General features: G+C 40.9%; 10 protein-coding genes across 29 annotated transcripts; 2 read left to right on the forward strand and 8 right to left on the reverse strand.

Moving 5' to 3' along the window:
• The first annotated feature begins 7,199 nt into the window (after positions 1–7,199).
• On the forward strand, positions 7,200–9,839 carry cfap300 (cilia and flagella associated protein 300). Of its 4 annotated transcripts, none has more exons than XM_006787780.3 (7): positions 7,200–7,506; positions 7,611–7,692; positions 7,821–7,890; positions 7,997–8,154; positions 8,250–8,422; positions 8,508–8,574; positions 9,381–9,839. In XM_006787780.3, exons 1-7 carry the CDS (start codon positions 7,499–7,501, stop codon positions 9,510–9,512), a joined length of 690 nt encoding a protein of 229 aa, XP_006787843.2. In that variant the 5' UTR covers positions 7,200–7,498; the 3' UTR covers positions 9,513–9,839. The 4 variants fall into 4 exon arrangements, with proteins under 4 accessions (XP_006787843.2, XP_006787842.2, XP_035762469.1 ...); XM_006787779.3 differs by having other exon boundaries at positions 7,200–7,501; XM_035906575.2 differs by having other exon boundaries at positions 7,429–7,513.
• Positions 9,840–10,516: 677 nt separating this feature from the next.
• Positions 10,517–70,472, reverse strand: kcnq4 (potassium voltage-gated channel, KQT-like subfamily, member 4). 6 transcript variants are annotated; one of them, XM_087835319.1, is made up of 15 exons: positions 70,371–70,472; positions 69,581–69,677; positions 31,506–31,596; positions 30,150–30,276; positions 29,665–29,840; positions 28,536–28,661; positions 27,743–27,853; positions 27,550–27,645; positions 27,351–27,439; positions 25,443–25,568; positions 22,376–22,605; positions 22,200–22,296; positions 14,811–14,942; positions 13,768–13,906; positions 10,517–13,617 (listed from the first exon to the last, which is right to left on the reverse strand). In XM_087835319.1, the coding sequence occupies exons 2-15, from the start codon at positions 69,613–69,615 to the stop codon at positions 13,417–13,419; spliced, it is 1,776 nt and encodes a 591-aa protein (XP_087691445.1). In that variant the 5' UTR covers positions 69,616–69,677; positions 70,371–70,472; the 3' UTR covers positions 10,517–13,416. The 6 variants fall into 6 exon arrangements, with proteins under 6 accessions (XP_087691445.1, XP_035762454.1, XP_035762455.1 ...); XM_035906561.2 differs by lacking the exon at positions 70,371–70,472 and adding an exon at positions 63,910–63,975 and having other exon boundaries at positions 69,585–69,671; XM_035906562.2 differs by lacking the exon at positions 70,371–70,472 and adding an exon at positions 63,910–63,972 and having other exon boundaries at positions 69,585–69,642.
• Positions 70,473–70,986: 514 nt separating this feature from the next.
• nfyc (nuclear transcription factor Y, gamma) lies at positions 70,987–91,262 on the reverse strand. Of its 8 annotated transcripts, none has more exons than XM_035906503.2 (11): positions 91,162–91,262; positions 80,408–80,514; positions 80,233–80,301; positions 78,418–78,531; positions 76,544–76,639; positions 75,324–75,500; positions 73,507–73,575; positions 72,907–73,065; positions 72,495–72,599; positions 72,293–72,352; positions 70,987–71,936 (listed from the first exon to the last, which is right to left on the reverse strand). In XM_035906503.2, the coding sequence occupies exons 2-11, from the start codon at positions 80,504–80,506 to the stop codon at positions 71,817–71,819; spliced, it is 1,068 nt and encodes a 355-aa protein (XP_035762396.1). In that variant the 5' UTR covers positions 80,507–80,514; positions 91,162–91,262; the 3' UTR covers positions 70,987–71,816. The 8 variants fall into 8 exon arrangements, with proteins under 8 accessions (XP_035762396.1, XP_006787838.1, XP_087691447.1 ...); XM_006787775.3 differs by having other exon boundaries at positions 80,233–80,304; XM_087835321.1 differs by lacking the exon at positions 91,162–91,262 and adding an exon at positions 88,125–88,219 and having other exon boundaries at positions 80,233–80,304.
• A 393-nt stretch (positions 91,263–91,655) lies between these two features.
• On the reverse strand, positions 91,656–104,834 carry si:ch211-13c6.2 (uncharacterized). Of its 2 annotated transcripts, none has more exons than XM_006787773.3 (13): positions 104,507–104,834; positions 103,097–103,165; positions 100,730–100,754; positions 96,282–96,365; positions 96,035–96,174; positions 95,810–95,929; positions 95,654–95,699; positions 94,621–95,536; positions 94,410–94,518; positions 94,265–94,330; positions 94,044–94,145; positions 93,709–93,937; positions 91,656–92,660 (listed from the first exon to the last, which is right to left on the reverse strand). In XM_006787773.3, the coding sequence occupies exons 1-13, from the start codon at positions 104,564–104,566 to the stop codon at positions 92,422–92,424; spliced, it is 2,205 nt and encodes a 734-aa protein (XP_006787836.2). In that variant the 5' UTR covers positions 104,567–104,834; the 3' UTR covers positions 91,656–92,421. The 2 variants fall into 2 exon arrangements, with proteins under 2 accessions (XP_006787836.2, XP_006787835.2); XM_006787772.3 differs by having other exon boundaries at positions 93,709–93,940.
• A 115-nt stretch (positions 104,835–104,949) lies between these two features.
• On the reverse strand, positions 104,950–113,066 carry rprd1a (regulation of nuclear pre-mRNA domain containing 1A). The gene is made up of 7 exons (XM_006787771.3): positions 112,623–113,066; positions 110,360–110,489; positions 109,770–109,876; positions 109,396–109,490; positions 109,070–109,196; positions 107,609–107,784; positions 104,950–105,952 (listed from the first exon to the last, which is right to left on the reverse strand). The coding sequence occupies exons 1-7, from the start codon at positions 112,771–112,773 to the stop codon at positions 105,854–105,856; spliced, it is 885 nt and encodes a 294-aa protein (XP_006787834.2). The 5' UTR covers positions 112,774–113,066; the 3' UTR covers positions 104,950–105,853.
• A 940-nt stretch (positions 113,067–114,006) lies between these two features.
• On the reverse strand, positions 114,007–121,892 carry LOC102781045 (uncharacterized). Its single transcript, XM_087835194.1, has 13 exons — positions 121,490–121,892; positions 119,211–119,244; positions 119,054–119,131; positions 118,822–118,964; positions 118,602–118,724; positions 118,455–118,512; positions 118,151–118,312; positions 117,972–118,022; positions 117,628–117,764; positions 117,396–117,512; positions 117,195–117,252; positions 115,839–115,904; positions 114,007–115,761 (listed from the first exon to the last, which is right to left on the reverse strand). Exons 2-13 carry the CDS (start codon positions 119,218–119,220, stop codon positions 114,614–114,616), a joined length of 2,151 nt encoding a protein of 716 aa, XP_087691320.1. The 5' UTR covers positions 119,221–119,244; positions 121,490–121,892; the 3' UTR covers positions 114,007–114,613.
• An 8,572-nt stretch (positions 121,893–130,464) lies between these two features.
• LOC102780396 (uncharacterized) lies at positions 130,465–175,776 on the reverse strand. 4 transcript variants are annotated; one of them, XM_035906423.2, is made up of 48 exons: positions 175,599–175,776; positions 160,701–160,769; positions 158,120–158,144; positions 157,994–158,011; positions 157,676–157,744; positions 156,955–157,091; positions 156,760–156,867; positions 154,991–155,048; positions 154,860–154,907; positions 154,436–154,504; positions 154,087–154,226; positions 150,315–150,440; positions 150,158–150,215; positions 149,989–150,057; positions 148,655–148,743; positions 148,443–148,511; positions 148,320–148,341; positions 148,212–148,235; positions 148,024–148,089; positions 147,799–147,938; positions 147,413–147,532; positions 147,092–147,149; positions 144,608–144,652; positions 144,440–144,496; positions 143,958–144,106; positions 141,085–141,186; positions 140,943–140,991; positions 140,773–140,853; positions 140,009–140,557; positions 138,952–139,088; positions 138,460–138,517; positions 138,200–138,336; positions 137,011–137,836; positions 136,788–136,915; positions 136,575–136,688; positions 136,364–136,421; positions 135,880–135,987; positions 135,704–135,793; positions 135,494–135,622; positions 135,327–135,398; positions 134,970–135,215; positions 134,811–134,894; positions 134,591–134,724; positions 134,377–134,502; positions 134,221–134,278; positions 134,045–134,143; positions 133,859–133,954; positions 130,465–131,879 (listed from the first exon to the last, which is right to left on the reverse strand). In XM_035906423.2, the coding sequence occupies exons 1-48, from the start codon at positions 175,620–175,622 to the stop codon at positions 130,558–130,560; spliced, it is 6,660 nt and encodes a 2,219-aa protein (XP_035762316.2). In that variant the 5' UTR covers positions 175,623–175,776; the 3' UTR covers positions 130,465–130,557. The 4 variants fall into 4 exon arrangements, with proteins under 4 accessions (XP_035762316.2, XP_006787828.2, XP_087691558.1 ...); XM_006787765.3 differs by having other exon boundaries at positions 148,212–148,238; XM_087835432.1 differs by having other exon boundaries at positions 148,212–148,238; positions 157,994–158,144.
• Positions 175,777–185,270: 9,494 nt separating this feature from the next.
• Positions 185,271–197,806, reverse strand: fkbp9 (FKBP prolyl isomerase 9). The gene is made up of 10 exons (XM_087835267.1): positions 197,461–197,806; positions 196,610–196,755; positions 194,880–195,069; positions 194,655–194,800; positions 193,324–193,513; positions 189,861–190,006; positions 189,374–189,563; positions 187,185–187,330; positions 186,412–186,575; positions 185,271–186,332 (listed from the first exon to the last, which is right to left on the reverse strand). Exons 1-10 carry the CDS (start codon positions 197,661–197,663, stop codon positions 186,153–186,155), a joined length of 1,701 nt encoding a protein of 566 aa, XP_087691393.1. The 5' UTR covers positions 197,664–197,806; the 3' UTR covers positions 185,271–186,152.
• An 877-nt stretch (positions 197,807–198,683) lies between these two features.
• On the forward strand, positions 198,684–203,699 carry crtap (cartilage associated protein). Its single transcript, XM_006787764.3, has 7 exons — positions 198,684–199,231; positions 200,387–200,536; positions 201,022–201,193; positions 201,263–201,391; positions 201,496–201,641; positions 202,778–202,861; positions 203,390–203,699. The coding sequence occupies exons 1-7, from the start codon at positions 198,770–198,772 to the stop codon at positions 203,456–203,458; spliced, it is 1,212 nt and encodes a 403-aa protein (XP_006787827.1). The 5' UTR covers positions 198,684–198,769; the 3' UTR covers positions 203,459–203,699.
• Positions 203,700–204,868: 1,169 nt separating this feature from the next.
• susd5 (sushi domain containing 5) lies at positions 204,869–221,876 on the reverse strand. Its single transcript, XM_006787763.2, has 5 exons — positions 221,552–221,876; positions 219,330–219,507; positions 212,522–212,631; positions 210,446–210,634; positions 204,869–209,530 (listed from the first exon to the last, which is right to left on the reverse strand). Exons 1-5 carry the CDS (start codon positions 221,628–221,630, stop codon positions 207,693–207,695), a joined length of 2,394 nt encoding a protein of 797 aa, XP_006787826.2. The 5' UTR covers positions 221,631–221,876; the 3' UTR covers positions 204,869–207,692.
• Between the last annotated feature and the right edge of the window lie 6,518 nt (positions 221,877–228,394).

Genomic DNA, 228,394 nt, shown 5'->3' on the forward strand with positions numbered 1-228,394 from the left:
GTTTAATTGTTTTGTATTAGTTGGTTATATGGTATATATAATAATTGATCAACAAATTGATTTACTCTGCCTTACAGAAACCTGGTTGCAGCAGGATGATTATGTTAGTTTAAATGAATCAACACCCCCGAGTCATTCTAACTACCAGAAATCTCGAAGCACAGGTCGAGGGGGCGGTGTGGCAGCAATTTTTCACACCAGTCTATTAATTAATGAAAGACCAAGACAGACTTTTAATTCATTTGAAAGCCTGATGCTTAGCATTGTCCACCCCAGCTGTGAAACTCAGAAGCCAGTCTTACTTGTTATCGTCTATCGTCCACCTGGGCCTTACACAGAGTTTCTGTCTGATTTCTCAGACTTTATATCTAATTTAGTTCTGAGCTCAGATAAAATAATTATTGTGGGTGATTTTAACATCCATGTTGATGCTAAAAATGACAGCCTCAACATGGCATTTAATCTGTTGTTAGACTCAATTGGTTTCTCTCAAAATGTAAAAGAACCCACCCACCACTTTAATCACACTCTAGATCTTGTTTTAACATATGGCATAGAAACTGAACATTTAACAGTGTTTTCTGAAAACCCTCTCCTGTCTGATCATTTCTTGATAACATTTACATTTACAATAATTGATTACACAGCAGTGGAGAGTGGACTTTATCAAAGTAGATGTCTTTCTGAAAGCGCTGTAACTAAGTTTAAGAATATAATCCAGCCACTGTTATCATCGTCAATGCCCTGTACCAACACAGAGCAGAGCAGCTATCTGAACGCTACCCCAACAGAGGTCGATTATCTTGTCAATAATTTCACCTCCTCACTACGTACGACTCTGGATACTGTAGCTCCAGTGAAAACTAAGGTCTCTAATCAGAAGTACCTGACCCCGTGGTATAATTCTCAAACACGTACCCTAAAGCAGATGACTCGTAATCTGGAGAGGAAATGGCGTGTCACAAATTTAGAGGATCATCATTTAGCCTGGAGAAATAGTTTGTTGCTTTATAAGAAAGCCCTCCGCAAAGCCAGAACAGCTTACTACTCATCACTGATTGAAGAAAATAAGAACAACCCCAGGTTTCTCTTCAGCACTGTAGCCAGGCTGACAAAAAGTCAGAGCTCTTTTGAGCCAACCATCCCTTTAACGTTAACTAGTGATGACTTCATGAACTTCTTCACAAATAAAATTTTTATCATTAGAGAAAAAATTACCAATAATCATCCCACAGATGTAATATTATCTACAGCTACTCTTAGTTCCATTGATGTTAAGTTAGACTCTTTTTCTCCAATCGATCTTTCTGAGTTAACTTCAATAATTACTTCCTCCAAACCATCAACGTGTCTTTTAGACCCCATTCCTACAAAACTGCTCAAAGAAGTCCTGCCATTGATTAATTCTTCGATCTTATATATGATCAACCTATCTCTAATAATCGGCTATGTACCACAGGCCTTCAAGGTGGCTGCAGTTAAACCTTTACTCAAAAAGCCATCTCCAGACCCAGCAGTCTTAGCTAATTATAGGCCAATCTCCAACCTTCCTTTCATATCAAAAATCCTTGAAAGAGTAGTTGTCAAACAGCTAACAGATCATCTGCAGAGGAATGGTTTATTTGAAGAGTTTCAGTCAGGTTTCAGAGTTCATCACAGCACAGAAACAGCTTTAGTGAAGGTTACAAATGATCTTCTTATGGCCTCTGACAGTGGACTCATCTCTGTGCTTGTCCTTCTTGACCTTAGTGCAGCATTCGATACTGTTGACCATAATATCCTATTAGAGCGATTAGAACATGCTGTAGGTATTACAGGTATTGCACTGCAGTGGTTTGTATCATATCTATCTAATAGACTCCAATTTGTGCATGTAAATGGAGAGTCCTCTTCACACACTGAGGTTAATTATGGAGTTCCACAGGGTTCAGTGCTAGGACCAATTCTGTTTACATTATACATGCTTCCCCTAGGCAGCATCATTAGAAGACATAGCATACATTTTCACTGCTATGCAGATGACACCCAGCTCTATCTGTCCATGAAGCCAGATAACACACACCAATTAGTTAAACTGCAGGAATGTCTTAAAGACATAAAGACTTGGATGGCTACTAACTTTCTGCTTCTTAACTCAGATAAAACTGAGGTCATTGTACTCGGCGCTGAAAATCGTAGAAATATGGTATCTAACCAGATTCTTAGTCTGGATGGCATTACCTTGGCCTCCAGTAACACTGTGAGGAACCTTGGAGTCATTTTTGACCAGGATATGTCCTTCAACGCACATATTAAACAAATATGTAAGACTGCGTTCTTCCATTTGCGCAACATCTCTAAAATTAGAAATATCCTGTCTCAGAGTGACGCTGAAAAACTAGTTCATGCATTTATTACTTCCAGGCTGGACTACTGCAATTCATTATTATCAGGATGTCCAAAAAACTCACTGAAAAGCCTTCAGCTAATCCAAAATGCTGCAGCAAGAGTACTGACAGGGACTAGAAAGAGAGAGCATATTTCTCCTGTTTTGGCTTCTCTTCATTGGCTTCCTGTTAAATCCAGAATTGAATTCAAAATCCTGCTCCTCACATACAAGGTCTTAAATAATCAGGCCCCATCTTATCTTAATGACCTTGTAGTACCATATTACCCTATTAGAGCACTTCGCTCCCGCTCTGCAGGCCTACTTGCTGTTCCTAGAGTATTTAAAAGTAGAATGGGAGGGAGAGCCTTCAGTTTTCAGGCCCCTCTTCTGTGGAACCAGCTTCCAGTTTGTATTCGGGAGACAGACACTATCTCTACTTTTAAGATTAGGCTTAAAACTTTCCTTTTTGCTAAAGCATATAGTTAGGGCTGGACCAGGTGACCCTGAATCCTCCCTTAGTTATGCTGCAATAGATGTAGGCTGCCGGGGGATTCCCATGATGCATTGAGTTTTTCCTTTCCAGTCACCTTTCTCACTCACTACGTGTTAATAGACCTCTCTGTATTGAATCATATCTGTTATTAATCTCTGTCTCTCTTCCACAGCATGTCTTTTATCCTGTCTTCCTTCTCTCACCCCAACCGGTCGCAGCAGATGGCCGCCCCTCCCTGAGCCTGGTTCTGCCGGAGGTTTCTTCCTGTTAAAAGGGAGTTTTTCCTTCCCACTGTCGCCAAAGTGCTTGCTCATAGGGGGTCATATGATTGTTGGGCTTTCTCTGTATCTATGAAGCGCCTTGAGGCGACATTTGTTGTGATTTGGCGCTATATAAATAAAATTGAATTGAATTGAATTGAATTATATGGCAGCCATTTTGTTTTCCCCGTGTGTGTCATTTGGTTTAGCTAAACCAGTATTTAATTTCCCCCGTGTGTCATTTCAGAAGGTCAGTTTATCTTATGTTTGTTTGAGATTTTGTTTATTATTATCTTGAGTTTAGTCTATTGAGTTGACCTCTTTTATTGGTCTGCCTGTTTAAGTTTTGGCTTTGTTAAATATATTTTCATATTTTTGGGTCAATAAAACCCACTTTTTGAATTAAAACACCTGTGTCCTTTACGCTTTACTGCTTGGTCCCTGACACCGATCTTTGCTGGATTTTTATTTTTTTCAGGTCATGGCTTTCAGATACTGTTTATCCACTGTAAATAGTTTTCTTCTTTTCTCTTATACTTGTTCAGTTTCCTCTTTTGTTTTTATTTGTTCAGGTTAAGACCATTAAATTTTGGGATAATGGCTCCTTGAGAATAACTTCACTGATGGAAAAATAAAATGTTATGCTTGTCGAACTTTGTTTTCTGGATCATTTGTTGTACATTCAACTAAAGGAAAGAGAACAAATTATGTGTGTTTTTTTTTTTCCCCAACAGGCTGTGAGTAACAAAGTGCCTAAAGATCCACTTTAAAATTGTATCTTTGGGCACTTTGCTAATTTGTGTGTTATGTGAAGATTCAACACTGATTCATCTCTTGAGTGAATGATTCATAGGTCAGTGTTAAAGTGTTTGAGTCAAAGACAGGGCTTATCCGAAGGACACAGGACTGCCTGTGAGCACATGAACCCCACATAACTAGTTTTTAAACCTGACTGCAAGAGACAGATAATCAGAAGACAGAAGAATGGGTGATCTGATCTAAAGGGAAACACTTTGCTGAGAAAATCACAATAAGCTGCACAGGGATTTAGTGTTACTGATGAGATTTTCTCCAGTATAAACTACTTCCCCCTTAAGCAACCTATCAGGGAAACCAAAAATCTAAAGAAAATGTATAAAATAAATAGATAATTGTATTTTTCTTATGATTTATTCACTAACGGTAGGTATCAACATGCAACATGCATGCTACAATTTAATACTATTATATAATGCTCAATATATTGAAAGCAGATCGTCTTCATTATATCCTGACATGGGTGTAAGTGAAGAAGAAAAGGCAAAAAGCAGGAAATACATATTCGTTTATTCATTCACTGTGCTGTGGTGTCACTATGTATGTACATATTATTATGATTATTGATTTTTAATAAAGCTTCAGTTTATTTAATGAGCTCACTTTTCATTGTTTAGCCACTGTATGGCCACAAAAGCAGTGAAAATAGTATATGAAACATAATTTCTTACACAATTACATAAACATTTTAGAATATCTGTCATGGGTAAAGAGAAAGCTCGAGGTATAGTAGACGCAAATGATGATTTTAGTGGGTAAAATCATCAATCGTCATTGAATATTAACAACAGTGTTACAAATTGACTTCAGAGTATCAGCCTTGTTCTTACTGAGCAGAACTACAGTGAGGGATCTCCTCATCTCCTTCATATCTGCCCCTGAATCTGCGTGGAAAGACTGAACTCGCCTCCCAACATTTCTCAGTTCTTACATCGTCTCACCTGCCTGGGCCTCCTGTTTGCCAGGCTGCAGTGTTTTGATTCCGATAGATCTAATGAGCAGAAATCAGACATAATTACTACAAAGCAATCAGCTGAAAATGAGAATAATTCTTTTATTTTAGTAACCTGAATCAGTTATGTTATGTTATTCCCTGGCTGTACAGTGTCAAAACAGCAATTTGGCATAATTTTCTGTCTCCTCCAATCCATTCATTGGGATGTAATTTGGCCCCATTTTGGTCCCATCCTGCATCCTGTGCTCTGAGCTTGTCACTGTCTAGACACACCGAATTATCCCCCGGCTGTGTGTTTTCATTATGACAACATGATATTTAACTATGGCTCAGTTTAATGCTCCATTTATCATCATTATTTTTAAGGATGGTCTAAAGCAAAACCTGTATGGCTAATGAGGTTTCATAGAGTGGTCAGGCTCACAGGACTAGTTTTTAACCACTGTGTCACCAAATGAAAGTAATTTAAAAATACCATATTTTTTAAAAACATTAACCCTTAGGATATGTTGAAGTGTTTTCTTTAAAATGGTCTGATATTATTCATTTCCTTCCTCAGATTTATCAGCCGGCTCCCTGTATGCTTCGTGAGACCGTGGAAAATAAAAAATAAAGACACAACATTATCTTATCCTGTCTCCAGGAAGGGTGTCCCCATATCCTCACTTAGAGGGATACGGTGTCCTGCACTGGAATGTGGACCAAAAGGATCGCACATCCTGGAATGTTGGGAATGTTAGTAACGAAATAAGTATTGGTGCCAGGAAGAAGTTTGTAGGGTTCTTAGTAAGACCTTCCTAGGATTGTTTTCTTTTTTTCCCTAGAAGATTCTTTGAATGTGACGTCCAAAAATGGCATGTAGGGTAAATGTTAAATGGCACCTGCCTTTGTGGTGCCCCAGGTGTTCCTGCCAGATTGTGAAATTTACAGGGAACATTTTGAAAGGTTGTTTTTTGGAATTAACCGAGTATGCAGAAAGGAAAAAAGAGAAGTTGAGAAAGAAAAATGACAGAATGAGGAATTAGTTAAAAAAAACAGGAAAGAGGAATTTACATTTTGTGTTGACAAATGTCATGGAAATAAAGTCTGCTTTCTCTTTGGACGGCATCACAGCGTCCTCATCAGCAAATCCCATTAAACAGCCGACAGCAGGAGTTCATCCTCATACTGATAGATTCATATCAGTGTCACTGGTGTTTCTTATCATTTGAAACTCGTTACAAAAGAACCCGACTTTAAATTTAAATTCTTTTGTCAACAGCTGTTTCCACATTCAGTAATAAACTGTGATCTCACTGCACTGTAACAGGAGTTTATTACCCTGAAAAACTAACAGTTCCATGTTTGCCATTTCTATAGGAGATAGAGAAGGATTAAACAAATCCAGAAGCATAAATAAGACAGTCGTGGAGACGGTAACACAGGAGCACTGACGTGGGAACACGATTGACGCAGCACAGCAGGCGTGCGGAGCGTTTTTGCAGCCGGATAATGTCGCCCTCTTGTGGCTGACAGGAGAGGATGGCCTGCCAAAATATGACAAAAAATATGCTTTATGACATTTTTTTACACAATTATGTGGGTTTTTTTTAAAATAAATTATTTTAATTTTTTATTCTTGAAAAGTCTAATTTTAAATGTACAAATTTAAAAGTACAAATAACTATTTTCATTATTAACGTGAACTAATGTTACGTATTTGATGCGGAGCATGATCGTTTTTTCCATTACCCCAAGGTCATTACCACATTTTTACTGTTCTATCTAATATGTATGTGTACATAAAAAGATGTTTACAGTGTGAACTACAACAGCTAGTAATTGTCATAACTATTATGTAGTGTCTGCAACAGGAAAAAATAAAAACAGGGGTTCCCCTCACAGCTGCTTGTCTTTTTTATTAACTGCGTGAATTTTACACTCCACGCTAAAAATTAAAAAATAAAATAAATATGAATCAATAATTTTGAGTAAATGCAATTGGATATATACAAAAAAAGATTTATTAGATTAAATTGAATGTATATTTATCAGTTACATTTCTTTTAACCAGATTCTATAAAATTTAATATTGTAATTTTACATTGTTTTGTGTTTCAAAATTAGACAGAAAATGGGCAGATTTTTATTTTCATTTTTTTAGATCATTTTATTGTATTTTATTGGGCCTTTTTTGAGTGTGTTTCATAAACGAGCATAAAATATACATTTTCTTTTTTGTTAATGTAATTTGCACAGTATTTGGCTTTATATCGTAAAAAAGAAGCTTCCAGTCCAATTTGAGACGTCACCAGAGTCCGTTGCCAAAGCAACAAGTAAACGAAACAAACCTTAGATGGGGGGGACCTTTCATCCAACCGGAACAAACCTACTACACGGGAAGTTTATTGGCTGGTCGTGAGGACACCTGTCGCTGATTGGCCTGTGAACCGCCTGCACTCGTTTATGGAAAAGGAGCAAGTCCTCGTGTTTCCCTTAACCATCAATTAAAGAGTAAACATGGACGAAGAAAAATACGCGTTTGAGCAGACTTTTTCTTTTAACGCTCTTCGCACTAAGACGTTTTCTTTCCTACAAGATAAAGACACCTTGGCACGGTTGATGAAATGGTGACGTAAGAAGTTAAGCCTAAAAAACAAAAGAAAAAACATCTTCCTTTGTTTATCTGCGGAGTTGCTACCTGTTGGATGCTCTCTGATGGTTGTTTGTTACATTCAGGTCCATGCTGGGGAGGATTTCCGCTCAGTCGTTCAGTTTTGACCACAGTTTCTCCCCTTACAGCAGTGAAAAGTTTGCTCTGGTACGTCTCTAGGATTAAAATATAAAAATGTAATGCTGCTTTGTCAAACCCAATGTAACTGATTAAAACGATGAAAAGGCGTCTTGGTGTGTTTGGTCACTTTTGAACCCCCCTCCATGTGTGCTCAGTGTTTCTTCAGAGACCCTGAGGTGCTGTCCAGCCTGAGAAAGATGGATGCTGGAGTCTGGGTGCCTCTTGGTATGTCATGTACCTTTCATCACTGATATCAGGAAATTGCTCTCATCTGCTCCAGTTTTTGCAGTCAGGTCTCTTCAGATTTTTTTTTCGTGTGTGTGTGTTGCAGACAAGCCAATGGTGTCTGTCAGTGTGGAGCCCACGCCTTGCACTAAGGTCTCCATGGAGCTGTTTGATCCAATTTATTCTTGCGGCATCTTGAGGCCCACTGGGCATGTAGTTAAATGCTTTCATGATGTCTACCCTGACTCTGATGAACTCCGACAGGTGAGTCTCTCATCTTTTTTTTCCTTTTTTCCTTCATTTTATTTTGTTGTTTTTATTAACTTTGAGCCAGTTCATGACCTCTTTGGTTGTTCCAGATGTTGCAGGATGAGGAGTCTGAGCACTACTATGTGGTTGGGAGGGAGGAGCGGGGAGAGTTTCTGTTTAGCCTCTTCAAGCACCTGTGTCTTGGGGGTGAGCTCTGTCAGTATGAAGACACCATTGATCCTTACATCAGCACCACAAAGCAAATATACAAAGATCTGATCAGGTGAGAAGCATCTGGCTCCATGTTTATTTATATGCATAAATGAGTCATGACCTAATGGTGAGATTTTGATGCATTTGTTTCGCAGCGTGCAGAAGGACCCAGAGACAAAAAAGATCGGCGTTGTCTCCAAAGTGCTCAAAGTTTGTGCCTTTGTAAGTCCCTGGTTCATTGTCTGCCTGTTCCCCCGTGAAATATAGAGAAAATGTTGTGCTGCTCATAAAGTTAGTCTAAATAAGAAGCTAGAGTCATTTTAGAAAAGCGAGTATTAGGGGGAGGATTAACATACGATGTAAACATGCATGTACTGACAGTACATAGACTTATATTCACTTAGAGCTATATTTTATATTAAAGTTCACAGATAATTTTATTTGATGTCAAGTACACCTTTTTAGGCATATCTGAAACATTCCTCTGAGATTTTTGTCTGTATTGTCTGATGATATTTAAGTACGGTGAACATTAACAGATAGACATGCTCGGTAACAATACTCAGGTAGGCTGTGGCATTTATAAACAATGCTCAGTTGGTACTGGGGGGCCACAAAGTAACCAAAGAAAATATTCCCCTCACCATTACCCCACCAACAGCATGTTGATACAAGGCTGGATGGATCCATGCTCTCGTGTTGTTAATACCAGATTCTGACCTCACCATTTGAATGTAGCAGCAGAAATCAAGAGCAGTCTGACCACGCTATGTTACGTTCAAAGTCTCTTAAATCACCTTTCTTCTCCATTCTGATGCTCAGTTTGAACTTCAGTACATTCAGTTCATTTCTATATGCCTAATTGCATTTTCTGCCGTGTGATTGGCTGATTACACTTATCCACTAATGAGCGGATGAACAGGCATGCCTAATAAAGTGGGCAGTGAGTGCATTCTTGAGACAGATTGAGACAAATCAGAGACGTGTTGTTACCACGTGTGTTAACCACATAATTTTATTGTCTATAGGACGAATCTGGCCGATGTTTCCCTGGGGTGCGAGAGGAGGAGCAGACATTTGCCTATTTGATTGTCGACCCTTATAGACGTCACGTGACTTTGTTCTGTCACTTCTACGGTGTGGGCAACTTCACAGTGTGACAGCAAAGAACTGGAAATAGAAAACCCGCTGATTTCCTGCTGCTCACTATGTATGCATAATAGACTGTATATAAAAGATGGGCATCTCCTATGGGTCTGAAAAGTAAAGCAAATGTTAAAGTGCCTTGACCCTGCATTCTTGGTGGGAGGGTGCAATTGTATAGAAGCCAGTGAGCAAGCAAATACTACTGTTGCAGTCATTTATGACCTCAGGAAACTCTTCCATGGTCACTTTATAGTCTCAATTTCTACTAGCTTCATTGAATACAGCATGATTTCCATTTTGTAAATTAAGGTCCTTTAAAAAAAAAAAGACTATATATTTTTAGGTAAGAGACTTTACCTAAAAATATATAGTCTTTTTTTTTAAAGTCTCCAACAGCAAGATGGTGACAGTCAAAATGCTCAAAACAGGAGTCCACAAATCAGTGGATGACATTGTTGGAGGCTACATCCATCTTTTATATACAGGCTATCAGATATTTTCAGTTTTCTTCCCATGAGGAAAGCAGCTTAAGACCAGTTCCCTGTTTTGAGTGTAAACTGTGCAAGAAAATGTTTTAATCCTGTCACATACAATTTACTAAAAGTGTGTCTTTGCAGCTGAATGTTTGGAGATAAACATCTAAATAAGGATGTCAATATTTTAAATACATTCAGTTTTTTTTGGTCAAATATTCACCTTTAAACAATCTTGTCTCAGAAAGTCTTGAATAAATTGACTTATTTCTTGTATTTATTATTATTTTTTAGCTCCATTTCATTTCAACCTAAGATATGATATGTTGCGGTTGTCATGCGCCACCTACTGGAAGGCTGAATTAATTTGAAGTTTGAGTGTGGATGATGTACGTCGGAGCCTTCAGGGAGTTGAGTAGCAGCTCTTTTTCCACGTTCGTTGGCAGACCTTGAGTATCATTTTTATCTTGAAACAGAATTTTAAGCATTTTTATAGTTCCTTTTGAAAGTTTATATTATTGCCAGATAAAAGACACCCAACAGCAAACAGTCCAAAGAGCTTTAATAAATTAATAATTAGTCAAGTGATCCAATTTCATCTCCAGCAGATACACTTTTTTGTTGTTGTTGTTGTTGCTGCATCTCCTAAAAGGATCAAATGGAGGTGCTCATTAGATTAGAAAATAAATCAGTGCCATGTTTCATTCAACCAGTAGCCACATCAATTAGAGTTGGAAGACTTTGTTCAGTTTTCTTATTGCTTGATCAGTTTGAGTTTCACTTTAACGACAGTTCAGACAAATAGAGACGCTACAGAGCGATGCTGGAATGTCGGATGGCAGCAAGACAGTGAAAGATGGGCGTCATGAAGAAGACATGAAAAAAGAACGTGCAGATTGAGTCATGCATAGCATTCAGTCAGACGGTTAAAGTTTCTCATACTCGGGTTTCTAGACTAGCGCCCCCTAGTGGCCTCAGAGGTAGTTGTGTGGAAGCCATTCTGAGCTACGTGACATGCTTATGAGAGGAGACATGACAGCAGAGACTCCTGCAACGACACAAATGTCCATGCCTCCAGCCTCCACATCTAATACAGAAAGGGTGTCGGTGCAATAAGGACCTGGTAGGTACAACGATATCCCGAACATTCAGCAAAATTCTCAAATATACCAAAGTTTACAGCAGTCAGAACAAATCTTTAGAACAATCTTGATGTTTTGCGCTAACGTAGCATGTGACCATCCTCGCGTGATTTCAGTTAAACACGTCTCTTCGAAGCGGGCTTACGATAGAACGAGGGAGTAGAAGGCACAGGTATTTTCCTTTCCTGTCTTAACTCTAGGTTTTACATCCTTTAAGTTGGTCTTCTAATACTGGGGCTACCACGAAACAAACAACATGCAGTACAGAGATCTCGCATACATTTTCATAATGCTCGACATTCCAGGTGACGATAAAGTGACGGCGGCACTGTTCAGTTTAATAATGCCTCTAATAAATAGGCACCTCTTCTATAATCTAGGCTACGTAATAAAGCTACCGAGCGCCTCTCCGTGAATTAAATGAGAGCAAAACTGCAAGCTCATAGTGCCATTTTATTCCTCATGGCAGCAAGAGCAACAGACCATAAACAGATCTAAAAGGACCGTGCGAGGAAGTACATTCACTGTGTAAAAGTCTAAAGTGGAGCACCTGAGTCAACTGGCGTGACCGGACCAAATGAATGAATGATTTACAGGGACAGAAGACGTGTTTTTACTGGCCAAATACAGCAAGATGGATGTTTTCTCAGTCAATCATCCGAAGACATTTTTTAAAAAATGTATATATATATATAATACATATGAGCTCTGCAATTCGTGCATGTGAACCATGATTTAACTTGAAAATAAAATGCTACATTAATTGAACAATCATATCTAGCTTAATTAAATATATTAACTTAAATCCTGCATTCACAACCAAAATTGTTAAAAAAACATCCTCTCTTCTAGGTTACATGAAATCGAGTGCATGAACACAATTACAGTAAAGAAATCAAAACAAAAGATTCATCAAGTGCCAGAGTATTTAAGTAAAAAGGACTTTCATTGTTAATATATGTATATATGTGTGTGTATGTGTGTGCATTTGTGCACTCTCCAGTTTTTTCCATCAGCAGAGAGCAATTAGAGCGCAAAAGGGCAACGAGAAAGAAACCAGAAAAGACAAAAAGAGAGCAAAGTACGCCAGCTGCAAGCTGAGGCTGTAAGGCTGTAACCGTTTCCCAGCACACAAGCGTTCATCCGGGTAAGGAAATTCATGCATTTGACCTGGATGCCTTTCAGGATATTCGATGTTTAACAAAACTGCGCCAAACTGGGTCAAAACGTCCCAGTGAGAGTAAGAGCGGGCGCTGCAGACTGCCTGAAGCAGCTGACCTGAGGGTAAGGGTGAGTGACAAGAAGCTCTGGAGAAAGTGACGCGTTCCTGTCCATGAAATTCTCATTTTTTTCCCATCCGGTCTGAGGAGCATGCGTGCCGGGAACGTGGGCTGCAAGACAGCAAGTTTTAAAGGGCGGGTTTAAATTGAAATACAGGTTACTGAGATAAGTGGCATTTGAAAGCCTGTTAAAGAACATTTTGGCTCTATTAAATTCTAAACAAGTACGAGCATTCCTTATTTCAGTCAAACAGGGATGTGTGTGGGTTGTTTTCTTTCTTTCTTTGTTGTTTTTTTTTGCATGTGGGCTTGTTGGAGACCAAACTTCTAAGGAGTCATGTACTGTATGCACACCAGTCCAACACATTCTCCTAACTCTGTTTCATGTGTGTAGTTTGGGCAATTAAAGCAGGATTTACACGTTTACCCCCTTCCTTTTGTTCAGATGATACCACTGGAGTCTGGTGGCTGTCAGCTGAGCCTGAGAGATTCTCCCCCTTTCCACAGGAGCACCTTGTCTCAGCTCCTTTGGTGCTACTCAAGAGCTGTGATGCCATCCTAAATTATCAAAGTAATCACAGACAAATCAGTGTCTGATGAAAACTGATGGTGTGGACAAAAGATTTCTCTAAAACTTTAAAAAACTTCAGTGAACCCCACCGATTATCTACAGCTTTAAATTAGGCATCGATGTATATATAGCATGAAGTGAGCGGCTGAGAGTGGTTCAGTAGTCAAGTATTAGTCGTTCATGTGTCCTTTCTTCATCTCCATCCTCATGTACAGTAGTGGGTTCAGAGGTGTGTGCGGTGAGCAGCTTTGGCTGTGGCTCCCTGTCAGGTGGAGCCATCTGGTGGCCTCGGGCTGGAAACGTTCACTCGAGGGGGAAAGTAAAGGGGGGATGCAGAGTGAAGACTGAAATGAAAGGAAGTGATGAGAAGTCATTTAGGCTGAGTGAGGACACAGCCTTAGGAAGACATACTGTAAAGGGTTTGTGCCTTTGTTCGAACAGTCAGCTCATTGTCATTCCAAGTTGCCGCTCTCAGACTGAGAGATGAGTGTGTTAGCAGAGGGGAAGAGGTCTCTTTGGTCCGTGGGGCTGTGGTAGTCAGAAGTCAGGTCGGGGTCGAGGAGGGAGGACAAGGTAAAGTTGGACGAGCCTTTCTTCAGGCACTGGGAGTAAAAGTTGAGCAGGAGGTCCAGCTTGTTTTCTATGGACTGAACCTGAACAAACACACACAGACATGAATGGCACTCGCTTTCAAAAGCCAAGCTACATCTCATCACTTCCTAACAGCACATGAGAGCTACAGATCAGAAAGAAAACACACTTTAACAGCTCCATTGTTCATATATCAAACTCTACTCCATTACCTGTTTCTCCACCTTGACTACACGGCCCATCATGCTTAGCTCATCCAGTGAGTCCAGTTCTGGCTGTGTCTTCTCTCCCTTTTCAGGACGTGTCTTCTTATCTGGCTGAACAGCTCCTCGTCCAATTATCTGGTCCACCCTTTTGCACAAAAATAAACCATAAAAAAGAGTAAATACCCGAAAACTACAAGACGTTTTTTGGCTCAGCATGATTGTTGGGAGGGCAATGGAGGAAGTGAATAGTTTCACAACTGAGTTCAGGTACTTTAATTTAACAAGCACAGTTCAGCTGCACAAACGAGCAGTCGTTGCTGCTCATCAATCTGGGAATGGTTACAAGGCCATCCAAACAATCTGAAGTCCATGTTTCAACAGTGAGGAAGATTATTCAGAAGTAGAAAACATTCAAGACAAGAAATCTCCCCAGGAAAGGACATCCCAGCATATGCAAAAAAAAAAAAAAAAAAAAAACAGAGCTATGACTCAGACTCTACAGGCATCAGTTAGCATGTTAAATGTTAAAGTTCATGTCAGTACATATTTGGCAAAAACCAAATAGCCTATCAGGCAACAGATTCTGTGAAATGCTGCCTCTGAAGTTCACAGATAGGACATCTTTGTGATCTGATACCAAACCATTTTGGTCAGGATCAGAGTCATATTTTGTTTTTTTGTGTTCAGAGTATCTTTGGCTTCATGCAGTTAAACCATCTTTGCAGAGAGTAAAGGAGTAATGCAACTTTTTCTTTTTATTAGCTTTTTTTGGCCTAAGTTCATCTGCATTCACAGTCAGACTGAAAGCACTCAAAACAAAATGTTTTCCATAATCCGAACCTGACTGAAGTCCCTAAACACTGATTATTACCCTAAAAGGATAAAACATGACACAAAAAGCCAGTGAGTTTCTAGACTGTCCTCATAGAGCCACAAGTTTTTTGTTGTTAAATAAACAAGAGATAACATGTTGTTTGTTGAGCTTTAAAGAGTGCTTCAGAGCAGATTCACAAAAATATCTTCCTATGAAACACAATTAAAAGAGCTACCTGGTCTGCAGGCTCTTGATGCGGCCCAGCATGTCCAAGTGTCCAGCAGAATACTGCTCTATGACATCCTTCACATCGTACGGGCGTAGTGTCTCCTTAAACTTCCTCTTGGCCACAAGGAACTTCAAGATCCTACACACAGACAACACACACAAAACTCACTGTTAATGCTCCTCCGTCCACCTTTAGATGGCTTCAAAGCGCACGCTCACACAAGCGGGGGTTGAGTGAACTTTTGGAAGAATGCAGGGGTGGGAGGCTATCACATGAGGCAGCCCACCTTGACAATAACAAGATTAATTAAAGTCAGCGTGACCTTATCGTTCACAAACAGCTGCATAATGGTAGCAGTCACAAACCTGCTAAACCATGTGGATATATTGTGACGAGGAGAGCATCTCCCAGAGACATTTCCTTATCAGTATTTGCCGTTTCAGCTTTTCTTCGGACAGAAACGGGTAACGCACGCACACGTGCCTCTAGCCCACCCCCCCCTTCCCCTTCCTCTTTTGTCAGTGTGACAGCCACACTGGAGCCACTGGTGGACCACAGCTGCTCCGGCTCCCAGTGGATGCATCATCACCATCCACATCCCGGTGTGGGGGGAGTCACACACCGAGGATTGTCGAGCCAGCACTACTGTACCCAGCATACACATCAATGACAACATCCGCCGCCAGAGCTGTTCTGGTCGGACGTTTCGCTGGAAGGAGCAGAGCGAGTGCAAGAGATAACAGGAAGAGAGCAGAGGAAAGTTTGAGGATGGGTGCGAGTGCACGCCAGGCTTTCTGTGTTGGATGGGTCATTCAATTTCCTTCTTATCACTTAGTCAGCTTAGAGATGCTGGACACAGATACACATCCAAGCTTTCTCCACACCCTGTGATAGATTCTCCTTCACGTCATGTCAAGAGAGTTTTGGGAGAATGAGGGTAGGAAAACCAAGGAAGCAGAAGGACGGAAGATTTTTTTTTTTAATGAGACAATCCTATCTCTCTAACCCCAGACGACTGAGTCCGCTGTAATAAGCCGGAAATCAGAAATGCTCAGCTGTTTTAGGAGATAAAAAACACACATGCATAGGTAACTGTGTGCACAAACACAATAATGTAATAGCACAAATGCATACATGAATGTAGCTGCTGCTCGCTGATGTACACACCAACACAAGTGTGCATGTGGGCGATGCACGAGCAGTGAAATCTCAACTTGCGCGAGGGGTCATTTTCTGTAATAACCACTGTAACCTTTGTTGAGGTCTGCAGCTCTTGCATTTCCAGTGACCGCGTGTTGTATAGTGACCGTCCTGCAAAGAAAGGGAGAAGGTGCAAGCGAAGGAGAAGAAGAGCGCGAGGAGGAGGAGTGGAGGTCTGCAGCTGGTGCCGAAGCAGCCGTCAGCACACTCCTCCTCCTCCTCCTCTCGCAGCACTCTATTTCTTGATGACTTCTGCGTTTGGGGGTATTTTTGCAGGCGATCTTTTCTTATTTTGCAGATAGGTGCAGATTTTTTGCCAGGGTGGGTCTCAGGTGTGGGTAAAAGAAAAGGTTGAGACAGGACGGGAGGGGGTGGCGGGCTTAGATTTGGATCCTCCAAGGATTTCTTCAAAATGCTGACTCTCCTTCCTCGCCACTGATATGGTTTTCATAATACACAGTCAGGTAAGAGTAGGGCTCCCCTCTCCCTCCAGTTAACTTCCTGTCAGTCGCAGTTCTACACTACAGCTGGCACTGCTCACTGAAAGATAACATCACCACCACCCCGACTTCTCGGAAGCTGAGACGTAAAAACACAGTAATGACTGAACAAATTGAAGTGTCAATTGTGCCCTAAAATGCTTGCTTAGCCAATGCAAATATTTTTGCAAGTCAGCAAAGGTGGATCTCTGATAGTGTCAAATGGCAAGGATTTATCTGGGAATTAAAAATGAAGGTTGTGCCGACACAAATTCTACGTGGGCCAAGTAGGGTGAGCACCTGCAGGTCTGATCCTTCACTAGATTACTGAATAAACCCTATAAGCTACAGTATGTGGCTAAGTATGCTTATGGACAATTTGATGTGTAAATCTGATAACTTTAAAAAATATTCTGCTGAAAGAACAAAGAACAAAATCTGATGATTCAAGATTAAACACTATAAATAGTGGCCGTGTCCAAGCTATTTTTGTCACTTCGTCTGAGCCCATCATTTCTTTATATTTTGCTTCCCAGGAGTCAGACGTCAAAGTGGGCTTGAGCAATAGTTCTCCAGTCTTCCTGAAGTTCTTTGTGAGGAGTTATTTGTTTGACACTGGCTGCTATTTGACTCATTTTCAGTTCAATCCTTGTACCTGATCATTTTCAGAGGAATATTTGTTTTGTTTGTTTGTTAAGCCACTTAATGCAGACCTATGAATCATTCCAACTACAAAGAAAGTTATAAATTACAAGAAAGCTTTCCTAAGAGAGTTCAGGCTGCGTTAAAGAATAAAGGCCATAAGAAAAATTCACTTTGATGCTCGTTAGATTTGTACAAACTCAGTTTTTGCCTCATATACTGTATTTTCATGTGTTTTTGCACATTTCAATAACTGTCCACACCTGTATCCCATTTTTCTAGCTTAAATATAAACACATCAACAGTGGCTCAAGACATTTGCATAGTACTTTAGATTATTGGATTTGTTTTGAGGAGACTTACAATAAAGGAAATACAGAAAAACACCAGACCTAATTTCCCCACACCCTCCTCCTTTCTCCCACTACCAATCCCTTCGCACATACGCAAACAGAACGGGCATTTACGCATTTATTCAGTCAGCCGGGCACTGATTAATAACATGCACCGAAAGTGAAAGATCAGCACTAAGACCTGCTGCAAAATGTGGTGTTTTCACTTGCATCATTCAAATACCTTTCTGAGAAGCTGCATGCATGTGTGTGTTAACACAGTGATGCACCTGCTGTTTACACACCTGCACTATATATAGGAAGCTCCTCACTTCTATTGTCTGCAGCACTGAGCAGCTGAGGTCAGAGCTATCTGCTGAGTCAAGTGAAAACCCGAGGAGAGATCATATAATGGCCTATCAGTGGCATTACACTATCAAACCATTATACATCATCCCTGCAATGGTAAACATCCATCTGCTGTGCACCCAATGAAGAGAAAGCATCACTCTATGTGTTAACAAGCACTGTGTTCAGACAGCTCATTAGTAAGTGGACAAGAGTAAAGTCTGATCGGTTTAAACAGCATCAAACTTAGAAAACCTGAGAGATGGAACAGAGATGTCCTGTTGACCTTGTTGGGTAAGAAGATAAATGTGCTGCATTTCATAACTGCCTGTCTTTATAACGGATGCAGCTTTTTCCATTTCTGATATGATACTGATACCAATCTGATACCAGTAATAAATTAACAAGCTGTATCCACAGATACAGACACCTAAAAAACACCATGCGACAAATCCAAGACTGGTGTTTTTATTAGTGAAATAATAAATGTGGGCAGGCCTCAGATAAATACAATAAAGAATCAAAGCTGTAATATAATCTTCCATTTTTCCAGTTTATTTCACTAGTTTAATTTAAGCATATTATCATATTAAGAGTCAATATTTACACTCACACCAGCTGACAACATCTTTTGGCATCTTTTGGCAACATGCATGGAGGAAAGCAACAAGTGTGGTATGAAGAACAACTTCATCAACGCATTATGGTCTGTGGCCTTTGTCCAGGTAATCAAAACCATGTTATGTGACCATAAGTGTAATAAATATTCCAACACAATCAAGCTTTTCGGGTTCAAATCAGATCATAAGCTGTTCCCTTGTTAAGTGTCTGCATCTCTACTGTTAACTATTCGATCATAATACTCTTTCAACCTTAGAAAATATTCAATTGATTGTTGTTTCTCCAAGCTATGAAGTCACCATGGTAACTTGCACACACCTTACCTGCTCCAGAGCAGGTCATGTTTGAGGTAGGAGATCAGAGATAAGAGATAAACAAAAATACCACCTACTCAGATCTCTGCAAAATATTGGTGGATTCTTTCTCTAGCTTGCCTCTGATGCAGCTAAAAAGTTAGAGGTAAAGATGATGGCTTATAAACACATAGAAGGTGTACTGTACATGAGATAGCAGCTACTCTGTACCTAATGGAAATGCTCCGAAAGGTCGTAACTATTTATGCCATAAAACTTTTTGTATTTAAAGTGTAGTCACCCTCAGTCTTCAGAGTTAACTCGTTGTAGTAAAGCGTTCCCTCTGCAGTATGGAATGATTTTCTTCACAGAAAAATATCTACAGTGTTCTATGTGAGATATAAGAAGAGGGAAAAACATTTCTAAAAAAGGGCGCTGATGTATAATACACAATATAAACTAAAGAGAGAGGTGAGCACATATGGTAACTTACCCACTAAGCAAGAGTGAGAGAGAGTTTAGCAGCTTTACTGTCCTATAAGATGTCATGTAGTAAAATAATCCTGAAGCATAAAGGCTGGAACTTGTAGTACAAAATTTACTTACTTAGTTTTGCAAACACTAAGTTTACTGACTGACACAGTCTGCATTTTTTCCTTCTTGGCTTTAAATGGACTTTATTTATTCAGTGCTTTTACACTGCAGGCTTTTTCACTTAGCGTACACATTCGTACCTTAGTTTTAAATAGATTACTATATGCTGTATATCTCCTCAGACACACTGAGTGGCTACACCAAGAGTGTTGCTTTTAGCCCGTGTTACCTCTATAACCTCTTTGGCTTTTTCAGCTCACGGTTTACAGCCTCAGCTGACAATAGAAATGTTTACAATTAGTCACATGTTGTCAACACCACTTGTGTTGTAGCTGGTCTCTGGTACCTTGAGTTGATTTACCAACTGCCTTTGTGTGATTGCATCAGGGAAAGGGATATTATGAGCTTACAGGCCAGAAATCTGTCTAAAACAAGTTACTTTTGAATGACAGCTGAATTTCACAATCGCTGATGTCGTGATATATAGATTTTTATTTTATGCATATGACCGCTATTTTTTAAAGTACATATGGAACCACACAGGCACCGTCACGCTATCAAGAGAAATGCTCTGAGGGTACAGTGCTGACATCAGGGACCAGAGTCATTTTAATGTGCTCTCATCGTCACCCCCCCCCCCCACCCCCCACCCCACCCCAATCTGCACCCCGGGAGACCAACTAGACTGTAACACGAGATGTTTGCTAGCAATTGTGGTTTTTCTGCTACAATCAGGGAAAAGCTCTTACTATTATGTGAGAATGAATGTGACTGTGTACATGAGGTGGGAGGACACTGGACCTATGTCCACATGTCTCTCCACTTTTCTTCTAGTGCAAAGAGATGACAGCGTGATAGGAATTAACATCAATCTCAGCTCAGGTATAAACAACTTCTTATTTTTGGTGTCATTGTTGAAATGACACAGCATCATCTGGATGCTTGTGTACTCTCTAATACATTTTCCCAGTCACGCCACCTCACACATGAATGAGTCGGGCCTGCTGAGACACAAGGTCACATGGAGGGAACTAACCCTGCCTGCAGGAGGGCCCAGTTACCTCTCCTAAGAGGACATTTTTACTCAGTCAGCTGAATCTGCGCACGCCAGCTCTTAAATGGAGGAGAGGCATGTTCACCTATTAATGAAGGCTGTGTACAATAGGAACCACCACTGGTGGGTGAGTGATCTTATCCAGTCCATAACAGGACGCACAGCAGCTCTGGCTTGTAGCTGAAAATTATGATTTAATAGAGAAACTACACTCATGTAGAAAAGAAAGTACAACCTTGGTCAGTTCAAAGGTTTTACATATCAAAATATAAAAAAGTCGCTTTCTGCTTGGAGCGCTACAACCATGCATGAACAGCAACATATTACATCGTGTCACTATTTACTCAACAAAGGCTAAGCCAAATACAGAAGCAGTATTTGTAAAACTAAACAAATCCATGATTCAATAGCTTGTAGAGTTACCTTTGCCAACAATAAGTTGAAGTAATTGTTTTATCACTCTCTCACATCACTGTGGAGCATTTCTGACCTGTTCTTCTTTACAGCGTTGCTTCAGTCCATTAATGTTTGGATCCTTCATTTAAGCAAAACTCTGTTAAGGTTCCTCCACAGCTTTTCAATCAGGTAGAGGTCTGAGCTTTGACTCGACCAATGCGACATCTTGATTCTTTTCTTTTTCAGCCCTTCTGTTGTATATTTGCTGCTGTGTTTGGGGATCATTGTCTTGTTGGATGACCCAATTTGGGCCCAGCTTCAGCTGTTGGACAAATGTCTTCACATTTGACTCTAGAATGCTTTGGTGTACAGAGGAGTTCGTGGTCAACTCAATGCAAGGTGTTCATGTCCTATGGCTTCAAAACAAGCCCAAGTCATCACCCCTCCACCACCATGCTTGACAGTTTGTATGAGGTGTTGGTGCTGATATGCTGCAGGTGGTTTTTGTGCATTATAGCCAAACATCTCCACTTAAGTCTCATCTGTCCAAAGGAGATTTTCCAGAAGACTTCTTTTGTGTTCAGATACAGCTTTTCAAAAATAACCCATGCTGCCATGTTCTTTTCAGAGAGAGGAGGATTTTGTCCCAACAAGTTATATTAGTTTTCCACTTGTGAATATTCACAAGGTTAATCTGCAAATATGCAAAATGCCCAAACCTCTGTTTTCACAGTGGTCTGCACAGTTGCTGATGGTCAGTTAAGTCCATTCTTGCTGGTACTGGAAGCAGTAAGTGTGTTTCTGCATTCAGATTAGGTTTTTTGCTAAAGTAACGAGACAGTGTAAAGATTTTTTTTATTATATCCTGACTCCTAGACAGAGCTGAAAGATAGTTTACTTTCTTTGTCAAATGACTGTAGTTGAGTTTATATTATTTTCTTTTATTAAATAGAGAATATTTGGATGTCTAATATCAACCTGCTAAAAGTGTCATCACTAAAACTTGGCTGTAGTGCGATGGAGACAAAGGAATCAACCATAAAGCTCAATAAAAAACTATATTAAGTATGGTTTCAGTATTGAAATTATTATTTCAGTATCATTTTAGATGTTTCTAATTAAGTCACAAATTACAAAAGATCAAAAATACAACAATGGATGAGCAAATACAAGTTTTATACTTCAGCGTGGTCACTAAGAGAGGAGATGATTGAAGCATAAAGGAAATACTTGTAATAGAAGATATGTTATCCAATAAAACTCCACAGTTAAAGCTTCTGCAACAAAATACAGATAAACTAGTGTTTGTTTTTGATGTCAAGTACAGAAATACAATTTTAAAAATTAAGGAACGACCTCCAAATGTTTATTTCACACTCACACAAAAAGAAAAAAAACCCTCAATTTCAGCAAGTACAGCTGATGGCAGGACTCACCTGACAGCTCGTATAAGCGTCTTCACTGCTGGGATCACCTCCTCCATTGTTACGTCACAGTATGGTTTGTCTTCCACGCTGTCCTCCCCGAGTCCCTCTATTAGTGCAGAGCAGCGGTGAGTTAGTCAGACACATTTAAACGCAAAGAGAATAGAAAGTGTGTGTGGGCTGCTCACCATCAACAGGAGGACGCGGTTTGAGGCGCAGGGAGGTGCGGAAGCGTGTGCGGTCATTGAAGCTCCAGCTCTTTTGGACCTTTCCCGGGCTCGTAGCCTCGGGGACGTTCTCCTGGCTGGGAGAGCGGCGGACACCGGAGCTAGGGGGCAACGGCGAAGCCTTGTTCCGAATGGTTTGGGATGAACGGGAATTGTTCATCCTGATCCGATCCCGAAAGCCTATTTTACCGCTGACAGCGAAGTAGAAAGAGTTAAACATATGCAGGCACTGGTATTCATTTTGGATAAATGCAGTTTTGTCACTGATCGCAATGTCCATGCCTTTGACTTTACAGGTCACTACACCGTGTTATCCTGCGAGCTTAGGGAAGCGGGAGAAGGGCAGCCTGAGCTTGTTGGAAAGGAGTCTGTTAGTAATTGTGGAAGAACACCAAAAATGTGGCCTGTCTTTCTAAACAGTCATCACATATACAAACAGGCGAAGCAAGGAGACGGACAGACATTTATATTTTGTCTCAACGAAAGACAGACTAGCTGACTTATCACGGAGGCAGTGTCCAAATGCAGCACTCTGAATTGCTAGAAACTCATTCTGCCCTGAGGATTTGTTCATTTAATGTGCCTATCACAGCACCTGAATCAGCAAAATCAAAACCCGAAACCTGATTCAAGACTTGCACTAGTGCTGGGACGGCGGAAAAATGCTCCACCTACCATCAGAAAAGCTCTCTTAATCCGTTCAACAGAGTGTATAAGCATCAAAATATTAGCTTCAAAGTGCAGCCATTTAAAAGGTGTCTCATTAAGTACTCTATACCACTCACCACAAGTCAGCCCCATACGTGAGGTCATCTCTTTACAGTAGAAAAGCTATTTAGCAGCCATTCTCTACGGATGATTGACTCCTAACGCTGCTGTTATAGCATGCACTTGTAGTCCAACCCAACACTATGGCCACTCACATGTTCCTGTCACGGATCCATAAGGCAACACAAACATCATGCACCACGGAGCAATTTCGGCCAAGTCATTCGCTCAAGAATTCTGTTTTTTACGATGATATACTCTTTGTTTTGCATGTGTTACAAGGTAGCCGTTTAAATGAAAATATAAACAGCTTGGGAGTGTTGTTGGGAACCGCATTTCATTCAAGCAATGAGAAATGCTTTGGTTAGAGTAGAAGAAATGGGGGAGGTAGAGTGAAAGGAGTTTGCATGCTGCTGGGAAAGGACGTAAAATCATTTGGATCCACTGAGGACCACGAACTTTACTGAATCTTTCCACAGCCATGCAGGAATATTGCATGCAATCAAAAGTATTTGAGCACTAAATAATACATTGTATGCAAACTAATATGACTAATATGAACAGGAAAGTGGAAAGCATGCTTAATCATTTAAGCAGTTTCTCCAAGAAGAGACTAAAAACTGAACCGACTAACTGAAATGAAAGCAGGAAGCAAGACTAGAGCATGACATTTATCAAACTTTTCAAAGAGTAAAAAGTCACTGATTTTTGAGGGAATACTCAATGTCCTCAAAATCCATGTGTTTAACTTGACAGAGCCGTAAATCACCCACGACTTCTGCAGTGATTTTAACACATGGTTTCGTCACTTCTTTGCCAAAACAAAAACATTCAGCTCTACATTCTCCAGCAATTACAATAAAGAAGAACTTGGAGAAATTTCCTCATATTAAAACATAGGAGAGCATGTTTTTATAATAAAGGATTCACGCAAGCATTTGTGGACCAGAACGTAGTGACTGTTTGAAGTTTCACATGGCGGCTTGTTGATTGTTTAAAACAAAATGAAATGCTGTAGCATCAGCGAAGTCGTGCTACTTTAATTTAAGTGGTTATTGTTAAAAAAAAAGTTCACATCAGACTATTTTTTCCATGAACAAAACATTTAAATCACTGCACTGGCCCACAATCATTTGGGTGTTTCAGGCAAGGTAAGGAGGATGTGCCGTTAAAGGAGGATGCTAGGTATTGATCTGTGACAATTTAGCGTGCCCCGTGCACAGGCTTGTTGCCGTGGATACCTCTGCTTGCGGCCAGCGTGTATCCGGAAGAGACCCCGCTTTTTAGAGAGGAGTTGACTGGGGAGACACACAAGGCAGAGGGAGAGAGGAAGTGAGGGGAAGAGAGGAGTGGAAGAAGTGGGGGAGGATGGCGGAGAAGTTCTGGGACACAACCTGAGTACGTGTTGTTACCCGTGAGGATAAAACGCAGCAGAAGCAAGAAACGGAGAGAGGAGGGGTGAGGTGTAACATCTCAATAGTCCAAACAGCCTCTTCCCTTACCTTCAACTGGAAAATATATTTCTGAGGCAAGTTTGGATTACTGAGACACGTCAGTTAGCAGTTAGGTGGGATCAGTTGGTGGGAAAGGGTCATGCCAGGGTAGAAGGTAATGCTTCACCTGAGTATATTCATCAAGACAGTCCATTAAACATCACGGTGGGACAGCAGCTCCTCAATAACGAGACAATCCTACCAACAAAACTTAATATTCAAAAACCTTAATGTGCTTCGCTCTCATGCATAACTCCACTGTTTACAAATTAGATAAACAGCCCTGTGTTACTTTGGTTTGAGTTTATGCTAATGAATCTATCCCAGCTATGAATGCCCTTTACTCAACAAGCACATCTCATGACTTGGAGAACAAACCTGCATGGAACTTCTGCCTTCCTGAGAACAGATGGAGGATGGAGGATGGATGGCATGGAAAAGATACGATAGAAATAATAGGGGAAGAAAGATGAAGACAGGAAGAGGAAACTGGTGAGTGAACAGCAAGAGGTGGTGGAAATGGCAGGAGTATGCGCTAAAGCAGACAAAGATGCAGAGAAGCAGGAGGGCCTGCAACACAGTGGTCTCAGATCACATTAGTGAAGAACTGTTAGATAAAAGGCGTCCATGCAGAAAGCTCTGGAAGCAGCGTGTCTTTTGCATGTGTACACCTGCTGAGTGTATTGTTCTGTGTCTTATTGCCTACAGCAGGACTATAGGCAGACTTTTGTCACCCTGCCTGGATGTACTGTGAGGCTGTTGCGTACCTGTCCCCCGACAGGTAGGGGGAGCTGTAGGGCCGCAGCCCAGACAGCAGCGTGTGGTAGGAGTTGTGGAGAACCTTCTTGGTGTTACGCTGTCTCTGGAGGTGACTGAACAGTAGCGTCAGTTCTCTGACACCCACGTGCACAAATAAACAAAAAACACATGAACAAATGAACAAAAAGGCAACAAATGGAGGAAAAACTAACAAAAAGGCCAAATCGATGGTCCAAACGCTCAAAAGAAGAGGGATACATGAAAGATCTAAGATGTAGAGTACTGTGCAAATGTCTTGAGCCAAAGCTGATTTGTTTATATTTTGCTATGAAAATGGGAAATAGGTGCACAGAGATATTAAAAACACGTGCAAACATACATGGAAACACAAAATACTAGGGAAAAGGCAAGCTTTCTTATCGAGTCTTTAAGCAGTCTTCAGTAATATTTCTTCAGACTCCTTGAAGGACATTTAAAGCTCTTCTGTTGGCTACCTTTTGTTCGGTTCTTTGTCAGCGTGATCAATAATGTTGATGTCTGGGCTCTGGGGAGGCCAATCCATGACTGATAGTGTTTCTTTGTGTTTTTATGCAGGTTTGCTTTCACTCAATAGGCAATGTGTTTGTGATCACTGCAATCCTGAAAAATGAAGCCGTTACAAATCAGATGATTTCCATATGGCACTACATCAGTGGGCTTTTTTGTGTTCATAATTCCATCAGTTTTGACACTTTTTGATCCTCTGGCTTAAATGTAGCCCCCAAACCATGACAGAGGATTCAGCATGTTTCACACATGGCTGTTGACACTGTTCCACCTTTCTCCTGACCTCCTCCATAAATTCTGACGATTCTAAACAAAATGCTAAATTTGAATTCATCCCTCCATCAGACCTGTTGCCACTGTTTTTCAGTACAGTTCTGGTGCAGTTTGGCATACCTCAGCCTTTTCTTCAGGTTTCCATTCCTTAATAATGGCTTCTTGGCAGCCACCCTTCCACTGAGACTACTTCTGATGAGGATTTAGTGAACAGGAGATGGATCGACTGAAGGGCCAGATGCATCTCTTAAGTCCTGTGTCAGGTCTTTGCTGGATTTCTTCCCCATTTTAACAGCCATAGCTTTCAGATACTGCTCATCTGCTACAGATATTATTAGTATTATTACAGTATTAGATCTGCCATTTGTCCACATGTTCAGTTTCTTTAAACTGATACAATTTAACCTTGGTTCTTTGTCGTCTGTTAGACACAGAAGCAGAACTGGTTCAGCGCTTTATTTTTCATTTTTTTGCTTGAATGATTCGTAGGACAATGTTAAGTGGCTTAAGTAAATAAATAAATAAACAAACAAAGCATTCCTCTGATAATTGCCAGGTAACAAAACATAAAGAAATGAGGAGTAGTTCAAGACTTTGCACGGTACTGTACACGTGTGAAGCGTAAGAATCAGGCAGTGCAAGTCTGACTTAATTTAAATGTAAACAGATGCACGTGTCTCTTCATGTTTCTCAGGTTCCCCTCCTTTTAAGCAAATAAAAATTAGTCAAATTAATACATAAATGCAAAATGTAAGAAACCACTGCGTAGAAGAAAAATCTGAAAAAATAAACGAGGTGGCAGAAATCTTAAATAATAAATGGAGAGCAAATCAAAATCATTTCTGTCACTACAATCCTCAGTTTAACTGAGAGAGGGTTGCAGGTAGCAGACATGATGTGTGCAGCGATATGAACGCATGAGCAGAAACCAAACTACAAACTTCTCTACATGTTTCAGGATTTGCTTTTTGAGAAATGTTCTGATGCAACTCTCAAATCTCTGTCTGCCTTTACACTCCAACCAAACACGGCCAAAGGTGCCCGCAGATTTCTGATGGCTGAATCCACTCAGTGCTCAGCCTGGTAGGAGCGCCTACCTGAAAGAAGGCAACATGCTGTCGTAGAAGTACCAAGTAGCTGTTAGATAGGAGTGTTTGGCATCTGTTGAGTAGAGACGCCATGCAGCCTGAAGAAAAAAAACACAAAGCGATAAAAACAGTGAAGGTTAGCAGCCTGTGTGGTTTCCTACTTGAGTGCGAATGAAACAGCTTTTGAGACTCTTGCTGTGGCCGTCACCTGTATCAGGTTTGCTGCAGGCATCCTCCTCTTCTCAAAGTGTTTCTGCCTGTGTTGCTCTTGAACCTTTAAGGCAAAGCCTGACCCCAAAATTCCCTGAGGGTCAAAGATCAAATTAATGTCAGGAGTGCAACTCGTGACTTTGGGCAATGCCGAAGGAGTCGCGAACTGTGAGTAAATATAGGAGACTTACAGCAGGCAGGGCAAAGAAAGAGACTCCCAGAAGAGCAAAGCCCGCAGCTAGGAGCCGTCCCTGCCACGTATGAGGGGTCTTGTCACCGTAGCCAATCGTAGTTAAAGTTATCTGAGTAGAGGAAGAAATACAGATCTCGAGCTCAAAATAGGAGAGGCCTAATAAATTACCAGTTTTCAAAAACTGCACTGACATGTTGCACTGTTTCTTTTAAAAAGAGCAAATTATTTCAAGTGCACTCACTTCCACCTGTGATTTGTGTCAATTTAAAAACCACAGCAATCTTTCATAAGATGTTTTGCAGTGACTAGAGGTCACAAGTTTTGTTAATTATGAAATCACTGTGAATTATCTCACGCTGAACCCTCCTCTAAGACTAAGAGTGAGAAGTTTAATAGAAGCTCTGTGGATCCACGCCAAAACTTAATAGGCTCTTCTTTTGCTCTTGCTCCATTGTGGAACTCAGCCTGGCAGATTTTTTGCAGTCTTGCTGACAGTCAGACGGACAAAATGCACAGCTCACATACCTAAAGGTTTGTGAAATGCACATTCAGATAACACAACACAACAATCATTCACCTACAGCTGAGTCTTCTTTAAACAAACTGGCCAAAAACAAGACATTTACCACCTCCTGAATCTTAATTTATAGATCCCAGTGGTCCTCTGATATTTGCAAGCCCTCGATTATGTTTATGTCATCTGGGTATACTCGAGCATTTAAATCACAGATGATAAGATAAGGGATGTTTGCAAAGGGAGTCCATATATGGGCACAGTTAGCAATACTCACAGTCCCCCACCAGAGGGAGTCTGCATAAGTGTTGAAGTCTGAGTTGATGTCTTTCTCTGCCAGGTAGACGAGGAAGGAGGCAAAGATCAGGACCAGGAAACCTATGTACCAGGCTGTGATCAACTCCTGTGAGACAGACAGTGGTATTAGTCACACCTGTCAGCAGCATCACAATCCACCACAGTCTCTGCTGTATCTCTATTATCATTATGGGCTAAAATCTCATCATAATCACATTTGGCTTCCACTTTGACTTTGCTGCTCTGACAGCTGATGCATCAATTCATCACTATTATCATCATGACAACCGTATATATACGTGTTCTCCAACCGAATGCTGGGTGAGAGGCGATGAAGTCAGCACAACAAGGTAACAGCTAATTTGCCAGAAATGAGCAGCGAGTTTGATGTTTGAGGCCAGTGAATGTAATCAAACAACGGCTGGTCATCCATTAGAGTCACAAGATATTCCTTAACGCTGAAAGCTATTGAGATATTTATCCCATTAGTTCCCATCATGTCATCGCGGGCCTTTTAATGGCAGCCCTCAGCCTCCTCTCTGCTCTTATAATAATCCATAATGCTGCAAGTGGCTAGTGTGTGTTAGCTTACTTTTCATTTTCAGTGTACAACTTAATCAATGAAATGTTATTGCTTAAACATAAACCAGATAAACAGTGTTTACATGGCAGAACATGTGTATGATGAGTTTGGACAACGTACACCACCACAGTGGATTTTAAATCAAACAGTCACCATGCCACTGAAGTGCAAAGTGCAAACTACAGATGTTGTTATACACAGCTCCCCATTTTCACAGGTTTAAAATACCTGCCAAGCTAAATGATTGTTTTTAATATGCAGATTAAATTTTGCATTTAGTGGCTGAAGTGTAGATCCCAGGGGCATCATTGAAATGTTTCCTCCTTGCTTGTTCGTGGGTTTCTCCACCCCCAGTTTTGACTCCAGTAACTGAAAAGCTGCTCTGTTGTGCTGAAATTAAGAAACTGATTTGGCCATTGTTTGATTTGAAAAACTCTTATTTAAGCTACTTTTGAAAATCTTACTTTGTGTCACCGTCCAAAAACATAGGGACCTAACTGCATATTTATCAGCCTGTCATTCCCACCTTGCTGTGAGCATACACCACGGAGCCCAGAAGTTTCCAGGTGCCTCCTCGTCGGTCCATGCGTACCATACGCAAAATCTGAAGAAAACGCATGCTGCGCAGGGCGGACGTAGCAAAGATGTTGCCCTGCGTGCCTGCTGCAATCACTCCCAGTGACGCCACGAACACAATGAAGTCTAGAGAGAAGATGTTCACATCATGACAAAGAAAGAAACAGCATCCGAGGGATACTTTTATATGAATACATTAATAGTTTCACATATTTTCCAGCGACGCGGCGCAGGCTTATTCCAGTGTTACATAATGTAGCTATTATAGAGGCAATTCCCATAAGAGGAGAAACATCCCTTACAGGCTCCTTCTGTGAATTATGAAATTTCACCCCCTCTTAATGCCATAAATGTCAGTGGTTCCAACTTTAAGCTGCTTTTTCAGCACCAAATCAGTAGAAAACAGGTGGAAAACACAAATAAACACACTCTAACCTATGACACAAAAAGGCTTCCTGGCAAATTTCAGTCGTCCTTTCCATCCTCTGTATCTGCAGCAACATCCGGCTGCCCAAACCCTGATGAAGTACTCCAAGCCAAACACCACGATCATGACAAATTCCTGCAAGCGACACACACAGAGTGAAAGAGGGGTCAGTTATGTTTGTTCAACTAATCATCATTTTACAGGGTTCCCATTAAATTGTTAAACCAGTGTCACGCTCACTAACTGCCTCCCAAACAGAGCTGTCTATTTTATTCAAAGTAGCAATCTGGTGTTTATGTGCCCAACGCCTATCAAGTTGCCAGTGATCCATTTTGGATCATGGTTATGTTCAGCTTGTGTTGTAGCCACATGCTAAACGCCTTTTTCGGAAAAAGGACCATGTTACCTTTCAAGTGAACTCAACACAGCCTCTGTGTTGAGAGACCACAAAGAAAAAAAAAAGGAAAAATATCAGTGCTGTGGAAAGGATCATGGTAACATGAAAAGTACACAATATGTCACACTGCATGTGATGAACATCTAGCTGGGAAGTATATTTTACATTTTTTTTACAGTAACACATGAACTAATGTGAATCTTCATAACATGATTTACATTCCCTGCACTCTGTTTATTTAACCTTTCCCATGATATCATTTTAAAGGTCTTAGCAGAGAGAGAAAAACCGTAGCCTGGGACATTCGTGTCATATGTTCAGTTTCTAAACTGAAAATTTAACAGCTTTAGAGTTCTGACTCAAGTCAAACCATTTTCCACGCGTCTTTCCTGCTTTCAGGTTTCTAGACCGTGCAGACAGTTTATAATGCGCTAAACCAATCTGTCATTAGAGCAAATGTTCATGTAAGTAAAATCCACTAATGGGTGATTGTCTGCTAATGGCCAGGTGATTGATCGAAAGAGTGAAGGGAGGGAATGTGGAAGTGAAGAGTACTACCATTAAATAACACGTTACGAAGCGCAAGGTGGGAAGAGAGAGGGGAAAAAGGTGGCTGAGAGAGGACGAGTCAGGTTAGGAAGGAGGAAAAGGGTGTCCATTACCTTTCACTAAAGCAGCTGAAGTACAGAGGAAGAGAGGGGATTAAGGGATAGCTATTAGGATTAGTGCATCATGTCTGTGATTTCCTGCGCAGTCAACAACACCTGAATCCTCCCACCTGCTTACATGGCTATCTGCGCCGCTAACGGTAAAGAAAAGCACATACGCAAGCACGCATGGATGGACTGCAGCAAGTAAGACGGCATGCATGCAAGGACAGCGTGTGACGATGTGCACTGGAGCTGCCATAAATGTGTTTGTATAAGTATAAATAAGAGGGCAAACTAGAGGGAAGAAAGGGTCCTACCAGGATGAAGAGACCTTGGTTTGCAGCTTTCTGGTGTTCGGGGATGGTGGAGAACACGGACAGCACTAAGCAGCTGAACACCAGAAGAAAACTGAAACACACACAAAAACACACCAGTTACACACACAGTTCATTACATATATTGTTTAGTCTCTGCATGATTAACCGCTAACACAAAAAATTACTGCACACAAAGCAGGAAAACACTTGCTGATCTGTAACACAATGCAAACGGTCATATTCAGTGAGTAGGACAAAAATCAATCATGGAACCAAGTTTGTTTGTTTTTTGCATAAATTGTCAGGCCATTCAACTGCCACCTTATCACGTACCCTGATTTAACGGTTCATTATTGCAAATATCTAATGAGCAGCAATGCACAACCTTCTGTGCACAACCGTCTCTAGGGTTTACTGACAATAGTTTGAAGAAGAGAAAATATCCAATGAGCAGCAGTTCTCTGAGTGAAAAAAAAACCTTGTTGATGTCAGAGGTCAGAGGAAAAGGGGCAGACTGCTTTGATAGGAAGGCAACAGTAACTAAAGATATACAGAACATCTCTAAATACACAGATTAGCTAGAGCAGCAGAAGACTGCACCCAGTGCTGGGAGCTAAGAACAGGAAACTGAGGTTACAATTTGCATGGACTCAAAATATCCCCCTGGCAAGTGAGTATATAAAAGTTATAAATAAATAAATGTTTAAATTTTATTTTATTTTCATATTTAATTGTATTTTTATTTTTATTATCAAAAAATAAAAATGTGTTCCACACACAAGCCAGAAACTATTTCATTCTGTTGTGAAACATCTTGAATAACTCTGCGAACGATCAATGAAATCAATAAAACAGCTAAAGATAAATCAGAAGACAAGAAAAACAGCACCAATCACTTGATCTTCTGAGTGTGGTTTGTGTATCAGAAGTACTGCTTATTCCTGCCATAAACCTTTATTGTGACATGCTAATGATATTTTAGTCTCGCTCTCCACTCGCAGCACAAAACAAGCCAAATTTATACAATAACATTCCTACCACACACGATTCAAACATCAGGTAAAGTTTTCAGGGTTGAGTATCTTGGTCAAGGACAAGTTGACTTGAGGAATGCAGGAACCACAGAATGAACCACCGATCTTCCAATTAGTGAAAAAACAACTCTGCTTCCTGCCACACTAAGTTAAGTGTGGCTCGCCCCATTAAGTTTTTGGGGCGAAAGTGGTTCAGGGGTTTGGGAAGCGCATCTTGTAACCAGAAGGTTGCCGGTTCAATCCCCAGCTCTGTCTGTCCTGGTCATTGTGTCCTTGGGCAAGACACTTCACCCTACCACCTACTGGTATTGGCCAGAGGGGCTGATGGTGCGATGGTGCAGCCTCGCTTCTGTCACAGTGGCTACAACTGTGGTTTGCCTTCACTAGTGTGTGTATGTGAGAGTGAATGTAAAGTGCTTTGGGTGTCTAGAAAAGTGCTATATAAATGCAATCCATTATTATTATTATTATTTTACTGGGTGACAGTATTGTCAGGCAGTAAGATTCCACATATAACATCACAGTTATATATATAATCATATATAATCATCAGGAATATATTATATAATATAATAAAAATTCAGCAGGGTTGGTCTCATGGCACATGGATAATATAATATAATATAATTATTATTATTAGTATTATTATTATTATGGATAAAATAATAAAATAAATAATCTAAAATAATCTTTTAGATTAGGACAATAGATCTTTTAAATTTGAAATGTCCCTTTCTTAAGCAAATGGAAACCTGCGGTTCAGCTAGGAAAAAAAGCTTCGCCCCACAGAAGTAATGGCCACTTGAGCTGAAGAACTCCCCTGAAATTAAACACAACATAAATTCTGACTGATTCTGTCTCATGCTTAAGCTGCTCTCATCTTAATATAAACATTTAATTTTTTTCAGTGTCTCTGCAGATGTGGGAAGTCAGAATTTCCATCATTAAGTTCAGGACAACTGTTAGGGAACATTTTAAAATGCCGAATCTATTATCACGGTAAAGTTCTCACATGCAGACATTAGCTGTTAACAACAAAATATTTGATGCCATTCAACAACATTTTCACTACGCACGGGGCATCAACTCTAATTTCATGTTATTGTGTTTCTGGAATTGCGTGGGGCCTAAAAGAGGAAAACACTGGCACTACTGTACCTCGCTGTCCCACTTAACAGGTGGAAAAGGTTATTGTTAGATTCAGTGTAAGTGTTGACAGTGCAATTAAAGGAGGCTCAGCATGGTGATATGTTAGAAAATAATGTTTCTTTTTATTTTCATTATCCGTTAATGACGTTATTGTTTTTATATATATATAATTGGTTCCTCAAGAGAGCTACAATGAATTTATTTAATCCCATATTCTCGGTGAGAGGAGGATTAAAAACTAACCGTCAGACAATCACAAGAACTTCATTACCCACACCGAGATTACCTCAACAATGGTAAGATTATCACAGATCACCCCAATAGCGTGATGGAGCCCAGCTGCTTTGCTTTTGGCTTTAACTACATACTGCAACTCTGCAGCTCCACAACATGATCCACAGCACAATAACAATGAACATGGAAGGACCATTTGAGAACAAAGTGGGTAAAAGATACAGCAAAAAAGAGCTGAGAGAAATGAACAAACACACAACCTCTCCCTGGCTGCCCTTTGTGCCATTTGAAATCTAGAACAACAAGGCAGGATTATCCAGGTGGCAGCTGCTGGTCCAGCTGGTCAACATGTCACAGCCCAAAGTTAGAGAACACTTGCTGGACCCCAAACCAGTTCTCAAAGCCTCGCACAATGGTGCCCTTTATCTTCAGTAATACGATCAACAAGTCTCTAACTGGGCTAATGTGTGAGAAATGAAATGCATTTAAAGCGTTTGCATTTAAAAGCTGCTTTGCAAAAATACAGCAGGTCAGACGACAACAGCTGAACTGAGAAGCACACAAAGCCTGATCTGTATACCATTTCCACTGAGAAATTTTCCACTGGGACAGAGGACAACAGCCAAGTGTGAAACAAAAACAAAAAGAAATTGGAAACATATTTATGTTCAGCAGAAGAAGAAATGATAAGAAAGACCTGATTTGTCTCACTCCATCACCATCTCTTGGGTTCACATGAAGTGTAAGAAAACATCAAAAATAACAGGCAGGAGCAAGTATAAATGAGTAGATCTTTTTTGTGACCTCTTGACTGATTGATCAGGAAAAACTAACAAATGTCCAGGGAAGACAGCACAGATAGACAGGAGGCAATATGTGGATTTATTTCTTTGGTCATGATGTGAAGAAATAGATCTACGTGTTTTTTTAGGGGGAAAATAATCATTCAAACAGCACGTGTGACGCCAGGATGTAAAGAATATACAGCTGAGAATATACAGCTGCACATAGTCATTCATTACTATATTAAAAAGCTGTAGCAAGTCGACGTAGATGAGGCTACATTGACATGTGCACGGGTATATTTTTAAATGGGGGCTTTCTGCTTTTACTCTTTAAATCTAATGCACACAAACACCGTCTAAAACACATCTCCCTCCACACGAAAACTTTAAAAACTACATCAAGCGCTGCCAAGACCACGCCAAAGCGACTGTATGTATATAACTGTAGGCCAATCAGAAGCCTGGGAGGAAATCAATTATTAGGTGAGCAAAGCTGGAGCAGAAGAAGTGAGTGTTTGCAATGATGTTGTACTATTTCTCAAAATAGTGTGAACGGGTTAAAAATATGGTCTATACTAAAAAGTAAATTAAGTGTGTGAAAGTGTTCAAAGAGTATGTTTCATTGGAGATAATTTATCTGAATTTCAGGACCAGGACCACACATTCATCCTTTTTGGCGTTCTGTCGGCTTTTCCTCGCTCCCTTTTTCAATTCATTCACCTCTCATTAGTGCATGCGGATCTGCCCGGCCCAATGCTACTCCCCTCTGAGGCCTTTCCCCAAAACCGCAGGCTCAATTCATGCACACGCCTCCTACAAATGAGGATGTGGTCCCAGCTACTGAAAAGTTATTTAAGACAAGTGAAAAGACCACATTTGGAACATGACGACAGATGAAGAGGAACTTATTAAAATCAGACAAAAAGGGTGGCTAAGTACTGCTTTAAAGGGCCACCATAACCCCACAGCAAGAAGGTCCTGAGTTCAATTCCACCATCAGGCCAGGGTCTTTCTGTGTGGAGTTTGCATGTTCTTCCCGTGTTTGCGTGGGTTCCCTCCGGGTACTCTGGCTTCCTCCCACCGTCCAAAGACATGCAGCTTGTGGGGATAGGTTAATTGGATAATCCAAATTGCCATTAGGTGTGAATGTGCGAGTGAACGTGAGTGCAAATGGTTGTCTGTCCCTGTGTGTTGGCCCTGCGACAGACTGGCGACCTGTCCAGGGTGTACCCCGCCTCTCGCCCTATGACAGCTGGGATAGGCTCCAGCACCCCCCGCGACCCTGAAAAGAATAAGCGGAAGCAAATGGATGAATGGATGGATTAAATATAATACGTTAAATATAATGGAAAGTATATAATAAGTATATACTTCCCAATTATTAATAAGTATATAATAACTAAATATATTTTACAAATTTACAAAATGTTAAGAAATTATAGAGACTGGCTGATTTTTAGGAATTTTAAGACCGATACTGATACCAATATTAGGTGATTTAAAACTCTAAAATTCCAAAATATCGGCTGATTTTCTTTCTTTTTTTAGACACATGAAACAATCAGATTTGTTTGAGTTTAGTTTTTTATTTACTTGTTCACACTCTGCCTGACTTTTCTTGGATCAGCTGACTGTGTCTCACAGGAAAGTTCGAAAGTTCTCTCTGGGGGACAAACTATGCAACCCCAACACTCGTAACACGGTTTATGGGTGCTTCTTTCATTTCTTCTTTTCTTTTTTTCTTTTTCACTTATTGGCCGTTAGAAATTTCAATATAAAAACAGCTAATTATCAGCCGATAATATTAACCTTCATTATCAATTTAGCTGATTAAAATCCAGCAGTAAAGATTTAGTTGATCTGAATGGTTTAACTCGTGCTCTCGTAAAAAAAAAAAAAAAACACGTCTCACTTTCACTCTTCTCAACTGAATGTGAGATGTGAGTCAGTGAGCGACTTCTCAGACTGTTTTTGTTTTGTCTGCCTGCCCAGCCGCAGTTTCCCAATAGCGAGACGCTACAAATAGAAAGACAGAGTAGATCTTAGACAGCTAGAAAGACACCGGACACCACGCGTGAATAAACAGACACTTCCTAATTACCATTGTATATTTTTTAGCCCACTGATGCGTAAACAGTGCTCCAGCCACAGAAGGGATAGTTTGAAAAATACACTGAGATGACTCTCGGCAAACAATGCATTTTGGTCATTCATCAGCTGAGCAATGTGCTGACTAAACCCTCTCTTTCCTCTCCAATTAACTCAAAGCGTTGTGTGTAATACGGTGAGGAGGAGATTCGTTGGAGCAGCATTTCAGGGGGGTTCATTGACTTGTGCTTTATGACAGGAAACAAGTTAGAGCACAGACAGCGGGATCGACAGCTTGACTTTTACAAAATGCAGACACAACACTCCCGTAGAAACACAACTCTGCATTTACCTGAGTACAATACTATCCCTTGCATACAGCAATTTCTATACAGTTCAATGAGTCATCGTATCCGTTTCTGCAACTAGTCTGCATATTTATAAAATCTACTTCTGCTGTGATGCAACAAACCCTTCAAAACTCACCTCATCCTGTTCACAAGCCACAGATGAGCATTAATATCAGCCAAACGTACATGTAGCATTAAAAGACCAAAGTAGATTTTAAATCAAACAGTCGTTTGATTTGAAGCACAAAGTGCAGAATTTGAGCTTTAATTCCACATGTTTAATCAAACTATTTCATTAACTATTCATGAAATACAGGCTCCAAATTGTTTGATTCAAAATCCACGGTGGTGCTGCAGAGAGGTAAAGTTACATAAATGGTGTGGACATTATCACATTTTCTCCAGTATGTTGAATATGTACCCTTATCTGTCACAACATTAAAACAAAATGTCAAGGAGGTCCCCCCCTTGTGCTGCCAAAAATAGCTCTGACCAATCAGGGCCTGGGTGTAGAGCCTCCGTAGGTCAAGATCGCATCAACATCTGGGGTGAAAACCTCAAGTGCTCCTCAATAATACTCCTGAGTATTTCTGTTCTAACGGGGGAGGCTGCTGCCTTCGGGGAGTGCTGTTGCCATGCAGAACTCTGCTCTGCGTCTAATATATACATTAACCCTATGATCCCAGGTTTCCCAGCAGAGCATTGTAATGAGTGAATAAATGTTATTTATTCACTTCACCTATAAGGAGTGTGCCTGATTGGTGCAAATGTCAAAGGAAAATAAGATCCTAAAATCAGTAAGCACAAAGTTTCCCTCCATTTTTTCTGACCACCAACCCCACTTAGCTCCTTGGCTCAAATAAAGACAAAAATCCTTTGAAATAATTCACTGGTAAATTGTTTATTACTAATACAAATAACAAAGCTATTTGGATGGCAATGCTGACTAGTGCTTGGGAAAATATAATATGCCCAAATTCAGTCAAAGAGACCACTGATACTGCATAACATCCAGATTTTTAAAGTGATCTGACATGTATGATTTCCTTTTTCATTGCCTTCACTTTTACGTTCTGTTACGGCTCTTCTATATATTTAAGAGGCCTGTTAAGATCCACCAAGTAGACGCATTTGCTTCTTTCTACTTATTATACATTAAGATATAAATGTATAATCAAGCAAAATAGACAAGCAGACAGTTAGGCCACACATGATGAATATCGAGAGGGAGTCACATTTCTGCTGAAGGCACATTTCTCCATCCACCCCAGTATCACCACACACCATCACGCCCTCCCTTTCAGGGAAATGTCAATTAAGAGCAAAGCATCAGTTGAAATCCACCAATTCAGCATGGTTGGCCTCATGGGACACTGAAAGAAAATTGACTCAGCTTTGACTTTAGCCTGCCTCAATAAAGTACCCTTATATTGAGGTTATTTTTAAAAAAAAAAGATTCAAAATGGATTGAGATGTAAGAATTATGAGAAGAAAGAACAGAAATATCAGAGTAAAAATGCTCTTTTGAGGTAGGCATTAAAGATATAATGTTTTTTATGAGGTAGAGATCAAAGTGCCGTTGCTTTACATATTCAGCACAGGATGATGACAGGCCCGGGTGACCTCAGAGGAAAAGAAGGTTAAAAGCACATTATAAATAAACATACATTCAGTCCTGTGAAAAAGAAAGTTTTCACAGCACTCTGTGCAGTCCTGTACAGCCCGAGATTCAGTAGCTTATAAAACCACCTTTGGCAGCACTAACTTGAAGTAATCATTTTTTGTTTGACTCTCACATCGTTGTGGAGGAATTTTGGCCCAGCCTTATTTACAAACCTTCAGTTCATTGAGGATTGCAGGCATTTGATTATGCACAGCTCTCTTAAGCTCCCACTACAGCTTTTCAATCAGGTTGAGGTATGGACGTTTACTGGGCCTTTGCAGCTCCTTGATTCTTGTATTTTTCAGACATCCAGCTGGAGATTTCCTGCTCTGCTTGAGAGCGTTATCCTGTCGCATGACCCACATTTGACTTGTGTTCTTCGAAGTCTTGGTCGACTCAGGTCATGTGGCTACATCCTTCCACCATCATCGTGACACTTGATGTGTTTGTGCTAATATGCGGTGTTCTCCTAACTTGGTGCTGTACATTATGGCCAAACATCTTCACTTTGGTCTCATCTGTCCAAAGGACATTGTTCCAGAAGTCTTGTGGCTTGTTCAGATGCAGCTTTGCAAACTTAAGCTGAGCTGCTATATTCTCTTTAGAGATAAAAGGTTTCCTCCTGGCAACTCCTCCAAACAACCCATGCTTGTGCAGTCTTTCTCTAATGGTGCCATCGTCAACTTTAACATTTACCGTGATGACTGAGGCGGGTAGATTCTGAAATGTAGCTCTTGGGTTTTTTGCAGACTTTGGGGTGAATTTACTGGGACGCCCAATCATGGGTAGACTGACTTATATGTTTCTGCTGTGGATGATCAAAGTGTTTGGATGGCCTATCAATCTGAGATTGCTGTTGATGTCGTTCCTGCTTGGCACTGTGTTAACACACACATGAATGCTCCAGACAAGAAGCCTGCCAAAACTTCCGCTTTTATAGCGATGCTCACGCTTATTATTTATCAGTTAATCAAGTGGATTTGATTAGCAACACATGGTTGTTACTTAATTCCTATAGTGAGTGTGTACTTAATTGTTTTCCACAGGACTGCAAATGTGTCCTGTGAAAACTTTCTTTTTCATATGAGTGTAGATGTTTCACATCAAAAAGATTGCCATGATGTAATAAATACAATACATTATGTAAGTGAGCCACTCAATAAGTTTACTGAAAGGCTGTCTGCTCAAAGGCTTAGTAATTGCCCCAGAAGTTTATAAAAAGAATAATGCATGCTCTGCTTTGTACAGAGAATATCTGACTTTTCTCCAAAATCCAAGAGTGTAATTTGTCTCGTGGACACGGTGGAGAATCGAGAAAAATGCAAGCACAGTAAGAGAGGGCGAGAGAGAAAGAGAAGCATCTCTATGCTGAAACTCTAAAGATCAGTAATACAGACCACAAGCCTCTGTATGTATAAAGTGCACAGAATTTGGCTCTGGGCCTTTAGACCTCCAGAGGGTCATTGGTCTGCTGTTGGGGCAGACAACAAATGAATGTTCGGCAGCTCGCAGAGCAGGAAGATTGCTTTTAATGGAAGCTAGGCAAGGTGCTTTTACTGCTGTTTTCCTGTAAGCATACATAAGTGAAAAAGGAGTTCTCACATTACTTCAGCCAGCCTGTGAGTACGCTGAAGTGAGATAAAAAGGTGTTACCAGCTCTAATAAACATACATGAAATTGTGTATTGTTTCATTACACTGTGTGTGCATGTTAACACTCTATGCGTACACCAGCCAGTATACCAGGTCGAGGGAAACAGAGCTGGATTGTGGGAAAATGCAGGTTTGATTCAATCACGACTTGGTGATAAAGCAGCTATCAGTTACAGAAAACAGAGGAGGGGGAGGACGAGGAGGCGGCAGTACAGAAGACAGAGAAAGAAAAAGAGATAATGTAGTCTTTATTTTCACCATATATTTATAAGAATTACGTATCAAGTACCTAAAGTGAAAGTGAAAAATAGTTCCACAATTTCAGTCAGTGAAGGGAAAGAAGTTAAAGAGAAGCAGGAGAATAAGAGCAGGTGAATATGGACATAAACTGAAAGGGCCATGGGGTCACGTCATAGTACCTATTACTGTACATGTGTGTCTGCGTGTTTGTGTGGACGGCGCCGGCCTGGATCCCTGAGGCTCTGACGACGACTCTCAGGCATTGACCTGCAATCTGTGCACATGCTCCAGGTGCACAAACACAAATAACAGCACAGTCCAATTATTGAACACACACTTGCAGTGACACCTTCTGCAAGGGCACGCACTGGCAAACATATAGACCGGCTTGAACAAATGCTCAGAAAAGCTCGGTTGGAACGTGAGATTTATTTATAGTCTGACAAACACATCAGAATCTATGTCAAATGCCACTGTGGCAATTTAGCATATCACAGTTACATGTAATGGGGACACAAAAAGAAAACTACAATAAACACAGTTCTAGACTTTCATTGGACTAACGAGCTGTGCCTGGAGAGGAAAAAGGGAGGAAAAAGGTGAAGCAGCAGGGAGTGAAAAGGAGGAGGAAGTGTGTCGTCAGCAGAGAAAAAGAGGAGGGAGAGACTGGAGAAAGGTGGAAACGGTAGAAAGATATTAATAGCATTTCACTCTCCTTAAATAGCGACTGCAGGGAAAATGTGCGCAGGTTGGCTGCACGGCACCAAGCAGGCCAGCCTCCGGGCCTATTGGTTACCCCACCCCTTCCCCCTACTCCTACTCCTTCTGGGACAGCAAACTTTTTAAGGCAAAAAAAAAATGCAAACAAATGAGATGAAATGTGCTTTTTCACAAGAAAAGAAGCTGACTGAGCGATTCATAGGTTCTTGTACTGGCACACCAGGAAAGGCGGGAGCTGATATGTGTGGTGGCAGCAGTGGGGGTGTGTGTGTGGGGGGGACATAAGTGTCTTGTGCAGGAACAAGAGGAACACGTTTGTTTTCCTCTGAATGCTACAACCTACAGGAATATTAGACTAGATAAATTATTTACATCTTGAGAGGTCAAGAGAGAAGCGGTGCTGTGCAACCTCGGCAGTTTGCATCACGAGATGTGGCGCTACCTGACACTTGTGCTCAAACAGTTTGTTTTACATACGCAGGCTCCTGCTCATTACGTTCTCTCTCAGTCGCAGGCCAAGCTTGCTGCAAAGCCAGACAATCAAACGTAGACACCAAAGAGCCACTGACTGCCACGCTGTTCCACTGTCTGTCCATAGATGATGAATTTTAAACAGAGTGCCAATTAGACTGATACATTTTCCCTGCTGGGGAATTTCACTCCCAGTCACAGCAGCCTTAAAAGTATCTGCCAGCCACACATATACACACAAACACACACACACACAACTAATGTGACATCACAGTGTAATCGAGTCCTTTGTTCCTTGCTTTTGATTCATTGAAACTATTCGTTTAGGTGCAGGAAGAACAGAAAGCTTCTTCCGTTCCCTGGATGTTTGCTCCAGCCTCTCACTGACTGTGAACATGAAATGTAGCTTAAAGGATTATTGAAAATAACAGTGCACTTTAAAAGGCCACATTTCTTTAATGGTTTTACTGTGTGTCTGAATATCAGTAACATAATGGTTTCAGTGACTCACTACCAGAGCATTGGGTCTAATTTATTTGGGGGGTTTTTAATCCACAAATTCCAAGGGACATTTCCAATATTTATTTAGTTGGTTTTCCAACAATTTATACTTCCAAGACATATTTTCAAACCTTATCATTTTGAAAACACTTGACTTTAAACTCCCTTGTCTATTTTTCTCCACTTTTTTTCCATTGCTGTCAGGATTAAAGTTGAAATATGAGCTTAAGACTGTGCACCTCTTAAAACCACAGCAGATATCCATCCCAGCAACAGTCGGTTTATAATATTTTAATCTTTGGCAGGCAAATTTTCCCTTTTTGTTTTCAACTTCAGTCCAAAACCTTGAGTTAAAGAACTCATAAAGGTACTAATAAACATGTCAGTTTTAAGAAAGGGCTAAGCAAACAGGTGAATGTGGTCTTACAGCGGATCCAGAGATGCTGGAGTTGCACACAAGCTGTCCTTTGGCTGCACAGCTTGAAGGTCCAGTTTATGGCATTAGTGAGACAGGTCTCTCACTCCAATTTGTCATTTTTTGACATGCACGGTTACTTGTGTGAAATGGCAACTTTGATCCTAAACCTGAACCTTTTCCTAAAATGACCAAAGTATGTTTTAGTACCTACATCTAACCAGTCAGTGAAAGTAAAACTGAAACAAATTAGCAAGTGACAAAATAAAAACACACAATATGTAAAAACACACAGTCCCACTTTAATCTCATGGGTGACTTTTAAAAAATATTTTTTCCTTTGTTACTTTGACCAGCGAGCAACACTTTGAATAACTGATCATTTCATGGACATTCAGTAAAAGTCTAGTAATCTTCACATAAATTATCGAGGACATGACCCTTGTGGTGTCAGTGGCTGCTCTTGACATTATGTGAAGACCTTACTGAAACATGTAACAGTTACATTTGAATGAATTGGAATGGCTTGGTTTCAATTTAATGCTCCTAGTTTTTCATTCCTGTTATTATTCTACTATGCTGAGTATTATTTCTGGTTGCATATGAGTTGATGGAGTTTGTTTAGTTCCCTCAGATTTTCCTCTTCGTCTTTCTATGCAGAAGCTTTTTTTCTGTTCAAGGAAGATGTGAACATGCTCCAGAAAAGCCATCATCTTCTCTTCAAGTTGAAAACTGACTCAGACCAGTCAAATCAAAATCTGAATTTTTTGGGGGGGATAATATGGACACTACATTATCCAAACTAAAGAGGAGAGGAACAGTTTAGCTTGTTATCAGCACACGATTCAAAGGCCTGCAGGTCTGATTGTATAGGGGTGCACTAGTGCCTATTAAATTGGCAGCTTTTATTTGGAAAGACAGATGCTGAAAAGTCACATGCAAGTATATACAACACATGCTCCCATCCAGATGATGTCTTATTCAGGGAAGGCCTTGCATATTTCAGCAAGACAATGCTAAACTGCATGCTGCATTTATTACAGAAGCATGGCTTTTGGTTTTCCTTTTTCAAATGTGAATAAAATAAAGTTTAATGAGATTTGCACATAATTGCCTCTGTTTTTATTTACATTTTATACAGCATCCACACATTTCTAGAATTGGGCTTGTAGCTCAGTGACATTTAAAGAAATTTCAGTGTACTCAGAAGAATCCAGCGATGTGAACAGAAAGTAAATAAAATTAAAGCCTCCTTTAAACACCAGTTATTCCACTCTTGCACCCGAGAGAGATACTGAGCTGAAGAGCGAGGGAGGACAGAAAGTGAAAAGAAACGGGAAAAAAGAGGCAGCAAACACAAAGGTAGGGGACATAACTCTGCTTATTGCTGGTGTTGCTGCTTTTATCTACTCTGTATGCTTATTTGCATTATCAGCAATGATTCACTAAACAAATTGATTTAAGAACTATAATTAAGCACCACCGTAATCTGTCTTGATGCAATCATCTTACACTTTTATATCTGTGCAGATGCATTAACTCATCCTGGAAGTCTGAGGGTTTTGTTTTTGTTTTGTTTTTTTTACCTCTCATGCGCTACGCACACACATTTTGCGCGCTAATGTAGAGTCAGCGTATTCTGATGGTTTCCTGTGGCTCAGTGTTATGACGATTCATATACAGTATACAGTACGGATGGTTAGAGACTAAAGAAATATGTCTGATGTGGTCAGCTTTTTAAATAGTAAATGGAGTGAAATAATATTATAACCACAGACAGAGGGTCATTTTATGATGTCAGAGTGGTTTCATGGGGGCTGCAAAAGCCTTCATGTGTATTTTATAACCAGACTTGGATAGAAATTACACATGATTTCTTTGTGATTGTTGAGATGTTTTCACCTCAAAGAAAATGTTTGTTTTTTTTAATATCTGGACAATTTAGCATAAAATTGTTTGCACACGTTATATAAGATTTATGTTCCTGTAGACAAAGAGGCTGGAAAATATAAACTGTGAGATTTATATAAACAATATTAGCAAAAATTATCCACTAAGCTGGAAAAATAGTGACCTGAATGAGCTTATAATCAGGCTTACACACTAACCCACACTCCCACACACACAACCTCCCACTCCAGCCCAACTCACAAGGTCTATTGTCTCCTGAGTGGGTTTTTTTCTAATCAATGAAGAGTATTATACAGAACTGAGAAGCAACCAGCATGGAGACAAAGTGCTGAGGGAGCCCTGACATTTAGCTGCTGTATTGTTACCAGGAGCAGGCCAATTAGCACAGAGCCTACAAACCCTTTAGTAGGTGTATGGGCAGCCACTTCACACACCAGTGTGCATCCATAACGCTGACATTTCACCAACACGAGCTCAGCCTTCACACAGCTTCCATCGGAGGGGCTGGAGGTTGATTAAGGGTGCTCACTGAAACCTTGTTTTTGAACAAACAAAACTTGGATATCTTGAAAACTTCTCCTAGAAGAGAAATTAGTCTTGCTCAGAAAACCACCGACTTCACAGGGGTTTATTGGGCATACATCCCCGTGACTCAAAACACATGTTCACACTACTCTACAGATACCCCTGCCCCCCCCCTTGACCGAAGCTATGACTGAATTTCAGGCCAATCATCATTACTCTGTGACACGTTTAATTTGGTTACTACGGCAGCGGGGATCTCCAGTGATGGATTACAAAGGGTCAGGGGCAGCTCTCAAGGATTGAGAAACAACACAAAGAAAGCTGTGACTGTAACATTTGAACTCGGTGTAATGGGATTGAGGCAAAGAGTGTGAGAAAGTGAAGACAGGTGGGACACAACTGAGGTGGTCAGCAGATCTCAAGAAGGAGCTGATGGGATTTAACCAGAAGTAAAGCTGGGGCCACCATTACCAAGGTTTGAGCGCATTTAGAGAACTGCAATATGAGCAATGACCTCACCTAAAGTCACACAGGTTTGTTAATAATTTGTTGGGTCTGACCCTAAATTAGTGCAAATGTCATTATATCTATTAAATTATATATTTGTCAGTATATCAGTCAGGCTCATCAAGATAACTACCATTTGTTTCACATTTCCTCATCTGTAAGTGCTTTGACCTAACATAACCTAAAATAGACTACTCCCATTAAGCAAAAAAAAAAAAAAAAAAAATACAAACATGAATTCTTTGAATAAACAGGAACTTTTTTAAAAAAATGCATTTATCCACTGCTTTGTTTATTTTTATTTTTTAAAGGAAAGGGCAGTTACAAAAACGTGGAGTGAGGAAAAACAAGAGCAATGGCGTGCAGTAAAACCATACCGCGGGAGCTAAACTGGGTAGTGACACATTATGTGTCTTAATCACGACTGACTGCAGGAAACGCCCGCACTCCAACTGCCTCCAGCAACTTATTCACTGAGAAGCAGCATAATATTTTGGCCATCTATTAAATTGACACAAAAAGACAGCTACAGGTTTTCCACGTCAAATGAAGGACGCGCTGTCTCAATGCTGCTGCATGCTTTGCACTCCTACTTACTATTTTAAAGGCAAATATGGCTCCATGCAGCGCACCGAGTAGCGCTGCATGGAGCTTTGAAAAACTATACACTCATCATTCTTAACTATCACCATCTTGGCTGCACAGCAGACACCACCACTACTACCACAAAATTCCCACTCAATATTAATTTCTAATAAGCACCCAAATGGACATGGGTGATTTTAAACGAATGCACTGTCAAAGCCAACATTTATAGCCTATAGCACATTTGAACACAGAAGTCGACCCAAAGCGCTTTAGCTACCGGCACATCCCACGACCCATCACACAGCGCTACACAGTGCACTACTGAAGCCTACCTTAGGTGTCATGAGACAAGAAGCAGGGTACACCCTGCACAGGTTACCAGTCTAGACCAACACATAGAGGCATTCACACTTGCATTCATACCTATGGTCGATTTAGAACCACCAATTAACATAACATCCATGTGTTTCGACTGTGGGAATGTAATGTCTCTCTGTAATGAGTTTAGATCATTCTGCTAGTTTAGTCTGAACAAACTAAAAATGATTTCAAATGCATTAAATTGTATCACAATTAAAAATGCCGAATGAAGTCTCTTTGATGGTGGCCTCTCAGTTGAAATGGGACAGGCGGGTAGCAGCTATAGGTGTGATGAGTTCTCTAATGAAAAACTAGAGTCTGTCTCACTATTCATTTATTAATGTCGGTTCTATTGTTTTTATGGTTAAACACATGTATCCAGGTCGCATCACACGGAGGGGCTGCGCTGTGTTACTCCTCAGCTATCGCTTGCTGTCACACTGAATGTTTCTTTGTGTGCCTCTGCGTGGCTTTGTGTAACTGTCAGTGTCTCTATGTGTAATTTTAGGACAGAGTCCAGAGCCATTTGAAAAAGGCTTATAGTACATCACCCTCCAGTGAAGCTATTTTCCACACAGACACACCACACATTTGCAGGGACTTTGCCATTTTCCATAACGACTTCCTGAGTTGCGCCACTAGCTACAAACATCTTTGGCAACACTGAGAGTTTAACACTAGGCTGGTTATAATTTCTCATTGTACACTGAGCAATATCACAGTCTGAGACAGTGGGTAAAAGAGCACAGTGAGTGCAGGCTGTGATACTTGTAGGGCGAAGGGCACCGCTCCTCACTGTACTACTTCGAGTAAACAGATGCTGATTAAATAAACACCAAAACCACTCTGTGAAAACTGTTGACCTTTGTTGAACGAATATAGCAAAGGCAGGATGTGTGCACTACTTTTAAAAAAAAAGAAAGACTTTTTTTCTTTTACTTTCTCTTACATTTATCTAAACTATGAGCAGTGTAGTGTTATTTTTTTCCCTCTGACACACATCCCCCTACAGACTAACAAAAACATGAAGCAGGATGGAAAGCAGTCATCAAGCTCCCACTGTGGGTCCAACACACAGAGTCCCTCCTTCATGTTGCTGGGATGGAAATGCAAACACAAGTAAAAAACTCCAAAACTCAACATTTCTCTTCACGTTAATACAGAGGGCTGATTATGTGATGCTGCTGAAACAGAAATACGAGAAAGTTATGTTTGGAGTAACTTTATCCGTAGCTGCTCCGTGACTTTCAATTTTGATCTTTTTCTGACTTGTTCACTCTCCCCTGCTCTTGAGAATGGACCACTTTCAAGCCTCTTAGTTACACATGCTCCCCCTCTTTAACTCCTTACAGCCAATTAGATGATAGCGGAGTAGATAACTCTCATCTGCATTATTCATTCCTATACTGAACCTCAGCATACCTCCACATTACTCCAGCTCTCCTGCCACCCAGACGTGGTAGGTTGCTCTTCTTTCTCTGTTGTCCCTTCAGATTCTCCCTCAAACTGCTGACACTACAGATCTCTGTACTGGGACCAGTAACTATGTGCAGTGCCAGTTTTGCTAAGCATGGCACAGTCAGTGAAGAGGCTGCATAGTAAGCTGTGAAGCTTATGTTACATACATAATTTGTGCTGAATCAAATTTGAATGAAATTAGAACAGGATTCATTACATTAATGTTTAGAAATAATTTCAGGTTATGAAAATTGCCCTGAGCTTAACGACTTAACCTCTGCAGCTTCTGGGAACACATACTGGCACCGTAGGGTGTGCATATAACTATAAGTGCATATTATTTATGGGCGCTCAAATAACTTGATTCTCCAACACATCAATGTAAAGTTCTCTACTTTAGTCTGAGATGGTCAAGTGTTCTCAGCCTGATGCCACTTAACTTATGTTGTCTTTAGCGCTGCGTTCCATTTACCTCGGAGGTCAGATGTTGGAACTGGGAAGGACCACGCCGCTGTAGCACGTTCACGGCTAGAGCCTGGTCATTGTTCCACGTGTGGATCATTGAGCGAGCCACAAATTCTGCACACGGGCAGCACAAAGTTTTACAGTTTTACTACTGTTTACATGCACTGCTGCCATCTTGGATTGTGAAGATGGGTCTGGTGTTTCTTCTCCTACTCCAACTACCAAGTTGGAAATCTGACTTGAGGGGCTATCCCAGTTGAATATTCGCACACCAATGAGGCAGAAAACCAGCTGCTTAATATTTACAGTTCTCTAGTGCTACCAAACACAACTTTGAACCACTTGAACTGAACTGGAAAGTGATTTTCTGGGGGAGTCCTGTGGTGTACGGCAGCCCCTTTGGCTCCTCTGACTCTTTGTTGTGTTTCTCGAGCTTGGTTGGCACTGTTTTTTGCAGTGTGACAGGGCACACTGTCCTGCAGGGGAAGCGGTTGTCCTTACAATAAGAAGGTGTGTTCGGTCTCCAACAGTGATGGGTGGCAGATGTCAAAGCAACATCCAGATAGATGCCAGGACCCAAAGCTTCCCAGCAGAACGCTACACTGTAACAAACCTATTACTGTTACTGACGTCACGCATCAGCAGTTTTAACGTTTCTTTCTTTCTTTACAGTTTTATTTTATCAGAACATAACACTTTCAGTGAAATCGTGCTTTTGCTGGTCCTGTGAACGAGTCATTTAAAAAATCTTGTAACATAAGAATTATAAAGGTGATTATAGAGCAAAAATGGAAAATCTTTACATACATTCATTTACAGATTTGACAGCTTAGTGTGGATTTCTGATCGCACAGCTTCGTGTCGTATTCATCCTGCTCCCCTCAGTAATGTTAACTCTGGCGCACTGCTTGCACATCACAGGAAACCACAAGGTCTGGCAGTCGGAGGGCAAAATGATTGAGTGTGCAAGAGACAGCGAGAGCGCTAAGAAGACACGGAGGATGGGAGAGGGAGAATAGATATAGTACAGTAATATATATTAAGATAGGAGGAACTGCGCTGACCACAAGGAGTTAGTATCAGTCAGACAGCGAGAAAGATAATGAGAAAAAAATAGTAGACAAGAGACAGAAAGAGGTGGCTGAATAATGGATTGGACAGACGAGAGACAGCGAGACAAGGAGAGCCAGAATGGAAAAGAGCTAGCCATCGTCTGTGAGGTCTCATCACACACTTGCTGACATTGCTTTAATCTCGGGGCCAAGACAAGACCAGAGAGTCCGCACACACTCGCACACACGCATGCATGCATGTAGAGACAGATTTACTGTTTCCGTGTGTGTGTGTGTGTGTGTGTGTGTGTGTGTGTGTGTGTGTGTGTGTGTGTGTGTGTGTGTGTGTGTGTGTGTGTGTGTGTGTGTGTGTGTGTGTGTGTGTGTGTGTATGTGTGTGTGTATGCATGGGTGTGTACAAAGGAAGTGTGAAAAAAAACTTCAAGTCAGTCAGTCCTGCATGACATCAAAACATGCAAAAATGAGGACAGTTTGATTTGGCAGCTTTATGCTTATGTTTGCTTTTAACCTTTTGCGAGAAAACATGTTTTGACATCTTGCGGCATCAATAATCATTCATTACCTTCAACTGCTGAAAAGAAGGAGGGAGTGAATCAGGGGGTGATAGAAGCCATGAAAGCAGCTGCAGATGCAGAAGAGCATCTATAGCTTGTGGGGTCGTGGAGTGGGGGCAAAGAGCTTGAAAACAGGGGCAATCTGACTAATTCTCCCCTCCTCCTCAGCTTACAGTGGGACTTGTTGACACAGAATCACTTCACGTAGCGCGTAACGAGCAGAAAGAGGTTAAAAAAACAGATAATATGGAACTGAGAAGAGGCCCAAATGACAAAACGGAAGCAAAACTTGCTGATGAAGAGACGAAGATAAGAGAAACACATATATATCACAACAGGAACTGAAAAAGTAACCGTTGAACAGGAAACAAAGAAAATGGTGCTGTGATCAAAGGAAGCAGTTGCAAATAAGATATTTGAGAGCAGTGGCAGGGTGTAATGGAGGAAAAGAAAACAATCTCACCAGAGTGACAGCCAGCATGGCGTAATTATGGCTTCCTCGTTAACATTTGATTATTGTTTATGGTGTGCCCATAGCACCACTAACCAGGCCTTCACACACACACACGTGCAGGCAAACCCACGCACACACTCTCCATGAACACACACTTGCATGAATGCACACACGTCTTGCAAAAGTGCCAATCAAGACTTCTTCTGACAGGACGTGCTTTCAACCACATGAGCAAACACACACACACACATACCCGGCTTTTTGCACACAAGGCAGGCCTTATAAATACTGTCTTACACTGTGATTTTGTTTGAGCTCCATCTCCATGGTGCTGCTTCCTCACATGTTTATAGTGACTGCCATTATAAATTAAGATGATCTTAACAACTCTTAAGCTGGGCTGTGCATGCGGGTGCAGCCAGGCAAGGTCAACAGGAGAAAGAAATATATATAGAGAGAGACACGGGCTATCCCAGCCTTTACAAGAGACAGAGCAGAATGAGAAGAGAGGGGAGAGAAAAAGAAAGGCCAAGTTCATCCCAAACAGCAACAGCACCTTTATAATCATACATACAAATCAGGCGTGCCTGCACAGTTACACTGCCTCCGCGTCCTGAAAACTACAGGTTATGCCTGATTGGTTCAAGTTACAAACACGTGGAGAGAGGCTAAAATCTAACACCAGCACCCAGAGAGACATGGCGTGATATCCCGAAGATGCTTGCGACCGAATTGCATCCATGAGACATCCATCCATCTCTTCTGTGCAGGGATGCACATCATGAACGAGAACGCGTGAGAGCTTTATTCAGTATTCTGTTTGATAAGGACCACTTTATTATATTTTATGATTTTGAATTGACATGATAATTCACTTATAAATCATTTGCCAATTTTCTATTTATTTTTATTTTCCGCTTAATCTCGTGTTTTTGATTATTTCAGTCATTAGCAGATTATAGAAATCAGAAAATTCTGACTTTAAATATGAAATAAAACATATTAAATTTGTGAAGCACAGTGAAGAGAGCACTGCTGGCTCGCAAGAAGACGGTTCCTGCTTTGAAGCGGCCGGCTGGCCTTTCTGTGGGGAGTTTCCGTGTTTTCCCTGTGCCTGCGTGGGTCCTCACAGTGCAAACACAAGCATGCTGGTTTAATTGATCACTTTAAGTTGGCCACAGGTAATGTATGTAATTGGAGTTGTATAACAAGAAGCTTTTGCTGTACATTTTCCTTTCACTTCCTTTGGTCCAGTCTCATGGCAAATTGACAAATGAATTTAACAGGACGTATATTTGATGTGTACACTTTCCTCAACTGGCCGTTGTATCTGAACCTAAAGCAAGTTTAATCACATCATTTTGATGCAAGGATTGCAAATGTAAAACTCTGTCCTCTGTAGGACTCACACAGCAGTCTCCAGTGTGAACAGTGAAAGCTTTCACGCCACCCACAAATGCAATGAGCCTCTAAATGCAGACTCATTCATCCTTCAAAAATGGAAATATTCATTTTGTGTGTATGGACACAAACCAGGAGACCGGTCAGATATAAATATATGTTATGGGCCACAGAAATAAGGAGGGGAAATTTGTGCCCAGCAAAATAAAAAAACTGGGAAGTTCACGTCCAGAAATATGAAACAACAGATTTAAAGTCTATTTCAAAAACCTCTATGAGGCTGGGTTGCTCCCTCGCCAGCAGTTAAAGTCCTCACCCCTATCTGCCTTCACTTATCCATGAATGCCTCAGTGCTGCTGAAATTAATTCAGTAAATAAGATAAGGAGACACGGGCAATTCCACATTTTATATAGATTAACATGTTAATCTCTTATCAGCGGTTAGCTACAGTTAGTTTCCACATTATTCAGCATCTGCTGATCATCTGTGGTGCGCTGGTACAGCCACCCATTAGGCTAAGGCTTTAAGTGTGCTGCCGAGAGATAATGGCTAAAGCTATTGATTTATTTTCGACTTGCTTTATGGTCTTCGCAGCTGCTGGCGACACACAGACCCTGCTTCCTAAGCACTCTAAACACTCGCACCGAATACCTTTACGGACACATTCAACCTGCTCACTGCATTCACTGAAATCGCCAGGACTTGCAGTCGCAAGTGAAAATCACCCCGAACTTGGGTCCGCGTTCACACACTGAGCAAGCTGGGACTGTCGCTGCGTAGAAGGTGTGCGGTGCTTTTGTGCACAAACATATTTAAAGTAAGTATATTCAGTGGATAACGGCAGGTGATTTTAGAGAGCAGCTTTCACATGGCTGGTTGAATTAGAAACCGGTGGCGTGCAGCGTTAATTAAAATCAGGGCAAAATGAGAACGAGGCTCAGAGAACATGGAGGTGCTGGGTGAAAGAGAAAAAACTATGTTTAAATCTAATGCAAATCACAATTAAATTATTAAAGTCTCGTAACGACTTTGTCACTTGTCTGTTGACGTGTTTGTTTAAGTGTGGCTTCAGCTTTTTCCACATACGCCCTTCAAGTGAGTAATCTGACATCTAATAATTAACTTATCATACATGTGATGGAATGTGGAAATCAAACTGAAGCTAGCCCACTTAACTTCAATGTGTGCATAGAAATGTATCTGCACATAAAGAAAGAGGAACACTGTTATTTATTAGGCACCAACATTTATTTTAAAAGAAGACTTGCTCTTAGCGGTAATCTAATATTCATGTTTCAATTAAAATAGTTACATTTACACTGACGATCATCCTAAGAAGTAGGAGTGGTGTGTTTTGAATTCAGTGACTACAGATTACAAAGTATCCCCCTACACAGGGGTAACAACAATCCCAGACAACTGCTCAAACACCCCTGCCCCCGCCACCTACTGCATTTTGGTTTGAATAACAGCTACAGTAAAATGACATATCAATTTGTCAGTATTTGCAGCTCTGGTAATATGTCTACTTGTGCAGATTCACCACCTCTGCAGAAATTACTGTTACTATACAGTAACAGTAATTTCATTGTGTACTGAGACATACAGCAAACTGGAGCTAGGAAGCCGTCTTTGGATTTTCCTGGCTGTCAAAGCAGAACTGGAGTGTTTAGAGGGTCTTGAATAATCAAAATAAACTCTTGGTATTCCCCTCAGAATCCTCCTGTCTAAATGCTACAGTATTCCTGGCACGCTTCCGTGGCAATAACATTACATAAACACAGATTACAGCAGATTAGATGGTGTCAACACCCCTACTCGTCAGTTATCTCCAAGAGAATAAAACAAAATCAGTGTTGGTGGCTCAAGGTCTCTGCTGTGTGTGTGTGTGTGTGTGTTGGATTTCACCTTCAGTATTTTGACATGTTTTGCACTGCTGAGTAAATAAGCAGCAGTAGTTTGTTTTCCCACTGACCATAATGGTATGTGTGTGTGTGCGTGGTGTGTGTGTGTGTGTGTGTGTGTGTGTATTTGCACTTGTCCTGCTCCTTGGTGGAAGTGAGCACAGGGAGCAGGGCTGGTTATTGGAGGGAAATCTGACTCCTGATCGGCCATCCCAGGACAGACAGTCCCGTCCCCAGGGGAGACACATTTTGCCCCGAAAGGAGAAATTAATACAGCAACTAACCTCCACTTTCCTCTCTCTCCACCTCACTGCCTTCCACTTTTCCTGTTTCTACCTCCACACAGACACTAATCACATGTCCTGATACAAGCTCTTTCTTCCTCTGAAGGACGATCAGGCTATGAACACCAACGTCTTTCTCTGACTCTCCAAAGCACGGGTGTTTTATTTTTATTCATTTCAGCTGTTTTGGGGGTATGCACTGTGTGTCCTCTCATATTTTTCGAGCCAACCTTTAGCATATCAGTCACCAACAGCAAGCATCTGCCAAACTGGCATTGTCCTTGAGCAACATTTTATACCTCAGCCAGCTGTAGCTGTTGAAGTAGGGGACAAGGGGAAACAGAATTTTCCTACAGGGATCAATATAGTATCACATTATCATTATTAGCATTCATCCTTAGAAACCAGAATGAATCTCTCTCCTGCTTCTTCCGCCTTCTTGCCCTCTGTCGCACGCTGCTGCTGTCAGTGGGTACCCAGCCGCTCGGTGGAAAAATAAACCCAAGGATGTTAAAGCAGTTGCTCCGGAATGTGGCAGGCCTTTGAAAGAGACGTCAGGACACATGACGGGAGAACTTCAGAGAAGCCGAGGTCCACGTGGGCTAGGTGTAAAAGGGCTGGGGAAGACCTCGTAACCTTTAAAGCATGAAAGGTCAACAGTAACGCGGCAGCACGTTCTTTCAGTGTCACGTGGATTGTTCCATCTCAATTCATCAAAATAAAAATTTTAAATATGGCCATCGAGGATTCACCTGAAAAAAATGAAAATATGCATTATTCCTTAACAGGAATTCAGATCTGAGAGGAAGCCTTGACAATTTGAGTCTGTCTGTTAGCTTTCTATGTATTTCAAGGGAAGAATGAAGGGCTGTTTTTAGATGTTTTTCTATCATCATTTGTGAGGGGCCAATTTAAAAATCCATTATCCAGAAAACTGCTTGAGCTAAGGCCTTTTTTTCTATGGTAAATATCTGGTGCTATGTTATTCTGTAGCTATGGACAAAAAAAAAACAGGAAGCTTGAATTCACTAAAATATTTTGATGGTTTACCTCTCACAGCAGATTTGGAGGCCTGCAGAAATGACAACTTTGCAAATGCAGGACTGATGTTTTGATTACAGCTTCTCATGTATAAGGCACAATATCTTCTTTAAACAGTCCAGATGACAAACTGTTGTTCTTAGCCAGGCCACACCAGATCAGACTGATCTCCAGTTGAAATGACCACTTGCATTTCCCCAAAACAGCCTTAAAAATATCAAGAACACAAAGCAGACGAAATCATGTTCTCCGAGTTCCTGCCCAATGAAGTTACTCTGGGCTTAATCTGATTAGCAGCTCAGATGGCTTTTGGTTCCTCCTTCAATCAAATCAGAGGAAATGCAAAAGATGCTCTTTCAGGGAAGCACAGCAGAAGCCGTGTTTTAGGGGGGCCAGAGTCTAAACACAAGACAGAAAACAATACAAGAAGAAAGCCTCACCTTCATACATCATCGATGCAGGTTTCAAAATCACGCCACCCCCACGCCACCCATGCTTTGCTAAAAGGTGACAAATTTCGCCGTTCGAATGATTCGAGTGGCAATCAGATTATGATTCTTTTTGTAAAATGTCAGAAAATAGAGAAAATCATCATTTCCAGTCTGGCCAAAATCCAAAAGATAATCACTTTTAGTTTATCGTGTTAAAGAAAAAGATTAAGCTGTCACATGAGACAGGAAGCCAGTTATAAACACAAGAAGTTTGATTAATTAACTGACAAATGTCTAGAATTATTGACTCGCATTTATGTATTTACATATGTATCCTTCCCATTTAAGCATACACAGAAAGGAGGAAAGGAGATGATGAAGACGTGAGGGAGGGGAAGTTGTTTAGTAGACAGGCCAGTGCCGCAAATAAGATGTTGTTGGCACAGGAATAAAGGGAAGTATGAAAGGAGACACGGACAGAGTGAAGGAGGAGAAATTCTTATATTAGATCCTTATACAGATATTCCTAATGGAGCAGAATTTGCACACCTTGCTGAGGTGAACAGATTAAAACAAAAGCAGCACTAAATGAACACCAAGCATCTAATCTGCAGCCCCGAGCAGGTTAAAAGTGCAGCGTAGCTCTCTCCCCACACCATTTCACAATGGCACTTCACTCTGGTGAGACTTCCCTCTCACCTTTCTTTCTCTCTTCCTTAGTCATCAATAAAAACACTTTTGTGTGCAAGCTAAAAATGCAAACAACCTACAAAAAGCAATTTTCCAGCATTACTCAAACTATTAATAATAAAAAAAGGTCCAGCATCAAACGCGTCAGTGGCTCTTTGGAGGACGGCAGAGGGCGGCGATTTTAGCGGATTTTGTGTCGCGTGGTTGAAAACCTGGGGGGGAAAAAAGACCACACGGTTTCCCTGAGCCAGGTGAGAAAGTAGATTAGCTGGCTCAAAGTGGCTTCAGAAGGAGGCAAAACTGCAAGAGTCGACGGATAGAGGGAGCACATTCAATCAACAAGCTGTCTGAGCTAAATGAGTTTAATAATGTCACAAAGGCAATTCACCTTTAGTTGAAAAAGCTTGCGAGATACATTCAGTGTGGAGCTGCTCTGTTTACAGATAAGATGTGTGAAAAATTAACTATAGCCACACAGGCGCTCTGGGTAAACATCGGTGGAGAGGTTATGGAGAGCATTAGGCCGTATCTCCCTTAACATCTATAAATAATGTGGCTTTAGGCTCAAGCTTTCATAAACACACACCATCACTGATGCTTGTGCCATAAAAGGTTGAAGTAAAGATATTCATACATGGCGTGGAGTCTCAGTGGTTCATCTGACAAAGATTAAGCTTGCTTTGGAAATGATTGTTTACAGATCTGATAGATTAACGATCATTTCTTTAGAAACATTAACATTTGCAAGAGTAAAGTGAGCTCCTTTCAGATGTAATGTAATGTGGGTTAGAAGAAAGTCATCTTAAAAGGATTCAATTTTTTTTTTTAAAGGAACGGTAAAGCAGGAGAGGCCTTTGAAAGAGAGCCTTTGAAAGGCCTACGAGTACTTCTCCATAATTTCTTTCACCTGTCTTTCCTTGTTAGTAAAGTCCACACCTTCACTTTGTGTGCTTGACTGGATATTTTGAAAGCTAGTGTGGAAATTTGACATCTTTTCATCTTTACAAATAAAAAAAGGCTTTCAAGCAGTTATTGTAATTAGGTTGGGAGCAAAGAAGAAAGGCAGGTGGACTTAAATATGAGTTACATATTTAGAGGTCATTTTTATCCTGCAGATGACTGCTAAAATAAGCCTGGTGATTCCCCTTTGACTTCATCAGGGTTTGTTTTGTTTCTAGGACTTGACAAAGCATCTGCAGAGCAACAAAAGGTATTGTATTACTGTTTTCACAGAGTGCACTTGAGCAAAGCCAGAAAAGAGAGGAGAAAGTGTCTTTTAACCTGCTAATAGTCCTACACAGAGCGTTTGCAAAGAGGTCTTCATAGAAGCACAAGCTCAAACCAAAACCTCCATGTGATATTTTTCCTGCACATTTCTGCTCCTTCACTATAGGACATCAATAATACATGACCGGTATATTTTTGCCCTCCTTCGAGCCAATCAATCACTCTGGCTGGCCAATGCTCAGTCTCTTTTTCCCGTCCATCCTCACACACTCTTTCTGTATATTAAGAATGAAGTCCGAATACTGCACCAAACCATAAACTTAAGATCGAGCACAGAACTGTGCAAAAGTCTTGAGCCACTTTCCATTTATGTATATTTTGCTAGAAAAACAAAAAACGTGCAGATGTGAAAACATGCAAGCGGGCCTTGTATGGCTTACATATTACGTAAGGCAAAAAGAGAGTTTCTACAATTCAAATGAAAGTCATTTTGCCCTAATGAGTCATATGTCAGCGATAAGTGCCTTAATCCCCAAGAAGAAAATCACATATATGTAACACTGGGTTCCGCAGCACTAACAGACCTCATGTGTTGGCGCTGGCTAAAATATCTCCCTGTTTTCTGGGAAACTGTGATGGGACATTTACACAATTTTAGCAAAATAAGCAATTTTTTTGAAAATCTTACAGGCTAATTAATAAGAAAAATAATCATTAGTGACAGTATTAACGAATAGGCTTCTTGTCAGGCAGCTGGTCTGTAACAGAGTTAAACACCATAACAGCTGCCGCTATAGATTTATTGCAGCTGAAATAAAGCTGTGGGACTCAAAGGTGTCAAAGAGGTCTTCAGCTTTGACAGTGAGTAAGGGAAAGGCTATCAAAGGGCACGCCAAACTTAACACGGTTCAAAGGCTCCACTCACCATTTGAACCAGAGCCTCTGCAAGAACCTGTCTGCCGTCTACACAACCGACCAAGTTTACGAGCAAAGGAACTCTCTCTGTGTTTATTACAGAACTTTCCATGAACGCTATAATCTCTTTTAACAAATTCCTGCCTCAACGCCCTTTTTTTATTTTATTGGTAAGCACAAAAAAAAGAGATTTGATGGGATAATAGAGCAGGAGAGCAAAGGATGGAGAGTAGAAGAGAACTTTTTGTCAGCTCTGAATCAGCAGCTGTTACACCTGCAGGAGAGTGTGAGAAATGTTTTCTCCATCCCACACACTCAAGATCCAGACATTTACAACACTGTAACCAAAACCTTTAAAAGGCAAGATTTAAAGAGAAAAATCTCTGTGTGTGTGTGTTCGCAGATTTGACAAACAGAGGTGAGGAACTTGTGGGACTTCATGTGAGGAGTCATTACAGTGGAGACCTGCTTCAATGCTTTTCCATGCACACTCCAACAGCTGCAAAGAGAGGCCCTCTAAGCAACACATCTGTTCCAGGGTCCCCTGTTACAACACAGGATTAATTAAAGGATCAAGGGAAAGTTAGCACAGCACCCTACACAGCAGTGTATAGCTCAATTTAATTACAACAGATCAACACAGCCTTAATTGAGCTTCTTCGTACAAAGAGTTTTCTTCACACAGTTATCCTCTTGGAGAGCAACACACATGTAATTAATCAAAATAAATGCCCAGCTGAGACGGATGAAGTACCGTGGGAATGATGCGCTCAGGTAGACATATGTGCAGCAAATATATTTCACGTCTTAGTGCAAGGCTTCTTGAAAAGCTTTGCACATTTTATTCTCAGGTACATTCTGCAGTCAACGTAAAATAGGCCGCCACAGGAGCAACTCGCTTCCAAAATCAGCTTTGAGGCCGTGACATCTGATACTCGATCTGGGCACCTCCGAGTGCATGCTTTGCCTCTCTAACAGAGAACTAACAACAATGGCAGAGCCGCGATTCGCTCCAACACCCCAGTAATGTCAAGGAGAATGTCACAGGCTGCCACCCTGTAAAGGCCATCGCTCTTAATGAGTAACACATCAGGTGGAAGAGGTGCATGACACGTAGTCCCGTGTGTGCTGGAAATGCATGCTCACAGTCCTGTAGCAATGGCATAAGAAGAAACAACTGGAGAAAAGTGAAGTGGGTTAAAGTGGGGCTGTAGCATTTACTGACGTGCTCTTGTTAATATACAGACAGTATAGGAGCGGTCCCCAACCCCCGGGCCTCAGACCGGTACCGGTCCGTGAGTCGTTTGGTACCGGGCCGCGAGAGTTGAGGCTCAGGTGTGAAATGTATGGTTTTCAGGGTTTTTATCGGTTTTAAGCGTTATTTTGTTATCGTTTTTATCGTTAACTCTGTTTTCCTGGGTCTTTTCACGTGTGTTATGAATAAATCTTCTTTTTTTTTTGGTACCGGTACTAGTTTTATTTTGTTGTATTTATCTGCGACACCTTAAAGGCCGGTCCGTGAAAATACTGTCGGGCATAAACCGGTCCGTGGCGCAAAAAAGGTTGGGGACCGCTGCAGTATAGGATGTGAACATGTGAGAATCACTGCCCTGAAGTGGGATTTCCCTCTGTTATAAACACATGATGGCACCGGCAGGCAGACAGCTGCACTCTTCTAAACAACGACGCAGAAAGCACGACCCGGTCCGAGGAGCTCCCATACATAAAGCTCTGTCCACTACATGCCAGCCGCAGACACAGCTGGGAGACAGGTGCCGGTGCACAGCTGCCCTATGCTTGACTTAAAAAGACGCTCAAATATAGTGAGACGTTTAGGCTAACATATATATGCAGCTTTGAATTTAAATTGAAGAGACGTGAAGAGGGTAAAAACCAGACAGTTGGGTTTTATGTCTTGATATAATGAATGACTTATGTCTCACATACTACTCTTAAGTTCCTGGTGTGTCAGAGGGGACCGGCACCACCAGCAGTGAGCTCATACTCTCCCCGTGTTTACATGTTGTATATACATTCTTGAACATAAGGCCATACAGGCTCCTTTAAAAGCCCTGACTTAATACTTTCTGCAGCAGGAGAGTTGCTTTAGTTTCACATCTATGTTTAGTACACGCTTTTAATTGTAGAACTCATCTTTAGGCTTCCGGTGTTAGGGTTCAGAATGAGTTCTTACTTCACCGGTGAGGAGAGTTTCTATTTCTTAATAGAGCTTTTTTAAAATTTATTAATCATTATCATCATAATCCACACTTTTACTTTTCAGCGCCTTGAGTGAAGCATGTAAACCTACAAAAAACAAACTTCAGACAGACATCAAAGTGTTTACAAAAGGACTATGATTTAAAAAATAAAATAAAAATTCCCCCATGTGGATTTGAGCAAATTAAATTTAACATCATAAGTCCCCCTGATGATTTAATGAGACAGAGACAAGGGGAAATTGAACAGCAGACCCCATGTTGAGATGATGTATGGCATATGACCAGGCTAATTGCGGCATAAGCAACTCTGTTGGCTAATTGGGAAATTTATCTAATAACTGCTGGCATGCAGAGACCAAAAGGCTGGATTGGGAAGTCCAACATTTCCTTCTTTTTCCAAACTTTTATAAAGTTATAGTTTAATGTTTTAGGGATGTTCACACTAACACAAAATTAAAGCCATGACACACTTACATGAATGCATGGTAGATGAATGCCCATCCTCTTGGTCTTTCTAGCACGTTGTACAGGCAGTTTTGAAACTTTCTGTAGCGCTTGCTTGAAGCGGACATGTTGGCCCGAGGTCCGGGCGGTCCAGGCAGCGGGGTGCCCAGCAGACCCGTGCGGTGAGACGGGTGTCCGCGCTCCGGAGTGGACGGCTCGCTTCTCTCCGTCTGGACGGCGGTGAGAGCCACAAACTCTACCCGCCTCTCGTCGTTTGGAGCCGGAGGCGCCAGCATCCTGATGCCGCCGTTGTTTGATGGACTTCCTAACATCTCAAGGCTGTCGCGATTAAACTACAGACAACTTGGCACGTTTCACTGGATCATCCGCAGGAGCGCAGAGCAAAGTTTGGACCAAGTCATAGTCCGACTGAAACTAGTCCACAGCCTGAGTTTGAGTTCAGGTTCAAAAGTTATCTGCAAATAAAGTCGCGGCCGCACAAGACGAGATGCACATGCACAGTAGATGTTGTGTAAGCGAGTCGCGCTGAAACGGGACCTCCGGCGATCATTGTTAACAGTCAGGTGTAAGAAGTAATCAGAGGGGTGCAGAGAAGTAATCACACACACACGCACACACACCAACTCCGAGAAAACTGAAAGCAAGCTGCTAACGACCTGCCATTACCTTGCAAAAAAAAATCATCTGGGCTCAATCAAGTGAAGCATCTATTCCTGCGCACACTTCACAAAACAAGTAACCCGCCAGGTCAGCGGCCGTGCAGCGCATCCATGGTCTCTAAACCGAGCGCAGCAGCCACAATTGTTCATTAAACGAGTCTTAGCTGTTTCTTTAGTTTTAAACTGGCAGACAGAGCCTCACCACAGCCGCTAACATCAGCCTGCTCTCCCCTGCTTGTGCGTCTCTGGTCCAGCGCTCCCCTGCTGACTGGGTGGAGAGCTCAGAAGTGAAGAACATCAGCGTGATGTCAGGAACTGCAGACGAGGAACCCTTCCAAAAAATTATAATAATAAAATTAAGAAGAAAAAAGACCAAATATCTGCAGTTGATTTGGAAACGCGCACGAAGGTGAGAAGCCTGCTCTCCGCTGAGTTGATGTGCACAAACAGAAACGCTAGCGGGTAGGACTCTGCGCACGAGATGGGTACGAGCGTGGGATGCTCTCAGCGACTAGAGGCGCACTTTTTCTGTTTTGTTTTTTAATGACGCTTTCCGGGAACCGTGAGCGATCTCTGACAGAGCAGCAAAGTTAGCTGGTGAATGATACATGCTGCTAACAGTTTGCAAGTAGTGAACGGGACACCATCTGTGAGGCTTCCAAAAAATATACATGGAGTCTAGGGTGGGGGTGATCAGTCAATCTGGGGATGAAGTGTAAGTTGTCTAGGGTCTTTTTGTGTACGTTCTAATATATTAATATATTAGAACAGAATTTGAATACCTTTTAAATTTACAAGGTATTCAAATTATTTTTCAAATGTTTGTTGTTTGTTTTACAAAAATGTCCAGCAGTGTGTTTTATTATTATTTGTTTTATTCTAATTCACACATCACTTTTAGCTTTTTCCCCCCACTCACCTCTATGTCTACTATATATATGTATTTATAATTCTTCCCTGTCATCATCATTGCGCTCTACCTCTCTCTACACTCTGAAGTCATCACAATGATCACGACACGATATTATCATTATTATCAGTAAAGAGGTCGTTTTGGTAAGGGCATGACTAATTTTTTCGGACTTCAGTGTCCATGGTCATCCTGTCAGTATTTTAACCAGTGTGTAATGATCTGTTTCCTCGTTTTCTCACAGATCTCAACTTCATTTTTTCTTTTTTCTTATTAAATATACCTATATTTAATGCATGTATATACGGTAAACTATATGATCAGTGCAAGTCACAATTCCATATAATTTTAAAAAGTATTATATTTATAATTTTTTCTTCTTTTGGAACTTGTTTACTCAACATTTCACCCAGAATTAGTTGGTTTTTAGACCTGAGTGTGCATTATTTACATCCATGTTCATGTAAATTTGACCTTTTCACCCAAAAAAACATTTGCTTCCACCCCTGACAATTACCAAAACTTTGATCAAGCATTACACTCCCAGCAAAAACTAATCTCCCCTCCTGCACACATTTTGATTACGTTGTTGCTTTCCAATTATAAAGTGTTCAAACAACAAAAGTTTAATTTGACTTTCCTTGAAGTGAAAATGCCACTTGTGTTTATTGTGGGAGGAGGTTTAAATCCATGGCTACAGGAGTTTTGGACAGCAGAGACAGGTGCTCTGCGACACAACAACACTGATCACCACAGACCGCTACCCCTCCATGGACACAGCATTCTAAATCTATAACTGTGACACACAGAAGGGCTTGTGGTTATGACACAAATATAGGGTTATGGAGACTGTGCCCTGTAGAGACATCACCTGTTGGAGGAACTGAAGAATGCAATGTGAGGTAGTCCCCAAACTCCTGCTGGCCTAACTGTATCATCTGGCGCCCAAAAAAATGACATCAGGGAATAATGATATAATTCACAATGATGTGTTTTTTCTTTAAACCTAAACAAGCACCGGGTCAAATGTTCACAAGGAAAAAGAAGAACAACAAACCTGCTTTCTGTTTCTTCCGTCCACTACCTCATCACTTCCACCTCTGACATCTACTTCTGTCCTCTGCTGTTGAATGCGAGTGAAGTATATAATCATTCATCTTGAATAAAAGCAAACCGCACTCTCAACAACAGAAACTGACAGCCTGCCCTAAACATACATTCAGCATGGTGTAAGTTTTACGTTGTCCTACAACAATAGCAGAGGCAGGTTACTCATGCTAGCTATGTGCATTCCTGTCAATTGTCGTGCAGCAGTTTATGGAACATGCAGGTCGGTGGCATGAAACGTGGGAATGCAGCTGCAGTCTTTCACAAGTCACAAATCTCAACATTATTCCCTGGGCTCGCTCCCATTACATAACATAATATCACATAATCCTTAACTCTTTACTAGCTTCTCATATAGAGACCAGCTGACAGCTGATCTTTACAGCGATGACTGGTGAACTCTTCCCAATGGATGTTCTGCTTTTAAGGTTCAATCAATTATTTAGTATTGTTTGTTAGTTTGCTTTAGTGTTGGCATTTAAACAAACCTTTGGGCTGCAATATTTAACCTGGTTATTAATTGCTAAACGTTATTGATGCCTGCAGGGGAAGTGGAATGTCACAAGTCAAGGTGACATAAAAGAGTGGAAAATTAACATGGCGGTCAGCATTTCCACATAGAAAAGCTGATTGCTTGAACCAGTTGAAGATTGCAGTGCTTTTATAACTGCAGCAACAATTGGAATGAATCCTTTTGGCTTACTAAAACGAAGTTTGACAAAGTTCGGATTGGAAGTTTTACAAATATCTGATTTAAAGACATACTGATTGTTAGAAATCACAGTGTTTATGAGACAGGGTAAGGCCGGGTTTTATTTTGAATTACAATCATCGGAGAGGCATGCAAACTAGTCAAAACTATGCAAGTTAATTTAGGGATAACATTTAGGGTGCAAAGTTACAGCCCAGGGCTTTTAAAAACAGGCAAATGTACGATATCTATTTCTGACTTGGAAGGTGAGACTGACAGAAAGATAAAGGACAATCAGTGGGGGAAGACGGTTACATAACAGGGTATTGGGTAGGGTATTGTGGATCCTAACGCTCCCACCCCACAATGACATCCTGTAGGAGGAATCCCCCCTACACTACAACCCTCTCTCTTTTAGTCCGGTCTCCTCTCCTCCCCTCAGCAGTCCTAATGAGGACCGGCAGCAACCTAAGAAAAAGCTGTTGACAGACATGTCAGCTTTACTTGTACCCTCAGGGATTAAAAATCAAAGTTTCGCTGTGGCAAAGCTACTCCCACCCTCGTCTCTTTCTATTACAGTACCCTTCTTCAACGTTGCTTTCATCTAGTAATCAACACTAAGAGCCGGGCAGTGGCCTCTAAGCTGAAGGCGGCCCCGTGACAACAAACAACAGCTGAGCGAGGACAGCGGGTGGTCGATGGCACAAATGTATAAACCTGACCACGACGAAGAGCTCTCGCACTCATATACACAGATTTGGTGGCACTCATAAACAACTCTGGTGTGAAGCTGGAATTACCCTTGGAGATGACCCAGAGTGGACTACAGGGGCCTCAATGTTAAGAGGCTTCTGCCCTTTATGCTGTTTTTCCACCACACTTCCACCCCTCCAAGCATACACTCACGCTCCACAGAGCCCACTGAGCTCCATGGAGCGACAGTCACTCAGGGAATCTATGGGAACGTAAAAATACTCGCATCAGCAAATGCGCGGCATACATAGTACAGCGCAAACTTGCTCCGCTCGACCCCCATCAACCTTTTATTTCCACTGCCGACGTTTATTTACACCACTTAATGGCTTTCCCAGACAGCACGCTTGTTTGTCTTTATTTAATCTCATTTCTGTGCTGCTTTTCATGTATCGTCTCCTCTTTAACACAGATCCCTTCTTAAAGGGAAGACCTCAGAGGACAAGGGAAAGAGGAGGAATAGGGACAGGGCAGTCGAATTGTTGATATAGCGTCTGTTGTGCTGGGTTAATGTTGTTGTGATAAGTCTGGTTATAGTCTTCGGAGAGTTGAAATGACATTGTCAAACAGCGCTGTGCTTGAAGCAAGAACCCCCGGTGAGTGCACACTCCAACCATCACGTAGACACTGAAAAAAGACCAGCAGGCGGATTTCCCCGTTCCAATCAATGTAACAGCTCGCCATTCAACTGTATGAATATGCCAAAGTGTCAACCACAACACTTCGTGACTAAGTCGGGAAATGACAGCATGGTGGGTAGAGACGTCACTCAGTGGTCCATTCATAACCAGTCAAAAGCTCCTTTGTAACTTACTGCAACTTTTAGTGCCACTATAGAGGTGAGTGAGCAGGCTCCTCAAAGGACCCTGCAGCGTTTTACTAACACTCACAGGGGGTAGAGGGGGGCACACAGTAGACACTACCTCACTTCCATCAGTCAAAAACAATCCTGAACCATAAATCCCCGAGCTAAAAAAGAAAAACGACTACACACACACACACACACACACACACAAAGTAACACAAATGTTAACACTGTCTGATTTCTAAAAATAATGAGAACACATACTGCCTCGTTTTATGCAACAAACAGTTAAGGGCTTAATGGAGAGATCGGTCCTTTATTATAAACACCAATAGTTTTTGAAGTTGTATAATTTTTGCTACATTTAACATATTTGTGTAGTTTCAGTCAGAGTAGCAGTGCAACTGTCAGATCGTATGGATCACGTTTATCGGGGGGGGGGGGGGAATCACAATGGTGACGTAGAGGTCTCAAAAACTCAAATATGATAGACGCTGCAGAACAAATATAATCCTCTCAGCCTGACTGTGAGCAGCCCCGCCCACCTGCTGCTCAAACCTGTGTGTGAGGGGCAGCCAATCAAAAGAAAGAGAGAAAACTGTTTCTCCAGCTGTGGGTCATAGTGAGAAGTTGGAATAATATTTTTCTTTAAAAGATAAACAAGACTTACAATCTTTCACCTTTAATCATATTTTAATTATTATTTACTTTTTTTGTATTTTTGATAAAAATCCGTAGAGTATGAGCTTTTTTTTTAAGCTTCTGATTTTGCATGTGCCAATAGGGACTTTTTAAAACTGTGAATCATACTAATCTACTGTTGTAGAGTTAAAAATAAAAATAAAAATGTGGAGCTGAAAAAGGACATAATACGCTCCAATTAAAAGATCCAGGGAGTCTCACGTGAAGAGAGGGTCATGAACATTCCTGCAACATTCCTGATTCAACCAGAAGTGAATCGGGAACAGTTGTACCCTGTAACCAGCTTCATTCAGGAAACTACAGATTAAAGTTGGGTTTTTTTGCTGAATAAATATTAACTGATAGAAGAGAATACATTAGATCCCAGGTACATAGTTGAAATGAAATAAATTTCTTAATTGAGATGGGAATTATTTTATACCTTCATAACTTAGAAGATCTTCTGCAAGCACAAAGCCTTTGTCGAGATTTACTGCCTCAAATTTTCAGAAGTGACGTGGGTTAGCACCAGAATTAAACTGATCCTTTCTTTGCCCCTGATGGCAGCTTTTGCACCATGATGCATACAAACAAACTGATCACGTATCTCTGCCTCAGTGCTCACAACGTTCAGGCTCTTTGATGCAACTTTCCTGAGTGTTAATGCGCAGAATAGCTCAGCTGCTTAACCCTACAGTATAAGCTTATTATGAACAGACATAAGCAATACGAAAATTACTCTACATGGATCATTGAACTGTCACATTATTCTTATACAACGCTGACACGCCAAGACCTGGGAAGAGCTCACACTGAAGCCTGACAATGATTAAAGGAAAACATCCTGACACCTAAGGAGGAGAGAAAAGAAGATCAAACACGAAAGCCGAGTGAAAGATGATGCTTAGCCTCCAGCCGAACTCTTAACGCGGGTTTGTCACAAAGTTGTTGAGGGCATTTGGTGCTGTGGCCAAATCACAAGGTCCAGACCACAGCCAGAGCAGTGAGCTCGAGTTCATACGGCCCAAAGCTGATCTTTGATCTGACCAGACGAGGCAGCCAAGAAAAATACCACCAGACAATCCTTTTCACGCTCAACTTAAGCTCAAACGTTCTCACAATCCTCGTTCCTCTCATTAGAAAGAGCCGAGCATGAGTCTGCATTCATTAATGCAGTTATTGTTCACTGATTAAGTCGATTAAGAAAGGACCCCCCGGTCAGAGTAATGTTTACTTGTGCCTCCGACTACCATGGCTCAAGCAGGGAATTGCAGAGTGAATGATATACATAAGTGCAAATTTTTAAAAACACAATTTGATTGACCAGCATTACAAAGTACTTCCACTTTTGAACTTTGACATTCAGCTCTAAGATAGAGTTAAATATGACATTTTATATTCACTATTAGTATTATTATTAGTAATAGTATTTTCTCTTCCACTGTAATTATTTCTCCTTGCCTTTTAAAATTTAATTCAATTCCTGTTTATTTATATAGTGCCAAATCACAACAACAGTCACCTCAAGGTGTTTTATACTAAAAGGTAAGACCTACAGCATACAGGAGGAAACCCAAATAATCAAATGACCCCCATGTGACCCCATATGACCAAGTACTTAGGTTGGAGAAGGAATGCAGTCTGATCTCGCAGGAGCTGAGCGGCCTCTAGCCAAATAACTCGTGACTCTATTGTTAACCGCTGACCCTTTGTGGCACACAAAGCTTTTCCAGGACAGCAGCACTGCTCACATAGTCTTGTTTGGGAGCAGCGTGGATAGATACTGATGGTGCGGTCGTGAGAGCACGTTAAAGATAGATTTGTTGCTAAATGTCTGCTCTTACTGAAAAATAATGAACCTCTGTTTGGACATGAATCAGGTGCCCAATTACAGTATATCAGTAGTGTTTAAAATGTGTTAGATCAGTGCTGCCCTCCTATGGCCATTTGGGAAAACAACAACAGGTTTCAATCTGACATAGTAAGCACATGATTGTTTGACCTGAGTTTTTGTCTTTTTAAACTTGTAAATGTTAATTGGATTGTTCTTTTCTATTCTGTCTACCTGAGCACTCAAAGCGCTATATACAACTTGCCTTATTCACCCATTCATACAAGCACTTTTTTTCTATGCATAATTGCTTACTATCTAACATTCACACTCTGATGAATGCATTGGAGAGCAACTTTGGGTTACTATGTTGCCAAAGGATATTTAGCACATAGAGTGGAGCAGCCCAGGACTCAAACCACCAACCTTCCAATTAGTAGATGACCTGCTCTGCCTCCTGAGTTACAGCCACCCCAGCTCGTCAGGCTACCTGAAGCCTGCCTTTATCACTCATTTTCAGAAGAATGCCTTTTTGTTTCTTAAACCACCTACTGCTGACCATGAATCATTAAGTATATAAAAAAAAAGAAGTTTAAATTATATCTTTAGTCACTTTGTTACCAGCAGGCTGTCACAAAAGGCACATAATTTATTCCAATTTCTTAAGATGAACTTATGAAAAGAGACACAGATGACCCAATTTGACCTATAATACAATATTGTCGCACAAACAAGGTGACTGCCAGAGATATTAGCTGAAAACGTGAGATATCTCGGTGTAGTATGGAGTGTTTCCTTAAAAATAAAACAGATAAAACAAGTGGATCGAAAAAGAACAAGGATCAGGCCTGAAAAACTACCTACAGCAGATGAGCAGAATCTGAAAGTCATCCATCTACTCTTCACTGAAGCATCTTCAGAAATGGTCTCTGGAAGGGTGGCTGCCAAGAAGTCATTCTTAAAGAAGGGAAACAGGCAGAAAAGACTGAGGTGTGCCAAGTTACACAAGAACTGAAATAAAAATCAGTGGCAACAGGTCTAAAGGAGTGAAGAATCCAAATTTGACATTTTTGGTTCAAATCGTTATCAATGTGTACAGAGGAGGTCAGCAGTGAGCGTCTACAGCCATCTGTAAAACATGATGGAGACTGTCGTGGTTTGGGGTTGCATATCAGCTAAAGGTATTGGGGATCTTGTCAAAATTGATGAAATTACAGACACAAAAGGATTTTGATCCACCACGTAATACCAACAAGAAAACATCTGATTGTTAACACCCTGCCAATTCAGTAAAAGCACCCTGTGATAGAAACACAAACACTGGAATACCATCAGTCATGGATTGGCCTCCTCAGAGCCCGACCTCAAACTACTAAAGCAGTGCAGAAAAATCTTGACAGAAAGCAGAATAAAAGGCAGCCAACATCCGAGCTTTGAATGTGCTGGAGAACTATTCCTGATAACGACTTATACTAAAGACAAGAAAGAGATATTGCCATTCGAAGCTGATTAGAATTGTACAAATTGTTTTTGTCTTATATACTGTATTTCCAATCATATATGGTGTATTGTATTTTGTAAATCACTGGACCCATTTTCCTGCCAAACAGCACTATATGGCAAAGACCTGTTGTGGTGGGACGTGTCTACCTGTAAATATAGCATATGGTGATGCCTAGGTTGGTTCAGTCCTATCTCGTGGTCCTGGTGACTTTCTCTCCTGTCTCCCTGTATACTAGCAAGGTGCTTAACTGCCCTAAAACAATAAACAATGGAGACGCAGATTAGCTCTTAATAACACAAACTCAAAGATAACCAAACAGACCAAGTTGAGAAGGTATGGCTTTTATTTATTTTTTCGTCACAAAGTTTGTTTACAAAAAAAAACAGGAACATCAAAAATAAAATTGTACCTATCTATTGCATGTCATGCTGGCAGTTTTAACTACATGCAAAAACAACAATAATAATAACATTGATAATACTCATTACTGTACAAAAAAAATAAAAAAAATAATGGGCAATATATCGGGCCAAACATCATTTTAAGCCAAAAGAAAAACACTCATTGAGAAAAAAAAAAGAGAGAGAGAGAGAGAGAGAGAGAGTTCTATAAAAAGGGTGCTTTTCCCCTCCAGACAGAGTCATGTGTTTGCACATGAGACTTAAATCGGGGCACAAGACTCGGGACTCAAAAACCACCCAAACCGAGGCAGAAAAAAAGTTTCCCCACTCTAAGGACAAAGGGATTTTGGGGGGGGGGGGGGGGGGGGGGGCTATTCAGAGGAGTAAAGATGAATGTGCGTGTGCTTCCATCGCAAACACATAACGCCTTTCATCACATTCACAAATAGCCTGTACAGTTTGAAGCCCTTACAACCTAAAGTCATGCGTCATCATCATTATGGAAAACACAACAAACTACATGAAAACATCCTTAAACCTCAACCTCTTCACTATCCCTTAGATTGACTTGGTGTATAAAGTGATATCTGAGGTATATGGTTTAGTTTTATCCAACTACATGACAAACAATGAGTAAGGTAGGGTTTTTTTTTAAATAATAATAAAAAAAAAAAAACCTTCCCATGGCTACCCTAAACCTAGAGCAGCTTCTGTAGACAAGGATGGACATTTTCCAAATTCATTTCCAAATGAAGAGCAAGGTGTCGGGGGGTGGGGGGGATCAACACTTTATAGTCTAAAAATCTGTAAAAGGTTGGAAATGACGGGAAGAAGAATAAATTTAGTCTGTGCAAAGACTGTTGTCAGGGACTGTGGAAGTGGATGCACAACGTAAAGTCATCCATTCAATAAGGGTGACACAAGTACAAAAAGGTACACTATGTCTAAGATTGGATGATTATAACGTATGATTGTGAAAGAGTCAATCAGCGTCCCTTTGGTTTTTGATCCAGTGTAGTAAATTTATTACAAAACATGAGTGTTACAAGATTTCAGGTCCCTCGTTGCAATGAGCCGTGCTTTATATGAATTATTGAGAGTCCTTTTTGTCAAAGTTGATGGCATCCGTCTGCATCGCGCGGGCTGGTGTGCGTGCTGTATGTGTGAGAGGAGAAAGTCTCCTGGCAGGGCTCATTCAGTGCTGACCTGCGTGACCTGTGTGTCAGTTGTCTGGTTGGTAGACTGGATGAACATTGGCTGGGTCAGCTCCTGTCCTGCTGGCATTGTCACCTGCTGTATCTGATACAATTGCTGAGAAAAAGGAGGAAAGATGGCGAGGTTTAAGGTTGTGTGTGTTCAGTTTTCTGTGGGCTTTTTTTATTAGATCTTAGTGGATTACACACCTTTCATTGTTACAAGATGACATTAAAAATGCTCAATAAGACATTTAATTTATGATCTTCTGATAACAATTCCCTCTACTGTTTGAATTAACAGGATTTAGAAGTGCAAATGTCCACTGGTTATCAGCCAGTTGTTTAAGTAGTTAAAATGAGACAATCCAAGAAAGATAGAAAAGCGTAAATAAGAACAATGTGCCATTTGTCACCTGAAAACAAATAAAACACTAAAATTTCAAAATTGTATTTATTTGTTGCATGTGTTACCTGGCCATCAGTAAACTGGCCGAATTGCTGCTGTCCTTGTTGTACTTCTGTCTGTGTGATCTAAAAAGAGAGCAAGTTATTCACTCACTGGGATTCACAAGCAGCTTCATACCATAACTGACAAGTGTAAACACATCCAGTCATAGTTTATTACAGCTAAGTGCTTGGACATCAGCTGGATTTCTTGCTGTTGTAGGGTTACCTGCTGGGTGTTTGCAAGAGTCTGAATCTGCCCCTGGACCACTTGTGCTCCAGAGACGGGCTGGGCTAGGCGGATGTATTGCAGCTGTCCCGTATTTAGTTGTACCTACAGCCAACCGACACAAGGGGGAGACAAAGTTTGGTTTAGAGAAAAGGTCATTTGAGCAGAGAGGTCACAGCCATTTTCCTGCTCTGGACTACAGGAATGAGAAACCTTAACGTTCCTCTAGTGAATTTTTAACCTTTTCGAACTTAACAGCTCCCATCAAATACTGATGAATGTCAAATTCACATGTTTGTCTTGCACCACAATATCAAACAACATCATGCAGCAAACACATAGCACTGTCCATCATCTCTCTTAAAAAAAACCCAAAACTGATAATTTCCTTTTCCATCCTGTCATTTCTTACTGGGATTTGCTGGATCTCTCCAGTGTTGGTGATGATCTGCTGCATGACCTGCATGGTCTGGCCTTGGGCTTGAGCTGTCTGAGCCTGACCCTGGGCTGTGGCAGCCTGGACAATCTGCACCTGCTGGCCTTCACCCACCTGCATGGCGACAGGCGCACTCTAATGCAGACAAGAGCAGAAAAGAGAAGAAAAACGCAGATAAACAAACAGACGCAACCGGTTGTTTACGTAGCAGAAGCATGTAGTTAAGCAAGGAAGCAGTAAATCATTAACTTTTCTGGAGTACAATCAATCTTAAACCAGGAGTTGGAAACCTAGGTATCCTTAAATTTTAAGTCTGCGAGTAGCTTATTAAGCAGGCACAATAAGATTCAGGGACATAACGTGAAAACGCAGGTTTCACGTCCTCTCTCTCTGTTCTGTCTGCAGAGTGAGATCAGGTGGTGTTTGTTAGGATCATGTGACAATCACCCCTAAAGACCTCAGTCACCTGAGCAGGACAGAGTTTGTAGGCGGCCATCACCTAAGAGGCTGTGGCACAAAGCAGTGGCCTCTTTCTCTGTGTGTGGTTAGCAAACATATGAAAGCATGTGTGTTTACCGTGATGGGCGTGCCCTGTGATTGCACCTGCACCTGCTGTAACTGCTGCATGGTGGCACCTTGCAACATCTGATGGCCGACAGAAAAGAAATGGGAAAATGAGAGAAAGACACATAGTGAGAAAGCAGCGAGTGCACAAACTCAACACAAAAACGTAAGCAGAACTGGCATGTATGCAGAGAAAGATTGAAATGTAGGAGCAGCAAACAGTGGCATATAGGCAGCTGATGACATTTACGAGCATGTTTATGAAATATGCAAGTAAAACGGGAGGAGGTTGATAAAAAGGATGATGTGAAATGATAAAAATCAAATTGTTAAAAAAAAACACACAAAAAGAAAACATGGTGGTAACTGAACAGGTTGTTAAAAATGTATAAAATACATCACAGTTGCATTTACAGAAGCTCAACAAAGGCCAACTGCAGATTTTAAGTTGTTGAGGGTTGTTGTCCTGAGAGAAAAGTGACAGAATCGGTACAGCACTGACAGTTAGTGACGCTGAAAGCGCCACACACAGACGCAAAAATAAAGGATGTGAAATGGGAACTCGCCTCATTTTAATCTCTGCACTGACTTATACTTCTTCATCCTGCAGGACTACTGCTAACACCTTAATGCGCACTCCAAATCTGTTGTACCAAACATGACATCTGTCTGATGAGTTAGAAGTAATCCAATCAGCTCCGTCTTTAACATGGGAATTATGTCATTTGAATAGACAACTACGTAACCTTTAGTCCTGACATTACCAAGTAGATAAAAACAATCAGAGAAATGTTGCAAAGCTTCAAAATTTCACAGATTTTAATTTAAAACGGAGTTAAAATCCCACCTTTTTAAAGTGCCACCTTCTAAACAGTCAAAGATTGAGTTTACATAAGGTTAGTGTCAAAGTGTGACTTGGGACTGCAGCAGGAGCAGGAGTGTGAATCACACCAGGTCTAAACAAGTATGACAGCTCAGCTACAGGCAGTGTGCTGAAGCAGCATGAAGCATCACACCAGCCCAGCAGCAAGGCTACATGACATGCAGAGCGCAAACCGGAGAGGAGGAGTGCTCAGCAGAAAAAGTAGCAGGAATGAAATAATTAGAGAGATGAACTGAATGGTGCCCCTACATATGTTTGCTTGTTATCTCGATGGGTGGTGAAAATGCAGAACCCTCAGGAGAAAAACCTCATCCTAGGACTCTGAGCGTGTGTATTTGTTTGTATATAAATGGGGATGTTGTTCCATTAAGAGGTTATTGATTCACAGTTTCTCCTGTCTTTTAGCTCAAACAGGAAGTATTTATGAAGTTGAGGACAAGTTTCTAGGGCAGCATATACCCCTCTCTCACTAATATGAAATGCTGCTATACAACGCCTCTATTTTGGACTCAATATTACAGTAACTGTGTAAATTACTTAATAAGACATATTTAAAGTTGAGTAAATAAGAGATCAGTGAACGTTCTGTTCCCTCTGTGCAAGGTGTCCATATATGCGTAAAGCTGGATTTTCTGGGTGTGTTTCGATGTCCTATTAATCCTGCTGGCAGGAGAGTGGTCAGCTCCTACATGTTAGCTACGAATAATATCAATAAATCCAGTGAGTCAATCCAAGAAATATGAGACTCCTAGGACTTCTAGGAAGAGGACTTCTAGAAAGAGGTCATCTTTCAGGTGTTACTTCAACACACAATGAAACCAATTTTTTTCCCTCTAAAGTACTATACATGAGTCTAACGGGGAATTTGCAGAATTTGTTTTTGCAGTTGGTTTCACTCTGAGTGTTTTCTTGCGACGTGCACTACAAAGCACATTGCTAACCATACCTGTCCCTGTTGCGGCTGTGCGATGATGATCTGTCCGGGCTGGATGGTCGCCGCTGTCTGCGCAGCAGGTTGCTGGCCCTGCTGTGCGCCCTGCACCTGCACGGCTCCGGGCTGCTGGGCCAAGGTGAAGTAGTACTGCACTGGCTCTGCTGGAGCTACAGACTGACGCATCTCCTCCTGAGAAACATACACACATTGGACGCCTATCAGTCCGTTGCATCTCCATGAATTATTTTTACCGGTGTAACGGTAGACAGAGTCTGATAAATAACTGATGGGATGTGACTGGGGAAGAGTAACGTAATCTGGGTACAAGATCCATCCATACTGGTTGATAACATGCAATGCAAGTCCGGAGGCATGCTGAGGTGATGTGTTGGTGCTAATCAGCCTTAAAATTTCAGTATTACAACCTGTAATGCTAAAGGGGTAACTTACAAATCGAATGAAACTTAATAACGTGATAACCGCTGGCATGCTTTCCCTGGTCCAGCAACAGAAATGTAACATCAGGGTTGTCGGATAAATCAGGGCAGTTCAGCACCTTAAATGCTGAGCTGATATACAGGTGTTAAACTTAAAACCCAATAAACTGTCCATAAACACCGACCCATATCATTTTGTTTTGTAATTCACTAATGAGCAGGCTTCGTCTCGATGAGGTTTCTCCATCACCAGAAGCGTAAACACCCCTCTCCCAGCTCCATGACAACACAGCTGAGAGTGTAGGATGTTTACATGTCTGGAGACAGTCTACGTGACAGCAAATTTAAATATCTCACTCCTCCATCTTTGAAAGTTCCTTATACATCAATTGAATGTAACTGATATTGGCCATTAATCGCCTGCCATAACATTTTAAGCAGTTTTCTTTCAGCATCTTCACTGAGTTATGTCCTGACCGGAGCCATGGTTTTAATACTTTATTATAGCAGACACTGTATGGTACCCGCTTCCACAAACTAGTTTAATCACTGAGGTTACTGTTGGCGGTCTGAGGCAATAAGACGCTGCAAACATCCGACTGAAAGCCCTCGCTGTCAAAACCTCAGCTTCCAGTCAAGGATGTTTACAGCACCTCCAGGTTGCCAACAATGGAAAGTACCTGAGATGAATACCCAAATCATCAGCTCTTTATCCTGTGGTAACTTTAATGGGATACCAGCTGTTTCCCTGTCACAGTGTAGGTAATAAATACTATAATGAGGCCGCTTTCCTACCTGTCGTTTGGGAGGCTTCAGGTCGTCCCGGGGCACGATGTCAATCAGGAAGTCAAACTGGTCAAACTTTGTTATTGCCATGGCAATGTCATTCCTCTGTGAATATAAAATATAAAGAGAAAGTCAAGCAAAGAGGTCAGAGCTTAATTATGCCAATTCTATATGCGCAGCCACCTATTTATAAACATGCCTCTAGGTCTGAGGTCATCACTCCCAAAACAACCAGACAAGGGAGATTTGTATACAGTTCCTAGTAGTACTTAGATGGGTGTTTGCTTTAATATTTGAATTTAAAGGATATATTTAGAGCTTAATCAGTAAGTCAGCTCAAAACTCTAGCAACACATGCAGTAAGGACTGTGTTGCTAGACCAACACATCTTCATGAGGGTTATCATATAAAAGGTATTAAGCAGGGAACCAAAAACACCGTAACACATTCATCCACATGCAAATCGACCTCTAGAGCACCCAAACCAAAACATGCTGATCTACCCATAAACGTCTTTGTTCTACACAAGTTTTGACTTCTAGCAGATCAGATTGATGATTAATTATGCGATTCAAGTAACGCTGTCTCCAAACAAAACATTACTAAAGGCAAACGGAATAATAAACCCACCACCAGAGGACCACAGTGAGAAACACACATGTGTGTGTGTGTGTGTGTGAGATAAGTGTAAATGAACAGGAATGACATTTTCCTGCCCTCATGAGCACATGCTCTGCTTCTATACCCCTTCCTATATCCACACCAGTGTGCTGTCTCTGTGGAATTTTCCACAGGATATTGGCTGTCAGGACCCCCCACCCCCCTCCATTGTGACCCTCCCCTTCACTAGAGGCTATATTTAGTACCTTGATTAATATCTGGTAACATCAGGTCACATCCACACTTGTTCTATTGATGAGCGTTGCTATGGTGACCCCAATTGGCGTGCCCTCTTCACAAAAGGATCAGGCTCTACATGTGTATGCGTGTGGAAATAGAGGGCACCACTTTCCCTCACTTAGGGAAATGAAAAAAAAATCCTGTATTCATGAAGTGAAGCATCACATGCAACTAATGCGTCATCTGTAGTGTACAAGGCAATTAACGTGTGCACAGTCACAGTAGATGAAGTTTCTATTTTAAAGTGTGCACTGCAGAGCTCTAAAACACAGTTTCTTGACCAATAAAAAAATAGAACTACCATTTGGGACAGAGCTATATTAACAGCAAAATGAATGTACTTCCAAAGCAGGCCTTCAGCACAAGACAAACTGTGATAAGATACATTTTCTCCTCTTTCTACCTGCGTTGGCATACACAAACATATCCATGGACTGCTAATCTCTCAGAGGTATGTGAATGGATAAAGTGGACTTAAGGGCTTTCATGTTCTGCTCCACAGTTTTTCTCTACTTGACATGCAGGTGAGACATACTCCAGACTGATTCTTCTCAACCGCTTCCGTCAGTGCTTTCATGTTCTCTGATTCCTTTTTCATCCGTATCTTTCCAGGCCTCACCTTTATTCAGCTCTGGTACAGCAGAGGATGCTAAATGGCACCAGGGGAAAAGTGGGTCACCGGCACCCACCTGGATTTGCTTTTAAAGTGAATGGAGGGAGAAGGAACTTAACAGAGAGACAGTCCTCAAGGGGATGCTGGTATAGGGTCTCTGCTTGTACATGCACACTGACACTGGCACTTAGTGCATAAGAAGCACGAAACCAAAAAGATAGCCAATTGATGTCAGAGTGTGGGAATTACAACTGGGGCTGTGTGTGTGTATCGGGAGGTCCAATCCACTTAAAGTAGTATTTGCTAAGGATTACAAAAAAACATGTCATATGGAGGAGTTTAAATATAAAGAAAAAGAAATGTCTATAACCTGTAGTGTGCGTCGCTTGTTGTCCTCAGTGTGGATCCACGCCCTGAGGGTGAGCTCTGTGATGAAGATCTGAGCTGCTTTGGCAAACAGGACCGGAGCTTCTGCGCTGATCATCTGTACAGTAGAGATAGTTTTACACCTGGTTAAACACACCCACAGTCCATCAATCAAACATCAGCAATTACACGAATCGCTCAGGACCTCAGTCACAGCCGGCCACTTCAAAGTCAAAGCTGCTGCAAAAATAACCAACAGATACATTCACTTGTTAAATAAAGACTGCGTAGTTACTAGCATAGATGCTTACGCAGAGTTGAGTGGGTACTTTTAATCTATTTCTTTCTACTCATAAGCACTGAACTCTAAAATCAATTCCCATAAAAATGTATTTGTTATATGTTCATAAAAGCAATGCTTAAATGAACAGTTGTACTGACGCTATAACACTCACACATGCTTGCACTGCATCTGTGCAAGGTGCTGTGTCAGGACTAACAGAAGGGTCTTTCCTTCAGATATGTTAGTGATCTCCTGATCTCTTTAACGCTGTAAGCTGCTGCTTAACTAAGGGGATAGCATTCTTGACACGACATACTCAAGCCACACGCAAACTCAGAGCAGAGGCTTTCTTTTTAGAGGCTATGAACAATTCTGGCTGACAATCAGGTGTAATGGGGGGGGGGGGGGGGGGGGGGGGGGGGGAATCACTCCTCCATGACTCATAACTGCCTGGTGGAGTGGTTCCTTCTGACACATCAAAAAAAAAAAAAAAAGCCACGTTAACCTGAGCAGATCTTCAAATGTAGCAGTGGTATTACAATATGGCCCAAATCAATGCTTTTATCTGTAATAACTTGTGATATTCTTCTGGTTCGTTTTAGCCATTAACAGGAAGTGCAATTCCCAGCAAAGTGGGTTATATTTTAAAAATTCCACAAGTGGAAAAAGAGAAATCTTAAAACCAAAAAGCAGTTCACTGCTACAAATGTCTGCATTAGCAGCTTTTTACATAAATCACATTAACTAGCTACTTGCTACACTGCAGGTCTTGCAATGTCACAAAATGATGCCCAATTATTCCTTCATGCATCGATAACGTTTTAAAGTAAACCCATTTCATACAAAAAAAAAGAGCTACTATCACCAGAGGCTGCTGAATGCAAACAGTTGATACAACGTTTTAATTGAAAAATTATCTTTAATTATGAAATAATAATTGCATCTTTGAGTCCATTTATTTATTGGGTGGTCTGAGCACAAAAAGCCACAGACCAACAACTTGATAAGAACCAAGCTTCAAATGAATCAACAATTTCCAACACGGCAATACGTTTTTGTCAGACAATAAAGTTAAACTAGAAATATCAAACGGGTAACCAATTAAATGAAAACAACAGAACTACATTTTGCCATAATTTGTCCTGTCCCAGGGGACTGAAGTAGTTTCTTCCATATAGATGGATCACGAGAGGTCACCGTGTGGTTATGTAACTTCACAGTTACCAGACACAACCCAAATCACCAGCTATGGAACGTTTTGACCCAACACGCTGGACAGAGCTCTTTATTGCACGTCTGTCCAAAAACACCACGAGAAAATATATCTGCAGGGAAGTGGAGTATCACCTCACAAGATACTTTTTTTTTTTTTTATTTGGGGGGCCTAGGATTAAGCTACACGTTTCCCGCTTTTGATAGCATGTTCTTTAAAACAAGTATGGCACACCCTTCGTGAAAGGCATAGTAATAAAGATATCTAGTTCTTTTTAATACACACCCTCTCTCTCAGTTTCATTATTCAGGTTCTCCTCTTACCTTCACATCCTCATCCAACTTCATGATTTTCTTGATCCGGGCTAAAGGCAACTCCTGCACACGGAAATCCTTCTGAGGACAACAGATTGATGCAGTTAAGTACAGACTAAAGCTGAAACTGCGACTTTTTCCTTTTTTTCTGTATTATTTGTCTGTTTGCATGAGTGTTACGTACCACAGTCAAGTTCCTGATCTCCTCCATGACACGAGGCCAGAAGGACTGCAGTGTTTGCTGGGCATCGCTGCCTGTGGCTCCAAAACCATCTCCAGACATCTTCTAATCTGCTCAAAGAGAAGAAGAGAAAGAAGATGAGATGGATACAAGAAAATGATCGATCATTACAAAGCAAAAAACAAGCGATATGGAGATTCGGAGACAGATCAAGATTGTAATACCATTGCAAAACAAAGCCTTACTGCACAGAGCTCTTCCTGTGTGTCAGAACCACATATCCTATCAAAGTCTATAATTATAATACAGTGAAATTGAAAATAGAACCCCGGCAGGCTTCTATTATTGTCCTTGTGGGATGTTGACAAGCCTAAGAACCCACCAATAGACCGGCTGCGCACTCCATGATTATGAATGGGTCCCTCACCTTTGGCACATAGCTGCAGCTCCTCTACAAACACACGCACATCATGTGCAAGTCAACTGCTTTTGGTGAGCCCGCAAGTGAACAGTGTTGAAGCAACAGATGCAAGAGTGTGCCATAAAGAAACAACCTAATTGTAAACTGACAAATTGTGAAGACACGCAGAGATACAAACCATCCAAATAAACTGAAATAAATTACTGCTAACACAGCCAGAGCACCTACAGGGGATCCGACGGTTGAAAGAGGATCCAGCAGGTTACTATGGCATGCCAGGAATCTGCTGGAGGAATATTAGCCGGCCTGTCTGAGCATGTAGACCTTCAAGTGCCCTGATCGTTCCTCCTCACTCTCCCCATTTTCTCCGTACCTCGATGAAAAGATTGAGCAGGAGGGAGAAGACGGAGAAACGTGAAGGGACAGAACAAGAGATGAGTGTGTAAAGCTACTCAAGAGAGACCGGATGTGTTTGTGTGTGTTGCTGTGGGAGGGCTAGTGCCTTGTCCAGTTCAGCATTAATCCAGCGCTAAGACAAAGTGCCAAAGGCTTTAGACAGATACTTTAGGGGAAGTAAGAGACAGACAGGGCCACAGCAACACTGCTATGCAAACCAGCAATGTGGGTCAAACAAGACAGAAAAAGGGAGACACAGAGTGGTAGATAAGGAGATATGTCACTATAAAGAAAATGTTAGAAGAATGAAGGGGGGGGGGGGCTTCTATCTTTTTCTTTTCTCACCCTGGGCCAACAAGCAGGAATAGTTCCATGTCTGGTTCAGCTGACAGACCAATACAATACAAGAAACAGCCTTTCAAAAACACCATCCAGTGTCTCTCCCTCTAGGTTCAGTCACAGCTTTGTTGTAAGGGACTGTTTGACTTTGGGGCCACATCAGCTCTTTTAAATTCAGCGCTTAAGTGCAGTTATAAATATTTTAAACCAATGAACGACTGATTCTGGATGCAGGCTCGTTACCTGATTGATTTTTGACAGGAAAGACTGACTCTCCTGCAAGTTGCATCAGTAGAATAATATAGAAGAACCACTGCTGCATCCTGTTCTGTTGTTCAGTTTTCGACAGACAGTAGCCTAAATCGATAAGACAGAATGCCGGGTGAGAGAGGGGGGAGAGGGGGCTTTATATAAATCAATCAGGCCGCTTGTAGCTATGGCATGCCAGGCTAGTGATTGACCTTGACAGTGTCTCTCCTTCCCTGTCTGACGCTCCAGTGTCCAGTTGCATTTCAAGGTTGATTGAAAACCTGCAGTCTCCAGAACAATCCCAGCATCCCACAGGGCAGGAATGACTGATGGGAATTGTAGTTTTTTTTTTATTCCTCCATTTTTCCCACATAAGACAGGTGGACTGACCTCTGCCAGTTCTTTTGCTGCCTCCAAGTACCTTGCAACAAAATGAACCCAAAGATGGGATGAACAAAATAAGCATCATCCACATAACACATCATCTTGTAAACAAGACAACCTTTGGTATCAATGAATGTGCATTGTATGTCAGACTATGTGGTTCAAACCAGGGCAGAATAGGACGATGAGAAACAAATAATTAGGCTTAAGATTACAGAAGCCCTATCAGTTATAAAACGGCAACTATAAAACACATAAACCTGCCAAGTTCCTCCTCCTGCGCCCTTATACACCTCTCTTCTCATAAACTAAAGCTGTTAGAGGAGTGTGCTAATATCAAACCACACACAAACCCCCAACTACCTCTTTCTGACCCTGTGACCTTCAATGTAAATATAAGCAACTACATTAACCACAGCGGCAAAAAGAGGGAGGGGAGGTGCAGGGGAAGTTGCTATGTGAGAAGAAATGAGAAAGCATATGTGAGGAGAGGCATGCTAAAGCGTGAGAGAGGAAAAAAGCAACAGAACAATATAAGCGAGAGAGAAGAGAAGGCTAAGTGTCAACATGCCCTTGAGCATTGCTCCTCCAGCTTGGTAGCATATTCTACCGAGTATATAACTGCATAACCAAATTGCCCAATGCTTTGCATCAATGGAAAGTTTGTGTGGGAGCCTATTCCGCTGACTTTGTGCAACACCTTCTATGGTCTGGGCCTACCCTTGTCAAATAAACACAGTGAATGGGGCTACCCTCTGCACGAAAAAAAATGCTGAATCTACTCAAAAGCTAATAAATGTCAACACTGTAACACACAAAAAAGGTCTGGAGATTGATGCAAAGTCAAGACGGCTTATTTTATCTGAAGGGGTAAGCACCATTTACTTCCATATTTCAGTTCAGTAAGCTTTAAAGCACTACTTAAATTGAAACTTGTACTATTACTAAAGAATTTTCTTGCTAGTCCAGTTCACTTCTTACTACTTATGGAGAGTGTTATCAGTCACTCAAGATAAAGTCTCTGTGAATGTTGTGCTTGTGTTTGCTTTGAAGCAGACTTGCTATTGCTAAAAATTCCAAATTATTCTGTTGAATCACGCAATGAACTTGACAAGCTCATTCCTGCTGTGTTGTTCTAATCTGCTGCTGTTGCTATATTAGGGTACATGGTGTTGTTCTCTGCTGTGCTTCTCTCTTCTCCTCTTCCCTGCAGCTCTGTTGTCCTTCATCAGGTCATCGAGACAGAATCGCTGGTGTTGGGTTTCCTTCAGCTCTTTTCTATGTGTGCATCTTTGAGGACAAACGTCTCGACCTCGTCGACTTCGTTCCAACACAGCAATTTGCTCTTCCTCCTTCAGCAGCTCTACAGTCTCTTCTCCTAGCGCTTCCCTTCTCCCTTTATCACTCACGAGTATGCTTTTCTTGCATTTTCTGTCTTGTCTTACTTTCACCTGATCTCTTTGAGAAAGTCAACGCTGCTCGGCTTCCAGCAGCTGAATCAGCGCTAATGCTGTTCTGCCAGCCGGGCCCTGCATCTCTATCTCATCCTCACCTCCCTCCCCACTCTTTCTGGCACGTCACATTAAGTGGCCATTCACAGCAGCACTGGCGTCTCGCTCGAACTCTGACATCACACCACTTTACATGAGCTTTCAATTCCTGTCCAAATAAACCCGATAGGACCCCGGCTTGATGGCAGGCAGAAATGCAGCAAACTGGAAACAAGGAGATAGTATCGCTTGGCTGATCCGTTTTTGTTTTTTGTTTTTTTAAAGATAAGTGAAAGAGAAAAGAAGAAGAAGTAACATGCTTCTTTCTGCACAGTGACAATGTGCGAGATAACAGAGTTGGAATTAATTAACTGGCCTCTAGTTAAAGTGAAATGTTCTGCTTTTAATTGCCCTCTTAATGACCTGACAATCTGTGTAAACTGAGCCCAATTCTGAGGAGCATATTTGAAAGTGAACAAGTCGAGGCAGTGTGGGAGGACCTGAAGCCCTACTTGAGGCTACCGAGTGAACTTTTCACGGAGGTGTTTCAGTATCGCTATCACCGTCATGATGAGGATGATGAAGAAGCAGGCAGCTCATCTCAGATCTCTCTGTCATGTCACGTGTAAGCAAATGTAAAGCTAAGATAAAGTGAATCATATACTGAAACTTTATATACTTATACTGAATCTTCAAAGCCGGTTGACCATTTTTAAAATAATATTAAATATGAATATAAAGAGTTATCGCTACCTCACCATTTTTTCAGATTAGTGTACAACTGCATGACAGCTACTACAGCAGCTGAGTGAATTTTAAAGAGTGACTTCTTGTTTTACAACTCTCCTTTCAATTCCCAAGGTTATCATATCTTTGCACATATAAAGACAACTGAGTTGACAGAAGAAATAGATTACTTTCGGTTTCTGTGCGTATTATAACCTCAGAGTAACCTTCTGCATTGTACCCTTCACACTTTCACACGTCAGCCTGGACAAAGAGTAAATACATACCCACATACACTAGTTACCACCAAGAAGATATAATACCAGCTATTGGATAGTCACTGGTCCACTGAGAGGTCTTGGGCAAGAAGTTAAATTTCCACATCTGCTTTGTCCCAAAACTGTCAGTGATGCAGAGTGGGCATTTCTGGAGGAAGGTCACCTAAGGTTGAAATCTGCTAGATTTCAACTAGATCACTAAGCAGAAAACTCAGTATAGTGCTCACATAAACCATATATCATTTGGACATTTGAGAATCTAACCAATGTTTAATGATGACTGTTTAATAAGACAGCTTTATCCTGATTTAGTGCACTCAGTCTGTTGGAACAAATACAGCCTAAGTAAGAAACGTCACACTAACAAACACTGATGTTAAATCATGGTCATAAATCCAATGAGCGTATGCACAAATTCTCAAATATTAAAGCACTAACCGTGCTGAACCCGATCACAAATACCAGTCAGAAATAAACTGGCAAGGATACAGCATACAGGGTAAATGATCTACTCAGGAAAAAACAAAAAACAAGAAGTTCGCAGCCAGGAATTACAGATTAACTACTCAAATGCACGCAGTGGTTTCACAGATGGTGGTACAATTAAATATGAACAGACAGGATTTTAATGACACACATGCTCACTTTGACCTACAGCGTAACATCCTTTTGGCATGGCCGGACCGATCTAGCCAACCCAACGGCCCTGTAAACTTTGCCCTTGGTTCTGCTTCAAGCCAACTCCAGGAAGTGCTAGTCACTGATCTCCCAAGGTCATTCAACAGAGGAGAGAAACCAGAGAGGGGGGAGGGAGAGAGAGAGAGATGAAAGAGAGAAGGGGAGGGAGAGGGGGAGGATAGAAAAGAGCAGGTTTTCCAACTTTCACTGCAGCACTTAAGTGACCCCAGCGGTTCAGGCTGTGTACTTTCTAAGAAGCCTAATGAAAACACCACATAATATACATACTAGCTGTGCTCTGCATCCCGCTTTTAATTTCACTTCTTCTTGGGCCTCTCCTTCCCTCTGCATGTTTTCCCTCTCGGTGCGGTTGGAGAGACTGCAGGAGTCAATCTCACATTCCTATGACCTTCATCCAATGCTAGGCCCAGTCTCTGGCGTCAAAGTAGGCAGGGCTAAAGGCACCTGCATATTACAAGCTGGGATACGGCCAACTCCCCCTGGGTGCCGACACACACTGTCTTTAGTGAAAGTGTACACATGTAAGAGCACAGTGGGGGCAGGAACAAAAGAATAAACCTACAGTTGCTGTGGTCACCTTAGTGATGAGCGGAAAGGCCTAGCTATGTGCAAGAGGTTTGCGTGTTTTGTTTACTTTTTCCTCCCCTGGTGTGCCTATGGTTCGGCATAGGGTACAAATGATATTCAAATCTCATGCAGACCGCAGCCAACCCTGGGATTTGGCAGCGAGGGCTTCAACTTAAGAGTTATTTTTAGTCTCCCTCTCTCAATCTCCCTCGCTCGCTCGCTCTTTCCCCAACGGGACTTTGTTTTGTCAAAGGCACCAATGGAAACTTTCAATTAGGGAGAAAAGGAGGAGAGAGGCACGGAGTCAGAGGCAAAGTGAGAGAAGAGGCACCCTACACAGATTCCATCAGAAGACATCAGATCAAACTATTAGCCTCCTCTGCCCCTGAAGCTGACAGGCTGACAGTCTGTCCCATCTGGGTGTCTGGCACTGTCATGGTGAGGGGCCTGGGGGGTCCTGAGGTCACTGCAACCAGCTGCACCTCCACCCCTGGGGACTACTGACGCCAACAGTGACAACAACTCTCAGAGATATCCTCTCCACATATACAGCAAATCTTATTTAACATGGATGTCTTCTTTGCTGCTGAACTCTGCGCCACCATCTGGCACGAAAATGTTCATTGGGACATTAGGAGAAAAAGTGGGGTCTTGGCCAGCGACCCCAAGACTCTGTGGCCACAGGGCCCAAGGACACCACCGAAACAGCAGAGTGCATCTAAGCACAAAGTCAGTATCTGGCTGCCGTGCACTTCTATGCAGTCGATAACGGGGCACTGAGTACATGCTGAAGCGTGTTTGTGTGTGCACACTGGTCCAAAGTCAAAACAAGTGACATCCAAAGACAGTGCAATAATGCAAAGTGAAATTCAACAATGAAAACATAATGCAAAACAGCTATATTATTTTATGAACACCGTTCTGTAAAACCATATAGCACTGAAATGACAAATGAAGGACGTAGATGACAGCCATGCACGTAAATACACAAATTGCACAACACCAATCTCCCAAGGTGAGAACTACAGGACAGGTGAGGGGAGGGGGAGGAAATGGGAGGGGGAGGGGTGAGGATGGCTGTAAAGGACAGACATCTCATCGTTGCAGAGTGATGGAGAAACATCAAAAAGTGGACATTTTTTTGAAAAAACAAAAACCAAAGACAACTTAAGGTCTTCTCGCTGTGTATGTGTTCAGCTGTCAGACTTACCCCTGTGCCCTTCATGGTGAACGGCCTGGAGCACAGCAAAATAGAGAGAAACAGATAGCCCTGTCCAAGTCTCCTTGAAAGCAGCAGCAGAGGCAGCACAGAGGTTGACAGAAAAACTCTCGTGCTCCTTCACTTCCTTCAGTCCCCCTGATCGTATCAACAGACAAAAGGCACTCTGGCTGGCTTTAAAAAGGCTTTAAGCCCGGACACAGAGCGAAGAGCGAGCCCCCCCTTCTTCCACCCCTCCCTCTTTTCTCTCTCCCCCACTCTGCCTTTACACATTGCCCCGTCTCCTTCAACAGCCTCCCAATGTCCTCTTCCAACCTAGACATACAACCCTGTCTCTGCTGTTTCTCTTCAGCCCAATTCCCCTCAACTCGCTGACCTTCTCTCTCTTTCTCCTCCTTTTCTGCTCCCTAACCCTCCTCCTCCTCTCTAGCCGGCGACCCATGTGTTTGTCTTTGAGGTGACCCCTGGCCTGGTGCAGAGAAGAAGGTGAGAAGGAATAGAAGGACCAGCACAGCGGCAGGCAACAGAGCAACAGCAGGCAAACAGTACAGCGGCACTCCCGACTCACAGACAAAAATCTCTAGCCTCCTTCCCCTTTAACATTCAAGAGTAATCAATCTAGCATGCTACATGATACTCAAACCCCGCCTCACAGCCAGCTCCCACCTCACTCCGATACTCGAAACCAATGAGACGACTGTGTCCTCACACACTATTGGTAGCCACACACACCAATCAGCTCTGACAAATCCCCTGCTCCTCCTCTTTCCTCTGCCCAACCCCCTTTTACCGACAGCCAACTTCCTGCTCTAAGTTACCTTGAGCTGCAGGATAGGGGTCAGGGAAAAGAAATGAGGAAGAGAGAGTAGACATGAGTATAGATGGAAAAGAGCAGATAAAGTTGTGGAAAGCTCTGCAGGGAGTGCGTGAGGGTGTGCTGGTTGTGGCTTGCCTTGCCATTGTCTGTCCTCAAGCGGTCTCTACTTCTCCTGCTGCTGGACGGATGAGAAAGCTTCCACGGGCTGCTCTCTGACAACTGGTCTCTGCTTATTTACAATGTCAAACTAAATGTCTCCCTAAGCCCCGCCTGCGCTCTGCTTGTACAGGCTGATGGCAATGTGATGCAGGCAGCTATGTGGGCCCCTTATTGGCTGAACCAAGTGCCAGAATTGATGCCGCATGTTGCATCCACATGATTTAAAGTACAAAAGCATACTAAGCAGACTCCCTGTCTCATACCTGTGCACGGTCTTACATGCACACCCACACACATGCACATTTTGTCCTTGCATTCTCAGTTATCCTTGCTCACAGTCACAGGTACACAATGAAAACATCTAACCTCCAGCCAGCCTACCTCTAACAATGAGATCACATCACTCTTAATATTATTCTAACAGAGGAACAAATATGTCTACATGCATGGTCATGCATTATTTATTCAGAATATGAATTAGCTAGATGAACTCCATTCAACAAATTTTTTGAGACAACTTAATGCAACCACTATAAATCCCATGACGTCCTACACAGTGACACAAACTATTCTGGGCAAAACAAATCAATGGAGAGCCTTTGTACAAAATGGAACAATCAGCTGACTAGATAGCAGTTGTGGAAGAAGGCAGAGAGAGAGAAAAAAAAAGAAAGAGTTCATTTGACTCTCATCCTATTTGTGGATAAACAAGACTTAAGAGATATGGGTGAAAACCCATAAACAAAGACAATGTTGTCTTGACCCCAAAAACTGTGCTCACAGCAACTTCCACAATGGAAACGTCATCAAAAAAAAACATGTCAGCAATGTCACACAATGTCCTTCTTGTTAAGTCTCCATTGCTTAAATGTGCATACTTTCGACACAAAAACCTTTAGTGTGCAACTCAATAGAGTGATTTTAGTACTCATGTGCACAACTCATGATGTTCAATGCACCACCTACGATGTGAATGCTTCTACTTCTAATGGGCAAACCGGTTAAAAGCTTAGAGAGTAAACTGCTGAGATGCGACCAAGTGGCGGTGCAGCCCAAAGGTTAAGCTTTAATAAAAAATAAAAAACATACAGACTGTAGAGAGGAACACATCCAGCTACAAAAGTCTGGAAAGATAATAAACTGCCCTATCAATGAAAAACCGGGGTGGGGGTGGAGTGGGGACCGGAAGGATGGAGAAGGACAGAGAGGAGAGTTGCTACAGGATGGGAGGGGTAGAACAAGTGGAGGGAGGGCGAGAGCACAAGATAGACTCAAGAGAAACAAAGCTAAATGTTCCCTTTACTATTTTTGTGAGGAGCATGGGGACTAGAGCAGGTACTACAGACATCCAGTTAATGATTAGAGCAGAGCTGCACAAAGACTAATCTCTCCACTGCTGTTGCCATGCTCGAGCAGTTCTCTGTAGCAGCATTCAGCCTACCCAAAATGCCTCAGTAATGACACCTGGCAAGGTCACCGCAGAAATGAGACCTTCCCATGACCTGTACTGCCCATAGCAGGAACATGTTTGCTTTCTCTGACGCTGTTTAGAGATAAACATGCACCAACTAGACGTTGGGTTTCATAAACACAGCAGCTACCCTGAGGGTAGCCATGCCAAGCCATGCATTCACCTGCAAACATGGAAAAACACATGAGCACCTGCAAAACGACATGGTAAGCTGGGTGACTTGCACACAGCTTACTTAAGCTGTCTAAGGTGTTCTAATATTCCAGGCTTTTTAAATATGATCTCAACTGCTCAATTAAACCTACACACAAATGATGACGTAATGCATACCTCCTCTAGAGAGATAAAGTATACTAAGCTGCACACCGTTTTTGCCCCGTTGATAAGAGCTCTCTCTCCTATTCTTTATTAAGTTCTTATTTTCGTGGGAACACAAAGAGACTGTATTGTTTTTTGCACACAGGTCGTAGTGAGAATGGGGTGAATATCTGTTAGGTTTAAAGCATAACTAAACTAAATATTAACTTGGTGCAGCTTCATGTTGTGTGACTTTGTTTGGTTAGTATGGTTGAAAATACATTTGTATTCATTAATTGAACACTGTGTGAAGATTTTTCCCCCCCAAGTACTAAATAGTGGAAACAAAGGCATGATAGTCATCACAGGGAATTCACACGAAGACTAGAGCAGCTTTGCTCTTTAACACCCCAGCATTTAGCACGGAGTTTGACTTCAAAAAGTCGCTACATTATAAGGTGTTTGGGTTTAACACAGAGGCTAACAGGAGCCACTGAATTCAATGCTATATTCAACGCTAGCATACGGAAGCCGGTATATATTCGTCACACAAAGGATGCTAAATAAACTACAAAATACTGAGATGCACTGTAGTGCTGTCGTATCCATCCAAATGCTTAACGGAGTAGGCGTAGAAAGACACATGCAGAATACTAGCTAATAGGATGGTCACTGCCGACGGTGACTTTATGCTAACGTTAGTGGAGTTAATGTTAGCTTGCTGGGGATGCAGACTGAGGAGCGCTGTACAGCTCAGCGTGTGTAATTTTAATTACCAGCTGACAGCGAGCCCTGCCAACATATGAAAGTTTGCAAAGGTTTGCAATGCTAGGAAGAAACAGTCTAACCAATAAAGACAACGTTTGGATCTGTCCTTCAGACCAATCAAACCTCGGACTAGATTCCACCAATCAAGGTTTTTAGGGCTAAGTTCGTTCTGCAACTGGCGCCATTCGGGGTCAGGCGCAAATAGCCAGTGTGTCTGACAATCGCTCAGATATGAGCCAAAATGGTGGACACAAAACATCAGTTTCCTGAGCGTCCGTGATCCTTTCAGCGGGCCACCAATAAGCGCCTCAGAGAGCGGGGAGGGAAATGGCGCCTATGTTCATCTTCCAAAACAATCGTCTATTGGTCAAGAACAGCAAATGAAAAGAAGCCAAGTAATTACCGCTACCTCCGGCCAACACGGACAACTTTCATGTAAACACTCCACATATAAATGAATTTTAATTTCTTACTCACTTTCTTTAACGGGTTCGAAGTGAAGTCCAGCTCAGCGTATTATTTATTTTATTTAGCCTGCGAGGGGAAACAAGATGGCTGCTATTCGAACCGGAAAGAGTCCAACGCGATGACGTAGAGGTTACGTTCCCTGAGAAACAGCGTCAGTTTCTTTTTTTTGATTATTTGATTCACTAAACAGTTAATTGCTCAGGTAGTCTATATATCTTCAAGTCCTCATTTATAGAAAAATTAGCAAAGTGACTTGGAAAAAACAAAAAAAACCATTTTATATATACATACACAGATACACAAAATGAGCATTGGAATGGGGGAAAAGGTGATTTCACTGACTTTGAATGAGGCATGGCTGCTGGTCTGAGTATTTCAGAAACTGCTGATCAACTGAGATCTTCACTGTCAACCAAAAAAAAATATATCAAATCACTTTTATTGTCACATCACATGTGCAGGTACACTAGTACAGTACATGTGAGTGAAATTCTTGTGTGCGAGCTTCGTCCATATATCCATATATCCAGTGAGTTCTCTGAGAGAAAATGCCTTGTTTATGTCAATTGTCAGAGAACAGACTGTTTCAAGCTTAGAGGAAGGCATCAGTCACTCAAATAACCACTCATTAAACACAATTTATGCAGCAGCGTATTTCTTAATGCACAATACGTCCAACCTTGAAGTAGATGAGCTTTAGCTGCAGAAGAACAGGAAACTGAGGCTACAATTTGCCCAGGCTAAGCAAAATTGGGCAATAGAAGATTGTAGAGCAGTCAGTGTTTTCCTCAGTCTCACTTTCTGCTGCAAAATTCAGATGGTAGGTTCAGAATTTGGCATAAATATGAAAGCCCTTCCCTTTATAACCAGTGTTCCCATCTTCTAAAGGCTGCAGCCAGCATGATAAAGCACCACAAAGCTCAAATGATTGCAAATTAATTCAGTTAATTCAAAATAAATTCACTGAAAATATGAAATACAATGATGGCAATAACAGTATTACTTCTCTGGCTGTTGGTCAGTAAGAAATTTGAAAAAATGAAATGATTACAACTGCAGTAGGCAAGTGTTTTAATTCTTACACCAGATGTCAACATTTGATCAACCAAGGTCTTTGCAAATATCCAACACAAACAACAACAAAAAAAATAGAAAGAAAGAAAAATGAAGGGAAGAAATTTAAACCCAAATCACATTTTAAAATCTGAACTATACCTTAAAACACTGCATTACAATAAATGATTATTAAGGAGATTGCAGTGATGACATTTATTTCCTTGCCACAAGTTCCAGGAGGGCAGAGGTGATTTTGTCCAGGTTGTTAGAGTACCGGGGTCCTCTGGGAATCCTGGATTCTTGATCCATGTGGAGGGGAGGTGCAGAAGAGTGAGAGTCGAAAAACTCTCCAACAGGAGGCTGGTAGTCACGAGAGGGCAGGGATTCTGGAAACCTTTCAGGATAAAAGGGTGGCTCATCTAAGCGGTTTGTATGAGGAGTTCCAGATTCCTCTGACAAAAAAAAAAAAGAGGAATGAAATTGAATTACATGAAAGAAAGTGGAATCAGCCACACCTCCTCTGACACAGGGAAGCTGAATATACAACTTATTGTTTATTATCTTATTTAACGATGCAATCAAATTCATTTATTACATAAAATCAAAAGGTCAACTTGGACACCTTTGCAAACTATGCCTCTTTATACATAAATTCAACTAAACTATCCTAAAAGGATACCACAACAACACTCAAAATACATTCAAAGAAGAAAATCCCATCAAATTTCATCAAAACCTCAAAGTTCATAAGTTTATTTTATTAATACGTCAATAAATTGGCATTTGATCTACACAACAACACATACAGCACAATTCCAGACAAAAGGCATGATTATACCCCTCCCTCTCCTGTTTATCACACCTGAACCACGCCTGTTGTTAATGTGATGAACTATACCTGCTACAGACACATGTTCATGTGGAACTGACTTGAAAGCACAGAGCTGGCAACATCACAGCCTGCAACTGTGCAGATAAATTTGTTTTTAACTGATGAGATATAGAAAGGATTTTGAAATGAAAAAAGCAGCCAAATGATGATTTAAGCCACGGAAGAGGATCTTTCAGCAGGACAATAATTCACAGCCTACCAGCTGCCTGCTGAAAGAATATATTCTAATAGAGGGGCCCTCCCAGAGCCCTGACCCAAATCCCACACATCACCCGAGGGATATCATGGAGAAAATTACGTCAGCTGGTCGAAGCTCTGGTGTGGATGAACTGAAAGCCTTGCTGACTGGAACATTAGGGAAAACTTATAGAAACTGATCTACCCTACCTTTCTGGTATAAGCAGCTCTACTAATGGATGAAAGAGCCTTTAAAGAAGCAATTATTGAGTGGCCATCTACTGTCTGCCTTTATTTTGAGCTGTATATTGATTTAAAACCTACCATACTTATTTTTGCCTAAAATTTGCTCGTGCTATTTTTATTGGTCTGACTTTTATATAAGACTATTGAACCCTAATGGGCTTAAATAAACTGCACTGTGCACATACCTTCAAAGCGGCCTCTTTTTGAGTATCTGGAATCTTCGTGTGCAGGGGGGGGATAAACATTGTGCCGCTCCTCTGGAAGATGCTCACGCTGCCTCCAGTCTCTGAAGTCGAGGTCTTCTGGCTGTCTGTGATGCGAATCATCTCTCATGGTCCTCTCGAACGGCGGCTGTCGAGGGTCCAGCTCCATGTTGCTGTAGTTTCTTGGGATCCCTTCTCGACCATGGCTGTTCTGCTACCATGACAAAACCATATGTTTTGTTAATATAAGCAAAGTCTTTGTGTTCTTCTACTAATATTATATTAAAAAGACAGGCGGTGTGCAGAATGACACATACCACAGCTTTCTCCATCTTTTTTGTTTTGAATTCTTTAAGCAGGTTGCAAAGTTTACTTTTCAAGAAGTCAGCCTCTTCAGCATTCTCAATTTCAATGTTGCTCTAAGAAAATGCGAAAGGGAAAAAAACAACACACTGAGAACTCTTTGAGTGAATAGTTGCATAACAAAAACATGGCACCCAAACATGTGCAAGTCGCCAATAAAGATTAATTATCTTACTAGCATATCAAAGACGCCCTCCGACTCAGAGCCTCCTCTTTGGTTCATTTCAGGATGATGTGGACCCTAAAAAAGCAAAAGGTCTTGCTCAAATAAAGATTTGTTTTACTGGATATTACTCTATTGTGATGTCAAAATAAACTACCTGTGGTTCTCTGTAGAGGTCTGAAAATTGTCCTCCACTCATTGGTGCACTACCTGGCCTTGGGTCACCTCCAAACTTTGGAATTGGAGATCCATAATTATCCCCATACCTTAAAGCAGCAATCAAACATGGGTTTTTTTTGTTGTTGTTTTTTTTTTTTAAAAGAAGCCCACAACACTTACAAAAAAACAACTACAATTTTTACACTTACATTTCCCTTGTCCCTTCTACTTCCTCTGGAGTAGCATCAGAGAAGCGGCTCTTTCTTTTCCTTTTACCGTGAACATCATCTTCGGCGCCTCCTTTCAGGAACCGCCTGAATGGCTCTGGGATGTTAGAAATGGTTCTGCCAACATCCATGTGTCTTTGTGAGGCTGGGCCTCCTGCTCTCCTATCAACTGCCTCATCCTGATGTACCTCTCTCATCTCATGACGATAATCTTGAATTATATTGAACAAATTGTCACGTGATCGGTCCCCCTCCATAGATGCAGAGAAGTTCCTCCTCCTGGCTTCTGGTTCACTTGATCCCTGTCTACCTGCTTTGTTCATACCGTCGTGCCTATCAGGTTCCCTCTCCAGGGACCACCGCAGTTTATCAACTTCAGGGTACATGGCCTGGGAGGGTGAATACTCAGAATGACCGTTCCCACCCCTGACATCCTCAGAGTGGAAATCCTGAACAGACTCTCTTTCTGGATAGGCTTTTCTATAAGGAGGCGCCCCCTCAGGGTAATAGTCAGACTGAGCGAGGCCACGAGGCAACTCCTCCCTAAAATCATACTTGGGAGCATCACCTCGCTCAGCTGCCAAACATCTTTGTGAATCGCCACCATATCCCTCTTCATACTGATGACGATAATCAGAGTCCATGTAGCCTTCTCTGTACGCATGGCCTTCCCTGAAATCCGACCTTCGCGGTTCATCTCTGGTGCGCTCATTGCTAAGCCTGTTCTCCCGCTGGCTGCGCCTGTCTACGTTCATGTTAGGTTCATTCGGAGGAAATGCAGATGCGTTTGGGTAACTTGAGGCATGCTTTCTTCTGTGATAGTCCTTGAGTTCGGGTAGGAGTGGTGGCAAATCTTGGGGGTTCGTCTGCTCCCTGTTTTGCCTCGGCCTTTGGGAAGCTAATAATAAAGTCATAATTAGAGAAAAATACAACCAAACGTTTTCCCAATGTGTCTGTAACCTTTCCTTGTATTTTAAAATTACTTTTTAACCATGTTTAATATCAATCAAGGTACCTTTTGAGCTGTTTGATCTACTCTCGTTCCCCTTTTTGAACAATGACTGGGGAAAAAACCCAAGAATAATAAACATTTACTGTATGTAACAAAATGTATAGAATTTTAGAAGCACAAAAAATATGGTGTGTAATCTGGGTAATTCATCTGGCATACCTTTGGAGTCCCTCTCCCATCCTGTCTCTCTATTATTTCTGCTTTGGCGCGCATAATCTTCCCCCCGAGGGTTTGTACAGAGGGTCTGTCCCAGGTCACCAAGTCAGGCCGCTTCAATTCCTACATAGACAGAAAGGGAATGTGATCTCTCTTTGCTTTAACATCTTATTATAAAGAAAAACAGAATAACAAAGAAGTATTTAAGTAATGCTCTGAATGCTTTACCACATATTTCTGCCTGTGTTTGCGTCCAATCACATGACAGACCATTTCTGCAAGGACAGCTGACTGATTACAGAGCTTACATAAGTATTTGGGGCCTATTTGTCGGTCACTAGGAGGCCCCTCTTCCAAAAAGTTCAAACCTGGAAATTAAGAACAAACAAAAGGTTAAAAACAATCAAATAATCTGGTATTTAAAAAAAACAAAAAAAAAAACCATCTGCTTAAAACTTTCTGCAAAGTTATTCACCAATGATAGGCTCATCCAGATTCAGGTAATCCAGGTACTCTATAATATCCTTAAACTCCGGTACGTGTCTTCTGACAGACAGTCCTGGGAAGCCACATGCTAATAGTTAGCAAAAAGACAACAAAAACTACACAGTGTTTTTAAAAGTCATCATCACAGTATAACAATAAGACAAGAGCAATACTAACTGCTCAATTTAAACTCCTTATTAGAGGATGAGTCTTTATTAAGGGTTAACAGGGGTATGGGAAGATTATAAGTGAATATAAGACAAGGCCTGGTGTATTGTAGCTCCAGATGAATGGTATAAAATCTTCAGCTTAGATCTTAACTATCTTAGATTTCTGATATATTATCATCTAATGTATGAGTCCCAGTAGAGCTTGTAGTCCAGACATTTTATTTATTTCATGTTGCTTTTTGAATGTCATCAGACAAGGAAAAAAAATGTTTCCATGATTTTCTGAAACATGGACCTTGTGTGGCATAATGGATTTAATGGCAAAAAACATCTGAACTCTAATGGTACCTATATTACCAACTAAGAAATGTTGTTGTTGGGGTTTTTTTTGTTGTTTTTTTTACAATATCCCAATATTATTGTATTAAAAATATCCCAATAATGGTGTAAATGTCTAATTTACTTGTGCAAAAGCATATTATTATCGAAGTGCATACTTATACAACATGTTCCTTTATAAAAGACAGTTACACCAAACTCTGGACAGATCTGCAGAGATGTTTATTTGTGCCTTTCGTCATCTGAGTGTGGAGTATTAGTGCACCCACAGATGTCCTGCCGCTAGAATAACTGAATACATATGTATAGTTGCTAAATTTAGTCAGAGTGGATTTTGAGGGAGTCATACAGGCACAGGCTGGCCAGTGCCATCTAATTTTGTGCAAACAGCTTGTTTGACTGACATTTTAAGAAGTTGTGAAGATTTCCAACAAGCTGCAGCTGTTGCTTGAAGAGCAACACTGGAAAAGCTGCATTTTAGTAGCCATGTGTGGTTTAAGAGCAGTACAGTATTTTTTCTGATCTTGATACCACAATGCTACACATTTATTTCAGCAGCTTATCATGTAACACCATAATTAAATCACAAAAAGACCAACCAAACCAAATTTGGCAAAAAGTGCAAAGATCCAGAAAGGAAAAGAAAAACTAAATGAGCGGAGAAACCCAACAAATGCAGATGCTTCTACAAGTGCACTTCATGGTAAATAGCATCCAGTCACGCTCAGCGGCACGTATACAAACGCAGGCCCAGTTGGTTCTGTTTTTGAATCACAATGGCAAGTGCAAGACATCAAAGTGGCTTTGAAACAGGGTTCATTCTTGGAGCACGAGTGGCAGGAGCTTTAATCGCTTGAGGCACCAACACGCTCTGCGGCAGTGATCTAATGAGCATGGGTAGGACATCAAGTTTGATGCATGAAGGCTGTACGATAATACCTACTGACTCAAGGGCAACAACGTACAGCTGCAAAATCTTCATTGTTTGTTTCCTTGCTATATCCACCTTGTCACGGGTCCTGTAAACTGATGTAGACACACTGCAGCTGCCACAGCTAAGATACATTTTCCTCTGTGTTGGAAACAGGTGGTAGGGAATGTAACACTTCCATTTATTCAGTTTTTCCCCCACATATGCTGATGTCTCTCTTGCATTCCCATTGGCTGGGTAGTAGACACAGGTCATGGCTGACGTTTCACTGTGAGCTGTCCTAAACTTCTGACCCTGTCAGAAATTTTCCCCAGCCTCTGTTTTGGTAGAAAAGCTGTTAGAACAGCCAGCTTTGATCCTCTCTCGCTGTAAGATGTTGGATTACCGCTTTGGAGCCACAATCAAAGATGGCACCACTGCCATCCATACCCAGCTCCCCAAATATGGGATTTTGGGGGCAGATGCTGATACTTATTTTTCATCCTTCCATTCCTTTAAAAAAACCAAATAATTTTCCACTTATCCAATTCAAGGTGGTGGGGGATCTGGAGTCTATCCCAGGTGGCTTGGTGTGAGTGTGAGGCAAGGTAAACCCTGGACAGGTCATCAATCCGCAACAGGGTTAACATGGACAGACAGACGACCATTTACACCTATGGGCAATTTAGAATCACCAATTACTTTAACCCCAGTAACTGGATGTCTTTGGACTGTGGGAGGAAGCTTGAGTACCCGGAGAGAACTCCCGAAGACACAGGGAGAACATGTAAACTCCACAGAGAAAGGGTCCAGGTCAAACACTAGATTCAAATTATATGTGTATTGTGAATCTGTGAAAGGCCCATATCTGCCGATTTTAATCAGCCAACCAATCAGTCAATTCAAATCCTTTTGGGTCATTAAAGGAGTTTTATGGGTTCACCTATGGAAGAGTTTGGGAAAATTTGTTACATAGGTGTAACAATAGCTCCATATTGCAGTGGTTCTAACAGCAAAATATCCAGTTTAAACTCAGGAGACAAACATCCCGTTTGGCTTGCCTCGGGAAGGATATCCAGAGTTTAAAAAAAACTGCCAAATCATCTACCCACTGTGGGGACTCCTGGTGAATAAAAGAGCAGCTGAAAGTAGCTTTTTACACAGGTGTAATCATTTTCACCATTCCAACTATGGAAGGTTTCAAACTGGGTCCACGTGATGGAAATTTGATCATTAGATGGTTAGAGCGATGCTCTGACATACATCCACATCCCTCCAAGTTTTCTGTGACCCTGTGGACCCATCTACAGAGATGAGTCCACCAGGTAGAAGTCAAAAAAGTATGCCAAGACTTCTTCTCCGTAGCGTCTTCAGCTGTCCGAGTATAATCTTGTACTTACGGCTTTCAAGTTGGTAGTTTGCAGAGTTTACCACCAGCTCTGCAGACCATTGTTACATGATGTAGCTGTTTACTGTCAGCAGGGGGCTGACAGTAAACAACCAGTGCCCAGGCTTGCTTGGGCTGCTGTTGGTTGGTCCTTCAGGCACCCGCGGAGAGGCTTTTTTTTCTCCCGTTCATGTTAGACTCTGCTGCCGGTCCCTTTCCTATTCCAGGCAACTTTTCAACCAGTTAGCACTGGACTTGCATCGTCCACATTGAGCTATGTGCTGTTGGGGTTTTGGAGAACCGCACACAAGCGCATTTGCATAGGTTGCCTCTGCGTGGGCAAATACCTACTGTAATTCTCACATTAGACTGCACTTTTCACCACCACCAAAACCAAAAGATGGAGTATCTTTTGGAAGAAATGTATTAAATCCCCAGTTGAAATCCAGACACTTGTTGAATATCCACTTCACTTCTTGGAGACTGTGTTTACCCACTGAGGTGATTACATACCTTCTGAGCCTTGTTTCCCATTTGCACTCACATCATTAATAGGAACTCTGAAGTCATGTAGTAGCTTTCCTGACACATCACCCCTGTTGACATCTTACGTTTTCCTATAATTGTCTCTCATGTTCTTCACTTTCTGCTTGCATTTCTTCATTGCGTGACAGATGCCATGCACCGCTATGAGAGGATTCGTTTCAATACAATGTTCACGCTACTGGTGCTGCATTCCTTTGTTTGACCAGTGTACACTTATATCTGGAGCATTCACGGTACACCTTCATCACTCAAAGTTTCTCTTTCCCTGCTGGGAAAGTACCTACCCTAAAAGCCCTGTGAAGAACTGTGATGATTCCGAGTTCCAGGAGTGCGGATACAGAAAGATGGGGGTACGTCCAACAGTCAGCAAACCTAAGAAAAAGTTCTTATAGTCCTATAGGACCAAATACCAAGGTGCTCTGAAGATGGTCTGGCCCAATGCCATAATGAAAAACTTGTCTGAATATCAACTTGGAAACATCGAAGCCATGTGACCATTTTAAAGTCCACATTTGTTGGAGCAGAAAGCTGAGTCGATGTGAATCCAGTTCCTCATACAGACTTCCATTTCATTTTCAAAAATAAACATGAAATCACTGCACTGTGCGAACTAAAAAGTATAAATCTCTTAAATAAACTTAAAATTTCTAACTCTCCATACCCAAATTAAGAAAACAAAATGGCTGAACACACACTGGCAGAAAAAAAGCCACAACAGCATCAGTGAGATCACACACTGATGTTCAAAAACAAGTCCTGACTTGCAGCCGATGTTAACCAATTTGATCACTGATGTTAGGTTTGGGGCTTTGTGTCAGTGGTCCAGGTATAACCTGAGATGCATCTAAGGAGCCTAAGCCAAACCACTAAAGAAAAAACAATAAAATCTGGACAAACTATTTGTCCTTACACGTTGACTTCTGGGTATCTTTATACATTTACCTCTAAACAAAACTGCTGCCCATTCAAACCGGAATGGGCACTATTCACATGTACATTGAATTACCCATCAGAACAGACACATGGCCAGGGAAGGAACGAAAAAATAAAAAAATAATAAAAGAGGGAAGATGAATTCTACTTACCAGAAGTTACTAAGCCACTCTCTTTCTGCCAGGAACGAAAGGAGAACAATAAAAATAAAGTCAATCAGTGCTGGATAAACAACACTGGATGTAGTTCACCTCTGCTACAAACAGAAAAGGAGTTATTTTATGGAATCAAACGCATATTAAAACCAAAACCACAGCTCAAATGAGGTGTAGTAAAGGTGTCTGTCCACACATGTCTTCTTAGTGTGCGTTAGATCATAAAGAGATAAAGCAGTTAAGGAGTAAGGAGTTTGTACTCCAGTCACTTTTCACACAACTGTATAAATTAAACCCCCACCGCGGGAGGTGGGAGTTATATCTGCATGTGAATATATTAATGCAAAGAAACAGGATGTAGCTTTCTTCAGGATGACCAAAGGTTCTATTGAAACATCTGGAGGGATCCTTCTAGGAACTGTTTATAGGAATGAAATGCGCCAGCACACTGCTGGGGCTAAACCAAGGTCCAAATAAAACTTTACCATTACAAAAAGCTTCAGTATGGATGTCAAACTGAAGCTGTACTGGTCTGCAGAGTAGCCTCCTTGCGCTTGTTGTTGTCGTCGTTGTTGTTGGTGGTAGCGCTGCTAGGAAAGTACAAATGTATACCTACGTATACATTTTTCTGGCTCATAGAAAATAAAACCAGTTTTAAGTAGTTCTGCGACTCTGCAGAACGCCAAACCAGCACCATCCAAGAATTAGCAGCTGATTTGCCATAGTGGTTAGAAGACAGCCAAAAGACAGGAACTCAGTTCAAGCAACTTCTGCTTATGTGCTACAGAGATTCTGTACTTGGCAATAAGGTCTGCCAAAACATAGCTACCCAAATAACCAAACAGTGGTTGACTTCCTCTAGTGTAAAGACAGGAAGAGAAGGGCACCAGTTTAGTTCAGCGGGATGAGCAGGCGACCATATGCCATATGGCCAGAGAGCAGTAGGCCCGGGTTTGAGTCCCACCCGCGGCCCTTTGCTGCATGTCTTCCCCTATCTCGCTCTCTCCCCGCTATCCTGTCTCTCGACACTGTCACTATCAACAAAAGAAGAGAAAGTAGGACGCTGATGAAATGTTGCCATGGCTCCACAGTCCACTGTTTTTGTTTTGTATTTTTTAATTCAGTTTGTCTTCCAGGCTTGACTGTACAACAAGTCACTTGTTAAATCAGCACGTGTGTCTTGGAAGGCACACTTCCCAACATAATGAACAAGAACAACCAAGAAAGCTTACATGACTTTACCTAGTGGAATAGACCCGAACCTGGCTCAAAGGCACAGCAGACAAGTTCCTGAAATTTTCTTGGGCATTAACAGGAAGAAGTTTAAAGACATATGAAGCTGACACATCATACATGACATGGTTCAAGACCATTTCCTTTGTGAAACTCCACTGTGTCAGCATAGTCTGTGACCACTATTAAAAAGAAAAACAAGTTTGTTTTCCTCCTTTAAAACAAAAACAAAAGCTCATTATTGGCGCCAAGTTCAGGATGCATTGATGTGAAGGGGCCACTAAAAAAGACAGATGGTGGTAGGGGCCTGGTTTTAGTAGAACATCTGCATCTGGGGAGGTGAGCAAAGTGTTGAGAAGAAATGTCTGGCTTTTCTTTGCAGAAATCCTTAAACCCCTTCACCCAAAGAACCAACCAAGCCTGCCTTTTTCAAGACTTGCCATTTTCAGGTTGTCAGTTGCTCACTCCAAGAGTAATTGTAGTTGTTTCCCAGACTGAAGGAGAAGAAGAATGCTGTGTGAAATACACAGCCAGGCAGGCTTACACACTCTGTTATACATCATCGAACTAAATATTACCCTGTCATCCTTGCACAAACTTACTGCAATGGCGAGAGACACAGTACTCTTCTGAAATGGCCAATCCAGCTTCTTCATAGAAGTCAAACACAAAGGTGGAAAGCATTCAGCTTTCCTGGTTGATTCTGTAGCTCAAAACTCACTGAACCCTTGACGGCGATAGCTGAAGAGAGGCAAACCATGTCACCTTTTGTTGTCACTACTCTTGTACTTACTGTAACACGATTTTCTTTTCTTTTTTTAAATCTTCAGAAGAAACAATGTATTCGACTGTCAAGACTGAAATAAGAAGAGCTGTCAGATGCAAAACCAGGAATTAAACCAGGAGGGGAAAACTGTAGGTGGGCTTCAAACCAAAAAAAATAAATTAAAAGATGTGAGCATCTTGGAAAACTTGTTTCTCGCAGAACTCTGGTACCTGTGGAAATCTGAGACTAAAGAGAAAGTACATGGAATAATGCAAAAACGATGATGGCATCACTTTTTAACACATTTTAAATGACTGCATTACTATTAATGTTTAGCATTCTACACAAGTAGATTTCTTGAGTACCTTTATATGTCCTGGGGTGGTCAGGTGTATCTTGTACAGGGTATCACCCCTTAAGGATTTTTCACAGATCTTGATGGAGAAAGAGCAAAAAACAGATGAATTAATAACAATAAGCTGACAGACACAAATAGACACACTAAATTAAGCCTTATTCTGTATTTTAGTTACAAAAGGTAACTTAACTCTAAACTATATGACCATTTTTAACCCTTAAACACTGTTCATTTTATATGCTTTCATAGTATAGTCTGTGTCAAAATTGAACTGGGCCAAGAATTCCTTCACATCAAGTGTATAAAACAAATTCTAATGTACATATATCTTTATAAAGTATAAATAGTCTATCTGACATTAATAAAATGATGAATAGTCCTTAATTGATGTTTCAGAGAACAGGGTGAGTGTTTTTTAGATTTTACAACGCTCATTTTTGGAGAAAAACATTAGATATCAAAAAAATATGATGACCTATTTTACCTAAGGTGAAAATGTAGCACCTGTAATGTTTAAAAGATATTATAATGAGATGGAAAGAATGTTACAACCATTAAAACACTCAACTCTTCATTCTGGATCATATAAAAATCTTATGACTACCATATATCAATACAAATTTAATAAACACTTAGAGCAGGTACTTAGCATGTGTGGTACACATTTTAGCTTTTCGTGTACAACTGGGATTTTTGGAGACCTGCAATGTAAATATGTCTGTCTTAAAAGCACCTTGAGTTAACTTCTGTTTAAATGTGCTATTGGCTATAAATAAAACAGATTTTATGGTTAACACAAAAAGGTTCAGACATTTTTCATAGTGCATGTGTTCATGATTTTACAAGATTCATTTGGCTACTTACTGAACTTAGAAGAGAAACAAATAGCGCACTAGTATCTGGTATATCAATACCAGCGTTGTTATCGATACTACAGATATTTGGATCGATTCGCCCACATCTACAACAAAGGCAATTTTCGTGACTGAACGAAGGTTCCTCTGCCACCTTTGTCCCGTAAAAAATACGCACAACTTGGTATGTACAGTTTTAGTTTCAGGGTTGCCTAAAATCAACGTTTCTTTGATTTTCCCCACAGTGATGGATCCAAAATCCTTCTGAGCCAGATCCATTCAAATTTTAATTTTATTTTTGGCTTACTTCATGAAAAGTCATGACATTTTCAAGCTAAAAGAATAACACGCTGAATCACAGCAGTCAAACGTAAAAAATGATGGAATTTGACCCGAACAGTATGCAATGGTTAAAAAGAGCAGGACCAATTCAAGTCCGATGTCATAGACCTCCAGAGGCTAGCTAAAAACGTTAGCTTCGCTCGCGGAACGCTTCCTTTTTTCCGGGAACCTCGCTTTCACCATTTTATTACATGTCTCTCAGCTAACGTTAGCATGCTTACCTCGCATTCAATAAACGCGATATCCTCCTCCTCATATGGCGTTTCGAAGTTATCCATCATGAACTTTAATCAGTGGCCGTACCCTCTAGAGGTAAAGCTACCTGCTTAGCGACTGTTTACTAGCTAAATCGCCTGAACCAAGCTAGTTAACTGTTGTGATCAGATGGTAGCAAGCGTTATTGTTGTAACACTAGCGAATTGGTGTGTTTTGCTTCTTTTGTTTTTTATATTAAATACTGTGTATCGTATCAAACAAATGTTTACACAGCTATTGTATTATTACGAAACTAGCTTCGTCTTCCTGGTTGATGGGCGGACGCTCGCTCTAAGTAACCCACGTGACCGGGGCTGTCGCCACAGCCGCGGAGTAAAAAAGGAACTCCCCCTGGTGTTCACATATTTAGTTGCACTCAATAGCACATACTGCAGATAAGACGATAAAACATTTGTGCACTTTGTTTATTTGGTTCTAAGCATTTGCTTCATATTTACAAAAACAGCTTGTTTTTTTCCTTTTCCTTTTAAGTCTGGCTTTGGAAACCGGGGCACTTCTCAAGCTGTGTGAGGCATCTGCACAGCATTCAGGAGACTTCCAAGATAAAACTATGGAGTGATACAGTAAACAAGACAACAAAACCCATTATCTCACCCTTTCAGTACTGTGGATATCTGACATAGCTCATTAATTTGAATGAACAACATTTTCTTCACCATGTTGACACAATTACAAACCAAAAGCACTTATGACAAGGAGCAGGTACAACTCCATATTTACATGCAAACTACAATATGTACACTGACCAATGATTTACATTCTCCTTTCACAAACAGTAAATCATAAATACACACTTGGGTTTGCTTTAAGGAACATGGCTTCCTACTCAGTTTCAGACATTTGAGGTTATTATTACAAACAAACAAGGATCTATAACCCATAACTTAAGACAGTTAAAGGGAACGCAATGCCAGCAGAATACTGCAAATTAAAATGAGTGATCACACTAGAGCAATGTACTCTGATGCATTATCTTAATCAGTATAAATAAAAAAAAATATCACACCAGATTCATCCATACAACTGGAAAGCTGGAAAGTTAGGCAGCTGGGGCCAAAGCACAACAGGCCTGTATCGGGATGATTTAAAATCTTCTAAATGATAATAAGATGTTTATGTTCAAATAACCCACGTGGATAAATAATTGGCTGTAGACAGAATGAGAACCACAGATTACTGCACAGAGACACAAAGATACACCCCAAAGTCAGGAACAGAGAACTATGGCAAGGTCACAGATCAAATATTAAACAGGCGTCTGATCAGATGCGTCAGTAGCACGGGAGGTGAAGTCAGTTCGAAGAGTTGTAGAGTCCTTCTGGGAGATTGTTCAGACGTGATCGCAGCTCCTTTCGAACCTGGGTGACCCTCGCCAGTTTGCGTTTGTATTCCTGAAAAAGTCCACAATGACAGACAGCCATCAGACGCCAAAGATCCTGCAGTCTGAATCACACCGATTTATGGTGTTGGGTTTTTTTCCCCCTAGTCTCAGAAGCAGTATTACATGAGATAAACACACACATATTGTAATTTTAAATTATAATTTAATATAAGAAACTGAAGTGTTGAATGTGCACTTCATAGATTACAGACCAACAGAAGCTTAAAGCTCCAGTTAAAGTTTAGATTTAAATTCAAGGATTTCCAATAAACATGTTTCATCTATTTTAATTAGTGGCCACCACTAAACAGGGTGCTTTAGTTTTATCCAAACACCCAAATCATTCAGCAAAAATGCCACTCTCTTTCTCTCTATGTTTATGAATGACTTTGATAGATTTAGATCAACCTCCACTGTAATGAGCCACACTAAAGGGCACCAAAAAACATTTACCTTTGCAACAGATTTTTTTTTTCCCCTAATAAAAGACTGACCACACAAACTGCATGCAAAGAACAGTGTAAGGGACTGAAAACAGGACTGCATGTGGACAAAATGATTTCACCTGATCCATGTATTTGATGTTTTTTCCCACCTTAATCTTGTCACATTTTACTATCTGTGCCATGTTTCTCAAATGTGTTCAGTGAATATATCTGCCAGCCAATGCATGCAGTGTGTGTAGATCATCAGTACTTTTTCAGCATAGATAACAGATAAATGTCCAAATGAGGGAAGGGGAGAGGAAAAGAAAACAAACAAACAATGTTCTCTTTGTGTCCTATCATGTTGCAAATGACATAAATCTCTTCAGTAAGCATGAAGCAAAAGTACCGAGAAAGATAAATGAACAAGATTTTAATCAAATTTGAATCTCATTAATTTATGTTTATTAATCATGACAATGATTATGATAAATATCTGATCTACATCTCCCACTAATCAGAAAATCTTAAAGTGTATAACTGCCATTTACTGTCAACTCCACAACCAAAAGTAAGTTTCATAAACCACCTTAAAACCTGAATATTCGTAAGAGGGTAAACTGTAGGTGTTCGAGCACAAAAAAAGACTCACAAAATCATTTTCACTTTTTATTTTCAGACTTTTTTTTTCTTTTTTTAAAACAAAAAGTATTGACTGAGTGACGATACAAAGATGAGACGTGGGATCCTTGTGGCGCCCTGTAGATAAGATCTGAACAATTACCGTCAACGTGAAAAGCACAGCTTTGAGCAAACAAGAAAACTCAGTGGTTACATTTTTAAAGCTCTAACGGGTTCATTTTGATTACTACTTACCTCATAGGCAGGACACACTGAGTGAAGTGAGCAGAAAGAAAAAGGCTCAAAGAGAAAGCCAGTGACAAGGGAAAAGCTAACTTAGACGTTAAGTCTGTATCTAATCGAGAGGCTTCCCCTCAGTTTGCACATCAGCAGGGCTAACACTAAAAACATGCAGGGTAGTTTAAAAGAAAAAAAAAAAAAAAAAAAAAAAAAAAAAAGCATGACAGAAAACGTGCAGCATGCTGAGAAACTTGTAATACTTCTAGAAATTTGTGCTCAAATGTAATTTGTCCACACAGCACAAAAAGATGAACACCAAGGAGAGGTGAGGCAGACAGGACGCACACAGACGTATAACAGAGAAAAACTTATTCACGCACTTCAAGTTTCTGCTCATTCTGGGCCAGGCCGTCCTTCTGGCTCTGCAGGAAGACCGTTAGTGTGCGCGTGAGCTGCCTCCTGTCGTCAATCTCTGCCGCCAAGCGGCCGCTGTAGTCTGCTAGCAGCATGCAGGCTTCCTCCACCAGCCGGGAAAGTCGCTCTCCTGATTCTTTATCTAAAGCACAGAAAGCACAGAGAGAGCAGAGAACAAAGCCTAAATACACGTCACTCAGTTATGCATCAATCCTGTAACAATGCAAACAGCATCTGTATAATCAGTGCCAAATCAAACCTTCAATTTGTTTCTGCTGAGGTAAAGGCAAGGGCATTGTCGGACAGATACGAGGGAGACTCAAACACACAAACAATCATGTATCATTTAATCAAATCTGCAGATGAATACTGAGTACTGTGTGGTACACATTCATGTAAATGATCTCTCTTTGTCATAAGGTCAATATCTTTCAGAGCCACCCCCTCTCTCCCATAAAGAGCATTATTTTGTGCACACCTTATTTCCTCTGAAATACAGTCATGACAAAACTAAATACACCTCATGATTCAAAAGTTTATATCAACAAAGATGATATTAGAATAGTTTTCAGGTTATTCCAACGGTAGCTGCAGAGACAGAGTCCACAATCACTAACTTCCGATGCACACCCGGTCATTTTGTTGTGTAAGTTGGTCTGAAGTATGACAGAAATCACTCAGTTCAGAAAAGAGCCTCAAAGCTTACTCCTAAGAGGCTTTCAATGGGTAAAGAGTAAAGTAATCATTTCTTTTAAGACTTCATCAGTCTCTCATTTTGTCTGGAGGTATATTGGCCCAATCGTCTTTACGTTGTTGTTTTAGTTCATTAAGACTTGAGGCAATTGTTTATACACAGCTCTGTGAGGGTCCCACCGCAGCAGTTCAGTCAGGTTCATGTCTGGACTTCGGACTGCAACACCTTGAACCTTATTCAGCCTCTCCGTTTTAAAATTTGCTGCAGTGTTTGAAATCATCATCCTCTTGCATGATCCGATTTTAGACAGGCTTTAGCTGGTGGACAGTTAGAGTGCACGGATAAGCAAGCCAAATCTTTAACTGCCTGATAATAATATAGTGAGAACTGCTAGATTGTCTCCCAGCAGAAAAAGGGAATGGCAACTTCAAACAGGAAATGGCCTTAATTCCCAGATTGCTGGCCAGGAACATTTGCTTAGAACAACTGTTCTAAGATCATTGTTGATGTTTTTCCTCCTTTCCTTTTGCTTTTATAGAGGTCCTCACGCTTGCTAATGATCAGTTAATTCCTGTGGAAGCACTAAGAGTATACTTAATTTTTCACAGGAATCTAGATGTTAAGTGTTTTCTGTAATGTGCAGTATATCAGAGTGGTTCAACAACATTTTCCTCAGTCTAAACAACACAGGTTCTGTCTAAAGTTTGGTATAAAGTGTACAGAGCTTCCTTACCTGTGATCCTGTGAAGCAGTGACGTGTCCTGCACCTCAGCAGGAAGGGAGGAGATGCGCTGACGCAGCACTGAGTCGCCAGAAGCAGCGTTCTCCAGCTCCTGCAGAGCTCGGATTAACTCTGCCGTCTGAGGTATAGCGAGCATGATAAAGGAAAGAGGTGAGGGGGGAGCAGAAGAAGGTATTTACACTCAGGAGGAGAGACACAAAGGCAAACATGAAAACACAGACAGCTGTAAATCATTATCAACTAGCATGTGTGTGGATCAAAGTGTTATATGATTAGCACTCTGTATTTATAACTGCTCTGTATAACAAGGACAGCACCTGTGGGGGCTCGGTTGGAGAGCTCTGGGATGCAAAGCCTTCATCATCTGGCTGGATCTCCTCATATGACCTCTTCTTTGTCTTCTTCTCTCCATCTAAGATTTATAAAAAGATAGAAAAAGGCGCAAAACATAACAATTCAAAGTCCAGTTTGAAGGTGTGCGTTTTATGTATTAAACATCTTTAGCCACTTTAAAGCCACAAGCCTGATTAGCTGCATGTTTAGAAATGAAGCAAACATTTGCAAAATAGTGCAAGTAAATAATATAACTATGCTTATCAAGTTTAAACCTCTAGGCACACAGCACACTTGCTACAATTGAATGGTAAGCGCTACTGACGAGCCGGTACAGGTTTTGGCTTGTTGAACTTACACAGGACTTGCGAGAGCTGATCGAGCAGGTTATTCTCATACACGGCTCTCTCCTGCCAGATGGATAAAACCCGACCCAGCTGTTTCTTACAGCCCTCCTCACCATCTCTGCACGGGAACACACAGGAAAGACAAGAAAGAAAGAAAAAAAGAACACACGCTTTAAACAGCTTTGCAAACCTGAAGTCAGGACTGGACAAAATTGAAGAAGAAGAAAAAAAATCAGTTCTTGGATAGAAATTCTTTAAATGGGAATATTAGGGATGCACCTCATTTACCACCACAGGCCAACTGTCCACTTCTGTCACATTTTTTTAATGGAAATAAGTTCAAAGATGGAGAGCTGATGGCCAAAATGTCATTTTAAACATTGTAATCAGCTCATAATATATCAGTGTATGCATCCCTAGAACATACAGTATGTGTGTGTTTATACACATCTTCTCATCAAGCCTACTTATGGCTGCCACCCTTAACCAGTTCTAAAATGTTACTTAAATTTCTTACATTCATTTAAAATCCAAAATGATGACAAAATAAGAAAGTTGACATCAGGACAACCATCCATGCCTTTGTCCAATAAAATCTGACCTGTACACATGTTTGAATGCATCAACAATGACTGGAGCAAAGTCCTGGGTGAACTCTGGTCCTTTCCTCTTGCTGTTTTGGATGACGTCATTGGCCAAATACAGGAAGGTCAGCTTGCGCGATACCTGAGCTGCACATGTTTGAAAAAACAAAGAAACACACATAATATGTGATTATGATTTACAAAAAAGGTACAACACAACAATGCCTATTAATGGGCAAGTGCATTTTAACCACTAAAGAACTAAAAAAAAAACCCAAATCAACAAAAATCATGACATACAAAAAATGAAAGAGCTGATTTAAATCTTCAACAGAATATAGTATTTTATTATTGTATATAGTATTTTATTTTATTCTATTCTGTACAGTTGTGTACAGTATCTTATTCTATTCCAGTGTTCTCTAATTTTTGCTATATAACTTTGCACTGTCCACTTTCTGCTGTAACAAAACAAATTTTCCACATGTGGGACAAATAAAGGTCATCTTATCTTTAATATGCAAAGCCACGTTTAAAGAATTCAAGATACTCGTTATGCATCACTATAAGCAGGGCTACGACCTTTGCTAATTTAATATGAGCAGTGCACCAGATGCACAGGCGAACTGTGCAGTCATATCAGCTGCATGATGCAGAACAAGGTGGCCCTGCAGAAAGAATAATTAAAAAACAAGAAAAAAAAGATTTCATCTGTGGATATTATTTCACAAGTTTAGTGCACGATATGAAGAAGCAATCTGACAAAAATGTATGTTCAGATTTGTATGCCCCAGGATTTTGAAGGCATCAAAGAGATCAAAAACAAAAGCTGATTCTTCTTACTATTTTTAACAATAGAGCACTGGCTCTTGCCTGACTTTGTTCTGGAGAAGCCGAGTGCCCGATTGAGTTCCAGTGAAGGACACTTACACCCCACCCCCCCACCCCTCGGTTTGTTGTTTTTATTATAAACTAACTGGTGCATAAGCCTTTGTTGTTGTTGGACGAGACACAGTCAACACTGAGGTCAGTGTAAAGCTCCGTGGAGAGCCATTTCTATCCCCACTTGCCATTAACACTGGTCTCAGTCACCACCCAAAATACCTCACCCACAAGAGGTATCATTAGGTTGTTGACTAGCACCCCGAGGAAAAATGCACCATTATTAGCTACAATTACAGCAATGCCTGATGTCCCTACAACCCAACTCACTGAATAAATTCAACTCCTCCATTATGTACCGTCTACTTAATAAACTTTGTGAACATTTTTTTTACAAAAAAAATCATTGACAGTCATCAGATACTATGAAAATCAGAAAAAAGCTAGATCCACCAGTCATTGCTTATATTTTATCACACAACAATGTTCAATAGTGTCTTTCTCCAGTGAAATGATTGACACAGCTAAATGAGCCAAAAAAAGCAATTCAATTAACGAATAAATATGCACTTACTCTTAAAACTGTTACATATTTTTAATTAAAACAATGTCATGTGGTTCGTTTAACATTTACTTATTATGCTTCTTCGTATATAATATATGCACCTTTGCAATTGTGTATTTTTTAAATATTATTATTTAGGGCTTTTAACTTTTATTAGATAGTGCAGTGATGATTAGAGAGGAAAGTGGGGAGAGTGAGTGCGTCTTGTATCTCCACCCACGTGCTAGTCAAACCTTTTGTTTGTGCGGAGTAGCCTATCAGAAGAAAGCTGGCTTAAAGCAAAGCTATACTGTATATGAATTGCGGTGCTTTATCAAGGGTTAGTATAGGATTATTTTGATGGGTTAATAATGCAAAGCTACTGTAGCAGAGCAAAGAAATGAGCATAAGTGGCTTCCTTTATGTTTTATAGTAAAGCTCATTGTAACTGTTGATGTGGGTTTAATTTAAAGCTATTCCCTCAGGTGTTATAAAGTTTAATTTAGTGCAGCTCTAACTGATCGAGACTTACTATAAGCAAAGAGGGGTCGACTTCTTAAGCCTTTATGGAGGAGATTTTCTAACACAAACACAGTTAAGGGAACACATTGCCAAGTTGTCGTCACTTTTCGACAATGCTAGTTAGACAAAGCAGTGCAAACCTTTGGCTAGTGACCGAAAGTTGCCAGCCTTTAGCAGCCACCGTGCTAACAGCGACTCGGTGTTTTAACTTTAAGAGCAGTTTGGTCTGGCAGCTTTAGCCAGAGCTAGCCTGCAGCTACATGTTACTCACTCTCTGAAGCATGCTCGCTGTGTTTGTTTAGAGGAACTCCGGCGGCTCTCACCAGCCTTACCTTTTCTCAGTTCGTTGAACCAAACGTTGACAATGGTCTTCGAGTGTTTTCTGTGGTGGATGAGCCACAGCGACAGTGTCTGTACACTTTGCTGAGAGTTGCTAAGCTCGGACAGTTTCTTCTCTAAAGCCGCCTCGGAGAAAGCTGACATCTCGGCGAGATTAGGGGAGGGAGTGCGAGGCTAGACGCTGGGAGAGGCTGCTGTAAGGTTTCTCCCAAATGTGTGGACTACAGCACGCTAGCCGGTCACAGGGTGTTTGCAAGAGTTTCAGCCATCCAAACTAAATGTCGCAACCGGACTCTGCTACACAAAAGGATGGCTGGTAATACTGACTAGCTATCTCCGTCCTCTCTGTGACTGCTCGGTTGCCTGTGCTTGGGACTGCTTCTTCCTCCTTATCTTAATGGCAGCTGGGGATAAAACTTTTGGTTACCTTAGCGCCACCTTCCGGACTGGAGTGCGGGTCTCATTGGTTATTATGCTAACCAACGTTAATATGCTTAAAATCTGAAGTTAAATACAAAAAATCTGTAATATTCATCTACCATTAAATGGTAATTCATTTTTCTGAAATGCCAATTTAAATATCAATCTCTATTGTTAATATATTGGACATCAGAAACATGTAATTCCACAAATTTCTTTACTATCCAGACTGATGAGTATTGCATATATTTATACAGTCTAAGATTCATGATGTCCTCCTCCTCTCAACTTTTACTTCTGCCTCTTATTCCTCCTACATTTCTTAGGAGGCCACTGCAGTGATATCAACCTGTGTTTATTTTCTTCGTGACCACTTGTGTTGTACAGTCATTCTTGCAGCCTCACAGTTTGACTTCTATTCCTGCCCTTGCATTTATGAATTTTGAGCTGTCAGTCATATGCACATATTTTAAAGTTGAGTACATGATATTGTGTTGTTCCTGTTCCAATCTATTGCCCAAAGTTTACATGCATGTGCATAAACATTAATATAATGTATTTTTTAATGTATTCACTGTTCATAATAAATATTCTGTGCATATAGAAATTACAGTTACTATCTAGCACTACCTGGATTTACTGGAAGTGTGATTCACATTCATAGATAGCTCACACTTATAATCCTGTGAAAAAGAAAGTTTTCACAGTTGATCTGCATTAATCGCTGAGTGGACAAAGTTTGTGTTTCCTCGCTGAATTTGAGCAGGCTTGTGAGTATTACACCACAGGACATTACATAACCTACCGTGACTGCTTGAAAGGAAAAATGACAAACTCTTTTGTTTGAACCTGCAAGGAAAACGATATTTGGTCACATATTTGGTTAAAGTTCAAACTCTACTGGTGCAAAAAAAAAAAAAAAAAAAAAAAAAAAAAAAATCAGCCGCACGGGTCAGAACTGTTTTTTTTTTTTAAATTTCATAAAAGCAGTCAAACATATCTCAGTATTTCTCCTAAAAAATACAGTGAATCCACTTAAACCTAATGTGATGTTTCACACATTTGTCTTGTTTTCTGGAGTTAAAAAGGCATAAATGTAGATTAACTGCTGTAGCGGTCAAAAACAGAAAACAAATAGCAGGTTTGAACAACTTCATAAGAAACACAATAAAAGAATAAAAATATACACACAGGCAGCTGTTTAGTGTTTACGGAGCACATTTCTCAGCCTTCACTGAATGTGAACTTGGAAATACACGAGTGAGTTCTATTTAAATTCTATTCAAATGCCCAGTATCTTCAATTCTTCTACTTCTCTTATAAAGAGTGGATTAGTGGATAAGGAGTGCTGTTTCACCTCATTGGCGCTCTTTGACTTTCAGTCTCCACAAAGTTTAAACCTAAAAGTCCCAGCAGACAAAAAAATACCGACACTGCTTATATTACTGCACCTCCATCAGCAGGCTCCCATTCATTACAGAAATCAGCAGAACTATAATTTAAAAAAAAAAAAAAGTCACATTGCAAGTAAATCCCCCACTGGACCATCGAAATGTGATTTGATTCAGCTGAAATACGGATCAGTGTGGGACGCAGCACACTGAGGTTTATAAGGTTGGCTGAAGGCATAAGAGTGTGTTAGACTCCAGTCCGTACCACTGCTGCAGAGAGGAAAGTGCTGGCCAGGGTTCCCCAGAGGGCCAGTGTTGTAGCTGGGGTAAGACATCCACCCATGCTGTCCTTGGCTGGCTTCATAAGCTGTAGTCGGTATCCCATAATTGTGTGAAGCTGCCTGGGCACAGTCATTGGTGAGCGCTGTGTACTGTGCAATGCTGCCTCTGTACACACAGGGATCTACTGAGTGAGTTAGCATGTTCACACCAGCACTATTTATATAAGGACCCAGATGACCCCACACATCGTGATACCCACTTACACTGCCTGTCTGAAGACTTGCATTATCGCATGGCATGTGCGGATTCTGAAAGTGTTGTTGGTAATAATGTGGACCAGCGTCTATGCTGAGGTCTTTGTATGTCTCTTCTCTCAAACCCTGCTCTCTTGTTCCATTCTTATCCTCTGCAGCTGGCTTATACCCCTGCTCAGTCCAACACTCCCCATGTCCGTAGGAAGAGTTAGAGGAAGATGGCACAGCAGGAAACACTGCTTCATTATGCATCTCTTCATTTTCCCACTTTTTATAAGATATCTCGGCTGACTTTTCTTGGTCGCCGTGATGCCCGTTCTCCCTTCTTTTCCAGTAAACATAGTCGTTTCTCCCTGTTATGTCTTCAGACTGTCTGGCGTGCACGCCGTCAAGGACATAACCATCTTTGTTTTGAAAATGGGGGATTGTAAAGTTTCCTTCTGGCGTGTACCCACCAGTCTCTGGACCTCCATCACAGGGGTTGTGCTGTAGTGGAGAGGTTTCTGCATGGTTGAATTCAGATGACATACCATCACAGTCTAACTCCACAATCTCTGACCCCGGGGAAGACGTGAGATCTAAATTAAAGGGAGGTGATGTAGCTGATGGAGGGAGCCTTTTGCTGCTGAAAGACATCCTCTTCATCAGTAATATACCTTTGGTAATAGGCAGGCTGACATTAAAAACAGTCTTCCTCTTTGCTTTTACTCTTTTCTTCCTCTTTGACTTCATTAAAGCGCATTTCTCTGACATGCCTTCAGCGGATGTCTGGTTCGTGCTCAGCCCTTAGACATAAAGAAAAGGAATAAGTTAAAAGCAGTTTGCTAAGAAAGTGTGAACTCTAGCTTGCAAAGATACAAACCTTTGGCATCTATTTCCTTTTTTTTAATGTCAGCACCTTTCCATCCAGATTGCAGCATCTTTATGCCTGGAAAATATCCAAAACAATACAGTGGCATACAAAAAAAAAATAAAGAAATGCAAGGAACACTGGGTGAAAAAAAAAAAATGTATTCAAGTGGGTATTAATGAATACAAGCAAATCTAGAGAGCTGACATCAATAACAAGTGGGAAACAGCACTGAACAAAGGACACACTCTGCACGGTGAGTGCCAAAGATGCACTGACAAAATGTGATTCAGGCAAAATTCAGACGGCATAAAAGTTAAACTTCTCTGTAAAAATCCAGTTATAGCATAACTGTACACATAAGTATACAGTTGTATAAATATACATACACTCGCTTACATTTTTAAATAAGTGGTGGTAAAGGTTCCACAACGTCTTTTGACATTTTTAAATTGGTTGGGATGTTCAGGAATGACCCAGGAACACCACATTCACGGTCCACATGTTTATACTGCAAGAAAGAAACCTGTGCTCCAAAAATTGCCACAGTCAAGCTGAACATAAAACCAAAACGTTTTATGGTCAGAAAGATTGAGCTGTTTGCAGCTATGAAGGTGAGGTTTTCCAACCTGAGAGCATGGCACCAACTTTCAAGTATTGTGGTGGTAGCAAATATTTCAACTTCACCTCAAATTAACAGCTAGATGGTTCAAATTGAACACAGTTAGATGTGCCAATATTATAATAGTTCAAAAATTTAATAAAAATTGGTTTTGGGGATGGATAAAGCAGGCTAATATTAAGCTGCTGGAATGCTGGAATGGCTTTCCCGAAGTCCCGACCTCAACCAATTTGTAAATTTGTGGACTACACTTAAAAGTCGGGTCTGTGCCAGGAAACAAACAGATTTAAATGAACTCAAAGAATCAATCACTCAATCATTTCACCCTGGAAAAAGAACAGTTCAAAGAAATCATTAAAAGCCCAGAAATGCCATGATATTCATGCCCAGGATGAGTGGATGTAACCTTCTTCTCTTTTTTTTTTTTACTCCTTAAAAAAGATTTCTGACCACAACTGTATTTAGAGTATAACACTTTCAACAAATCACTGAGTGGGTACCTGTGTCTGTGCCTGTAGAACAATTCTACAGCATTTCTATTTTGTCCTGCCTTTTTAACTGAATGTTTCAATAATGACACGTCAGGGGGGAAAAAAAGCCTGTTTTTTGCAGTGGTTTGATCTATCACAGACCTGCTATCAAAAAAAAAAAAGGAGACAGGTAAATGTTATACTTACAAGAGCAGAGATGTAGAAAATGAAGTGAATGGTTTATGGCCAAGCAAAAGAAAAATAAGCTATACTTACACCAGTGGTAACTTTTGCCAGTGAGTAGCGCACAAAGGTTTTCTGGAACATGCACTACCTGAGAACATGAGAGGTTTATAAACTAAAGGACAGACGAGTACAGGTGAGACCAAGACTGTTTGGGGGAAAAGACACTGAGAGTCACGTCACATGCGGCAGAATCCCAGCAGGAAATTCTGTGCTGCAAAGAAAAAAGGATACCTTCAACTCTCCTCGGCCCGTTTCTCCCTCCACTTTCTTTGCCAGAGACTGAAGAAGGTGAGGTTTGTCTTTAAGCTCCGCAGTCACCTCCTCCACCTCCTCAGGATGAGTTTCCATCTATAAAAATGTATATTCACTAACTTTAAACTATACTTACCTCGCTTTTTGCATGCATAATACTAAAGAACGTTTGCTATAGTCCATTCTGATAACTGATCCAGAACAAACAGACCAAGTAGTTGATGAGGTGTGAGGGGCTGGTCAGGTGTTCAGTGATGTCCTTCTTGTTGGATTTGATGCGGCAGCAGTGGCATAAGAAACAGTAAGAGCAGCCATCTTCACTTCTATACTCGGCCACACAGTCGAGACCTGTTGAAAACATGAGAAACAAAAAAATAAAGAACATTTCCATTTCATGGGAATTACGATCACCAGGTGCAGTTCGAGACTGGAGTTGGACTGTGAGATGAGAAACTTTACTGGAGAGGCACATGAAAGAGTTTGCAGTCCGCCACAACCGTGCAACTTCAAGGCCTTTTTTTAACTCTATTGGTGCCGTTCTTTGTGTGTTCTCACCGATGGGAGTCTTGGTTCCAGTGTAGTCATCAGGAAAGCTGCTGGTGTGCTCTGAAAACACAGAGAACCCAACTGGGATGTGAACGAGTTGACTAAGTAGACCTCTGACTTAACAGAAGGATGAAAGTTTGCATGTATCAGCTGCGGTGCTGGCTTGTTAGTGTGCGCTGAGATCTTGCCTGAGTTTGTGTCAGCCTTGAAGGATTTCTTGGACCATGTGGGCTGGTTCTGTGCAAACACTACAGTCCTCTGGGATTCGGTGGGATAGTGCAAAGCTGTAGTCTCTGGATAACTCTCAGTTTCACCCTGTGCATCTCTTAAGGAACCTATGAGAGTTACTGCTGCAGTATCAGAGAGATAAAAAGATACTCATGAAGGGAAAAATAATCACGTGCATGCAGAAAAATTGGCAAAAATATAAAAAGTGAGAGTAATCAAGAGAAGACAGTGAGATGGGGAAAGAACAGTCAAACATTCACTGACCGTCATTTTCACTGGATGTTTCCATCCTCTGGTATACACCATCTTCAACCTCTAACAACTTCGTATGAAGGTGCAAAAACATATGAGCATCCACAATAATTTGCAGTTTATGACTACAAGAAAGCACGCACAATAAAAGCAACAGACCTGGATGTCTCCCGGTCCCTCTTTTTCCTCAAGCTTCTTGGCCATCTCCATCAGCGGCCACGCCAGCTTGGACAGGTCGGAGCTCTCCTGCCATTTAGATACCAAGTGAGGGTGCCAGGCTTTCTTTTAAAAACAAACAAACAAACAAACCATAATCTGTTAGTAAAATCCAACGCAGCACATGATCTGCTGTCACCAATCCTTCTCCAGTACTACTTACAATGTAGTTGAATCTGTGGAGACTTCCCAGTATGTGGTTACGCATGTCAGCCTTACTGAGGCGACACACGCACACCCCACACAAGTACAGCGCTTCTGTGCTCCATGCACCAGCCTTCACACATTCTGTAATGCAGCCCAAGCCTAAGTGCACATTAAAAACACACATTACTTCAGCAAACACTGAATAAAGAACCGTTTACGCACTAAAAGTGGGATTTGCTGCGGCACACCTATTATGGGTTGTAGTCTCTCCTTGTTGCTCAGGTACGCCTTCAAAGAATCCAGCAGCTGGCTTCTTCTTAAAACACCTACAAATGGAGGAATTACAGAAAAAGAATGGGCTATATGCAGCAGGTTTACATACAGTTAGTAGAAGACATGACTTACCTGGCTGCATGCTGCAACTGTAGAAAAACACCACCTGAAAACCCAAGATGGAGTTTAAGTCTCAAAGCAATGCTGGTTAGTTCACCTCATGCAGAGTTATGGTAGAGACATGGGAGATGTCTCCTGGTAGGGAGGGGGATTCCCACACTGTGTGTGCTCTTTGGGAATCTCCTTGTTGGTACAAAAATACTATTTTTGTCAATTGCGGTGTGTTATCGTTGGTGTTAGAAGATTTTTATTATTAAGACATTTTATTAATCATTATTGCTGATATACTAAAGCTAAAAGTTGCACTCAACCAGCTGCACAACTAACTGTCTGCACCTTGCCTTAAAAAGACTTGTTTGCTTTCACATTACCTAACTTTAACAGGAAACCGCCACCCAAGAGTAAGAAACGACCTTTTAAGAACATGACCTTTTAAGAACATAACGAGAAGTCACACCTGCTTGTTTGACTAGATGAGAATGTTACTTCCTTTCTTGTATGCTTCGTGCTGTGTATAAATAAAGGCAGAAAGCTGCTGCAGGGGTGTGAGTCTCCCTTGAGCTCTCACCTGTGCACGTTGAACTGTTACAAGTGTCTGAGTGTTATTTCATTATACCTGATTACATGATAAAGAATATCTCTATCAGTTGGCATTTTTATAGATTCAACTAAGGGAATGGGAACAAATTACAAACCCAATTCAAAAAACTCTGGATGCTGTAAATACACGAGTTTCTTTTATTAGTAAAATATAAATAAAAATGCAATGATTTGACAATGTTATAAACCTACATTTGTTTCGCAACTGAAATTAAAGCATGAAAATTTAAACAAGTGGATTTGACTCTTTCACTGAAAAGAATTTCAGCTCGTTTTCAGTTTGACGGTAGCCAAACTCTAGTCCACACTTTTCAGATGCTCACGGGAGAAACAGCTCACGGGCTACACTTTCTGCTCAGATGCTGCTAAATGTGGACCATGCTTCACAGTTCTAATAAATAATGACCCCAAGCACGCTGCAAAAGCAACCTGAGCTTTTCAAAACAAAGAAACAGCTAACACAGCTAAGGCAAGTGTTGGACCGATTGTCCCGCCCTGATTTTTGGATTCTGACCTGGTAAAAGAAACAACTCGAGACAGAACGCTTCAATCCAACAATTCTTTATTCACCATGTACATGGGAGATGCGCACAGCACGAAACCTCCTGCAGATCTGAGGGGTGCTCCCTCAGTCTGTTACATATATAGTATTTCTTACCAGATTTCCTCCTTTCACACCTGCTTTTCCTGTATGCTTAGTACTCTGTGTTGTTGCCCCATTATTCATGCGCAGTTTCAATAAAAACACCTCCTTGCACGGTTATCCTCCCCAACTTCTGTTTCTGTTTCCCTGCACGTGCCCTCATTTCTTACCTATGCAGGTGGCTTTTAAATGAACTCTTTAGGCACCTTAAGCTTCGCTACCTAGTTCTGCTTTCCACTCTATACTTATCTTTATCTATACTTATCCAGATGTTTTAGACAGCTGTTAGTGATGCTTTTTCTGCACCATTTCCTGTAAATGCTGTTTTCTCTCTCCGACTATTTTTCTCTTTCAGCTACACACGGAAGGCTGTCTTTGCACAAAGGCCTGACCCTAAGATAATACATACTACAATGCAGCTAGATAATATTATTAATCTATATAACGCAGCAAGCTAATACTATCACATATAATATAACATAACTCCACACAAGTCAACTGATCTCAACCAGTAAGTGAAGGTGGCTGCAGTAAAGCACCTGATGATGCCCATGGGTTAAAAACATCAAACACAAGAGTTTCATCCAAGTATTAAAAACAATCCTTATTTGAGTTAGTCCGGTTACTTTTGAGCCTCTAAAAATTGAGAGGGTGACTGTGTATAAAACTCGAAATTATTCTAAATTCAGAAGTTTTGTAAAACTCCTTGAAATAAAGCTGAAAGAAAGCTGGGGGAAATGCAGCTGCAATTACACTGTCACCATCAGGTGGCGCTGCATGATAGTCTGTTAAAGCAGCTTCCTGCGCTCCTGGACAGGACGCAAAACAAAGGTCCACATATTGCACAAAATATCAGAGGATTTATTGCTGTGACTTGTCTCAGAGTTTACTAAAAAAAATTCCGTTTTAACTAATGAACTAATTTAACTTTAGGAGGAACGTGAGCAGGAACATTAAATAAACGCGGAGCCGCTACTTTCTGGATAACAAAGTTTCTCCGTGGTGTCTAATACCGCAGTATGCTGAAGCAGGTAGGTTGGGTGCTTACCTGTGGAGCTGGAGGGTCTCACAGCCGCAGTGAGCTTTAACCGTGGATTCAAACGACGCTGATAGTAGTAAGACAGACACGTAGCGTCACATGTTTATTGTTCCGTCCGCTATTAGGCTGGGTAGTAATGTGGTCTATGCCACACCCACCTTTACAATGAACGCCAAGCAATCGCATCTAACCTGCTTCACCCCCATGCTTTGTCTAATCTGTTCATTCTTTAAAGGTAAAAAAGTGAAAGACACGCTGATCCTGCTGCAGGCTGTTGATGTCAGAAAGTTCGGGCTCCTCTGCTTGTTTCCTCGTTGAAGTATCTTGAAGTTTGTGACTTCACAGCATTGTTTCAAAAACCCTTGTATCCAGAGAGCTGGCCAAGAGAGGGAGTAGCTGTGCTTCAAGGTCTACGGAAGACCAGTTGTGCCACAACTCTCCTCATGTCATTATTGTCGAGCCACCTAAGTGCATCAGCAGTTTGTAACGAATTTGCTTATAACTGCACACCCCTTCAGACTGAATTCAACTCATCTTCCAGTCATAATCTTTTATCACAAGGCCAACACGTCCTGTTTGTCCTGTCTGTTCTGTCTGTTCCCAGCACACAGACAGAAACAGCAGTGAAAGGATGAAATATTTTGCAAGCTGCTTGAGGAAATAAAAGACTTTATTATCCCAAACTGAAGACTAATGCGCAATTTGTTCAATATGAGTCTTTGAGAAATCTTTATTTGTAACTTATATTAGCTTTCTTGTTTGTTTTTTTCCTTTGAGCCTACATACATTAATACCCAATTTTCAGTTGGCTATTGTTTTATTTCTATGCTTTCCATTATTTCATCCACCTGAAACTTGAAATATTAGCAGCCAGTCATCATGCACTGTGATGTGTCATATGTAGAGTTACGGCATCTGTGAGGATGTAGAGAAACTGCTAACACAGGGGCGTTTTTAGCCCATTTTGTAGAAATGAATCAAAGCACCCCCAAAGATTTCTTACTTTTTTCTTCTTTCTTTTTTTTTACAATGTTTGCTAATTGTGTGACACACTACTAAAATTACCATACAGTGCTTGGTTGAGATATAATAGTTCAACAACAAAAGTATAGATATACCCCCCCCCCCCCCAAAAAAAATAAATAAATAAATAAAAATTAAAAAATGGTTTGGTCCAGCCCACCTCTCCCCTAACTGACTCTAGCGCCCTTTCTGCCAGAGCAATGGTGGCCAAGATGCAGCAGAGCAGATGTGTGAGTGCCTGGCTTAAAACAGGACATGTTAGCTGCATTTAACCTTCAGTTACTCTTTATATAGGTAGAAGTCAGACCGTGTTTCTTTTTAGCTGAAAAACATTACACCCAGGTAACCTGCAGTGTTGAAAATGTGTTTTTCGACAATATGTCTGTGAAGGTTCTCAGTCATCGCTACACTGTACAGTATACACTAATTGTTAAGTTTGTGTTTAGGAGTTTTGTCTTTCGGATGAACTGGTTTTTGTCTGAGTGTGTTGCTGGGTCTGTAATACACTGGGATGTCGTGCTTGGAGAAAACTCTCCTGAGTTTCTCATCAGAGTTTGTAGCGAGGAATGCCCAGACCTCTACATTGGAGAGACCTAACAGTCACGTCACAAGCGTATGGCACAACATAGAAGAGCCACCTCCACAGGACAAGACTCAGCATCTGCATCTAAAGGGCAAAGGTCATTCTTTCAAGGATGCCAATGTTCACATTTTGGACAGAGAAGACAGATGGTTTGAAAGAGGAGTAAAAGAAGCCATCTATGTCCACTGTGAGCGACCATCTTTGAACAGAGGCGGTGGTTTACGACACCAACTGTCTGCCATCTATAATCCAGTTTTGAGATCCCTTCCCAGACAACTCAATGCCCACTCACATCCTGGGCCATCTGACATCAAGAAATCACATGATAGGGTGGGGCCAGGTTTCACAATGAGCTCACCTGAAACCCTGGCTGATTGTGACCCACTCCCGTTTTCACACCTTGGCTCATGTGATTAGGTAGAGGATCATCAGGGGTCCTTTGTCCCTCTTGAGGGAATACTCCCACAGGGTTTAAATCTGGGACTCTCCACCATTTGACCCTAGAACTGAAGAAACTTCTCGGATGAGAGGTGAAACGTCTTCAAGCAACTTAAAGAAGTCCAGACGCTTTTCTTTCCAAGCTCCTTAGACTTTTCCAACGATGTTTGCTACCCTACAATCCGTTGGTTATTTTATCATGTGACGATATTAAACCCAAGGTACTAACTAGCGAACTGACTGGATGCCCATTAACCTTATAACTCCTGTTGTGTGTGTGTGTTTGTGTACAGAGAGACAGCCAGGTTCATAATGGATATAAGGGAGTTTTTTCAAAAAAAGGAGCCACATCCAGGTAAAAGTGTAAGATCAAATGATCCGTCAATCAAGAATAATGTTGGATCAGTGTTTCAATATTTATTGCTTTTATTAGGTGTACATGTGGTTGGGTTATTTGCCTTTTGGTTGAAAGTACACCGAGAGATGACTTTTTTATTAGTGATCTTAATAGTATTGTTTTCATATTAATGTAATTTTTTCATCTAATTGAATACTAGGCAAATAGGCAAAGTTGTCTCTATTTTAATAATTTTTTTATTAATATTTTACACATTTGTACATTTCAAGGACTCTTCTTTAGGGTTATATTTTTGTCATTTGTACTTAGAAACATATAATCATATATGCTTAGAGATATATAATCGATTGTATAATGATAGTGTTGGGTTTATCTAGGCACAAACCCCGCTGGAACGCAAAACCATCAACTGCACGGCAAAACACGACAAGAAGGCGCTCTCTGTGTTTTGTGGCTCGCGAGGGAAGTCAGCCCAGGTTGAGGAAAAGATCCCTTCACCTGAACTCGGTCAACTTCGACTGACTCCTTCGCTACAGCCCTTTTTATTGTCACATACATGAATATGCGATTGCTAATACACGTGACATTCTCAAGCAGGCATATCTGCATCAATGTCTGTATTCTGTGTGTGGGGATGTGTGTGTTTTCAGCCATACCATACATAGACATACGACCTTTCAATGAACTTAATGTGTGTGTATGAGGTATGGAGAAAAGGTATGCAGAAAAGCAGAAGTAAGCGTCTTGCTAAACTATAAAAACAGAAACTTGCAATAGTTCATGTCTCAAATGAACATTTAAAGATGTGAAGTCTCGCACTTTTATAGAACAGAACAGTCTGGTTTCTAAAGCTATTACAGAAATTATAATGTCGAGGCTGCTTCCTCTCATCTCATGGTACACAAGTGCACACAGAATCTTACCAGACCTAATAATGAAAATGATTTTTATCAGCATACAAATGATTATATATTTCTAAGCATAAATGACAATATAAAAAATATGAACTCTCACAGATAGAATGTCTGACCCTTAGTAGTCTGCAAAGACTCTGTGTACCATAAAAGAGGAGTACGTTCACTCCTTTTCCAGAGTGTCCTGGCATACCACACATTTTCTAAGGTCATGAGAGAGGTCGCACCTTATCTTTCTGATATGTGGTATGGTAAACACATCTATATCTGTTTGAGTATAAGAGCCTTTTGTTTAGGTGAACTGCTTGACTCCCTAGTGCCAGCAGGTCTGGGGAGTCTTCACAGGGTCACCTTTTGACACACACACATACATAACACTTCTATTTTTGGAGTGTATTTTTTATGTATCTGTCTTATATTATACATACACATTAAAAGTGAATCTCTGTCCACAAAAATGCACTCAGTTTACTTCTTACTCACTATGAGCATCATTCATTATTCTCCCCCAGTAATTAAGATTAGGATATGTATTTATTTTTTTATTCCAATCCATTCTTCTTTTGCAGTAGTAGTCTTTTAAGATTATTTAAATAACCTTTATCAGATTTGATGGTTTTGTTACAGACTTTTCAAAAAAGTGTTTTGCTTTTCTTTCACAAATGTGGGGATTAAATTGTGTTAAAATGCACAAAACAGCGATGTCATGTTTTGTGACGAGGACCCAGGCACAGAGAGACTTGATGAATTTAAGAATCTTATGATTTAATTAAAAAAAAATTGCAGACTTGCACAGAGATGGTAAAATTATGATGACTGATAACGGAGACAAAGACAACAGACGACGAGGACAGGGAGTAGCAGGGGTTTAAATGCACCTAGGAGACAGTCAGAGAGAACTCGGGACGACTGGAGACATTTAAGGATGCAGGGACTGACAGGGAAGAAGTCTCATCGTGACGAGTAAAGATGATCTTGCCTGGCTGGGCAGCTCTCTGGGTTCTCAGCACCCCCAAAGCTCTGATCCTAGAATCCTAGCCTCTGTGCTAACATATCTTTGAAAACAAAGCCAGAAGGAGCCTTGCACAGACTTTAGTGTTATCTCATGAGAAGAATGACCTTGTGTCTTCCACAAATGCTGCGGAGACAAAGCAAAAAGGTTTCAGCAAACATGAGGGGGGCTGTTTAGACCAGCTGGTACCAGTCTAAGGACAGCCTGAGGGATGGTAAGAAATGCGATACAAATGTAACCCTATTCTGACTTGTGATATAAGGGGTACAGTACAAGTTTCTGTCCATGCTTGTAAACAATAAAGATACTATGACTCTATATGTACTATGATACTATGTAACTAAAGAACTGCATTTCTAACCTTGCCTTTGGAAAACTGTTCATTTCCCCAACAGCACACACATACAGTTTTGCTCTCATTGTTATGGCGAGTGAACTACTCAGCCTAATTTCTATAAAATGAAAATCCTGATCTCGTCCCTTGTTGGAGTTCAGCTATGAAAAAACTGCTTTCCAGGTACCTTTTTACCACTATCAGTGGGTTGCTATGACCTGTAAGACTCCACTATCTCACTCCCGAGTCAAAGCATCGTCCATCAGAGGAGCCCAGGCACCGTCCGCCTTCCACTGAATTCAAAATGTGGCCATGAAAACTCTGTTGATTAAAACACAGCACACAGAGAATATTTCTCTGGCAGATACTCACGTTTACTATATTGATGAGTCATAACTATTAATATATTGAGATACTAAGTCGCTCCGATGGGTGTCCGTGTTGAATAAGACTTACAGTAGGGAGTGATTTGAGTTCTCAAATGGAGTATAAAGGTGGTAAAAAACATATCGGTCTGTGTTTTGTATATATCATTTTAAAGACTCCAGAGTTGTTTTTTTTTTAGTGTAAATGATGTAAAATCAAAAACATAAATTGCTGACCCTGGGACTGAGCTCCTCTCTTTGTAACTGGGTTCTGGACTTCCTCACCAACAGACCGCAGTCTGTGAGGATCCACAATGTCTCCTCATCTTCCATAGTCCTCAACACTGGCTAGCCTCAGGGCTGTGTGCCAAGTCCCCCCCTGTTCATGCTGCTTACATATGACTGCTCACCCAACCACCCAGGCTGTCATATTGTAAAGCTTGCGGACAATGATGAGACCGGCTACAGGAAGTAGGTGGAACCACTTAGAGGACTGGTGCAGGAAAAACAACACTTCCAGCCTGATCAAGAAGTCTCACCAGAGGCTCTACTTCCTGAGGAGGTTGAAGCGTGCGGGAATGGAGAGCTCAGTCCTCATCTCATTTTACAGATGTGCGGTGGAGAGTATTCTAGGCTCTGGCATCAACATGTGGCACGGAAACGGCACTGTGGCAGAGAGGAAAGCTCTACAGCGGGTGATGAAGGCTGCGCAGAGAGTTGTCGGAGGCAGCCTCCCAACCGTCACAGACATATACACCTCCAGACGCAGGAAGATGGCCACCTGTATCATGAAGGACCCCACTCACCCAGCACACACACTCTTTGTCCGCTCCACTCAGGCAGGAGGCTGAGGAGCATCAAGTGCAAAACCACCAGACTGAGAAACAGCTTCATTCCAGAAGCTGTGAGACTTTCTCAATACATAAATGGACAAGAACTGCTATTGTAGCACCTTAATCACTACTGACACTGTCACTTTATCAATGCTGGTCATCATGCCCTTTGCTGCTATAGTATTTATTTACACCTATATTTATACCTACACTCGATACCCATACTCCATACTGGTACTCAGGTTGCTGCACTCTACTTATAGTATTATTTCTTGTATTGTTTTATGACTTGTTATTCCTGTTTGTTAAAAAAAAAAAAACCCAACAAAAAACAAAAACAAAAACAAAATTAAAAACCCCAACTATTCATTTATTACTTTAAAAAAAATTCTGTTTTTTCATTATTTTGTTTCTTTTCACTCCGGGACCGTGTGTACATAATTTCATTCCACCTCATGTTAACATGTGATGCGAAGGACAATATAGCTCCTTGAATCCTTGAAACACACTGATTAACGGATGATTACTGAATGAATAATGATTATGGTTTTGACACATAATGTTTTAAACTGAAATAAGTCCAAAGGTCACAGAGGTTATATTTATGCAACACTCAGCATCATGCACAGTGAGACATTAGGGGGAAAATCAGCTTTGATATCATAACAGACAGGTAGCAGGGTTTTTTTTTGTCAAGTTGCTACAACTGTGCATGATTTATGAGGAAGTAGTTGCTGTGAAGTTCTCCAAGGTCTGGCCTTGCTTGGCCTGAAAGTTCCAACAAATACCTCACATGTGGGGGAGGCCGGTCACAAGCTGATGAAACCCCCCCCCCCAATTTGCCTCAGACGTGCTCTCCTTTCCTCTTTCCCACGCTTATACTACCACACTGAGAAATAACTCACATTTTCAATATAAACAAAAGCACAGGGGGACAAGTGGATAAACCTGAATGTATTAAGCACATTTGTCAAGTTCCTGTTCATCTTCTTAAAGATTGCACAAGAAATAAATTCAACCTTCAGGTTAATTCCACATTCTGGGTCATCATCTACAGTGTTAGCTTTACTGTTACTGTAGCAGAGAGAAAATGCTGTTTCAGAATGGTCTCAAAGTGCTTTGATGCTCTCTCCTCTGCAGACACAGCTAAACACATTTACGCCTTTCTGCCCTCCAACGATGCTGCTAAAAAATTTAAATATAAATATAAAGGGAACATTTAAATTGCACATCAGAACCAAAATCATAACCCATATGAATGCTGGATTCAAAATAACATCAAAACCAAAAGGTAAGTTCACATCTTCTATTTATTTTTTTTTACAGTGTTTGTTCCTCTAATGTTTCAAACCTGTCATTTGGTGTAAAGTTTTAATATCTGGCGTTTGCACACTTTTCAGGAAAACAGGGCGTCTTTTCACATAGAGACAGAACAAAATAACACTGCAGTGTTCTTTCATAATCAGCAGGGCAATAGAGCAAAGGCTTTGTTACAAGATTGGTACACTGTGGTTACAATGGCGTCAGTTTCCTGTTCTGAGGCAACAGGCATACATCCAGTGAGAGCTTCTGCAGCGCATCGGTTTCAAATCTTCACACTGTGCCTTCAGAGATGCTCTTCTGCATACCTTATGCAAGTTACTGTTTGCATCCACTTCTGACCTTTATATCCCAACAAGGAGTTTTCTCCCAGAGATCTGCCACTCCCCCCCCCCCCCCCTATTTTTGGACCCTTGACCTATAGATGGCTGTGAAGAAACCAACAATAGTTGTGTCCTTCCATTAATCTGGGTCCTCATCTGTTACCTGGCAACTTGTTAATTCATTATTTCAGTGTAAATAAAATGTTGCTCTTCTATATGAGATTAATATATAGATATATTTTTTATGCCTGCAGTTGTAACCATTCATAAGTTCTGTTCAATTTTATTTATATCCACCAAATCACAAGAGTTACCTCAAGGCGGTTTATATTGTAAGGTAAAGACCCTACAATAACACTGGGAAAATATCTCAAATGACCCCCTATGAGCAAGTGTTTTGGGAAAAGCAGGAAGGAAAACCTCTCTCTCAACAGGAGGAAACCTGTGGCAGACCCAGGCTCAGGAAGGGAGACAGGACAAAGACACACCGTGGAGAAGATGGGTTAATTACAACTAATGAGTAAATGCAGTGTTTTTAAAAAGTGAGTGAAGAAGAAACCTTGCAATCTGGGAGACATGCAGATAAGCAGGCTAGACCTAGTGCAGCATGACTGGGAGGATTCACAGTCATCTGATCCGGGACTCACTATAAACTCCATCAAAAAGGCAAGTTTCAAGCTTAATATTAAAATAGAGAATGTGTCTCTCTCCCTTCCCCTTAAAGTTTGTGCCCAATCATACACAGATCTCCCTTTAGTGTATAGGCAAGCACACAGCAAAACACTTCATCTTAGACCCCATAAAAATGAATTTGTTTAAGAGGAAGTTTCCCTCCCTTTTATTCATCAGACAAACGAAATCTATTAACTGGTCAAAAAAAAAAAAAACAACTCATCACAAACATAAAGTTTCTTTTTGTTTTTTTTAATCAAAAAAATAAAAAAAAAAATAAAAAAAAAAAATCAGCCAACAAAACATAAAAACCCACAAATATATATATAAAACTGCTATTATCAGATTAAAAACAAGCTACAAATAAATGAGATTTCGTCACACTCTTCATACTGAATACAAACAGTTTTAAACATAACTTTTTGCTACTTGCACAGAAAATCTGTGCGCTTTACTCAAAATGAACCACAGGGCAAAAAACAAAACACACAAAACAGAGTTTTAACAGGCTAAATCTAGCTTCTTAAATGTGATCAGAACATGTGCTGTACAGGAGGTACAAGTGAAAACAGAAATACGGAGAAAAAGGCAGTGAAAGTGTCAATTTGCACCTCAGGTTTTCCAAATGCTAATGATAGCTAGTGCCCAACTATAAGATAATGAATTCTTTTCTTTTTTTTTTTAAAGGGGGAAAAAAAAAAAAAGAAAGGATTAAATATGTATGTTAAACTATTCATTTAAACATTACTCTGAAAGAATAAAACTCGCTTAATATGGCATGAATTTTTTTATTTTATTTTTTTTTATTCCCCCCCCCCTCCCAAAAAAAAGTATGAGAAAAATCAAATTTCAAAACACACAACAGCAAATGTTTTTTTGTACAAAAACCAAAAACCAGTCACTTATCTCCTCATCACTGATGGGTAGTAGTGCAACATATCCACGCTCACCCATCCTGGAGTCACAGCAGATTGACCAAATAACTGCAAACTTGAATGGCTGATGGCCAGCTGTGGATAAAAATTTCCTGGGTAGATTGCCGCTGCAGTGTATCCTTCACTTGGGTTTAAAGCTGCAGTATAAACTTGAGGGTTTTCTCCTGTTGTGTAACCTAATACGGCCTGAGGCGGTGCGTACCCTGGATGTGAACTTGCGACATAAGGCATTTGGCTGTGTGACTCGTATCCGGTTGAAGGCACCAAAAAGTCAGTGGGGTTGTCTCCAGAAATTGTAGGGAAACTGCCCTGATGGCTGCTGTTCACCTCGGTGTGGGGCTGTTCTGTATAACGTCCCATAAACCTTTGCGTCAGCCTCTCGGTTACAATGGTACTGATGGGCAACTGGTCAACTCCAGAGCTGTCAGCCTCTGAGTCAGCATGTGGCTGTGGGATCTGTCCTGGGTTATGGCTGGTGTCTGTATAGCAAACAGGGCTGAAATTTTCAAAGACGCTTTGATCAGCAATAGTTTGTGGATGCTGTGGGTCTTTGGGCTCCACAGTGGCGGTAGTAGCCCTTGCACCAGATGCAGCTTCAACTTGAAAAGGATTTCCAGTCATCAAATGGTCCAGGGAAGATGAAGTGTCTTCTGAGCTTCCACTCAGACTGACGTGTTGGTTCTCACTGCCTGCATTAGCAGGGTTTCCTGTCAGAGGCACGCTTTTAAATGAGCCAGAGGAAGTTGGTGTTTTTGTCACTGCATGCAAATTCAACCCATTTTCCACACTTTCAGATGAACTGGCAGCACAGGAGTCCCAAGGCTCAACAGTATCAGGAGCTTTCATTCTACATTCTCTCAGCACACCAATCAGGTGTACACACAATCTCCAGTCTACATCATTTCTGTTTGGCAAAGTATCAGCTGGCCTTTCCCTGGATGGGAGACACTGATCTCTGGGAGGCACTGACAGCGTTTGGCTGGTAGTAGGATTAGCAGCCGAAGAGCATGCTGGTTCTGAGTGCGCCTCTTCCTGTTTCACATGCAAGCAGAGGGCAGGCTGCTGATAGTCAGAGACTGGTGGCGTGAGCTTTGGTTGCACAGGAGGCTTATAGCAGGTCTCTTCAGGGCTGAGACATGAGCCAGGATGGGGCAACAGTGAGGCAACAGGATCATCCTTCGAGCTGGAGCCGCTCACATTGAGAGGACTCCAGAGTCCTCTTTCTTTGAACCCATCCAAGTCACCAACCGTTTGAGTTGTCTCTAACTGAGGCTCCTGTGTGAGTTGAGCTGAAAGAAACCGAATAGCACAAGAAACACAATTAGAGCCTGCAGAAATAAAAACAAACCTTTTTTTCCCCCCCACACTCTTTGAATAATCTCCATCTCCAAACCCATGGAGAAGTTTCTCAATTTCAATTACATATTGTGAGATTATTATTCTAAACGTATGTTATCTTATACCTATAGTCAAGGTAGTTGAATTATGTTAACAGCTGTAGAACATAAATATATCCCTTAGTCTAGATTGTGTGCAAAGTATGTAGCTTAGTTTCCCTTATATTTTTAGGTTAAAAGAACATGACCATTTTTGTAGTTTGTTAGACAGGTGTTCCATTATATTTTTGGGGTTGAAAGAATGTGACCACCTTTGGATTCTGTTAGACAGGTGTGCGCTGCCATTGAGCTGCTGTGAATGTATTACACTGTTTTCTTGACATGTCAGACTGCCAAATCATGAAGAGAATGTTGTGTGCAGAGGACCTTGTGCCGATAATAGAAGAAACAGACCACATTCCATGCCCCCACCTTTATAGAGGGAAGAAAGACAGGGAGCCGAGGTTATAACTTAGGCGCCGTGACAGAGAAAGAATGTGAATGTTTAGGCTTTTACGACTAGGTGGGGGCCAGTAGAGGTTATAAGAAGCTGTGTAACCCATCACCATTTTGAGATTTGCTGTGACCCTCTTCATGCATGTCTCCCCATCCGGATGGCTTATGCTCATTGTATGGAAATAAATGATTGTTGATTGAGCATTTATACACCGAGTATTGTCCTTCCTTCAGCCCAAAGATTCAAAGAATTGGGAGATTTTAACAGTATAAACACATTAGTATAATGTAGATGCCACGCTGAATTTGGTTGATTTCATCATACACTCGCAAACACACGGTTAAACTGTCACTGTTCATGCAGTTCACAGCACAGGTGAGGTTGGTAAACCAATCAGATTACAGCACTAATATACTAATACTAAATATATACATATATATCTGTCAGTGGCGTATAACGCAAAATAGAAACATGGCGGTGGAGCAATAGCTGAAAATTTGCAGGTCTTTATGCTTTGTAAAAGCTTATGGACCTGCGATGAAAAGACAATGCATCAGTTATTTATAGCCCCCTACGCTGTAAAATAAAAATGTGTTTATGTGAAAGAAATAAAAGTGAACATCTGGAGCCTATCCCAGCTACCATAGGGCCAGAGTCCAGAGAACCAATCATAGTCAAAACTGGAAACCTACAGCCAATTTTGTGACACTGATGCAGTCATGCCTCTTAAATCATTACTGTAACAAAGATGCACAAAGGCAAAGCAAACTAACAGTGTGAAGCTCAATGCAAGAGAAAGCCAAATGCAGAGTTAGCTCACCAGGTGAAGCACAAAAACAACACTGCAGGCTTTGTTGTCAAATTAAAACTAGTTACTCAATAGAGGATAAGTTGTTGTCCCATCAACCACTTTAAATAGCACAAAAATCTAATTTATATTGTCACGTTCAAATTTAAAACTCAGAACAGAAATATACAAGAAATTCATACATGGTTCTGCGTTGAGCTTAAGTCAAATTTTATATAGTTGTAAATAATAATAACAGCAACAATAATAATAATATTCCCAACTACCATTGAATTTGTAAGCTTGTTCACATACAGAGAAATAAATATTAGCTAATATTGAGGTCAGTTTCAGTTTCTGATCCACCACCTCTCTCATGATCATCCTCACCCCACAAGGCAAGATCTTGAATGGAGCTCCAGACTGAAGAAATATAAAATGACATTCAGTCACCCTCAAATACTTATTTCACTCAATGACGTGCAAATCAACTGCAACTTTTATGTCATATAATTTTTTGGAAAGTTTGGTTGACATTCAGTCTCTCACCAACAACAAAGAATTACATAAAAATTAGAATAATCAAATAATTAATTCCCCCTGAGCCTATGAAAAAAAGTTCAGTTTTGGAAAAGCAACCAGTCTCACCATTGTCACTTCTCTGGTATCGCTCAGCTCTATGAGCTGATTGCATTTCTGTGGAAAGAGACTCATTTGGAACTGGCCGCTCATCAGACTGCTGACCTGTGCAACAGAAAGCAGAGGTCACACTTCATACTCCTCCTCCAGTTAACATAAAGAAGATGAAACATCGATTTAGCAGTCTGGACTCACTGTTGTGCTGTGGTACCAAGACCCCGCGTTCATCGTTGTCCTGCGCCATGCCCAGTTTACTTGATTTGTCCGTATGCATATTTTGCAACATTTTTATAGCTGAAGAACAAACAGAGTTACTGTGTATTTGCTTCACCTAAACTGTGTGGACAGTTATAACTTGATCTTATTGTTACCTTCACTGAATGGAGCCGTCTGAACACGTTCATGCATCTCCTTTCTCAGCGTAAAAACCTGTGTACAAAAAGGGGGAAAATATTATTACTATTGTCACTGATGTCAAAGCAGATGAATCGAGCCAATCTTTATAGTATATGGTCTTAACAGTCTACCTCTGGACTTTCATCTTGCTCCCGCTCTGACAGCTTCCAGGAAACCTTCTTTAAGAGTTCCAGTTTCTTGTCTAAAGGCAGGTCTTCATACCAGAACTTGCGGAGAAACTGAGGGTATACTTTCCGCTGTAAGACATATTTTAAAATTGTAGGAACATATGCTGATCACTTATTATTCAAACATTTGAAAAACCATTATTAGAACAATACACACCATGTATTCGAGCTGGTGCTCAGAGCTGACCATGTGCTGACAGATGTCGCGGTGAGAGAGCGCCTTCTCGCAGCACTTGCATAAGAAAAGGGTTTCCAAAGAAATCCCGCGGCACTCGAACACATAACTCTTACCTGATGGAAAAACACCAGGGGGCACAAAGAGTGAGATAAAGTAATGAGAGTGGAAAGGAGTTTCAGTGTAGGATGGAGACACCTACCAACAATTGGTTCAGCATCCAGTCCCTTTGTATTCAAGAATATGGACAAATTGCTGTCAGGACTAGAGTGCCGATTTCTTCCCTCTGTGGTAGCACAGACACAATAAAGAGTTTTTACTTTCAATCATAAAATGAAACAACACCATCAACACCACCAACCTGTTGAAGTTCTTAAGAAGGCCTGTGATGCACTGTGCTCTTCTGATACTGGATTGCCTCTAGACACGTGGTCCATCTTCTGCCTTGGTCTCAGCTGGTTCTGCCCTTCTGCTACAGGGAGTGGCTCTGAGCAGCTGAATTTGACAGGCAAAGGTTTTTGTGCGCATGCTGGCAATGTCCAGTTGTCCTGAAATTCTTCACTCTTCGGCTGCTTTGGTCTGTGGTCTCTAGCGCCGCCACGAAGGTCTGCCAAAACAAAGTTTCTACATTATGACTTCTGCTAAAATGAGTTAAAGAAAGAAGAGAACCTATAAAATGTTACAGAAGCAGAATATGTAAAAAATATTCTATATTTACCAGGACACTGCATTTCAGACATAACTTCAGTGCAAGTCTGAACCTCTACATCTTCCTCTAAATCCTCAATTTCTAAATTATGTAGAAGAGATCTATTACTTCAACTTTAAACATTTATTTTATGTGTGATTCTATAAAAAAGCCAGTGACAAGCATGGATGCATTACCTGCTGTTTCCTCGTCTTCAAGCTTGTCCAGAATCATGTCATCAGATTGTATGTCTTCACCTTCCGAGCTCTGTCCGATTGGCTTCGATGCAGCCAGGTCCGTCTCCCCTTTTGAGTTAGAGCTCATTTCTGAGTTAACAAAAACATAAATAGGTTTTGAATATGATTTTTCTTTCTTAAAGATATATTCATTTGCATTTGGGGTCTCACCTTCTTTCTGGATCAACAGTGCCTGGTGCTGGTTTTTGTTCTCCACCGCTGGACATTCGTAAGTAGAAAGTCCTGACATTTTATTTATCCCTAAGAGACAATAAATGCATTTTTTGAAATCAGCTGCTGGTATCCATAAACTAGGACCTGTTTGGAGCTTTTAATGTCTTATTTACCATCATCTGAGCTTGAAACGTCGCATGGACTGGAAGAGGCAGAATCAGCTGGGGAGGTTGATGAGAGCCGCAAGCTTCTCTGATTCATTGACTTCACATATTTGACAGCTGAGAATCAAAAGATGGACAGGAAAAAGAGTTCAAATCTGTGACTGCTGTGTCTATAAACTACACATACAGTACACTCATCAGATACATGGCTAATTAGTTACTGTACATCTTTCTGAGGCGGCTAAGATCTTTTAATGTCTGTTGTACAATGTGTCTTTTGTGGCCATCCTCTATGCGTTTACATGCTAGGACAGCAGGTTGACAGTTGCAGATGCCGACAGATTCAATAAACTGATCAGCAGAGGCAGTAACGTTTTGGGAAGTCTCCCCCCCCCCCCAGACAAGGTCTGGGCTGTGTGCCAAGTTTATAGTCTCAAGCATTAAAAGACTGGATTCTCCATTTTAGGAAAAAAATGAATCAATCTTTCTTTACCTTCATCTTCTGGAAGATGAGCCAGCTTTTCATACACGTCCTTCTTCACTTTCAGAATCTAGCAGGATAAATATAAACAATTGTAATTGAAAGCTTTACCTTATGAGCTGTCACTTTAATGTTGTACTCTCATGTGTATTCGTTTTGCCACGCATAATGTTAAAAATGCAAAAAATCTGTTAATTGTGATCTAAATTGTCTGTTGGTAGACCTGTGGTTTGCGAGGGCCGAGACTCCTCTCAGCCTCGGTCAAGGGAATCGCTATCTCATTCAGTTTTCTCTCCATCTCTGATGGCTTTGCGGTCCAATCAGGATACTTCGTTTTCTAATCAGGGAAAAAAAGAAAACAAACAAGATCCAATTAACATCTATATTTCTGAACTGCTTCATAAGCTACACTGCATAGAGGCTTAAAAGCACGCACCACATATTTTTTCCAGTGGTCTAAGCTGATCAGGTGATAGTCACTGGAACTGGTTAGCTTCACTGAACACAGCTTACAGTAGACTTGCTGCTTCTCCTCACACGATACCACAATCAGCTCATTTAAGCCTAAAAAGTAACAAAAACACAGGCTTCTGGTTAAAAATGAAATAGTGGAAAGAAATTCACTTTTTACAAACAGAAATAATAACTTTAATACTTGCCTACTTTAGGAAGGCCTTCACTTGGCTTTGTCTTATTACTCATGGAGGTTTGGGGTGGCTCTGTGGGTGGCTTCTTGTGTTCAGACCTGACAGACGTGCCCGTGGCCTGATGAGGAGCGCCAGGTTTGTTACTTTTATGACAATGTGATGCATTTGGCCCCACTGAATTCTTCACATGTACGGCCTTTGCAGAAGTCTCCACACTCTCAGGTCTAACTGAGGTTCTGGGCTTTTTAGCCACAGGTGCCATTTTAGGGGTGGCTTTTGTTTTTAACTGATGAGATGGAAACTTTTCACTTCTGGAGGAAGGTGCAGTTTTGCAAGTAGCCTCTCGCACCACTGTGGATTCAGTCTGAGGTGTTCTGTTTGAAGAAGTAGCCATCACTCTCGATGGAGCTCCGGTTCTGCACACTGCTGGAGATTCTGCAGTTGACTTTGCATTTGAGGCAGATACCTTAGAGGTGCAGGCAGTTCCTATCCGTTGGGAAGAAGTTGCAATATTTTTAGCCGCGGCTGCAGTGCACATGGATGTAACCGGTCTCACTTCTTCCATGTCAGGCTTGGGTCCAGTTTTAATTGATTTCACACTTGTGTTTGGAGTAATACTGGCTTTGGAGGCGGTTTTTGTGCCACTTGCATTTGACACACACAGACTTACGTTTTCTCCACTTCTGGGAGTAATTGGACAAGTGACAGATTTGTTAGCTGGCTTGGGGGCTTTGTTACTCTTTGTGCCCTCTTCAGTTGATTGAGGGAGGACTTGAGTTATTCCGGTGCCTTTAAATAACGCAGACTCCTGGTTGTCATCAGTCACCATGTTCACCACCTTCACAAAGAAACAATGGCATTTAGTAGCAGTAGTTAAGTTTTTTTTAAGCAGACACAAGCATGCAGTGTTCAGGTTGTGGATTTCGACCACGCACATCAATGCAGTAAGGTTTGGTACCAATGTTATCTGTTTGAATCTGTGCAAGTATCTCTGTTTAAAAAGTCAGTCTCTGATCCTATGAGTACTAGCTAGCAGGCAAACAGGGTTTGGATGGAGCCGGGAAGGAGAGCTTGGTCAGCTCTAACATGAATATATTTTCCTTCATGTCTTTAGTTTGTGCCTTTACTTCAGAATTTTCCATTATTGCAAATCTCATATGAATATCACGCATAAACTCTATTCATAACACACTTCACTTACCTTCACGCTGCCCTTTGTATTGTCATCATGTTGGTCGACTGAAGTGTCCACAGGTTTTACGCAGGTAGGAGCTGAGGATGAAGGGAATGTAGACCCAATGTCCTGCTGAGTCTGAAATGCCTTCACTGTCTCTATGGCTGTAATGATAGTGGGATAAAATGAGGAAACTCTGCACTTTGGTAGTTCTGTCTCTCCAAATTAGCTTCACTAAGGTGAAGTAACAACAAAACCCAAACACAGAAAGCAAGGTCCATCCTTACCCGACTGAAAGCTTTGTTTTGAGACCTTACTGTAAACTTCTTCATTTACTTTAACATCCTGCAGTCAAGACAGAAATAAAATTAGTACCCCAAATGAAGAATTTAATTTTGGATCTTAGTGTGAAAATATAATATAATTAAGGTTAGACCAAACTTGAGCTTGTATATTTTTTTATGCTAATCTCAAGTAGCTTTATTTTGGTTCCCCTTTCTCCAGTTCAAGTGAACACAATATTTTTAGCCTTACAAACATATTCTTCCTTCCTCTTGAAGAGCTAAGCCACAATTAAAGTTAGAGAAACGTCAATTATTGCTCCCAACCATATGATCTCAGAAATTAGGCAGCATATCAGCTTCTTAGATCCTTCTGTTAAATCGAGCCTTAGAAACTTTGATGTCAAATATGACACCGAGTGCAATGCTCAAATATAACATATGAGCATTGCACTGAGATAAAAAAGAAGCCCAACTTAAAACTGAACATGTACTCACCACCAGCGGCACCTTGTGATGGTCAAATCCAGTCAGATGGCTGACGATGTCCTTCTCTGAGATCTTCAAAGAGCAGGACTCGCAGAGGTAGACCGGCTCATGCGGAGGACAGCAGCATTTAAGCAGAGCGATAAAACCTGTGGGACACATTTGTTTACCATTAACACTGTGGAATTAAAAGAATATATCATTGCTAACATGGCTTGCATTAGTGCCACCTTATTAAAACTTTTATCAAGTGCGTAGTTGTAGTTATTTTATACACACTTTGCAAATGTGCTCATAAAGAGTTGGCGCTCAGTCCTTTTGAAGGTCATAAGCTTTGTCTGGCGTGAATGTCCAGGTGATCTATTGTGTAAGGTGACCAGAGCGCAAGAAGCCAAGGCAAGCACACTTACAGACACAACTAACTGTAGATGAAGTTCTAGGTCAGAGGTGAGAGATACATTTTGCTTGTAACTGCATTTGTGTCTGCATAGCAACAGTTGATGCAAGAGGTGTTAAAATAAGCATGAAACGAACAAGTCAACAGGAACCATCTGGAGGGGGAGACTGTTGAAACAAACAGCCATGTATGGTAAAAATGTTGCTGATAATGGAAACTTGTCTAACTGTCATTAACTGTTAATCAATCATTACCGGTAACTGATGCATGTTATATTCTTTGCTGACGCAAGAAGGGGCTGAACCCTGACATATTAAAACCATTTTGAAGTGTGCTTTTTAGCAAAGGTCTATGTTGATGTTGTTACAGTATACATCTTCCCACGTGTGTGCTTAATAAAATCATCGTTTCACTGAACTCATCTGGGCCAGTGTTGGTTTGTTCTTATCCTCAATATCAAAGAATCGGGACAATACCATCCATGTTTTCCCCTTCCTAGATTATTTTTAGATAAAAATACTTAGCTCTCCTTATAATCAAGACACAAGTAAAGCCATAATTATTAAAATAAATAAAAATCTATTACACATTATTGAAAGCTAAGAGGAGTAAACCAACTCTCTTGACATATCAAAACAAAAACAGTAAGACAGTCTTCAAAACCTTCCAAACCTTTGTTAATTGCCGCTTTGCAGGCTTCATCTTCATTGTTCTCCTTCTTTATGCTAATATCAGACATTTTTGGGGCTTTGTCACACGAGTCTTCTCTGGAGGTCAGACGCTGTCTTTTAGGGCCCATTTCTCTCCCCACACACTCAGTAGGACACGAGTCCTCTTGCGATGTTTCAGACACACTGTGCTGTCTTTTTCTTTCCATTTCTTTGTAATTCTTCAACTGTGCTGGGACATCTTTGCTACTTCTGCCATCTTCTATCCCAGCGTCTGCACCATTATCTTTGTTAGCGTTGTGGCAGCTTTGCGTCGCCCCAGCTGATCCTTTTATTTTAGCCTCTTCTGGCTCCTGCTTTATCGCCTGACACACCTCACCTGGATTGTTCATCACTTCTGAAGCCGCTTCACTTTTCAACCCCGAGTCATTTTCACTTGGTGTCGGTGTGTCACGCTCTTTTTTGATTTCTTCTACACCGACTGTGTTGGTGCTGCCATTTTTCTGAGAGACACCTCTCACACGTTGCTCATCTTTTACAGTTATCCTTGGAACTGAGATAAAAAAAAAAAATTAAAAAAAAATATTGATATACAAGTCAGTCTGAGTACAGTTCTCATATTAGGCATCCATTCTGGAAACAAAAAACAGCAAGTCAGCTTTCCAAATAAAGACAATGCAATGCCACCCTGGGAGCCACACATGCACATTTACTGCTTGGACAATACTGAACATCTATATGATTCTTAAAACATTTTAGTGTACTTACCCAGTTTTCTATGAAGTTTTATTTGGGGTTTAAGCTTTTTGTTCTCAGTTTTCCACTTTACACGGTCCAAGATTTTGGTTGCTGGAAAAGAACACATGAAAAGTGTCCAACCCAATGTATCTGCAGATGCCACTGAAAAAAAAACCATTAACTGCAACATAAATACTCACCTATAAAGTAGGAGTATGGCTCCTTAATGGGACGCTGCAAATATATTACCTTCGAGAGAAGACAGATTCAAAAGCATAAATGTGTGGAAAGAGCAAACGTTTAAATTAAATCAACCATCTTTATCAACCTAGTAGAGAATACCTGTATGTGAGATTTATTGTGAATTGTTGCTGCCTGTTTTGCCAAGTCCAGTAATGTCTCTGCATCAGCGTTGGAATCCAGTGAGCCTGGGTGGAAACAGTCCTACGCACAGAGATGAACACAAGCTTTATTGACATGTCTTCAGTTCAGTTCTCTGGGATTCATTTCCCTACATTATTTGCATTTACTGGACACTTCAGACAGTAGGAATTAAACCTGATACAACATTTCCAACTTTCATGACTCAATAAGCTTCCTTTTTCCTGCAGTTGCTTATATGACTCCAAGCTGCAAGCTTTTACATCATCTTCAGCTAACATTTGCTAATAAAAGTTTCTAAACTTTGTTACAAAGACTGATTCTTTAAGTGAAAGACTCAGCATTAGTCCTTTTTAGTTTTACTAAACAGTTACAGAAGGAGGAAGGAAAAAAAGCCCATTATAAACCATTTTATTTAAACATTTTGAAATAGTCTCAGATTTGATTTGAGAACAGAAATGCAGGAGGAAGAATACACTTCTTCTGGTACCTCCTGTCATCATTTTCTTCAAATTTACTGCAAATAATGAAAATAAAAATAATTCATACTGGAAAAGTGAGAGTGCACTATAAAAAAAATGTATTTATCTCACAACACATAGGTGTAAGACGAATAGTGTGTGAGTGTATGTACCAATATCGTACCAAGAGTTCTCCACATACAGCTCTAACTGAAGTGAGAGATTGAGACCACATGCACCCTCAAGTTTCTCTGATAGCAGGCAGATGGGCTAATTGGCTTGGGATACACAGTGCCAAGGGGCCTCGTAGGAGATAGAGTTGGAACCATATAGGGATGGAAATAGGGAGAGCTGGAAAGTGCTAGATTCTCTGAATTCCTAGCAGGGTAATGCAGGGAAGACACTGTGCGATTTTTTTCAGTCGCGCGATTCAGCTCCTGCTCAAACTGTACAGGGTCTCACACTATAAGGCCCGATGCTCTGATGCGACCCGAGTGCTCAAACTGTGCGCCCATAAAATGAAGATTATAACAGAAATTCTGTCGCTCGCTCTCCCTCTGTCTTTCACTCACACACACACACACACACACACACCATCAACTTTGCTAAATTGCTAATTTAAAACATTGATCAGGCAGCTGTGATTGAGCAGCAGTGTAAATCCAACTATTTTCACAGTTGTTGTGGTCGTGATAATTTTGTGAGGCCACATCGAAAAGGCTCGGATGAGCTTTCCAAAGTTCTACAAGTGCCTCCATCTCTTGTGTCCAGATCACACGCTGCACTGCCGTGCTACTCCGTCTTTTTCACGACATTTATATGTTTGCGCGTGCACAGTGTGAGAAGCTGCGGTGACACCCTCACGACAGTCGTGAGTCAATCGACTAAGCGATTGATAATCGGGAGCTGGTCGTGAGGTGTTAATCGCTTCTCGTTACCCCACGTATACTACACGATGCAGGCCAAAATCGGGCCGATCACCAAAACGGTCGCACGACTTAAAAACCTGCTCAAAATGGGCCAAAAATCGCAGTGTATGCCCAGCATGGAGTCACTGATTCAGCGACCTTGGTAGAGCTTCAATAATTTGGAGGTGTTTTTTGTCTAGCCTTTTCAGTTTAGTGAACTTGTATTGAAGAGAAAAAAAAAAGATTAAAAAAAATAAAAAAAATCCCCTTTTCCATCCAGTGGGATTTTTTGCACCCCTTAAAATAAATTAGGGATAATTTTGACAAGTGTAGTTTAAACAAATTATCAGTTCTCTACCTCAAAGTTTGGAGTTTCCAAATCTCAAACTCTGCTGAGATTGACCATCAAAACATTTTTGGGATGACTTTAAAATAGTCCACATTTTAAAGCCATTTAAAACAAACAAACTCCAAAAAAAGGGGGGGGCGGGTGGCGGCCACCACCTGTTCTGAAGATTGATTTAGTAATGACATTTTATCAGCGGAAACAATGTTTACAAGTTAAAAATGCAGAATTTATTTTTTAGAAAATATTAAAATTACTTTTACCCTAATTTTTTTGAACTCACTGAAACCAGTAACTCGATACAGAGCTGTCCCATTGTCTTTTTAAAATCCTACAGCAGTATCGAGTATCATTAGCTAGCATTAATTTAGTTTGCTAATAGCTTTTGCAGAAAACCGTTAGAGCCACAGTGTTAGCCCACAAGCTATCACAACCAACATTTGCACAGCTAATTTTAGCTATGGGAACAAAAGAGTCGACATTTAGACCATCTCGTTTTACCTAGAAGCTTCATAATTACATAATCACGTTCTTTCCATCTGTTTAATTAATAACTACTGACTAGCTTAACAGGATAATGTTATGGTGGCTAATATGCCTGGTAGCTAACAAATTTAACTAAAGATTATTTTACACTCACCTGGAAAAAAAAAAAGGAAAAAAAAAAACCCAAAAAACTTTTCCTTGCACTTATTTAAATAAATTATCTGTTAGCGTTGTCTTTTTGGCAGTTGTTTAAGTGTTAAATATAGATTAAATAGAAATAAAACGTAAAGTGATTAAATTAAGTTGCCATGGAGTCAATACTTTCCCCCAGGGTCCTAAGTCCCCCCTGTTTAAATTTAGAGTTTACCAAAAATATACAAGTCACTCTTCCACGGTACACACTTTACTCCTTTGTATCTAATATCCAAATCAGTATCATGCATCGATGCATGCAGACATGGGTAAGTGGGCCTGCTGAAGTTCAGAGCATGTGAATGAAGAAGGAAAGTGATTAAAGTTGGTTACTGGTGCCACTGCCAGATGGGCTGTTCTGAGTATTTCAGAAACTGCTGATCTTCTTGGGATTTTTGCAAAAAAGAAGTTGGATATTCAAAATAAAAAGAAGATATTCACCAGGAATTTTGCCACGTGTTCACGGCTGAATGCATGGTCGTAGCATTCGTGCTCTGACAGCCTCCTCTCACAGAGCAAACACAGAAAATGTGCTTCTGGGGAATTGGGTTCTTTGACATATAAATTATACATCACGATGAACTCAATGCCTGCAATGAAGAGATTAAAAGGAAGAATGAAAACAGCAGTTACAATCTGAGTAAAAATTTATTTCTATAGCACCTTTAGAGATAAACATCCCAAAGTGCTTCAGAACAAAATACCCAAGCACAAAATACAAAACATTAACCAAACAAGTCTTAAATTATTTAATTTTTTTTAGCTGTTTCTGTTATAGTGCCATTACTCTCTTCATCATCTCCTTCCTCAACTCAACCAGCATCATTACAGTGGGATACAGAATTGGTGAGATTCACTCTCTTCTGAGTCATAATAAGAATATTTTATACAGACCTTGACAGTATTATTCTAGTAGTACTTACCAAGTAGAGGAAATGATTCATGTCCTTGGAGTTTGCTATATGTTTGACAAGGTGGAACTGCAGAGGCATAAACAAACACAAGCAAAAATCATTATTTAAAGAAAAAAGTTGAATTAAAGTAACCCTTTCAATTTAAAAAACAAAAATCAAAACCAACTTATCACTAACCTTCATTCTTCAAGACATTGTGCTGTTGTTCAAGTCCCTCTAGTACTGAAGTCAAAACAGAATTTTTTAAATATTGTGGGGTTTTTTTTTTTTATTTATCCCCCCCGCCCCAATAGCAGATGTTCACTGCAGGGTGCATACAGAATTTTATCAAACACGTAAACATTTCTACATGTTCAAGTTTCAGATTCATCTTTAAAAAATAAAAATAATTAACGTTTCCCTCCTCATCAACAAACACAGAATGTCTGGCAAATATAAAACAAAAATAATTAAAAGTGTGCAGGCACAGCAGCAGGGTACACAAAAGTCCCCACTTGTTTGCTTCTAATAGACCAGCGGTCCCCGACCTTTTTTGCGCCACGGACCGGTTTGTGCCCGACAATATTTTCACGGACCGGCCTTTAAGGAGTCGCGGATAAATACAACAAAATAAAACTAGTACCGGTACCGAAAAAAATTAGATTTATTCATAACACATGTGAAAAGACCCAGGAAAACAGAGTTAACGAAATAACGCTAAAAACCATACATTTCACACCCCAGTCTCAACTCTCGCGGCCCGGTACCAAATGACTCACGGACCGGCCCGGGGGTTGGGGACCGCTGTAATAGACAACACACCATGTGCACTATTTTTGATATTAGGAGAACGGACTGCTCAGCATCTCTGGTCTCTTCCTGTTATTCAATCACTATAGCCAAGTACAGCTTGGCAACTCAGTTTTAAAAAAAAAAAAAGAAAAAAAAAGAAAGTATTGCTCAAAGTTACCACAGACCAACATCGGCACACAAAAACAGGATGTTAACCATGAATCACAAGCAACAGTTCAATGTGAGCATGTAGTGGTTAGCACATTCGCCTTATGCACGAAAGGTCACCCCAGGGTGAGACTGAGCAGAGATACAAACAAACCGAGCCTGTGTGGGCCATGAGCTCCAAGCTTGGATAAATGGGAGGGTTTTGTCAGGATGGGTACCCAGCATACCAAATCAAATATATAGATCCATCCCACTCCTAGGGAGGAGCTAAAAGCAACTCTTTCTATAAGCGTTGAATTACATACTTATGTAGGAAGGACACTCGTACTCCAACTGTTTGGTGTATTTTGCATGATTTACAAAATTTTAAACCCAATGTGAAATTTACATTTATATTCAGTACTTATTTACTTCATACTTGAGTAAAATTTATCTGGCAGCATCAATCTACCAAATTTGGCACACCTTTGTTCGGTTTGCCCCATTCTCTATGGTAAGGTTTTTTTTTTTGCTGAAGCATTTAACTGCTCAGGCCGAGATCCTGAGCAGAAAAGGATTTCATTAAGAACTGCCAAAGCTATGCACATCTGTAGCAATCCTCGATGCACGTTTCCCACTTTGGCCAAATACTGTTTTTTGCATCTCATGCTCTGTGAAATATTCAGGTAGTTTTTGGCAAACTTTGAGTGGGCGCTTTGGCAAAAGTGTTCTTTTACCAAAAAGTCTCTTACAGAAATGAACTCTTCCGTGCCCACCCCAGTGTACAAATAAACACTCCTGCTTTGTTGCCCCCATTATATTCAGATCTTATTTGGCACAGTTTTCATCATGTTTTCAGTCATAAAATGTCCTTCTTGAGTCTTAGGTTAAAACAGAAGTTTTGTAATCTCCATATAAGGAGTTGTTTTTCAGAGCAGAGTACTCATTTTTGGTCAAGCCCAAAACATTTTTCTTCCAGTTTTACAGATATGGTCTTGCTCAAATCATTTAGCTAACAATGTTCTTAACACATGGATCACACAACATCAGAATCAGTAATGAATAACTGTGAAAGAATGTGCAGCAGGCAGTCAGTTTGGCTGGACAGCCATATCTTAAAAGACTGCTGGTGGTTCCAAACCCTTTTCATTGGTACTACTGCATTCTTCGGCACCTTCATACCATATAAATGTTACTTTAGTGTTTTTATCTCTAACTTGGATCTCGACAACGACACAGTCTCATTTTTCAAGTCTGAGAACAAATGTTTTGACAGTTTGGTTTTCACTTCGACATAACTGAGACCTCACATGAATACTTTTGTGCCTTTCCTAATTTAATTCCCACATCATTTTCTTGATGATTTTTCCTTTCACCTACTACACTAGCTAAACACATCCCTATGTACACATACAACTTCATACAGCCCTGAACACACATACTGACGGCCATATAAAGAACTTCCAGCTTTGGGCACGTTTGCATGCTCAATATATGGTTCTGGTTCAGACCCATCTGTGAATAAATATTTTTTTTTAAAAATTGGAAGTCTTTTTCCATTGTCTGGAGATGGATCTGCAAATTTTGATTTTGCACACCAGATGGTCTTCCTGACTGGGAAGGACAAACCAAGGACCTTATGTGTTAACCACTACACTATGGAGCCACTGCCTCCTTTCTGACCCCCCCCCCTTGCATTAAACTAAAGCTGTCTGTATATATAAAAATATATATAGTTCTTACCTTTTTCAAAAGTAGGAGGACTGAGCCTGTAAAATACTGACCATGGCATATCAAGAACCTGGGAAACAAAGATTACATTGTAATATAATATATTAAAAACAAAAAAAGTAAGAGAAAAAAATAATGATAGAGTCAGCAGGAAATGATTCCCCTTACATTACAACTACATTAACAGGTGTTTTTTAAAATTTGGGATTTTCCTGCTTTAATTTTGAAACATATCTTCATTCACATAAAGTGAATGTTAGTTCAGTTTTAATTTCTGGATTTATAAAAAAAAAAAAGAGCTGAGCCCCCTTGGTTCATTAATTTGCATTTTACCTTCAGAACCACCTCCCTTGGTCTTGCCTCCATCTCTTCCTCCCACGCCTTTAACTTTAGTGTTTGATAATCCTGCAGATTCTCCCAGCCGAAAGGCAGCCGCCAGGGATTCTCAAACAGCTAAGAGTAGAAAACAAGAGTCGCTCATTACAAACTGTATGTTTCATCAGAGCCCGTCTATGTAATATAGAGTACTGTGCAATCAAGGGCTTGAGCTGCTGCTAATTTCTTGATTTTGTAAGGAAAGCTATGAACTAAATGTAGGAATTAATGTGATAGTTGTGATATCAGTACACTGGAGCAACAGCACAAATAAAAATACAATTTCAGCTACATCACTGTCGCTTATACTAATCAATGCAGTAAATAATAACCTAAAACCTCACCAGTGTGAACACAACATGTTTTCGGGAGTTTAAGTGTGGCTCAATCAAGGACTGACAGACACACTCCTGACAAGCAAAGCATATGTAAAAAGGCTCTACATCAGCTTCTGTGGTAATGCAGGACACAATCAAGGTTGTACCTAAAAGAAAAACAGAAACCAAAAAACAAAATTATATCAAACATTTTTCAAATCTACCGTATGAAAACAAAGCGAGCAAACTTACCAATGACTGGCTGTTTTTTCTTGAAGCACTCCATGACATACAAGTGTAAGTGAAGGAAAAACTGAGCTGTGATAAAGAGAATGAATTGAGCAACAGCAGAAGGCCATCTGGGACTTTTCTAAAATACAACTATACAAATATGTGAAAATAATGAGTTCTGTGATAGCAAATCAAATACGTATGTGTACCTTTTCTCTCATAGCCTTCAAATCCTTCTGTTGTAAGAAGAAAAGAAAAAAGTTATAATCCAATTTGAACTCTTATTACACAAAACATGAAAAAGAAAAGAAAATTACCTTCAAAGAGTTTCCACAACATCTTGAGAAGATCAAAACAAAGAGTTTTTACTACACGTTTAATTAGCAAATCTCAAAAACAAAAAAAAAAACCCACTAAGGAAATCAAAACAGTCACTGTACCTCCCTGTGTCTTGGATTTGACAGATGATTGAGATATTGAGATATGTTTTTCAACGTCAGACAGCAGTCCTGTTGCAAAGAGACAGATGTGAAACAAGACTGTCCAGACAGTCGGTGCATTGGAAATTTTATTTTTTTAAAATTAAAAATAAATAAATAAACAGCCAGCGGTACAGCAGCAACATCAAGGCTATTAAGGACAAATTAATCACCTGACACAGCAGTTTACATCTTGGGTGGTATGCGAGCAGCTCTGAAGGTTCGCTTGCAGGTGCTGACTCATTTTTGACAGCATGATACTCTGAAAAGAGAAAGTATTGTAATGACATTAAAAAATAGTTTTGAAGGTTTTAAAGGACATAAAAACATGGATTTTCTGTCAACTGATTTCTTTAATGAACTTATCCAACAGCCAAACACCAACCTAAGTTTTGGTGAATTTTTGGCAGGTCCTAAATTTTGTCTTCTTTAGACAGTGTGTCAGTTTATTATACTAACTTATTATACTGCCATTTTACATGCGTGTCCACCTTAGTGTGTGTCTGTGGCCCACATTTAGGTGAAGCGGTGTGGCAGCTCGATTGGTGCCGATATGTTCTCAGTGAGCCAACTGTGTGGTTTATGTTCTTAATTATAACCAGTTTTCACTTAATTAGAAGTACAGATGCACTGTATAGACCAGAGTACTGGGTACTGGGACAGGCCTGTTATCAAATTCAGGTGTTTTCAGTTGTATTGCCACAGCTGTATCAGATCAACTGATTAGCCATGCAATCAAACATATGAACACTTGTGAACGAACGGGGCGCTTTCTGGAACTCACTGGATTTGAACGTGGTACTGGAATAACTGGTCTGCTTGGGAAAAGTCTTCCCTGCTAGATATTCAGCTGTAAATTGTGTTGTTGCAAAGTGATTCAGAAGACCGCGTAACGTTACAGAGCAAGGTTCGGCAAGTGCTGAGTCACTGACTCTTAGACTCAGTGGCTGCAGAGCTCCCAAAAAAAAATAAATTTAAAAAAAAAAAAAAAAAAAAAAAAACCTGCCCCAGGAGTTTCATGCTGGTGTGAAGTATAGGCGGTCCAGGACTTTTGTCCTTTTATTTAAATTTAGCTTGGTATCCTATAAATAAAAAGTTGGATAGAAATTGAAGCACCAATTTATCCAATTTACTCAAGTAAAAGAAATGGACCTGAAATGTACTGAAATTATATATAGTAGCTCTTTGAAGCGCATTTTACCAGCTACTTTTGTGGCACGCCAACAGACCATTCTCTTAATTTTCTGCCAACCATTATTGGTAAAAATGCTTTTCTGTCACAGATTTGCTCTCATTTTCCTACTGATACAGAGTATACAGCATTCAGATAGAATATATAGAGTAAAATTACAAATAGTCATATTGGCTACAGGTAGCTGAAAACTCTAGACATGTACAGTAACAAAATATACTTTTACTTCAATTTGAACATCTCCAAGTTTGACATAGCTGTGCTGAACACAGCAGTTACTCAAGTCTGATAACAGAAGACTCCCTGATACATTACCCAGCTTCTTCCCTGGTTTGATGGCTGGTTTCAAGCTGCACTTCTTGATATATTCCAGGGTCGTCAAAGCTACAAGATCAATTGGCACAACATTACTCTACACTGCACTAAAAAGCCAGTTTGTGCAGATGAATAAATCCTAAACCAAGGTTTAAAATTAGACACCCACCTTCTGTGTAGCTTTTAAAGTTTACGGACTTGAATTCAGCGGGCTCCAGGCTCACTTGCTACAGCAACGAAATAAATAAAATTGTATTTTCACATTAAGAAAAATTAATGCCTCCAATCATCTTAAAAGCCTGAATGGAAACCTCACATATACATACTTGCAAATCATTTTTTCCATGAATCTTCTCCGTCTGCTTTGCCAAGTCAAGCATCATGGATTCAAAGGAGGGCTTGTGCTCCGAGTAGCACTCTTTTGACAACAATGTAGAGGGATGCCACACTTTCTGCAAAGAAATTCAAAGTAATTTACATATTACTCCCCACCTTTTCTACAGTGAAGGCTTTCACTGTTCTGTGAAAATCACATTAACCTAGATGCAGTAATTCAAGCAAGTTAGTTGAAGTCATCCACACACACACACACCCCCCCCCCCCCCCCCCCCCTCTGAGGACAGGAAGACCACAACAATTAGAGCATCTGATGTTCTCAAGAGCTCCCAGATACATTAAGGGAGAAGCTAGGGAGGTTAAAAAAAACAAAAAAGAAGCTGTCACTAGCGGGTCATGAGCCCAGCACAAAGCTGATATACTCAAACTGTCAAAACAATAAATAACCAAACCAGCATGTCGTTGGACAGTGCACGCAGGCACAGAAAAAAGGAAACTCCCTACCACCCAGACAACCAGAGATTCAAACCAATGAACTTCTTGTTACGCAGCACTCACTTCCCCACCACTCTGTCTTGTAAATCTTTCTACTGACAGCGAAGTCATTCAGATTGGCCTGAGGCTTTTAACCCACTTTTCATCAACTGGCTGCCACAAGAGCAGATCAACCGATACAAAACCTCCAAATTTCATTGCTAAAAGCAACTCAGTCCTTGTATCTACATCAGAAAGAGACAACTGCACATTTGATTTGTAAAGGAAGTATGCTGGGAAAAGCCTTTGTTTTAAAAAGCATAAAGTACACTTTAAGTATAGACTATAGTTTACCAGTGAACGTAGGCAAACATAGACAAATCAAAGACAGAGTAAGTCATTTAAAGCAGAGGAACCTCATGAACTATAAAACTGAAAACGTGGTAAAAAATACTAATGGACTGCCTCTGCCTCAGGGCTGGCATGTGGCAGATGTAAACGCTCTAAGATGTGTCTCAAAGATAAGAGACTCTTGTGGAACGGTCTGGTGAGTAGAGTGCAGCTGGGCTGAGAGGCAGAGCTGGAAGGCAAAGACGAATCCTCTGGACACAGGACAGGCAAATGCTTGAAATCTGTCTGAAGATGCTCCTCTAAACGGAGGTCACGGACCATATCACCCTCTGGAGCCAGAAGGCGGCTGGCCATGTGAGACGACACCTGCCGTCAGTTTTGCTCCAACGATGCTGAGGACAGGTGAAAGTTGGAAGGGACACAAAGGAAGGGAGGATTTAGGAAGAGATGAGAGAGTTGAGATCCAAAGGGACAGAATCTTTTTGGAAGGTTTGATACAAATAGTAGTGGAAGCATTCCCCATATAGGGGACTCCTGGGAATTATGAAGGGAAGCTGAAAGGTTCTTTGCAAGCTGATAAAAAGGAAGCTAGCAGGCTGGAACCAACACACTGGAGGCTCGGGGCTTGACTGGAAAGGAGACCATCGTTGGCTTCAAAAGTCACTGGAATATTCCAAAATGAGCACAAAAGGCATCCATCTGTCACATGCGGGTATTCTAAAAACCTGAACTTAGAAAAAAAAAAAAAAAAAAAAAATTACCATTACAGTGGGCTTCAGTTTGCGTTGAATCTCTTCAGGGATGTTAATGCTGGAGAGGAGACTTCTCCTTGAAGACAGCACCTTCGTAGCTCTATGCAGGAGCAATCTACCGTCCGCTGTATCCATTGTATGCCAAATTGTTCTGTGACCAGCTCAGTTCAAACAGACGATCCACATGCAATTCCAAAAGGAACTTAACAAACGAAAAGCGAGCTTCTCTTTCAGAAAGCTGATACAAAAACCACTTGGTCAAGTAAAACATAGCGAGAAAGCCAAAAGGGAAAAAACACAAGAACAAGTAAAAACAAGTAATCCCCAAAGAAAACCAACACCAAACAGGAACACACAAGAAAAAAAATCTGAACCAGGAATGGCTGGAAAGTTTGAGTACTGAATCATACACAGACAATCTAGCAAATGAGCTGCGCAAATCAAGAAACTTATACACAGGGGGGACTGATTGGATAATCAACCACATGTGTGAAAGATACAAAAGCAGGAGTAACCATATGTAGACACAAAGGGTAAGGAATTTACAAAATAAAACAGGAAGTTGTTTGAAGTGATGTCACAGAGGGACACAGAGTGACTTTGGTGGGTGGAGGGAGTGAACCAAACATAAAATCTGAAATCAAAGCCTAGATTTCAATCTCAAGCAAACTGGTGCCAAAGTGATTGACACTACTGCGAAACAGTCGCAAGAAGATCTTTCTGATGAAGAGGGTATTATTGACTTCTGTGAGGGATTAGAAATTATTTTACTGCTATTGTTAATAATCATCATCATTACCATTGCATTAATAATACAATTTGCAGTATTGATATTGTATTCAGATGTTTAAACATATTGGTACCCAATTAGCCTTTATTACAGGTGCAGTTATAACCATTCTAAACTGTTGAGCTGAATCTATAATCTTAAATGCTTTTGAATGCTTGTTATAATCTGAAATGTGTACGTGCTGGCCTTCTGTCTGGTGGAAAAGGTTACAAGTTCGTGTGAGGTCGAGCCACATGCACTCACACATTAGATAGACTCATTTATAGGTGAGAGGTTAATCATGTTTGCTTGCAACTCTAAAATTGTCTCTGCAAAAAGAGGAACAGTTTGGTTTTCCAGACGGGAAGTGAAAGTCAGAATGTTGACAGGAAGCATCTGCTGTGGAGATGGAGACAATGTTATTTTTAAACTGTGTTAAGTCATTGTGGTTTTGAAACCTATGTATGAACTGTATCTGAGTGACGTTTAAGGGCGTCAGTAAATTTAAGCCCTGAAAGGTATAAAACACCTGCTTATGCTCTGTAAGTCGGGGATCGGCGCTGTCTGCGTACAGTGGCGGTCTTCCCACGCGTGTCATTAAAATCATCGTTTGACTCCACCCGGCCGGATCAGTGTTGTTATTTAGGAAGTTGATTACCTCCTCTATCCCTCCTCAATATTGAACCCTAACACTTCTGAGGTGGGAAAAGTGTGCTTAATTTCTTTTATTAATAAATTTATATCTATTGATAATTTTGCTGACTGATTGAAAGAGTCTAGCAGTGATGTTCAAGCGTACCACAATTAGGTCCAGGAGCTGAATCAAAGAATCGTATTTGCTTGACGTAAAATTGTAAATAAATAAATACTGTCATCACCCACCTCGCAGATGGATCTTTGTTTTTTCCAGTGGTATCACAAATTCAATTTCTTGATGCATGCTCAATCATCCAGGTAAGTAAATCACCAAAGGTTGATTCTGTTCATCTGGACGTAGCGTTTTCAGAGAGAGAAACGTTTCGTCACTTATCCAAGTGACTTCTTCAGTCTCAGCTGACTGCAGGTTTCCCCAATCTTATAAACAGTACATTTGCATAATGACTGAAACCAGCCCACTGAAGGAACAATTTGCTGGGAGGTCAGTTTCTTCATCATAATTATGCAAATTCTCATGACCATTGATCAACAACCATTGACCAATGGCCATGAGTACCATTCACAAACCAAGTGTGTTTCCTTTTGAAACGATCTTAATTCCACCTACTTCACATACAAGTGTCAGTTCTACAGGCAGAAACATGCGTGTGCCATGGGTTCCCCAGTTTCACCCATCGTAAAATTTGAAATCCTCTAAGTTACAACTCATCTCAAGCAATTAACTTAATTAATATGGTCTTTGATGCCACTGCTACTTACAAAATACCAAAAGATGTGGTCAAAGCTCAGGACGTGTTTGATGATCACGTGGGTGCCCACTGTTAGGCCACAGAGCGTGCAGAGGTAATGCTTCTTCTCATCTGCTCCGACACAAACGCACTCGACGAGGTGCTGCATGCCTGTAAGATCACGATGACACAGACAGTTTAGAGGAGAGGAAACCAGTTTGTCAAACTCTGCCCCGCTGGTATGTCAAGGACGAAAAAAGGGATTGTTAATCATGCTGTTGAAGTGCTCCAAAAATGAGCATTCTTTTACTTGAGCAAATGAATGAATGAGTTCATTTAAAAATAAATATGGCTTTGTTATTTTGGCGGTTGTTACTGACCAAGAAGCGGATGCTTCCTGTTGCTGTCTTTTTGGTAAGCCAGGATCGTCATCTTCCCTGGCTTGAAAGCTAAGAGGGAAAATGATTAGATTCAAGTGATTAAACACTGACTGAAAGACAGTAATAAAGAGTAAATGTGAACAGATATATATTTGGTAAATAAAGGTGTCACAACAAGATAAATGACAGAGTTTTAAGTCATAACATGAAAACAAACCACATAATGTGGCTGAAACATGATATGTGCGATACCATGAAGAGTGTCAGACTAGCCACAAAACAGACTTTGTGGTGAAGATGATTTGTATTGAGAAAAACCACCTCTGAAAACAGCAGATGGCAGCAGTTTTGATCCTAATTAAGCAGATGTTAAAACACTGAATTCACAACTTGATTGATCAGTGAGGAAAAAAAGTGCACAAACCTTGAATCAGCTTGAGAAGCTTCTCATTTTCACCTAGAGTGAGCATCACTGCAAAGAAGATTCAGATCATTTTCAGCAGCGCAAAACTAAATAAAACTGTCACACAAACACTACATGGATAGATCTTATACCTTCTGAGTAGGTGCTGCTTTTAAGCCTTTCCATAAGATGATCAGGTAAATGCAGCATCTGCAGAGAGAAAATGCAGAATATAACTGTAGAACTGAACTGTAGCTATAAAAAAATAAAAACACTTTTGTGATCAGCCTGCATTTCTCGAGATATTTTCGTATACCAGATAAAAACAGAGTGATCCACCTGATAGACAAACAAACCAATTTCCCTAAATTTGTTTTTAACTAGAAATCAAAAGGGTTATGTGCTGGATATACAGCAACTGACACTTTATTAGGTATATCTTGTTAGTATCAACTTGTCCCCTGCCACTGCAAATCTCTTGGACAAGTCTGTATAAACCCTAGAGGCGGTCATGTGGGAAAATCCCAGCAGATCAGCAGCTTTAAAACACCTGAACTAGCCAGTCTGGCACCAGCAACCACACCATATGTTCTGTCACTTAAATCATCTTTCCTCCTCATTCAGATGCTCAGTTTGAACTTCAGCAGGTCATCTTGACCATGTCTACATGCATAAATGAACCGAGTTACTGCCATGTGATCTATTAATTAATTTATTAAGCTTTGAGTAGTGGCATTTGATTAAAGCATTTATTCAATATATTCCGTATATAGTTTCAGTTAGGTTGTTACACATATGAGAGTGGCTTCTGTCTGGTAAGAGGTCATGAGTTTAGTTGGCGAGGTGAGACAGAGTGCATCTGAGGTCGAGACACACACACACACACACACACACACACACACACACACACACACACACACACACACACACACACACACACACAGTAGGTAGACTCATTTCTAGGTAAGAGTTCAGGCACAGTTTGTTGTAGGACGTGCGTCTGATGTTCCAGAGATAAGCGAGAGCAAGAAAATCTACAGGAAGCACTTGGCGTGGAGACGGAGAAAATGTTCTTTTCAAATGTGTCAAAAGTCGTTAACAGAACATTTGTGGTTTTGAAACGTATGCATGTGTTGTATCTGCTTGACGCAAGAGGGGGCGTAATAATACGCCCCCTCTTGTATTATTACACAAGCTATAAAACTGCTTGTGTATTGTAAGGTTCTTTTTGATTTGGAAGGAAAAATAAGCGCAGACAGAGTCCTAGGGGCTTTATAGCTTTATAGCCATTATGACGTCAGAACAATTCCTGGGAGTCATCTTCTTAGAACAACAACCCTTTCCCAGACTTGAAACCAGATGTTTCCAATCATCAGTATTTGGGAACATAAACAATTGTGTAACCGAGTGTGCAGTTGTGTAAGATTGTAGGTCCAGGCCAACGAAAGGTGAGTGTTCTTATCTGACTTACTGCTTACTTACTGACTTACTATGCTGGTGCTATGCATGATAGAATATTGTATCTAAAATGCGTTTTATTCTGCGTGCTCTGGCAGATTTACTAAATGATAAATGATACATGATAATATTGATGATAACCTGATGATAAGTGATACAGACTAATGAAGTAATGATGAAATAATGACTGTGCATGTGAATAATAACACAGTGACAGTAAAATAACATTCCTTGACGTGACAGTATTGTTAGGAGGAGATTGATGTTGATTGTGTGACAGCGTTCATTAAAATCATTGTTTGACGCAACCCTCCTGGACCAGTGTTGTTTTGTATCCCTCCTCAATATCTGAAACCGTAACACTCATGATACGTTTACTTCCACACTTAAAATCGCCCAACTCTAATCTGGTATATGAATCCTCCTACATTACTTCCACACACACCCACACACACCCCCACACCTGCAAGTCCATAGACGCTTCTTCTTTTACTCGGTTTTTGAGTTCAGTCTCTTTGATTTTCTTGTTGGGGATCCAGGAGAAACTCATTGCATTGGGATCCATGCAATTCTTATCAAAAAGCAAAAAAAAACAATTGATTTTACAAATTAAACACTAAATATTCCTGCTTTATATTTTATGTTGTTCAGTACTCACAATGTAGTTGCTGTAATGGTCCACAGAAAAGAAGTGCCTTAAAACATCACTAGGTAAACTCTTCTCACCACAGATGTGACACAAGTAAAAAGAGGTCCGTGACTCTGGACTGAAACACAGACTCAGCGCAGACAAGCCTGAAAGAAAGTCAATTTAAAACAGGACAATTACTTCAAACATCAAACAAGCTCTTTTATTTTAAACAGGCTGATGTAATACAATTCCACATTCATCTACATCTAGGTGATAAATCCTATGTTTGTCCGCTCCCCCGTAACACTGCTCTTTTATTAAGGTTACATGAATATACATAGGTTCATTAACATATGACGACTACATACAAACAAAGAGTACCTTGCCTGTGCGTTGTGTAAGTGTGTGTGTGTGTGTGTGTGTGTGTGTGTGTGTCCATGTCCATAAATGACTTCCCTAAACTTCCATCTAAAGAAAAGGCACTTAGACTAAAACAGACATAGATACGTTTATCCTGCCACAAAACAATAAGAGAAGGTACGACCTCTCCCATGCTCCCAGGATGTGGGTGTGAATGCCAAAGCACTCTGGAATGCACACAAAGTCTTTGCAGACTATTAAAGATCAAACCTCTACCAACATGACATTGATTATACAACTCTAAGCATATATGAGTAGATATTTCTAAGCATAAATGACAATCAACAATACAAATCTAACAAGGTGCACTTTGAGAAAATGTACTCACCCACAATGGGATGTTTGAAGCAATTCTTTTTTTCTGGATCCGCAAAAATGATATGGGGTACACCTTTGGCTTTAAAAAGCAAAAACACATGTCAAAGTGAAAGAACAGACTACCTTAAGCTTCCAATAAATAGGGGAGCCTTCTACACCCCGCTTTTAGACCTTATTTAAAGAAAAAAAATGACAAACTTCAGACAACCACCTTCTCAGGACCATCGTAAGCCTTTAGTTGCTAGTTCCAGTGCAAAAACTCTACACATTGCACAGCAATAAATACAAAATAAAAACACTGAACACCAAGAAGAAAAAACAAACTTACCAACATTCTGAAACGTATCTGAAAAGAGGTAAACATTGAAATGAAAAACAGAAAAGATGAAAGAGTATAATAGATCAGAGTTCACATGAACACCAGAATTAATGTCAAGTAAAAACTGAGCATTACCATTTGGGAAAAGGTCTTTCAGTGTCTGTGGATAAAGAACACAGGAAACATGCAGAGATGGTTTATTATTACTTAGGTAAATGTGGGGACTGTCTTATTACAATGTACCACAGTCAACTAATCTTCTCACTCAAATTAATTCTCCTTCTCCTCCTACCACATCACAGAGATAAATTAACAGGTGCATTTAGCATTTGGCTGGTTAGCACCTTTCTATACTGGTTTGGTGTGTTTACATGCAACTTTGGGTAAAAACAAAAAAACAAAACACCCCCCTCCAAAAAAAAAAGAAAAAAAAAAAAGAAAAAAAAAAAAGGGGAAAACACCTGTCACGTCAAGGAATGTTATTTTACTGTCACTGTGTTATTATTCACATGCACGGTCATTATTTCATCAATACTTCATTAGTCTGCATCACTTATCATCAGGTTATCATCAATATTATCATGTATCATTTATCATTTAGTAAATCTGCCAGAGCACGCAGAATAAAACACATTCTAGATACAATAGGGCTTTGGAGCGTGATGTCACGGGGGTGGGCGTGGAAAGGATTTTGGCCTGATCCGCCATGTTCGGGGTCTAAGCGCAAGCGACGAAGGAGCAAAAGCACAGCCATGGTTCGTACTTGCTGTGTGGTCGGCTGCAATGTTCGATCTTACGATCGGCACGGGAATAAGCTTGGGTTGTCTTTTTATGCTTTCCCAAGCTGGAAGCAACATCAAGGAGCTCAGGTATCGGATGTTACCAAACGAAGGCGTTGAGCCTGGATAGCAGCCGTGAGACGAGCTGATATCAAGTTCGTACAGAACGACCATCTAATTTAAAGGCTCTTGCTCAAACGTACTCGCACTACAAGGGTACACACACCATGAAATACCTGATCGGGATTACTCCACAAGGTGCAATTTCGTTCATTTCTAAGGGGTGGGGGGCCGTGCATCAGCTAAACACATCACAGAGCAATGTGGCATACTTAACAAGCTGTTACCAGGGGATGTAGTTTTGGCTGACAGAGGCTTTGACATCAGAAATGCGGAGGTTAAGATCCCAGCATGTTGTGTTTTGGTTAACATGTGCCCCAGTGTGGTAGTGAAACCAGACACACATGAGACTTGTTCTTGTTAATTAATGATTGTGAAAACTTTGAGTATGTCTCTGAAGAAATAGTACTAGGAAAACCTTTTTTGTTATGTGTAATTGTATGAACACACTGACATTACATTGTGTAACCATTTCTGTATCAGTATACTATAATTGACAGTTTATCATCGCTTTGAACTCTGTTTCACTAAAATGACATTATAATAAAAGCCAGGTAACGACAAAGATCTGCATTTGACGCTTTATTTTACACTTTGACAATTGTTACAAAATAGCCAAATCTTGCACCCAGCCGTTTGTAAATTGTATGTGCGCCTCCAGTGACTTGTAATTACGAAACTGGTTCGCTGTGTAGGCGCTTACTCCACAAACAAGATACATGAAGATATCGGGTTAGGACAGAGACGGTAAGTCGTCTGGGTCTTTACTCCACTGCCGTATTTCATATGGGTCCAGATTTGCGATGCACTCTATTTTTTTTCAAGTACCGCTGCTTCGCCTCTGGACGCAATCGGTCTCTATGCCGTCCGTTTTCTTTGGAGCTGCTTTTAAGCATGATTCTTGTCGTCATCGTTCCAACACAGTGTCTGTTTTGATTCGTAGACCCCGAACATGGCGCCGCGCTCCCACAATGCATTGCGGCGTGACGTCAACTCCAAAGCCCTATACTCTATCATGCATAGCACCAGCATACAGTGGGGCAAAAAAGTATTTAGTCAGCCACCGATTGTGCAAGTTCCCCCACTTAAAATGATGACAGAGGTCAGTAATTTGCACCAGAGGTACACTTCAACTGTGAGAGACAGAATGTGAAAAAAAAAAAATCCATGAATTCACATGGTAGGATTTGTAAAGAATTTATTCGTAAATCAGGGTGGAAAATAAGTATTTGGTCAATAACAAAAATACAACTCAATACTTTGTAACATAACCTTTGTTGGCAATAACAGAGGTCAAACGTTTACTATAGGTCTTTACCAGGTTTGCACACACAGTAGCTGGTATTTTGGCCCATTCCTTGTCATCATTTTAAGTGGGGGAACTTGCACAATCGGTGGCTGACTAAATACTTTTTTGCCCCACTGTAGCTGTAGGTCAGATAAGGACACTCAACTTTCGTTGGCCTGGACCTACAATCTCACACAACTGCACACTCGTGTACACACTGTTTATGTTCCCAAATACCGATGATGGGAAACATCTGGTTTCAAGTCTGGGAAAGGGTTTATGTTCTGGGAAGATGAGTCCCAGGAATTGTTCTGACGTCATAATGGCTATAAAGCTTCCTGTAACGGGCAGAGAGGGGTTTTGGACACCCCCTAGGACTCTGTCTGCGCTTATTTTTCCTTCCAAATCAAAAGAACCTTACACACCCTGAGACGATAGGCAATGCAAGGTTACCTCATGCCCCCAAAAAATAAATAGATTAAAAAAAATGTTAAGTAATGTTTCTTAAAATATTAAGTCTAATGCCCACCTGGTGATGTACATCTGAAAGTATGTGCTTCTTGTAATCAAACAGCCTTCTAAATTTGAAGAGGCAGAGCTGTGGAAAAAAACAACAACAAAAGATGCATTAGTCAAAAGTTTTTGCTACACAGCTGAGAGTTTGGCAGATGTTATGCAAATTTAGTGCTTTACACTGTTGCCAGGCAGAAATCCGGTCATTTTAAACAAGTATTCTCTTCTCCAGAGACAGGAAGCAAGATACTGCCTTAATTGTGAAGATCCTGCAAGCCAGAACTTCCTCTACATGTAGGGGTCAAGGGATTAACACAGGTACGGGACAAAGAAAGCTGCATCTTAGTATATAACAAAATTATCTTCTACACATAAGAAGATAATTTTTTATCTTCTTATGTGTTTAGGATTTAACAAACATAAGGCCCATGACCAAAGCCATATCAGCACACATTCAAAGTTCTCTCTTTTCCCCCAATGTGCAATCTAGGTTCGGTATAATGATTTAAAACGATATTGCCACTTAAAATTGTAGCCATGCCACTGTGGAGCAATGTGTGCTACCCTTATACCCTGAACCATGCAGGCAATTTAAAAAAAAACCAAAAAAACCAAAAAAAAAAAAAAAAAAGGATCCACTTCAGCAGCATATTCAGCTACTCTAAGCAGCACCTTCATGATCGGTTTAGGCTACGATATGGGCATAATGTTGTCTGCTGTTGGCCACACAGAGACTTTCAGAGTTGCGGAGACTGGGCTGTCCCACTGGATTATAGAAGCTATCTCACTGGCATACAGCACCAAAGGTCTTGCTTTGCCCCAGGGGTTGAGAGCTCATTCCACCAGGGGGATGGCAACTGTGGAAAATATATCATGAAGCAGTATTTCAGCAAAGGCCATATTAACGCAGCATTAATGTGCTAGATCATTGGGTACTGCTCCCAACAAACAGATGTTTACATCTGCGCTGTAACTGCAATAAGTTAATTAACCGATTCGCACTACAACCTGGTTTGCCTCTTATCTGTAGTTATTTTTATTTAATAACTTTACAGTACTCTCTGCATATAGTAACCATTGTCCTTAATGTAAATATGTAAGAAAAATTGTTTCTGTATGTTTCTGTTCTGTGTCCTGTTTGTTTGTATAAGTGTCTTTTTGGCTGCTGTTACAACCAAATTTCTCCTTGTGGGACAATTAAAGGATTATTCTATTCTATTACCAGAAGTGTTTTGCTTGTAACTGCATACGTGCCTGAACAGTGACAGTCAGAACAGGATGTGCTCAGGATGTGTAATTTACAATCATAAAACTCATAACAAGAAATGTAATCACGCACGGACTGATTTCCACGTTTGGACACAATAATTGCCAAATTGCAAACTGGAGGAGAAGGCTCAGATAGAAATGGACTGTTACCTCAGCGAGGAGGTCGTAAACAGAGAAGGCGAGCAACTGGCTTCGTGGAAAATGCATGAAAAACGTTTCCCATTGTTATCACACATGGCACAGAAATATCTGGCCAGAAGCACACCTTCAGAACGTGTCCTGCACACACTACTAAAACCTGAAAAAGTACATGCTCGTTTTCCTGTCAAATAATTTATAAGTTTTGTTTGGAGGGAATATTTTCCCTTGTTTTCCTGTTTATTTCAGTATTAATATAGACAATTTTTGGATTATACATTTATTTATTTGAAATGCACCAAATCATTAAAAAAAAAAACCAAACCAAAAAACCCCCCAAAAAATAAACAAACATAACTTTAAATTGGAGACTTTATTTTATTTTCGCTGGAAGAGAGATTTGATTTTGAAGTTATTTTGTATTTGTTGTTTGGTCAAGTTTGTAAGACAGAAACACTGGCCTGTAAACACAGTTATAGTAGAAAAAGAAGCCAGTTTCTCTTTGTTTCCCTCACCACCATTGTGGTTTTTTATTAAAATAAAATGTTTTTGTTTTTTGTGGCCATAGGCTCCTGCCTTGCTTTCTTTCTATTATGAGTTTGAGTAAATGAATCGCTACTGCATTTGGGCGCCCTCTGAGGAGGGTTCGTTTGCTCACAGCTGAAGGAGGGTGCCGTTAAAACAGTGCTATTATTAATTTGTGATGGTTGCTTCTGTTAGCTTCAAACAACATTATTAGCAAACTTACTCATGGGCAAATTTAAAAAAAAAAAAAAAAAAAAAAAAAAAAAAAAAAAAAAAAAAAAATCGCCCTTGTAAAAATGATCAATGACAGATAGGGTTGGGCAATTGGATGATCATATTGACTATCTTGCTTCTTCTACTTCTGTACTATTGATTCATTAAACCATCAGGAACCCTCACATAAACATTTATCGTCTGGAAAAAAAAGTTAGCATTCATCCTCCAGCTTCAATGTGTTTATGTTATGCTAACATAGCTGTGTCGCTAGCGATAACGTAGCATATCATTATATACTAGTTATCCCAACTTCAGTAACCCCACAAACATCACTGCTGTTAGTTTCCTGTCCCATCTCGTACAGTCTTACACATCGATTCACCTCTCCTTTTATGGTTCTGCCCATGATCTCTGTCTCCCTTTCTTTGCGCACATCCTCATTCTCTATGAGCGTGGGTGGTTATATGTGGGGTCTTTAAGCGTGTCAAGCTCCTTACGTAGTTCTGCTTTTGCCTATACTTATCAAGATGTGTCAGACGGCAGTTAATGCTGCCTTTCTGCACCCTTTCCTGTTATGCTGCTTCTATTCTATAACTATTTTCTGCTGTACTAACACATGGGCATGCTACCAATATGATACCATCTACAGTTCCACAATCACCCAATTCAATCTTAACAAAAGGGGCTGTTTTTAGACCAGCCTGATAATAAATACAACAACCCAGTCCTATACATTTGTTTAAGATTCACACTGAAGAACATATTGTGATAAAAAATGATCAAGAATTCTCACAGCAATGTTAGAGGCCAATGTCATGCCATCTAGAGTAACTGGTTACATAGCACATTTCTAGTATTTTCAGAGCCATGTACAAGTCTCAACTTCAGAGGAAAAACATTTGTCCTTAAGATATACCTGTACTTTAATGACTTTGTGCCATATGGATTTAGAAAAATATAATTGGTTGTCATCTGAATATGATACAATTGCATATTGTCTGCAATTAAAATGTATGCAGCGCTTTCTAATAATGTTATCAAATACATCCAACAACACCTTGACAACGATATAAATCACAAAAATGTACTATTTTCTGTAAAATTCTGTGAATCTCGGGCAACTCGACTTGCGTGACGTTTTTCCAGCTGGGCGTCCCTTACGTGGAGTCGAGTGTTTTAACAGATGCATTAAAGCAGCGGTCCCCAACCCACGGGCCTCGGACCGGTACCGGGCCGCGAGAGTTGAGGCTCAGGTGTGAAATGTATGGTTTTCAGGGTTTTTAGTGTTATTTTGTTATCGTTTTTATTGTTAACTCTGTTTTTCTGGGTCTTTTCATGTGTGTTATGAATAAATCTTCTTTTTTTTTGGTACCGGTACTAGTTTTATTTTGTTGTATTTATCCGCAACACCTTAAAGGCCGGTCCGTGAAAATATTATTGTACATAAACCGGTCCGTGGTGCAAAAAAGGTTGGGGACCGCTGCATTAAAGTATACCTTTGTAGACACAAGTTGTAACGGCCACCATTTCTTTCAAAGTTTGAGTCTAAGGTTTATTTTTTTAGCACCTGACGGCTGTTTTTTGCTAAATATAAGAGAAAGAGAGAACTTTAAGAAATTAATATAACCACTACAGTGACCATCAAAATGATGAAAAAAAAATTGCTGTAAACAGTTTATTTTACGACACCACGAGACAAACGATAGCGTAATAGGAAACGATAGACGTTTTTATATCGTCTTCCGATATATATATCGTTATATCGAACAGCCCTAAACATATTCATCATCCTTTGAATTCTCTCCACCGAACTCTCCTAACTGAAGTTTTTGTGGAAAATATATTATTATGTGGCAGGGCTTTTAATTAGTGACATATTAATCTACAAGCTAATGAACGTGCAAAGCATAGGGCCTTAGAAGAAGTATTTTGCTTGTAACTGGCTACGTGCCTGCACAGTCAGAACAGGATGTACTCAGGATGTGCCACATATGATCCTGGGCCTCGTAGTGAGAACAACAGGAAAAACCTGGGATGAAAGGCAGTTGATATCTTCCTAAGTGTTCCAAAAAAGGAACTGTATCTAACTGTAACTGACGCATGTTATGTTATCTGCTTACGCATGAAGAGGGTGAACCCTGACATATAAAACAATAGGTTGAAGTGCTTTTCTGTGAGATCAACACGGAAGGTGCCATTGTGTAAATCTCCTATACATGTATGCTAATAAATAATTGTTGGTTAACTGGACTTGCTCTGAGTATTGGTTGTTTGTTCTCAGCCCAACATCAAAGAATCCGGGACATTTTCTACTGCCATCTGTCACTTGATCACCAGCTTTCTGACAAACAGCAAGTGAAGATGGAGATGTGCCCTCTACACCTCCAAGAACCCAGCCATTAAACTCCTAATGACCCAACAATCACTGAACTTATCCAAGATGGTGATAAGTTAGATATCAGCAGGAGGTTGAGCAGACAACTGAACCTAGCACAAAAGGTACTGGAGCCAGTGGCAACATGGGGATGCTAAAAGTATCACTGAATATCTGTACATATAGCCCTTTTCCACTAGCTCAGCATGGCTCGAGTAAGTTTTTAGTGTTCTCCATTAGGTGGTAGTACCTGGTACCAGGTAGGGCAGGACAATATGGCCAAAAATATTTATCACGATATATATTTGAAAATTTGCGATAACGATATAACTGACGATATAACTGATGCGAGACAAAATGTCAACACAAAGTTTTTTTATTTGGAGCACATTTCTACAAGAAAGATAAGTTACCATATTTTTGGGCCATAAGGCGCACCGGATTATAAGGCGAAACCAAACAGATAAGTCAAACTTTACTCAACTCATTCTTCTTGCTTCCTCCACTTCTGTACCATTGACTCATTAATGCTGAATTCTCTCGCAGCTGCTCTATTCCCATGTTCTACTGTGTGACTGATAAAGTTTGAAATCCGCTTTGTAAGTATGTCTCTTAACAGGTGCCATTTTGGGGTCCTTATACACGTACAACACGATAGAGATGGACCGATCCGATATTACGTATCGGTCCGATACTGACCTAAATTACTGGATCAGATATCGAAGAAAAATAAAAAAATGTAATCCGATCCGTTAAATATCAAAAAAGCACCTCACAAAACTTGTGACATGGCGTAACTCGGCTCATAACCGTAGCACGTCGGAGCAGTATGCATCACGTGATAGAGCGGCTGTGGCGTGCGAGACCTGTCGGTGGTCTGGTTGAGTATTTGGAGCCTCGCTACCAAACTGGCATTTCATCTCCGAGAAAGTTATCCCAGAGAGAAGTAAAGCAAGTGTGTAAGTTAATCTCTGAATGTAAAGCATTCCAGCGCTAAGCTTAACAACCGTTATATGGAGTGACTGCCTCTTCTCTCTTCCTCCCTCTCCTGCTGCTACTTCAAACGTGAAACTGATCAATGATCAGCTGATCAGCTTTTGTGTCTCTCTTCTTTGTTTATCGCCCACTTCGCGCCAGAAAGAGGAAACCAGCGGCTGAACAACAGCAGCACGTTTAAGCTTGATAATCTGTGGTTAGAATTTATTTAATATTACTTTCTACACCAGGATCTTTTTCTATGTAGCTGACAGCTGGTAACTGTGCAGGGGCGGATCTAGCAAAGTTTAGCCTGGGGAGCCGATAGGGCATTAACAGGGAAAAGGGGGGCACAAACACATACTTTTCTTTCTTATTCTCATTTAAAATGTCTAGCTTTTAATAAATAATTATCTGAATCTTACACCCAAAGTTTTAATCTGATGTAAAATGTATAGAAGTCCATTACTCTATATAGTAACTGTTAAGTCTAATATACCCTAGTAAGCTATACTACTTTTTCTTTGGGAAGGTACCATCTGTGCAGTCTGCAATTCTGTTGAAGAAAGATGTTGAATCTATTTAATTATTCTTGAAAAAATAGTTGATTTTTTTTCCCCCCCACACTGCATCAAATTAAAGTTGATTGCGTCGATTAAGCATCATGAGGTCGGGGGTGGTTCTCTATTTTTTTTTTTGCTGGGCATTTGCAACCCTATTAGTTAGGTTGCTTACTCTTTAAAATACCAGAATAGGAAGGATGGAGTAGGTTTAAGTTTATTAGATTGATCAGTTTTGCTGAACTATAAAATATTTTGGGTGCAGTGTATTTTTTGCATACAGGTATAACAGAGTAGCTTTAGTGTTTGTTTGTTTTTTTAAACTTGAGTAACTTTAGTACAAAATGCAGCAAAATATTTTAAAAAAAAGTTTTGATTAAAAAACACACTTATATCGGATTCATATCGGTATTGGCCGATATCCAAATTTATGATATCGGTATCAGACATAAAAAAGTGGTATTGTGCCATCTCTACAATACGGTAATATTATGTTGAAGTACAGTACTCCGCAAGGCTCCTGATTACGGGAGCCGTAATGCTCTGACAGTCTATTAAGCGGTGCGGTTTCGTAGCTTACCAAAGTCGTACTAAAACATTTTTTGACAAATTTTGACACACTGCCGTGCACCACATAAAGTGCTTTGGTGGCTATATGACGGACAAAAACCAAACCAGTTCCACATCACTGAAGTTGCATGTTTTTAAAAAACAATTCTGGTTCATACGTTTCATTCAACGATCCGCTTCCGCCCTTCTCATTCTCTGTCGCCACTATACTTTTTCCGCCATGTCCGTGCGAAAATGAAGGCACTGCGCATGCGCGTTTTACCCATATTCTATCGCGATATTTCATTTTCTTATCATTGCCTAAGATTATACCGGTATTCCCGTGAATGGTATAATATGGCCCAGCCCTAGTACCAGGAACTTTGTTTTCCCTCTTTTTAAAATACCCATTCAGTTGGGGCTCCAAGCCATCCAAAAATGACGTCAGACTGCATGTCACCAATTGGCTTGTCAGTGGCAATCGCATGATGAGTTATGAAAATCAAAACACCATTTTTGAAATGCAGCAACAACGGAAATGGCTACACAAAATACAACACCGTGTTCCCCAAGTCTGAGAAAAAGCCATAAACCAAACACCTGCTATACCATTGCCTCGATGTCCTCATTTGTTGTGGCATTTGTGTCTGAGGTCGAGCATTACTATAAATCTTACTTTATCTGCTTTGTTGTGATTTTGCCTGCAACATGGTAAGCAGTGATGAAGCCCAGAGTGGGTATGCATATTCCAGTGACAGTTGCACCTCTCTGAAGGTTTTGCAATTTATGACTTTGCCAAAAAAAAAAAAAAAAGAAAGAAAAAAAAAAAAAGCCTGTGAGTCAAGTCTAAACCATAGCCTCTCCCCCGTTTTGACCAATTAGAAGCACAATTGCTTATATTAGAATATATTATTTGTGTAACACCAAATTAGTGTAATTCTTTTTGAGGAAAATAGCTACAGCTAACTGCTTGCAGACTGTAACCTTGTCAAAGACAATTTCATTCACACCCACTGATAAGGCACATGAGGCTGCCGCAGTATTCTCCTGAACAGTGTTGGGAAGGTTTCTTTTAAAATGTATTCCACTATAGATTGCAGAATACATGCCCCAAAATGTATTTCGTAACGTATTCAGTTACGTTACTCAATGAGAGTAACGTATTCTGAACTTTGGATTACTTAATATATTATCATACTTTTCACAACTACATGAATGCATTATTGCTGTTTGATGCATTACTATTACTGAAGGTTACTCGCCATACCAAAACCAACTAGATATTAAAATTGGTAACAGTAGGTGGACATTAGGTAAGGCTGCACTTTTTTGCAGCGATCTCGTATAGAAATCTATTCCGCGCGTATATGAAACAGGTCCATGGCTCCGAACCGTAGTAAAGGGATCTATGGCTAATACGTTGGATTCTGTGTCGGGCTCGTAGCCGAAAACTAGCTTTACTTTGTTGTCTGGGTCATAGCTTACTTACAGCTGGGCTCGTCAGGCACTCTTTTTTGGCTGCAGTGGTTATTATTAGATTTACATGCTTCCATCTCCTGCTTTTGCTCGATGACAACTCGTACTTTTTGACTCTCCTTTTTCTCCCTCCCTCGCGCTCACAGACACATAACGGGTATGGCAGTCCATTGGCCCTGCAGCACGGACTACACTGCCCATGAGGCTACATTCTTTAGGGCCATGCCTGTAACACTCTGCCTATTGCCTTCATACTATTAATTTTTTTTTTTTTTTTTTTTTTTTTTTTTTTAAGATAGTAATTTTAAAAAATATTTCACGTCATTATGCGGGCCACAACATGGGCCACGAGTTCATCACTCTCCAACCAAAATTGACTGAACCAGCCGCAAGAGAAGATCCAAACTATGCTTCACATAAACATTGTCATGAATTCCCCCTTACTTTTGCCGTTTTGCCTCCACCACGATAAAAAAAATATATAACAATAAATCGCACTTCATGCACAGCTCTCTCTCTCACGGTGTGCTTCAAGAACAATTTCCCATCAAAAATCTGTTTTCTGTAATATTCGCTTGCTTATTACCCACCAGTCTACCGTTGTTTACAGCGCTGTCTGACGCTTTTTTTTTTTATTGGAGGGGGGGGGGGGGGGGGGGCACTGTTGTTCTCAGCCCAACATCAAAGAATCGGGACACCTCCTAACCCCAGCCTGGTGGCCCCTCTCTCCAATCCTGTTCCTGATTCAATCTACCAAGTTAAGTTACCATGTGTCTTTTAAATCGACCATCATCCAGGTCAATTGCTATGTCTTCTGGACCAAAGTTGGCAGTTTCTTTCTGGCTCTTGTGCCTATTCTGGGTGAAAAATACTATAAAGTCAACAAGAGGAAAAGGGTCTTCCTGTGCCAGCCGAAGTGTCTGCCGGTTCACTTTCCTGAAATTGGTTCTGTGCTAGCTGAGGTCTTTCTGCTCCTGAATTTGATGGACATGGTAGTCTGAAGGTGCTATGCAGACTTGCGTCGACATGTTCCCGTCTTTGGTACTTTATGATGTAGGTCTTCTCTTCAGCAGGGGGAAAAAAAATAAAGAACCCTGTCTTGGGTTAAAACCGCAAGGTAAGACCAAAAAAAAAAAAAAAAAAAAAAAAAAAAAAAACCCAAACAAAAATCCAAATACGGCCTTCTCTTCTTGTGCATTTCTTTGATCACTGTTGGGTTTTCACTTATTTGTCTTTATGGTAAACTCTTCTATGGTCCCCCTTCTTTTTCAATCAATATTTAAACATAGCATTACCACCATCATGCTTCACTCAAAGGAGACAGACTGAGGATGCAAATATCCATCTCTGATTAGCTGAAGTATCCCTTGTGGAAGGTCACATATACATACATACCTCAACTGTACAGATGCACATCCGTGAGCAGATATTCCCCTGTTCTCAAGGCTGTTCCTGATTCTGCAGTTATCTCCAGCTCCTTATTCAGAGTTGACTTATATTACCTGTTCTTTCAGAAATTTTTTTTTCCTAAATTAGAATCCCATCTGCTTAGTGATCCGACAGCTCGCCTGCCAGACGGTTTTTCCCTTTAATACCAAGCCTACAAAGAGTCAACTACAGCCTAAGGAACCTCTGTTCCACTGTTGCACCTTGCCACCTTCTCAACCACATGATGGGTAACATGCTTCCTGAAGGGCCCTTGAAAGGTTTCCACCTTTGGCCTTTCTTCGGGGCAATCGTCAGTTGCGGAGTCTGTCTGATCTGCCCTAGAGCTCCCAGCTGACAATTTCCTATTCCTTAACCTAGAGCTGCCCATCTAAGGCAGCTGTTCCCAAACTGTTTTTGCCCTCCTTTGTGTTTACAATAAAATCTTCTCCCCCCCACAACCACAAACACATTCTCCAGCAACACACGAACTCAGATTCCATTACAGTTATTTTACACCTCAAACCTTTGTAAACAAATAAAAGTAAACTGCAATAAATTACAAGTAGCAAAAAAAACAAACAAACAAAAAAATACTTATTTCACATGTTGTTATTGTTTTTACCCAGCACATGCTCCCGATGCAGGGGAAACTAATTCTGTCGGTGAAACCTACCATGGCACCGCTGTTGTGCAGGTGAAGCCAAAAGCAAGATATGCTTAATCACATTTTCTAGTCTTTGGCACGGAAGGAAGTTGTTTGGAAGCATATTTGGCAATGCTTCCTCTTCTGTTTTGCATTTGTGTGAGAGCCCCATCAAAAATTTGTCCATCATGCTAGCAGTGGAGTACTTCGAGGACCTCCTTAATCCCACTAATACGTCTTCCGAGGAGGAAGCAGAGTCTGGGGATGACCCGCCAATTTCCGGGGCGAGGTCACTGAGGCAGTTAAACAACTCCTTGGTGGCAGAGCCCCTGGTGTGGATGAGGTCCGCCCCGAGTTCCTGAAGGCTCTGGACGTTGTAGGGTTGTCCTGGTTGACACGCCTACACAATGTTGCATGGAGATCAGGGGCAGTACCCCAGGGCTGGCAGACCGGGGTGGTGGTCTCCATCTTTAAGAAGGGGGACCGGAGGGTGTGTTCTAACTACAGGGGTGTCTGGCCCATTGCCACGGGCCATTCGATCCCTATACAACCGTTGCAAGAGTTTGGTTCGCATTGCCGTCAATAAGTCGGACTCGTTCCCAGTGGGTGATGGGCTCCGCCAGGGCTGCCCTTTGTCACCGATTCTGTTCATAATTTTCTAGGCACAGCCAAGTGGCGGAGGGCTTTCACTTCGGTGGCCTCAGAATCTCGTCTCTGCTTTTCGCGGATGATGTGGTTCTGTTGGCTTCATCGGGTGAAGGCCTCCAGCTCGCACTGGAATGGGTCGCAGCCGAGTGTGAAGCAGCGGGAATGAGGATGAGCATGTCCAAATCTGAGGACATGGTTCTCAGCCGGAAAAGGGTGGAGTACCCACTCCGGGTCGGGGATGAGTTCCTGCCCCAAGTGGAGGAGTTCAAGTATCTCGGGGTCTTGTTCGCGAGTGATGAGAAAAGGGAGCCGGAAATCGACAGATGGAGTGGTGAAGAGGGAGGTCAGGGGAGAGGACACTAAGCCACTTTTACTCACTGGTCACTTTTTGAACCAGACCATGCTAGTATTAGGCTGGACGCCCTTTTGCCTACAGAGCTTCCTTAAATTGTCTGTCAGAGCTTCCTTAAATTGTCATGCCATACATTCAATAAGGTACTGGAAAAATTCCTAAGATATTTTGGTCCACATTGACATGATAGCGTCACACAGGTACTGCAGATTTATCGGCTGCACATCGAGGATGGGAATCTCCAATCCTGCTACATTGAAAATAAGCTCTGTTTGATTGAGGTCCAGTCTCTGTGGAGCCAATTTGAGTACAGGGAACTCATTGTCATGTTCAAGAAATCAGCTTGAGATGATTTCAGCTTCGTGACACGGTGTGTTATCCTGCATGGACAGCAGCAATACTCAGGTAGGCTGTTGTGGTTAAATCATGCTGAGTTGGTACTAATAAGTCCAAAGTACGCCAAGAAAATGTCCCCACCCCATTACATCACCAGCAGCAGGCTGAGCTGTTGCAGCATAGTCAAGAGTCATTAGACTAGGCAATGAGTTCACAATCTTCTGTTGTCCAATTTTGGTGAACTGAGAGGAGTGGCACCTGATGTGGTCTTCTGCTTCTGCTACCCATCTGCTTCAAGGTTCAACATGTTGTATATTCAGAGATGCTCTTCTGAAAACCTGGGTTGTAACAACTGGCTCTTTGAGCCAATGTAACATTCTGGACAGTCTCCTTCAGCCTCCCATTGTAACGCTCGGTGTGAACTTCAGCAAGTCATCTTGACCATGCCTGCATGCCGCACAGCACTGAGTTGTTGCATGAGATTGGTTAAATAAGATAGTTGCACTAACCACATTACAGTTTGGTATGGAAGCTACTCTGCCAAAATAAAAACCCCTACTCAGTGCAATACTGTACTAACTGACACTCTGAAATCTTGTACTGCTGCTCACTCCTGACGTACTGATGTACTTGTATGACCTGTGTGTGTATAAATGGTTCAAAGTGGTCCTCGGAGACTTCGATTTTTTATTCTAGCAGCTGCAGCACCCCTAGTGTTTGAGAGTCGCCTAAAGAGTTAATATAAACATTTAATTCAAAGGTACATGGAAAGCTGTTACAAGGGGCACAAGTATAAAAATATGAAAGAAAAAAAAAGTATCCTTGAATCTATATTTGCTGTTGGTGGCCATCAAAGACAGACAATGACTTCACACCATTTAAAAAAAAAAAAAAAAAAAAAAAACCACACACCCCTCCACGTCCACATTATCGTTTTCCAACGTTTCGAAGAGTTTTTCATCCACACTGAAACGACTGAAAACCATTACGTTCCTGCACTGCGCATGCGGGAAACGTAAGATGATTCTGCGTCATTTCCGTCTGCTGTTCATTTACTTTCCAGTGCTTTGAAACTTTGCGGCATTATGTCGAGGAAAAGCACAGTTTTTTTAAATGAGAGGTGGAGTTGTTGCTGCGAGTAACACAAGACTACAAAGTTGCAAAAGCGAGCGACAATCGAAGAATAGCTGTCTGGAAAATGTACAAACTGTTGTTAATCTTTAATAGGGATGTCAAAATTGAAGCAACGAACGCTGTCCGCCATCTTAGTTGAATTGGTCACATGACTGCGTCATCTGATTAAAATGTGTCATCTTTTTCAAAAAGCCATTGTTTTCGCAGTCCACACTGCTACAAAAAACAAAAAACCACCCAAAACAAACAAACTTCGTTTTCAAATGTAGAGCGTTTTCCAGAAGCTGTTTTCATTGACCAAAAACGCCATCTCAGTGTGGACGGAAGGCCAAAACTGAGAGAAAAAGATGTTTTCAAACAAAAACGTGTTAGTGTGGACATGGCTTTAATCTAGCCTCCAAGTGTCCAGAGCTGCGTCAGCTACTCATTTGTAGTTCAAGTAGTATTTGTATTCAAGTGGATTATTTATACCTTCACAGCTGTTGCTACAAAAAAGCAACATGTGGTGGAGACACATCTGTACCACGAACTAGAGATGGGTCGGTTGTGAACGAAGCGGCTCTTAGGGACGGCTCTTTGAAGTGAACGACGGGAGCCAGCTCCTTATTGGAAGTAGTGGGGGAGGGAGGGGGGGGTGTTCTCTCTCTTTCTCTCACCCTCTCTCTCGCCGCATGTGAGCCAGCCTTGTTTACGCTGAGCAGAAGGGGGAAGGGTGCAAAAAGCCTTGTGTTTGTGCTGAGTAGAGGGGGAGGGGCGGTAGTTACACTTGCAGCAGCACCACCACAGAAACAGAGCAGGGAGGTGAGAGAGAAAGTGAGCAGGAGAACAAGAGACAAGATAGTTAAAATGCACCGGTTGACCCTCTGAGCCAAGAGGAATGGGAGGTACTACAGGAGGCATGCACTGTTCTGGAGCCATCTAGCAGGTCACTGTGGGGATCAGTGCAGACAGGTGAGTGTGCAAATGTTATTGCTTTATTATAGTAGTAGTTGTTTTTCTTGTTGCATTACTGGTATGAAAAGCAGATTAGACATGATCATAAAAAAAAAAATATACTGATGAATTTTTTTTTTCCTTTGGAAAACAAAAACAGCAACTACAGGAAAAGTTTTGTTTTTTTTGGGGGGGGGGCATAATTTTCAAACTTGTTACTCTTTTTCAACCATGTCACAGCCTCCAAAATGACAGACCCTGTGCAGAGAGTCTGCAGAGAGTGACAGCTCTGTGTGCATCCAAGGACAGAAAGTTCCACAGAATGGAATATAACACTGTTTTCTCTGAAAACACTATTCTTGATCCAAGAAGCTGGTCTTTACTGACACTAGAGTGGTGAATGAACAGGGGTGGGCAACTCCAGGCCTCGAGGGCCGGTGTCCCTGCAGGTTTTAGATGTGTCCTTGAACCAACACAGCTGATTTAAATGGCTAAATTAGCTCCTGCAGTTCTCCAGAGGCCTGGTAACGAACTAATCATGGGATTCAGGTGTGTTGACCCAAGGTGAGATCTAAAACCTGCAGGACACCGGCCCTCGGGGCCTGGAATTGCCCACCCCGGTCTTAAGAGAATAACTGCAGCAGAAAGATCCAGCCAACCAACTCTACTGCCAGGGGACCAAGATTGAGAAGAGCCAGAAGAGGGTGAACAAAAGGAGCAACAAGCATCTGCTGTTTGGAGGTTCTTTGAGCAAGTATAGACACTACCAGAAGGACTCCCTCACCAGATGTAGTACTGGAAGTGAGATACTACACTGAGCCCCTTTGCCAGAGAAGTGCAGACCCACTGAGATGGTAGGAGAACAAGGCTTCAATTTATCCACGTCTTACATTGTGGCAACATCTTTGAGAGAATCTGATCTGGTTTCTTCCTGATAGAAGAAACCGGATCAGCTCCTCAAAGCTAAGGCACTTGGTATTTCTAAATGCCAAACTTTACCTAAATTAAAAGATCTGGGTGTTCATTTATTTTTATTTACATAATAAAAATATATTTTTATATAATAAACCATTTAAAAAAAAACAACCTCTTTTTACATTACGAATTCATTTTGTGCATAATTGTATATTGTTGTTGATAATAAATTAATTAAAGCAACAAAACAACCTGAAGAGCCGCTCCGGAGTCGAAAGAGCTGCCTCTTTTTAATGAATCGAGCCAATTAAGCCGGTTCTCAAAAAGGAGCCGGAATTCCCTCATCACTACCAGAAACCTAGGACAGCCACGAGAGAAGCCTGGTCACGACGCTCGTTATCGCCGCGATACCCTGATATTGATACAACAATCAATGCACCCACCTGGCATTTAAAGCTGCACTCCATGTTTAGTTTACTGGTGCTGTAAACCAACTAAAAACTCTTCTCTCCAGACAGGAAATGTAAATAAAAAAAACCCCACACAAACAGGGAAAAAAAGTCGTCATCTAAGGAATCGGCAGGCAGCTCCAATCTAAACACAAGCACACGGAGCGAAGTGTTTCGCTCTAACCTGGGCTCTCAGCTGGCGGGAGATTGCTTTATAAAGCAGCAGCGGTCTGACTCCTCCCTCCTCTGACGCTCAGTAGGAAGTTGTGTGTAAAACGCGGGCATGGAGAGAGAGTGTTGTTGTCGTTCTACCGCTTTTTGTCGGAGAATTTATTAGTACTCAAGGAAAACAAAGCATTTCAAATAATGTGTCGCTCCTGTAATGAAACGAAGAAGGTGACGTACAGTGAAACGCAACACAGTGTTGTTTTATGCAGGTGACATAAACGAGGAAAATATCCGTTCATCAAAAAAAGATAGAATATGAAAAGATTAGAAAGCTGTGGAGGTATTTTTGCAGTGTCGCGATCCTCTCTCGATTGCTCCTGATTCTTTTAATTCTGGCACACCTTACTGTAATACAAAATCCCTTTATTACCAATGCGCATTGGGAGATCAAACACAGTACAGAGGACTCGTTCCTCAGCTACTACTTTATATACTTTCTGGCTGAATCTTAAAGACCTCACTCTTCCCAAAACACGTCAATCACGTTTCCTCCTGAATGGCGGAATGGCCCATTGTTCACTCAGTGGTGCTAGTTTCAGTCATAATGCAAATGTACTGTTTATAAGATTGGGGAAACCTGCAGTCAACTGCGACTGAAGAAGTCATTTGGATGAGTGACGTGCGTGCTTATCAATTTGTATCATATAATTTCTACCTTCCACAATAGTGTGTGTGTGTGTGTGTGTGTGTGTGTGTGTGTGTGTGTGTGTGTGTGTGTGTGTGTGTTTGTGTGTGTGATTCTCCACATAAACAAAATGAAGAGTAAGTTGTCATGAATCCCACGCTATAGTGACCTTTGACATCTCCCACAGCAGCTATTTTTTATGGCATGTGTATTTGTGGAACTTTCCCTTTCATGAAAAGAATAACTAAACTGGGCCAACATGATTTACTAACGTTAGAGGCATGTAATTTACTTAAATCTAACTAACAAAAAAGCAAGTTTTATTCCTGTTGTGCTTGGGATCGTTGCTTCAAGGAGTGTTTATTTATTTGTTTGTGATGAGGGAGGGAGATCAGATGAGATGAGATGTTATCAGAACCAGTGTGTAATTGGCACAGTGGATGGATGTCAAGCCCCACTTATTTTTGCTCCTCAATAATAGTGATACATTCATGGAACGGAGAAGAAATGAACTGGACTGAGCTTTCTTTTTCTCAGCAGTGCGCACACAGCGAGAGACTTCTCTGTATGGAGCGTGTAGCGACCCAAATTAAAATGTCTGTCTATTTATGAGTTTATGTCAGCATGTTAGATCAATGTCTGAATGGTGCAGTGTGCTGGAAAAAAGAAAAAACACACACAAGCTCATATTAAGCATGTGGCAGAGGGGTGGGATCTGGCAGCTGTTAATGTTTGCTTTGGTGTTCTTCTACGGTTCATCACCTCAAACAGGGCAGCTGTTACACAAGGATTTTTAGGTTTTAACAGTGGAGCAGTTTGTACATTCAGCTTCTTCACCTCTTTTCAGCAGAAAGTTCTACTTCAGCTTTTTTTCAGGAGAGGGTTAAACTTTTTCACCTCTTTTAAGTACAAATTTCAGCTTCTTTGCCCCTTTTCAGCAGAATTTTCAGTTTTTCACCTGTTGACAGCAAAAATTTCTGCTTCTTCACCTGTTTTTGGCAGAATTTTTAGTTTCTTCACCTCCTTTCAGCACATAGTGGAATCTGCTGAAAACAGCAGAAGTAAAACTACAAGGCATTCACATTGCATTTTCACAATAAATGCAACTTTTTCTAGTTTGTGTTAGTTCTTTTTTAGAACTAATGCAAGAAGATTAGCAGATTGTAATCTTGAAATATAAAAATAAAATTATATTTGCATTTACCGAGACTTTCAGTCCAGGTAGGCCAAGTATGGAGAAATATAAGAAAAGAAAAATATCTGAATGTCACGGTCCTGGGTCATTTGACCCAGCGTTTTGTGTTTATTTTTATTATTATTATTCTGTTGTTGTCATTATGATCCTTTGTTGTTGTTTATGGTGGTTATGTGCTTGGGGTTTACACCTTTTTGTTCTTAGAGGTTTGGTGTTGCACTCCCTCTGTTTTGTGTCTGCCCATGTGAGTCCAGTCTGTGCATTTCCTGTTTTATTTTGATCTGTCTTTTGTCAGTGTGTTGCGTTTGTGCTCTCCCTGTCTCGTCAGTGTAATCAGCGCCAGCCGTGTCTCGCAGCTGTTTCCTCTTAGTCCTGTTCACCTCTTGTATTTAGTGTGAGCGTCTTTCCCTGCTCGTTGTCTCGTCATACCATCAAGCTTCGCTGTGTGTTCCGTTAACCTGTTTGCCTGTCTGTTAGTTTATGTTTTTTCCAGTTTAGTTAGTGTCCTGTACAATCTGGCAAAAAAACTGGCACTAAAGCTGTTTATTTTGAGTTCACCCTCGCCTCCGTGAGTCCTGCATTTTGGGTCCATTTCCCTGCCTGCCTGCACACAGTCACGACACTGAAGACAGTACAACATTTAATGATGCCTAGGCAGATTTACTTCTGACGAGAGTGGCCTACCAGCATGCCTAATTCCGTCGATCTTCGGATCCACATATGTGAGCAGCAATTCTCCACCATGAACTATGTTACAAACAAACAAACACCGCTCACGCCTCACAGACGACAGCTTACAGTCCTGCATAAAGCTGAAAGTGACTTCGTACAGCCCTTATATGCAGATGCTGTGCGCAGAGGTTCAGGAGCAGAAGTCCCATTGTAAACATATTACAGCAGACCCGACGATGTTTACATGAACATGCTCTTCAGCATGTCTTTATTGACCACTTTTCACACACACAGCCAGCTGTAGCTTTCCAGCTCACAGCCCGATGTGGTGCAATCTGTTTGAGTATAACCTGTTGTCAGAGGAAAAATTGCATATAATGTGATCAGCTTCATGAGATGTGCTCTTTTTATTGATCACTAAGCAATCTACATGTCTACGTGACTTTTCACCTAATAACTTTTGTGATGATGAACTTATTCAGCTACTAACCGCTTCCTGTCTTCAGAGAACATACAGATGTAGAAAAGGGAAAAACCCGTTGCTCTGAGTGACGTTGTTATCTTTGTGCACACACACAGTAGCGGTTTTAGATACCTGCGACACGGGCGGTTGCCCGGGGCGGCATCGTGGTGGGGGCGGCATCTCGGACATCGGCAAAAAAAAAAAAAAAAATGCTCGTACTCATGCTGACCCGATGTCAGCCAGCGCATACTGGGGATGGCATAGACACCGATCGGTTTTCTATCGCCCATTTGCTGGGAGTAAGGGCGCCCTCCGTTTGCGAGGTGCGCCTGCTGCTTGCGGCACAGGGAGGAGAGGGCGGGGCGGCGGGGGATTCTCTGGCAGGCTGGAGCAGCGTCTAATAACCAACTCGCAAAATAAAACAAAATAAAAACAAAACAACAAACTCGAAAAGACCAGACATTATAATACAGACTTATAATTTGAAATTCGAAATTCTATACACGAAAAGTGAGCGCAAGAGCCCTCAGTGCGCCTGCTCGCTGCTGAAGTCAAAGTAAACTTTATTGTCATCTCCGCTACATACAGTCCAGTATATAGAAAGACGAGACGACGAGGCTCCAGTTACAGCAGTGAAAGTAAACAAACAATAAATATAAGAAGAGTAAGAAAATAAATATACACTTTAGGATCAGGGGTAAAGGGATCAATAACAATTTAAAATGTATAATTTACAGTTTGATGATTTAAAGTCTCACACACAGCCCGTCGAAAGGGGAGGGGGGGCGACTGCTTCCAAATAGAGCACATTTCATTCATAATGTTGTAAATCCAAGCCCATTATGTATTCATGATTTGAATCCTGGGTTGTGTGAAATCTCAGAAATAAACCCTAGACAAAGTGAATTTGTGAACTAAGGTGTAGGTCTATTAGGTTATGTTGTGGTGATCCTCGAGTTGGGGGATTTGTGTTCATACTGGAGTGCAAAATTAAAACCAAGATGGACAAGAAAAGTTCAAAGCCATCAGGTGCTCAGTTTAGAAAAAAGAGAAAAGAAGAGGAGGAGAAATGAGCAAAAGATGCAGGTAAGCAGATGTGTCATTGGATAATGGCAGGTCATGCTGAAACAATCAGAATCAGAATCAAAATACTTTATTAATCCCTAAGGAAATTATGTGTGTTACAGTTGCTCCAAGAAGAAATGGTAAAAATAGTAACAGTAACAGACTAAACTCCAAACAATACAATATGTTACAGATTTTAATATTAATTAGTCATTGTCAATTGTTGATTTGTCCTGTTCTCATTGTATGACGAATTATGATGGCTGTTTGGTAGCTGTTTGCATACAATGCATCGATGCATACTCTCTCTCTCTTCATGTGTGTGTGTCTGTGTGTGTTTATCTGGCGAAATTCAGTATGGTTCCGACAACAGTTTTATGTTAATGTATAATCCTTAATATGTTTTATGTGTATGTGTGTGTGTGTGTGTGGGGGGGGGGGGGGGGGGGCAGAGGGTGTGTGTGTGTGTGGGGGGGGGGGGGGCAGAGGGTGTGTGTGTGGGGGGGGGGGGGGGGGGGGGCAGAGGGAGTGTTCGCCCAGGGCGCCAAACGGGCTAGGACCGCCACTGACAACAGCAACTATGTACTTCTGGTGGACTACTACTCTAAATTTGTGGAAATAGCCAAACTGACTCCCACAAGATCGGATGATGTTATGGTGCATCTAAAGTCAATCTTTTCCAGACATGGGATTCCAGAGCATCTCTACGGTGACAATGGACCTCAGTTTTCAAGCCAACAGTTCAAAGACTTCACAGCAGTCTGTGGGTTCAGGCATGTAACAAGCAGTCCAAGATTTGTACAAAGCAACGGTGAGGCTGAGCGTCATGTCCAAACAGTGAAAAGACTACTAATATATATTGTAGAGACCCCCTCAGGAGCCATCAGGAGAAATAGGCATCACCTCCAGCCATTGCCAGATGTTACACCAAAGTTACAAACCCCAAGTACGCCAGTCAGTCCATCAGAGAACGCCCTGCCTGCTTCAAACCTATCGGCAGCTACAGCTCCGACTCCTAAGACAGCAGACCCAGGTCCTGTCAGAACTAGGGCTGGGTCAAAAAACCACAAAGACTGGACTTATGAAAACAAAATAAACAAAATAAACAAAACAAGACATGGGTTTAAAAGTATAGGAAAATGGTGAGGAGAAAGAAAAGTTTCTATAAAAGGTTCTAAGAGAAAAAAAAGAGTACAGCTTTCTTATATGCAGTAAATGTTCTTGTAAGTTTGATGTTTTCAGCGAAAGGAGGATGTGGTGTAATCTGTTTGAGTATAACCCGTTTTATTGTGAAAGGGGGTTCTGCGACAGGAAGTAAATAATAAAGTTTGAGTTTGAGTGGCTCTACAAGGTGTTGCTTGAATGCTTGCCTAAGAAACATGACGACACATACAAACAACAGCAGAGAGAGCACAGACCCTAAGTCTGCGAGGCGTGATTGCGGATGAAGCTCAGGTGCGTCTGACTCTCCTGCACTGCCGGCCACGCCCTGCAACACACATTAACCAGGTAAAATAAATATTATGCAGATATTTTGCACATATTTATTTTTAATTTTTTAGAAGCTTAATGCTTTTTTCCAATTATTTTTTAAATACAGGTCAAGGCTGCGCTACACTCCGAAAGCCCAAAGGCAATATAAGGATGACAGCTCACAACAGTTTTTGTTTGCTACATGGATAATGTACCCCAACCGGTCGCAGCTGATAGCCCCGCCCCTCCCTGAGCCTGGTTCTGCCGGAGGTTTCTTCCTGTTAAAAGGGAGTTTTTTCTTCCCACTGTCGCCAAAGTGCTTGCTCAGATGCGGTCATATGATTGTTGGGTTCTTCTTTGTATCTACTGTACAATATAAAGCGCCTTGAGGCGACTGCTGTTGTGATTTGGTGCTATATAAATAAAATTGAATTGAATAATTTAAGTTCAGCTTTTTTATTCATTTAAAAGAGGCTTTCAACTGGTTGTCTTTATTTTTTGTTATTATTTTTTAAGAATTGAAAATGTATTCATTACACACAGTACTTCATAGATTTCATAAGCAAAATGCTATAGTTGTTTATACAAAGATCAAAAACAAAACAATATACACAGTGTTATCTTCATTTTAGATGTATTTTTGCGGCTCCCAGTGTTTTCTTTTTTGTAGAAACCGGGTCCAAATGGCTCTTTGGGTGTTAAAGGTTGCTGACCCCTGCTCTAGCCGCTAATTTGCTCTTGGTTATTACTGAAGTGAACCTGACAACCTGAAGGCACATTTTGTCTATTGCTTTCTTTTGTCCATGTTTTTTTTATTTATTGAAATTGTATTTATGTAATTGATTCTGGCAATATGTGTATTTTTGACATTTGTAGCAACAATTTGAAAATCCATATTCGAGAGTGAATTCGGTCTTCAGCATCAGAACCACTGAACCACCTTTCCTTTGTTTTTGTTGTTTTTTTTGTTTGTTTTTTTAATCACATTGTGTCAGATCAGTTTTGATAACTTTATGCTATTAAGGTGATGTATTGAGGTTGATATATGTTCATCTATATAAGCAACACACGTCAAAAGTGTCCAAGCAGAAAATATGCAGAAATCCTACAGTTCAACGCTCTGCAAACAGCAGGCTGTTGGTGCATTACTCAGTGTCTAAGGACAGAATAACATATGATGGCCTGAACTGATTTGTTTTCCTCTGAAATGCTGTTTCTGTATCAAACTCTTGGGTCAGAGAGCATGGCTCAGTTGCTCTTATTATTTTTTTGCAGCACCTTTCATTCTGCATTTATTTCAAGTTCAGTTAAAGTGAACGCACTTTCGTTTCACCTGTTAGTTCCAGGGCCTGCACAAGTGCTAGGTTTGGTGACGCAAAACACTTTGAAGGCACGCCTTGGTTTGAATCTAGGAGTTAAAAAGGGCTTTAAGGTGAACCAGTGTCACAGTTTTACAGATGTTCTCAAATGATTGCCTTATGTTTCTTACTTATGCTTTTATCTTAATGTTTAATGTCAAGTTTAAATGTTTGCCCTGGGCGGGAACTGGAAGCAATTTATCAGGTTGTTATACAACAGGTGCCTGAATCGCTCTGCCCTACCTCTCCAAGTGTAGCTGGGTCAGACTCCACTGCTAAACAGCTCTTAATGGTTTTTGTACTATGTGGGGGGGAAAACTCACAAAATTGGTAGAATATGATGTGTGACAATAATCAGTGTCTTAGAAACACTAGCGTCACAGGAAAAGCTTTTAATGACGAGTTATGTCTAAAACCTACCTGTTAGGTCTCTTGATTTATACCGCACAAGTGTACGCCCACGCCAATGTCTACTTTATTAACCCCATATAAAGGTCATCTTAGTGGGTTGTTAGGCCATAATGTATATGTATCATTATATATGGATACTGTTATGAAGGAAGGGGAGGCTCAGGGTTGAGTAATCAGCATCATGGGCTCATCCGATTAGAATAAGAATAAGCAGTCATCTAATCATTCACGGGGTTCTCATTTTATTCTCAAATCAATAATTCTCGAATCAATAAAGCAAAAGAAGGAAGGAAGGAAAGACACACATGGACTGCCAATGCTGAAAGAAAACAGAGATTTAAGTTACTTATTACCTTAAACAATACATAAAATACAAAACCTAAACAGAACCTCACCTCTGCTGCCGCCCCGTGTGGGAGTGAAGAAAGAGTGAGCCAAAAGTAAATGCAGTCCTTATATAATGTGTGACAGGTGAGTGCAATTAAGGACAAGTACCACACCCAATCAAAGGTGAGAGAACTAAACAAGGTGCATCTGGTGAAGTGAGTGGGTGTGCTGGGATGTGCTAAAAGGTGGGTCTTTACAACAGATACTTTGTGAATATAAATTAAATGTTAATGTCAAAGAATTAAAAATATGATGCTTGTATAAGATTTCACAAGTGCATAACTGCTAAAAATGGATCATTTTAGTTTATTTGGTAGTTGATTACTTGGCAATGTGATGATAAGAATCTTCAAGGGCCTAAGATGTACCTGTGCACCAAATTTGGTTGCTAAGTTCCAGATCATGTAGGATGATTTTGCAGACAAACAGATTTTGCGTATTGTAACGAGATACTTGCACCTGAATTTCAGAGCTTTAAACATGCAAATGTATCTAACCTTGCATACAGTATGTGTAGGCATGGTACAAGAGAGTCCTGGCCAAGACCTAGACTCTCTCACTTTCAGGAGCGGATGCACAGAGCACTAAGCAGTTATCCGGCATATCGTTGTGTAATACCGAAGATTTTCACTGAGTTTATCGACTAATAGGTTGTGTGTTTTCCTAATTTCCCATAACATAAAGTAGGCTGCCTGTCCTGATTACAGTCTGAACAACTTTTATTTCAATGGCAGTAATGTTAACTTCTTAAAAAGATAAAAGCTGACAGGGTTGAATGGTCCAGTGATTTCTTAAATCAGCCTAGATGCATTTCCCCTGCATCTGCAGAGGAAATGAAAGTGCTACTCAGGCTGCTCACAGCAGTTTAAATGGTTCAGGGGTGATATTTGTTTTTCCACTGTGACTAAGATATCTCGAGTCTGTTTGGACTATGTTTGCCATATAGATCTTTAACCTCACTCTTGCGGTGTCCTCTCACTTGGTAAGAGAATTGTCCTAACACTTAATCTCTGCAAACCCCTGACAACAAGTGCTAATCAACTTTTCCTCTCTAATCATGTTTAATGATGAGTATGGCATTAGACCACCTAATCTTCTTCTGACTATAATAAAAAGCTTTTCCTTCACATATACTGGGTAAAAGGTACATTTAGAGCAGTGCATGTCCTGACAGATCCAGCCAAAAGGTGATGTTGTGGAAAAATAATTTTCCGAGATTTGCCAAGGGCTTGTGGATAACAAATAGGGCTTACAGGATAAAAAAAAAAGAGGCCTCTGTCTGCAGAAATGCAGCAGAAAAAGAGCAGGGGGAAATTCATGTTAAACTATGCATCATGTGAAACTGTGGGGGTAGATAAAGTAGTGAAAGGAGACACCAGGTATGTGTCCACTACAGGGTGACTGTCATGTCCTTAAGAAACAAGGAGGTGGAAAGAAAAAGGGCAAACACATTTTTCATTTCTGAGAATAGCAGGAGGAATGGGGAGGCAAGATATAGGAGACAACTGCATATATCAATGGTAATGGGATAGTGTGTATGCATTCAATGATCAGGGTTAGGTCAAAGGTGTCCTAAATGTATTGTGTGACTTACAGTAAAAATGTAACAGGTTGAAGGAGCGCCCCTCAGATCTGCAGGATGCTTTGCGCTGTGCACAACTCCCCATGCGCATGGGTAAATAAAGATATTTGTTTATATTTATTAAAGCTGTAGGGAGCTCAGTTCTCACACTCATGTAGGCATCAACCTGATAATGAAGACACAATGCGAGCATTATATTTAGGCCAGGTCATTTAATCGAATGAAATTTTCAGCTGATACAGGCGACATCAAGCCTTAGTGTTCTCCTGAATGTAAAAGTAATAGAAAAAAAATACTCTATTTGCATAGCTCTGTCTCACTCTTGCACCCACACGCACACACTTGCACACAAATTCCTAAACCGCACCAGACATCCAGACAAGACCGAAACAAGTGAAGGAACAAACAGTAGACCAAAAACGAGTGAAGGAATGGAGGTTTCAGACCTGACAGCTGGAGGGTGACTGAATGATTTTAACGGCTGAAAACACAGAAGGTGGGCTGACATTTAAAAGTGAAACAGTGGTAGGTGTTGAATGTAAATAAAGGAAATAAAACCCTATTATTTTTCACTTTTAAAAACAGCGGCAGCTCTGAGTAAGAACCTTTCTTCCATCACAGTGTATCACAGTTAATTACAAATAACTCGGTGCTCCTGTCAAGACAGTTTGGACAAACTGAGTAGAAAATAAGAAAATAAAAGTCTGTAAAGTCAAAAGAGTTTTTAATCTAGACAAAGTGGAGCTAGGCACTTGTTTGTTCTCTCACACAGGAGTGCCTTTATACCCTTTGATGAGAAAGGAGGTTAAAAAATTCATTCATTTCCATCGTAGTCCTCAAATTACATGATTTTTTTCTAAATCCTACATACTCTTTATTTCTTCTTACACTCAATTGGCACTTCATGGACGAGACGTCCTTTAACTCTATCATCTAAGTCCACAAAAATCTCTGTCAGCCCATTTCCCCCTCCACACTTTAAACATACAAACCCATCTGCAGCTACTCTACCACCCACAAATTTACTATTAGTCCCCATTTCCCCAACTATCTGACCCTTTGCCTTATACCCTCGCGCTATAAAGCACGTCATAGCTCGTCGTGAGCAGCAGCCTCATCGGCTTTAAGTTTGAACTCTGCCTCTGTGATCTTTCCGTCACCGTCGCGGTCCTGGTTGGAGAACATGTTGTCAATGATGCGGTAAGGATCAAAGCCGGGAGCCAGGCGACCTTTACCCTCGGTCACTTGCCGCATGATGTAGTCAGTGAACTGTGCAAACAAAAAGAGGATGGTAAATTAATGGTGATGGTTAAGAGAAAATCTTGATAAGAGCAGCTTTATGACATACCTCAGAGGGCTCCACCTCTTTGTCGCTGTTTTTGTCCATCTCAGAGAAGAGGTCTGGAGACACCTCGTCGTTCCAGATGAACATGTAGCCTTCGGGAAGTCCTTCCTCCATGTCAACCAGCTCGATGTCAAACACCAGCACGGCACTGCCTGGAACCTCACCAGCTGGACGCACAAATAAAAGCTCAATAAATCACCGTGACTCGTTCCAGACATCAGCTGAAAAGAGAGAACTATCTCTACTGCTCACTGGGTGCTTTAACCTCAAGTTATAAAATTATAAAATGGAGTTTACAGTCATTGTTTGCTCAATGAACTATTTGATAAATGTGGAAATATGGTTATCCTTTTAGTTAAATGAGGAGAACTGATGCTACTCTCATGTTAAATCCATCCATCCTCCCTTCTACTCTCCTCCTGCTTATCTGGGCAGGCCCGGCAGTACCAGAAAGACCCTCGTGTGTCACCTTTCTGTGGACCCACCACCCACAGGATGAGCTATAGGGGTTCAGTGCATTTCCCAAATCTGCTGATAAGTGGATTTTCATCCCTGACCAGGCTAGACAGCAAAACTAAGTAAATACTTACAATAATTTTATTTTATGACTGGAAACTGAAAGAAACCTTTCATGTGTTGCACCACTAGAAAGGTGCACGCAGTAAAAATGTGTTTCATTTTAAATAAAATGAAACACACATTTAGTTTAAAATGAGACACACACATTCTGAGTGTGTGTGTGTGTGTGAGTGTGCGGGCGTGTGTGCGTGACTCACTGACTCCCCTCTCCCCATAGCCCAGATGAGGAGGAATAACAAGGTGTCTTCTCTCTCCCACACACATGTCCATGAGTCCATCCTCCATCCCCGGGACCACCTGGTTTGCTCCCAGGACTATGTTGTATGTCTTCCCATAATTATACCTGAAACAGATGAACATATAAAACAGCTGCATATTAGTCGCCGTGCTAAAGGAAGCATGTCCATCATTTCTGTGTATACACATGAGATCTGTTTTTCTTATTTATTCTTGTTTAAGAATAAGTAAAACTTTCAACTTGTAAACGTAATGTATATTTCCTTAATTTCAGCCAGAAGATAACGGTATGGGTTTGAATCCACAGCATTAAGAAGACTTTTGCAAATTATAACCTGCTGCTAGGATGACTCACAATTGTGGATTCAAACAACCATTAAACAGTTTGGAGACATGACCCTGCAGACCATTAATCACAATTATTCAACTCATTGCTGGGGATCGTTACTATATAAAGAGCTCACAGCTCAGACAAAGAGCTCACCATTCAAGAGATCCTACTTATGTGATCTTTGTGATTGGATTGTGATTTGGACACTAAACCAGGAGTTTACAGTGGCCGTGAGGAATAAAAAGGGGGAAAAAAGGAAGTTCACATGTAGAGCGACAGTTTTCTTTTTCAAATGCATAACATGAATAAATTGGCGCTTTCACCACCACCTATGTGCACTTGAATGCACATCTATAAGAGGAAATTTGCTAAAAGGTCTGTCTGAAGGCTGAAATCTGACACACCCGCTCTTCAGTCTCCCTGAAGCTGTTTCTATGCAAAAAAGCACAAATCATCACACATCTCTGCTTTGGTTTCATCTGTCCAAACAAAATTTTCTCCTGAAGTCTTGTCGTTTGCTCTGATGCAACTTTGTGAACCTGTTTAGAAAGAAGAGGCTTTCTCCTGACAGCTAACTGTACTCTTATTTACCATGCTAACTGAGTCTGAGGTGTAGCTCCTGAGCTCTTGGTCTGATCTTGCTGTGGCTTTGTGGCTTTGCTCCAGACCAGCAAGCTGGACATTGGGGAAACTGTTACAGAGTCATGTTTACCATCAATAATCTTGTAGGCTACATATTATAGCTACATTATGAAGCTTTTGTGCATATAACTACGTGCTTATTGGTTGACATCTGGTGGATGCCTCCGCTTTTTATTCACTGATTCTGCACTTTTGTAGAATTTCAATAAATTGTTTTCAGTGAGTTCTGCTCTCCTCTAATGGCCTTTTTTTATGTTTTACTTTTGAACAGAATTATACAAACTGAATTGACAGTTGCTTAAAAATGAGTTGAATCTCACCTCCAATTTTTAACCTAGCAACAGCTTTACTAACCTGCTATCAACCCACTACATGTCATAGTCATAGTTCCAATCATGCTATCTATTGCTACCCTCTTAATTACAAGAAAATTTAAAATTATGTTAAACCATTGCTCGACTTACGTCTGTATGAGATCAGTTGATTATGATGTACTTGCAAGAAGACTGCTGTTGAAAACCCTGAAACGGGGCTGAGTCGGAGCTAATAAAGATAAGATTGTATGCCTCGGCATGACGGCACATGCATGGAAAATTCCACAATGACTGTGACTCCAGCTATAATGGCATCCGTGAGCTGTAAGCTTTAGTCTTACTCTGTACCCCCTGACTTCTTGCTGCAAGTAAAACTTGAGAGACTCTGTGATCACTGCTTAAAGTTTTTAAGTCAAATTTTTAAAACTGTCTGAATGTTGATGATGCTCTGGTCCTGATTTCACAGCTATAACACGCCTTACCTGATCTCTTAAGAATTATTAACCGGTTCTCTAATATATCAGGATGTAGAGTAAATTGGGAAAAATCTGAAGCACTTCCTCTGCCCCAAAACCTTGTTCCAGGCGGGGGATTTCAGCTGGCCTCAAACATGGTTCACTGTGTGTCGTCCCTCCCCCCACTAAGCTTTCAACACCGCCCCCCCCCCCCCCCCCCCCCCATTCTTTCGCTCCTGCAGGTGGTCTGGAAGAAGGTGGCCTTGCTATTAAATTTTAGCTCCCACCTTCACGCTGACGCCTCCATTTAGCTCAATCCCAACTCTGCACTAGTAATTCTCAGTTTCTCTGTTAGCTTTTTTTTTTTTTTTTCCTCTCCCAGAAGAGTCCAACAGAGCTTTACTTACGTGGAGTCGATGGATGTGCCGTCCATCAGAGAGGCATTGTAGTGGTATTTAACAAAGTCTCCCTTCTTAGTTTGCCTGTCACACTCGTCTGGCTTGAAAGTGGCGGTGATCTCAGTGATGTCCGAGGGGTTGTGGAAGTCGATGATGTGGACATCAAACACCAGCACTGCCGAGCCTGGGATCTTTGTGCCTGAGAGAGAGAGAGATGTGGAAAGGGAAAAAAAGGAGTTGAATCTACCTGTGATTTCAGTCAAAACAAGAATCCAGAATTTCTTTTGAATTTATTGAATCTTGAGTGGAAAGCGTGCACATTCGTACAGAGACGTTCTCAAAAACGAACGTTTATGTCCCGTCGCTACAGCAGACCTTCTGTTTTCTCTACCACAAGAAAAACGCATGATAACAAACACTTCTGATCTCATGGCTCGTGACTCTTATGATCTTTCTCTCACGAGCCAATACGAATGTGAGCATTACACATACGCACCTGTGCCCTCCTCTCCGTAACCGAGATGCGGGGGGATGGTGATGGTGCGTCTCTCCCCAATGCAGACTCCGATCAGGCCCTCATCCATGCCGGCGATCACGTAGCCTCGACCCACATATGTGTCGTAGGTACGATTGCGAGAGTAGCTGAGGAAAAGAAAATATTAGGAAAATAATTTTGAAGGTGAAAACAGTTTGTTTTTTTACCCTCATATAATAAAGTTAGTCATAGCTTAAGCTTGAGTTTCAGATGCACGCCGATATGGAGGAGGGAAAAACACCGTAACACATTGCAAATGTCAGTTTTCCTTTATAGATACAGGGTAATGAACAAAGAGATAAACACACACAAAAAACATCTATCTAGCAGATAATCAAACCAGGGACTTCATTTCCTCCTTTGTAATATGCCCCCTACCCAGTCTGCTGTCGGATCACACCAGTGTCATCCTAATTTTGTAAGTTTTGCTCTCTTAGTTCAGACAGACACACACAGGCAACAATGCACACTTCTCTCGCTAACGCATAAGACAGATAACAGATAACACTTGATCTGATATGTTTTGTGATAGTCTTTAGAAATGTGATGCGTTATTATCACGGCTCCTCTTTAATCCCTGCTATCCATGTTTACATTTTGTACTGGTTATAGTCTAAAAAGCTGGGAAAGAAAGCCACTGGACTTCTTTAAGTTTCTTGAAGACGTTTCACCTCTCATCCGAGAAACTTCTTCATTTGCAAAACAAACCGGTAGAGAGTCCCAGGTATTTAAACCCTAGCGGGGGTTGTCCCTTAAAGGAGTTGTTGACCCATTAATCATGAGCCAAGGTGTGAAAACGGCATGGCTCAATAACAGGAGAGGTTTTGCGTGAAACCATTGTGAAGCCTTGCCATGCACCATCCTGTGACTCATTGAGATGCAAGATGTGAGTGGAGATTGAGGCACCAGCATTGTAGGTGGCAGACAGTCGGGTGCCCTAAGCTCCTGAGACTACATGACCGGGATGACTACGAATCTACACACGTCAGGTTACGGTGTTAAATTCTGCGTATAAATAGGTTTTATACTCTATTATTGTGGTTATCGGGTTGCCTTGACATTTGCAGCAGACATAGGAGGTTGTTTTGGAAAGATCATTTTTGTTTTATGTTTATGATTAGCCGTTGAGGAGGAATCATGATTGATGTGTTTTGAATACGGTGATGTCTTCAAGACTGAACCAGAAAGTGTATAAAAGCAGATCATTATACCGCTATAGGCCACATTATGCCTTTGATTAAAGATTGTGAAATCATTATATTGTTTTAGGTTGCATTACACTCCTGATCTACAAGAAGGTGAGAAAACATTAGATTTATTAGACTGTTTTATGATGCATTACACTGCTGAGTTATAAGAAATGCTGTTTGTGTAGAATCATGCCCTTCCTTTTCTGATTACAAAGAGAACAGAGCATACTGGGTAGAGGTTTTCTGCCCCATCTAAGCAGGAAGAGATAAAACAGGAAGCCAAGGCCGTCACTTAGGCGCCGTAAGATAGAAATAATGTGAAGGTTTATGCTTCATGACCCTGGAGGGGGGAGGGGAAGAAGCTATGTGTAACTGTCACACACTTCAAGACACCCTCCTGTGGAAAGTGTTGTATGGAATAAAGAGATTGTTGATTGAGCATTAAACACTCGGTGTTGTTCTTCCTTCAAGCCAAAGATCAAAGAATTGGGGGTAACAGTACCTAGTTATTTAACTGATCTCCTTGACCTGTATAACCCCAAGAGAGCACTAAGATCTTCTAGCCAACTGCTCTTAGTGCAACCAAGGTCTCATTTAAAAGCCAGAGGTGACCGTGCCTTTGCTGTTGCCGCTCCTAGACGCTGGAATAATCTCCCAGTTGATGTCCGTACATCCGAATCTATTCAATTGTTTAAATTGTGCCTAAAAACGTACCTGTGTAATTTAGCCTTTGAAGCAAATTAGTTTGACTTTCTTGCACCACATACCATGTTATTGTAATTGTTCAATTTGTCCCTTGTTTCTCCCCACATTGCGGTACTATTGTGAAGCTCTATGACGTACACTGGTCTTTTAAATGTGCTAAAGAAATAAATTTGATTTGATTTAATTAAAACTCGTAGTTTTTGAGTTTTGCAGATTTTAATTTTTTTAAATATATTTTTGATTCACGTAGACCTAACGGGGACGATATTTCAGCACACTGTATATGCAAATATGGTTATGCTGAAAATAAACAGTCTTGGGTCTTGAGTCTAAGAGAGGCAGATGTTACAGTCCTTATTAACTCACAATTCGGATGACTGAATTCAGGAGTGACTCATTACCCGCTTATTGGTTTCCTGCATTTAGGGTGTAAATGTAATTCCTACACATAAATAAATACTAAACAAGCTAAAAAAAAAAAAAAATTGCTGCTGCATCTAAAATCAACTCTCCCTTGTTTTAAAAGAAGCTCCTAAAGGGAATGTTCTCATTCAACATCTGCAAAACCTCCAAGAACTGCAGAACCTCTCTCTGAAGATGCTGAATGTTTATGTGCATTACCTTCGAAGGTAAATGAACAATACCAGATTTACTGGCTTTATTGTGACGGACACAGTGTGCTAGCTGCTAGCTGCGTGGAAGACACTTAGCTGTGAGACTACCCAGACGTTAAAATCCAACGTCAGCTCATTTGGTGATGATGCATTCAATATCACACCTGTTACATTAACTACGTCTGCTTAAAGCGCAACAGCAGGAAACGATCTTACCCTCAAAACCACTGGGCGCGAGCTGCAACCAACAACTGGTTTAATAGCGTGCATTTGTTTGTGCATTTGTTCGTTTACCTTGAATAACTCTGCGTCACATGACGCAGATACCAAAGAAATGCACACAGTGCAAATCAGATATGAGTGCAAATGTGTTTCTTTTTTCCTTTTTTCTTGCATTCACTGGCAATATTTTGTGGTACACGTCATTCAGAACCGTGTTATTTCTTTGTGGCACAGATTCAACAAGCTGTTGGGCGCATGTACTTGACCTGATAGATGAAATGATAATGATAAATGATGAAATTATCTTATTACATATGACATCTTTCTTCAGAAAACTAAACTACACCTTTCTTGCGTTTTGTTTTGATTTTTCAAATCAAATTAGTTTCTGGCTGTATCTCTTATTTGTGTCCTTTGTGGTTCTAAATTTAGCATACAAGCAATGCCGCTCTAAATCAGGCTTTTTCAAATCCACAAGAAACACCATAAGAAGAGAGATTTTAAACTTAAAACAGTTACACTATTATGTGACACAGATGTGCAGGAAGTTTCTACTTGAAGTTTAAGTTTCGATTCCTCTTTGTGTCTCCAGAGAAATGCTGCCACCGTGAGGCTACTTCAGAAACAGCGGGCAATAAACGGTTTTTATTTAGGAACCACGAGAACACGTTTCCCTCTATGATGAATACATACCTAGAATCAAAAAATGTCCCATCCAGAAGGCTGCCGTTGTAGTGGTAACGCACAAAGTCTCCAGAAACGGTCTTCCTCGTGCAGGACTCTGGCACCACTTGGTTAGTCACTGTGATCCCGTCTCTGGGATTGTGGAGGTCCAAGAGGACAACATCAAACACCAGGGAAGCCTGTCCGGGGATGTCACTGCCTGAGGAGAGAAGAAGATGACGAAGAAGCTAAACTCTTTATTCTTCTGGGCTCAGGTTGCTATTCCCAAACTTTCAGCAAATCAGATCCCGATAATGTGATGTGAACATGAGAGCACGGGAGCCTTCTTAATAATAATGTTTGTGCTTGTTAATGATAGAGTGTGAGTAAGCGGGTTTTCTTACCCTTAAACACAACCAGTTTCAGTTGAACTTGTTAATAACTCACATACACAAAGGTGTTGTGAATCATTCCATCTTAATTTCCTCCAGCAGGTAGTCACATAACCGTGCTACGCAATGGATGAAGGATAAACTTCCTATTACTTAACTTATTTTACCTGCATGCAGCTGTTTTTCTTCAGTTTATAGTGTTTTATTTATTAATGCAATTTCCACTACCTTTAAACAGTGTCAGTCTTACTCTTACTATCTACTTTTCTTTCTTTTTATCACTCTTGTAAAGCAGTAGAAAGTATAAATACAAATGCTCAGTTACTGTACTTAAGTTGAATTTTTCAGGTATCTGTACTTTAGTTACAAAGTTATTTTTCTGGCTATTTTGTACTTTTACTCCATACGTTTTCACACAAATATATTTGTGTATACTTACATTTTCAAAACAGGCTCATTACCTTTAGTTAAAGACATTTGAGGGAAGTTATTATTATTTTCGTGGTACTTCAGCATCTAGCTAGCCCTACAGAAGAGGAGGGAGGACAATGACAATTTTACTTTTACTTGAGTAAAGAAGTTAAATCAGTACTTGAACTTTGACCAGAGTACTTCTAAACCCTAGTACTTCTACTTAAGTACCTAATATCTGTACTTTTGCCGCCTCTGCACTCTCTCATACTATAAGGTCATTGTGTGGCACGTTTACTTAAAATGTCTTGTTTACTGTAGATCTATCTAAACTCAGCCTAGTGTGATTAACAGGATACATATTGGATGGTATTAGTGCAGCTGCTTCTTTTCACCTAAATTCTAGTGTTTGTAGTAAAACTTGAAGAAACTGGAAATCCATCCATCTATTTTCTTGACTGCTTATCCCAGCTGTCGTAGAGCAGGAGACGGGGTACGCCATAGACAGGTCGTCAGTCTGACAGAAGACTTTAAGGAACTAATCACATCAAAACTCACCATCTCCATTCTCTCCATATCCAAGCGATGGGGGCATAGTGATGATGCGCCTCTCTCCAACACACATTCCCAGAAGACCCTGATCCATACCGGCGATCAGCCAGCCGATCCCGACGTAAGTGTCATAGGTCCTCATGCGGGTGTGGCTGCAGCAGAGAGTGGCGAAAACAGGCTGTAAGTGTGCAGGTGGATTGATGCATGAATGACAGCTTGTACGAGACAAACCTGGAATCAAAGAGGGTCCCGTCCAGCAGGGTGCCGTTATAGTGGTAGCGGACGTAGTCAGACACTTCCACCTTTCTGGAGCAGACGGAGGGTGTGTGGTAAGTGTTTGTCTGGACGCCATCCTCGGGGTTCCACACATCGAGGAGCAGGACGTCAAAGTGGAGGATGGAGTCAGGAGGGATGATGTTACCTGTGGAGGAGAGGACGGCAGGTGATTCTTAAACTCTGCAGTGAGATATCTGGATTAAATAAACAATCGATTCTGGTTTTTCTGATGAGCTTTTACAGGAAATCCTGATATTGTTCAGTTTTAAGTGTTTTAACCTTCATTTTGATTTGATTTCTTTACTGTAGCTAAAATTTTTAGTTAAGTTAAACTGGACATTCACATCGTGGATGCATAGCCAACAAATCTGCAGCAGCTTTGTGACGTTATCATGTCGATATGGACCAAAGTCTCTCGGAAATGTTTCCAGCACATTGTTGAATTTATGCCTGAAAACATTTAGGCAGCTCTGGCGCCACAAGATGGTCCAACCTAGTACTAGCAAGGTGTACCTAATAAATTGACTGGTGAGTGTATATAATATGTGTGTAAATGTGATTGTTCTCTGTACGTTATAAACTGCAGGTATAAACTGTTTCTCTGGAGTCTCTGCTTCTCTTCTCTGTGGAAGCCTGAAACAAAAATCTAGTTTTTGTCATCCATAACTCAAAATTTCATGTTATTATCTAAAAGTTTTGATGTAATAGCTCAATATTTCAAGTCATTTTTTCATGAGTTTGAGTTAGTAAGTTGAAGTTTTGAGATATGAATGGCAAAAATGTGTTTGTTTGTCTTTTCAGTGGCAGAAATAAGCTTCCATACTCTTCTACTCTTTCACAGAAGCTCCACGAGCAGACAGAAGATGTGGATCTAAAGTGAAGAAGGCGAAGGTAAGGGCATGGGAGGAGGAGGTGGAGGGCCTGAGTGTGTGGTAACCATTGTGATTTTACTACTGATGAGTTGGCAGTCTCTTCTGGCAAAATTTTCCCTCTACCATTTCAGAGCGCTCCGTCTATCTCACCAGTTTTATTTTCCCTTGTTTGATCCCTCTAAAACAGGCGGCGGTAGAGGACACAGCCTCAGCCTTTACCTGTCTCCACATGCCCACTCTTTCTCTCTCTTTCACATTAGATAATGGGATAGAAATATTTCATGCTCTCTCACATATACACACCTCTCTCTTCTTGTAAACATAGCTTCACAAACACACTGATTTCTGAACAACGGCCCAGGTTTTTTTCATTTCCACACACACACTCATGACATGACAGTGTATCTGCTTGCAGCTGATGCAGTAACATTCACAGCTGAAAATCCACAGCGGCTTCCTCTGGTCTGCTTCCTGGTCTGTGATGCCCCTCTGACATCATTCAACATGGAAGCTTAGGAGCAGCCCACTTCCTCTTTGCTTCAACTGATTTCAACAGAACAAAAGTCAGAGCCTTCATCAAAGACTGTAACTTCTCCGCCTTGTGCTCCTGCAAATATCCCACCAAGATCTCTCTGTGCTATGATTAGCTCTGCCAGAGATATATTTTTAGTAACTACAGAGGGATAAACACCAGTCTGTGCCCTAACTTCCCAGAGTTTGGGCACAGAAGTTTTGTTCTCGTTCCAAACAATCAGTCATATGGGACAGAGCGATGTGCTGATATGAGTTTGGCACGCGTTCAGACATACGCACCGTAGCCTTGTTTTCCGTAGGCGAGTTGAGGTGGGATCTTCACCAGTCTTCTCTCGTTGACACACATTCCCACGAGAGCTTTGTCCATCCCTTCAATCAACTGCTTCTTGCCAACAAAGACATTGTACGTGCTGCCACGGTCATAACTAAAACATGAACAAAAACAGACTGTCAGGGAATTATCTATGAGGATGTTGCTGTGTAACATGAATCGTTTTATTCCCTGGCTTTAATCACATTTCCTTTGAAGCAATGACTTCAGGTTTTTAAAGTGACTGCCTTTCTTTTTCATATTTCAACATCTTAACAGCCTTTTATTTCTAAAGATTTAACACAAAGACTCTTATGCAAAAATGTAAGTGTATTTCTCACTAAAACTGGGCCACGGTGTTATCTTAATCTGCAGAGTCCATCATAGTTTATGCTGTAATCCATTGTGCAGTAAATCAAATGTGACAGTGTATGTGGGGCTTTGGGTGTCTGCCCAGCTGACCACTGTGCAAGATATTTTCACTGTCAGTGGTTTGCAAAGTGGAGTTCGGGGGACTTTAAAGGTCGTGGAAGAAGCCTCTGCATAAAACAAAAACGAGTTTAACTGTTAAATTATCTCTCAGATCGGGGTCCTGTGTAATCCCTGTTACCGTCTGTTTTCCAGACGACACGAAAACAGTTTTGGACCCTGAGATTAAGCACCAGAGCTCAGGCTGTCTGGTTGCCTGCGTGGCTCACAGGGGCGAACCACAAAACGCGCACTTTTACGCATCGCGCACGCTGCTCGGACCGTGCAGCCGGTCTTCTAAACGCAAAGGTGCTAAAGTGAGAGGGAAATAATGCAAATGTGAGACAATCACCTGGAGTCGAACTTGTTGCCGTCTGGAAACGTGCCGATGTAGTGATACCTGACAAAATCTCCCACTTTGACCGCGCGCACACACTGCTCTGGCACGGAGGTTTTCTCAATGAGGATGTCGTCTAACGGTACCGGAGGAGCGTTGCAGGCGGCGAACGTCACCAGAACCGAGAGATACAACACCCCCTGCGCGCACTTGATCATTGTGACCGAGGAGAAAGCTTTGAGACGATGGAGGTAACTGTGGGTACGGCCTGCCTGTGTGCCCGCTGACTCCCTGTCCCCCGGTGCTTTGATTTCCTCTACTCCGATTTGGACACAAGTCCTGCCTCTGGTTCCAGTATAGGACTGATCACGTGTCAAGCCAGAGAAAAAGCCGCACCACATCCGGTTTGAATATTACAAGTAAAACTTTGACTATTCGTCTAAATGTGACGCATTGTTAATAAAACCCAAATACAAGAGGTTGAAACGTGTGGTCCAATATCTCTGTGCCACACAAGCAAAAAACACACAATATTAGATTAGAAAATTAGACTCTTATTTCGACACTGTGACGTATTACTTCCGTGTTTCGCTCCAGCTGACTTAACGCACTTTGCAATTGAATGGGATAGTTGGGGCACCGCGCATTGCTCTTGCGCAGTGCTGCCCGAGTTATGTGTCAACGTGGAAACATTGGGGTCTCCAAACAGATGCGGACATATCCACCTGGATCTATAAAAAAAAACAATATCTGCATATCTGGCTACGCCTCTGATTTATAGTCAAAGTGTAAGAATAAGCAGCACGCATAACGATTGTTGCTGACTTTACGCACAGATAGAGTATGTTGGTGGTGTTCAGGTTTTTGGAGGGGAGGCAGACAGAGCAGGAATGTTTCTACGTGGCAGTGGGAGGAGAAGAGGTGGAGGGGGGACAATCTCACCGGGGGTTTAATTAGGCAAGAAAGAGGTTCAAGCTTTAAATGTGAAAAAATATTTTAAAAAAGTAAAGCAGACGGTAAATACTCATACCCTTCGGGTAAAATACACTCTTTTTGAATTCATGCTTTCCCTAATAAAAGTTATGAAATGTAGATTTTCAGCCCGGCTTTTCAGTTGTACTGTGAAAAATCCGAACAACTGTAAAGTTTTACTTTTGTAATTTAATGGGAGGAGCACATCCAGTAGCTCCCACTGGACAGAGCGATCTTGCCAGCCCCGTGCCCGTGGGAGGGGAGGGTTTGTCTGGATACGTGGTGGAACTTGAGGCGGGCCTATAGACCCACGCTCAACAGCCTACCCTTCCAGCTCTTTCCAGCCTCAAAAATGGCTACCTCCACTTCTTCCCAGCTTTTTTCTGCCTTATTAATCGCATTTTTCGTCTCCGTGGTGAACTCCCAGTATGAGAAATACAGCTTCAGGAGTTTCCCCAGGCATGAGCTCATGCCTCTGGAGTCCGCTTACAAATATGCACTGGATCAGTACACCGGAGAGAAGTGGAAGGAGACGGTGGAGTACATGGAGGTGTCTCTGCGACTCTACCGGCTGCTGCGGGACAGCGAGGCCTTCTGCAACCTTAACTGCAGCTCCGTGAGGCTGGAGGACGAGCAGAGGTTTGCGGAGTTTCCAGAGCTGCAGGCGTTTGGAAACGTTATGAAAAGAGCGCAGTGCCTGAAGCGCTGCAAACAGGGCTTACCCGCTTTCAGGCAGACCATGCCCAGCCGGGACACTATAGATGAATTTGAGAGGAGGGAGCCGTACAAATACCTTCAATATGCCTACTTCAAAGTAAGCAGAACTAATAAGGAGAGGGCCTCGAAGGGGTCCCCTAAATGAGATTGGAGTCTCAAACTTTCTTTACCCAGTGATAATGGTTTATTTAACTATGGTCGTGATTTTTCCCCGACGTGCGTTTTGACGTCATCTACGTGCCACGGATGCACAATTGGGGGTCTGCTGTAAGAACTAAACTCTCGTGGTTTATGGTCCATTTTTAAGGAAAGGACAGGAAAGGAAAGAGACACCGATAAAGGCGCCGGTTCTTATTGTTCTGCACATCTTAGAATCGTCTATTTTACAAGCACAGCATGGTCACAGAAAGTCGATTGTTAAAGCAAATTTAGGAATAGTTCAGGAAGCTGAGAAACATGACAAACGCAGATGATCCCATGTGGAAGTGTTAGTCAATATAGTTATTGTATTTTTAACATTTCCATGCTGGTGATTTCCTCCACATGGCCCAAGGGGTCACCAAAAAGTTTCATTTTAATGGAAATTAATGTAATCACATCATATTGAACTCCCAGTTGCCACAACTAAGCTCCTAGGGCAATGCCAAAAAAGGGGGAAGACACACTGTTTTGCACCTGTTTCGCAAAGTAATCTATTAATCTAAAATAATTAAAAAAATATGCAGCAGTAACGGAGCGTGAAGTAAGGTGTGCATGAGAGTGGAGATGTGTGTGAGGAATCAGAATCAGCTTTACTGACGAGGTATGTTTACATATACAAGTTACAGGACTACACCGTGACACAGACATTAATAACACATATATCATCTTTATATCAAAGATGTTGGAATCATTGTAATAAATATATAGTTACTATATATCAATTCAATTCAACTTTATTGTATGCAGTTATATTTGTAATTATAATTATAGTGCTTTATATACAGTTGAAGTAGAAGCAGATGTCAGTGATGAGGAAACAACAGGGCACACTGCCAACAATATAAGTTGTGGTCAGTTTTGGTGATTTAAACAGATTAATAAGTGAAGACAAACATCAGCTGATAACTGATAAATGACATCACTCTTACAAGTAAATCTACTGCTGCATGTGACACTAATTTCATTTCAGGTTAGTACCATGGGCTTTGTGTGGTTTCTTTACTGACCAGCACAAAAACAAATCATTCTAATGTGTGTTTTTGTGTTCTAGTCTGACAACCTGGCCAAGGCGGTGTCTGCTGCCCACACCTTCCTCCTGAAACACCCAGATGATGAGATGATGCAGAGAAACATGGCCTACTACAAGAGTCTGCCTGGAGCCGAGGACCACCTGAAAGACCTGGAGACCAAATCCTATGAGGTAGGCACAGATACATGCTTTAAACACAGCGAGGCACGCTTTCATTTTGATCCTTTCTGATTTCTCGAGACTTTTATCCACAAGAGGCGTCACTCCCATGTGGCATGCAGCCCACTCTGTTATTGGCTCTGTGGGTGCCCTAATGTGGAAGCAGCCTGTGGTCGTGCAGGTCAAACGGGCATATCTGGGAATATGAACTTGCCAGTTTTGGTCTGAGGACTTTAAGGCATCCTTGGCAGGGCCTTAGTGGCTACATCCACTTTACTTTACGCTACGAAATTTCATATGTCTTGATATTTATTAGTGTTGTTATGTAAAATGCAAGCGTGGGAAGGTGGAAAAAGAGAGTCTGCAACCATTACTTGTCAAAGATTTCAGACAGAAGATAATCATAGTGTTGATTGATTAATACTGAGTCCTTTATCAAAGTTTGCATTAACACTCTGGATTGTGTTTTCAAATCCTTTTTTCTTGTGGTATCCCAGACCTTATTTATACGTGCCGTGAGGGCGTACAATGGCGAAAACTTCCGTACCTCGGTGTCAGACATGGAGCTGGCACTGAGGGACTTCTTCAAGGTCTACGACGAGTGTCTGGCTGCGTCTGAGGGACCGAGGGACATCAGAGATTTTAAAGACTTCTACCCCTCGATAGCTGGTCAGCTCATGTCCATCTCATGTGCAGTCATGACTGTTTATTGAAGGCCTAAACTTATTTTCTGTTCAGACCACTACATGGAAGTGCTGGAGAGGAAGGCCGGGTGTGAGAGCGACCTGACACCTGTTGTCGGCGGTTATGTTGTTGAGAAGTTTGTGGCCACCATGTACCACTACTTGCAGTTCGCCTACTACAAGCGTGAGTAGCACTCAGCTGGCAGCTTTGAGCAGAGAAGTATTTCTCTTTCGGATTTCTGAGGTTCATTTGCTGGAGTTTGACTGTGACTTTAACTGTGCTTTCAGTGAATGACTTGAAGAACGCAGTGCCGTGTGCAACCAGCTACTTGCTGTTTGACCCCAATGATGAAGTCATGAAGAACAACGTGGAGTATTACAAGTTCCACAAAAGCAAGTGGGGACTGATAGATGATGATTTCCTCCCCAGATCAGTGAGTGATGTTCAGAATTAATTACACAGAATATGCACACACCTGATTGATGCATCTCAGCCTGGGAGAGCATATTGTGGATTTATTTAAAAAGCTAGTTTTATTTATTTATGTTTTTGTTATGATGATGATGATGATGATGATGACAAGTCCCTGAAGGACTTATTTCACATTTTTGGAAGCATGTTTATTAACTTTTTTACCTAAAAGTTGTTGAAAAGATCTGTTCGGCAAATATGAAGCTTAGCAGGGCATAAGTCTGTGTGCTGCAGGGTATCTGTGTTGTTATTGATTTTCACAGGTGCCCATGAGTGAATCCTGGAAGTTTCCACCCTGTTTCCAGCCTTTAATGTTAATTAAGTTCATATAGTAAGCCATTTGCCAGATGCAGGTTTATTGGTAAAAAAAAAACACAGCTATAAAAATGCATCAGTGCCAAAAACTGCAGTTCCTCCAGCAGCCACTTGAGATTGGCTCTAAAAGTGAGATTAGCGCCATGGACTACCTTGTTAAAAAGCATGTTTACTGCCTGGGAAATAAAATGCTTCTGTATTATTACAGTTGTGGCCAACAGAGGTGGCTACAGTTAGCAGCTGTCTGCTGGGCTTCACCACAGCTGACCTCTCAGTCATGATTGTGGTGTTGGTGTATTTTGTAGCATTTACCTTTTGTGCAGGTAATTTCTCTAACAGCCCATCCAAGAAAACAGAAGGTTTTGTAAGTAAAATTTTATTGAACAAAGTTTAATTTAATCCAACTTAATTTATATAGCACCAAATCACAACAACTGTTGCCTAAATGTGATTTAGATTGTAAGATAAAGACCCTACAATAATTCAAAGAAACCCCAACAATTAAACGAACCCTTTTGAATAAGCGCTTGGCAACAGTAGGAAAGAAAAACAATCTTTTAACAGGAAGAACCCTCTGACTGAACTAAGCTGAGGGCAGGCGGCCATCTGAATGTATTTTTGATATACCAGTAATAAAAAAAAACGTATAACTGTTCCTATAAAATGTTTATTGCTTTGTCACAGAAACACACACATCCTAAAGAGGGCTTATTGATTTCTTCCCCGCTTTTGAGTCTTTGGGTCTCTCTGACACTCATCATTTCTTTGACTGTTGTCCTGCAGGAGGCAGTCCGGTACTACAATCAGACCACCATGCAGCTTCAGATGTTGGAGTTCTCCAAACAGCGTCTGGCCAGCGACGATGAGGTTTGTATCAAAGGATCTTTCCAGGCGGGAGGTTATCTTAGGTCAAGTGAAGGGAACATAAGATGCAGTCTATCCATAAAAATAAAAATACATAATTCCCATTAAATCACAGTTTGGACTGCACTGTTTGCATCTGTGACCTTGTGTAACTGGGAAAACCCTGGATTCCTCAGGCTGGTCACATGGTGACCTTCAGTACAATGTGTCCAGTGTTTATTAGACTGCAATATCACAGACAGCCGTGAGGTGGCAGTGTGGCATCATTTTTCTTTAAGTTATTATACTGCAGCACAGGAAGTGTGGCCATCAGGCCAACCCATAAGCCAGGATTACATGCTGTATGTGGTAAATACTATTCAGTTACTGACTGTAATCTCTTCAGTAATGCAGAATATGAGAAATCACAGATAAAACTGCGAGTGTGAGGATTAATGGTAATCCACTTAGTGGAAAAAACCTCGCTTTGAAACAAAACAGCCCCTCCTGAGTTGTCTCTGTGTCATTGTTTTTTCGTGTTTGTGTCTGCAGGGGGAGGTGGTCGAGTTTATAGATGAGTTCCTGGATGAGGATGAGGAGAGGATTCTGCTGAAACACTGAAAAACAACACAAAACACTCCCAATTTTTATATTTATCGGGGTTTACAGTCTGTGGTTGATCGAGTTTGTTTTACTTTCCTACTGCGTGCCCATTAATATTCTGTTCAGTGGACAATCAGCATAGTGGCTTAATAATTTAAAGAAAACTGAAATATTTTGTCTTATCTTTTTATTAATGAATTTCTCCACTGTGAATCACACGAGTATGACATTTTTTTTTTTTTTTACAATAAAATAACTTTCCAATAATCACGCCTTTTTAGTGATGTTGTAAAACAACTGCCACTTCCACTGAGAGCAACTGAAGGCACAGATGCATCTCTCAGATCCTGTGTCAGGTCCTTGCTGGATTTGTTCCCTCGCTGTAGAGAGATTTTTAGTCCTGCAACTTCTAATTTTGTCCTCCACTTGTTCTTCAAAGTTGTAAGGAGACACTGCAAACCACGCTGAGAAATGACAGGTTTGTCACTGATAGCTCTTTGGGAATAGCCCTGCTGGTCAAAAAATACTACTTTATGTCTGTCAAGCTGTGTCGTCTTTGGTATTTTTCAGCTAAAGAAATGGGAACAAATGATGTGCTTTAGCGACAGGCTGCAAATGAAAGAAGTGCCTAAAGAGACAATTTAAAACTGGCTCTTTGCTAAGTTCATCCCTTGAGTTAGGTAGCTCTTTGTGCTTAAATGGTTCACGGGTCTGTGTTAAGCCACTTAACAAACAACAGACATTCTCCAGATAAAGGTCAGGTACAAGGACTGGAGTGTCCAAACGTCAATAGAGAAGTTTTTAAAGACCCTCAGAAATTCTGCAAAACTGTGAAGACAGTGATGTAAACCTACCAACCATTCTGATTCTCTTTCACCACATGAGACAAACAGTAAATCATCCCAGTATCGAAGCTGGAAAAACAATTTTTTAATATCTGTTTTAAAAGTGACTTAAATGTTAATTACTCGGCTATTCTTCGTTTCCAGTTCACCGGTCTTTAACTGGAGCCCCAATATAAAGAAACCCAGAGGTAGAAGACAGGAGAGCTGAGCAGAGAGCCCACCAGAGAAAACACTGTGGTGTTTAATAATGTTTGAACATTGAGTCTCTGTGCAGTTTGTCACATGGTGATGTTAAAAACCCACAGGGGAACATTCCCTCTGTATTACTGTGTGTCTCCAACTCTTCGCCTTCTCCTTCTGTCCTGTTTCTTTTATTACCTCTTCCTCAGCTGTAGTTCATCCCACCGATTTCTCTCTTCTGCTTCTTTTTGCTTGGAGAAGCAAAAGCATTAAAAATGTCCTGACGAAAGGACAGAGTAACATCTTTTGCCGAGTCCGCTGTGAATACTAAAGAAAGATAACAACTGAAGATTCCTATAAGTTAGTGCATCTACTTGACCCAGAGCAAAAGTAAACTAGAAGCCAGAGTTATACCACATATTTATTTTAACTTTGTGAAGACACATACAGTACACATTTCATCTTGTCATAAATCACATAAGGTTGAGAGGACGATGCTGCAAATAACTAGTCACGCTTTTAATTTAACAACATCTATTTTTATGATCCTTCTTCAGGCATCGTTCATGTGGCAAACCTGTTGTTTCGTCACAGAGTTCGTTGCTTGATAACCTACGGCGTGGGCGAGTACAGTCGCGGTAATCACAGCTGAAGTAAAAGGTACTCGCGGAGATGAGCGTACCCTGTGTAAGATATGAGGGGTGGTTTGTAATGCCACCTGTGAAACAAGAAACAAGGTATTTCCACACACTGGTAATGCTGTCGTATGTACAGCGAGTCAATACAGTCACAGATCATATGCACAGAAACACACAGAAGGCAGGTACTTAATAATTCCCCATGGCCTCGCCACATTAATGTCAGTTCATTTTCAGACACCATAAAGGAAACAGATTAAGATATTTCCTGTAAAACAGTTTGTTATTGATTTTGAAATTATGCAAGAAAATTTTTTTACCATAAAGTTTCTTTTTTATTAATCAGCGGTCCCTGTTGACAATAATTATAATCACTTCCCATGCTCTTACCCTTATATACTGTTTTATTTAATTCCTACTGTAAAACACTGAAATTTGACCACAAACATGACTATTTGTATCCATTTACATCTGCTCTTTTACATTTTCTAAATATTTGCCACATATGGAAAGATGGCACGTCGATAACAAAGAATGATAGAGTATTTTTAAAAATCCTGAATGCATTCATTTCTGTTTGGCAGAAATTGTCACAACACTGATATCTACTCAGACATGAGCAAATATTCCCAGAGTCCAGTCCTCTGTAACTGCTCATAGTGTAATGACTTATGACACATTCGCCATTATATGTGTGTGTACACTCACCGGTCACCTGTTCAACTCCTCATTAAAGGAAATATCCAATCAGCCAATCACATGGCAGCAGCTCGAGGCATTTAGGCATGCAAACATGCGCTGAAGTTAAGACCGAGCATCACAATGGAGAAAAGAGGTGATTTAAGAACGTGACAGCTGATAGCAAGGCAATAGTAACTCAATTAACTACTCGTTACAACCAAGTTTTGCACAGGGTGTCAAACCTTGAAGCAGATGACCTTCAGCAGAGGAAGACCACACTGGGTACCACTCTCATCAGGTAAGATCATGAAACTGAGGCCAAAATTCACCAAAACTGGACAAGAGAAGACTGTAAAATTGTTGTCTGGTCTGTTGAGTCTCAGTTATCACATTAGGATGGTAGGATCAGAATTTGGTGTAAATAAAAATTCATGGATACATGCTGCCATGTGTTAATGGTTCAGGCTGCTGGTGGTGTAATGGTGTAGAGGACATTGTCTTGGCACACTTTGTAGCCTTTTAGTACTAAATGAGCACCGTTTCCCCACCACACCCTACATGAGTATTGTTGCCGACCATGTTCGTCCCCGTGCACGCCTCTTCCAGCAGGATGACACACCACGTCGTGAAGCTCAGATCATCTCAAACCGCTTTCTTGAATGTGACAATGAGTCAGCTGTTCTCAAATTGGCTCCACAATCACCAGATCTCAATCAAACAGGGAATCTTTGGGATGTGGTGGAACAAGAAATTCACATCATGGACTTACAGCCAATAAATCTGCAGTACCTGTGTTATGATGTCATGTCAATATGGACCAAAATCTCAGAGCAACGTTTCCAGCACCTTGTTGAATCTATGCCATGAAGAATTAAGACAGTCCTTTTAGAACAAAAGGGATGTAAAGTGGTATTTGAGTGTATATCGATCTCTCTGTTTTAGGGCAGTGGAGTCCTATTTGTGATCATTTGAAAATCTAAATGCACTTTTTATTAAACTTTTGGCTGCGTTGAAACTGTATTTAAACTCTATGTAAACTGTATTTATTTGAGGCTGTGATTCTTTTTCACCACATTGTTTAATCTGTGGTTAGTTGGACTGATGTCAGGATCTACTCTGCTTCCTCGGTCGGTACCTTCGAACATAATTTACTGCTGGCTGGCGGATTGCACAGACCTGCGACACACACACGCACACTATCACACACACGCATACATGTGGCTGAGTCTGCAATCTGGATGCCTCTTTATGTCTCACCAGCTGAATGTCAAAACCAACACAGACAAGAAATATTTCTCCCATCATGCTCCACCTCTTATTTACACCTTTCACCAGCCTCTTTTCTTTCATCTCACCCCTCTCAGTACTCTTCATATCCTGCCGTGAACCTGCTCTGACGGTCTGTGACAACTCTCCTGTGGTGAACTACACCATTTTTTTTTCCATAAACACAATACACAGAATATCAAACAATGCACATCAGCAATAATACAAGCACTCAACAAAAACAACAGCAAGAAATCGTCATCAAAATGTCCAAGAACTTTGGAGAATGAAGTTTCAGTTCCTATATTCAGGCAGTGCTGTGCCTCATGTTGTGGTTTTCCTACATGTTAATATCTTTAAAGTCTCGCTTCTCAGCTTCTGGAGTTGAATCCAGCCTGGTTTATGTCCAGGTAGATGCCAGAGCTTTAAAAATTATGGTTAACATACAAGGACTGGAGGATTTCCTCAGAACTGATAAGTGACAGGACTATTGCCATCTTGTTTCATTCAAGTTTCACTATGTTAAGCATCATTACAATATTTTGTGCTAGCTTTTTTAAAGTTTATACCTAAGATCAACAGTTTTCAACTGAATCTTCCCATCCTTCCCAAAGGAAGAGTGTCTGTGCCAACCTCTCGCCCCTACACCTTTTGCTGCATCTCTATCTGTTGGCCATGTCTGGCCTGACTTTGGCCCTTCCCATTCATCTCATACGCCGAACTCTTCTGCTGCTGTCGTCGGTAACACCACACCGCGACAATGACTGCAGTTGCGATGACACAAATCGCCACAACAATGGCCGCCACAGTGGGGCCTCGACCGGAAGAGCTCGGAGGGAGGGGAGGGCAGGCGTCATCCACACAGATCGTCTCTCCCATCTCCCCTTCCTGCTCTCCCCTCTCCCCAGTCTCACCAGGCAGGTTGAGCACGAAGCTGTCCTTGTGCACTGGAGGGCTTGGGCCATGATCAAGGAAGGGATGATCGGTAAGGTCAGCCATCCAAGAGTCGGTGGGAACTGCTTGTTGTGTGCTGTAGTCTCCGGTCTCAGAGTATGAAGGAGAGTCTGAAGGCTCCAGAAGGTCAGGGGCAGGGGTCCCGATGGAGTCAGGCCGCACCTCCTCTAAAACCCCTAGTTCGAATTCACGCACCGTGGTGAGAGACTCTTGCTCTTTGGGCGAGCTGGTGTAAGGTCTACGAATTTCCACCTCAGTGGGTCTGGGTGTCGTCTTGAAAAATCTCCTTCTGTCTTTATCCTCTGGTTTCACCTTCTCTGTTACGGAGTCACCGTTTCCGAAAACAACAGGGTAACCGTCCAGCCACGTGTCATCTGTGGCTGACTTTCCTTCTGCTCCCCTCTGAGTGACGTTCTGATGCTTATCGGCTACCACAGAAAAAACAACATGCCGACGACTATCATCTTCATGGCTATCGTGATCTTCATAGCTCTCAGCGTCTTTGTGTCCAAAATCATCGTGATCATCAAGGTCAGCATAATGGGTGTCGTCATAATGTATGGCACGGTCAACGTGGTCATCGTGGTCATCGTGGTCATCATGGTCATCCTCGTCTAGATGTTCCTCAGAGACCTCATGATGTTCTCCATTATGATCATCATGATCCTCATGGCTTTTGTGTCCGTCGTAAGTATCATCTGGATCGTCGTACTCCTTGCGATCACGGTCCTCCTCATGTTCGCCCATGTCATAATGCTCCTCGTGATCGTCATAGCTTTCATGGCTTTCCCTTTTGTCCAAATCTTCATCTTGAGCTCGTTGCCTCTTGTGCTCATCGTGGTCTTCCTCTTGGTGGCTGCCGTCTTGATCGTCATGATGGTCATCTTCAAGGATGTCGTCCTGGTCATCATGGCGGCTGGTGTCAGGATCATCAAAATCCTCTCCTTCATGATCAGGATCATCAGCATCAACGGGATGTTGACGATAGGGCCTTTCTTGACTCGTGTGCTCAATGCTCTCCTCAGATCGGTCAACAGAGGTTCTCTGTGTTGTCTGCGTGGCTGGATTGATGAAGACCTGAGGTCCTTCCTCCTGGAAGGTCTCAGAGGGGAACCAGAACATGTGTTTCTGGGAGAGAAGAGAGACGGGTGCTTCTGTGGCTTCCACTGTATCAATCTTGGCGACCTCAGTTCTCTCCTGCTGCCACGTCCGAGGACCTACCAAGTCCTCACCAGCCCGTTCCTCATTTTGTTCTCGTTTAACTAAAGCTCCTTCAAATATTTCACTACCTTCAGCCACTTCTCCTCCCACTTTACGCTTTCTGCTCAGGTCTCGATGGTCCTCCTCAGCTTTGACTCTAAAATTCGTCTCTTGCTGCTCCACGCTCATCTCTCCATGTGGGTACGCAGCTGCATACACTTCCTCGCGTACATCGCCATGAGCCTCTAATGCTGTCTCAGGTTGGCGCTCTGCCTCTATGTAGGAATCTGTGAACTTGTCCTCGTAGTCTGTGTGACTCACCTCATCTGCAGAAAGACAAAATAGAAATGTGTAAATTATCAAGTCAGATCGAGTATCTACATTTATTATTTATTATTTTATGACTCAAAGAAAGTTAGCTAAAGTTCCCAAAATATTTAGATTATGAACCCTTAAACTGAGAAACAGTGATTTCAGGTCAATGCCACCTCTTTTAATTAAATATGATGCCAAAGGCAGTCTCCAGTAGATAGGCATTGCAAATTCTCTGCTCCACTCTTTGGTGGCTTCATAATGATGCCAAGGCTCCGAAAAGTCACGGCATCCTACCAAGAAATAGAAAATAAAACCTACACAAAACCTAAGAAAAATGCTTGTTTTTTGGTTTTTTTGGTGTATTTTCAATGACATTTAGTGGCACTGCTGGATAGATTTTGAGACCTTTAGCTGGAGCCAACTATTGCCATCTGTTTCCACTGATCATACTGAGCTAACATAATCTGGCTGCTGGGTTGGCAGACCCTGACGTCACTGATTCTTGTTTCCAAACCAGCAAAATGTCAGTGTCACTCTTGAACCAGTTCCCCTGGTACACAGCCAGTTCTTTAAATCAGAAACACAAAAAAATGGTTTGAGATTATGATCAAAGCTGGACCTCAAAATGTCTGGGTAGAAAACAGATATTTGAGACCTTTTAGAGGCTCCATTAACTAAACATAGCTGCCAATATTGTAAGAAAATTAAAATCTAGAGTAGTTTTCCTTGGAAAGTTTATGAACGACTGCTTTAGATTAAAAGCATGATTAACTGTTAGCTAATAATCCACACAGGCCATGCATTTTGCCTTTATAAAGGATTAGCGACACAAGCTAAAGCACCAGTAACACCATTTCCGTCCCAGCTAACAACTGAGAGTCTGTTCAAGCACAAAGAATCAAGCTTTGACCACAACAGCCTCTTACCTTTAACACAAATCTGCACCAGTCCATACCACTCCCCACAACTGTCACACAGCAGGCTGAAGGCTGTGTGTCCACCAGGCATCACGTAACCTGGGACACATGTGTACAGAAGCTCATCTCCCATTTCGGACCCAGAGTGACTCTGCAGGCGTGCATTAGGAAAAGATGGGGGGTCTCCACATGGCTCATCTATCAGCAACAAGCATATAGATGCACGTATTTAGTAATAGAGCTGTTATACTTATTCCATAGGAAACAGTGTTCTCTGTAAATGTCAACCAATGCTTATCAGCTTTATAATATCAGTATATCATTTGTAAAGACAAAGAATGAACGAATTAATTCTGGACATGAAGCAAAAGCTTTTATGTAAAAGAATTATGTGAATTTTAAGAAGATGAGGATAAAGCATGAATATTAAACTGAAACTGGTCCAATCTTCATGGATATTGATGTGGATAACTATGCATGTTAAAGTTTTCATCAAGGGTGATGGAAAGCAGGTTCGAACCTTGTCAAACTTTGGATTCAGGCAAAGGAATGCCAGGAATTCTGTGTCTGCATCCTTGCATGTTTTCAGGGCTATGCTTTGTCTCTGAACCTAGTTTTATTTTCATGTACAGGATCTCGAGGTATATCTGAGGTGAGCAAGGTATTTGCTTTGAGAACCTCAGAATCGCACCCCTGCTTTTGTGGATGATGTGATTCTGTTGGTTTAATCAGAGCGTGACTTTCAGCATGCACTGGAGCGGTTTGCAGCCGAGTGAGAAACAGGTGGGATGAGAATCAGCGCCTCCAAATCCAAGGCAACGGTTCTCTGCCAGAAAACAGTGGAATGATGGGGAGGAAGGCTGCCTCAAGCAAGAGAATCCAGTCATCCTGGGATGTCATTCACAAGTGATGGGAAGGTGGAGCACGAGATAGGTCAGCGCATTGATGCAGCATCAGGAGTAATGAAGACATTTTACCGGACTGTTGAAGCAGAATCTCTGTGTCTACGTCCCAAACTTCACCTACGGTTATGAAATCCAGATAATGGCCAAAAGAATGAGGTCACAAAAACAAGCGGCCAAAATGTGTTTCCTCCACAGGGTGGTTGGCTAACCTTAGAGAGAAGGTGTGGAGGTCAGACATCTGTGGGCATCGCAGAGTAGAGCCACTGCGCTTGCATTTTGAAAGGAGATAGTTGAGGTTGTTCGAGCTTCTGGTTAGGATGCCTCCTGCGTGCCTCCCTTTGGAGGTTTTTCTGGGGCACCAGTTGGGAAGAGATCCCAGGGTGGACTCAGAATCTGCTTAAGACATTATGTATCTATTCTGTGCTGGGAAGGTCTCTGTATCCCCCGGGAGCAACTGGAAAGTGTGGCTGGGGAGAAAGACATCTGGGATACCCTGCTGCCAACTTGACTTCAGATAATTAAGATAATTAAAGATAATGGATGGATCAATACAGTTTGTTTTGCATTATATTCATAATATATTGTTAAATTCTAATAACAAGTGTTTTATTGTTTATTATGAACTAAGATATGATTTAAAATGTGAAATAAAGTTTAAAAATCCACCAAATGGTTATTCAAAAAGACATTTTGACTATAGGCTGTAGTGCAACTTCTTTTTACGTGTTTCAGATTAAATGTGGAATTTTTAATTAGTTCAGTGTAACCGTGTGAGTGGGTTTCCCTGACAATGGTGCCTCCAGGGATCCTGTATTTAATATACCCAACCATAACTAGACAATCAGCTGTGTAGTTGGTTTGCCTGTATCAAATGGATGTGAAATGTTCACATGTGCTCCCACAGCAGAGAGTGTCTGTGCCAACCTCAGGGTGTGTGGCACATGGACTAGAGAAATCTTCCATGTTTTGATCCAAAACCTGGCAATGATGTGCCAGATGTGATGTGTGTCACTTAGTTTCAGCTGCATCAGAACTAACACACATTCATGGATCCAGCTGATTCACATCACATTTACATTTACACACACACAAACCTGAGTCATTCATGTCCTGATCGCTACTACCATTCCTCTTCTACGATCCTTACGTACTGTGTATGTTTTCGTGTGGGTTTGCTGACCTTTGTCTTTGATGCAGAAGGCGTCCAGGTGTGCTGCGTCCTCTGTGCCATTTTCTGTCCTCACTTCTACAGCTTTCAGCACACCGCCCACAACATTACACACTGTGGTCCTGGAAATAAACAGACAGTGACGCCTATGATATCCATACTGCATAAAATCAAGTTACATGTTCACATTCTCATTAATTAAAACGTGACATAACACTTACTTGACTATAGAGGAGCATTTCATAATGGTGTCTGTTGGTCTCTGTTGCTATTCTTTCTCTTTGTAACAGCTGTGCTATATTTTGTGCACATTTTGAGCATTCTTAATTTAGTGATCGTCTGGTTAATTCTATTTAATTCTATTTAATTCTATTTAATTACCTCCAAAGAGCTTTAGTTTTAGCTACTATAATTTTAGTATTTTTGAGCTCTTCTGTCCGTGTGTGATGTACCTGCACAGTTTGCTAACAAAGCTTGCTAGCATTATCAGAACACTTATGTTCACTTCAATAGAGTAATTCAGCAAACATGGCTTAAACCCTGAAATCATCTCCCAGATCAAACCTGGTTGCAGTTCAGTTCCAAAAACTGAGCAGGACCTGGACATGATGTTGTTGTTTGCACTCCCAAAGAGATAGTCTGACTTGAACATCTCTTAGTGAGGGATAAATATAGATTAGATTGGTGCATTCATTGCAAAAAAGGAATTAAATACATCTGTTTGGGTTTTTTTGCTTTTTAAAGACAACTTATATAATCATTTATGATTATGGGAGCCTTTAAAAAAGACACTTTTAAGCATTTTTCTGCATGTTTATGGATAACTAAATTCTCACTAACTCACTGGAGCATGGTGAACTTAATATGTTGGACGGTTACAACCATCCTTAAACCCAGGTTCCTGCTGATTCCTGAGCAAGAAGCCAATTAGCTCAGAGTTCGGTCCAAAAGTGTGAAATCAAGAGTTTGACTCGCCGCTGAGAAAGTGACAATTTCATTGAACAATAATATTCATCACAACAACCTTTTTTTCTGATTAAAAGATAAAATAATTACATATCATAAACCAATTCATGAGGACAGAAGCTATGATGAAATGTATTGACACTTTTGTCAATGAATAATAACGAAATCCAGTCAGAACTAATTAAGTTGCGTAGAAAAGTGGGAAGTTTGGTAACAGACACAAGTAATCTCCTCATGCAGTAAGGTGGGACATGGACATTTGGATGACTAGCTCCCAGGTGAACAAATGACTGAGAGTAAGAGAAGAGGAGACATATGGACGCAATCGCATTTGATATCAAGGAAAATTAGATGCTTTGTAAACAATGTGGAGCAATTCTCACCAGTAAAAACATGACAAAATTTTACGCATTACATTTTAGTCAGCTGAATCCACTTTAGATTTAACCTACGATAATCTTACAGTGTTTAGTCGACTGAAACTAAATAATGTTTTAATCTAAAACCTACTAATAAAACTGAATCAAAATTTGCTGTCAAAATGACCACAGAACCGAGGTGCTATTTTTCTTCTCATTCTTTCTATCAGATTATTTTTTTAATTGTTTCATCTAAGTGATAACAAGATTGTAGAACACAAGTTTTATCTTTTTTAAACATCCAGGCAACATTCAACAAGTACCTCGAATTAGTGTCGAGGTCATGTCTCCAACATCGGGTTTGCTTTTTAGTTTTGAACTAGTTTTCAGCCGTGAACAAGAACTATCGCTACAGTCATTCAGCATTGAAATGTTTGCTGAGAAGATATGAAAAGTTTATTATAGCAACCTTGTGACTAGGGAAGGGTACCGGTTCTGACATAAACGGTAGTAACCAGACCGAAAAGCAGCACACATTTTGGTGCTTTATTTCGGTGCTTTATTTCGGTGCTTTTTTTTTCCTGAGATGTCATACACTTCAGATTCTAGCCAATCATTTTACGTTTCCAAGGATAGTAGGCGGGGCCAGGTACATTTTAAAGCAGAGCTACAGATTAAAAACGCCCAAGGCGAAGCGGTCAAAAGTCTGGCTGCACTTCACAGCAAAAGATGCAAACTCATCAGCCTGCAACAAGTGCTTTAAGGTGATACTGTGCAAAGGAGGTAACACCTCGAATCTGATGAAACACCTGGCGACGCATAGCGTTTTTTTTAAAGCCGAGAAATGCACCGTACCTACTACGGGTGTGGTGCCTCTTATCGGACCCGGAGTTAGCAACATCCCCCAAAAATCCAAAGAGTACAGTCCTGGCCCCTAGCCCTGCCAGTGTGCCAGAAATGATGACGGATGATGATGGAAGCAGCCGTTCTTCTCTGCGTGAGTAGCTTAATGTTGTTTGTGTGTAATTTACGTTGCGTACGCTAACCACGTTATTACATTAATGCATGTAAGGTGAACTAGCAAACACCGTCGTAGTTACATGCGGCTGTCTTTTTGTTTGATGGCAGGTACTCCCTTCACCCTGGCCAAAAAGGCTAAAATGACCAAAGAAAAATTGGAAAACAGTTAAACATGAGAGGTTTTTGGACAAAGTTTGTGTTTTTTCCATTGTTTAAGCACTGCTTCCAGCCAAGAGTGATACCATATATGCCCTATAGCTACAGAAAAGGCTAACATTGTTATCTTTTTACAAAAAAAACAGCTAAACATGAGTTTTTGGACAAAGTTTGTGTTCTCCATTCTTTAAGCACCGGTTCGAGCACCGTTTAAGCACCGGCACCGTTTCAAAAGTACCGGTTTGCCACCGGTATCGGATAAAACCTAAACGATACCCATCCCTACTTGTGACTGACAAGTGGCTACAGTGAGGCTGTGTAGCTGCTCTTGGTTCTTTAGTCAGACCTTCACCTCACTTTAAAAAAGCCAAGATAAGACTGCCCACAATGCCTCAAAGCAGTGGATTGCAAACCAATGAATAATATCCATCAATTATTTACAGTCTACCAGTCTGCCATCATTTATTTACAGGCCTGACCAGCATGCTGGGAACCAGTGGACTAAAACAATATGTAAAAAAATAGCTAGCTCCATCACCAGCAGCTTCAAAAGTAGAATTCTAAATACAATGCATTGGAAATGTTTTGAGTATTATATATTTTTTGGCTTTATTTCTGTATTTTTTTCTGGGAGATTATGAATGCAGGTCATTAATGTGAAATTAACACTGAAACATTCCTCTACATATTCCCTCCGACCCCTGATATCTAAAGCTGTACCTCTGATTAAGTGCGCATGTGGGAAAGTTGACTGCGCACACAGTTTATTCACCACCACTTGATTTGTTGCCCATTTAAATATTATTGCAGTATGACATCAGGGTCCAGGAACACACATCATGACTCAGAAATGTTGCAGTATCAGCGGCTGTAGCCTTTGGCACAGTGTTATCCCACGCTGATACATTATGGATAGATGTTCCCAGAGAACAAGCCTTAGGTTACAGCCAACTTCAAATAGAGAAGTCATAACATTGTGGACATAAAGCAGCACGTATTCCACTGGGACTGAATGAGCACAGCTCCTACAAGCTGCAGAAGCTACTAAAGCTGAGTGAATACTCCATTTATGTTGCAGCATAATCACATTATTAACCCGTTTATCATCCAAAAACACCAGATAAGACAAGGCCAATCAGATTATGTTCCCACAGAGGCTGGCAGTAGCAATCAGTCCTGTGGGAAAATTCAGAAATATGAGCTTTAACAGCAGGTTTGATTGGTGATATTAGTTACTAAGAATCATTCTATAGAATAGACACTGGGCCCGGCACAAGTGTGTGCATCTGATCTAAACAAAGCATCACTAATTGGAAATAATGTAACTAGCAGGGGCGCCAGTTTAGCTCACCAGATTGAACAGGCGACCCATAAACTGTAAGACTATTGCAGAGGCCCGTGTCTGAATCTATCCTAAGGTATTTGCTGCATGTGTTCCTCCTGTTCTCTCTCCCAGGTTTCCCCTCATCTTTCAACTGTACTGTCCTGATAAAGGCTTTACTAGCAGTGCAGTGAGAGAGTGGAGCAGGTCAGACTGTATGCGTGTGCCATGTTAGCTTTGCTTTATGGGGGAGAGAGTCTGAAGGAGAAAAGAAGAAGATAGAAATCACAGAGAAAGCACTCAAAGAGGCAAAAACACTGACGACTGTTTAAAAATGTAACTTTCATCCCTGCAGGTATCTGTGCCCGAGAAGAATCCATCACCTGACAGTGCGTGACTGCTACAGGGAACACCCAGAAGTATGCGCGCATTCATATGAAACAGCCTTAATTCATTTTTCTTGTATAACAGTGTACAGAGGTACAAAATGACTGACAGGTCAGAAGAAGATGCTAAGGTGGAAGAGTCAGCGTAGGAGGCACTTGTTAAAGCTCCTAATAGACCTACAGACTTATGTCATACACATCTGAGGTGGTTAACTGGCACTGACGCCAGTCTGGAAGCCATCACAGTTCACACACCAACGACACAATTATTCATCTAAGCAACCAATATGTGAGTGAGGGAGTGGGTGAGGGTGGCCTTTACACAACCAGTGGGAGTGTGTGCGGTGAGGTGGGCAACAAAACAGAAAAAAAACCAGACAAAAGGATGGAGGGACAAGAAAAACAGACCAAAAACATTAATAAAACACCTGCAATCAATGTATTTTTACCTTTAACTAACATTGATTGATGAGCTAGATATATATCAGGAACCACCATGCTACGCTTCAGAGTGATGATTTATTTATGATGAAGACCACGCAGGAGAGGAGGATGAATCGCCTGTGAATCGTATTTCCCTCACACGCTCTGTAAATTCACAGCTCATAAATAATCAGCGCATAATGTCCGAATGACTGCAGCACCTTCAGCTGTTGGACTGCTTTTTCTTACTCTGTGTTTCCTGATATATTAGAAGAACATTCTGGTGCTTTTCTGCAAAACTGCCTCCAACACAGACCAAGGTTGTCTGTGTTTCCTGAAAAAGTTACAGGAAACGTTCACTGTATCTGAGTATACGTCAGATTCCACGTCTGTCATTGTCACTGCTCGAATAAGCCGTCCAAAAAGGAGAGGCGTGAGGTGTGTAGCTCCTGACTTCAGCAGACGGAGCTGTGGTAGCAGGGTGATATAGTGTGAAACACAGTAAGGGAGTGTGAAAGCTGATGTCCGCTCAACATGTACAGAGCCAGCGGTGTATAAATATATATAAAACCAGATATGTTACAAGCATATTATTGTATGTTAGAAACTTGGTGGCCACTTTGAACCAGGTTAACCCCTGAAAGGTTTTATTTCTCAATTGTTTCAATGAAGTCTCCGTTCATTTTTATAACAAAGTTTCCAGTTTGGGAGTTTCGTTGTGGTTGACCAGCCCTGTAGGTGGAATAGTCGGCCGCTCCCTTATTCACAAAGGGTCACTACAGCAGGATATGCTAAATGCCCTTCCCGACACCACCGCCAAGGGATTTGTGCCTCCTCCCAGGACACACTGTTCACACATTACACCAACAGAGAGAAACATCACTTAACCTGTTTTCTTTAACCTTGATAAAAAAAAACAAGGTTCAATAAATCTGTGAAAGAACCCCAGCACTCACAGACTAATTGCATTTTATAGTCTCTAATATACTGTAGAGCAGGGGTGTCAAATATAAGGCCCGGGGGCCAGAATTGGCCTGGCAGAGACGCCAACCCGGGCCGCACTGGATGTTTTTTGAAAAAGTGATCGAGGGCATACATTTTGGAGTTTTAACTACATTTTGTCCCAATGATGAAGACTTTCCCCACTGTCTTTCATACTAAACTAGAGTAACAGATTAACAGTTAAATAGTTAAATGACAGAGCAATAAAAGCTTTTACAAATCAATCAATCAATCAATAAAAAGGATTTTTTTTTACTTTATAACTCTATCTTTTATAATTATAGGACAGTCTGGGCCATGAGCTACCAGAACTTTTTATAATTTGTAGATTTATGTACATTTCTGTCATGCTGACAGATTTCTTTCATTAAATAGAGCAACTTTTCTTTATCATGTAGTAAGACTGAGACAGCCTGTTGACACTGAACTTCTTTTTCTCGTACTGAGATAAAATGTGCAGTTAAATGTCTTGACACTGAGAGAAAAGGGGGATTTTTACTTAAAAGTTTTGAATGAACTCTAAGTCGTGTCATTTAGAACAACCATTAATAATCATTTGGATTTTGGCTGACATACACCGAGAATTTCAGGGTCAGCTTAACCATTTATTGGTCAAACAAAGAGCACGTTTTGCTGTGAATGGACCCCAAAAAGCATCTCAACTATTATTCATTAAAAGCAGGCAAGTGTTCACCAGCTGTCTGCACCCATTTAAAAAGAACATGTTTCACACTCTTCATACATCTTTCTATTAGGAGCTGCAGTATAGGATACTATAGTAGCAGTAACAGTGTTCATGAGGTTTTATCCCTATAATCACCACTTGTCAGCTTCATCTCCGTTTAAGCAAACCGGGTACCGCTCTTCCTCCAGGCCCAAATCTGCTCTGTTCTGAAAGCTGTGAGTGTCGTTACCGTGGAGATGAGAGGTGTAAATGGAGGCAGTTGTCGACATGACACCCCATCTCAGAATTCCCTCCTCCTCCAGGAAGAAACAGAGGAGTCTTTCTCCCTCTCTGCTTCCTCTCTCTGCTTTTTCTCCTTCCCCCCTGAAATGTGTCACTCTTCTATCTCCCCGCTCGCTTTCTTTACTTCCTGTCTCTTTCATCCATTCCCGAAACCTCCGTCTCACACACACACACCATAATGACCTCTGACATCTCCTCTGAAGACAGCTGCTATTCTTACCCTACTGAGCCCCCGTAGAGCCACCCGCGGGTGCACGGGGAGAAGTAGCACTCCACCACAGCGTGACGAAGCTCCTCTACTGATGCCAGGCGGCCGCGGTGCGAGGCACAAGCTTGCTCAGCATCTCTGAAGCCCTGCAGGTCAGAGGAGTTCCTCAGGTCCAGCACAAACACTCGACCTGAGGAAATGCAAGGAGATTAACATTAAATAACATCTTATACGAACAAATTCAGGATAATAGCAGAATGTGTAGTAAATGGAAGTAAATATCTTTAAGGACTTCCTAAAGCCTCACTCGTGAGTGTGAATCTCAGCGGCGCAGTCGTGGATGTGCGAGGATCTGCTTTGCCCACCCCCCTGTGATCATTAATTGACTGCAGGAGCGATCACAGCGGCATACCGGTCCTGTCATTACCACCCCGTTCTCACATCACGGCTGTCCAGTAACACAGGACAGAAATGTGCTCCAGGTTCATAATCGCAGGAGTTAAGTTTTTGAAATATTTACATGACTCTGAGATAAACCAAAATAAGCTGTATCTGGCACAGAGGAGAAGTCTTCCTTCAAGGCTTTCTGCCAGACAAGCTCTCTAAAAATGTGTTGCTGAAAGGCTGTAGGAGGGCACTGGTGAGACAAGCTGTGCACGGGAACTGAAGTTGCTGCTTATAGTCATTCTTCTGAGTTTACTGAATACCTGCAACTTCAGAGAGTTATCTGCAGAGGCGTGTTCAAAGACAGCTTTATTTTAAAGCCTCAGTTTTGATGACTGTTGTAGATGGAGACATATTGTCATTTGTTTGTATGATTCTGTTACAGCGATTATTCTGTTTTAAGTTCATGGTTCGATATTCGTTTAGTGTCCCTGGTGTCTCTGTGCATCATGCTTAAATTTCTATCCCTGTTTTATCACTTCCTGTTTTATTTTGACAGTCATTTATCATTTTGTATTTGCTTTTACTTCCCTTGTCTTGTTGTCCCTAATTATTTTCAGTTCTTTTTATTCTCCACTCCCCCTGATTAGTCCTCACTGCATTTCATTTTCCCCCATCTGCATCTGTTTCACCTGCTCTTGAGTGTGTTTTGCTTCTATTTTGGATTTCTTGGTGTGTTTGCCTCATTGGACTTTGGTTCTTTAATGAAAGTTGGTTTTTATTTTTGACACATCTGTTTATGAGCCCTGCATTTGTGTCCTTTTGCCGCACCTTGTGGCAAAAGCTGCAGCAGATGACACAGCAGCACTTCTGTAATTATGTATAGCTATTAATAATTTTTGATGGTGTTAACAATTTTTTTTTATCAGTTTTTTACGTTTCAGACAGGTGAGCAGTCACAGTCAGTGACTGTCACCGGCTGTAAGATCACTTTTGTTTTATTGTCAATAAAAGTTTGACCCATTTAATTAAGTTCACGATATTCTTTCTTGTCAATCTTAAGTTTCTATCTTCATTCCTCAAATTGGTCCATATATGCAGGAGTGTCATCAAGGATGTTTCCTATAACTATATAAGACAGAAACTGTAACAACTGTAACAATGAAAACACATTTAGTTACATTTAGGTTCCTCTAAATAAATTATTCTCTGTGCATTCACTGAATCTTTAGATCCCAAAGTCACAAATAAAAGAAGAATGCAATTTGGACTGTTTATTATTCATTTTTAATAAATATCTCAGATATTATGACAGTGTATTGAGTAACCTTAAGTTTCATGGAAGAGAAGCATCTTTTTTAAGCTGTTTAGAGGGCTCGCCTGCACTAAATGAAAATTCTCAAAAACCTATATAGCTATCGATCCACGAGGGGGCACCAAAATCTAAAGTTGCCTAGGGCATAAAAAGGGCTAGAGACAGCCCTGCTAATCAGCCACTGAAAATAATATAAGAGAAAACTTTTTAGCAACAAAGCAGTAAAAAAAATAATCTTCTCTCGTGCACTCTAAAGGTTTGAGAATGACTGCTGGACAAAGCAGACCACTCACACAGCTTAGACCAAAGAACAAAGTGCGGGTTTAACGGGAGAAATAGTGTGGTGTAATTGTCTCTTTTGCCATTAAACATTTATTTTAGAACACTTTTTGACTGTAACAGGCTTGGTGCCAATTGCTGGCGCGCTATGCGTAATTGGCGCACATCACCACCACAGCTTTAGCAAATGGACAAAATTAGATCAGAAAATAATTTTACAACGAGGTTATTTCAATGATTTCAAATGTTTACTTACCGTCTGCAGTTACAACAGTCACCAGAAGACAAGCCAGGCATCCAAACAGCAGCAGTTTGTGATAACAGCGATCCAGCATCTTTTTTCTTCCGTCCACAGCTGTACACTAACTGTCAACTCTTATTTTTAAGAGAAAAGAAAAAGTTTTCAAAAACTTCAAAAATTTGTATTTACAGGCTTGCAGGGTTAAGCAAACTCCTGCTATTTCCCTGCGGGTGGCAGAGGTTGGCTCTGGGAAGGTAAGGGGCTTGTTAACAAGTGAGGATGTTAACAGAGCTGCTCAGGAGCGAGGCGGTTATCGCCCCCAAATAGTCGCACTGGCAAGCAGATGGAGCACCTGTGTGAAAACTCGCGTGTACCCGCTAGAAAACAGGCGACGTCACGCCACAGTGTCTTGAAGGTGGGCAAAGAAGAAAGAGAGAGAGAGAGAAACTTTGGCTGCAGATTAAAAGGGATCCAGCCTGCTCAGTGTTTATGAGCTGGAGTAAATAAAAGCCTGTAAACTATGAGTGAGTGTACATTTACGATGATATTAAACACTCTCTAACAAATAGAGGACCTGTACACCCAAACTAAACACATCTCAGCCCATAATAATCTTGATTAAGGTGTACTGGAGCTGCACTCGTGCGAGTGTGGACTCGTGCGCGTCCCATTTGGTGAGGGAGATAAATACAAATGGCCCACACGAGCGCATAAAAAACATCCAGGCATTGTCTCAGTGAATCTGCAGGTGAAGATAACACACACACACACACACACACACACACACACACACACACACACACACACACACACACACACACACACACGTTACTGTCTAGAAAAATAAAAGCTATCGCCGCGTGCACATGTGTTTGTAAACAGAAACACAGGAAATATCCATTTGCATCTAATCGCATCCGTGAGGATGGTGTTATTTGCAGCATGGCGGTTGCTCTCCTGCTAGTCAGCTTTTAAAGCTCATCTACAAGTGACGGCTTAAATATCTGGAAGTTGAAAATTCAGTCTGGAGTTTGTAAATTGGTAACTAATGGTCAATCTCACACAGTTTTGACAGTGGATGTCGTTTATCTAAGAGTTATGGATGTTTTCTCAGGTTTTCAAACTCAGATCAGAAAATATGAGGCGATATTAGAAAAATTGTAAAGACTGCTTTATTCTTTAAATAAAGTTCAAAAGTAAGATTGGATTGAAAAATGGATGTGCTGTTATTACTGATGAAGTAAGGTGTAAGTAACAATGTTTGCACTTGACATGGAGCTAAATGCATACAAGGACATTTGTTTTGGGTTTTTTTTGGTTTTTTAAACAAAGCACAAAAAGTAAGGAATTTTGTGTCTGGTTGATTATTCCTGTGTTGTAACAATGCTTCTTGGCAATAAATCTGACACCTTTGGAAAGCCGTTTATTTCCCCTTCACATGGTGGGACATTTGTAAGAAACAGGCATTAGTGGGTTGAGCAGCTTGTTCTGCTATTGACTCTTGATTAGTGTCATTTGTTGGGTTGGATGAAGAGTCTGAAGTCTGAAGAAATAGGACACATTGGTGATTTAACAGTTTATTCATTTAACAAACAGGGACCTTAGTACCATGTGGAAAAACTATGCACAGCCACAACAGGTTGGCACCTCCTCCTCATGCTGGCCACCAGCTTGGTCACACACACTGCTGTGGGATAGTATCCCATTCTTCAATGCAGCATTTATCACAAGTCACCTATGGTGGTTGTGTTGGTCACAGAATAAGGTGTTTGGCACTGGGATTTATAAGCCCATGATTGTCTGTCTGTGAAGTACCTGTAGCTGACAATGTTTTCCAAGGTTATTATAGTTAACTAAAACTAAACTAAAAACTAAAAATATATGTGAAGAAAACATTTTAGTTAACTAAAATAAAAATAAACAGACTGTTAAGGAAAGTTAACTAAATAAAATTATTTTTTCAATTAACAAGTAATATAAAAAAGATTTTTAAAAATATCTTTAGTTTTAGTACTTGTTGACCTTTTAAAATTTGTTATCAAAACTTAGCTGATGACGCATTGGTGGACGTGTTTATTGAGACTTTTGCCGTCTAAACAACTGCTTTTAAAAGGTTTTGTATGTTTTACTGTAATACTTCTGCTGATTTTCCTAAATCCTGCCTCTGACATATGTCCTCCATTCAACAAAAGACTAAACTAACACTGACATTAATAGAAACCTAACCAAAGCGAGCAAATCTACTCTGGAAATTAACTGAAACTCAACTGAATTTTAAACAAAATGTGAAAACAAAATAAAACACAAACTTGCAGCTCTCAACTGAGTGAATGTGAACAGCTGCACCACTCTACAGAGGTCTGTTTCCATTTCACTGTGTTTCTGTCTAAACTAGAGAAATAAAAAGGGAACAGAAAGAGGAAAACAATTTAAGAAGCACTGTTGGAGCCATGTGTAAACCCTCAAATACAGAACTCTTTCTCCAAGTAAAGCAATCTCAACAACAAAAACTTGATTTTTAAATTCCTTAAGGAGTGGTGCCATCTTTATTGAAGATTCACGCTTAGTCATCTCTTTCACATCTTTCTTTCACATCCCATGTTTTCCATTTTCGTAGTTTTCCGTGTTTCCTGTATCCCTCTGGAGTCCCCCATTACTGCCTGCTGGCTTTGAATCCCCACTCTAATGTTTTTCCGTGTCAGTCCCTCTTCTCTACATTTCCTGTCACATTCTTTCAGCCAGCACTCATGCACCTCTCATGCTGTCACGGATGTCATCTACAGAGGGTTGGACGCAGAGATCAGGTGGGCTGGGATCCTGACTCATGTACAGGGTCTATTTCTGGATGACCGGGGGTCGTACAGGGGAGGGGAGAGAGATGGTGATTCACACCTGCACCATCTCAGAGAGGCGGGTGAGAATTATGTTTGCTGCAGGTGTCCTGGGGCCACTCTGACAGATGCTCGTCCGGACATCACACAGGTGTGTAATCCCACAGGACTTCCAGGACACACCTATTAAGTAGTCTGTGCTGTAGAGGTAAACACACACACACACACGAATACTCAACCACAATTCCTCTGAGTATGTGCGAGACCGCTGACTTCCCATGTGAGACATGTCCTACCAGACGGAGGTGTGTGATTGACTCGGAGGAAATCTCTGGTCATACCAATGGAAGCCGGGGACAGATGGAGGTATGGCTCTGTCTCCATGGCAACAGTCTCCTAAAACCCCAGTGAGGGGTGGGAAGCAGACAAACAGGGACAGCTTTGAAAGGCCAGAACTGAATCTGCATTCAAAGAAAATGTTATTTCAAGAGAAATGATTGATTCTGTGTGTGTGTGTGTGTGTGTGTGTGTGTGTGTGTGTGTGTGTGTGTGTGTGTGTGTGCGTGCATGCGTGCGTGCATGCGTGCGTGTGTACCTGTGTGCCACCATCCTGTAAAACACATGTTTCCAAAATGTGTCTTCCTGCAGAACTAATGAAAACATTCCTGACAGTCTATAATTTTTCATGTAAATCAGGAGTCTTGGAGTCTGTCAGAGTGGCTTTGCATGATCCACAGTTTAAAGTGCAGCCCTCAAGTTCATCCTCTGTCTGAAACGAGCTGTCTTAACTCCTTCCTGTTTCTAATTGGCTGTCTAATGCAAACAGAAGGTTTGAACAGCAGGTGGCTGTGCTTTCTGTGCTCACAGCCAGAGCTGAGTGCCTGAGATAACTATATTAGATATTAGGGATATCCCCTCGTGCTGACGTCATACCCTTGGCAACTTGAAGCTTCAGCTACTGCCACAGATTTTCTACAGGACTGGGGTCTGGAGACTGGTTAGGCCACTCCATGACCCTCGCATGCTTCATCTTTAGCCACTCCTTGGTTTTCTTGGTGATGTGTTTTAGGTCATTGCCATGTCTGGAAGACCCACCCACTCATCCTCAGGACAAAGGTTCTTGTCCAAGATTTTACAATACATGGCCCCCGTCAATTGGTCCCTCAGTGAAGTCGTCCTATACTTTTAGCAGAAAACCATCCAAAAACATGAAGTTTCCACCTCCATGCTTGACTTTAAGGATGGTGCATGGAGGTCCAGACTGAGGGTGATTTATGGTCATTTGATATTTTTTCCATTTTTACATAATCACACCAAGACCTGGTGGTCTTGTAGCTCATTCCAGCCTTGTGCAGGTCTATAATCTTGTGCCTGATGTCCTCAACAGCTCTTTGGTTTCACCCATGGAGGTGGAGAGGTTAGAATGGACAGATTTTACTCTGTGGACAGGTGTGCTTTGTGCACATAAGGACTATATCCCAAATTGATTAATTGTTTGGTTATAATCTGAGGGAGCCCAATTCTGGTGGGTTTGTAGGGGGTCAAATACTTATTTCACTCACTGACAAGCAGTTCAATTTTTAACTTTTATGTAATGAAATTTTTCTGGATTTTTAAAATTTTTTGGTTGATATTCTGTTTTTCTCCATTAAAGTAAAACTACCATAAAATTAGTATACAAGCTACAGTGCTATAAGCATTAATATGTTTTTTAATACCTTTAAAAAAAGAGAGATTCGTGAAGAGTAAGAAGAAGACAAAATAAAGAAGGTAAAATACTCTCAAAGCCAATGAAAATGGTTAAGAAAACAAAACTTGTGAATATGATGTACGTAAATAAAATTAAAAGAACTGCATCAACAGCTGAGGTCCATTTTCCATTTGAAAGACTGTGTGTGTGACGGGCTCCATGCTGCTTGACATCAATGCAGTCACTGCGACCAGCAGGACACATTCAACACTGAGCTGCCAGCCACAGCCGAGTCAGGAGGAGAAGGGCGTGGGATTTTTCAAGGAAGGGAGTTAATTAAATTGACTGTCGATGAGAGATTGCTCATTACTGAGCAATGTGTTGGTATGGGGTGGCGCGAAGATGAAAAACTACATATTTGGTCAAACTTTATGAAAGCTTTGTCTACCTGAGCTTGTTTTGTAATATAGTATATAATATGTTTTAGTGTTTTGTGTCACACTAAACACAAGAATGACATTTTTTGAAATTTAAAATAATTTTTTACCTTTGATCAAGTTCAGAGGTGCAATGTAGTGCGCGAGTGTATGAAGCAGAGTCCAAGAAAACACGAGTGAGGCTTATCAGCTCATGCCTGGCTTACTGCGTCAATGATGAGGTGTCAGCACCACCTTCTGACTTCCTGGAACAAACACTCAACCAGGGAAGGAGGAGATAGGGCCAATCCTGGGGCTGTCACACAAAATAAAACTCAGAAAAAACCTAACATTCCTTAGCTTGATAATAAGAAATCTTTCTAATATATTAAAAAAAAACACTTTTAAGTAGAGGCCACAGAGCTAAAAGAAATTGACAGATTCAAAATATAATGGCCTTGAAGCATTCAGGGAAAGTCTGCACACTTTCATTGACAAGCTGTACCAGCTGAAGTAAGGTCATGGCTTGAACCTCGCGGCACAATAAAGCCAGAACCACTAACTGGAATATAGACATGACTGATTGTGTGTTTACACCTGTGCTTTTGCTCCATTTGACATTTACTTTGTAAAGAAAAATACCCGTTATACTGTCACACAGTCAGCCTGCAGACACAGTCACTGAGGCTCTGTGGACACGAGGCAGGTCGCCCAACTTGTTACCCAATCAGATATGTGATGTTTATATGTTAATATAAACATATATGTTGAGAAAGAAATAAAACCCATTAAACAATATGTTAATAAATATTTATATTTATTATATCATAGTCTATCATCAAGTACTCAGCGGTAGTATAAGTAGGTAATCAAACTTTAAATACTCTGGTGATTATAATTTTACTACACTTATTATGAGGTACTAATTGTAAACTTAAGCATGCTAAAATTAATTGCATATTACGCTCAAAACATTATATATAAACATTGTTACCTTATTTACACCTACAAACATTTACATCAATTAAATGTTAAACATGAATTTTTACATCTAAATGTAAACGTTAATAGTTGAGTTTAAATATTTCATGTAACTTTATTAAATCTTGAATATTACATTTAAACTGAATCCGTATGGAGTAAGATAAATCGGAAATCCTTGTGCATGCGCAGTCGAATTTCCACGAAGCTGTACTGTATTAGTGGAGTGAACATGCTGACGCTGTCCATGTTTTACTTTTAGGATAACAGAGGTTAGGCCAGCTGCATCAGAGCGCCCTCTAGCCGTGGAGGTGGAGAACACCTGCAAAGAGGTTTTTATACCTGGACCAATGAAAAAATGTAAAAGCTTTGATATTTGTAACAGTCATACATTCAAATTGTAAATAAAAACAAATGACCGGTTTCAATTAAGAGGTGAAAGTAACATTTGAATGCTTATCATGATCTTTTTATACTTTACATCAAATAACTGAGTTCTTATTAATTAAAAGGCAGGCCTATTTAATTAAAAATAATGATGATTATTTTTATTCTGTTACTTTTTTAATACTAATTAAATTTAACTTTTTACTTAATTTAATTAAACTGTTTTTAATGCAATTTTACCTTACAAAGATATTTGTTTTGTTATATTTTATTGAGTTATATACTATTTTGTTAAGGGTTGCATTTAGTGGGTCATTTGTATGTATAGGAGCGTGAATTTTAATGTACTGTAAAATAGGATTCTTATGACTTAGACAGAACTACTGTGGGGATAATTTTTTTTGGTTTTTCGTTTTCAGATTAAACTGACCAACACATGCTGGCCACATAGTAATCATTTTATAATAACATGACGATTCCTTTAGTTACTTAATTTCTGTACTTGTATTTGAATCTAGAAACTTTATTGGCACTGATGTTTGACAAAGGACTC

The sequence above is a fragment of the Neolamprologus brichardi genome, chromosome 22, assembly GCF_056152115.1.
Source record: "Neolamprologus brichardi isolate AB-2024 chromosome 22, ASM5615211v1, whole genome shotgun sequence".
Lineage (NCBI taxonomy): Eukaryota > Metazoa > Chordata > Actinopteri > Cichliformes > Cichlidae > Neolamprologus > Neolamprologus brichardi.

Bases quoted from the DNA above. Each gene is read 5' to 3' on its own strand.
- kcnq4 (XM_087835320.1), bottom strand. From the start codon at position 61,594: ATGTTAGGAAGTCCATCAAACAACGGCGGCATCAGGATGCTGGCGCCT. The intron at 22,606-24,423 runs GTATCCACGGCA...CTTCGCTGTCAG, and splicing joins CACGCTGGCCGCAAGCAGAG to CGGTAAAATAGGCTTTCGGG. The intron at 13,618-13,767 runs GTAATGGAGTAG...GTGTTTGTTCAG, and splicing joins TAGTCAAGGTGGAGAAACAG to GTTCAGTCCATAGAAAACAA.
- fkbp9 (XM_087835267.1), bottom strand. From the start codon at position 197,663: ATGATCAAGTGCGCGCAGGGGGTGTTGTATCTCTCGGTTCTGGTGACG. The intron at 196,756-197,460 runs GTGATTGTCTCA...TTCATGTTTTAG, and splicing joins GGCAACAAGTTCGACTCCAG to TTATGACCGTGGCAGCACGT. The intron at 195,070-196,609 runs GTGCGTATGTCT...TCTCCTCCACAG, and splicing joins CTACGGAAAACAAGGCTACG to GTAACATCATCCCTCCTGAC.
- LOC102781045 (XM_087835194.1), bottom strand. The intron at 118,965-119,053 runs GTGTGCCGCAGC...ATGTGCACTTAG, and splicing joins GAGACTACAACCCATAATAG to GCTTGGGCTGCATTACAGAA. The intron at 117,513-117,627 runs GTCTGTTTGTTC...ACATTTTTATAG, and splicing joins CACACCTCATCAACTACTTG to ATGGAAACTCATCCTGAGGA.
- crtap (XM_006787764.3), top strand. From the start codon at position 198,770: ATGGCTACCTCCACTTCTTCCCAGCTTTTTTCTGCCTTATTAATCGCA. The intron at 200,537-201,021 runs GTAGGCACAGAT...GTGGTATCCCAG, and splicing joins TGGAGACCAAATCCTATGAG to ACCTTATTTATACGTGCCGT. The intron at 201,642-202,777 runs GTGAGTGATGTT...GTTGTCCTGCAG, and splicing joins ATGATTTCCTCCCCAGATCA to GAGGCAGTCCGGTACTACAA.
- LOC102780396 (XM_087835432.1), bottom strand. From the start codon at position 175,622: ATGGAGTGCAGCTTTAAATGCCAG. The intron at 148,090-148,211 runs GTACACATACGT...TCTTTATCACAG, and splicing joins TGAAGGCTATGAGAGAAAAG to CTCAGTTTTTCCTTCACTTA. The intron at 141,187-143,957 runs GTGAATATCTTC...CTCTGTGCGTAG, and splicing joins AACACGTGGCAAAATTCCTG to GACTGTTTCCACCCAGGCTC.
- rprd1a (XM_006787771.3), bottom strand. From the start codon at position 112,773: ATGTCAGCTTTCTCCGAGGCGGCTTTAGAGAAGAAACTGTCCGAGCTT. The intron at 109,877-110,359 runs GTCAGATTTTAT...GTTCCCGTGCAG, and splicing joins GCATTCAAACATGTGTACAG to AGATGGTGAGGAGGGCTGTA. The intron at 107,785-109,069 runs GTAAGGAAGCTC...TCTGTGCTTTAG, and splicing joins ACTGCTTCACAGGATCACAG to ATAAAGAATCAGGAGAGCGA.
- si:ch211-13c6.2 (XM_006787772.3), bottom strand. From the start codon at position 104,566: ATGATGGATAACTTCGAAACGCCATATGAGGAGGAGGATATCGCGTTT. The intron at 95,930-96,034 runs GTAAAGCATTCA...CTGTCTATGTAG, and splicing joins AACACAGGCAGAAATATGTG to GAATTGAAGCGGCCTGACTT. The intron at 92,661-93,708 runs GTATGTGCACAG...TTTTTTTGTCAG, and splicing joins AAAAAGAGGCCGCTTTGAAG to AGGAATCTGGAACTCCTCAT.
- nfyc (XM_006787775.3), bottom strand. From the start codon at position 80,506: ATGTCTGGAGATGGTTTTGGAGCCACAGGCAGCGATGCCCAGCAAACA. The intron at 73,066-73,506 runs GTAAACACACAT...TGTCTGCATTAG, and splicing joins CACAGGGCACGCCCATCACG to AGTGCGCCTGTCGCCATGCA. The intron at 72,353-72,494 runs GTAACCCTACAA...CTCTCTTTTTAG, and splicing joins CTCTTGCAAACACCCAGCAG to ATCACACAGACAGAAGTACA.
- cfap300 (XM_006787779.3), top strand. From the start codon at position 7,392: ATGGACGAAGAAAAATACGCGTTTGAGCAGACTTTTTCTTTTAACGCT. The intron at 7,502-7,610 runs GTGACGTAAGAA...TGTTACATTCAG, and splicing joins TTGGCACGGTTGATGAAATG to GTCCATGCTGGGGAGGATTT. The intron at 7,891-7,996 runs GTATGTCATGTA...TGTGTGTTGCAG, and splicing joins TGGAGTCTGGGTGCCTCTTG to ACAAGCCAATGGTGTCTGTC.
- susd5 (XM_006787763.2), bottom strand. From the start codon at position 221,630: ATGCTGGATCGCTGTTATCACAAACTGCTGCTGTTTGGATGCCTGGCT. The intron at 212,632-219,329 runs GTAAGAATAGCA...GTTTATTTCCAG, and splicing joins CTCTACGGGGGCTCAGTAGG to GACCACAGTGTGTAATGTTG. The intron at 209,531-210,445 runs GTAAGAGGCTGT...GTCTTTCTGCAG, and splicing joins GGTGCAGATTTGTGTTAAAG to ATGAGGTGAGTCACACAGAC.